General features: G+C 44.5%; 3 protein-coding genes and 1 pseudogene across 24 annotated transcripts; 3 read left to right on the top strand and 1 right to left on the bottom strand.

The window, feature by feature from the left end:
* The first annotated feature begins 1954 nt into the window (after nucleotides 1–1954).
* Nucleotides 1955–88503, top strand: LOC100597655 (annotated as a pseudogene).
* A 264-nt stretch (nucleotides 88504–88767) lies between these two features.
* TPM1 (tropomyosin 1) lies at nucleotides 88768–118353 on the top strand. Of its 19 annotated transcripts, none has more exons than XM_012507293.2 (10): nucleotides 88768–89066; nucleotides 89832–89957; nucleotides 90149–90274; nucleotides 103113–103246; nucleotides 106006–106123; nucleotides 107312–107382; nucleotides 108157–108232; nucleotides 108659–108721; nucleotides 109016–109085; nucleotides 117526–118353. In XM_012507293.2, the coding sequence occupies exons 1-10, from the start codon at nucleotides 88953–88955 to the stop codon at nucleotides 117606–117608; spliced, it is 981 nt and encodes a 326-aa protein (XP_012362747.1). In that variant the 5' UTR covers nucleotides 88768–88952; the 3' UTR covers nucleotides 117609–118353. The 19 variants fall into 19 exon arrangements, with proteins under 19 accessions (XP_012362747.1, XP_030670376.1, XP_012362756.1 ...); XM_030814516.1 differs by lacking the exons at nucleotides 90149–90274; nucleotides 108157–108232 and adding exons at nucleotides 107640–107715; nucleotides 110506–110584 and having other exon boundaries at nucleotides 112324–118353; XM_012507302.2 differs by lacking the exon at nucleotides 90149–90274 and adding an exon at nucleotides 110506–110584 and having other exon boundaries at nucleotides 112324–118353.
* A 51481-nt stretch (nucleotides 118354–169834) lies between these two features.
* Nucleotides 169835–189716, top strand: LACTB (lactamase beta). 3 transcript variants are annotated; one of them, XR_004030535.1, is made up of 6 exons: nucleotides 169835–170258; nucleotides 170665–170731; nucleotides 173912–174102; nucleotides 174406–174742; nucleotides 176574–176735; nucleotides 188935–189716. XR_004030535.1 is itself a non-coding variant. In XM_003267076.3 (6 exons), the coding sequence occupies exons 1-6, from the start codon at nucleotides 169902–169904 to the stop codon at nucleotides 189458–189460; spliced, it is 1644 nt and encodes a 547-aa protein (XP_003267124.1). In that variant the 5' UTR covers nucleotides 169835–169901; the 3' UTR covers nucleotides 189461–189716. The 3 variants fall into 3 exon arrangements, 2 of the variants coding, with proteins under 2 accessions (XP_003267124.1, XP_012362921.1); XM_003267076.3 differs by having other exon boundaries at nucleotides 176570–176735; XM_012507467.2 differs by lacking the exon at nucleotides 188935–189716 and having other exon boundaries at nucleotides 176574–176912.
* An 11756-nt stretch (nucleotides 189717–201472) lies between these two features.
* Nucleotides 201473–205101, bottom strand: RPS27L (ribosomal protein S27 like). Of its 2 annotated transcripts, XM_003267077.4 has the most exons (4): nucleotides 204996–205101; nucleotides 204012–204120; nucleotides 203223–203333; nucleotides 201473–201674 (listed from the first exon to the last, which is right to left on the bottom strand). In XM_003267077.4, the coding sequence occupies exons 1-4, from the start codon at nucleotides 204999–205001 to the stop codon at nucleotides 201646–201648; spliced, it is 255 nt and encodes an 84-aa protein (XP_003267125.1). In that variant the 5' UTR covers nucleotides 205002–205101; the 3' UTR covers nucleotides 201473–201645. The 2 variants fall into 2 exon arrangements, with proteins under 2 accessions (XP_003267125.1, XP_012362922.1); XM_012507468.2 differs by lacking the exon at nucleotides 201473–201674 and having other exon boundaries at nucleotides 202879–203333.
* Nucleotides 205102–236768: the final 31667 nt, after the last annotated feature.

Genomic DNA, 236768 nt, shown 5'->3' on the forward strand with positions numbered 1-236768 from the left:
CGCTGGCATATTCAGTGGAGCCCTTATTTTATGGCCAGATGCCTCCTGCTAGGATAGCATCTGCCAACCCACAAACCCACTCCAAATCCTATAGAAGGGGTTTTGGCAAAAAGAGTTCAAATTCAGCAGTTTTGATAAACCCCCAGAGAAAAGCATCCCTGGGCTGTTTCCAAGGATGGTAAATACCCACATCAAATGGTAAATTATAAAACTCAGCCACAAAATGAAGGGCTCATGGTTTGCAGAGAAATTGGCACAGTTGGGAAAGAAAGAATACTGCCAATGATACAGCATCCTCTTTCCAAGTATTGGTGGTAAAGAAGAAATGACAAGCTGCTGCATCCAAAGCCTTTGAAAGGAGAAGAAAAGAATTTTCCATCTTGATTTTTGGCATAGAGGGCAGTAGCCTTAAGTTTAGCAGGAGAGGAGGAAGAGGAGGGAGGCTAATATTTGTAGAGTTCGTGTTTTGTGTACAGGACCTCATCAAATCTTTGCCACAGCTTCAGGAAGCAGGTATTTCTGCACTCATTTGTCAGGTGAGGTAGTAAGCTCAGACAGGTGAGGTAATTTGCCCACAGCCTCACAGCTTACATATGGCAAACCCAAGCTGTCTCATTCTGAAATCTGACCTCTCTCTACTGTAATTACATGTCCACCCTCCCCCAAGCACATTTCAGGAAAGTGGGAAACCCAAGCCTCGCTTGAAAAGATCTTAACATATTTAAACAAAATCAGAACAAGAAACTTGAGAGCAAGTGTCATTAAATAAAATTAGTTTGAATGATCTGTACTGATCTATACTTATTTAAGGGCCCCATGGGGCATTTTATACATTCAAGTATACTTGCATATACTTGAACAGAGATTCTTGAACAAAGATCTGCTGTGCAGATGAGGAAAACCAAATTCCAAAGAGATGCTCACAAATGGTAAGGGAAAGAACTAGACTTGTTTTTACTATGTAGATGTGTTTGTGTTCTGGTGGCATGCAAAGTCCCTCTTTGGCATGTGAATATTAGTTATCAAAATGTACGTTCTTATAAAAGAGTCAGATGGCTTCTGCCCTAGTGGCCATCGTTCCTAGTTCACATTCATCAGTCACAGAAGCTGGCAGACTGTACAATCCTGAGGAAATAGTTATATACAATTATGCTTGTTTCAGAATAGTGGAGGGAAAATTGGAAAAACAATGTCACATTTGGGGAATTAAATGCCCATATAATCCATTACTTTTATTAAAAATATTTCTGAGCATTTATCTTTCTTAGTTTTAAATATGAATTCTACATCACATGCTAGAATCTGGGCTGAATGCTTTTTATACACATTGATTTAATCTTTACAACAATAGTACAAAATAAATCATATAATTCCTAGTGCTACAGGAAACTGAGGCTCGGCAAGTATAAGTAACTTGCCTCAAATTTTACAACTGGAAAGTTCCAGGGCCATCACTTGAACCATATCCGTTGATGCTGGACTAAGAGAATACATGTTAGCACCACATTAAGCCGGTTGACTTGCCTTGGGTGAATTGTAACGTCTATGAACTGCCTCATGTCTATCACAGGACAATTACACCTAGTCAATGAAATGCACTGGGGCTTTGTGAGGATTAAACGTGAGCCCATGTGGAATCATATGTGAACACTGAAGTTACACATAGCCCAGGACTCCTGAGCATGTGCCTGAAGAGACATGCAAGGACGCTCATTGGAGCATTGTTTTGTAACTGCGAAAAATTTGAAGCAACGGAAATGTCCATCAGCAAGCAGGAGAATGAAGAAAGAAATCATGGTGGCTGGGCACGGTGGCTCATGCCTATAATCCCAGCACTTTGGGAGGCTGAGGTGGGCAGATCACTTGGAGTCAGGAGTTCGAGACCAACCTGGCCAATATGGTAAAACCCCATGTCGAGTTCGATCGGTAGCGGGAGCTGAGAGCAAACCAGAGAGCCCTGAGCGGCCCCACCGCCTCCGCCAGCCTAGTTACCATCACACCCCAGGAGGAGCCGCAGCTGCCGCAGCCCGGCCCCAGTTACCATCACTGCAACCATGAGCAGCGAGGCGGAGACCCAGCAGCCGCCGGCCGCCCCCGCCCTCAGCTCCGCCCACACCAAGCCCGGCACTACCCGCAGCTGCGCAGGGAACGGTGTCTCAGGCGGCCTCACATCGGCGCCTAAAGTCATCGCAACGAAGGTTTTGGGAACAGTAAAATGGTTCAATGTAAGGAACAGATATGGTTTCATCAACAGGAATGACACCAAGGAAGATGTATTTGTACCCCAGACTGCCATAAAGAATAACCCCAGGAAGTACCTTCGCAGTGTAGGAGATGGGGAGACTGTGGAGTTTGATGTTGTTGAAGGAGAAAAGGGTGAGGAGGCAGCACATGTTACAGGTCCTGGTGGTGTTCCAGTTCAAGGCAGTAAATATGCAGCAGACTGTTACAATTATATAGACGCTATCCAGTCGTAGGGGTCCTCCACGCAATTACCAGCAAAATCACCAGAACAGTGAGAGGGGGGAAAAGAACGAGGGATCGCAGAGTGCTCCCGAAGGCCAGGCCCAACAACGCTGGCCCTACCGCCGGCAAATGTTCCCACCTGACTCCATGCGGAGACCCTGTGGGCGTCAACCACAGTATTCCAACCCTCCTGTGCAGGGAGAAGTGATGGGGGGTGCTGACAACCAGGGTGCAGGAGAACGAGGTAGACCAGTGAGGCAGAATATGTATCGGGGATATAGACCACGGTTCCGCAGGGGCCCTCCTCGCCAAAGACAGCCTAGAGAGGACGGCAATGAAGAGGATAAAGAAAATCAAGGAGGTGACACACAAGGTCAGCAGCCACCTCAACGTCGGTACCTCCGCAACTTCAATTACCGACGCAGACAGCCAGAAAACCCTAAACCACAAGATGGCAAAGAGACAAAAGCAGCAGATCTACCAGTTGAGAATTCGTCCGCTCCCGAGGCTGAGCAGGGCGGGCTGAGTAAATGCCGGCTTACCATCTCTACCAACATACAGGTTAGTCATCCAACAAGAAGAAATACGAAATTCTAGCAATAAGAAACAAACAAAAGATTGGAGCTGAAGACCTGAAGTGCTTGCTTTTTGCCCGTTGACCAGAGAAACAGAACTATCTGCCTTATCTATGCAGCATGAGGTTATTATTTTTACCTAAAGACATCTCTTTTTGGTAATAAACTTTTTTTTTTTTTTAAAAGCCTGGTTTTTCTCAATATGCCTTTAAAGGTTTTTAAATTGTTTCATATCTGGTCAAGCTGAGATTTTTAAGAACTTCATTTTTAATTTGTAATAAAAGTTTACAACTCGATTTTTTCAATAAGGTCAACAAACTGCAAGCACCTATTAATAAAGTTCTTAAATAATTTTTAAAAACCCATCTATTAAAAAAACATGATTTATTCATGCAGTGGAATATTATGCAGCAGATGAACTAGATCTTACAAGTATCAATATGGATAAATCTTGAATACAAAATGCTGAGAGAAAAAATTGTGGAATGTGTGAAGAATTTGTATTTGTTCTCACGCTGCTGTGAAGAAATACCCAAGTATGGGTAATTTATAAGAAAAAGAGGTTTAATTGACTCACAGTTCCGCATGACTGGGGAGGACTCAGGAAACTTACAACCACGGTGGAAGGCACTTCTTCACAAGGCAGCAGGCGAAAGAATGAATGCCAACCAAAGGGGCAAGCCCCTTATAAAACCATCAGATCTCGTGAGAACTCACTCACTATCACGAGAACAGCATGGGGGAAAACGACCCCCATGATCCAATTACCTCCACCTGGTCCCACCCTTGACATGTGCGGATTATTACAATTCAAGGTGAGATTTGGGTGGGAATACAGAGCCAAATCATATCAGTATTGATGTAAATTTTCAGCACACAAAAATACTATGAATTGTTTATTGAATACACACTTACCAGTAAAAGTCCTAAACTCAGATGAAAAATGTACACACCAAGTTTGAATAATCCATACCTCTGACGAGGAGGAAAGGGGAAGGAATCAGGGAAGAATACAAAGGACACTACAACTGTCTCAATAATTTTTTTTAATCTAAAACAAATGTGGTAAATGTTAACATTTGCTCAGTGTAGGCGGTGGGTAACTGGGTGTTGTGTTTTTTCGTATATGTTTAAAATAGTTCATAATTAGAGAAAAGCATCAAGTGGTAAGCAACTGTGAAACATCATTATTATAGCTGTTCTTTATTGTTACTGTCACGGCCATCCAGGGACCCAGGTGACAGTGCTAACCTGGAGGTGGGGACACTCGTGGGCAAAGCTGCCTGATTTACACTCAAAAAGGATTAAATGAGGGAATATCTGCAAAGGCCTTGAGCTGTGTCTGCTTCCTTCCTCTATCCCTGCCTTAATAACTAAATTAATCCCAATAGAGACCATGAGAATTATCTGTGAAAGAAACCATCCCAATACCCAACTAAATGAAATATTTCAATTATCTTAAATGAGATGATGTGTGCACCTGTCCCATATGTGATGTTCAATAGCGACAACTAGCTGGGTGTGGTGGCTCGCGCCTGTAATCCCAGCACTTTGGGAGGCCGAAGTGGGCTTATCACTTGAGGTCAGGAGTTGAGACCAGCCTGGCCAACATGGCGAAACCCCATCTCTACCAAAAATATAAAAATTAGCCAGGCATGGTGACACGTGCCTGTAATCCCAGCTACTCAGGAGGCTGAGGCAGGAGAATTGCTTGAACCTGGGAGGCAGAGGTTGCAGTGAGCTGAGATGGTGCCTCTGCACTCCAGCCTGGGCGACAGAGTGAGACTCTGTCTCAAAAAAAAAAAAAAAAAAAAAAAAAATGACAACTATTGTTCTTCCAGGGAATTAGGCTGGGCCTAAAAGAGGCATGCCATTGACTGGGTAAAAGGCAGGTCAACTGGAACCTTATCTCACGCACTTAGCTGGCTCTCAACTTTAAGACTCTGAGGCCTCCTTGCCATACTTGGAATGTAAGAAGGGCAAGCAGAAGATGGTTTGAGGGACTTCATGCCCCTGATTGTTTTAAACCCTCACCTTCCATTCAATGTTTTAAAAAATTGCTTTTGCACCAACCTAATATTTTAGTTAATATGAGCAATGACCATGAAGCTTCTCTGCCGGCAAGTTTGACGCCACATTGGGGATTTCAGCACACTGATGGAAGGTAGACAGCTCAGTTATCTGTGGTGATAAGAGACCAGGAGGGGAGGGACACGGAAATCTCCAGAGGCAGAATGTTCAGAGAACAGCAGGTAGGATCTGAAGGAAGAGTGAAAGGAGGGCTTGCCAGAGGAGTGGACACATGGAGGCAGAACCTGGAGGCATTCTGAATATTCCCCCGCCTGCATGCCATATACTGGCCAGATGTATTGCCAGATGAATAAAGCACAGGAGTGATATAGATGAGCGTTGTCCAATAGAACTCTCTGTGATGATGGAACTGTTCTTTATGTGGTCCAATACGGTGGTCACTAACCACATACAGCTATTGAGCCTTGAAATGTGGCTTGTGTGACGGGAAACTGAATTTTTGCCTAATTTTAATTAATTGACATTTAAAACGTAAACAGCCACATGTAACTACTGGCTCCTGGATTAGATGGCACAGGAGAGGAAACTGACCTAAGAGTTTGATGGAAGGAAAAAGGTTGGGAAAGTTCTGGAACATAAGCCACTGTCTATAGGGGGTCAGCCTTGATCAGGCACCACCGTGAGGGTTTTCTAAGCAGCTCTGGGCATCTGAGGCCAGGAGGGGAAATTCCAAAGGAAGGAAGGTGACTAGGAAGCGTGACAACCTCGCCAGCCCAAGTTTGTCCAGAAACAACCCTCTTCATTTAGCATCTGGAATTTGACCAGGCAGATGTAGTTCCAGGGGATGAAACTGACCTCCAAACTCTGTGCAAGCTCTGGGAGGCACACTGCTGTGCAGGAAGCAATGTGACGTGACAGTGAGCATTCTTCAATGTCAGGCCCATTCTGTCTATATCATGCGGTCCCACAAGCTGGGAGAATTGCTGCTCACTCTGTTGTTTCCCTTGGTCCCTGCATGTACCTCTCAGAGAGCACCCACTCTGTGATTTCAACCCCTTCCTCCCTCCCTCCCTCCTTCCGTCCTTCCTTCCTTCCTTTTTTTCTATTTTTTAAAAAAGTTTTGATGCAATGAAATAGAATTGATGCACAAGTCCTAAGTTTGGGGCTGTGGGTTCTACATCCCAGCAACTGCCTCTGTCAATTGATGTGCCTGTCATCTTTGCCTAAGGTTTGTGACTGTAGCTATAGGAGACATTTTTGTTGTTGTTGTTTTCTTCTCAGACCTATACAGGGTGAAATCTGTAGGGCATCACTGAAATCAACTTGTTCAAATCCTATATGTTATATACGGAAGGACAGAAAACCCAAAGAGCTAAAAGGCTCAGCCCAGCTCACCCGCCCTTGAATTAGTGGAAGGTAAGGAATTAGAACCCGCAGATGACACACCCAACCCTCCCTATCCAGGAACCACCCCTTCTTGCCTAGAATGAATCCTCCATTTTTGTCAGCTCCTCACGTGTTTCCACTGCAAAGGTGTTCTTCACCCTGCCTTCAGGGATGAAGCGTAAATCCTTAGATTTCCTAACATAGTCTTCCCTCTTCATTCACCCTCCCTGGGCTCCAGTGGAGATTAGGCCAAAGAAGAACCACCTTCCCCTCCTGCCCTACCTCACTCTCTCCTACAACACTGATATCTAGGATAGTCCTCTCAATCTTTAATGTGCATAAGAATCTCCCTGGGATCTTGTTAAAACGCAGATGCAGACAGTAGGTCTGGCTTGAGGCCTGACATTCTGCACTTCTAACAAGACCCCAGGTGATGCTGAGGCTGCTTTGAGGAGCAAGTCTCACGCTTTGGTCCTAAAGGGCTAGAGCTGAAAGGAGCTGTCAGAGGTCAGGTGCTCCAGCAGTAGAGCTAAGCCAGCAATTCCTATAGACATGTCCCCAGAAAAACCAGTAAGATAGTCGAGGAAGTAGAATGAGATAGAAAGGAAGCTAAGCAAAGAGCTGGCTTCAGCTAAAATCTAACCTCAGCCTGATCCACAGGTTGCTCTGGGACATAAGTGACACCACAAAGCTGTTTCAGTGTCAGCTGAGGCAAAGGAGCTAGTTTTTTGCTTCCAGCATCAGGCAGTCATTAGCTGTGAGCTGCCCCTGGGAGAAGGACATTGCCCTCCCTGGATAACCTCCAGGCATTTTCAGGGTTGGCAGCTCCCATTTGGTAAAGGGCAAGCCTCCAGAGAAGTAAACAACCACGAGCCAACAGCATGCAACACACACAACGGCTGGGGGCGGGTGCCCCCGCGGTAGAGAGGATCCAACCAGGTCCCCAGCAGAATCTAGCATGAGGGCCTAAAACTCTTGCAGGCCATCTGCCCAGCCCCACGTATGCATAGCAGAGATTTTAACTTTGAAAGCTATGCATATGTACATGAAAAAACAGAATTAGAAACACCAACACAAAACTTTACAACGGTGATCTCAGCTTGACTTTCTTTTCTTTTTCTACAACTTTCAAATTTGCTACAATTAACATACGTTCTTTTTGTTGTTGAGATGGGGTCTCAGTCTGTGGCCCAGGCTGAGTGCAGTGGCGCAATCGCAGCTCACTGCAGCCTTGACCTTCCCGGCTCAAGCAGTCCTCCCACCACAGCCTCCTGAGTAGGCGTGCGCTACCACGCCTGGCTAATTTTTGTATTTTTTTGTAGAGACAGGGTTTTCCCATGCTGTCCAGGCTGGTCTTGAACTCCTGGGCTCAAGTGATCCACCTACCTTGGCCTCCCAAAGTGCTAGGATTACAGGCATGAGCCACCGTGCCTGGCCAACATGTATTAATATAAACCAATCAAAGTAAATTCACTGATAGCCCAGCTCAGAATCTTAGAAATACTTTTATTTTATTTAGTAACTTTTTATTGAGTGCCTGTTATTACCATTTACAGTCCTATGTGATTCCGATCAACCTTTCCAGTGCAATACTCATGACAGGGCACACATCTGAAGTGCAATTTGTAGCAAAGAGAAATTATAGACTGTTTAGTATGGTTTTAAGTTTGAATCTATTTTTTTTCCAAGTCTTTGAAAATTTCTTATCTACATAGCCCTTTAACTGGAACAGCCCATTCATCAACCCCTGGTTTAGTGATGTGAAATCCTATGCTCCACACAGGTCTTGGCAAAAGGGCTAACAGAACTCAGGCCCCTGACTCCTGTTGGTTCTCAAAGACCACACAGCCTGTTGGTGCCCCATGAGCAATTTCTATGGACTTCCTTCTTTGCCCTGCCTAATTAAGCAATCAAGTTAATTGAGATTAATGGCTTGCTTAATAGGGATTAATAACTTGCCAAAAATGCCCCAGGTTTGGGAACTTACAGCAGCAGTACTGCTCATTGTAAAAGCTGGAGATGTGATGGCCAAGGAGAGCCCAGACCCTCGGGCCTCTCTGCTCACTTCTCAGAGGGTGCCTCAGGCCTTCAGGAAGAGATGGGATACTGGGGGGAGGCGGGGATGGGGAAGGTAAAGCTGCCACATTAGCTTGACCTTCAAAGGCCCTACAGCTCCTGCCCAGGCCACAGAGGCCTCCATTGCTGAGCCAGGCACCAAACCCAGTGCACGGGCACAGTCCCAGCTCTGTAGGCCTGGGCTCCTGGGCTCCTGGCAAGTCCTAAGGTGCCTTCCAGTTCCAACAGTCTCTGGGCCTCTGGGTTCTCAATCCTGGTTTCCTCTTAGAATCTCCTGGAGGGAGCTTTTTTAAAAATGCTGATGCCCCAGCCCTACCCAGAGTTTCTGATTTAATTGGTCTGGAAAGAGGGGAGATCCTTTTTATAAAAGTTCCCCAGGTGAGTCTTATGTGCAGACATTGACAATGAGATCGAGGAGGTTTTTTTAAAGCCATGTCCTCTTTGTGATAAGAGTGAAAGAAAGTAAGGAAGGGGCCAGGTGTCGTGGCTTATGCCTGTAATCCCAGCACTTTGGGAGGCCAAGGTGGGAGGATCACCTGAAGTCAGGAGTTCGAGACCAGCCTGGCCAACATGGAGAAACCCTGTTTCTACAAAAATACAAAAAATTAGCCAGGCATCATGGTGCATGCCTGTAATCCCAGCTACTCAGGAGGCTGAGGCAGAGAATTGCTTGAACCCGGGAGATGGAGGTTGCAGTGAGCTGAGATGGCGCCACTGCACTCCAGCCTGGACGACAGAGCAAGACTCTGTCACAAAAAAAAAAAAAAAAAAGTGGAAGGAAAGAAAGAAGGGAAGGAGGGAAGAATGGAACCAGAGCCACTGATACCAAGGGGTTTCTCAGATTGAGGGGAAGAGGGAGGGGAAACAGGACAAGTGCAGCAGGAAGGAAGACAGTCCCCACCAAATGGCAGCTGCCTCTCTCTTGCTGTCTGTAGGCTATAGAAGGTCACGGTTGTTTCTTCTCATTCCCAGTGGAGAAAGAATCAATGGCTTGAATTTTCTGCCCAAGGAGTCCTTTTTTATCTTGGCTGATGCCCTTGAGTCTCTCAATAGAACCTCAGAGATGGGGACATTTGTCTCCTGCAGACTGCAGCCAGCCTGCACACCTCGATGCACACCTGGAAGGCTACCCCTTCGGCTCGGGGCCTCCCCTCCCCAGATGGAGGGTTCTCTCCCTTCCCTTCCCTCAGCTGCTCAGCCTGCAGGTCTGAAGTGGACACAAGGGCCAGACCCCAGCGGGTGCTGGACGGGCCAGCCTCATGATGACTCCGGTTTTACAAGACCCTGGCCTTCTCCTCCTCTTCCCTCCCCACAAACGTCAAAGGCTTCACAAAACAAACATGTAGCTCTGGGGTCAGAGACCTTTGGCAAGAAGTTCTGGGCCCTCCTAGGTTGGGGGCTGTGCTTGCGGGATTGAGCAGAACGGGGAACGCTAGCTAGATCGCCACCGGAAAGAGCAAAGAGCTTCCCACAAAGGGAAAGGGGAGAAGGGAGAGAAGTTCCCAGTGTGGGGGGATTTTGAGAGGGGGCAATGGCAAATCTTGGAGCAGCTGCCCTACTCGGATGTTGGGGAGTGGGAGCAGCTACATGGTGGCACAGAATTCTAAACATTTTGCTATGCTTGATGGATATATATAATCTCCTCAGATGTTTTTCGAAAGACAACAAACTATTTAAATTGCTTTTCAATTATGTTTGGATGTAGCTCTGTTGTTACTTCTGAATGCAGCACCTTGTGAATGAAAGCTGCAGTGTAAACCCAGAGGCCTCAATTTATCTGAGACAAGATTATCTACCACCAAGGCGCACGGGAGGATTGAATTGATGATGTACCTGCAAACACCCAGTGGCACGATGCCTGGCACAAGACGGGCAGGTGTTCACTAAGTCCAGGATCTCACCACCTCCTCCCACCTCCATCCTTCCATCCGCTGATCCCAGAGAGCCATGCTTTAGCCTAACTGAACAGCACAGGACATGTCTGTTTAAGGGGTAGCTCTCACAGTGGGCATTTCAGGCCCTGGAAGCTGCTGGAAGTTTTGTGGGCAGCTGCCTTCTCCTAGAAAATGGCTTTGTGGTCAGTTCTGACCTGGTATGGGGAGTACGCTCACACCTATCAGACATCTTAGCAGAGGCTTAGGAGCAATTTACTCTGGGCGCCAACATTCCCTGGCAAGGTCAGATTCCTAATGCCCCTTTGGGGGTGTGGTCCTGCCGGTGACATCTGTAGCTGTCCATTCATCACCCCACACCCCTGTCCCTCACTGCTCTGGCTTTCCTACGAGGACTAGCTCTGGCCGAGCCCACAGGACTGGTGTTGCAGGGAGGAAGTGGTGAGCTACCAGTAGACATTCCAGAAACGGTGTCTGTAATTGGCCTGGAGAGAGTGGCTGTCCAGATGCAGGCGATTTTGACTTTGATGTGAGCAGAATTACAAAGAATCATAAAAAGAGCCTATGTTGGGCTGAAACCGTGCCACGGCAGTTGAGTCCCAGCCCTGCACACAGCTGCCTTCCCCTTCTGCCTGGAAGTCAGCCCTCCTGGCAGCCGCCCTCTGCCCTCTGCCTGGCCAGCACCTGCTCCTGTTCACAGTTGCACTCAATGCCGCCTCTCCAGGAGTTGGGGCCCTGACTTGTCCTTGCTTACAGCACCCATCCCCTCCCTCAACGTACCTACCACCCTTTCAGTTAAATTGCTTCGGCTGACTCCTCCCCTCCCTTGGTACCCATCAGACTGAAGAGCACAAAGGCAGGGGCTGCAGCTGTCATGTGGTGTTCACCCTGGTGTTCCAGAGCTGGCCGGGGCCGGCACGTGGTGAGCCCTCGGAGCACCTGTGTTACATGGATGAACGAAGGAAGGAAAAATGGCTGGTTTTTTAGTGGGGCTTCTTGTGTAACAACAGGAATCTAGGTGTGGGAAACCTCTTTACCAGAGGAGGATCCAATTTTTGTGAACCCCGAACCTGATTAATTTGGGGGCCCCTTTGAAGAAAAAAAATATAAAAAATAATAATTATACTGTAAATTTTACAAAAACCCATGACATACAAGGACGTATCTAGGCCACTTCCAGGACTTAAAGTGAGAGACTGTACAGCGTATGTGTCATTACTCCATCCTCGGGCTCCAGGTGAGGGCAGCCCAGCATGACTCTCAGGACACTTCTGCCAATGGCACTGCTTTAGAGCGAAAGACACCAGCAAAGAGAACTCCTAACCCACGAGCTCTCTCCCCTCTAGCTTCCCTTTCCTGAGCCACGGCCCAGTCAGTTAATTTGGGCTCTGAAGGGTGACAGGTTTGGGGATAAAAGACAAAAACCCATAGAGTCATGGGGCCCTAAGCATCCCGCCAAACCTCATCTACCCACAGTCACTGCTGCCTGACATCCATTATGAGGAACAGCGATTTCTGCACAGGCCTTTGGCCTAGCTCAGTGCTCAGCTCAGTGCTTAGAGCTCTCCTCTGCAGATCTCTGGAGCAACCTTTCTCTTTCTCTGGGCAGCTCTCTCCCCTCTAGTGCTCTGCCCTGTGAATTCTAGCCACCTTGACCTCCCTGAATTCTCAACACCGTTTTCTCAATTCAGGGAGCCCCCGGCTCTGTTTGGATTCCCCCACTGCGCTGTGGCCTGTACACTCCCTCCAGATAGCAAGCTGGGATGCCTCGTTTGTGTCCCTTCTCAGGGTTCGCTGTCCTGAGCCTGTTATTTTTAATATTTTACCTGGTTTTTTTTTCTTAGTTCTTTAAGGAGGGAGAGGGTAATTCCGTTACTGTTGTCCCATTTTGGCCGATAGTAGACATCTAGTTCACCTATATTCAGGAAATTGTCTGCCAAATACAGGTCTAGAGAACAGAGTTTGCATGTCAGTCATTCTTTTGATTAAAAGTGGTGTTTCAAAGAGAAGCGGCTAGTTCAGTTTTCACACCTTGAACAACCACACGCGTGCTTTTGCTCCAGAGCACCACTGCAGCTCCCCCCGATGCTTTCTGCATCAGTCCCTTCTGTCACATGGTGGTAGCAAGACTCCTGCTCCAGGGCTGAGATTCCATACAATTATTTTGCCATTTCATCAAGGACATTCTTAACCCATATTGCCTTTTTTTTTCTCGTGAGTGCATAGCAGCGGAGAAGAACAAGACCGCTAGTACCTTTGAAGGCTGTCTTTGATTCATGCTAAGGCACCAGCCATTTTATACTCCCCTTTTTTGCTTTTGCACCATTGGAGTGCAAGTGTCCATGCAGCATGGTATTTTTATGAAAATAGTTTTGACCTCTCAGCCCTCTGAGTCTCAGGGCTGCCCAAGGGTCTGTGGAACAGAAGGTGAGTGCCACTCAGTTGGGCTACCTTGAGTAACCCCCAGGCTGCTGGCGATCTTCCTGCCTTGGCCTCCCAAAGCAATGGGATTATAGGCGTGAGCCACCAAGCCCAGCCCCTCTGTGTCATCCTTAATGGGCAACAGCTGGGTCCTGTGTACCGAGGCAGGGCCTGTCTTTGGGAAAACAACTCAAAATTACCCCTTTCTTTTATGTGTGTGTGTGTGGTTTTTTTTCTTTGTTTATTGGGTTTTAAAAAAATTACTAAGTAATTCATTCTGGGAAGTAATAAATGCATTTATTCTCTGCATTTTAATTTCCTCTCTGGATTCGAAAAAAATAAAAAAAATTTAAAGTATGTTCTTAGAGCTGGTAGCTATTTTCCCACTCTTACTAGAGAAAATATAATCCCATGCAATCTTTTACACATATCAGATCCTTGTTGGAATGGAGCCGTGTGTATATGGAATGAATTAATAAATCCAGACTCTCATTTAATTAATGCCCCAGAAGCTACTAAGAGTACTTGCAAAGAGTCCTCTATCATAGTCGAGCTGAGAGGTGGGTAGTGAGGACAGGTATGGCTACTGTACCCCCATTTCAAAGATGATCAAATGAAGATCATCTTTGCAATCAATGCTACTTGCTACAATCCTCTCTGCTTCTAGTGCCTCTTTATGTCAGTAGCAACACTTGGAGTACAGGGAAACCACTAGAAAGCCAGATTATGTCTTTCGACCTTCTACCCAATTCTGTCTACTTCTCTACATTTTTCTTTTCTTTTCTTTTCTTTTTTTTTTTGAGACAGAATCTCACTCTGTCACCAGACTGGAGTGCAGTGGCGTGATCTCAGCTCACTGCAACCTCTGCCTCCCAGGTTCAAGTGATTCGCCTGCCTCAGCCTCCTGAGTAGCTGGGACTATAGGCACATGCCACCACACCCAGCTAATTTGTTTTGTATTTTTAGTAGAGACGGGGTTTCACCATGTTGGCCAGGATGGTCTCGATCTCTTGACCTTGTGATCTGCCCTCCGCAGACTCCCAAAGTGATGGGATTACAGGCGTGAGCCACCGCGCCCGGCCTACATTTTTCTGTTAGTGACATGGATGTTCCCTGGAGCCATTGGAAGGAAAAGCACTATCCCAGCCTCCTTGTGCTCCCACATAGCAGTGCTGAGGTTGGCGTGATGCAGGCTAAGAAAGTGGGTGCTTCCATCACATAGACCTAGATTTAAATTCAGCCTCCACCACTTCCTCGCTGAGTGCCCTTGAGAAAGTTACTTAACCTCTCTGCGCCTTAATTGCCCACCTAGAAAAGGTATAATAATAGTACCTCGCTCACTGGGATGTTATGAGAAGTATATTCGATAATGTAGGTAAAGTGCATAGCTTGGTGCCTGCACACTAAACTCGGGGCTAAGTTATTATTATTGTTAATAATAATGATATCAGTCTGCTGGTAATTCTCTAGAACAGTGGTCAGAAAACTGCTGCTGTATACCAAATCCAGCCCTTGGTCTGCTTTTATATGGCCACTGAGCTAGGAGTGGTTGTTATATATTTTTAAAATTTATTTATTTTGGTTGTTACATTTTTAAAGGGTTGTAAAAAGGAGGAGAAGGAGGAGGACAGGGAAAGACCATATTTACTGTCTAGACCTTTATAGAAAAAGTTTGCCAGCCTTTGCTCTAGAAGCCCAAAATGAGGAGTGTCACAGGTTACTGACACCCCACCACCACCACCACCGATATCCTCGCAAATTCGCCTAAGTGTGATGTTTCCATGAAAGAACAAACAATTAAATCAACGTGGGTATGTCCGCCGGGCAACTTTCACTAAATGCCCAGGTCTGGGTGGTCTTTCCCCCTGTGAGCTTCTCCAGCTTGTGCTATCCTGGGCACTTTCTCCTTTCTCCCCAAAACAGACATTGACCCCTGTGGACAGGGACCATCTCTTAGACCTCTGTGCCCTTGCCACATAGGTGCTCAAAGACTCTGTATAGAATGGTCAGATTGATGATTTAGCAGCCACTCAAAATCTGCCCACTTTTCTGATCCTCCTGAATATTTAAAATCTCTGTGTGTGGCAGGCAAACAGCAATTAGATCCAAGTGTTAATCTGTGGGGCCTTGAAGGTGGTGTGTCAGTACCACATGCTTTGTGGGTCTCTAAGGAATGCTTGTGCCCAACCCCTACAGAACAGCTGATGCCCTGAACTGACTTTACCCTGGGATATCCCCATGGCCCAGCCTGCTTCTGAGCACCTTCCCTGTTCGTCAGAAACACACCCGGATGGCAGCCCTTCCAAAAAGTGGGGGAAGGCTGGGGTGTCCTGGAGGGGAAACAACCAAGGGAAATCTGGACCATGGAAGGCAGCAAGTGCTACCTGCTGTCCCTGATTGTCGCTGTGAATGGATGACCATGGGTTGAGGGCTTTCAACTCAATCCAGAATCAGTGAGTGGCCACTGGTTTTGCAAACACAGGCAAAATCATGATAAATGATTTATTAATGTGACATTATAATACATGACAAAGTGATAAGACCTGTTTCTAGGTTTGGTGGCCATCGTGTGTGTGTCCAGCACTGAGCTGCAAGCATGTCACATGCATTACTTCATTCAGTCCTCACAACTGCTCTTAGAAGCATTTATTGCCGATTTACAGGCTAGAAAACTGAGGCTGAGAGAATTCCTCCGGCTTTTGGATACATAGCTGATTCAAGGCAGAGGCAGAATTTGCAACCAAGTCTGTATGGCCTCAAAGCTGGTTCTGAGATCACCTGTGTAGGAGACACCGTGCTAAGTGCTGAGGAGGCCTGAGAATAGATGGAGGCCCCACCCAGAATAGCTTACACTGGGTCACAAAGACAAGGTGCACAGGGAGCCACAGGTCAGGGTAGCCCTGTCCCCAGGGAGGAGGTGGGCCTGACTCTCTGCAGGCCTGCAGGCCAGCCAGACCTGCTGGGGAGGGGCCCAGAGCAGGAAAGCAGGCAGTATAACCTGAACCCACCCTGAACCTAGGCTGCTCAGACCTGGGCTGGCGCCAGAAATGAACTCCTTTCCCCAGGCCAGCTAGAGTGGTGCTGAAAGGGCTTGGCCCACGGCTCGGGGCTCAGGCTCAACCTACCTCTCTGGTTATGTAACAGTGAACTTCTTTGCTGCCCTAGCCTCTACTAAACCTCCCTTATCCCTGCCCAGCTGTCTGGACAAGGGCCCCTGCCTTGTTAGGTGTGCAAGGCCCTTCCTCCCACCTTACCCAATTATCTCCTACTGAAAGACGCAGCAACCCAGGCATGACAGCCCAGAACCAATGCATGTGGCATTGGCCCAGGGATCCCTTCCTGCTGTTCCTGGGCCTGAACACCGAAAAGCAAAAGAAAAAGCAATTCACAAACATCCCCTGGAGAGCAAGAGAGAAAATGATTTATCTTCCAATCCTTGCCCAATGGCAATTATCATATTATTGTTGCCATTATCACTGGCTATCTTTGAGGTCCCCCAAGCTTTCTTGAAGGGCTTTCCTTCGCCTTTCCTGACTCCATTCCCTTCTACCTTTCTCTGTGGCAGGGCCTCTTTGGATCTACCACTCCCTCCTTACTTGTCCTCCCCCCACTGCCCCAGGCCTCAAAAGATGTCTGCCCTTGACTCATTCTATCAGGGCCTAAGGAGTTCCAGAGAATGAAAGGGGACTTTTCTCTTTTTTTGAGATACAGTCTTGCTCTGTCGCCCGGGCTGGAGTGCAGTGGCATGATCTCGGCTCACTGCAACCTCTGCCTCCCGGGTTCAAGCGATTCTCCTGCTTCAGCCTCCCAAGTAGCTGGGATTACAGGCGCCCGCCACAATGCCCAGCTATTCTAGCAGATGGATAGGTCTGTGAGTTAACCAGAGAAACAATCCCATGTTGACATGTCAGTGAAGCAGGCAGGTTCATGCGTGGCCTCTCACATGTGGTATTGGGGGAGACAAAGACCTTACTTCAATACGTATTTATCAAACAACGACTTAGTGTAAGATATTGTGGGAGACTTCGTCAACGTCCCCCAAAACTGAGAAAGCTACTTGAGAAAGAGACTGGAAGAGGCACCCCTGGGCCTAGTTCTCATGCTGGTCTTTGACATTTTTCATTTCTCAGCCATTAGACCTAAATCTTTCCTAGCATCAGGTAAATAAAAGTAAAAGGATGACAGAGATGAGAACAAAGAGAGTTTAAGATTTGCATGAAAACAGAGCTGCAATACTGTGGCTTTGCAATGCTTTCCTTTCCAGCATCAAGACTTGTGGGGAGAGAGTGTGGAAGTGCTCAACTCTTAGTTGCAGAGCCAGGGAAGACCAGGGAAGGATTATAGAAAGCCCAACCAGAGACTCTGCCCACAGATTCAGATGAGAGCCTCTACTTTGTTTTCCACAGTAGACAACTGGAAATGGGGTTGTAGGCCCACTCTCTTCTTAATCCCACAGGTCTCCCTGGAAAGCCACATGCTCCAGAGCAGTTTCGAACCAGGAAAGAGAAAAGCCTGGGGAATTACACCAGTGTAACTAGAGATTCTTCTTATCCATCAATATGTGAAAATGTGAGCTCCCTTAGGAATGACTCGGTCCTGTGCCCCGATCAACTTTATATTTTCATTTCTGTGTGGGCCACAGCAGGACTTGGTTTCCTGTCCTGGAAGAGGACTTTGAGCTCACTCTGCTTCCTACAGTCCCTCCCAGTCTCTCTCCTGAAATTTCTGGAAAGAGGCTCAGGGCAGAAGCCAGAGACATAGAAGGTGTACTACAATGTGGCTGGAGGCCAGAAACATACTGTGTGCATGAAGGTCCCTGAGGTCTGGTCTACGCGGTCAGTGTTCAGCCTCTGCATTCCCCAGTGGGCTCTGGGATAGATACACCTCACCAAAGTGGGCTGCAGAAGGGCCACCGAGGAGAGTGGCCCCCTTATACTGCCACTTGCGGAATAGTAAGTTTCCTTTTTTCCCTCCCTTTTCCAAAAATCATTCTACAATGAAAAACATTTTTTCCATTTTTTCCTAATTACGTAAATAATACATATGCTGTATATTTTTTAATATAAAAAGCTCAAGGGAAATAAAGAGTCACCTGAGATCCCATACACTGAGTTGTCACCATCAATAATTCAATGACCATCATTTCATCTATGATTATATGCATCTACGTGCAGACACACACATACATAACATAAAAGGGATATCACTCAAGTTGCTTAATCAGGGACACTTTAACAGTCTGTTGTGTTTGGGTTTGGTTTGACTTGGTCTGATCTGGACAGGACTAGTTGGTCTCGTCTGGTGTACTTTTGTTTGGTCTGGTCTGGTGTACTTTTGTTTGGTCTGATCTGGTCTGCTCTGGTCAGGTCTAGTTTGATCTGGTCTGATCTCGTTTGGTCTGGTCTGGTTTGGCTTGGTTGGCCTCGCTTCCTTCTCCCTCCTTGGCATGTATCCTCCAGTACCTTTCTTCATGCTCATTCAAACATGGGAGCATAGTTTATGTCACAAAAATGGGACTTTGCTACACAAATTTCTCTGCCCCTTACCTTCCTAATTTCACAATGCATCCTGGAAATCCCTTTGAGTCAGGTAGTGTCGATCTGACTAATTCTCTTTAATGACTGCCCAATATTCCATGGTATGCGTCCATTCTATTCATTCTGCCATTTGTCCACTGAGAGGCTGTCACCTGAGTTCCCATGTCTAGCCACTACACACGTGTTTCAGCCAATGCCAGTGTGCTGCACACACCTCCAAGGACAGCATTCACATACCTGTACTACCAACTCTAGAATATTTGGGTTTTCTAGATGCAATTATGGCATCAGCCAAAACGGCAATTTTACCTCTTCTTTTCCAAAATTTTGTACAAGTTGAGTATCCCTTATCCAAAATGCTTGGCACCGGAAGTGTTTCAGATTTCAGACTTTTTTATATTTTGGAATATTTGCATATATATAAGAGATATCTTGGTGATGGAACTCAAATCTAAACATGAAATTCATTTATGTTTCATACACACCTTATATACATAGCCTAAAAATAATTTTATATAATATCTTACTTAATTTTATGCATGAAATAAAATTTGTGTTAAGTACTTTCGTGTGGAATCCTCCACTTGTGACATGTGGCAACATGTCAGTGCTCAACAATTTTCAGACTTTAGGACATTTCAGATTTCAGGTTTTGAGATGATAACCTGTACAAGTTATTTCACTTTCTTATCTTATAGAACCTGTTAGCACCTCCAAAATGATGTTGAATAATAATGGAGATAGTGGATACCCTTGCCTTGCTTCAGATTTAAATGAAAATGTTTTAATGTATCACCATTAGTAATATTTGGTGTTGGTTTTTGACAAATAATACTTATCATATGTAGCTATTTCCTTCTATTCTTCTTCAGAATTTTATTAGGAAAGCCTGCTGAATTTTATTGGATGTCTTATCAACCTTTATAAATCTGAGCACATGTTCTCCTTCTTTAAATCTGTTGATGAATATAGAAGTGGTAGTCTCCCGAGTAGCTGGGATTACAGGTGTGCACCACACTAATTTTTGTATTTTTAGTAGAGACGGGGTTTCACCATGCTGGCCAGGCTGGTCTCGAACTCCTGACCTCATGATCCACCCACCTTGGTAGAAGTGGTCATCTAAATAAAATAGCATTATATAAAAAGAATTGTATTGATCTACTCAAGTGTTTCATCTCCTATTGCATCTATTTATGCTTCATCTCTTCCAGGTTTTCGAATTTGTTGCTATAGACTTACACCTGCATTTGCCTACAATTATTATAATTTTCTACATATATGATCACACCTCCTTTCCTCATAGTTAATCTCTTCTATTTTTGCTTTCATTTTCTTTTCTTTCCAGTCACATTTTTTTTCTATTTACAAGAATGAGAATGATGTTTAACATTGAAATCTGGTTATTTTAAATCTTATGTATATATTTTGAGTAACTGAATAATGTGGCCACTCTCCCATCTTGACCTACCTTGATTGTCACAATTCCTTCAGGGTCCTGACTCTCATCTGAAAAGATGACATCACCACTGTGAGAGAAGAGACGCTGCTGGACTGGGAGTTCCTTGCAGAGGAGGACTCAGGTTCCCGGTACCTGGCAGAGAGAGGGCTGGGCACTGAGCTCAGGCAAGCACCTCCACCTAATGATGCCTTAGGTTCCTCATCTGTAAAATGGGGAGAATACTTAGCCATATCCATTTGTTATGAGGATTAACTGGAAAAATACTTTTAAAGCACTTGATCCATAGTAAAAACTCAGTGGACAGCTATTATTAATAACATTTTGACATGTGCCTTCTCTGTCTTTTTCAACTATGTAAATGTATGTTTGCAAATATATACACACACATAATAAAAATGGAAGCTGAGTCCCAGGATACTTCTAGAATAAGGAATAAATGCTATTATTTCAGCTCCAGCAGAGTGGAAAGTGGAAGCAGAGCAGCAAGTGGAAGCAGAGCTTGGCTTGCATCCTGCACCCTGAGTCCCACACAGGGCACTGTGCATCCCTCCTCAGCAACCGGGCTGCAGCCTTCCTCCCATCTAGGGTGTAAGTGCCTCTTAAACTCACCTGGAGGATATTAAATGGACAGGATCAAAGAAAACCTAGTTTATGTGTTTTCATTAAATGTGACCCATATGTCCTACGTCTTAATCCTTGATGCAATCATGCTTTTCAGAATGAAGTGGAGTTCACTATTCCCAGTGTCACAGGATATAAGCAATTTAAATGCACTCTAAGGATATCGTTTTAAATTAGACTGCCCAGACAGGCCGGACAAAGGAAGGTTAAGACAATCATCCCATCCTCTCTGTTCGCAAAACAGTTTATGAGGGATCTCAGACCACCTCTATATTCTAATATTTATTAAATTTCTTACCTAAATTGTGTAAAACTTTATATTTTGGGTACGTTTCTGTCTGTCCCACTTGTGCCCATTCTTCAGCTGTCATTGCCTAGAGTCAGACACAAAGTAGATACTTTCAGTGCTCTTTGAACAACTGAGTTAATGAATGAATGAATGAATGGGTAAGTGACTTCCTGCCCAAGGTAGAAGGTAAAACATGAGTAAGCCCAGAACTAAAACCCAGATCTCCTGACTTCCAGCCAGCTTCTTATATTTTTCTATGCTTTCATTGGGTTGACTTGTATCTTGTACCAAACCCAAATGAGTTATCAGTCCTCTTCAACATCCATTCACTCATTTAGCAAAGGGATATTGAGTACCTACTACGTGGCAGGTGCTTCTTCTAATAGTTACACACAGAGAATTGGGGGTATTGATCTTGGCTATCACTATTAACAGAGTCAAGATGTCCAAGCCATGCTTCCAGGGAAGGGGACCCACTTCCCTTCTCATCCCTGCTTTAGCTCAGTCTGATAGAAGAGTCAGGACTTTAAGGTGGGGGAATGGAGGGAGAAATATTGATCCCAAAGGCTTCCTGTGCCCTAATCCCTCTTTCGGTACTGTATCCTAGTACGCCCTTACGTTCCCTGTTCATCTCATCACCTACAGCATGGCCTGTCTTCCCACACATTTACATTTCTTAACACATTCTAACTTCCATTCTGGTTATCTGGCACGTAACTCATCTCCCCATGGAGATTATCAGCACCATGGGCTCAGGATCCATGTCTAATTCACCTTTGGATCCTCAACAGTGCCTGGCATGACTTGTATCTTGTACCAAAGCCAAATGATTCAGCAGCCCATTGTAAATAAATGTTAGAATAGATATTGCTTAATCCTTGTTGAATAAACGAATGAATGTGTAATGGAAGGAGAAAATGTTATCTAGAGAGGTGGGAGCTAGAGAGAACAAAACTGATCAGCAAAAGAAATGAAGTAGAATTCTGGAAGGCAGAAGACAAAAGAGAAAAGGAGAGAGCTAATAAACAGATAGGAACCTGCGTATGTAAAAACAGCCAAGGGACATTTTAAGAATGAGAGGAAGTGGGGTTAATATTTGAATCTGCAGCTTATAGGGTACAACAGAACCACTTCTCACTGTTGTGCTCAACTTTCAGTGAAGTCTCCCATACCTTCGGGTACCCTGTATAGTGATGTTTTCTGTGGGAAATCAAAGAAATGCAGCTGTGTTGTACATCTGGAATGAAGCCAGAGAGAATAGGGATGGGGAATTGATCCATCCACGGAACTAATTCAGCAGAAGCTGGTGCTCAGAGCCCAAGTGACAAAGAAAAACTCAAGCCCATTTCCTGATCCAAATCCCTGGGAAAATTAGCAATGAAGGGAAGGAGAGAAAGCAGTTCCCACCATATATGTGATGGAGTTGAGGCTATTTCATTTGTACCTTAATGGCCAAAGAACTTGACACCTGGCATACAAATGAATGCATGAATGAATGATAAATTAATTACTCTTAAGATGTTAATGGGTTATAGTAGTTCAGTGTCCCCAAAACCATTTTCAACTACCATCAATGTCTTACAGAGTGGCCTCAGGGTTCCTGAGAGAGATGCTTTTGAGCTGAGGCAGTCATTTGGGGGCCCTTAAAATTTATGGAGCCAAATTCCAAGGACCTTTTCAACCCTATCTTACCTGATAGGTCCCACTGAAGCCACAGGTGGATGGCCAGAAGTGTCTGACCATTTGCTGTAAACTGACCCAGGGGGAGTGGCAGGAAACTAGGCAATAAAAAAGACCTTATTTCCAATTCCAGTTCATGAGTTCGCATGACCCTAAGCAAGTAAAACTGTGGAAATACCACTGTCTCTACCCATGACACAGTCTTGTTGGGAGGAATCAACGAAGAAGCTATCTGGGAAGTCCCATCTAAACTGCTGTCTCGGAACTCATGCATTTCATTCTTTCTTGGGCACTGATCATATTGGATTTCATTTCAAACACTATCCTTGGTTTCCTTGGACAACCTTTACTCAGTTCCACCCTAAATTCCAAACTGAGAGTGGGAAAATGCTGGTTTGGAAGTGTGGAGGTCATGGAAATAGATGCACAGGCACCTGGCTTAAAGAAGTGATGACAGAGAACAAAGAAGGTCACAGCGAGGGAATCTGAAAAAACAACAACTCTAAGGACAGAATAGACTCAGCTATTTATAGTGCTATAAAACTCCATCACCCCATAAAATTTAATAATCCCTAAAAGTATCTCTGGGGAGGTAAAGAACAGCAGAGCAGTTTCGGCCAAGTCAGTGATGGCTCAGGTGGCTGCTAGGTCCTTTTTTAGTGCTCAAACGCACACCACAGACAATGGCTTCACAAGTGTGTTCACAAGGGTGGCCTTGAGTCAACAAAGAAAAGGTTACATTGCATTGTGCTGTGTTTTACTAAAGAAGATATAGGTGAGGCATGTTTTAGAAAGATATCAATTAAAATGGTAGCAAAGTAAAGTGGGAAGGTCATGCAGACCTGGATTCAAATCCAGCTCCATCCTGACCTGGCCCTTGAGGCACACAGGTTACCTAACACCTTAGAGCCTCCATTTTCTTATGTGCACAATGGGAATAACAAGAGCTGCCTCACAGAATTGTTGAGTAGCTTAAAAGACATAACAGGCCAGGCACAGTGGCTCACGCCTGTAATCCCAGCACTTTGGGAGGCCGAGGCGGGAGGATCACTTGAGGCCAGGAGTTCAAGACCAGCTTGGGCAACATGGCAAAACCCCATCTCTACTAAAAATACAAAAACTAGCCTGGCATGGTGGTACACACCTGTAATCCCAGCTACTTGGAGTCTGAGGCATGAGAATTGCTTGAACCCAGGAGGCGGAGGTTGCAGTAAGCCGAGATTGTGCCACTGCACTCCAGCCTGGGTGACAAAGCGAGACTTTATTTTAAAAAAAAGACATAACATAGACTGGAGCCAGAGCAGATGTTGGTCTTGAAAGCGTAGGCCTCAGTTATCAGGGAAACGTGCAGATCTAAAGCCCTGGATCTCTGTCACAGTGCTGGGCAAATCGAGCATTGCATCATGATTAATACTACCATGGCTGCGGCTGCTACTGCTACTATTACTGCTACAATCATTGTTGTCAATCTATTCCCATGGAGAGATGAAGGAGCAACTATTGATTATACTGGTAGAAAAGCAATTATTTTCTTTGGGTGTTTGTTTGTAGAGACAAGGTCTCACTATGCTGCCCAGGCTGGTCTCAAACTCCTGGATTCAAGCAATCCTCTCACTTAGACCTCCCAAAGTGTTGGTTTTACAGGCATGAGCCACTGCACCTTACCGGCAATTATTTTCAAGGCTGAGATGAGCTCTCAGTTCACAAGCCACCTCCTTAGTGAAAACTCCTGTCACCACAGGCCTCTCCCTGGCAGATGGCCCCACCCTTCTCTGCACTCCCTAGGCCTTTGTTCCTACCTCTGTACAACTGCCTTGTCTTCCTGGAGATGGCATTCTGTGATGGGTGAGAGCACTACAGTGCACTCAGGCAGACTGGGTTCAACCCTCTATGCCATCTTGGTCAAGCTATTTTATCTCTCTCTGTGCCTCGTTTTTCTAATCTGTAAATGAAGGATTATAAAATACCTACCTCATGGGGTCAAGTATGAGGCTGAGGTGGGTTATAAGGTAAATTTCTTGGAATGGTGCCTGGGGACAAAAGTGTCACCAAATATTAGCTTATTACTATGTGTGTATAATATATATAATATTATATGAATATATACATATGTAATCATATATGTATATATAGCATACATATAATATATAACATATATAATATATGTAATATATTTATATATTATATATGTATAATATGAATATGCACATAATATATATTCATATATATAAATTCATATTTAATATGTAATATATTCACATTATCACATATTACATATCACATATTACATGTATACATATAAGATGTATATATTATATATTATATACATGTGTGCATATATAAATATACACATGTATGTAACATGACATCTCATACAAACAGATGCTTGGTGAATGTTTTATGATGAATGTACGAAAGTAGATGAACTGGGAGAAATTCTTTGAGTATTTCAATGAATTGCTGGCAGCTTTGCTGGAGAGGCTGTGACCTTTCCTTTCTAATTAACAGGCTCATGGAGGTGGGGAGAGGGTTGGGGGCTGGGGAGTCAGCAGTAGACACTGAAGCCCTTTCTTAATTGTACCAGACACCTTGTCTCATGACAGCACAGAGGAAGAATTCAGAGAATCAGACCCCCTCTCCTGAACATTCAGGAAAAGAATTGCATCTGCCACCCTATATAAATACACAACACAGCAGGGACTAGTCTCCTCCTCCCTATAGGAAATCACTTATTCCCATATTTTGTTTTTGCCCTTCTCTGCCTTTATAAGATGATAAATCACTAAAATAGAATGTGGCTTCAAAAAGCCAAAAGTGCATTATTTACATTTTTCAGCCAACTCAGCAGATCTTCACATCGTGGAACTCCCAGTGCCATGGAGACTTGGAAAGGTCCCAGGAGCCCCTCACCAACTATTCCCCCAGAGCTAAAGGCCTGGAAGTTATGGCCTTGCATGTCATGCCTACCCCTCTCTGCTCAGATGCTGAGAGGGGTCTGGGGACTCTCTAAATGACCCACTACAAGCAAAGAGCCCTGTTGGGAGCTCAAGAGACCTGGACTAAAATCTCATGCTGCCTCTTTCTGGTTGTAAGCAATTGGACAAGTTGCTTACCATTTATCCTGATGTGATTATTATGCATTGCATATCAAAATAGCTCATTACCCCATAAACATATACACCTACTATGTACCCACAAAAAATTTAAAAATTTAAAAAATTCTCTGAGCCCCCATGCCTGCATCTGTGAGTGCAGGCACTGTCCCTAGCTCCTAGGACTGTTACGTGGGCTAAATGATACTCAGGCGTGAAGTACTTGTCACCTGCAGAGGGGAGGTGTATGGAGCTTTCTTTGGCCTACATGGGACTATAGGGTCCCTGGAAAGACCTTGGTGCCTGAGTCAGAGCCCTTCATGTCAATGCCAGCTCATTAATTCATTGTGGAGCTTGTGCATATCATTTATGCTCTCTGCCTCAGTTTCCTCCTTGCAACATAGGGGCAAAAATAGTTGTCCATGCCAGGCATGGTGGCTCACACCTGCAATTCTAGTACTTTGGGAGGCCAAGGCGAGAGGATCATTTGAGGCTTGGAGTTCGAGACCAGCCTGGGCAAAATAGCAAGACTTTGTTCCTATGAAAAAAAAAAATGTAGCTCCACACGGTGGTACATGACGGTAGACCTAGTTACTTAGGAGGCTGAAGCAGGAGAATCGCTTGAGTCAGGAGTTTGAGGTTACAGGGAGCTATGATCGTACCACTGCGCTCCAGCATTGGTGACAGACTGAGATCCTATCTCTAAAAATAATAATAATAATTGTCCAACTTACTTCCCAAAGTTGCAAGATTAAAAAGTTAATTAACATCCCTTGTAAGCTTTTTTTTAAGTAAAAACTGTTTAATTCATTTTTTCTAAAGTAGCAAAAAACTAGAATTTCTTTGAATTAAGTAAGGTTTGTACTGTGGCCTTTGATTAATCATAGTAGATTGCCTTTTAAGCCATGAGAGCCACACTCAGAGAAAAGGCTTAAATGGCTTTAATTCCCACTATAGTGTGCATGACTGATATCAAATCCTTTACCGAAACAAATTCTGATGGAGCAGAGTGGGGAGTAAGCACGGGGCATCTGTGGGCTCAAAATGAGCTCCACAGAGGGGCACCTGAGGGCACTAGAAACACACTTTGCCAACTCGCCCACAGCCTTTGGGCAGGTCTGGACACACAATTGTTTTAATGTCTGTATCATGTTGTCCTCTCCCAAGTCTAGCTGACCCCATCCTTTATAAATGGAGAGGCAAGAGCTGGTAATGATAAGATATCTGGTTTCAGAAACAAGTGCTCTTGCTCTAAGTATTCCAGCAACAGCAGCCTGGTGTCCCTGGCCTACCCAAATCCGGGACAAGTGTTCCTGCCAGTCTGCAGCCATCCATCTCTCCAGGCTTATCTACAAGTCATCATGGAAGCTAAAGAGCTGCTGGTGGCCATGGTAGCCTGCCTGGTCGCATGACCTCAATCCTCTCTCTGAACCAGCAAAGCTCCCTGACCCACGAGTCTCACAACAACAATTCCTGTCTCTTGTCATCAGGTTCAGATGATGAGCTCAAAGAATGCCCCAGGATGAGCCAGGAATGTTTTTGTCTGACTTGGCAAGTGGTTTCCCTGCCCTGCAGTGGCCAGAATGTGGGAGTGGAAAATTATTCTTGTTTCCTTCTGGAAATGACCACATTCGCCAGGGCCAGGTGCAAATCCACTGACTGCCCTGAAGGGAGATTTGCCTCCTCTTCAGAGGACAGAGACTTGGCCAAGCTTGCTTGGGAAATCAAAGTGTCTCCCAGCTGCCATGTTCTAACCCCCGGCCACACAATGAAACTAGAAGGGCCCCATTGAAGGAGAATGGGTCTCACTCATGAAGCCACTTCACTTCTGTACACAAGACTATTCCTTGGATATTCCAGACACCCCCAAGTCTCTGCCACTATTGCTGTTGTTGATACACTCCTCAACTGGTGCTCACAGAGAGGGAACGGGTCCAGGAGAGGAGCCCAGCTCTTATCCTCCAGGGCATGAGGAGGGGAGAAGGGAAGGGAGATAGCACTGTCTTGTCATACTGACCCCTGAGAAATGTGAAACACTTTTTCTCAATCCTTCTTTGTAGAGGTGAAACATACCAAACCTTCCACAGGGTTTTTATTAAACTCTACAAGTAGAATGAAAGAACAGGGAAAGGAGCAGAATTAGTATTTATTCAACAAATACTTAAGGAACCAGCATTATGTGCCAGGCACTGTGCTGGCCATGGGGCAGACGTGAAAGAGCTAACCCCTGACTTTAGGGGGTTTGATAAACCCAGGGGCTAAATGAATGGTCCAGTGGTTCCCAGGGAGCACACCCACTCCACCCCTTCCCACCACTTCATCTCAACCCCAGTCATTTCACAATTTAAAAGAAAAAATGAAAGTCTAACACAATGTGTTCTCCCATGCGAGTTAGGAAGACCCAGACTCCCACAGGCTAAAAGTTTATGATAACAGGCATGATTAATTAGTAGTTGTCATGAAAATGGAATGTCATTAATTATGTAGTTTGAAACTGTTGAAGTTCACTTCCTCCAAAATTAAATCCTAAAACTATAGCATCTGAAAACCTCCACGTATGCTTGACTCATATTTGAGTCGTACAAAACACTCACATACAAAATATTATCTACAAAACAGCGTTATCAATTTGTGTGTGTGTGATGTGGTAGGAGTGGTTGTGCTCCTCACACAGAAGTATGCCGGAGCACATGACTTGTTGTTTAAATCGAACACACAATTGGTACCTCTGTTTTTAAATGCTGTTATAGCCAGACCGTTGTCTAGTGGATGACGCTCCCATGGGCCCCACAACACATGTAGGGTGCCCACAATAGTTAATTGTCGCATAACAAATCACCCCAAAACGTAGCAGCTTCCATACTCCTGATTTCTGTGGGGCAGGGATTTAGAGAGGCTCAGCTGGAGGTGCTGGCTCAGGGTCCCTCCTGAAGTGCTGTCAAGGGTCTGCTGGGGCTTCATGTAAGTGCTTGCTGGGACTAGAAGCTCCACTCTGAGATGGCTCACTCACAGGAATGGCAAGTGGGTGCTGACTGTTGGCCAGAGGCCTCCGTTTCTCTCCATACGAGTCTTTCTACGGGGCTTCTTGAGTGTCTTTATGGTATGGTGCTGACTTTCTCCAGAGTGAGCAATGCAGGAGACTGAGGCTGAAATGGCAATGCCCTTTATGACCTAGCCTTGGTCCTAATTGTCACTTCTATCATATTCTGTTGGTCACACAGACATCCTTGATTCAATGTGGGGAGGGCTTTCATACAAAGGCTTGAAAGCCAGGAGGTGTGGCTCACTGGGGCCATCTTGGATGCTGGGCACCTCTGATATTCATCATCGCGATGCTTCGGGCAAACCTCCCTGCCGTCCAATGTAGGCAGGCAGGGGGACGCTTCCATTTATCAAATCTCTGCATACTTGTGTGATGCTACATGCAAATGGACACATTTTAGAGAATTTTGTAGCAATAAAACAGACAATACCAAAACTCCAACAAACATCATTCAGCCTGTTTTTGAACATTCAGGAATCTCTGGACTACACTACCCACAGGTTACCGCTGTTAACATGTAGGCATATGGCCTTCCAGGTTTTTTCTATGTCCTTTCCACTGCCTCCACCTGAAGCATTTAAAGATGTTTCTGTCCATCTCATTCTAGCCCATCTTAAGTCTTTCCTTATCCTCTGTTCTCCTTCAGCTGTTGTCGTATTTCTCTTATGTCCTTCACAGCCCAACTTCTGAAATGATGTGGCTAGACTCACCTCCCACTTGCTCCTCAAGCCACTGGATCTGGCTGAGGTCCCCACTATACCATGGAAATTGTCCTTGCCATAGTCATCAAAGGCCTTCTAGTTGCTCCACCCAATAGACGCCGTGATGTCCACTTTTTACCTGACCTCTTAGCACCATCAGAGAGTGCTGACCACAATCTTCCTTCCCTGGCATTTTTTTACTTCTCTGATCACTCCTTCCCAGTCTCCATTCTGGGCTCCAATTCTTCCCCCCACTTAAATGCTGGGGTTCCTCCAGCCTCATCCTAGCTCCATTTCCCACCCTGCTTGTGTTGCCAGGGCAGCGTTGTCCATCCCACACCTTCATTTCTCAGCTGGAAGCTGGTGCTTTGTAAATCTATGTCTCTAGCTCAGGTCTCTCTCTTGAGCCGCTATTTGGCGAATGCCTTTAGTCAGATGCCAAATTCAAACTGTTGAAAGCCAGATTGATCATTTCATTTCCCCTGACACACGGGCCTCTTTATCTTCTCCTACCTCAGGAAATGGCACCTTCATCTACTCAGTTGCCCAAGCCAGAAACCCAGGCATTAATTATCCTTGACTCCTCCCTCTCCTTTGTCTCTCACTCCATCAGTTACCCTGTCCTGTGGATTCTACCTCTGATGTATCTCTGGGATCCCTCCACCTCTCTCCATTCCTACTCTCAGTTCTCCGGTACTATTCACTATCATAGCCTCAACAGCCTCTGAACTGACCTCCCTTTCTCCAGTCTTACCCCACAGTTTGCTTAACCACTCTTGTATCATGGGATGTTTAGGGGGTTTGTACATGATTGCACTTTTTTTAAAAATGTCTGGCTACTTGTGTTCTTTTTTTGCTTGGATTTGGATTTCATGATATTCATATATTTGACTCTAGGGTAGGCTTTACCAATAAAGAATCACAAATAATCATCCAATTCCCTTCTATACGGACGAAATCTCCAGCTAGGTGTTCTAGATTCTAGAGGTTGTCATTCCTCAACCTGCCAATCGAAGCCCTCCACAACCCAATCCAACCACATCTATCCAGCTTCATTCCCACCCACACAGCAGTATCCGCCACTTACTCTTTCCTTCTCTGATGCATCTGATCATTCCTTCACATAAGGCATTGTGCTAAGGAATACTCTTACTCCACATGTCTGTACCTTCATGGCACGCTCCACCCCACCTCCCAAGTTACATTTAACTTCTGAGTCTAGGCATTTGCTCAACACCACCCTGCTTCCTGGAATGTCCTCTTTCACCCCCTTCCCAGTGACCAAGTCTTCATCTTTGGATGTAAGCCCATCTTCACTGACTATCCTGGTCCACAGTGATCCCTGTGCCTTTCTTTTTCTTTTCTTTTCTTTTTTTTTTTTTTTTTTTTTGAGTCGAAGTCTTGTTCTGTCGCCAGGCTGGAGTGCAGTGGCACGATCTCAGCTCACTGCAACCTCTGCCTCCCGGGTTCAAGCAATTCTCCTGCCTCAGCCTCCTGAGTAGCTGGGACTACAGGCGCGTGCCACCATGCCCAGCTAATTTTGTATTTTTAGTAGAGACGGGGTTTCGCCATGTTGGCCAGGATGGTCTCCATCTCTTGACCTCGTGATCTGCCTGCCTCAGCCTCCCAAAGTGCTGGGATTACAGGCATGACTTGTGCCTTTCTTATCTGTTCTCTCATTTCAAAATGTAATCATCTTATCTTGCTTTGTTATTTAATTCTTTCTCGTATCTATAGTTCCTCAGCTATATCAATACTGTCTCCCCCTGTCGACTGTAAACATCTGGAGAGTCAGAATCATATTATTCATTTTTCTCTTTCTAGAAAATTAGATAAGTACTTAATTACTTATCTGAGCCTTGAGCTCTTTATAGCTAAGACTGGGGGATAATAATTCCAGAATCATAGGGTGGTTGTGCGAGTACATGTAGTAAGGAATGAGAAAGTGCATGGTGCTGTGCCTAGCACATAGAAGGTACCCAGTAAATGTTAGTTTCCATTCCCCCAGTATCTATTCCTGAGCTGAGGGTACAGTAACTATGAAGTAATTATTTGCAAAATGAATGAGTGAATGATGCATAAGTAAATGACAAATAACTCAAAGAATAAAATGATGCATTCTGACTACACAAGAGAGGCAGTGCCAAAGAAACCGAGTGCCTTTCCCTGGCTGGCAGGGGAGGGCATTCTGCTGGGGGAGACTGTGGCGGGGCTATGTGCTACTGGGCTTGAGATCATGAAATGTCGATTAATGGGAAATCCAGTTTGATTTGGGTATTGCTGCTACAGCCAGCTGATTATTGTACGTTTGACTGAGTTTGTGATCTGTCAAGATCCCCAGAAGAAAGTAGTGGCAGGCATATGTTTCTTATAAATGGAAAAACAATTATTGTGTAAATCAATTTTCACTGGCATAGGCCTGGCTCCAGGCTCTATAAGAAATGAGAATATGTAGGTCTCAGAGCCCAGGCTATAAATATTTATTTCTGCACTGTCACTGGTATTTGTAGCAAGTCCTTTTTCACGAGTGGGCATTCTATTTGTTTTGATAAAGGCGTAAAACTGTTCCAAAGGCACTGAAGGCCACAACATACAAGGTCTTTAGGGAGTGCTCAGAGAAGGGGGTGTCATTTTCAGATGCTGACCATTTGGTTTTCTAGCTTCGTCCATGGAGTTCATGGCACTAATTTTGAGTTCACTGTGGAGGGAATGCCCTTTGTGGTTGGCTGCGGTCAGCAGTGACAGTGAGCCCCTCCCCTCCCTAGCTGCCCCACAGAAAGTGACAGAGGTGGCAGATTTCTCTAGCCTTCTTCCGACCCTTTTCTTCGTTCTGTGCTCCCCTCTCCACCACTCTCAACCACGTCTCCTCAACTGCATGAGATGCTCTTGAAGAAGGGGGATTACGGTTAGGAACATCAGCCTTGGCACACTGATATTCCATAAATGCATGAACAATTTGGAGAAATTTTTTTATGTGGCCACAAAATGGCAAATCCAGAAGGAACTTCACAGATCACCTACTTCAGAGATTCCTTGCAAAGGTCCATGGAACCCTAAGAAATCTGTCAGTAGAACTTAATGAGTCCATGAATTTGGATGGTGTTAAAGTACACTAAATATGTCCTGAGGAGGACTCCGTACTTCTATATTTGAGCCCTGTGAATGAACTGCAACCTAACTTAGTGGGTAGACAAGATTGAAAACCTAACTTAGGAGTATGCGCCTGTAACAATGGCTGAGTCTTGGCCAATCCCAGCAGCCATAGTTCAACCATTCATACACTGTCGAGTGTTCAAACTGTGTTCAAATAAGGCAAACGCCGAGCTGTAACCAATCCAGCTGTTCCTGCACCTCACTTCTGATTTCTGTATGTCACTTCCCTTTTTTTGTCTATAAATTTGTTCTGACCAGCAGGCATCCCGGGAGTCTCTCTGAATCTGCTATGATTCTGGGGGCTGTCCGATTCACTAATTATTCATTGCTCAATTAAACTCTGTTACATTTAATTCAGCTGAAGTTTTTCTTTTAACAATGGGAAAAAAATGCATCTTTATTTTTAGTAACTACTAACTGAAATTTAGCATTTTCTTCAGTTATGAATGGAAGCATCACACAATAGTGTTGGCAATATCTGCGACTTTGTTTCATCAGACATCAAAGTTATTTTTATATCCCATGGTAGCTTTGACAAAATACTTAAAATATCATTTGCTTTCAGCACCACTTCAAAATTACATTAAAATTATAAAATTATAAGTAAAAAAAAAATCACCTGCCACCAGATCTTATTATTTGGTGCAATAATAAAAAGCTATCTATTATTATGTCAAACATTTATTCTTTTAACATTTTGATAGCTATATCTCACTGTAATTGGTTTCTTTGGTAATTCATATTGTGTTTTTTGCATTTAAAAACTTTTTTTTTTCTGGGAGGGGAGTTCATAAGTTTCATCAGACTGCCAAAGGGGTCACAGCACAAAAATGGTTAAGAACTCAGCTCTGGTCCCCAGAAGCACATGGTTTGTCTCACATGCATATTCCAGGTCAACTTAGTGCAAATGGATCTCCGAGGAAAATGGTGAAGACACATCAGGGTATAGTAGACAAGAATGCTGTGATCGATTAGCAATGTCTGTCACAGGGACACTATGCAGAGGAGAGGTAGAATAGAATCATACACTATACTTTCCAATCTAGGCAGGTACTGCAAATAAGCCTTTCTACAATGATGGAAATGTTTCACCTGTGCTGTCCAATATGGTAGCCATTAGCCGCACATAGTTTTTGAGCACTTTTAATGCAGCTGGTGCAGCTGAAAATTTGAATTTTTAATTCTATTTAATTTTAATTATTTTGCATTTAAATTTAAATAGCCAACTGTGGCTAGTGGCTACCTCATCGGAAAACAACTCTAAATTAATCCCACCCACCCCCACCCCCAGGCACCTCCCACCCCACCTGATTACCCAACACAAAGGAGGAACCCAGACTCTTAGAGAGATGGTCTTTCCCAGAGGCCATTGGATCCATTTGTGACAAAGCCACACCAACATCCCAGATCTCCCTGTCTCCTGGTTCAAAGTTTTCTCGTTTATCTAGTGTTCCTAAATTATTTTTTGGCAGAATGTTGGTCCCCTGAACAACACACAGATGTGTCATGAGAGAAGAAATAACTCAGCGTTTACATATGTCCTCTTAGTAAAATGAGATAGGACACTATCTCTTCATTGCAGTAAAGCCTGATTTATCATCTTCCTTTTGGTTTTTGTTTAGATATGTCAATTCGAAAAGGAAGAGGAGTAGAAGCAAGAATTATTTTGCTTTTTGGCTCTGATAATTTGTTTCAAAAAACTATTTACAGGTGTTCTGGATAAAATTGATGGCTGTTCTGCAATCTCTAAACGTGTAAGAAACACACCCTAAACCAGACTGCTTCCAGGGCTGACTGATGCACTGAGGCAGGGTCTCCACGTTGACTCATGTTGAGCTACAGAACACTGCCTGGAACTCGCTGCTCGCTCTCAGTTGGCCGGAGGGGACTCTGCTGATGGAGAATTTATGGTGGGAAGTCCTGCCCTGAGGAAGGGACCGTTTCTGATGAGGTCATGAGGAGGGAATGCCTTCCTCAGCAGAGATGGGAGCCTGGGAAGGCAGCCAGGAGCATGGTTGGGAGACACAGGCCCTGAGACAGATGGATAGAAAGAGGATGAGAAATTCCGTGGGTTGGAAACCATTTGGGATCTCAACAGGTTGCTTGGTAGTTTCACCCTCCTGCAGGCTCAAGTCCTAGGAAAAATGCAAACAATAAGCTTTTTTCTTCTCCTGGCTAGGAGAGGCCCTAACCTTGCATTAACTTGGTGGATCTGACCACAGTTAAGTCTTGCCACAACTCAAAACATTCACATATAGCAAAACTGCTCAACACACTGATTAGAATCTTTCCTAAAATTTCAATGGTATTTAAACAATTTTCAAAAACCAATTATTGCAGACCAGCAGATCCTACCCCAGACATGCTGAATCAGACTTTTAGACGATGTGTTTTGAGAATCTAGGTTTTTTGTTTTTTTTTTTTTTCTGAGATGGAGTCTTGCTCTGTCACCCAGGCTGGAGTGCAGTGGTGTGACCTCGGCTCACTGCAGCCTCCTCCTGGGCTCAAGTAATTCTTGTGCCTCAGCCTCCCGAGTAGCTGGGACTACAGGTGCACACCACCATGCCCAGCTAATTTTTTGTATTTTTAGTAGAAATGGGGTTTCACCATGTTGGCCAGGCTGGTTTCAAACTCCTGACCTCAGGTGATCTTCCCACCTTGGTCTCCCAAAGTGCTGGGATTACAGGTGTGAACAACCGGAGAATCCAGGTTTTAATCAAAGCCAGCTGATTTTGATATGCAATCAGGTTTTGAAGCTACTATCCTAAAGGATGACACCTGTACCCTTAACCTTGGCATTCAAGGCCTCCAGAAGCAGGCCCTGCTCTCTACAAGTGGAGCACCATAGTGGGAAGCACACAAATTATGTAGTAATGATATAAATAAATAACAGCATCTAACATTTATTGAGTGCATGGCAGATGTCAGGTATCAGGCTAAGCGCTTTAAATGAATTGCTATTTCATCTGCCTGTTGGCTCTGTTATTGCCATTTTGCAAATGAGAAAATTAAGGCACACACAGTAAGTATAGAAATGGGATCTGAGATCTGGCAAGCTCCAAAGTTCATGCCCTTCACCTAGGGTGGTCAACTATCCCAGTTTCCCAGGGACTGAAGTGTTGCTCAAGACATGGAACTTTCAGTGGTAAAACCAGGAAAGTCCCAGGCAGACAGGGACAAGTTGGCCATTGTATCTTGACTTGGAGACTTCTGCCTGAGATGGAAGCTCAGCTCTACCACTTATGACCATGTGACATGGGGCCAGCCTCTCCACCCACAGGTTTCTTATATTCCTCATCTGAAAACAAGGATGATCACACCTATCCTGCAAGGCAGTTGTGGCCATCACGTGAGACAGTACATGTAACAGCAACCTGCTGTGTGTCTGGCACTGACAGAAAAGGCCAGCTCCCCAACACGTCCGCCTGGAAGGCGCTGCTTGGCCCAATCTGTGTTCACTTCAAGTCTGGAGAAGTCTCGGCCATTATCTCTTCAAGTGGTTCTCCACCATTCCCTCTAGGCTCGCCTTCTGGCCTCCTATTCAATGAGATACATATGGGAGTCTCTCCATCAAGCTTAATTTTCTCATAAGTTCTCTCTCGCATTTTAAAAACTTTTTGTGTGTACTCCGGGTGAACTCCTCAATACTCTTCTTCATTTCACTGTCTTTCTTCAACTCTACCCAACTAAACTTTATCCTGATTATTGAGTTTATTCAATAACTCATAACTTTTAGTCATTTACAGATAAACATTTTAACTAATAATTTTTTATTTCCAGGATTTGTTGTTGCTTCATCATATCCATCTGATCTTGCTTCACAGCTGCCTAATGTGTGTTTTACAGATTCCCGGGACTTCTGCCCCCAAGTCAATTTCTCCTTGTACCTCTTTGAAGTGGCTTCTCCCGCCTGTTGGTTCTGTTGACCACCTCTCTTAGCCTCCCTTCTCCTCTTGCGTTTTGGAATTTGGGCTTGCAGGGGCCTCTGGAGCTGCAGCTTGCTGTGTTTCGTTTTACATTTTTCCTCCCTCTGTGTCATCCCTTCCTCCCTCTAAGGCAGTATCCCTGTTGCCTCCTTTCTGACCCAGGAACCCCAGTTCACAACCAAGTCTAATACTGAAGGCTCGAGGCTCTACCTGGGGCTGACTCCAGCGATCTGACGGAGCCAGAGGCTGGCATTGCCCAGGACCTGGCTACATGGCTGTGTCTGCTCCCTTCCGTAGGCCTGGGGAGGCAGCTTTAGGAAGTGGTAGGCCAGGCAACAGTCACTGCTTTCCTCCAATCTCCCTTCATGGGCAAAGGAGGCCTGTCCCACCCCAACCTCACAGAGTGGGCCTGGCTCTGGTTCCCACCTGACATGAGGTGCTTTCACTCCCCATTAAGTCAAGAAAAGCCAAGAAGGCCAGTCTTGCTGCCTTCGTTGAGACCCAGAACCACCCAGCCCTTGCCTCATTCACCCTCACCCAAGGGTCTGCACCTTGTGCTGTTGAATGAACACTGAGCTGTTTATCTAGCATTTGACTCTCCCCGTGTTTTTTGTTGTTGTTGTTTTTTCTCTTATTTTTAGTCTTTCTTCACCCAGCATTTACAGAACAGGAAGTCCTGAAAGGATCGTTCTACTAAATCATCTTGACTTAGATATTTATGTGAAATTGTGTTTTAAAAGAAAATTAAAACCAAGGAAGATATAAAGTTTTCACACGTTTCATTTGGCACTGAAATTAATAGCCAAGTAACCAGGAGAAAAAAGCAGGAAGCCACACCGAGAGAAAGAGGGACTATACTGGGTCCTCACTTAGGAATCCGCTGTTAATTCGCCACACGATCTTCAGTGCCGAGGGTGTTTTTTTTGGTTTTGTTTTTGTTTGAGAAAAGATCTCACTCTGTCACCCAACGCCAGAGTGCAGTGGTGCTAGCCTCCCAGCTGGCCCTCCCAAAGTGCTGGGATTACAGGTGTGAGCCACTGTGCCTGGCTTTGTGTGCCAATTATTTAGTGCCTTGTCTCTCCCTGTTAAATTGAGACCTCTTCTAGTTCTAGAAGTCTGTGATTCTCTAACCAGATATCAACATAGCCCAGCGTCCTCGGGGCCTGAAGCAAGATCCTGAATGTCTCCTTCTCACCGGCCAGCGACTCTCAAATGACTGGCCTGGCCGCCACCTCTAGGACTGCCATTCCAGAAATTACAGAATTTAACAAAGTCTCTTTGGGTCTGACAGGGTGAATTCTTGCTCAAAGTCTATTTATGTTTTTCCTTTTTCTTCCTCCTTTTTCTCTGACCCAAACTTGAATCCCTCAAGAGTGTTTTAGAAAATCTCAATTAAGGGGCAAGTGGAGTTTCTAAAGGAAAACAGGAGTTACCATCTCCAATCCAGACACTGCAGCTAGCGAAGGTAAGTATTATAACTTGCACGAGGCCACTCGGCAAGTGGAAAAGTCAGGAGGGAATCCAGAGCCCTCTGCCTCCACAGCCCACACACCTCAGCACAGCACACACTGCCCGGGCATGCAGTGGGGCTGAGACCAGCAGCAGTCAGCACTGGAAAGATCTCTCCATGCCCACCCTGCCTGCTCTGGGCACAAGTCCTCCAACACGGAGCCACAACAGCCCCCAGGGTGTGTGCCAACAATTGCTGCTCACACCCCACATTTAGGGCCAACTTCTACAAATACCCCCTCAATCTTGCCAGTTGGGCATTTTATTCTACAAATACCCCCTCAATCTTGCCAGTTGGGCATTTTATTCTACAAATACCCCCTCAATCTTACCAGTTGGGCATTTTATTGAAGTCATAGAGGGTGAACTTTGCAGATCAAGCCTAATCATCTCCCCCTCTTCCTCCACTCACCATCATTTAATCCTCGAGGCAATGTTATAACCTCAGAACACAGCTCCTTTGCCAAGGAAAAGAGCTTACGACTTTGTTGTTTTCTTGGATTCATAATTCCCAGCTCAGGGCAAAAGGGCAAAGTTCCTCCTTACCACCCCTGAAGCCTCTCTCCTCTGCACCCCTCTCTCCCTTCAGGGCCCTGTCACCCCTACCGCCTGGGCCCTCGTTACTACCCCTTCCACACTCACAGCAGCCCACACCAGGAAGGAAGAGATCAGTGCGTCAGCATTAAAGGTAGTCTCTTTTTTCTTGAGACTGAGTTTTGCTCTTGTTGCCCAGGCTGGAGCGCAGTAACACAATCTTGGCTCACTGCTATCTCTGCCTCCCGGGTTCAAGCGATTCTCCTGCCTCAGCCTCCCGAATAGCTGGGATTACAGGCATGAACCACCACATCCAGCTAATTTTGTATTTTTAGTAGAGACAGGGTTTCTCCATGTTGGTCAGACTGGTCTCGAACTCCCGACCTCAGGTGATCCACCCACCTCGGCTTCCCAAAGTGCTGGGATTACAGGCGTGAGCCACTGTGCCCAGCAAGGTATTCTTTCCCAGGGGACCTTCCTATTTAACGGAGCACATTCTTTAAGCGTTTGCACGTGCACACACATACACACTTACACACAACGTTTACTGTTTTTCTGATTAGCTGGCTAACATGTGTCCATCATAGAAAATTTGAAAAGTACAAAAAAGACCAAGAAGAGAGTCAGAACCCATAATCCCACCACCCATAAGCCCTCCATTAACTCTTTACCGTATTTCTTGCCCGTTGTCAGAGTGTGTACGTGTGTGTGAATGTATCTTAGCGTATATGTGTTCAGTTCTGCGTCTCAGTGTGTATATATGTTCTAGACTACATATGTTACTACATATAAACACATACATATGTAGTTTAAAACACATATACACACTACTATATATACGTAGTCTAGAATATGTTTCCAGTTGACATTGTTTCATTGCTGTGCCTGCCAGTTCCTGCCCCCATACCACAATGTTTACACTCTTGTTGTGTTATAATAGACTAATTCCTAGTGGGCCAAATCCTCCATCATCACCCTTTTTTCAACATTTTAAAAATTATTCTCAACTACTTCTTTTTCCTGATGAATTTTAGACTTATTGTGATAAACAACTAATTTTAGACTTATTATGATAAGCCCATTATGGATTGTAAGTTCATTAAATTTATAAATTTATTGGTTAAAATTGGCATCTTACAGTATTCGGATTTTCTACTCAAAAAAATAATACATGGCTATCTATTTAGTCAAACATTCTTTAATATCTTTCAACAAAGTTCAAAGTTTTCTTTCAAATGGGTCCTAAATATTCTTGTTGAGGTTTTTATAATTTTTTTATTTTTTGTTGGGCCATTGGGAATTGGGATCTTTTTCCTTTAAATGTTTCTAATTTGAACTATGGTTTGGAAAAAATATTCTGCATCTAGCTATTATCTTACTCTCTGAATAATTGTAATACTTTTTCATGAGTTACTGTAAAACTTCAAGAATCATGTTAATAGTAATAATATCAGTGATCTTAATTTACCATGGATTATTTTTATGTCATTAAGGATCTATTTTTCTAAACTTAGTTCTTAGACTTTTAAATCAAGAATAGGTATTGAAATTTATCACATACATGTTCATTATCTGTTGAGATTATTGTATTTTTCTTATTTTACATGTTGATGTTAAGAATTACCTCATAATTTTCTAACACTAAAATATCTTTACATTTCTGGAATCAAAACTATTTTTTTTCTGGTGAATTTTTTTTTTTTTTTTTTAAAGACAGGATCTCACTCTGCTGGCCGGGCTGGAGTACAGTGGTGCAATCATAGCTCACTGCAGCTTTGAACTCTGGGCTCATGCAATCCTCCTGCCTCAGCCTCCTAAGCAGCTGGGATAACAGGCATGTGCTATCACACTTGACTAATTTTTTTAAAAAATATTTTGTAGAGATGAGGGGTCTTGCTATGTTGCCCAGGCTACTTTCCAGCTCCAGGCCTCAGGCAATCTTCCAAAAGCACTGGGATTACAGGCATGAGCCACCACACCTGGCCCCTCTGGTGAAATTATAAAATGCACTATTAAATTTGATTCATTTATGTTATATTTAGGATTTCACAACTGCTATACACACAAATGAGATGACTTTACAGCAGCATGTCCCAAAGTGTGTTCTACAGAACACTGTTGCTATGAGTTGTGCCACTAGAAATGGAAAGAGAAGAAAAGACATTAAAAAGGGGAGACAGGAAAGAAAAGAAAAGGAAAGGAAACGTCTGGCATTGCAAGGTTTGGGAAATACTATATATCCTTCCAGGAGATTCACAAGGTACGTTCTCATTTTAAAGATTCTAAGATCTGCTAGAGTTAAGAGCAAGGGAGCACGCTGTGCTTAAATTTGTATAATCCAGCATTTCCCAACACGATCGATCACAGAGCCCCTATTTCACATAATTCCTCTTAACATCCTGCAGAACTCATGTCTGAGGCATGCCTTTTGGAAACAGTGTCTTTGTCAGTTTTATTATCAGAATTACACCATTTTCACTAGAAAGGCTCTCCCTTGTCTGAACTTCTGATAAGAGGCTTATAAATCAATTAAACTGCATTGCTGCTACCCTACACCATAAGACATTTATTGTTTTCTGTAGTCATCTTCCAACCTAAGCTTATGCCTTTCACTTTTATGATTCTGAGATATTGTCTCACTCCACTGGGTCCCTTTGGAATCTCAAGCATGCAGAAAAACTCTGAACCTTCAGATGGATCGAGTTTGGAATAGTCTTTATTTAACCTTCCCACTATAGTTGAGTGGATCTTGCTCAAGCTTCCCCCATTTCACCGGGCTATATGGCCTTTGCCATCCACCTGCAAAGTCTTCCTTCCAAAACAGCCTGTCTCATCAACTCAAAGTGCCCTGTGGGGCCCAGGTGACATTTACACCATCCCTTGCCCTGCATTCTAAAGCCATCTGCTCTAAATCACTATCCCCTTTGCTCACTGTCCTTCCAACTCCAAGATCTCATTTTTCCTACAAATACCCAATAGTTAATCAAAACTCATCAACACAAGTACTGACAGACATGTTATTAGTTATCAAAAAAAAGTTTCTAGAAGTAAAAGCCTTCTAGGCATTGTGGAGGATATATTGATTTACCTTATGGCCTCTGACCTTGAGGAGTTCCAATTCTTTCGAGGTAGATGAATAAGTATCAAATCACTGCATTAAAGCTTTTGACCCAGTGCCTGGCAGAGAAAAGGCTCAGTAACCATTGACTAACATCACTTCGAATGTAGAATGATAAGTGCCATACTGGAGTTCCGTGTAAAGCGTGTGGTTAATCTTCTGAAAAATTTGCAGATCAGTGATATTTGAACTGGGTTTTAAAGATTGAATAGGAACTCATGCTGCAGAGCAAGGGGGCGATGCAACAAGTCACAACTGAATCAGTTCCAATGCTCTTTTCCATACCAACCCCACTTGATCCTCACAGCACTGTGAGGTAGACCTCATTGTTGCTGAGCCCATTTTACCGTTGAGGAAGCTAAGGATCACTTACAGCAGTGAGCGTGTCCAGATCAAAAGATTCCAGGGAATCCCAGCACTTTGGGAGGCCAAGGCGGGCAGATCAGGAGGTCAGGAGTTTGAGACCAGCCTGGCCAACATAATGAAACCCCGTCTCTACTAAAAATACAAAAATATTAGCCAGGTGTGGTGGCAGGTGCCTGTAATCCCGGTACTCGGGAGGCTGAAGCAGGAGAATCACTTGAACCCGGGAGGTGGAGGTTGCAGTGAGCCGAGATCGTGCCATTGCACTCCAGCCCGGGCGACAGTGGGAGACTCCATCTCAAAAAAAAAAAAAAAAAAAAAAAAGATTCCAGGAAACATGAGCAGCTGCCTCAGCACTGTGATGCCAAACATTTACTTTTACAAGGTGCTGAGGTCCCGGGAAAACAAGGTAGGTGTGGTCCCTGCATTCATGGAGCTTGCAGGCTAAATTCACAGAACTGTAGGCCTACAAATTCTTCCTGCGTAGAGGTCCTTAGCTCACCAATCAGTCAACGGGCTAAAGACATTGCTTTTTCCATGGACGGAAGCTGTGCCCACATTGAGTATGGGAAAAAAATGATCCCCCCCAGCCAGAGCGGGAGACCTGCAGACACTCTCAAAGCGGTGGTGCTCACCCCTAGCTTATATCTGAAGCACTGGAGAATCATAAAAATACTGCTGCCAGGCCCACCCAGACCACCAAAATCAGAAAGTGGTTTGGGTGGGAGTGGGCAGTACTTTTTTAAAAGTGCCCACCTGATTCTAATGTGAAGCCATCATTGTAAAGCAGTGTTCTAAGGGAAAGGTTGGGGCAGTGTAGGACACAGTTAGGATATTCTAATTCTGGTTCTTCATTCCTTCATCCTTTGCCTCCCCATGTCCACCCCAGCAGCTCCCCTCTCCTGATCCTATTCTCAGAGGGCCCACATCTGCTGTATCCCAGCTACCTAACACAGGGACCAAGATGTGCTCCTGGGACCATCACCACCAAGGGCTTGACTTCTAACTCTCAGATCCCAAAGTTACATTCAAAAGGGGCCTTCTGAGGGATGGCTCCTGGTAATACCGGTGGAAAAATTAGGCATCAGAGAGCTAACATGCAATGGGCCATTAGGGATTTCTGTTCAGTCACATCACAGTCTGCTCAACTAAATTGTAAGGCTGGGCCTGGTATACAGAGGTAGGCCAGCTCTCCCTGGTGGGACCACTCTGTCCCCACTCACTGCCTCAGAGGTGTCAGGGGAGTGAGGAGAGACTCATATCCTGCTTTTTACCCATGGCCAGGTCAGCCCCAGATGCAAATCCCAAGGGAGACCAGGGCCTGGAGCAGGCAGGTGCCAGCCTAACTGGGGAGCTCATTCACGCTCCGACTACTCACCCTGCTGTCTTAGGCATTTTCTCAGCAATTCAGGGAAGGAACAGCAGTGCCTGAAGTCCTTCAAAACTCTACCCAGGCAAATGGTGTTATGGGGTTTCCCTTCCCTTTGTGGAGTTCAGCCTGCTCTGCCTCACACCACGTCCTTGGTGCTTTCCTAGGAAGGAGGTGATTTCCTCCAGCCAGCAGCAACTGGAACATATTCTGGAATTCATCTGGATTCACTGAGAGTGTGAGAGGAGGTGGACAAGGGCATGGAACCGAGGTCACAGAGCAGTGCAATCCAGTTAACCTGATGCCACCCGATTAAGCCATTGAGATTGCGGTATCACAGGAACAGAAGCCAGCCTTGGGCTGTCAGCTTATCGGTTGGTCATCACTACCATCTTCCAGTGTACGTATTTCCAGAAATGATTCATTGCACTAGATCCCTGTAGCCTTAAGACAGTGATGTAATGTGAAATGGGACCTGTAAATGGAAATCCTTCCTGTGAATGCAGAGCATTAGATTGTAGATTTCCCTGGCCATCCACTGAATGGAGGTGGGGTCTGTGCTGAAGTCTGACTATTGCACCTTCCTGGCCTCATTTCTTCACCTACAAAACCAAGAAGACTACTGCCCCCAGAACTGCTCCCCTGGGATGCTGTGAACATGAATAAGTTATTGATGGCAGAGAACAGGCTAATAAATCAAACATTCCCATCATGTCTGTTTCCAATTTCTCCTTTCAGTGAACATTTATTTACTCATCATCTACAGCATGGAGCAGCATGCCCTGCTCTGTAACGTTCCTCTTTTGTGTGTCAAAGGCTAAGAGCAAAGACTCAGAATCCACACTGCTTACATTTTAATCCTACCTCTCCACTTCCTAGCTGGGTGACCTTGGATACCTTAAATCTGTGCCTCAGTTTCCTCATCTGTTAAGTGAAGATAATAATAGTATCTACCTCATAAGGTTGTTATCAAGAACAAATGAGTTAATACATATAAATGGCTCAAAATTATTGCCAGGTGCAGTGGTGCATGCCTGTTCTCCCAGCTACTTGGGAGGCTAAGACAGGAGGATCACTTGAGCCCAGGAGTTCAAGGCCAACCCAGACAATATAGCAAGACCTCATTTCTAAATAAAAGATAAGAGACAAAGAAAAAAAGAAGGAAGGAAGGAAGGAAGGAAGGAAGGAAGGAAGGAAGGAAGAAAGAAAGAAAGAAAGAAATTGAACAAGCACATAGTAAGTGCTCAATAAACTCTTGCTCCAAGGATAATGATTAATACATAGCACTCTCATATAATGAGCCCAACAGAAACTTATTTAATTTGCTTATTTGCCACCTAAACAGAGTTCCTAAACTTGTCTGCTGATTTTTAAAAATTACCCAAGGCACATGTTAAAAATAGAGGTTCCACGCCCCTACCTTGAAGATTCTCATCCAGCAGATCTAGAATGGAGCCCAGGAGCCACATGTTGAACAAATACCTGCATGATCCTAATGAAGGGTTTAGGGGACTAACTGCTTCTCTAATGAGACCAAGAGCCTAACAGGACTAAAATCTGTGCTTTTTTTGCTTCCCCTTCCTCACTCTCTCAATTAATCTGAAATGCCAGAGGGGGATAATGCTTGACTTATGAGCTTTAGGAAAGCTCATCTTTTCTCCCCCATCCTATCTAATGAAGAGAGGCTTCCTAGAAGAGGGGAGGAGACTTCCAAAAGGACTGGAACAAAGGGAGAGTCCTGGGCTGAGACAGGAAGGTGGTGAGTTGTTGCAAGATTTGGGACAACAGGAGAGGAAGGGAGGATGGGCCAGGGAGGCCCAAGGGCCTCACATATGCAGATTCCTGGGCGGCGTGGTATCTCGGCAGCCTCTCCAGGGATCTTTCCTTCCCTTTACCACCATTATGCTTTGGATAAAATCCTGAGGGGCCCAGTAAACTATAGGCCCATTCTCCCAGAAATTCTGCCCCATTTGTTGAACCATGTGTTCATTTCTTGAACCACATCTCCTGAGCATTTTCCTGGGACTGGGAAAACAAAATTGAGTGTGAGAGTCTTTGACAGAAAGCTTCTCTCCATGGAGAAGCTTGGTGTCCAGAAGGAAGGTCGTGTGAAAAGATATTAGCAACGCAACACGGAAAGCGTGAACTAGTGGCATGCAGAAAGGGCCAAGGGAGGCCGGGAGCAGTGGCTCACACCTATAATCCCAGCACTTTGGGAGGCCGAGGCAGGTGGATCATTTGAGCCCAGGAGTTTGAGCCCAGCCTGGGCAACATAGGAAGACCTCATCTTTACAAAAAATTTAAAAATTAGCCTGGCATGCTGGCAAGTGCCTATAGTCCCAGCTACTCAGGAGGCTGAGGTGGGAGGGTTGCTTTAGCTCGGGAGGTCAAGGCTACAATGAACTGTGATTGCACCACTGCACTCCAGCCTGGACGACAGAGCAAGTTGTATCTCCAAAAAAAGGGCCAAGCGAGCCCCAAGGAAGGAGGATCTCTTCTGGGGAGGGAGAGGATTACAGTCTTACAAAGCTTCTCTAAGGTGTTATGCCAGGCCTTGAAGGATAAAAAGGAGCAACCAGACTGCTACAGAAAGCAAAGGCATCCTAATAAAAAATCAGTCAAAGGAAAGACACCAAGGTGTAAAAGGGCACAGGTGTGGCTGGAATGCAAAGGGCTGGGCATGGGGCTGGAAAGGTGGGTGGGTCTGGCACCTGAATATCCCTGGGTTTCAGCCCAGGAGTCTGGGCTTTCCCCTGCAGCTGATGGAAACCACTGAAGAATTTGGTGAACACAGTTTCTATTAACAAGAGAAGAGCAAAAGAGGGCAGGAGTTGTGGGAAATAGACCAGGACAAATGGAGTGTGAGTTACCAGCGGGGCCTCCACATAGAGAGGTCCAGGAGGTGGATATAAATAAAAGCCTGGGGCCAGAGAGAGGTCCAAGCTAGAGGCGAAGATTATGGAATCTTATCATGAAGGTGAGAGTTGACGCTGGGGCAGAAAAGCGACCGCCCCCACCCCCAGGAGAGCACACAGAGATGAGAAGGCCATAGGATGGCATCTGCACCAACAAGTTCATTCCCTTCCATGGAAAATCCAGCCCCTTGCTAGTCCAGGAGGACTAGCAAGAAGGAATTACCCCCTGTAATTTAGCCTTCTGCAAGGACCTGCTTTACCCACTATCAAATTCTGGCCCAGTTCTGCCTGAGGCCAAATTACACCCGGTGTCATCTACCGGACAAGTCTCTACGGTGAAGGAAGTATGCGTCATGGTTGCTTTGTAACTTCCCAAATGTGTCTTCAGAGCTCTGAAACAATGAGCAGGGACCTATTTCCGGCCCTAAATCTCTGTAAAGGAAAGAGCCATTACTCCTAGAGCACGCTGGGCAGGTGGGGGCAGGGTGCTAGGAAATGTCCGCTTCCCCTCACCCAAGATTTCCACACCTACCTGCAATCATGCTTTAAACTCCCCTCACCCAAGTCACATTTTTACAACCGTACAGAAGTTCATAGGGCTGTTACCCTGGGCTGGTTAAGTCAACAGGTATTTACTGGTGCTGCAACTCCATACTCTTTAAATATCTCTCTAGCTTTCCACCTGTCACCTCTATTTTGATGACTGCCACATCTGCCTGATGAGCAAGACTCTTAGCTGTTTCAGGTATTTCCAATTGCCAGCAGGACATTTACGATGGAGAGATATAGTAGATCTTTGTTGTAACAGCGAGAGTTTTGGCGTCTCAGTGTCTGTGTTTGGAACCCTGTTCCACCTCTTACTAGCTATGACCTTAACTATTCTTCACCTCATGTTCTTTATCTGTAAACTGAGAATATGAAAGTGCAACCTCATGGGGCTGCAAAGAAAGAAAAACACTCATGCCTAAATCTCTACAGCAGTGCCTGGCACACAGTAAGCAAGCGATAAAAACAAGCTGTAATTATTACCTCCAGTCAGAAGTTCTACTCCCACCTCAGACTCTTATGTCCAAAATAGAGACTTGGGCCCTTAATTCTGGTCCTGTTCCTCTACGAAGAAGCTCTGGGTGGCACTTAACAGACAAGAAAATGAGGCCCACGTAGCAACGTGACGTGCTCAAAGTCACAGAGCAAGCCAAGGAGAAAGCTGGGGTCAGGACTCCTCATCCAGGGCCCTTCTGCCACTTCCTATTGTTACTGGGAAGTGTGAAGTCCTCGGTTTTTAGTCCTTCTGGAGGAAAGAATTTGGCTAAGAGACCAATTAGTAAAGTTAGCAAAAGGAAATAAGAGTGAACTCCAAGAGAGGACTGGGCTCTTCCGGCTGGGAGCAGCCCTGATACTTTTGTATTGCAGTTTTTATTATGCCAGACTGTTTCTTTAAGCTCCTGCCTCCATCTTAAGACTCCACCTTTTTCTTTGTTTAGTTTTCTGCTTTTGTTTTAAGTCTCCACCTTTGCTCCCGCCTAGTTTTCACCCAGGTTTGTGGAATTTCCCTTACTGTCGTTGATACACCTGTGTGGGGCCCGGTAATCAATACGAATCTTACCTAATGGTGGCCTTGCTCATGTACCACCACCACAGAAGGGTCACGGGGGGGTTACAACTGTACTTACTGTGCCTGTGGATTTCTTAGGAATATTTTCTTTGCCCTTTTTATCTTTCTATTAATACGTAGCTAGCTACATTTTGACAGGTTAACTACAAAATTACAAGATGTCTTAAGGAGTGTTTGGGGGTACTTTTTCTGTATTGGCATTTTCCCTTCTCTCTGTTTATATTTAACATACGTGTTTTAAGTAGTCTCTGGAACATAAAATTTTCCAAAACTCCCGCCCCAGGGGCTCTCTTTTTGGTTTATGTCTAACTATTCATCTACTCTAACAGTATGTGCCCCTTCGCACCAACCCAGCCACCCAAGAGGAGGCTGCCGGCACCGGCAGAGAGTCCCTGAAGAAAAAGTTAGACTTGGTACCAAAATCACCCCAGCCACTTATTGGAAATGTAGATTCCTGGCATCCTCCTATTAGATTCTGATTCAGTAGGTCTAGGGTGGGGCCCTAGATCCACATTTTAACAGGCACAACCAACTCTGTACCCCCACCAAGTGGCTTGGATTCAGATGGCCCCCGCTTTGAAAAGTGCCTCTCAAGGGAGAGTTGATGCATGTGCCTCCACTAGAGATGAAATCCTGAACAGGGCCCAGTGAGGCCCTCTGGCCAGCCTGGGCTGCATGCCTTGCGAACACGCTTGCGGGCGCAGTTATTGGGCATGGCTGCAGTCCCTGAGTGGCATTTCAGGAATTTGGTCACATTCTTTCATACTGTCATCCTAGAAAGGAACGCCGCCCTTTCAGACAAAGATGCACCTGTACCCCTGCAAAATCAGCAGGACATGCAACCCCAGGATTATCATTCCACTGGACATTGTTTACTGCAATGGGAATTCATCGGGAGCTCGTGGGATTGTGGGTAATCTTATTCATAGCACCTGCCTCCTCCGTGGGTGACCTCATCAAAGCCTCCTGAAGCTTGTCCCCTCTCCCATCCATCCTGCAACTGACACTGAATATTAATACAGCTTCAGAAGCTTCTGTCCTTGCTCTCCCATAACCAGTGACCATGTGGCCCCCTCTCTAATCTGGGCCCTTAGACCCTTTCTAGAGGGAGACAATCAAAGCAGAATGGAAGCTGTTTGAAGAAAGAATCGCTGAAGAGCAATTTGCAGCGATAGTAGCAAGAATTACAGTTCTTTTTGTCTGCTTATTAACGGGCTCCGGCTAAGTATCAAATGGGAGAAGAGAATGCATTCCCAACACAGTAACTGGCTGATTTGGAGATGTTATTAAAAAGAGTTGACAGAATTCATTCAGATTGTGACTAATTTAATTGTGGAGGGCTTTAAGGGTTCTGTTTACTTCTCAGCTCATGGCTCTCTCCTGCCCAGAACTTGTACCCCAGGCCTGTGTTCATTCATTTCCATTTCTGAATTATCACAAGGGCACGGAGATAACAAGGTCTGGTGACCAGAATATGGCTGTGAGAACTAAGAAATACTGTGATAACTGTCCTACAGCAATCTGGGGTCGGCCTTTGCATCAGCAGTGTGGCTGGCAGCAGGAAAGACATACTGTGAAATCACACAGAACGAGTTTCCTCCCCAGATCTGCTGGTCACTGGCTGTAGGGCCTTGGACAGGTCACTTAAACTATCTGAATCTCAAATTTCTTGTCTGTAAAATGGGGATTCTAATATTGAATTTACAGGGTTATTGTGCTGATCAAAGGGCATAGTTAGCAAATGTCCTTTATTCCAAATGTTGTCCAAGATACACAATAAATAGCTGTTATTATTTCTTTTCTCTATTTTCTTCTTGGTAGCACAGAGATAGGAAGTGATTGTGCCATTGCTCAACTTAAGAACAGAAAAGGAATCACTTTCAATATAGTAGAAGGGGAAAGGAAATAAAACATATTCGACTAATCCAGTAGAAGTCAATAAAGCAGGAAAATAAAAAGAGAAGGAAATATAAAACATGTATTTAGAAAACAAAAAGTGGTAGAAGTCGGTCAAATATATCAATAATCACAACAATTATAAACAGATTAAACTCATCTGTTAAAGGATAAATTTTCAGATTAGATTTAATTTTTTCATTCATTCATTCAACAAATAATTATTAAGCACCTACTATGCATACTAGGCAGTGGTCTAGGCACTGCAATCCAGCTAAAAGCTATTCTAAAAGACACATTTAAAACCAAAGACAGGAAAAGATCAAAACCAAAAAATTAAGAAAAAATATTACAGGTAATACTAACTAAAAGAAGTTGACCTTAACAATATTAATTCGAAACAAAATAAGCCTTAAGACAAAAACTTGGCAACAAAAAGGTCTTGACAAAGAATAATTCACCAAAAAAAATTATAGTTAACCTGAACCTGTGTAACCTTACAACACAACTTCGAAATATATAAAGCAAAAACCAACAAAAAGACATTATTGACAGTTAATAATCAAAGTGGTAGATTTTAATCACTTCTCTCAGAAAGCATTGAATCAGACCAAAAAATTGTGAAAGATACAGCAGAGTTGAACCATAGTTATTTATGAAAACTTGCACCTCAAAAATAAAGAATAAACAGGTATTCAAGTACATACAAGAACTAACCATGTACCCTAGGCCACAAAGAAAACATCAAAAGGCATCAAAGAATTGATATTATACAGATCACATTCACAAACCTCAGCACAATAAAATTATAACGTCAGTAACCAAAACATTTCCACACAACCCATGTGTTAAGAACATTTCTGAATGCCCCTCTAAATAATTAATGGGTAAAAGGAAGAATAATCATGGAAATTATAAACTATAACTTAATGACAATAGAATATTATATAGCAAAATAGTAAAGAGTAACATAAATATGGTTACTGTCCCACAGACAACTCCACAGCACAGGGACATCCCAAGACTAAGATATCAGATGGGAACCCTTAAAACTAAGGCAAGTGAACAGAAGAGTTTTAGAAGGGCTGAACAAGACTCTCTCTCAAATAGCATTTTTGTTTTTTTGAAATGGAGTTTTTCTCTTGTTGCCCAGGCTGGAGTGCAATGGCGCGGTCTCGGCTCACCGCAACCTCCGCCTCCTGGGTTCAAGCTATATCCTAGTCATCTTCATCTGTGTAGAACCATATACGGTAGGCATTCAGCAAGTCTTTGTGGAGACACCTTTGGGGCCTGCACCCCAGTGCTACTCCTTTTAGCTGGCTGGAGCGTTTCAAACCGTGGCCTGCCTGCTATGGCTAGAGGGAAGATACCCTGGTTTTTAGGTGTGTTCCAAAAAAGCTCCTACCATTGCTGGGCCAGAGAGAGCCAGAGAGCCACATTCCTGCCACATCACGCCCCCATCCAAAACACCGCCACAGTGCAATGACACCCCACTGGGGGCCACTTTACATCAGATCCCAGGATTCATTTATTTATTTATTTATTTTTGAGAGAGAGTCTCACTCTGTCACCCAGGCTGGAGTGCAACGGTGCGATCTCAGCTCACTGCAACCTCCGCCTACCAGGTTCAAGCAATTCTCCTGCCTCAGCCTCCCGAGTAGTTGGAACTACAGGCTCCCACCACCATGCCTGGCTAATTTTTGTATTTTTTAGTACAGATGGGGTTTCACCATGCTGGCCAGGCTGGTCTTGAACTCCTGACCTCAGGCGATCCACCCGCCTTGGCCTCCCAAAGTGCTGGGATTACAGGCATGAGCGCAGGATTTTTAATAGATGTCATTTTCCAATCTGCCCCCTGGAAGTCTGGAAATGTAGAGGTTTAGTCTGAATCCTGTCTGGAAATTGGTGTTCACCTGCTTTTGCAGAAAGGAGTAAGATTTCACTCTGGGCAAGGAAAAACCTCATTAAAGGCTCATTTGTCTTCCTGGGGAGACGTTTGCCTGAAACGAACTGAATCTTAAAATGCAAATTCTTTCTCAGGGAATGAATGTGGCAACTGAAGCTGCAGTACCTCTCACAATGATTTGAGAGCAATTCTTTTACTATTACTATCATCATTATCATTATTATCATTATTTCAACCCAGCCATTAGGTTAATACTATTAAGTCAGCATTTTCAGCAAATTGTTAGTGGCGTGAAAGTGTGTGTGTGTGTGTGTGTGTGTGTGTGTGTGTGTGTGTGTGTAGGGATTACAGCTGTCATCATTTCTATCCTGTTGTAAGGTTTAATAATTTAACCACAAGTACGTGCTACAGGCTGAAAGCCGATGAGTGAGAAGGAAGCAGGGAGGAAGGGGGGTGCCCAACCCATACACTGTCCCATTAATATGAAGGTAATCAGCATGACTGTTGGATGAAGTAGAGCACGGTCCATGAGGCCACAATAGAGCACATGTGTACACATCAGCATCCCAGCACTTTCTATGGACCCTGGCCCTCTCTGTGGCTAGGCATTGGTGGCAGCCCCAAGAAGCCTAAGATGAAATTGACTTTAAAAAGTGGAAGCAGCAATGTGGTTTGTATCCCCCCGGGAAGTATGGCTTGATTTATTACCACATCCCCAATTACCCAGTGCTTGACAGAACTGGTCAAGCAGGGGAGGGGGCCATAGTGTTAGTTCCCTTCCATGGAGAGTCATGGCAGCGTCACTGAAAGTGTGGGAGTGTTGGAGTCAGCTGAATCTGAGTGTGAATCTCTGCTGTGTGACTGCACAGGTGACTTAAACTCTCTGGGTCTGTTTCCTTATCCACAAAATGGGGGCTGGAACCCTTTCTCCTAGGATGATTATGAGTGTTAAATTAGAAAAATTCACGGACTAGCTCACCGTATGCACATGCATTGTAGGCGCTCAGTCAACAGCAGCTACTCTGCTGCTACAACTGTTCTGTTCCAGGCTTGTTTCCTAGCTCCTGCAGGGCCCAACTCAGTGCCTACCTCAGGGCTCCAGCTAGGGCCTTCCAAAACCTCCATGGCCAGATGAACTGTCCTGAAGACATCCAGGAGGAGGCACCCCACCCCTGGGGAATCTCTTCACTCTCTTTCCCTGGCTCTGGGCAATAATCTGAGATGTCAGGCTGGGTGTTTCTTTTAGAGGACAATGTGTCTTCAAGTACTGCCAGGGCAGTGATGAGCAGGTTGTGCCTGGGACCCTAGGGAACTGTATTTGGGTCTCCCTTTCCTAGAGACCCCCTGTCAATCTTCAGTGTTCCTCAGGAGGCACTCACCTGACACCACAGCCCACTAAACACACACACACGCATCAATAACAACAAGAGCATCAACTTATTTTTTGGAAACTTTGGCTCCAACTAAATGAATTGGGGCCACCATCACAATATCCCTGTCCAGAAAATGAACATAAAGATACATGAATAATCTTGTCAATGGTTTAATTCCTCCACCTTGAAATTTACTATTTAAAACTTGGAGATAATAAAGAAGTAGAAATTACAGGGGGAAAACGATCTACCAACAACTTTTGGCTAACATTTAGCAATATCTCTGGTGAGTCTCTCCTTCATGCATATTTCATTTTATATAGTAGTGATCATCTTAGATGTCTGATATTCATTTATGTGTCCTGCTTCTCTCACCTAATTTTATAGAGTGAGCATCATTTTAACAGTTGCATAATATTCTCTAAGAAAAGATATACCATGATTTATGCAACCACCTTCCAATCATTGGAATCTCAGATTGCTGCCAAAACATTTGCTATTGTAAATGGCATTATGAAACAAATCAAACCTTTTCTACTTTGGGTTCCTTGTTGGTTGGTTGGTTGGTTGGTTGGTTTTATTTGTTTGTTTGGGGGTTTGAGATGGGGTCTCACTCTGTCATCCAGACTGGAGTGCGGTGGCACTATCATGGCTCACTGCAGTCTTGACCTCCTGGGCTCAGGTGATCCTTCCACCTCAACCTCCCCAGTAGCTAGGACTACAGGTGCTTGCTGCCACACATGGCTAATTTTTTTTTGTATTTGTAGTAGAAACGGGGTTTCATCATGTTGCACGGGCTAGTCTCAAACTCCTGGGCTCAAGCGATCCACCTGCCTCAGCCTCCTGAAGTGTTGGGATTACAGGCATGAGCCACCGCACTCAGCCTGCTTTGAGGGTTGTTATCTCACGAATTATTTTCTGGAATGATAAGTATAAGGTTAAATGTTATAAGGCCCCTAATATGTATCACCGACCTAATTTCCAAAAGAGTTATATCAATGTATATACCCCTAAACATTTGCTCCTGATCTTCACAGATATCCACTCTCACCAAAATAAATAAGTAAATAAATAAACTCAACATCCTTAGAAAATGTCTCAAGTAGACGGCAGAACATTAAGCCATCACTTCCCAAGATGTGGGTCCCTCCCATGCCACTGTAGTACAGGAGATATTAGAGCATACATAAACTTTTTTTTTACTTTAAGTTCTGGGATACATGTGCAGAATGTGCAGGTTTGTTACATAGGTATACATGTGCCATGGTGGTTTGCTGCACCCATCAACCTGTCATCTAGGTTTTAAGCCCTGCATGCATTAGGTATTTGTCCTAATACTCTCCCTCCCCTTACTCCCCACCCCCTGACAGGCCCTGGCGTGTGATGTTTCTCTGCCTGTGTCTGTGTGTTCTCATTGTTCAACTCCCACTTATGAGTGAGAACAGAGCATAAATAAACTTTTAGTATATATTAGAAAAACTATGAAACACACAAATCCATATTTCTTTAAATATTATTATTAGGCCTTAGCTAAAGTGTGGGTTTAAGGTTGTTTTTTTGTAAGTGTGTTGAGTTCAAACTGTACACTACTATGATAAAAAGCTGTAAACACAGAGCAGGAAACTGCCCTGGTCTGTCAGGCAAAGCACAGTCATGCCCTTAGAAAGAACAGGGCAAGGTAAGGAAAACTGAGTGAAAAACACTGGCTTACACGCACACACACACACGCACACACACACACACACACACACACACGGCCACATGCTAATGCACAGCCCTTCAGGGTTGAGGGTGAGGTGAGGTCAGCGTTCTATGCTATTATCAGACATCGTTGCCTTAGTGAGAATGAGGTGTCTAAGGGAGCAGAGAGGCCAGAGCATGCCTTAGGGTATTAGACTCTGCCATGGGGGATTAGGGCATGGGAGAAAGGCAAAGACAAGAACAGGCAATTCAGAGGGAAACTGTGTAAACTACTTTTTCCAAGTTTCACAATTTTGCCTTGAAAATCAAGTATGGTCGAAGAAAAGCCAGGCCTGTTTCTCTGTTGTTCAAACATCCAGGCGTGTGGCAAGAGCTTGAGCTTTGGCTCAGCTAGGCCTGTGCTCACGTCCTGGTTCTGCCACTTTGCAGCTGTGTGAGCCTCAGTTTCATCACCTTTTGTGGGGATGGTAATAATACTTATTTCATAGCACCACTGGAAGAGAAAGGGTTCAGTGCCTAGCACACAGACAGGCTCCCACAGATCCCAGTAGTAGGAGTCAGGGGGAGGGGAGGGGAGAGCTGTAGTAATGTCGAGTGGTAACACCGAGGGAGGGAAAAGAGAGGGGGCATGATATAGTGTTGGGTAGTGTAATGTTGCCCTACCCAATCTCTTTCAAAGTAGTCCCAGAAAAGACAGGGGCCTGACTAGGGAATGCCACATACCCATCCACTTCCAAGAGCCAGCGAGACTGGTAAGAACTATCGAGAAACCCAGAATCCAACTGTACTGGGTTGCATAGTGTCCCCCCAAACTCATGTCCACCCTGAACCTCAGAATGTAACCTAATTCAGAAATAGACTCTTTGCAAACGTAATTAGTTAAGGACTGAGATGAGATCCCACTGAATTTGAGTGGGCCCTAAGTCTGATGGCTGGTGTCCTTATAAGAAGAGGAGTGAACTCATGGAGACACACAGAGGGAGGAAGGCCACAGGAAGATGGAAGCAGATATTGGAGTTATGCCACTATAAGCCAGGGAGTGCCAGGAGACACTGGAACCCATAAAAGGCAAGGAAAGATTCTTCCCTAGAAGCTGTGGGGAGCACGGTCCAGCTGACACCTTGATGTCTGACTTCCGGCCTCCAGAACTGGGAGAGAATAAGTTCCTGTTGTTCTAAGCCACCCAGTTTGTAGTAATTTGTTACAGTGGCCACAGGCAACTAACAGACCAACCATCTCAATTCACAGAGGAAGAAAGCAACTACTAAAGACGACAGTCGCCGTCAACCCACAGAAAGCTATCAGCCAAACAGGGGCTAGAACCCAGTTTCTTGGCCCTCGTTCGGGGCTCTTCTCCCACTTGACAGAATCCTCCAAGTCTGTGACATCGAATAGGACTTCACATCTAGATTAGAGCCAGACAAAAGGCCGATTTTGACAGGGCCGCTCACCCCTCTGCGTCTGTGTCCTCCCCAGAGAGCACCCGGTGAGTAGAATTCACTTTTCCTGATCGTGACTGACTGCTCCGTTCTAGGTAAGAGCTCTAACTGATTAGTCGGGCAACTGGTGACTGATGAGTTTGCTTGTCATCTGTCATGACAGAGGAAACCCCAGTGAGCTCCCTCCCCCGCTGAAACCAATAGGCAAGAAGTTCATCTCCACGTTGCTCATGCCACATGAAAGTGCTGCATAATAAATGGGAAAAAACCTAATAAATAACATACGATTTTGATATTGACTCAATGGGACATTGAACTCAATATCTGTTGAGTCAATGAATGTTGTTCAATAAATATGCCCAGGCATTCCTTTAAAAAGGCATGGAGTTTTCTCTTCTACATATTAATAACAGTTCCATTTATTGAGCATGTACTATGGGCCGAGTATTATGCTAAGTCTATCAGTCAGGCCCTTATATACTTAGTATAATACTTGGCCCATAGTAGATGCTCAGTATACCAGTTTGATGTATCAGATGCTCATATATCCCTCACTGATATACTTAGTATATATCAGTTCCTTTATTCAACTCTCCTCAAATTACCTGAGTGTTCAACTTGCTCCCTGATTGACATATACTTAGTAATAGTACATATCTAAGTACATATAGTAATAGGATGTATCTAAGTATATATAGTATACTAAGTATATATCGGCCAGGGAGCAAGTTGAATAGTCATATCAGGTAATTTGAGGAGAGTTGAATAAAGGAACTATTTACAAAGCTGTGGGTAGTGTGCGGAAACCCCACAGGTGCATGCGGTAGCCCAGGGTGGATAGTGCCAGCCATTACCCCCTGGGCTGAAGGATAAAAGGTGGGAGACGAAGACAGGTATGTGGAGAGGGCAGTGCAACTGGAGCTGAGATGGGGTCAAGGGATGCAGCCTGTGAACAGTGCCCAGAAGGGAGGGTGCTGGACTCACCCCTGTTCCCCACTACAAGGTCAGAGGGGCAAACGACAGTTATCCCATCCTCTCATGATTGGATCTGGTTTGTGTCATTTAATTGTCTCGACAATCCTATAAAGTAGGTACAATTATCACCAGCCCATTTTAGAGATAAGGAAACTGAGTTAAAAGAAGAAACAGATTGCCCAGTTGTGGCAATCAGCGGGCCAGGATTTCAACCAAATCTCTCCATAGACCATAAAGTCTGCAGGATAAACTTGCATCGTGCCATAAACTTGCTGTGAAATTGGCAAGATTTATTTTTAAAAATAACTTTATAAAACTGGATTAGCTATTCACCTTAAAGTGTTGATGTCCTTTCACCCCCCTTTAAAAAATCAAATAACTTGTATATAATTTAGTTGTTTGGAAATGGAAAGACGAATTCGCGGGGTAACTGATGAGCCAGATAAAACTGCATTTAGTCTCTAAACTATGGGGATCTGAAAATCCTGTGTAGTGTTCAGAGAGAAGAGATGGAGAAAAGATGAAATAAAATGCAGGCTATGGGCACCAGAAGGGATTTTGGAGATGAGCAAGCCCCAAGCCCACCCCACCCCCATTGCACAGGAAGACCCTGCCAGGGGAACTGAGTCGCCAGGGGCAGGTGAGTGTGCTGCACAGTGGGTCTCCTTGCAGATGAGGCTGGAAAGCTCCCCAGCCTCTACCACCTCTCTCCACACACACCATGCCCCACCATGTGGAAGAGCTGTCTGTTTCTTGAGCATGCCTGCCCAAGCCGGGGTCTTTGTTATTGCTAGTCCCTCTACTTAGGAGAACTAGAAAGAGCAAAAAGCCCTAACATTGTTTCAAGTGCTACACACGCTGCTAATTTCATCTTTGGAACAACCTGTTAGATGGGTACTATTACTATCCCCAGCTGACATCTGTAGGAAACAAGCACAGAACAGTTATGTAACCTACTCAAGGTCACACAGCCAAGACGTGGCAGAGCAGAAATTCAAACCCGAGGAATCTAATCCAAGCCCTTGCTCTTTCCTACTGAATTCTACTTTCTGGAATGCCCTAGCTACTTCCTCCCCACCCTCTGTTCAATTAGTTGCTATTGCTATCTCAAAAACCTTTAGCTCAGGGATCTTCAAAATTTTCCACCAGAGGACTTTGAATGTCGGAGGAGAGCGAATAGGTGCCCGTGGGGGTTGGGGCCGTAGCCTGAGGAGTCTGTCATGTGGGAAAAATCTCTTTGCAGTCTCTTGTTTTAGTTTTAAAATTCATCCAAAGTTTGTACTCCTTTACATAATATTGTCAAGTTTGTTTTATTTTTTTTTAATGATGTTTTTAACTACTTACCACTGAACAAACCAATGCTCTGAAGAGGCACCAGTTTTATCCTGTGGTGGCTATGATAAATACAGGCTTATCCTATGACTTCACCTACCCCATCGCACAAGCCCCACATTCTTCAGGAATGTGAAATCTACTTTAGTTCAAGCGCCACTTCTTTAGGTAAAGCCTTCCCTAGCCCCACCCTACAAAGCAGGGCCAAAGCCCGTGCTCACCAAGCAGCCGAAGTATACCTCTCATTTCCAAAAGGATCGTCAACTCTCTCATCCCCTAAGATAGTGACTTGTCCTTCCTTGATTAATTAAGGCAGCTGCCATTCAGGACTATTAGCGTCAACAGGCCCTAGGCAGAGGAGGCAAAACACCAAATGCTACCCTGCAAAATGATGTGGCCAACTGAGGAAGGTGGAGGCGTGCAGAGCAAATTGAGGAAACGTAGGCTTTCTCCAGTGAAGTGCTGGTGAAGGTTTATTGACCTGGGTGTGGGGAGGACAGCCCTGATTTGTAGTGTTTGCCAATTTCCAGGTGTAAATACTCCCACAATTGCTGACTTCAACGGGCCTGGAGTTGAGTAGTGATGTGCAGTAGTGTATTCCACCATTACAGACACAATAGATAATAGTAAAGTGTAGCAAAATAATTAGGAAGTAATGCATTTTTAGCATGTATTAAAATTTTTAATATAATTTATTTAATTACAAGTTGATGGAATTTACAATTTAATAATGGTGGCAATGTTTAACAACTGACTGACAAAATTCCCGAAAATTTCCATCAAACAGCTCTCATAAGCCAGCATGGGCCATCTCCAGCACACTACCGAACAGCCAAATTTCTGTGTGTGTCTTAAACAGTACTAGTTCCCAAAGTTAATTACTGTTTGGGGAGAAGATTGCATGTATAATTTAATAGTACTATTACATCATAGAACCTGCATGCATGCAACTCACACTGATGGGACTGTTGAGAAGAAATCCAATGAAAAGGATCCACATCCACCACTGGCTGTGGACTGCAGGACTTGGAATTCCTCCCTCTGGTTCTGGCTGGGCCCTAGGATTTGAGTGGTCATGAGAGAGACTGGAGAGGAAGGGACGGCTTAGCAAAGGGCTGAATGGGCACTATTCTAGAATTAATGTCCCTGGGCCGGGGCATTGGAAGGAGGGCATGGAAAGGATGCATCTGGAGAGTTAGAAATTTTGGTGGGGAGGGGCAGGAGTTTTCCAAGGGAGGTAGATGGAAACTCGAAGACCTAGACTCTTGAGAAAATGTGCCTTCAGTCTTCCCATGAAAAGAAAACTCAGAGAAGCTTGTGTGGAGCCAGCCCTGAAGCAGTCATGAAAAACTGAGAGACTTTGCACCAGGGAGTACCCAATATGATACCCCAGTCAAGGAACAAAGGCCATGTTTGGCTTCCAGGGAGCCACTGGACTTGGTACTGGGAGAGGACAAAGAAGGAGAAAAATCAATTCTGGCCCTCAGGGAATTTCCTGAGTAGAAGTATGCACAAATCATTAATTCCAAGGGTGAGCTCACGGGCTCCGCTGTGAGGTTGGGAGACTTATCTAAGGTCTCAGTAGCCGGATGAGGATCCTGCCAAGGTTTCTTCCTCCCTAACGGATGCCAGCAGCTCCCCTCCTCTCTGGATCAGGCATAGGTGCTGAGGGAGGCTGAGGACAGGGGCAGAATATCTCCAACTGAGGGGACTTCTGGACACGTGGGGTTGTCAGTGGACTTCCCAGTGGTGGTTAGGGATGGTTGGCAGGGAGAAAGATGGGAGGGAACCCTGGGCAGGCCAGGGAAATTGGAGGTGAGAAAAGGTAAATTATACCGGGAAACATGCATCAGTTGAGGATCCGGATGGTGCTGGGGGTTCAGGTGGGAAACTAATGTGAAACAAAGTTGGAAAGGCTGCTTGAGGCTTAATAATGATAGCCTGAGTGCCTGGCTAAGAATTTGACACTTTCACGACTCACTTTCCTTATATATAAGTCAGGGGAGGGGAGGGGGAGTTCACATTTATTTGTATCCTTATTTGATTGATGTCTATCTCATGCATGAAACTGTAAGCCCCGAGAGGACAAGGGGCACTGTGCCTGACTTGGCTCACCTGGAGAAGTGCCAGGCATGGAGCAGACACTTGGTGACTGGTCACTAAATTAATTAATGGTCAGAGATTTTCAACTTGTATTTTTGGTGTTAGAATTCAAGGTAGCCTCAGGCACTGGGGAGGCCCAGCCAGGAGGCTCCAAGTATGGTAGTTCCACTTCCTCCAGCCATCTGTATGCAGTGTATGTATATTATCTCATTTGAAGCAAGAGTTCCTTAACTTAAAAAAATACAAATTTGGAAGCCACTGGAGCAGGTGTCCCCAAAGGGCCTTACTGTTCTATCCTAGTGGCCATCACCCAGAGGCTGGCATATGGATAAGCCAGGCCCAGATTCTCTAGCCCAGGGGCCTCCAACCCCCAGGCCACAGACCGGTACCGGTCCATGGCCTGCTAGGAACCAGCCACGCAGCAAGAGGTGAGTGGTGGTGAGCCAGCGAAGCTTCGTCTGTATTTACAGCCATTCCCCATTGCTTGCATTACCACCTGAGCTCCACCTCCTGTCAGATCAGCAGTGGCATTAGATTCTCACAGGAACACAAACTCTATTGTGATCTGCACATGCAAAGAATCTAGGTTGTGCACTCTTTATGAAAATCTAATGACTAATGATCTGTCACTGTCTCCCATCACCCCCAGATGGGATCCTCTAGTTGCAGGAAAACAAACTCAGGGCTCCCACTGATTCTATGTTATGTGGAGTTGTATAATTACTTCATTATTTATTAAAATGGGATAATAAAAGAAATAAGATGCACAATAAAAGTAATGCACTTGAATCATCCCAAAACCATCCCTCCCACCCACACTGGTCCATGAAAAAATTCTCTTCCACAAAACTGGTCCCTGGTGCCAAAAAGGTTGGGGACCTCTGCTCTAGCCCACTCTGTCTCTGAGAGCTGTACCAGGATGCTTGCCCACTGTAGAGGGCACCTTTCTGCAAGTTCTGGGACTGATCACCAAAAGGGGCCTTTCCTTTCCCCTTGCCTGAGGCCCAGGGAGAATGACTCAGCAAAAAGCCCATCCCGGTCCCGGCTCTTCCCATGCATGTCCTGTGTCCTCACCCCTCAGGCCGGTGGATGCCCTGACCGTGCTGGAGGCCACCTCCAGCTATGCCAGCCGCCTCCAGTCCTTGCATTTTCCAGACCTAGATTTAGAGTGGCCAAGGCAGTTGAAAAGAAAAAATATATATATTCTCTCTCCACATGCAGACTCCTCACACTTAAGTTGGGGAAATGCCAACAAAAATAGCATGATGTCATCTCCCGACTGATCCTGTTAATCCCTTTCCTGCCGAATATTGAGTCTTGGTTTTTATTTAAAAGCGATTTTATTGTCTAAGCCTGGTTAAAAGCCTCTGGGAGTTCTGCTGGGAAAGCTGGTGACGCCTTTGATGTGCAGAGTGATGCGGGGCCCTCGGCCCCCTGAGCCCCAATGAGGAAAGAAAATGGGATTTGCAGAAAGCTGGGAAACTGGAGGAATTCTGTCTCAGACAGTGTGTGTGTTACCAATGGCATCTGGTTTTGCATTTGGCCTTAGGAGGCCGGCCTCTTGGAAAGGATTTCTCAGCAATCTGTGGCCTGTGAAGAGTCACACTCCCCCTGGATGCCACCTTTCCTGCCCCCATCATCATTTGGGCACACTTTGGGAACACTCTTCCCTCTGCTGGGCTTTGAATACTTGGTGAGGAAGGTATGGATCCAAAGCCCACCCTGTTCTAGAGGCAAGGTGAACTGAAGGCCAGGAGACATGGGTTTGAAGCTCAGCTCTGGGCAACCCTGGAAAAGCCACTTAATAACTCATCTGTCAGCCAGAAATAGGTATACCTTCCCTGTTACCTGCCCTGCATCATACGTGACCACCAAAATATCAGAACAAAGCCATGCCTTTTCAAAAGCTCTACAAACTCAAGAGCCTTGTACTAACGCCAAACTTTATGATAAATAGGGTAGTGAGAAGGAGAGGAAGAAAAGCAAAGGAATTGGAGGTGTTTGCAAGAGAGTGATTCCAATGAAGAACCATGGGATCTAAGACAGAAGAAAAAGGACATGAAGCCAGAAGGAGACTGGTGGACAGTGAGAAAGAACTGGGCTCAGTAGGTCTGGGTTCACGAGGAGGTTGAAAAATTGTCATAAGGGGCCTAGAAGAAGCAAGCTGGGAGATCAAGAGATAATCTTGAGAGCGAGATGTCTGGGTTTGAGGTTTTGTAGTGAATGTCATTTTGGTAATGGGAAGGCGGTGGGTAGCTAAGGTCTGAAACTGTTCTTGGCAATTAGGAGGTCATGTTTGGGATCCTGGAAAAGTCATCCTCATAGATGATAAAGGGCCCCATGATGATGAGGGAGCTGGGGTGGAAAGGATCCAGGAACCCCGGAGCCAAGGTGGTCAGTGCATCGAAGGGGTTGACTATAAGTGAGCGTTAGGGATGGGGAGGGGACTGAATGACATTACTCTAAAGGAACTGAGCTTTCACAAGATGAAGAGGAGTTTAGGAGTGGCCTGGGGAGCCAGGAGGATTCCAGCCTGTCCCGCTGACCCCGAGAGGGGAATGTGAGGATAAGCAGCCCCTCTCTGAAGGGTCAGAGGGCAAAGAAAAGGGAATGTTCCAGGAAAGGCTAAGGGTACAGAGGAATGTGCTGCTTGAAGCAGTGAAGGGGTCAGGGAAAGGGGGATGGGGGCCAGGGCAGCCGAGAAGAGAACAGAGCAGTGTAGGGATAGAGTCTGGGAGCCAATGGGTGCAGGAAGAGGCCTGGGATACTGGCTGAGACTGAAAAGAACGGGAATGGGCCCAATGGGTTTCATCCACTGGGTCTCTACAGTGGGGTGAGGACTTGGGGCTAAAGACTTCACACAATGGCTCGGCCACAGAGTGGGTCTGGGCAGGCAGCTGCGATGGCTTTGGCAGGCCTCAGGTCTGCAGGCACCAAAGGGCTGCTTCCAGGGACCCTGCATGGTGGATGGTGCTTCAGCTAACTGCTCAAATAGGACTTGTGAGGAGGGATGATGACCCCACGGGCTAGAGGGGTGGATGGATCAGGGACTAGATGAGCTCTGAAGTCCATTCACTGCCCCTGTGATCACATACTTCACAGCTATCCCAAAGGTTGACCCAACTATGAGATATGCTGGTTGTTTAATTTATAATTTCAACTAGCTGTAAACAAATGTGCCTTAGCCACCAGAGGCTGAGAAAGGAAACAGACACCCCGGCCTACGCCAGAAGCCTGAGCATAACCACCTAGAGCCAGCCTTGGAGGGTATCAGCAAGAGGCTGGACTGATGAAGGAAGACGGAAGATGCAGAAGCCCTTGTTCTTAGGGCTCAGAGCAAATTGTGGCATCAGATCTTTTCATATTGCTATTTCTGTTGCTGATAATGACAGCTAAAATTTATTGAACACTTTCTATGTGCTAGGCACACTATATGGCCTAGCTTATTTATTCCTCATACACTAAGAGGAAGGTGTTTTTTTCCTCATTTTGTAGATAAGAAAACAAGTCCATAGGGATGAAGGAACTCGCTAAGTATTGGGGCCTGAACCCCTATGCAAAAGTGACCCAAGTTCAAAAGATCAGAAAACTACAGCTCCAACAGGAAATATGACTCAATCAAAGACTCAGGAGGTCAGGCACAGAGCAAGGGCTGACATCCAGGTCTCCTGACTGCCTACTCATAGTTCTCTCCACCCCACCACACAGAGATGAAGCACAGTGTCATTTCTTCTGCCCAAAGGACATCTTGACTGCAGCCTCATGAAAGACCCCAAGCCAGAACCAACAAGCTAAGCCACTCCTAGATTTCAGACTCACAGAAACCATAAGAAATAGTAATTGTTTGTCAAGTCACTACATTTTGAGATGATTTGTGACACGGCAATAAATAACTAATAGAGGGTAAACATCTATTGGCTCATGTGTCAGGATTTGAGGACATTCCCTCTGACATTTCTACTCTCTGTCCTGCTGGAAAGTCCTTCGTCATGAGACAGGGAAAGAGAGAGGCCATAGTGACCCTCTGTCCTCCGTAGAGCTGGAGACAGAGTGGACAACTGACGCTGCCTTTCTGGCTCTCAGCTGTGCTAACCAACAATACTTGACCATTTCTACCAGCAAAATTCTTCTTAGAAGGTCTGGTAGCAAGTATTTTAGGCTTTGCAGGCCACATACAGTCTCTGTTGCAACTACTCAACTCTGCCATTACAGCGCCAAAATAGCATTAGACAATACATAAACAAATGGGCATGGCTGATTCTAATAAAGCTTTATTTACAAAATCAAGTGGCTGATTCAAGGGTCATACTGTGCTAATCCCTGGTTTAGAGAAAGGAAAAACTTAGTCCATGAAGGTCTGTGGCCAGGCAGGCTTAAAAGGCCCACAGGACACTTCCCATAGAGGGGAGGCTGTTCCTAAACTGCCCTACCCTTGGCCCCACCATTGCTCTACCTCTGCCCCAGGAAGCCAAGATATTTATCATCTCTTGCAAACAACCACCACATATGAAGATAGCTAAGGGAGCTCCAGGTTTTCTGAGAGTCTGAGCACCTGTGAGGGATATTACTAAGGAAATGTCCACACCAGCTAGAAGGTTTCTTTCAACTCTGGGAGTGACAATGTCCAGACACTGCTCCAGTAGTTACTGCTTGCACACATATTACCTCCTTTCTTTCTCACCTGCAATTATTGTTGTGTAACAAATGAACCCCGAAACTCAATAACTTATTCACAGGGCTGGCAGGTTGGTTCCTCTCCACACAAACTTCTCCATGAGGCTGCCTGGGTGTCCTCACAGTGTGGTGACAGGCTTCCCCTGCAACTACCTATCCAGGAGACCAAGGAAGAAACTGCAATGCCTCTCTGACCTAGCTCTGGAAGTCACGCGTCATCACATCTACTGTCCCATTGTTCACACAGGTCAGCCCTGATTCCGTGTGAGAGGGGACTATGCAAAGACACGGATACCAACGGGCAAGGACCCCCATCGTGGAGGCTGGGTAGAATGAGTGGGTCCTGAGGTTAGTGCCCCATGGGAGTGATCACTACAAAAGCTCACCCACTTAAGTTTGGTAGTTGTGTGAAGAAGGACTCTAACACCTGTTTTGTTGTTGTTTGTTGTTTGTTTGAAATGAGGTCTTGCCATGTCACCTAGGCTGCAGTGCAGTAGCACAATCAGGGCTCATTGCAGCCTCGACCTCCTGGGCTCAAGCGGTCCTCCCACTTCAGACTCCCAAGTAGCTGGGACCATAGGCATATGCCACCACGCCCGGCTAATTTTTGTATTTTTTGTAGAGACAGGGTTTCACCATGTTGCCCAGGCTAGTCTCAAACTCTTGAGCTCAAGCGATCCGCTTGCCTTGGCCTCCCAAAGTGCTGGGGATTACAGGCGTGAGCCACAGTGCCCGGCCTTCTATCACCTGTCTGCTCATATCTGTATAGGTGACTTTTTCATAGAAGATGTTGATACTCAGGTACCGATGGCTATAGTTTTTAGCTACATTTGACCACAAGTTTTCATTGCTGGGGTTTCAATCCCATCTTCCTTGTTCTTCTGCCATTCTTAGGAATCTACAGTGGACGTTTGTCATTCTGTTCCGGCTTTCCAGCATCTGACACTTGCCTAGAGGAACTTCTCACTGTGTGACTCTTGGTGAGGGCAGGTCCCTGCCCAGTTCTTCAGACTTTCTGTCAGTATTTGACTGACCCTATGTCACTCCAATAATCCTCTTGCTATTTAAATTAGCTAGTCAGTCACACCTGTAATCCCAGCACTTTGGCAGGCCGAGGCGGGGGGATCACCCACGGTCAGGAGTTTGAGACCAGTCTGGTCAACATGGTGAAACACCCTCTCTGCTAAAAATACAAAAATTAGTCGGGCGTGGTGGCATGTGCCTGTAATCCCAGCTACTCAGGAGGCTGAGGCAGGAGAATCACTTGAACCTGAAAGGCGGAGGTTGCAGTGAGCTAAGGTTGCAGTGAGCCGAGATTGCGCCACCGCACTCCAGCCTGGGCGACAGAGCAAGACTCTATCTCAAAAAGAAAAAAAGAAAGAAAGAAAGAAAATTAGTCAGTTTCTGTTGCTTGCAACCTAGAATCCTAGCAGGTTCTGAGTCTCTAGCACTTACTCTCAGACAAAGCTCTCCTGGTGCCAAAGCCACTACATCTCTGCTGCTGCTGTGGCTACAGTTGCTGAAGTTGAGCATAGACTTCAGAGTCAGACAGACCTAGGTTTGAGTCCCAGCCCTGCCACTTTAATGCAGTGTGACTTTCTACACGTTATTTAATATCTCTGGACTTCTGTTGCTTCCCCTGCACAATGAGGGAAGTGATACTTAGCTTGCAAGACTGCTATGAGGATCTTCACATAGCATTGCGCCTGGCACAGAGTAGGTGCTTAGTGACTGCTCTTGTATAATAATGTATGATGGTGATGATGATGATGACCATGGACATGTGCTGAAGTTCCTCCTGATGTGAACCCCATCCAGGGTTTCTTACAGGGGCAAAGCTACTCCTGTTTGATGACAGGTCTTTGGAGCTATCTTGAATGGTCTGTCCTCTCAGTACTAATTGCTCTTTAGAACCCTCAAAGCTGGTCTTACTCATGGAGTTGAATAAACTCTTTCAATAAGGAACTTGCTTTAAGTCCCCTGGGGACTAGTCCAGAGCATGACTCAGAGATACACCCCCAGCCCCTCCTATATGCAATGCTTTGCAAATGGAGCTGTTTCTGGCCTGCCCTGAGATCCTAGAGCATCTAAGATGGGCATGCAACTTCAAGCCCCACTGTGGTCCTTGCAATCTGATCTCAGGTCATCCAGACCCTTGACCTGGCCTCAGAGCCTGAAATAGCCTCACAACTACTAGAGATACATCCTGGATGGCAAGCTACACTCTAAGATGCTGTGCTCCAGCAGCAGCCCTGGTTTCTCCCATCCCATCTCTGAGCTGGCAGAGCTGTTGCATAGTGTTTCCATTTTTCTAAGGGTTGTTCCAGAGTCTAGGGTGTTCATGAGAAGTAATTTGCAAACCCCATCCCACGCTACTCTAATAATTATACCCTCATACCAGTCTGGGAAAGAGTCTGGCCCCTACCTTCACCCCAAATCATGGCATTGGGTGAGGTGGCACCTATGCTGGTTATGTGGGCACTACAGATAAATGGGCAACTGCAAGATCAGGAAATCATCCTAACACAGAAAGAAACATCTCTTGTTCTAAGACTCCCTCTTTGAACAACCCAGTTAACCCTACAGGCCTCTCATTCGTCTTCCAAAGCAGTGATTTGCCGCTTAGGACATGTATTTGTTAGACTAGCAGCTGAGTAGTAGCCTCTATCTTTTCCTAGCAAGAGTATAAGCCACCTGGAGTGAGAGCCTTCTTACACTTTCCCTGTCCTCTGCACTGGCACCTTGCTTGAAGATGAATCAAAGCTGACGAAATACTTGTCGAATGGCTGCTCTGTGGATGACACAGAACACAGCTGCAGACCCTGACTACCTGGCCCAAAATAGCAAATACTGTGGGCCATGGGGCTGTGGAAAGCTGAGGTGCCTCCCAGGGTCACAGCAGATGATTAAGAAAATTGGCTGAGAGATAGGATCGCACCAGCCCACAATAGCCTATGCATTTTTGTCCACGTTGGAGAGGCAGGACACAGCCAGGTCATTCCTGATAGACAAGACACAGCCACCCTAGACACAGAGTAGAACCCCCACAAGGCTGCTGCTCAGAATGCTCCTGTAAGCTCAGCTGCGATTTCAGGCCTGCTGGAGTAAGGTCTCAGGTTACACCAACTCCTCAGCTTCTCAGCTTTTAATGGGAGCTGCTTCTGGACAGGGACATCACCACCAGCCCATTAGTGAAGGAAATATTTGCCAGAGAGCGTCACCCTCCAGGAGGAGAATAACAACTGAAGGTCTGTATTTCATCTGTTCCAGGACTCTTTTAGCTTAGATGAATTCCTTAATCCTTCTTCTCTACCCGTAGGCTCAAAGAGTTGCAAATCTTCCACACACTCAGTATCTCTTTTAAGTTTAGAAATTGACCTAACAATAATGCCTCCTTGCAATGTCCTTGCAAGTGGCCTGGTATGCACTGCCTGGTTTGCCCACATGTCAATAATGTGAGGCCGGACATGGGGATTGTTTGGTTTGGAGATGTACTGAGTGATAAATAATGGAACGGCTACAACAGCTAACATTATACTAAACATTTTATTAAAAAGTAAGCCTCAGAACAACCGTATGAAGGGGGGAATGTCACTATCCCCAGTTTCAGATGAGCAAACTGAGGCTTAGAGGTGTTAAGAAACTTCCAAAGTCACCTAACTGGGAAGTGGTAAGACCGCGATTCAAACCCAGGAACGTTTGGCTTCTAAGCACAGACTCCTAATGCTCACAGTCCACTTCTACCCACATATTTATGAAATGTCTATCACTGTGCTACCTGCTGGAGACATATGGACAATTAAGGTGCCACCTTGTTGCTCAAGATTCCAACCTAGCCAGAGAAACAAACATTAGCATAATTTTTAATTACATATTACAGTGTGATATTTGTAATAATAAAAATTACATTTTCATTATAGGAATGGAAGGATGATGATTAATTCAGTCAATAAGGGAGGAACAGAGATTAGGGAAGGCATCACAGAGGAACATTCAAAAAATGAAACTTTATGATACAATTTCTTTTCTATTTTGAGTGTGTGATCTTTAACCATCATCCGTCCACACTGGCATCTATTGAATGAGTCATCCATCATCTGGGAAAGACCCAGGCAAAAGGGTCCCCTTCTCTGAACCCACGCTTTATAGGTCTCATATATCACAAACCCAAAATAGATTAATGTGTTAAAGAACTTGAGAGCATTTCTGTCACTCAGGATTCAGAACTCAGCATCGGCACAGCACAACCAATAACCCTAAACGCCACTCAGATGAGTAACACCATTCAGGCCCCAGAGAAACACTTCTCCACATCTCTTGTCCTGTGTCTGTGAATCAGAAGGAAGCCTTATCCAAATGCCATCCATGAAGATTTGTGGGTTGTGCCACTTCCAGCGCTGGAGATGGACACCTCCCTTTGGAGGATGGGCAGGATGTGAGCCCCAGATGAATTCAGATAAGAATTAAGGCAAATTAGTTAACTTACCTTATTCTTCCTCACAGATTGCATGAATGCACAGATTCATGCAAAGTGCAGTATCCTTTCCTAGGAATGCTGAGTGTCTATTTCTTGCTTCTCTCAGTGCTCCAATCTGTGATTCTGGAAGCAGTCAAAAATTAAGGCAGTATTCACAACAGCTACACATGATGGTTGGGAAATAGTTTGCAATATTAAACAAATCCTAATACTTTTAATTTGTATATTTGCAGGCCTATCCATAACATACAAAAAGCATGATATTAATTCTTTATGTTGGCCACATGCAGTCCTCAAAGGCTAGAATTGTATTAATAAATAGGTTTTATTTTATAAAAATATGTTTAAAGATTTAATTACATTTTCAAAAGATTAATTTTAATCTAAGTGATGTTGATTTTTAAAGTTGACACGAATTTATTATAAATTATATTTTGTCTTTTAGTTTCAATAGACTGTTTTGCAATTTTTATTTACATAAATATTCAGTCATAGAAAAACATTAGATGGTGCAATGAACTGAGTGTTATGTCTTGCCAAAAGTCATATGTTGAAACCCTAATCCCAGTGTGATGGTATTTCGAGGTGGGACCTTTGGGAGGTAATTAGGTCATGAAGGCAGAACCCTCAGGAATGGGATTAGTGTCCTCATAAGAAGATGCCAGAGAGCTGGCTAGCTCTCTTTCCACCTTGTGAGGATGCAACCAGAAGTCAGTAGTCCGCAACCTGGAAGAGGGCCCTCACCAGAAACCGACCAGACTAGCACCCTGATCTCAGACTTCCAGCCTCCAGAACAGTGAGGAATAAATTGTTGTTGATAAGCCAGCAATCTATGGTACTTTTTTATACAACCCAAACTGACTGAGACAGATGAGTTTGCTCCCCTCTTTAGCCTCACTCACTTATCTCCCTCAGGATCCCTCCTGGGCCAGCAAACAGCAGATTGGCCAGGTGTGGAGCCTCATCCACAGCACCTGGCTCAGCAGGAAGCATGTAAAAGGCCCCCAGGCCAGGACAGGAGGGGCCTCAGTTGCAAGCTATTTTCACTGCTACTACATATACTGCTCCGTGCCTCACTCTGTCTTGCTTTGACCTGGGCCTTCTGACTGTCTCCTGGTACTAACTATTCACCTGGCTTCCTGATCTGCTTTGACTGATAGCTTCAGTCACTGACCTCTTGAACCAGGTCTTTGCCAACCTTGCTTTGACATCACAACCCTTGCTTCCCCCCCACCAAGGATTTCCTGATATCCTTTGGCCTGCAATGATACAGGGAAATAAATATTAACATGTTTTTGAATTATACATTACAGTGTGATATCTGTAATGATAAAAATTACGTATAGGAATGAATCAAAGGATGGTTATTAATTCCGTCAATAAGGAAGGAAGAGAGATTAGGGAAGGCTTCCCAGAGAAACACTTATTAAATGGAACTTTATCTATGATTCAAATTATTTTCTATCTTAACTGTGTAATCTTTAGCCATCAACCATCCACACTGGCATCTACTAAATGAGTCATCCACCATCTGGGCAAGGCCCGGACAGAAGGGTTCCCTTCTCTGAGCCCATGCTTTAACAGGTCTCACATATCACAACCCCCCAAAAAATTAATGTATTAAAGAACATAAAGTAATATGAATATATACTTCAAAAATCAGAGCTCTCCCCCCTCCCTTATCCACTCCCCAAGAATATACAGAGAATGGCCATCTTCATCACTCATTTCACATAAATCATTGTAGAAACTACCCTGATCCTAGCTTCACCCTCTGCCCTTCAGGATAATTCATAAAAAGTATTAAGCACTGAAATCATCCAGTTCAAACGCTGTCTTTTTACAATTGTAGAAACTGAGACACAAGGAGAGGAAATGACTTTCCCATGATCACCCAGCAAGTGAACTGAGACTAGAGCCAGTCTCCAAGCTCCAAGCCCACATCCACACTCTGGTTCCAAAATGCCACGTATCCAGATAATTATGTGGCATTCCAGCAGCACCGCACCCTAATCAATCTCCACATGACACCCCATAGGGCAGTTATTGTGAATTGTGGGGGGAAGAAGTTGGATGCTGGGTGTGCAAAGGAAAAGCAAGGGAGGTTGTTTCATAAATGACACAATGGCACGCTCCAAAGTTGAGTTGCAGGGCTTCCGCTGCCCTGAGAGACTGCATGCCTTTCTGGAGACTAAACATTTTCACAGTTCCTCTGGCCCAAGGGTTATTTTCTTGTCGGAAGAAATGGAAAAATTCCCCACACGGATGGCAAGAAAAATAACTTCAGCTTGACTAATCCAGAGACAAATCTTCTTCTGAAGTCGCAAAAGGATAGAATTGGAGGGGAGCAAACATTTCTTTTAAATAAACACAGAATATTTCTTTCTTTGCTTTGTTTTAGAGACAGAGTCTCACTTGTTGCCCAGGCTGGAGTGCAGTGGCATGCAGTTACGGACCACTGCAGCCTCAAACTCCTGGGCTCAAGTGGTCCCCCTGCCTCATCCTTCCAAAGTGCTGGGATTATAGGTGTGAGCCACCATGTCCAGCCCCACAGAATGTTTCTTCTGGGTTTCTTTTTATTTGCTCATGCCTAAGAACCCCTAACTGGCTCCTTAGAGAAAGGCCGGGTCCCATGGGTCAGAGGAGAAACTGGGTGGGCATGAGCCTACAGGAGAAGCCCCAGCTCACTGGAGCTCCCTGTCTGGCCAAGGCTGTTAGGAGCTGTGTCTCACAGGGCCTGGGCTGAGAGGGAGATGTGCCTTCTCGCAGAATCCCCCGCATACCCAGATGAGCCCTCCCTAGAGATGGGACTATCAACTGTCCAAGACCCTGTTCATTACTTATCTTCAAAACGTGCCTCCTCTTCTTAATGAATGAATGCCTTTGGCACCAAGAGTTCTTTGGTTACAACTTGTTTCTTAAAATCAAAATAACTTAGGTTGATTTTATCAATTGCATAACTTACTAATTTTTTATCTGATTTTTCTCAGTTCTTTAGCTAAAGAAAAATTCAAATTAGTATCTATGTTTAAAATATTTCTTCTACAAAGCCTGGACAACATAGAAAGACCCAATCTCTACAAAAAATTAAATAAGTAGCCGGGCATGGTGGTATGCACATGCAGTCCCAGCTACTCAGGAGGCTGAGGTGAGAGGTTCACTTGAGTCCAGGAGTTCAAGACTGCAGTAAGCAAAGACTGTGCCACTGCACTCCAGCCTGGGTGACAGAGCGAGACCTCATCTCTAAAATATATTAAAAAGGGAAAAAATATAACTGTTGGAAAACACTGAAATTGTCAATGACTGCAGGTATCCTTGAAAACATTTCTCCTGTGAGATTAAGTAAATCATCTATATGTTCATGGCATCCAGGTACTTTCTAACTACAAAAGTATAACACAGTGTGAGATGACAGGTTCAAATCCAAACTCCATCCTATTACTTTCAGAGACTACCTTTGATTTTGTAGCATCTCCTAGTTTTTCAAATCTATCAAAGACCCTAATTTTCCAAGCATTCATCCCAAAAGTAAATTCTCCAAAAAAAAACAAAAGGACATACGTCACCCAAAAATTATGCAGATTGATCCTGAGCTCTTCCTCTCAGGAAGCTTCTGGCCTCTCAGACCACCCTCATCACCCCAATGTTCAGGTCTTGGGACAATTTTTCGAAAACAATTTCTTTACATAATGTTCACCATTGTGAGCAGAACTGGCATGAATCTTTGCACCTCACTGGAGCTATAAGAATTGTCTCTATTGGAAATGCTTCTGAATTAAATCAGCTGGGCTTCAATTCCTCACAAGCCAAGCTCAGTGTGATGTCTCATGTTGGTCCATTTTTGTGGCTTCCTTTCCTTCTCCCCAAGGCTTTTATGACCCATGAGAAAATGGGGGCAAGACCTCTAGTTGTGGTCCACTGTGGTCACTGTTAGTCCCTGGTCCAAGCTGTGGGGTCCATTCAAAGGTAGGCTGCTCCACAAATACGTCCACAACCAGCATGCCAAGCTCAACTACGGACAGAAGCCAACTCTACAGGTGCCATGGTCCTTAAGCTTTCAGGCAGCCATCCCACCCCCAGTTCTGCCACCCTCACAGAGCTCAGCGCAGGGTTGTTGCACAAGTATTGACAGATTGGGTGAAACCCACCTTGTTTCTTTCAGCTGTCTCACATCTGACTCATTACCATTTCAGAAACTAAAATACGGCTCCCAAAAACAATGGCCATGCTCATCCCATGGGCAAATGCACCTTGCTACAAATTTGTCTATTTTGATGGTTGAAACAATTTGTTATGTGCTTGTTAGGCACCACCAAAGATTAAAAGAAATAGATGACATGACCACTACTCCTAAAGACTTTTCTTTTCTAGTTGGGAAGGTATGTACCCATGGGAACGTTTAAGGTTAATAATAGTACAAAATAACAATGAAAGTAAAATCTCAGGACACATTGGCACATCTCATTGGATTCTCGGAGCAATCCTGGGCGACAGGTATTACAATTTCCCATTTTGTAGGTGAGGAAACTGAGGCGTATACCATCCTCCCATAAGCCTTGCCTCTGGAGGGGGAAACTAACCTGGGGCCAGAGGGGGCATGCCTAGCTATTACCCCCTGCTGTCTTGCTCTCTACCCTCTGTGACCTGCAAACTTGTATACAACACACATGTATACACACACACACACACACACACACACACTACAACCCTACCTTATTGGAACATCTGACTCTGTAATGATCTATAAAAGTTTTATTGTTCCTTCTTTTAGAAAGTTGCTGGATCTCCCTAGCACTTGTAAATAATGTGTGCTCCAGCCCCTATCTCCGCCCTGTCCCTAATCATAGGCACCCAGTGGGTAATTATCCAAAAGCCAACAAGGAAGCAACAAGAATCCCATGAGGAAGCTCAGTCAGAGGATTCTTCTGAGGTCACAGACCTCCATCCATGGGTGGTGGACCCTTCGACCCTTCTGCCCCAACCTGTCAAGGACACAATTGCCACAGCCCATGTGAGAGGCACTCTGGTTTTCCAGCCTCATCCCCCACTCTGCCCGTCAGTCTCCCCAGTATATCAAATGACTTCCCACTATTTCCTGAACATACCCCCTCCCCAGGCTTGGGAGTGTGTCCTTTCCTCCTCCTGGAGTGCTCTTCTCTCAAGTAATGCTTGTCTAATTACTGCTCAGACTACAAAAACTAGGCCTAAATATCACCTCCTCCTTCAATCCTTTCCTGATTTTCTCCATCCATATATGAGCTTGCCTTTCTCTGAAACACCATAAAATTACAAGTGGATCATCTAAAGGTGTTCATCTCTATCTGCTTCTTATTACAGAAGCATATTTGCAGATTTGTCTTAGGGGATAGGAGTCAGAGTTCTGAGTCTGTCCAACCTCTGGCATTTATGACCCATGCAAAATTGGGAAACTGAGCCACAAGAAAGTCATCTATAAAATGGGGTTTCATGAGGATAAAATGAGACAGCAAAGAGAAAGCACTTCATAAACAAAAACGGGCTTTACTCATGTTACGCTTAACCTCTCTCTGCCTCAGTTGGCACGTCCATAAAAACATGTGTAGTGATATGTCTCCCGCTTGGATTTGCTGTGAGGATTTGATGAGGTTGTGTATGTAAGGCAAAGTGAGCACAGTCCCCCGCCTCCATCTCTGGCCCTGTCCATGTCATAGCAGAGCTTGGACTGGAGACCCCGCATTACATTTTTCACTCTGACCATGATGTTGTGCAGGATTTAGGATGCTACTGTGAACACTCTTTCATGGGGGTGACATTTGGAATCTGGGCAGCAATTCCAATGCTCTGTAATAATAATAATTATCATAAACAGTTGGTGGTCCCTGCATCCAGGAAATTAGTTTTTAGGGGCCAAGTCTGTGCTGTGAGGGAACATGCCCCTCCCTCAGAGGTAGAGACTGCAGAGCATGTGTGTCTATAAAACCACAGCTAATCCTCAGAGCCAGATGAAAGAACTGCCTTCCTGAGTGGCCAGCTGCGGCATCGGAGCCAGAAATGCCCCATAGAGGCAGTTTGGGAAGCATCAGCCCTAGTGCTCCATGAGCCACGTGACTGAATTGCAACTTTGATGCGGGAAGGTGAATAATAAATCAGGCTAGACATTGGGTCAAGGATCTGCATCTGAGAAGAAAAGGAAATGATAAACTATCAGAGTTGGAAGGAACCAGCTCAGACGAACATCTTTGCTGCAAACTTCCAAGACCCTCCCTTCCCCCCTTTCTCTTCTTCTTTTCAGGGCTGGGTCCCACACCCTTTTAGCATCATATGTCCCTAAACCCTCCAGCCACAGTTGACATGACTGAGAGTGGACCAAGCTGGGCCAGTCGAATTCTCTCTCCTGGAATTCTGGAATTGGAAACTGGACACTGGTCAGCTTCTGTTGGGATCTTTACCCAGGAAGACTCACTTTCATGGATGGAATATAGACTGGAAGCCAGACAAGTGAGAAGAGTATGGGAAACGCATGCCTCATTCCAAGAGAAACAGCTCAAGCAGGCAGCCCTGCATGAGGAGCACTACAAGAAAAAAAAAAAAACCACGGCCGGGCGCGGTGGCTCACGCTTGTAATCCCAGCACTTTGGGGGACCGAGGCTGGTGGATCATGAGGTCAGGAGATCGAGACCACGGTGAAACCCCATCTCTACTAAAAATACAAAAAAAATTAGCCGGGCGTGGTGGTGGGCGCTTGTAATCCCAGCTACTCGGAGAGGCTGAGGCAGGAGAATGGCGTGAACCCGGTAGGCGGAGCTTGCAGTGAGCTGAGATTGCGCCACTGCACTCCAGCCTGGGCGACAGAGCAAGACTCCGTCTCAAAAAAAAAAAAAAAAAAAAAAAAACCACTCACTGAAGACACACAACCTCTCTTGCCTCATCACTTTAGTGAAGTAACAGAGTGCCTTGCATGCATAGGTGCTACTGAATATAAGTTTATTGACACTTATTAATAATCAAAAACAAGTGGGGATGTAATCACAGTGTAGATTTGAGGGAGAAACAAAGAGCCACTGAGCTCCTTAAAATCAGGGGCCAGGTTTATATAAAGCTGAAATGCAGGAAAAAACTAGCCAGAATGGTGGTCAGCTGTAGGGGGAATAATATGTGGAAGGGGGCACAAGGGGCTTCTGGAATGTTCTGATTCCTGATCTGGGTGCTGGTTACAAGGGCCCGTTGGGCTTGTGAAAATTCAGTGAGCTATATGAGTATGACATACGCACATCTCTGTATGTATGGTACATGTCAATAAAAAGTTTAATGGTACAAAAAACAGGAGTCAGGTCTTGACTTACCCAGAGCCCACCTGATACAGGCCTGGCAGGAATTCAAGGTTCCATCTCCCTAGCATTTTCATACAAGCAATATCTGATTAAAATAAATAACCAAACTGGCCTGGAAGAAAATAGGAATCAGAAAGCCAAGTCAGAGAAGGGCAGCATTGTGCTCAGAGGAATTCAGGGGGTAGAAAAAGAACTCGTTGCCAAGAAGACAATCCCAAATGATGCGATAACAGTAATGTGTTTGGGCTAACGTTTTATACACAGACCCACAAACAAACGCACATATGTGTGTCCATGTGTACACATGCCTTGGAACTTTTGATAAATTTATAACCATTATAAAGAGAATATTTAACTTTTCTACATGGTAGGCACTGCGCTTTACATTCATTAGATAGCTCAATCATGATAATCACCTGTTGAAATGGGTACTATTATTATCCCCATTTTTCAGATGAAGAAATCAAGGTTCAAAGAGGTTGTGACTTGGCTGTCACCCTGGTAATAAATGGGAAAATTAGGTTGGTCTAACTGCAAAACCTATGCTTTTAAAATAACACTTTCCAACTCCCCAAAAACATACAGACACAGATATTGGCACCTCAGCGCCTCTGTGTGAAATATAAGACAGGATACATTCCATTTCGTTCATCAATGCCTTCAATGGCTAACACATCCAACAGCAAGACAAGTGAGCTTGTTTCTTTCAAGGTGTAAATAGGAGACGGCTAATTTGCCGATCATTTTCTCATATGTGAATGTTGGAGAGGAAGCGGCAGACACGGCGGTTCTGCTAGCACACTTAAACCTCCTAACAATTTGATGAGGTACATATTCTTATCTCTAGTTTATGGAGGGAGAAACTGAGGCTGCATGCGATTAAGGGCCTTCATCAGATCCTTGCCTGGCTGACTCCAAAGCCCAAGAAGGCATGTTCACTCCCAAACAAGGCAACCTATATCCTTGTGTTAACCTCTGAAGTGGCCTCACTGTGTCACTGGGTTGGACAGGAGGGCTCATGTATGATGGGGCCTCGCGCTAGGCCAGACGTGCTCAGTGACTGGGCTGTCACTCTCAGGGCATCTGCTTGTCCTGGCTTCTGGCAATACCAGAGTGCTCAGGTCGACCAGCTCAGCAGGTGCCCAGAAATGATGACACCGAGGAGAAAACCCACCCTGGGCTCCCTGTCATGGAGGAACCCAGGAAGCCAGGGAACAGCCATCAGCACATGTGCCTTGGAGAAATTTGAATGAAGACCGAGAAGTCACAAGCCAAACCAGCTTCTTCGGAAGGGAGAAGGACATGAGAAGTACATCATGCCAGCCATGAGCTCACCGTCCTTACTCAGAGTTCAAGGCTGATGAGAGGGAGCAGAGGTAAGGCCGCAGTGACCCCTGCCTTCTCTCTTCTCAAGCTGAGAAGATCCTGTCTGCTGGCTTTCCTATTGTTGTTAACAATGTATAACTACAAGATATCGTGACTGTACTTTTTTAACGCACTTAGGAACAATTGTTCACTCAGTAAATATGTGTGGTGGGCCTACTCCCATCAGTCATCGGGAGGGGAGACGTAGTCTATTGGTTAAGAACGTGGACTCTGCTGCCTGTCTAAAGAGTTCAGTCCTAGCTTCATCCAAGCCTCATCTAGTGGGGGTCTGCGGCTATGATTACTTGTGTTATGACTCAGTGGAAGTCCTAAGGTGAGTGCTGGTGAGGAGCATGCCTTCTAGGAGAGGCTTTAGGACAAGTACGCAAGTACCTTGTGATGGTGAAGTACCTCGTGATGGTGAAGACAGAACAGGCAGAATCTGGTATGTAACTTAACAGGTAATTCAGAGTCACAAGCACTATTCCTTTCAAAACTGTCTCTTTGGGAGGCCTCTTATTTACATGTAAAGCATTGTTGTGGATGGCTAAAGGAGCTTTTAGGCAAGCTTATTAACTTATTATTATTATTATTATTATTATAAAAGTAGAACATGCTCATTTTTCAAACATTGGAAAATAAAGAATTTCTGAAATTACTAACAACTCCATCATCCAAAACAATGACAGTCAACATTTTGCTGTCTGTTTTTTTATTTGGATTTGTTTCCAAAAGCATTTTTTAGCTCCACATTTGGAGCTGCTATTCCTTTAGACTCTGTAGCACATTCTTTTTTTGTTTTTTGTTTTTGTTTTCTTGAGATGGAGTCTCACACTGTCGCCTGGACTAGAGTGCAGTGGCACGATCCTGGTTCACTGCAACCTCCGCCTCTCGGGTCCAAGCAATTGTCCTGCCTCAGCATCCCAAGTAGCTGGGATTATAGGCATGCACCACCATGCCTGGCTAATTTTATATTTTTAGTAGAGACAGGGTTTCATCATGTTGGCCAGACTGGTCTCGAACTCCTGACCTCGTGATTCACCCGCCTCGGCCTCCCAAAGTGCTGGAATTACAGGCGTGAGCCACTGTGCCCAGCCTGTAGCACATTCTTTTGACTTTGCCTGGTGAAGCAAATCTTCTTTATCCTCTGAAGGTAGGTTGGAGTTTTAGAAACATCCGTAAGTCGTCAGGAACCAGGTGTGGCAAACTTAATAAATGATCAAGCTGGAGGCATGGTGCTTGATCATTTATTAAGTTTGCCACACCTGGTGTGGTCCAAACACAAGATGGTAAAGCAATGAAGCTAATTTTACTGGGTGGCTTGTAAAAGACCACTAACAACAGTTCCAGTAGGTCGTTTGAAATTTGGGTTTGCCACAAGCAATAACCTAGAAATAAAGGATCCCACAGCGGGCCAGAATTCCACGTTGTTCACTTTTAAATTTCTGGTGCCAAATTTTATGCCTGACAAATAGTAGGCACTGAAAACCAGCTGGGTGTCCCAAAGGAAACTACTTGATTTTTATGTTAGTTTTTACTTGCTGAGAGGCTTTGACTTATGTACACGCCAAAGTGGATTTTTCTTCCTTTAAGAGACTCAGGCAATTATAAACCCCCCAAACTTTTCTGTAATACACTCAAGAATATAGTTTTAAATAACAATGAAGGGAAAATAGGAGATTATTAATACTTTATATAATTCACAAATATATTCTACTTTAAAAATTAAACCATAAAGATATATCTATACTCCTTTTTGAAGACCATATCTGATCCTAGCACCCCTCCTACCTCTTCAAAGGAAGTGAATTCAGTTATCAAATTAATAGTAACTTCCCACATCGTGTGTGTGTGTGTGCGTGAGTGTGTGTAATCATACGCATATATGACATATATTGCATATATATATAATACATATCGGGCCAGGCGCAGTGGCTCACGCCTGTAATCCCAGCACTTTGGGAGGTCGAGGCGGGCAGATCACGAGGTCAAAAGATCGAGACCAACCTGGCCAACATGGTGAAACCCCATCTGTACTAAAAATACAAAAATCAGCTGGGCGTGGTGGCACACACCGGTAGTCCCAGCTACTCGGGAGGCTGAGGCAGGAGAATCGCTTGAACCCAGGAGGCGGAGGTTGCAGTGAGCTGAGATCACGCCACTGCACTCCAGCCTGGAGACAGAACGAGACTCCATCTCAAAAAATAAATAAAATAAAAAATATTTTTAAAAATATGTGTCATTTTTAACTAAATTACATTACCATATGTATGATTTTACTGCTTACATTTTTTGCCCAACTAAAGCAAAACTGATCATGGTGACAAAATCCATTTCAATATATAAATTCTGATTTCCTTCCTTTTAAAATAAACTCTTGATTTCATACCAGGACTTCTACAGCGTTTGGGAGAATTTAGAGTTGCCAGAGAAATCAGCAGAGGCACATAAGAACTTCCACACTGGGTCAGCCCTAGGATTTAGCAGCCCAGCATTGTACATCTGACAGTGATGCCAAGGAATGCTGTGGATGGATGGGCTGATGTCAAACTCCAGGATTAGAGACATCCTAAGACATTCTCATTATCCTTCATGACCCACGGTGCATCTGTCCTCCACGAATGTATCAAGCTTCTTGATAACATATTTCTATTTCCAGCTTGTACCATTTTTATGGGCTAATGGGCTCCATGAGTTATATCTGCTAGGAGAGGGGTTTGCCTTCCCTTTACTGTCATCTCATCTGAAACATTTGACCTGACTTTGTCTCTCACCTTCACCTATTTTCAGGGATATCAAAAGAGGACTTTGCTTTGGGAAAAATATGTGTAGACATGCTTTTGTTGCTTCCATCTGGCAAGGACAGTAGAAAGATTGAAACTGGAAGCCTTGGGGAAGAAGGAACCACAGAATTATAAAATAAAACAAGCAAACAAACAACAAAAAAAGAAACTGTGAGCCAAGGGTAGATGGATGGCATCAAGGTAGACAGATCCAGTGGTTTTATTCTAACTTCTTCCCAGGGAAGATGTCACACTTCTCAGCCAGGATCTATAATAGCCCCACAGCTTAGGAAGGAACAATAAGAGGTAGAAATGAAATGGCTCCCAAAAGAAAAACCTCCCTTGGGTGGTATTTTAGGACATTAGCTCAAGCTGCCTTGTCCTCAGTCATCTCAGTGGCATTTAAGTAGCCCCTTGGGTTACAGATCACGGCAGGTGCTGGGAAGTGAAGAAGGCCATGCTAAAAATACAAGCCTCTTCTGGAACTCTGCCGGCAGCCCTGATGGAACTCCCTCCTCAAGCAGCAGTACCTCAGCAAAAGAACAGAGTTTCCTCTGCCTTAAGCAGTAAGAAAAGTCTGGCTTCTTCCTCCACTGAAGTTCCTGAGGTAGAATGGTCCTCAGGAGAAAATACTCAGAGAAGCATTTCTATTGAGGAATAGCAATTTCTATCAAAGTAAGAAAACGGGTTCTCTTAAGAACTCAGGGTCCCAGAAGAAAGTGCTAAACCCTGGGGTAAAAGGTTTTGCTTTTAGTGCATTCATCCTGATGCTGTCATGAGAGGTGAGTAGGAGGAGATAACGAACTCGTAAGTGCTTTTTAAACTATACATATATAAGGGAATATCACCATTCTTGAGACAGCTAAATTCCCCCACATATAGAGCTTGATTAAACCTACATGTTAACCAATTAAACCTTGAGGGAACGAGTTTTGCTAGTCTGCCAAGAAAGGGTCTTTACAAAACCAAAAGAAAGTCCATTGCTTACTTTCAGTAACCTAGGCCCACCCGTAGCCCTCTAAATCAAATAACCTCCACTGAGAATTAAGCTGTTAACACTAGGTCTGGCATAGGTGTGGAAACAAAAGTTTAGAAATCCTAATTTTGAACTTACCTAACACGGCTGCCTCCTAGAGCCTGAGTGGGTTGCAGTGAGACCTCAAGTAGAGGAGAGGCACCTGGGCCATCCGCCTCCATGGGCTTTTTTTTTTTTTTTTTTTTTTTTTTTTTTGCATAGAGTTTCATGGTCTGCAAAGTAAGAGTGGGGCTTTACTTGCCATTCAGGAGGTTGCAAAGGTCACTTCCACATATGTTCCTATTAAGGACATCAGCAGAAACTTGAGAAGCAAATATAAAAATATAAAAATGAACAGGTGGCATTCAACAGGAAAAGAATGCAGGGTTTGCCGGGAAGTCATGATTGAAACCAGTCCAAGGCTCCGACGTGGCCCTCAAGGCTCTGGACCGCGAAGTCTGTACACACACTTTCGTTTCTGCACAGGCTGGGTCTTAAGGAGGCACTAGATGCTGTTTTGCCCCAAATTTTGTCTTCATTTTGCCCCCAAACATACTGCCTGGGTTAACTGGTGGCTCATTCCTTTGCAAACCCAAGGGTTTTTAGGGAATCGAGTGTAGATATCTATTGAACTCCTGAACTACCTCAAATCCTCCGTTAAAGCTACTGGGAATAAAATTAACATACTCACCTTTCTATCTTCAAGATGTCCTTATTATCCCTCCTTTGGTCATAAACACAAGAGTGGAAAAAGATTTTGTTGGCTTAACAACATTTTCTTACTAGGTTCTCCCATCACTGAGAGTGGGTGGGAGGGTTTAGGAGCCCAGGCTTCTGTAGTGAGCTGGCCCATGCAGGCCAGGGCAACCCTTCAATCTTAGCCTCGTTAGTATCATGTTTTAACCACGTTCTGCATGTAGAAAAGACCTTAACGGCTCCCCCGCTTCCCCTTATAATGTATTGCTTTTAAACATGAACTACAGCCAGGCGCGGTGGCTCACGGCTGTAATCCCAGCACTTTGGGAGGCCCAGGTGTGCAGATCACCTGAGGTCAGGAGTTCGAGACCAGCCTGGCCAACATGGTAAAACCCCATCTCTACTAAAAATACAAAAATTAGCTGGGTGTGGTGGCGCAAACCTGTAATCCCAGCTATTCGGGAAGCTGAGGCAGGAGAATCGCTTGAACCCGGGAGGTGGAGGTTGCAGTGAGCGGAGATAGTGCCACTGCATTCCCACCTAGGCAACAGAGCAAGACTCGGTCTCAAAAATAATAATAATAAAAATAACATAAAATAAATATGAAATCAAACTGAACCTAAAAAAGGCTGGGAATGAATGAATGAAAAGAGCATTGTTACTGAGAGTTCAGATATCTGCATTTTTGTCCCTGCACTGCCACCTCCCAGCTGAGTGTTCTTGAACTAGTTACTGCGCTTGGTGTGTGTGGTTTTGTTTTGGTTTAGGTTTTTTTTCTTTTCAAGACAGGATCTCATTCTGTCACCCAGGCTAGAGTACAGTGGCGTTCATTGCAACCTCAAACTCCTGGGTTCAAGCAATCCTCCTGCCTCAGGCTGCCGAGTAGCTGGAACCACAGGTGTGAATCACCATGCCCAGCTAATTTTGAAATTTTTTTGTAGAGATTGGGGAAAGCTCTACAAATTTGCCCAGGCTGGTTTTGAACTCCTGGCTTCAAGTGATCCTCCTGCTTTGGCCTCCCAAAGTGCTGGTATTACAAGCATGAGCCACTGTGCTCGGCCTGGTTTTCTCATGCACAGAGTGAAAATCAGAGAATTCATCCTGATGCTGTCATAAGAGGTTAGGAGGAGGAGGTAATGAAAGTGCTTTATAAACTATACAAACATGAAGGAATATCGCCTTTCTTAAGACAGCTAAATCCCCCCACATTTGGAGCTTGATTAAATCTACACTGAGTTGCTACTGTTGAGAGACAGACAATAAGAGGTAAGGCAGGGAAACTCCTATGTCTTTTGTTTTCTTTTTGTACTGGGACAATCATTTTGCTCATGCAAACATTCCAGGTAATAAGCGTGCTCAAGGGCCTCTCCGAAGAATCAGGACCAGCTGTGTGTTACTAAACAATAAAGGCAGGCAAGCCTTGAAAATGGCCTAAAGACCTTTCTCAGAGATCCAGACCAGCCCCACCCCCCGCCCCCAGGAAGCACAGCATATTTTCTGTGAGGCCTTGACGGTAGCATCACAAACCCTTGGGAAACAAAACTCCCCAGTGTACGAGGAGAGCATGCCATATCTTGTTCCGGGGACACTGAGCCGTGAGCATAAAACGCTGCATTCCAAAACCCAGTGGAAGAAGCAATTGTCTCTCTGTTTAATTATAGATTCTTCACTTTCCCTTAATTGCTTCAGTCAGCACTGTTGACCCTGGGGGAGTCACAGTACATAGGCAGGGCTATTGCTGTTAAACAAGGGGTGACTATCAGGTAATGAGGTTTTCATTTTGTTTTTTCAAACAAACATACTCTGATGTACATATTCAAGTGAGCATTCCTGTTAAAGGTGTCACATTGAGAAATGATGCTCATGTTGACTCTCCTTTGTAACCAAATATTGATAAATGTAGTATGACACATACAAGTGCTTTATGGAAGGAAAAAGGCAGTATATTTAATATTAAAGCTTTCCTAGAAAACCCAAGATATGTGATCCTCATAACTATAGAAGGCCCCAGATGACCAACTGAGCTGATGGTCATGCCATGGGAAATACACATTAAATGGCTCCTAAAGAGAGGGTTCTTCCTGCATCATGCATAGACACTTTTCCTACAGAAAAAGATCCATGTCTTTTGTCTACTTCCCTGGATCCCATAAGCCCTAAATGTCTTGCACACAAAAGGTGTCCAATAAATATTTGGAGACTTTTGTCTTACCCTATCACAATACTTATATTCATTCTTCATGAAATAAGATACAGAGCCCATATTTTGAATGGAAACAAGATCTTTTGAACCTAGATTTGTTACTTTCCCTTCCCAGACTTACTTGTAAGTCAATAAGAAAGTTGGACTTGTCAGTCATAAAAAAAAAATCGTTCAACAAACATTCATTGAGAAATGACTGAATACCAAGCATTGGAGAAATGTGGAAATTCCAAGCATGTTCGTGGTGTTCACATAGAGCCTCTAGGCCAAGAATGTTGAATGTTGTGCAGGCTGTCATGCCACCATGATTTGGTAAGCTTTTTACTTTCAAGGAATATAGACTCGCTTATGTAACCTTAAGAAATACAGGGGTTTACTATAAGGACCCCTGGAACTGAAATTTGGTCATATTCTCCCAATCTCTTTCTCTAAATGGTGCTTCTGTTTATCTTGATATGCCTGCTTCATTCTCTCTCTATAATCACTTCGCTGCTTTTTCATAACTTAGCTGATGCATGCCTATTGTGCTGTATTAGTCAGGAGAAGCTAGTTACGCTTCAGTAACAAACAACCCCCAATCTCAGTGGCCTAAAATAACAAAGATTTATATCTTGTTCTCACTACATGTCCACCAAGGGTTAGTTGGGGGGAAAGAGGGAGCCACTTGAAAACCCACAATGATAGAGCAGCCACAGTCTTGAAAAATGAACATGGTTAGATGTGGGCTCTTTAAGTATCCACCAGAAATCATTTCTGCTCACGTTTCCTTGGCCAAAGCAAGTCAAATGGCCACAGCCAACTTAATTGGGTGGTATGTACAATGCTACCAAGACACTGACTGGGGAGAAAGCCTAAAAAATTGTGAATAACCTTAATCACCTTTACACGTGGCATTTCCAGCCCGACACTGCAATCCCTTTTTGTTTCAGCAGCCACAGCTAGTGATTCCTATTTTTCACGTTCCTTAGTTCAAACTGCAATGAAAGAAGCTGAGTGGCCCAGTCCATCGTTGCCTGACAGGCCACAACGCCAAGTCCCTGGTTAGCATTTAGATCTGTCCTTGAGTCGTGGCCAATCAGCCAGAGAACAGGGATACACACTACATACAGCCTGTGACTGTCCAGCCTACCTCTGAAGAGGACCAGGAGACCTGTTCACTACAGAAGAATGTGTTATTTAAGTCATGACGTTTTGCTTGTCCTAGCCTTGTCTTAGCCCTTGGTGACAAAAAGGTCATGGGTGGTACAGCCCATGAAGCTGACTTGGGGCTGACACGTGGCAGAATCTCAACATGGGTGAAAAGAAATGATTGAATTCAGGACCTGCTATGTTAACCCATCAGTCTAGAGATCAACGATGTGGTACTAAGGGATTTTAAAAGTTAGCATTGTATAGCTCCATTTCCATACTTTGACACCATAGGTTTCGACCTCTGAATATAGGCCCTAGGTGAGGGAGTCTGGGAGAGGAAGAGGTGAAAAGAAGAAACATCGATGGCTTTAAACTACACAATAAGATCTGAATGTCTGAATCTGGAATTCAAGGCCCTTTATCATACAGCCCCAAGCTTCCTTTCCAGTCTCATGTCCCCATTCACCCCCAAAATCCTACTGTCCAACCACCACCAAACATTCCTTTTTCTTTCCTTGGCACATACAATGACCCTCCTCTCTAGCTAACTGCTACCTTTCCTTTAAAATCAGTTTAAAAGCCACCACCTTTTCAGGGAAGTTTTTCCCATCTGTTCTGACCTAGTCATTTCAATTTCTTCCTCGTGTGAATTCTTATACCTTGCTCATGCCAAACACGTGGAGGACACAGACCTGTGCTACTCATTCTTTGGATTCCAGAGCCTGGTACCTGCCTAGTATATAGCAGGTACTCAATAACCGTGTGTTTAATAAATTGCTCGTAGCATGATTTCATTTAAGGAAACTTTAATGAGTCCCTCGGCTACATATGGCACAGTGAGAAAAGAAAAATCAGTAACATGTGGTCCCACAAGGAGTTTCTCTAGTTCAGTTGCCTCTTTTTATAAGTGAGAAAAAAGGCTTAGAGAGATTGTAACATGGCTAAGGTCACACTGCAAGAAGTGACCAGGCCAGGTTTGGATCCCTGGAACTGACTCCTAACTCCCTATTCTCGCCTCCTCTGCTGAGCTCCAACCTGGGGAGTCAGCTCCCTGGAGTCCGCGCATCTGGATATCATCCACATGCCTGGAACTTTGTCACTTTTCCCGTGGCTGGGTTGACATACCGTGATTAAAGGGCTCTGGTCAATTTCTGTGCCACGCAGCCCCTGTGCTAATGGTCAGATCTAATGTTCTGACCATTAGGTCAGTGTATCTTTTCCCTCCTGGGCAGTTAGGTTAGTGGAAGAAACACGATAAAATCTTGGAGAGGAATTTGATCATTCTCTGAAGGACTTACAAGTTGTTTGGCCTGCCTAATCTGCTCAGATACCGTCCGGGGAATATTCGGTAACCATGCAGTACGGACCGTGAATTACTCTGTGGGGACTATTAACAAGACCCTCACCAACCCTGCCTCAGCTGATCTCAGGGCTTGGGGGCAGCCCCCTCTCCTCCCCTACCACTGAAGCTCTGAAAAAAAGCAGCCTTTCCCCCTTGGGGGATGGGAGGAGTAGAGTTAAAAATAAGAAGTGCTGGGGGAAATCCTCCTCCTTGCAAGCACAGCTCACATGGCAGAGCCTCCTCAGAGTTGCGGCTGCGGATGCAATGACTTAGCCAGGATAACGCCGATCCCATGTTTTCCGAAACCTGGCACTTAAGCATCTAACATGGAAAGGCCGACTCCCTAAAATCAGTGCAAGAAAAATGATAAGAAGTTAGATCTGGAGGGACCTCGAGGATCATCTACCCCCTGGATTTAAAGTTAAGGAAGCCGCGGGCAGCAAACAAGGTCTCACAGTTGCTGGTGGCAGAGTAGAGACCACAGACCAAATTGCCTGAGTCTAAACTCAATGTTCTTTCCCCTTAGACCGCCACCTGCACACACACGCACACACTCACACCTTTTTGGAGGCACTGCACAGCAAGCACAGAAGTACGCCACTGAGTCGCTAAAGTATTTGACTGTCCCTCCGCTGGGGGAAAGGGCATGCAGAAAACAAGACTCCGTGTGCTGTCGCTGGGCCGCCCCCTGCCTCTGTGACCCGCGCCCGCAGAGAAAGTCTCAAGAGCCGCCCCAGGCGTTCTCCCACGTTCTCCCTTTCTCTGCTCCAGTTGAGTTTCCAGAGCGTGAGCGTGCAGGATGACACCTGGCTGGCTGAGAGCTGCCGGGGAGGCGCTGGCGGGTGCCGAGAGCGCACTGGCCCTGACGCAGGGCGCGGCACTGCTGGGAAGCCCCCGGGCCTTTGGCTAAGCGCGCCTGGGGACGGCCCAGGGGGGCGACGCGCATCCAACACCTGGTCCGCGCTGTCCCGGCCTCCGGCAGCTCAGGGCGGACTCGGTTGGGGACCCTAATGGCTGGGTGCCGGCCCTGGGAGAAGGGGGCGCGGAGGGCGGAGGGTTGCGCCTCGGCCCCGGCTCGGCCCCAACGCCCTCTCCCTGGCGCGCAGGTTTAGAAGCAGGGCGGCCTCGCCCGGCCGCCGCCTCGGCGGCTCGGGTCCCCATATATAGTCATATCCACCGTCAACTGGGAGGCCGGCGGCCGGCAGCGAATGGGCGAGCGGCCCCCGCGGGAGGAGCAGGGAGGGGGCACGGGGCGGAGGGAGGAGAGGAGGAAGGGGGGCAGGAGAAAAAAGCTTTTCCAAAAAAGTATTGGCTGTCTTGAGGAATGCGGTCGCCCCCTTGGGAAAGTACATATCTGGGAGCAGCAGGCGGCTCCGCGCTCGCACTCCCGCTCCTCCGCCCGACCGCGCGCTCGCCCCGCCGCTCCTGCCGCAGCCCCAGGGCCCCTCGCCGCCGCCACCATGGACGCCATCAAGAAGAAGATGCAGATGCTGAAGCTCGACAAGGAGAACGCCTTGGATCGAGCTGAGCAGGCGGAGGCCGACAAGAAGGCGGCGGAAGACAGGAGCAAGCAGGTCTGCGCCTCCCCGGCCCTGCGCCCGCGCCCAGAGCGCCGGGACTCGAGCCTGGCACCCCCGGCTGGATCCCCACCCCGAGGACTCGGGGAGCCACCACCCTACCCTCACCACCACCCAGGGCGGCCAGGGCGCGCGTCTGGAAAGAAGGAAGGGAAACGCAAGAGGCAGGCTTAGTCTAACTTTGTAGTCTGGTCAGAGGACGCTTATTTCCCTTCTCTGGTTCCCATGGCCCGCGAAGTCAAGTCCTAGAGGCGCTTTATTCTCAGGACTGGGAATCAGTTTGGGGGAGGGAGGAGGACACCCGGTTCCTGGGGACGTTTGAAGAAAGGGCGAGGGATGGAGAAAGGGGGTCGAGTAACTCAAGTGTTAGAAGTTCTTTGACTTTTGATTGGGGAGAAAGGAACCTTAAACTTGGGGAGGAGAGGAGAGTCCTGGAGTTGTTACCTAAGAACAAAGATGGGACGGAATGGAGGCTACAGCCCGAAAGCCAGGCCAGCAGTGGCGTTCTTCTGTGTCCCCAAGTAGTGGACTTGAGCCCGCTGAGACCTCGGCAGGAGTCTCGTCCCAGGGCAGGTGGGTGTGCGGGGTGAGCCGCGGAGCGGTTCCAGCTCGGGTAAAGAGGAAGTTACCTTGGGTCCTTTGCACTCCAACTCGGCGGCGCCCCGAGCCCGAGGGGCCCCAGCCAACCCGACGCCCGTGTGTTGTGTGTGTCTAACACCCGGTCCGTGCCGGCCGGCCGCGCCCGCCCGCCGCTGCCCCCAGCTCGAGGAGGACATCGCGGCCAAGGAGAAGTTGCTGCGGGTGTCGGAGGACGAGCGGGACCGGGTGCTGGAGGAGCTGCACAAGGCGGAGGACAGCCTCCTGGCCGCCGAAGAGGCCGCCGCCAAGGTACCCGGGGCGCGCGGCACGGCGTGGCGCACGAATGGCTAACTCTTTCTCTTTCTCTCTCTCCCTCCCTGTCTTTCCCTCTGTCTCTCCCGCTGTCCCTGTCCTTCTGGTTCTGTGCACCCACACCCCTCCCTTTCGGGATCACGCTGCCTGCTGCACCCCCCTCCCTGTACCCCCTGGCCAACTCCCAGCTGGAAGATGAGCTGGTGTCACTGCAAAAGAAACTCAAGGGCACCGAAGATGAACTGGACAAATACTCCGAGGCTCTCAAAGATGCCCAGGAGAAGCTGGAGCTGGCAGAGAAAAAGGCCACCGACGTAAGTGCACGCTCACACTGCTTCCCTCACCTCTTGCCTGCGTGGCCACTCTGGGGTCACCACAGGGCTGGAGAGCAATGGAGGAAGGTTACCTTTTCCTGCTGGACACCTGCACACAGCCCTGGCATGGCCCAGAGCATTGGATGCCGCCTCTGACTGCTACTGCACACATTCATTTATATTTCATCCACTCCTCTCTTCTTCTCCTTTCCTTTACCTCCCTGGGGGTGGAGGTGGGTGGATGAGAGGCTGGGAGAATAGAGCAGCTGAAATTGGACTCTGGAGGTGAACTTCACCTCCCTGGTGGCAGAAAACCCTTGAGGTGTCATCACCAAGGTTTGTGTAGAGAATGCCAGGTTTTCTTCACTTTCTTTCCTTTTGCCATCTCCAGTGGGTGGGAAGTTCTGGGTTTGGTGGTGGGTCTAGTCAGGGTTCAGAGAACCTGGCCTCTAAATGAACGAAATGACACAGCGGCACTTTTACTTAGAAGGCTGCACTTCATGGTGGGGCACAGAGACACTTTGAGGCTTCCTTTCTCACTAGCGTAAGCCTTAATCCACCCCTTAAGATCTGCCTGGGAAGATGATACTTGCTTGGGTCTGCAGTCTGAAGGCACTAGATCCAGAAAGTAAGCTGTGAGTTATATATAGCTCAGTGCTTTATATGGTATAGTGAGCTGGCTGCCCCCTGCCCCTCCTGCTGGCCCCGCCCCCACCTGTCAGCCTTCTGACAACCACCACATAGTTGCAGGGGTGATGCACACAGCTAAGGCTCTCCTAAGCTCTTTGTCCACTGCCCTTTGGAAGCGTTTTAATTGAGGGCTTGCCTCTTCTGCCTCGGAAAGTCAAGCCAAAGGACCAACTTCTTTTCACACCATTGGATTCCATTCTAAAAGCTAATTAAGCCTAGAGGCCCAATTAGAAAAGAATTCCTTGAGAAGTTGGTAACAATTCCAAGAATGTGTGAGCACCAGGGAAAGCTATGCCAGCAGTTGAAACACCAAGAGCAATAGCAGACTTTTTTATATGAAAGTAACATGCAAATAACTGAAGGGCCTCGGGTCTTGAAATTAGTAAAGTCTTTTGTAGCATGAAAGGCTTGAGATGTATATCCAGGTGTGCTTTGTAAATGAGAACTCCAGAGAGGACATTTAGAATCTGACAAAAAGAAATTTTCAGTGAAAATCAAGGTTCCTGGAAAGGGGATTTGGGGAAGCACTGATTTCGCTAAAATATTTAAATTCTAAACTACCTGGCTTTGGAAAAAGAGCCAAAGACCATATATAACTCTGAGCCTACTTTGTATAATGCAGGTCAGATGCCTGCTCTATATATGGCTAAATGGAAGATGCCTGCCTCCTGCAAATTCTCCAGCAGGACGTTTATTTAGCTTTTTCAAAAGAGCTGCTAATAGATCAAGGAAAGATATTCCTTATAAGGAAAAGAATGCAGAGAATTTGAAAATAGCCCAGTGAGACTGAAGGCAAGAGGAAGAAAAAGGTTACTACAATTCTTAAGGAAAAAAAATAGGATAATAATTATTGTAACTGTGTAGTGCTAACATGTCTTTATTGAAAAGTCTTGTTGAAGGGAGCACTGGAATGGGGTGGGGCAGAAATGGGAAAGAAGTTATTTAAAGTCAGCTGGTGTGGGAAGCAGCAGGGGAGGGAGCTTCTTGAATCTTGTTTTGGTTATTTTTCCCACTGGGAAACTGCCCCTAAATCTGGCATATATGGCTTTTTTGGTAGTGTATTGATCACATTCCCTCTTAGGTCACTTTAGGTTGTCTGGAGTTTGGAGCCCGTAGGAATATTGAAGAAGTTAGTGAAGAAATGCTACACAGTCATTTGTTGATTAACGAAGGGGAATAAGGTCTGAGACATGTGTCATTAGGTGACTTCTTCATTGTGCAAACACCATAGAGTGTATGGTACTTACACAAACCTAGAGGGTATAGCCTACTAAATACCTAGGCTACAAACTTGTACAGTATGTTACCGTACTGAATACTGTCAACAATTGTAACACAAATCACCAGGCGATAGGAATTTTTTAGTTCTATTATAATCTTATGAGGCTACTCTCATATATGCAGCCCCTCATTGACCAAAACATCATTATGCAGTGCATGGCCATATTGAGAGTGGTAGTTTTTTATTTACTAAAAAATAGTCAAAACTTGAGGAGGAAGAGACAGATGTCACTAGAAAAAGGGAGAGAGTGAGGGAGAAGTCAGCTTCCTGAGGTGGAATCACATTACCTTTGGGATTAGGACATTTCACTGTCATTATTCACCAGTGTAAAACACTTTTACATTTTTCTACTATTATTACTAAAAACATTTTTCTACTACTTTACCGATGTACCTTACAAATCCTATTCTGGAAGTGGGCTCTTCCTAGCTTAGAAGATTGTCATTCAGGAGTAGTATCCCTGATGGTCTTGTTTCGAATTTTGTGTTGTCTTTCCACCTAAGTCAAAAGTGAGGCTGAAGGGGATCGAAGACTCCATTTTTTTCTGGCCCCCAATCTCTTCCCCAGTAACTGTGATATATCTGATATTTATAGCATGTGAGTCTTTATCCCTTTGTAGGTCTTTACGTCTTAACTTAGGGATTCTCAACCTTCTCTAAACATAATCACTTAGGGAGCTTTTAAAACCCAAAGTTAGGATGCACCCAAGGCCAGTTAAATCAGAATCCCTGGGGATGCAACCCAGGCGGCAGCATTTAAAAAATACCCAAGTGATTCCAACCTACCGACAAGGATGAGAAAACTCTCCTAAACTCTTGTATAATGACATCGGCATGAAAATGAACTCACCTGAAACTGACTTTGCCAGGACACTAAGTCACTAGTTGGCTGCTTAGGGCACTTGCCAGTGTCCAGCAGTTTCCTGGCTGCTCCTGGAGGCTCGCGGACACCCGGTTCCCCCATTCTCAATGTTGGAGGCCCACAGTCTCTGCACTTAGGGGACCAGCTGTAACCTCCCCGCCTGACCAGATGAACCGCGGGGAAACAAAGTGAGAAGCTCCCACCTACAGGATGCAAGGACCCAAGCTGGGATTTGTGAGAGTCTCAGCAGAGGCTGTGAGGAGCTCCACAGAAAATGAGTCAGGAAAGCAAAAGTTCCTTGTCAGGGCTTGGAGGAGGAGAGGGTTGTCAAGCATGTTTTCTTTATTATTCCCACACATAGGGAGCTGGCTTTAAGAGCTTTCTGTGACAAACCTGAGGAGAAAAAGCCCTGAGACTTAGAAGGCATTTAAGAATACAGCCCAAGGGGGAAATCGGTGGAGACTGTATCTGCGGTGGTTTTCTCCACCTGTAGCCAGAGGCTGTCTCATGGGGTTCTTTTAAAGGCACCCCAGTCCAGCCCAGGACTGACTGGATTCCAGGAGATCTCAGAGGCTGGTCTGACACCAAAGAAGGCTGTAAAGAGAAAAGACCATTTGGATGACTGTTTTCATGGAAAGTGAGCCCTAGGGAGGTTGGCCTGAGATCACACAGCTGATTATGGGCCTCAGCCTGACTCTTAAAACAGTGCTTGTGTATTTCTTAATCGTAGCTATCATTTGAGTTTTTAACTATGTACAAGGTATTGTGCTAAGCGCTTTATAGTCCTTCATAATTCTCATAGCAGCCCCATGGGGAAAGCACTATATTATTCCCACTTTTACAGATGACGCCCAGAGAAGACAAGTTATTTGTCCGAAGTCACGCAGCAGGAAACTAGGAGCCAGATTCAACGTAGGAAAACTGCATTTAGAACAGGAGGTCTAACCACTGTGCTCTACATGTGGGTGGTTTTCACTTCGTGAAGTTTTGGGGAATGGGGGTAGTGCTGCGGTTATAATCTTGCGGTTGGGATCAGGCCCTTTAGGGCATATTCCGACCCCATACCCGCCGCTCAGCTTCTCTGGCTCCTGGGCATGGGAATCTGGACTCGGGAGCGGAGCGCTCCCGCGGCCAGCAGGAGTCGCTATTGCCCTTAGCAGGCAGCTCCGTTACCCCGGGTCACCACGGCGCCGGGGAGGGGACCTAGAAGTGGAAGCCAGAGCCCTCGTGCAGTGGCCTCCCGGGGCGCACAGCTCACCAGGTACCCCTGCAGCGCGCTGGGCGCGCCTTTCTCCCCGCCGCCGCGAGCATGCGCAGTGCCCCCGGCCGGTCCCGGGGTCCGCGGCGCACGCCCCGCCCAGCCGTGCCCGCCCCCGGCGCTCGCGCGCCCGCTTGCGGTTTGTCTGCGCAGCCCTGGAGGCCGCGACTTCCGGGCTGCTCCTGGCCGCAGGGGGCGCCGCCGTCGCACAGAGAGGCCTGGGCGGGGCGGACCGGCGCTGGGCAGCCAGGACAGCCGCGGCAGCCGGGTCCGCAGGGCAGCAGCCGGCCTCTCCCACTGCAGCCCTCCCGCCCGCCTACCGTCCGGCGCGATGGCGGGGAGTAGCTCGCTGGAGGCGGTACGGAGGAAGATCCGGAGCCTGCAGGAGCAGGCGGACGCCGCAGAGGAGCGCGCGGGCACCCTGCAGCGCGAGCTGGACCACGAGAGGAAGCTGAGGGAGACCGTAAGGGACCCACCCATCACCCCGCAGCCCCCAGAGGCGCATCCTCCCCGGGCAGCCCCGCAGGGCCTTCCTGCATGCCCCCCCTGCAGGCCCCGGTCCCTCGTCCCCACGCCTCCAGGGCGCACCTGGCGCACCTGGGCCAGCTGGCGGCGGGCTCTGGGGAGGGGCCCGGCCTGTTCTCCTCAGCCTTTGCTTTCCATCTCTCTGATCCAAAGTAAACGCTCCCAGGGGAAACAGGGGTGGTGTTGAGAAGGTTCTGGAAGGAGCATTTTCCCAGGAAGGGTCTGTTTCTGGGGTGGTGGCTTTTCGGTCGTGTTTTTGCGTCCCCGGGAGGTGCCCTTTGCGCTGCTGGCTTGCTTTACTCTGAGAGTGGAGCGGAAGGAGGTCCTTCCTTTTGGAGATCCTTACCTTTGAGAAGGGGCGACGCGAGGTCAAGTGGGAGAGGCACTGTGGACTTGGGGCCTGGGGATGCTACACTCCGCCGTTCCCGTCGACCCTGTGGTTTCCCGGAGGCCTGTGTCTCCGAGGCGGTAGAGAGACATTGACAGCTTGACAGCGCCGCGTTATGCTGGAAGAGCTAACATATAGTGCAAAACCCTTCACCCTTCCCTTTTTTCAGCAGTCCTCCTCCCCTTTTCTCTCATACAGATAGATAATCCTTTGTTACCAAGTCTTGGAAAAAGTTGGCGAAATGTCAACAGTTATTGGGTGTATTCTCTTGCGGGCTTCCCCTCCCCCTTGTTAAATGTAATACCTGGCTTCCTTCCTTTCTTCTAAGGCAAATGTATCCAGCAAACAGGAACAGGATTTCAGAGGTAGTCTAGTATTTGTTATTTGTCGATTTTGTGTGTGTGTGTTTTTAATCAAGATACTGAAACAAACACCTTGGGAATTTTATGACAAGCGGTAGTATGATGTCCTGCTGTGCTTAATATACGGGGCTGTTCGGAGTTGAGTAAGTCGTTCTGGTTAAGTGTTTGTAAATGGCTGTATGGCTGGCCACAGAAACTTCAAGACCTGAAATGGACCTCTTCAGAGGAAAGCTCAACTAGAGAAAGTTTCAGATAAAATACAAGCAGGAATAAGGAAATCAATGGGCAAAAGATAATTCTCAGTATTTGCTTTATAGGACGAGTCAGCGAAAGTCCTGTGGATATCCCTGAACTTGACTGATGGTTCCGACTCCCTAACTGGCTAGTAGCTGTCCTTGAACCATTAGAACTATATAGAATATGATGGATAAGAACAAGAACTTTGGACCCAGACTGTCAGAACTTGAATCCTGGCTCCACTACTTACTAGCAGTGGGCAAGTTACTTAACCTCTGTGTTTCAGTTCCCTCTGTGTAAAGTGTGGATAGTAACAGCATCTATCTGTCGGTTAAAGGAGTTACTATGTAAAGACAGTACACTGGTGCTTGGCGCAAAAGGGTAAGTGCTGTGTGCCCGCTGTCATTAAAACTGCACAGCCCTGGCAGCCCAGTGCTCCTTCACCTTCAGTTCCCCACCCAGCAAGGGGTCTTAAAGATGGCTTGCTCATTTCATGACATCGTAAAACACTTCATTTACTGCTTTTAATCAACATTTGTTGGGGTGGGGGGCTTGAATGAAGAGGAAGTGGGCAGGCTGGTAGGCATGTTTGATGGGTTGAAGTGGTATCAGTGGTAGAAGTCTGAGGTCTCCTCACCCTGCTAAGAAAGAGTATGTGTGACCCTATGCAGGAGAGCCTTGTATTGCCTCCTGGCCTGGTGATTGATGTTAGACACAAAAGATAAATTTTATGAAGGGCACATTATTACTTTTATTCTTACCTTCTCTTTTGCGCATCGTTTTTATAACAGAACTCTTCCTGTGCCAGTTGGCTAAAGATAATACTTTCATTCTTTTCATGGCTTTATATCAAAAGTGGTTTAAGTAGTTTCAATTTTTTGAGTAATCTTTGCAAACAATCTACCTGGGTGATTGATTGAACACAGAACCTTTTAAGACAGCAACTTGAGGACTGGATCAGACCATTGAAGAGAGACTTTCAGGCTGCAAGTTGTTCTTAACTTCTGAAATTGGAACTTAAATGTAGTTAACTTAGGTATTTAGATGTAGCTTGGGCTGTGAGTTAAGCTAGCAGTAACAGTTTCTTTTGGCAGCAAAGATAAAGGTTTAGTGACAAAACCATGAGCCACTGCAAAAAATATTTGACCAGAGAGTTGGCCTAAATTCAAATACTCAGACTGTAGTTAATAGGCCCTATTAAACCAGCCCTTACCTCGGAAAAAGCAGCCATCCCTTACTTCCTCCTAGTCTGTGTTTGCAAGGTGTGTGGATCCTTCAAAATGTTGGAATGAGGCTACCTTTGCTTGACATGATTAATTCCAGATCTTGTGACCCACTAAGGTTTTGTTTGCTTTTTTCATTATTTAAAAAAAAAAGGCAAGAAGAATCTTCCTTTCTGAGTAGTATCCCCCAAACAAGGAGACAGGGAGTTGTGGCCAGAAGGTTCTTAATTAGTAACATGATTAAATCATGGGAAATAACCAATTTACAAAAATTCCCAGCACTTTCCCTCTTTACACTTGGTAAATATTTCTGGGATAGGAAAACCGAGGGTGCATTTTGTGCTTGCATTGGCACTCCCAGAGTGGCTGTAACTGGAATGTATACTCTCGATTTCTGCTTTCGTATGTAGGCAAGGCAGAGGCACTACAATGCCTTGTTCATGTCTGTTCTCCCTCATTATACAAATATGCCTCATAAATTATGGGCTTTGGCACACACAGAGGAGGTTGTGTTTATCTGTTATCCATGGGAGTGCCCCTTAATGTCATCAGTGTTTTTTTTTTTTTCCCCTTTCCTTACCATATAAGGGCAGAAGTTTAGCTTGGCTGTGGTCACTTGGTCTTACACAGCAAGTGGGGTGAAACCTTCGTATAACGACAGTTTGCATGAAATAAAAAGACCTGACCTTTGATCATCCCAAGTTCCACTCCGGTTCAGTCAGGACTTTGGAAACATATTCCAGAGGATTGATTTCTAGAATATAATATTCTCCCACCAGTATTTTTTCTTAATAACCTTAACTGGAATACTTTTTTAAAAAGTAAAAGTCACTGCCATTTTTAATTTTCTGTTGTTGTATTGGCTAAAACATCTGGATTTCATGAAAATCTAGGCCTCATAAAAGTTTTTTTTTTTTTTTTGCAAATCTGATTTGGGATAATATTATACTATGGTGGGGTGGGCATGCCCTTGATTTCTATATAGTACCATGTTGGGGTGGGGGAATGGGGTGCATGCCCTTCGGCTGTTACCTTAGAGGAGGGTCATTTGCATTATAAGGCACCTCAAGTACAGAGCACCAGGAAGTTACTTAAGAACAGATCTGCAGGAGGACATTGGTAGCCTTTGCTAATACAGCAGTCTCTTTTTTGAGTGGTTCATTAATTGTTAGAACACAATAGTACTTTTGAAATAAAAGAAACTAGCATCCCAAATTGAAAGACTTCACTGGCAATCAGTACATGGGCTGCTGTTGGAAGAAAGCTAACTTGGCTGCGTGTGGTGGCTCACGCCTCTAATCTCAACACTTGGGGCGGCCGAGACGGGTGGATCACCTGAGGTCAGCAGTTCGAGACTAGCCTAGCCAACTGGCAAAATCCCATCTCTACTAAAAATACAGCAATTAGCCGAGCATGGTGTCACGTGCCTGTAATCCTTGCTACTGGGGAGGCTGAGGCAGGAGAATCGCTTGAACCCGGGAGGCGGAGGTTGCAGTGAGCCGCGGTCACGCCACTGTACTCCAGCCTGGGAGACAGAGCTAGACTCCATCTCAAAAAAAAAAAAAAAAGAAGAAGAAGAAGAAAACTAACTCAGTACACTAAGAGTGATTTACATGCCTGCAAATAATTTGTGTCTGGGGTCTTGACCCTCCCCAAATGCCTTGTTATTTATATCTCTGCTTTTAAACAACAGATGGTCATGCGTCTATGGGCTTGTACCGGCAGAGGCAACAGCAGGTCCTTAAGACTCCCCAGGTGCCATGATGAAAAGAACCTTAGAAAATATTGAAATAACCTCAAAACTTAGAAAAAAAAAATACCAGAAATAAAAGCTAGTAAAGGTGAGAGGTGTGGGGCTTTTGGAACATAGAGCATAATAAATCAGAATAAAAAGTAAAAATAAGAAAGAGAAAAAAGTGGCCCTGATTAAATTACAAAATTAAGCATATCTTGAATTCTAACGAACCAAACAAAAATTCTACTAGGCCAGTATAATAGGGCCTGCAGAGCCTGTCATGGGTTCAGGATTTTCCCATAAAGATAGGTTTACCTCAGATACTACTCCCAGGTCCTAGCTTTAACCTCAAAGTCCCTCTGCCTGTCCTGCTCTGAAACCTCTGGGGCAGTAGGCATTGACTTCTGGGCTAGGGAGTAAATGTTCCGTGTCCTTATGTGAGCTTCCTATTACCCATTAGCATTGTTTTATGAAGTTTTCAATTTTATATCCTGCCTAATTTCAAAAAGATTGTGATAATCACTTTAGCGGATGATTTGCATTGCAGCAACTGTTCTAGTCCTGGTTAGGATCTGTGCCTGAGGCCTTTCTTGGGGAGTTGGGGTGGGGGCTGGAGAACATCTCAATCTGATGTCAGAAGAGATAAAGACCACAGGAGTGAGAACTGCCAGTTCCAAGGTTTCCATGATGTTCCGGGAAGCCAGGAGAAGTGACATAGTGGAGAGCCAGCATGCCGGGAGCCTAGTGACTTGTATTTTAGTCCTGTCTCCCACTGATAGCTATATGGCCTCCACATACTTCTGTGCCCAGGGTCAGAGTTCCCTCCTGCTGCCTCTTTTTAGTCAAGAGCTAGAAGAATGGCCAGCTTCTTTGGGTGGTGGCAAAGGGGATTATTTATAGTACAGATTCCTGCCCTCCCCCTTTGACCTCCTGAATCAGAATCTCTAGGGACAGAGCCTGGAAGTTTGATTTTTTTTTTTTTTTTGAGACAGAGTCTTGCTCTGTCACCCAGGCTGGAGTGCAGTGGCGTGATCTCAGCTCACTGCAATCTCTGCCTCCCGGGTTCAAGCGATTCTCCTGTCTCAGCCTCCTGAGTAGCTGGGATTACAGGCACGTGCCACCATGCCTGGCTAATTTTTGTGTTTTTTGTAGAGACGGGGTTTCACCATGTTGGTCAGGCTGGTCTCAAACTCCTGACCTCATGATCGCCCACCTCGGCCTCCCAAAGTGCTGGGATTACAGGCATGAGCCACAGTGCCCAGCTGAAAGTTGATTTTTTTTTTTAATGCTCATCTCTGAGTTGATTCTGACACTCAGCCACTTGTGGGAATTGCTGATCTGGACAATACCTAGGGATCCTTCTAGCTAAAAAATTGAGACCCTATTTTTTGGATTTACAGGGCCTCCTCAAGAAGGGGCAGCCACTCTCAGGTCTGCTGTGTGTGCCCTACCATTCCTCCCACTGTATCACAAACTGGCACCTAGAAACGGGTCTCCATGCCCAGTCGTTGCTGGGGCACCCTGTACGAAGCCCTGCTGGCTGGTATTCCTGTAGGACATACTCTCTGATGTCCAGGAGTCTGAGGTTCTACAGAATGCCCCTGGGGAAACACAGGAGTGGCATTTAGACAACAGCATTCTGTAAACACAGTGCCAAGAGCTAAGGGAAAGAATGGGGGTGGGGGTGATCGGAGGGAAGATACAGATGGATTGGTGGGGGCCCTTTGGGTAGGAAGATCTCATGTGCAAGGCTGGAATGAACACGAGGTGCTGTCTCCTTCCTTTCTGGTGACTCAGCTGTGTGGGGAGCTGGGGACAGAGACCTGTCACCCAGAGGGTTCTTTCCCCAAAGCATAAACAGTCGTCTTTCTGTGAGTACAAAGTCCTTGAGGTTTAGGCCCAGATCTAAAGCAGAGCAGAGAACTTGGAACTTGGTAGCCACAAAAAGGTTTTGAAAATCTTGCTGGCATTGCTCTAATAGGCCATAGCCTCTGTAACAAGGATAGTTGCCATCATATTGAAAATGATAAGAAAGGGGGAAAGAAAAGAAAGCGTACAGTGCTTTTGAGTACATAACCTAGACACTCTACGGAGACTGTTTGTTGTTGTAGGGCTTTTGGTTTGTGTGCTCGGTTTTTTGGTATGGTTTTAAATTTGGTTTTGTTTTGTTTGCCCTTTGTTTTTGCTTCAGCTTTGAGTTCCCCCCCAACCCTCAAAAGGAATAGAATTTTACTGGAAAATGAAAATATAGAAAAATGAAGAAATCTTACCTGACCCAAAAGTATATCCTTAATATATACATCCTTCCAGTAATAGTAATAATAAAAAAAAAAAGCCTAATGGTTTTTTAAAAGACACTTTCCTATAATTAAGAGATTTGTTATCCTATTACCCTCACCCTTCAATACACACACACACCAGAAACAACAGTTATCTGCCAGTAATTCCTAGCTGGGCCCAGTTACCAGCTGTGCACTGATAATGATTTACTTTGTAGGCAGTACCGTTGTAAATGCTCTTCCTCTGATTTATTTCACATTTGCCCTGCTCCCTGCCTCCATCAACAAATTACTACATTTTTGTCAAGATAAAAGTGTATTTACATGTTTTTATAGAGTCCTTCACCGTGGTTGGAGATGCCCTACTCACCTCTCTTCCCAGATAAAACTTGGCCTTTAAAATCTTACAAATCTAGATGAGCAAAGAGCTGAAGGTTCTCAGATTCCTTTGATTAAAGACTATGACCACAGTCTCTAACTACATTTGCATTTCCAACTCTGTATTGTGGATCCATAAGCTGAGAATGTTGCTTTTATTAAAATTAGGTTGGTTTTACTCATCTTATTGAGCCCATACTCTGTGCAGAGAACTGTGAGTTCTCTGGATGTGAGCAGCTTACAGTTCAATGACAAAGACAGGGCTGTACATAGAGAAATTTGTTATCCTATTACCGTGGGTCCCTAAGTGTGTATTGTAATTTCTAGAAAACTCCTAAGTGTTCTGAAAACCCCACCACCCCTTAGTGAACATACATTCAAAGTGGATGAGGATATTGTACCTGATTAGTAAATTCCATCTCCCACTTCCATGCACAGTATTTTAACAGCCACCAGTGCAAGTGTGTATAATGGACCATCATAGTCTTATAAGTGTTCTGAGGCTCATAACAACAATTTCTTATGACAGGAAAGAAATCATTGCCTCTCAAAGAAACCAACATTTTATTTCAGTGACAGATACCAAGTAAAAACAGTACTTGTATTATTTTTCTTTTTAGGAGTTTGATACTTTTCTTGTATTAACCTTGACTTCAAAGAAAAATCATAGGCTTACATCAGAAACACTTGGGAAATTTGTCTTGGCTCTGTTCCAATGAGGCCAGTTATTCTAAAAGGGGTTACTGGATTGTGTTGGGCCTTCATGTGGTGTGTATTTTAGAACCACTGAATTTTAAACTATTTTAGTTCCTTTGTAAGGATCCTTTGATAAAGTGGCTAGAAGAAAAGAGTTGAGTGAAACTCTTGAGTCCGATTTCTGGCTGTACTGCTATTGTCTTACATGGCTGAGCCTGGGTAAGTCTTGTCTCAGTTCACACTTCAGGCCCCCAGTGAGTGAGGTGGCTGTGATGACTCTCTTGTTTAACAGGCAAGTAAAGCCAGGGTGTTGAAATCTACGGAAGCGGGCTGGGTGCGGTGGCTCACGCCTGTAATCCCAGCACTTTGGGAGGCCCAGGCGGGTGGATCATGAGGTCAGGAGATCGAGATCATCCTGGCTAACACGGTGAAACCCCGTCTTTACTAAAAATACAAAAAAATTAGCCGGGCGTTGTGGCGGGCGCCTGTAGTCCCAGCTACTCAGGAGGCTGAGGCAGGAGAATGGCGTGAATCCAGGAGGCAGAGTTTGCAGTGAGCTGAGATCGTGCCACTGCACTCCAGCCTGGGTGATAGAGCGAGACCCTGTCTCAAAAAAAAAAAAAAAAAAAAAATCTACGGAAGAAAGGAACCATGTGAAAGAGCGTTTGCTAATGATCTGTCTGTCTGATGAGAATTGTGTGTATAGATTTGTGTATACACAAATATGGATGTTCACTGTATAAATCAATGTATAAATGTGTCCAAGAACTCCAGAGTTGACGAGGGCTTGTAATGCACTTAAAGGTAGCTCACCATAAGACAGTCTTCCTGTCTGAAATCAGCATTGCAGTCCCAGCCATTTCCTGAAGCTACCACCCTCACTTTCTCCCCAGCTCTGAAATGTTTTTCACTGTCTCTACCTAGGCTGAAGCTGATGTAGCTTCTCTGAACAGACGCATCCAGCTGGTTGAGGAAGAGTTGGATCGTGCCCAGGAGCGTCTGGCAACAGCTTTGCAAAAGCTGGAGGAAGCTGAGAAGGCAGCAGATGAGAGTGAGAGGTGAGAATGCCTCATCAGCCATCTTTTGCAGCTGCCTTTCCTGGTGGAATAAACCGGAGGGCTCCTGTGATGTTTGAGGTTTAAGAATTTTTTAGTCCCCTGGTGGTGGGATCATTTCCTCTATTGATCCCAGGTATAACACGGTTGGTTTTGTTCATTTAGCATTAGTGAAACACCTACTATGTCCAAAGCACTGTCCTAAGCCCTAAGGTTACAAAGAAGAAGATCTTGTTCCTGCCCTCACAGAACTCACCATCTAATGAGGGAGACAGATATGTAAAGGAGAAATGTCAGGGATACAAGTTGGCCCTTTCACTCCTACTGACCACAGAGCAATTGTGCATTTTTTAAAGTATAACTTTATTTTATAATATACCAAGGAGGCTTAGGCCTAAATAAAGGAACTATGGACTATCAGTTGTCAAATAGCTTAACAAATAGGTGGAAGAAAAAACACAAAGCAGAAATATACTCTGCAAAAGTAAAATATTTTGGACTTGGTCTTTTTTTTTTTTTTTTTTTTTTTTTTGAGACAGAGTCTGGCTCTGTCCCCCAGGCTGAAGTGCAGTGGCACGATCTTGGCTCACTGCAAGCTCCGCCTCCTGGGTTCACGCCATTCTCCTGCCTCAGCCTCCTGAGTAGCTGGGACTACAGGCGCCAACCACCACGCGCTGCTAATTTTCTTGTATTTTTAGTAGAGACAGGGTTTGACTATGTTGGCCAGGATGGTCTCCAACTCCTGACCTCGTGATCCGCCCACCTCGGCCTCCCAAAGTGCTAGGATTACAGGCTTGAGCCACCGCGCCTGGCCTGGACTTGGTCTTAATAATACGCACAAGACACATGCACACAAATAGTCAGATGCTCATGTGTTCTGAGCCCACCTCCGCTGTAATCTGGCTCTAGCTGAATTACTACTCTTAAGATTCAGCTTTGTGGTAGTAAAGGAAAGCATGGTTCGTGTAGACCAGCACAGCCTTGTGTGGTCTAGAAGGCATTTTCCCTTATGCTCAACTGTTGGAAGTAAGGATTTGCCATATTGCATAGAAGTACTTCAAGAGAGACTCCATGAGGTGAGAGAGCATTCTGCCACTTGAGGGATGGCATAGCATGAAGGGGCTCAGAGCACTGAATGTGTATCTGTCTGTGCTGTGACCTGGGCAAGTGAATGCAGTCAGTCATCTTGTCCATTTCTCACTCTTTGAAGTGACCCTGCCAGCAGGTACCGAGTATAAAGAGTGATTTCAGATTTTAGGATTAAAGAAGATTTTCAGCTAAACTTTTTAGGCCATTATTCACCACTGCTTAGTGTTTCTTCACTAACCAAGCATTTTGGACTTCTCTAAGATGACTAATCATCTCTTACATTGTACACATAAGAGCAGTTTTGTGGCTGACTTCTTTCTGAAATATACTTGTTAGTGTACCTTAAAGGCAGTCTGGTAGTGTTAGACTTCAGAGTAAAGGGGACTTGGGAATCATTTAGCCCCTTAGTTTTATAAATGAGAAAACTAGGGCTCAGAGGCTGATGTGACTTGCACCAAGGCTCACAGTGTATTTGTGGCTAAACCAAGACTCCGACCCAGATCTCCTCAACTGTATTCCAATGCTTCATCAAAAGATAGTGGGCTAGACGTGGTGGCTCACACTTGCCATCCCAGTACTTGAGGCCGAGGTGGGCAGATCACTTGAGGCCAGGGGTTTGAGACCAGCCTGGCTAACATGGCATAACCCCTAAATCTACTAAAAAATACAAAACTTAGCCAGGCATGGTGGTGCACACCTGTAATCCAAGCTACTCGGGAGGCTGAGGCAAAAGAATCGCTTGAACCCAGGAGGTGGAGGTTGCAGCGAGCCAAGATCACGCCACTGCACTCCAACCTGGGTGACAGAGCGAGACTCTGTCTCAAAAAATAAAAATAAAAAAATAGTGGTTCACTTATACTGCATACTTAAATTTTGATAAATGAATTCCATTTTACATGACTTGTTATTCCATATATCTGTAAAATATCATAGGTCAGTTAGTATTTTTCTGAAACATTACACCATGCTATAGGACCCTAATATACACCATGCCATGGGACCCTAATACACTCAGTGTAGAGGACAGTGTCAGACCTGTCTCCCAGCATTGCTGTCATGAAAGGGTTCCATTACAGGTAAAACTTAATTTGAAGCATTCAGTTGAACCATAGGAAATTGCCATTATTACTGGTCTGAAATGGTCAAATACCAGCATTTTTTGTGGGCTTAATAGTTTATTAAATCTAATATTAAGTCTAATATTTTTGCTTATGGGTGGCAGGGTAAGAAGATTCTTTGTAGAAAGAGGTATATAAAGATAAGTTTGATTTTGTTCTAGCTTTGGTTCATGTGCAAGCTGAGGCTTCCCACAGGAAAGGCAAGAAATCTCATTATCTTTTTAATAGTAAATCATATTGGCTTTTCCAGTTTCATATCGCCAAGATTCAGACAGGTTCCTGACATGGTACCTTTCATCATTAATGTTAGATGCCTGATAGTTTCATCAGTACTCAAAGTGAGAGAGTTCATTCACAGTGAACAGAGAGAAATGTGTCTCTTTTTTCCACCTTTAGCTCTGGAAATTGTTGTTTCCTGGTTTGGAAAATAAAAGTAGCTCTGTGCTCTATTTTGGTCTACCACTTACACTAAGCCTCACAGGCCACAGAAGTGCAGTGTGCATTTGGGAAGATCAGCTCTAAATCTTGGGTTTTCCTGCTTGTCTTTCTTTTCAGAGGCATGAAAGTCATTGAGAGTCGAGCCCAAAAAGATGAAGAAAAAATGGAAATTCAGGAGATCCAACTGAAAGAGGCCAAGCACATTGCTGAAGATGCCGACCGCAAATATGAAGAGGTCAGATCCTGGGGCCCAAAGCCTTGTGGACTCCCAGCAGTGGCCTTCAGGAGGCCAGGGAGCAATGCACAGTCTTGATTCCTGAGTGAGGCCATCTGCTTTGTTAGCAGAAATGGGTGGTTTTGAGAAGCAGAGTTCCTTTGTGTCCAGAAAACGGTTCTAATTTTAATCCTGCCAGGGGATCCCAGGCTTTATCAGGAAGCCGATCAGTAGCATTGGGAAGAAGGACCAAAACTCCTCTCCCCCAACCACAAAGACCCAGACAAAAGATCTTTGGCCAGAAGGGAGAGTTGGGCCCTGTGTCTTGTGAAAAGAGGCTCTCATGCTGTCATGGTGCAAGTCATTTCTTCCCAGAGTCACCTGGCACATCCAGATTGGGCAGCTTGGAGACCACAGACAGTTTCTCAGTGGATTCATGGAGGCCTCTCTCCTCAAGGGTGGTAGAAAACTATTATCAACGCAGGTTTTCAGCAGAATTTGCCCCTGGTCGTGTCCCCATGAAAACAGCCTCCTGCGATAAGAGGCAACATGATTATTAAGGTTTCTGTTTTTTCCTTATTGGATCACATCGTGGCTATCCTGAAACAGCATTGCACCTCCTTTTTATTATCATTATTACCTTCAGATTACACTATGCTCACAAGTTTTGATCTGCTTCAGAGGCTCCCTTCCTCTCTCTCATTCTTCCACTAAATAAAAATTTGATTTTTTCAATTATCTCACCAACTTCTTTCACGTTAGTGTCTCTTGTATTCTTCCTCTGCAGTAAGGAGGTAGATGCACAGATCAGCCATCAAATTGATGGAGTTCTTAGGTTTATTTTGTTTTCCTGGCAGCCCCCACCTTTTCAGTATATGTCTCATCCTACTGCTGTTTTTGAGATTGTGAATTTGTATTTTCTTCCTCCTTCCACATTTTGGTCTGGCTGCCGGTTCACCTAGGTCAGACTTCCAATTGAGACTGCCCAATCACAGCTAACTATTCTGAGTCAAAGCAGAAGCCTCTGATCTCCTCTCTGCTGGCACTCCTAATAGAGAGTTGCTTCTCTCTGGTCTACCAGAAAGAGGATCATATTGTTTGTAGACAAAACCCTTAGCGCCTGATGGGATCTGATCTCTACCCCCATGCCCTCCCGTTACACAAAGCTTGCAAGACCCATGGTGTGTGTGTTGTGTTTTCCTGCTGCAGGTGGCCCGTAAGCTGGTCATCATTGAGAGCGACCTGGAACGTGCAGAGGAGCGAGCTGAGCTCTCAGAAGGGTAAGCGGGCCCGGCGCCAGGAGGCCACGAATGGGGTGCTGCAGAGCAGTGACTAAACAGCATGACCTTCTGGCAGCTGCACATTACCTGTTTCAGCTCCGGGCTCCTTTTGTGCTCATTTGATGTGAATGAGCCACGAGTATGGAACATGGAGGACTCGTGTGGGGTGTCTATGTATGAATGCGTGTATCACTGCATGCCTTACCTGCACACTGATTTTGTGAATGGCCTTGTGCATTTCCTGTGTCCACTAACAGCCAAGTCCGACAGCTGGAAGAACAATTAAGAATAATGGATCAGACCTTGAAAGCATTAATGGCTGCAGAGGATAAGGTACTGATGGCTCATGTGTGGTTTTTAGGTTTAACTGCAACCCAGACGTCTTTCAGCTTCCAATGCCTACTGGTTCGTTTGGTATAACGACTGCACCTTCACTTCACCCTCTGCTATTTATATCTTGCTTTAAGTGCTTTCCCTTGGTCCTTTATGCTCCTTTGTTTTCCCTTCATAAATGCTCTTTGGGCAGCCAAAAAAGGAGCCAAATTATCGCACTTCTAAGTTGTTGGATTTTGTCACCCTGCCTTCTGCTGTTGCGAGGTTGGGGGGCAGTGTTCCTGGCAAAACTAAACATTTTAATACCTGATGATTTGGCTACTTTAAGGCAGCCCTTTGTCTCTAGGACTCAGTTTTCATTTTTTCCCATCCCTCTCCTTTTTCTCTCCTCCTTCCTTTGGCTTGTCTCCCACCCTTTCTGCCTCTGATCGAAAACATTAGCAAATGTGCCGAGCTTGAAGAAGAATTGAAAACTGTGACGAACAACTTGAAGTCACTGGAGGCTCAGGCTGAGAAGGTAGGCCAGGAGCATGGTGTGGGGGAAAGGCATCTTTTAAGAGCTGCTCAAAAGAGGCCCTGCCAGTGAAAGCAACACTTACAGTAGACATTTTAGTAAATGGCAATATTGTGAGGTGATTTTTGGAGAGTTACTAGATAACAAATTCTTTTTTTAACTAGAGAATTTATTTTATGTTAGAGACATAAGTCATCAATTTAATTTAAACCAAGTGCCAAGTGGATAAGTTATCTTGTTGTTATCCCATGTAAAACAATAGGCAAGAAAGCAGAGAATGTATTGCAGTGTGCCATTTGATATCAGAGGTTCCATTACCTCCTAAGAGATCCTTAACATCTGTTGGCTGGGCTGGCGAGTTCTTTGCATGAGAAGCCATGAGTAGATTGAGCTGCACCCTGACATCTGGAATGCTCTTTCTAATTACAGTACTCGCAGAAGGAAGACAAATATGAGGAAGAGATCAAGGTCCTTTCCGACAAGCTGAAGGAGGTAATATGAGAGTTGTGGATGAAGCCAACTGGATTTTAAATGAGTTTGTTTTTATGGAACCGGTCAGGGCCTTTTCATTTTAAAGTTCCAGTGATCCAAGTCAGGAATATTCAAAGGTCGCCTTGGAGTTTATGTACTGTGCTAGCTGCCATTTCTCACAGAGGTGACTGAAACAAGTAGTTGCAGATCCATTTTATAGGTGATGTGCTTCATTTTCATCCTCTAGCTTTCCCTGTGTTTGTAGCTACGGGAAACATAAAACTTCCCAACTTTAACTCAAATAAATCATTACAGGCTGAGACTCGGGCTGAGTTTGCGGAGAGGTCAGTAACTAAATTGGAGAAAAGCATTGATGACTTAGAAGGTAAGATCTTAAGTAGTGTTTTTAGTTTAATCCTTATGGTTGAATACTGATCTGGCAAAACAATTTTCCAATTCAAGGGCATCCATGTTGATACGCTCCTTTGCACTTGCACATTCTTCCTGCCTGTCCTCTGGGGTTTTCCTCTGTGGCTCTTGAACTCATGAACCTAAGTCTTCTGCTCAGGAGGTGACTAGTTAGCCACCAGCCATAGTGGCAAATGCCATCCAGCTTGACTTCATGCTCATTAGAAGTGTGGCAGGTTTATTTTTCACTGTGAGTGAGGTGCTTATAGGTGAGAATGACTCTAGTATATTTTATATCTTTAGTGTTACTTCCTAATTAAATTGGGAATGATGTGGTGATTGTGGTCTTGTTTTTAGAAGAACCCATTTACTTCCAAGTATGAATTCAAAGTAAGGATTTAGGGGTTTTTTTAAGTCATATATTATCTTATCAAAATACTTTATATGCTGAAGGAGGAGGGAAAAATTATACTTAAGCATTTCTCCCCTAAGGCACTTAGGTTTTATTTTAGTAATAACCACTCTTATCTCACGGATATCCTAAATGTTGAGCTTTGAAGCATGTGAAGGATTAGCTGTGAACAAGAAAGAAAAAAGACAAATATCTACATCACAGAAGGGATTAGAGAAGGAACTAGTGTTTGGTGCAGATAATAACCAAAATAGTGGAGAAGAGAGAATGACAAATGGTTGCAAAATGATCTGCCAGAGTGCAGCAAAGTATGAAACCTGCAGCATTACAAAAACTAAATTGCAGACTTGCCATATAAAGTGTGGCGCCCATTGCTTTTCAAGCCTCCTGGACCAGTAATAGGCAGCTTGAGTGGGAAGACCACAGGAGTAGCTTAAATGGCACTAAGAAATCGCTATCCCAGTGGTCTAGTGTAGTCAGGAAGTCAGTGGTTTGAAGGTGGAGCCAGATAAGGACTACAGGCTGTAGTCACAAATTGTTCTTCCAAAACACTGCCCTTAGATTTTTTTTTCCCATTGTTTATAGCTGCAGATGGCTGACTACTCCAGTGTAATTAAAATATAGCTCTGCAAAGAAAGATGTTCCATTAGCCCCTGCCTCCCCCCACCAGGAGACAGCCTTCTGTGGTTTCGTTTAGGATTTAACATGGTTTACTGATATACCTACCATATTTGTTATGATTTTCATATTGAGTCTTTCTCATTTTATTTTCTAATGGGTTTTGTTCTCTTTGTTTTTGTTTCAATTTATTTAAAACAAAACGCACGCCTCCTGCATTGGCCACCTGCTGCGGCACCAACCCCTTCATGCATTGCCCTTTTCTTGCTGCTGTGCTGGGATGGTGCACGCACCACCCTCACTCACCCTCCATTTCTTGATCACTCTCCATGTTCTTGCACCTCTGCCTTCCACTTCCTGCTCATAGACGAGCTGTACGCTCAGAAACTGAAGTACAAAGCCATCAGCGAGGAGCTGGACCACGCTCTCAACGATATGACTTCCATGTAAACGTTCATCCACTCTGCCTGCTTACACCCTGCCCTCATGCTAATGTAATAAACTCACCACCATGCCTTCCTTGCTCGCTGATCTCCATCTTTGCACTCTTGTGTTCACCCTTTTTGTCATAACCTAGAATAATTGTTTTTTCACTTTCTACTAATATAAAGGCCAATTAGATTAAGTCTGTCTATACAAACCATTTTCTTTTCAGAATCCTTTTATTTTGTAGATGCTGAACTAGAGCAGTGAACTAGAATGAGTGACCTTGAGCACTGTCCTTTTGGGAAATTAAGTTAAACTCAAGTAAAACTGGAAGGCCATGCCATGTGTTGTATAGGAGCTTCTCAAAAAATACCAAAATTTGTTTCCTGAAATTCAACTAAGTACAACATAATCATTTTCATTAAATATAAATTGAAGGAACCCTTAAAGTATCAGGTTATTGAGAATCTGAGGACAAGGAAATTGGCATGATCCAGTACAGCCTGAACAGTGGTACTATAAAAGATCATCTCTTTTATTTTTAAGAATTCTAGAGTAGGCTGGGCACAGTGGCTCATGCCTGTAATCCCAGCACTTTGGGAGGCCGAGGCAGGCGGATCACAAGGTCAGGAGATTGAGATCATCCTGGCTAACACAGTGAAACCCTGTCTCTACTAAAAATACAAAAAAAATTAGCCGGGCGTGGTGGCGGATGCCTGTAGTCCCAGCTACTCAGGAGGCTGAGGCAGGAGAATGGCATGAACCCGGGAGGTGGAGCTTGCAGTGAGCCGAGATCGCGCCATTGCACTCCAGCCTGGGCAACAGGGCGAGACTCCGTCTCAAAAAAAAAAAAAGAATTCTAGAGTAAAAAGAACCCTCTGCTGAGTAACCAAGCCTTTAATTTTCTGTTTTTATGAAAGGAATTAAAATACCCACGATAAATATTTACCACAACCTATGTCAAAGAAATGGGAAATTAAACACAGATTGTACAATGTGAGCTTGGGAGTTAATGGCCCCAGATTTTACTGTTAGGCAGTAAGAGTTGGAATAAGTAGTCTTGTTATCATGAGAAGAACCTTGAACAGATACAACTAATTTACATATTACTAACCAAACTTAAACTTTTTCTACTACTTTAAATTCTAACCTAGAATGTTTCAGAGTTCTTCATTCTAATATCACCCTGAATTCCATTGAAGCTGGAAATGTCATTTTCCAAGCCCACCTGTCATTCATTTACCCATGCAGAAAAAATGGTAACTTGAAGAGAGTGGCATGTGCCTGCCGCCTTAGAGGTTATAGAATCCCCACACTCAACAGAAAAGCCCCTAGAGACATGACTGTTGCCATGGAAACCAGAGAAAATCTGTCTTCTCATCCCTCATTTGTAAATGAGGGGGTGGAGCAGATCATCTGTCTCTAAGGTCTTTTTCAGTGCTAAAATGTGGTGATTCTTTGGGAAAAACTTTTTGCATCAAGTATGATTAAATATTCTGAAAGATGAGTGTAGCTTAAAATTTGTTTTTAAATTCTGTTCGTGGGTCATCTTAAAATGGACCCTTGCTGAAAGGCGGCCTGTAATGGCCTCAGGTGGGAAGACGGACGTCCTTCCAAGGGTGTAGCTGGCAGTGGGTTTTGCATGACTGCTTCTTGTCTGTGTTTCAAGTGCTCTCATCTATTGGTTTGGTTTCCTTTCTTTTTTTTTTTCTCTCATGTGCCACTTTTTTTTTCCTCCCACCTTTTTATCTTCACACAGATAAGTTTCTTTGCTTCACTTCTCCCAAGACTCCCTCGTCAAGGTGGATGTCCCACCTCTCTGAGCTCTGCATTTGTCTGTTCTCCAGCTGACCCTGGTTCTCTCTCTTAGCATCCTGCCTTAGAGCCAGGCACACACTGTGCTTTCTATTGTACAGAAGCTCTTCGTTTCAGTGTCAAATAAACACTGTGTAAGCTATTTCTGTTTACTATTCTTTTTACTTCTTATTTATTGACATTTTAGTTTCAACATTGAATAAAACTACAAAGCTGCTTCACACGTATGAGGGTTAGTGTTTGGCTGCTGCTTTCTTTTTCTTTTTAAATTCTGAACGCTATACAGAATTATATCAGGAGTTTCTAAAGCAGTAGTTCCTTGTTGAACTTCAAAAAAATACCCAGGCCTGCATCCCTCTCGGAGTTCTGATTTTCAAAGGTTGGAATGAGGTCTGGACATCTGGAGGGGTTTTGGGGGAATTGTGATGGCTCTGCTTTGCAGTCTGGGTCACACAGGGGACATTGCTTGTTGAGAGTTGAAAGGTCTCACTTAATCAGTGTCCTCCTTTGCTGGAGGTTTAGCTCAGGATGTAGTGACCCCTCTGTGTTGATTATTTCGGTGGCCTTACTTGGGAGGACCTGGCTAACAATGAAAGGCTCATGATGAATGGTTCTGTAGCTGTCCCATATTACTAGGAAGTTATACATTGAGAAGGGTGAAAAAGGACTTGGATTCAAACAATGTAAGTTTTGGTTATTGTCGATCATCCTTTTATAGCACAAAGAAAAGTTCAAGCTTTTTTGAAGTATATTTATGACTCAGCCACCTTTATTTTGATCACGAAAATGACATCTTAGGTTTTCTAAATATGATTACTCTGTTTAGTCATGATTTGTTTTGTGCTTTTTAGCACATACTCTATGGGAGGGATTGTACGTAATCTTTGTGTTCAATGGCTGTGTTTTCATTTGTGGACATTTTTAAAATATAGCAGTGAAAGTTTCTTTTTTTTCCCCCAAAAAGATAGTTGATGGAAATTGTTCAGAAGACAATTGGGCTTCTGTTTTATTTCACAAACAGCAATTAAGTGATTTTTAAAAAAAATACATTGCAAAAATTAGAACTTTAACTAATATGGACTTTAGTGTCATAATTCCCAACATTTCTCCTTCCTCAACAATCTAGCTATATATTTCTCCTGTTTTTTTTTTTTTTTTAACATGGATGATCTGCATGTTTTGTATATAGTTTTTTTAGCCCAAGAGGGCTGATATACTACCATGCTCAAATAAATTTGGACAAACTCAGAAGATAGTGTCATTCTCACTCTACAGAGACTTCAAAGCATAGAGGAAATACTTTTTTTAAAGAAAGCTGTGAATTAAAGTATTTTAGTCATAGTATGGTGGACTTTTAGAATCTGGACAATCTCTCTCCCTTGAGTGTATAAAGACTTCCATGATTTCATGTTTTTCTTTTCTTAAGGCTCCTTGGGCCTGCTTCTGACTATGATTCCCTCCTTGTTCTTTTTTAAATTCAGAATAAGAGAAGTGTACCCTTCTCTGAGTAAATCCTGCTTCCTGATGTAGACAAAATGCCAAGTCTGAAAGTTCTGCTGAGCAGATGTTCATGTAATTCTGGAGGCACATCTGTTTTTTGGAAATCCTTCCAGAGACTTTCGTACTTTCTATAAGTACACTGTACAAGGGGAAGTTGGACACTAATGGACTGGGAGGGCAGGTCAGGAGTAACCCAAGGTGTGCATGTGCAAGAGGAAAACTTGATAAAGTCAAGTTTATCAAGAAATTGTTGATTTCTTGTTCAACTGTTGATTTGAACCAGGCTTCTGGTTCAAAGGGCCAGGCCATAGCTACAGCTGCTCTGGTGGGCCAAACCGAAAGCATCACTGAGTTTGGGCACTTGAAGTTTCAGACAGCTGGGAGTCTCCATAGAACAGGAAGGGAAAACACTTCTAAGGATATGAGCATGTCTTGTCCCTGCCTTTGGGCCACCCATGCACACCAGCTCCACAGCAGCTGAAGCAGAGCAGATCCAGAGGAGGCTGTCGGAGGGACCGCTGTCCTTCCTGCTGAATTCATACTGACTCTCTGGATTCTCCAGATTTTCTCCAAAGTTCTTCCATTCTAGCCTGGCCAAACATTTGGGCTCAGCAAACTGAGACATGCTCCCTACCCATGGCGACAGTTCCCTATGTCCATAGTGTGAATGTAGTAATGGGATTTATGTCTTGCAACCCCCAAGCATATGTCACGTGCAAAACACCATGAGAAGCAGTGGGGGTGTGGTAAAGAGATGGGCTGGAAAGGCTCTTTGTCCTCGATGAGCTGGCCATCTGGTGGGGAGATAGAGGAGTGAAGCGAGTCCGAACTAATAGGCATGTGCATTTGGAGCCAACAAAGAAGAGAACCATTCTGACTGGGAGCTCCCTGGAGGAGGTAGCTGACATTTGACTGGGGTTTGGCAGATTCAGAAAATGTGGATGAGCAAAGAGGACAGAGCAGCAGATATTCCAAGCGAGAAAACATAACGAGCATAGCATCCTCCCATGTCCTACCATTTATGAGAGAATGTTAATGTGAGAACTGCTCAGTCTCCCGACAGACCTGGGGGCTGCAGGCACATTTTCCCTAGGGGTAGGACTGTTAGCTTTTCAAGATCATGAAGTATTTTTAGGTCCAACTTGTCACCAGCATTCAAAGCCACCATGCATCCTCCGGCTATTCCCAGTGCATACCGGGCTCTTGCTTGTCATAGCTTGGGTGTCCCCTGGATCGTCAGATACAGACCGACTCCTGCACTTGTTTTCCCCCGTGAGCAGATCACGTGTCAGTGTGTAAAATGTATATCACGCTGGTCTTCATGTAGGTGTTGCAAGTTTTGTTCATTTTATACACATCCATTAGCACCACACATGAATGCCATCCTCTTCAAGAAGTAAGCAGATAGGGCTGGGCGTGGTGGCTCACGCCTGTAATCCCAGCACTGTGGGAGGCCGAGGCGGGTGGATCACGAGGTCAGGAGATCGAGACCATCCTGGCTAACACAGTGAAACCCCATCTCTACTAAAAAAATACAAAAAAATTAGCCTGGCGTGGTGGCGGGCGCTTGTAGTCTTAGCTACTAGGGAGGCTGAGGCAGGAGAATGGCATGAACCCGGGAGGCGGAGCTTGCAGTGAGCCGAGATCGCGCCACTGCACTCTAGCCTGGGTGACAGAGTGAGACTCGGTCTCAAAAAAAAAAAAAGCAAGCAGATAAATTCTAAATCAGTGTTGAGTGGTGACAAGTGCTTGTTCTTTTGCTGTTTGAATGGATAACACTATCAAAGCTAGACGAGAGTCAGAATGTGTACCCTGTATTGTGGTGACTGGGGGAAGGACAGGGACTTAATTCCAAATTTCAAAAAATTTCAGTGCAGCAAAAGCAGTAAGCCCCAGTTGGTCCTACCTGAGGGGAAAGCCTGCCCTGTGAATGGAGAGGAAAGGGGTTCTGGAAGAGGTGGGCAGCACTGGGCAGGTCGAGGTTTCACCTAAGTTCAACATTGAGCCCTAGCAAGGGGTGGATGTCACGCTGGGCTTGCCTCCAGCCAGGCCTCCATTCCCAAATCTATTGCCAGAAACCATGTATGGCTCAGCTCACAAAGTGGTTTAGTGAGGTATAAGAGGAACATTCACTCTTCTACCTCCTCTTATCCCGTTGCTCCTCCTCCCCTCTTTTCCTCACCAAGAGAAAAATTCTGACACTTCCTAAGTCTACCAAGCTTTTTAGGGTCTACCCTTCATGGATACAGGACAGGTGACTATTGGGTAAGAGTAAACTGCTCAGCAAGTGACCAGTTGCTGTCCTGCTTGAGGTCTCTTTGTGTTCTCTATTAACTGCCTCTCACCGAGTCTGCTAACCTCTCTTCCTTCTGCCTCTTTTCTGCTAACCTGCTTGCTGACCTGTACAGATCAACTCTACCAGCAACTTGAGCAAAATCGCCGCCTCACTAATGAACTAAAGCTGGCCCTGAATGAGGATTAAACTTAAGAGTGAAAAAACTTGGGCTGAATTCTAGGCGTGGAGCCCATATGCAGAAAATCTAAGACTGTCCTACCTTCAACTAATAGAGTTGAAAACAGTTGCTTTCTGCAGAAATGCAAATGCAAGGAATTGGCTGAAAGGCTGGCCTTGCCTGCTTTTTTCTCTATATGGCTGGAATAATTACATTCTCTTTAATCACAAAACAGCTTTTATGGTAGAATACTTATATCAATTCAGCACTGCTCTTTGAAATAGCAGATCCTCTTGTTTGAACTGATAATGAGAAGCCCCCCAAAAAAGTTTTCTATTTCCTGACAGCCATGAGTCCTACTTTTAAGTGTGTATATATATATATATATATATATATATATATATATGTGTGTGTGTGTGTGTGTGTGTATATGTATTCCTATTAGATACTCATATTCCTAACTTCTAAATATCTGGTATTAGTGTTTGAAATATGATTAAATGTACCTATGCTTGGGCAAAATAGCTTTTGAAAACAGGAACTCATGCCAGAAGCCCCTGGTTGTCTGAAAGTTATGCTTTACTCAGTCTAATGGTGCTGTTGGAGTCTGGGGAGAATGTCATGCTAATAAATAGAACACTATAAAAATATTAAGAGAATGTCCTAATGAAGTGTGCATGAAACATGTTGATAATTTTTTATGAGCAACAGAAATAAATCATTTTAAAAGTTCTCAGAAAACCTATTTATGTCATCTTTGCTTTTGTGAGTTTGTGTTACCGCACAACTCCCAGACTTTTAACTGCCTGTACCTTGGAAATGTCTGCTGTTCGTAACTTCTCCAGTTTGTATAACAGTGCTGCAGCTGTATTTGGTTTTTACCTCTCCCTGTTCCCACGGCACACAGTCAGTGAACCTTCACCAAACCCCACGTGCATTTTATCCTCAGTGAATTGTTGGTGGAGGTGCACCTGACTGCTCTGTGAGACTCGGTGCCATGGCTCCTTTGGGTCAAAGACGCCCTCCCCGCCGTCTTAGGTTCTTGTCTAGAAATGAGTAATGTCTTACAAGCATGCCTAGTTCTAATCATCTCATCCTGTGTTTGTGATTGATGTTTGCCTGCCTAAATGTACAAACCACCATTGTGTCCAAAGCACAGCTATTCATGACTTAATTTTCTAATCTCACCACAGAGAAAGTGGCTCATGCCAAAGAAGAAAACCTTAGTATGCATCAGATGCTGGATCAGACTTTACTGGAGTTAAACAACATGTGAAAACCTCCTTAGCTGCGACCACATTCTTTAATTTTGTTTTGTTTTGTTTTTAAACACCTGCTTTCCCCTTAAATGCATTTTTATTTACTTTTACCACTGTCACAGAAACATCCACAAAATACCAGCTAGGTCAGGGGTTGGGGAAAACACATACAAAAAGGCAAGCCCATGTCAGGGCGATCATGGTTTAAATGTGCCATTTCCCGGGTTGATGTTGCCACACTTTGTAGAGAGTTTAGCAACACAGTATGCTTAGTCAGTGTAGGAATCCTCACTAAAGCAGAAGAAGTTCCTTTCAAAGTGCCAATGATAGAGTCAACAGGAAGGTGAATGTTGGAAACACAATCAGGTGTGGATTGGTGCTACTTTAAACAAAAAGTCCCCCTGTGGTCTTTTGTTCAACATTGTACAATGTAGAACTCTGTCCAACACTAATTTATTTTGTCTTGAGTTTTACTACGAGACTATGGATCCCGCATTCCTGAATTCACTAAAGGCAAGGGTCTGTAAGCCACGCTGCTCTTCCGAGACTTCCATTCCTTTCTGATTGGCACACGTGCAGCTCATGACAATCTGTAAGATAACAATCAATGTGGATTTCCACTCTTTTCAGTTCTTCATGTTAAAGTGAAAGATTTAGACACTACATACAATTGGTGAAGGACGTTTTCTTGAGAGTTTTAACTATATGTAAACGTTGTATAATGATATGGAATAAAATGCACATTGTAGGACATTTTCTAAATTTGGTGGTCCTGTCATTTGTATGTTCTTAATTTGTGAACTTTGATCATGCGACTGACCTGCCTTCCCCCACAAATAGGTTCTCAAAACGATATCCCAGAGTCCAGGGGAAACTGGGTTTCATGTCTTACCTTCTCAGAAACACTAAAGGCAGCACTGTTTTGGTCTGTTAAAGTTATAACCAAGCAGGAGAGACCCTTTCCAAATGTCATTTTCAATGTTATTGGTGTATGCCTGCACATACATGTAGGACTTTGGCAGTGGCTTTACTGGTTTGGGGATTTTTCTTCCTGACTTATTAGCTAAGCCTTTAGCAGTGGCATAGCCACACAAGAACAAGTGATGGATTAATGTGCCAAATCTGCTCTTGTCCCCCAGCAATATGATTTGACTCAAACTACTGCTTTAGCGAGTCTTTCTGACTTTCTGCTTCCCAACTCTCATGTGAGTTGTCAATTCCAATACGTCTCATTTTCTCAGACCTGGAAACTAAAAATATCATCAGTCATTTCCCTAGCTCTTGAAGACTCTAAGCAAACAAAAATTGGCTTCAGCTGTGCTGCAGGGAGAAACAAGGAAAGCAAACAGAATGGAAATAAATGAAAACTCATTTGGATGCAGATATATTTTCATTGAGAAGTATTAAATATCTCTGTAACTGTACTTCCATGTCTCTTAATCAGGAATCTCTTCTCCACAGAAAGACAAAGGCTGTAAGGCAAAGAATCCAACCAGGGTCCTGGAGCCTGGTTTTAGGTCTCCTTCCAAAAAGCTGTCCCCTTGCTCACGGCAAATAAATGCACTAGTCTCAACCTTCCTACAGTTTCAGCAGCCCTAGCCTCACCTCTGCCAATCCTCAGCTAGGAAAAAACCCTCTCTTCATCACTCTAGTCATGGAAGCCTTTCCTAAACCTGGTCCTCTTTCACTTGGGGAGCCAGATCTGGCTTCAAATCCGGACTCCACCTTTATTAGGCTGCCTAACCTGTCAAGTCCCTAAATCCAAGCTCCTCCATCTTTAAAATGGAGGTGAGATTAGCACCTAGCTCATAGTTTATAATTGTGGGAGTCTAATCTATAACCACTTCAAGTACACAGCACAGTACCAGGTGCCTAGGGCTTGTTCCATAAGTTAACTGCTCGGCCAGGCATGGCGGCTCATGCCTGTAATCCCAGCACTTTGGGAGGCTAAGGCAGGTGGATCAGTTGAGGTCAGGAGTTCGAATGAGACCAGCATGGCCAACACGGCAAAACCCCATCTCTACTAAAGTTACAAAAATCAGCCAGGCATGGTGGTGTGCACTTAAAATCCCAGCTACTCAGGAGGCTGAGGCAGGAGAATCGCTTGAACCCTGGAGGCGGAGGTTGTGGTGAGCCAAGATCACACAACTGCACTCCAGCCTGTATGACAGAGTGAGGCTCCATCTCAAAAAAAAAGAAAGTTAACTGCTGTGGTCCTCAACTTGCCATTTGTGCTCCAAAGACCACCACAGAAGATAGTACCCATCCTTGTGATGCTAAGGGGGGACTAACCTTACCCCAAATTATGATGATGGTTTTTAATACTTTCACATCCCATTTATGTGTGCTAAAGAACTTGTACTCACAAGGGTTATTTCACTTAAGCCTCACGTCACTGAGGCTCAGAGACTCAGTTCAGTAGCTCCCAAGTAGTGGGGGTGGGCTTCAAACTCTGGCCCTGTGTGACTCCTGAGCCCTGCCTGGAATCTCCTTCCCCTTGTTTCAGACGTTTTACAGCAGAAGAAAAACAGTTTCTAGATAACAGATGAAAACAGATGAAGCCACAGGTATAATTAGGAGAAGAGGAGGCTGGGAAGATGGAGGTAGAGTCAACCGTTTAGCAGCTGACATGACCATGTGGGAGTGGTTTAACATCTGACTTCCCCTCTGGGTTCCAGGGATCAGACAAGATCAGTTAATTATGAAGCATCATGCCAATTCGAAGAATGATTACCTAATCTTTCAGATTAATATAAAAAAGGAGAACAGCTCTGTCTCTACATGGTACATGCCTGGGGTATGACTGGGTGTGATAACCTCTGAACATGCCACTCTGTGAGGTCAAGGTACAGAGATTAGGACTCTTCAATATGGAAAGGCCAAGGCTGGAAGCTGAGATGGTCACCATTTAGAGAACCATGAAGTGTAGAGAGAGAATTCAAGATTCATATTCTAAATTCCATTGCTGAAACTTAGCAGGCCCAGATTTCAGAATGAACAGCTGGAACAGTTGCCCTGTTCAGAGTAAAACATTGTGGAACTCCACAGAGAAAGGACACAGGTAAAAACATAAGCATCTTCAAAAAATAATGAGAGTTATACAGTTTGTTTTGTTGTTGTTGTTGTTGTTTTTGCTTTTTTGGGTTTTTTGAGACAGAGTCTCACTGTTGCCCAGGCTGGAGTGCAGTGGCATGATCTCAGCTCACTGAAACCTCCGCTTCTGGGTTCAGGCAATTCTCATGCCTCAGCCTCCCGAGTAGCTGGGCTTACAGGTGCATGCCACCACGCCTGGCTAATTTTTGTATAAAAATAAAGAGTAAGAAAGTACTCTAAAAAGTAGAGACGAGGTTTCACCATGTTGCCCAGGCTGATCTCGAACTCCTGACCTCAAGTGATCTGCCCACCTTGGCCTCCCAAAGTGCTGGGATTACAGGCATGAGCCACTGTGCCGGCCTACAATCAGTTCGTAAGAGAAAAAAGAAAAGCGCTTTGTGGATACATTCTGAACTTTTTGAGACACACTGAAGAGAACAATTCCCCTCCTTATTGTTCCTAGAGATGTCGTTAACAGAAGCAAAATCCAATTTTTGCATATGCTGGTTTGTATCCTCCAGAGTTCAATACTTTGGGCCTGATTTCTTTTTTCTCCAGGAAAAAAAAATTATATATATATATATATATATAATCTGTTTTACTCAAGTATTTGAATGTGTGTTAACCATTTTTTCAACTTGTCAACACTATTTGTAGCTGGTTTTTTTTTAATCTACAGTCAGATGTATATACAGGGGAAAAAAGAATCCGAATTCTCCAATCAAAACAAAAAGCACTAGGGCGTTCAGGGAGCCATCACTTCCAGAATTGGAGACAAAGGTTTGGAAAGAAAGTAGAAATGTCGGGCAGTACAAGAAGTGTTCCTTCCATTATATATACTTTTTGACATTGAGGGTTTTCAGAGCTACATTCCTCCAACAGATGTCATAAATTTTGTGTGTCAAACAATGAATGAAGCTATGTTGAGAGTTCACTAATATGAATGTAACTTTTGCCAAATTTTTGACAAATGGGCATCAACCCAGAGGGAAAGGCTGGTTTCTGCTGCCTGTGAGAGTTTTCTTTCCATTCGTTACCAAAGCCATGGAGAACCAAGGGTCGAGTCAAGGCCATATCAGGGCCTGCCAAGGCTGATGCCCTAAACTTAAACGCTGATTCAGAACTGGAAGGAGCCTTAAGATCATCGAGGACAGAGAAAAACGAGACCTAGAAAGATTTAGTGGCTTGCTCAGAGTCATTCAGCTCCCGTCAAGGCGGGCAGTGCAGCGTGGGGCCTGGAAACCAGAGGCGCTGGTTTTGCATCCGCTCCCTGCTCACAGACCGGCCCAGGTTAATGTTGCCATCTGGGTGTTGATTTCTCCATCCCTGAAGGAGGTGGTTTCACTGCCCCTCTCCACGTGCCCACTCACTTCCTCAGGGCCGAGAACTGAACGGGCAATGTGTGTAGAGTCCCTCTTCTGTTCCTTAGCCCCAATCCTTTTTTTTTCACCTGCATTAGGTCCTTAGGGAAACTGAAAGTAACTTTTTCCTTTTGAAATGAAAATCCCCAGTATCACTGCCCGGGAGGATATTCACTGCAAGGCCATGGTACCCCACAAGTGGCCCAGAAACAAACCTCAAGTCACAGTTTCGAAGTTTGTTTTTGAGTTGTTAATCACCTGCGCACAGGAGGCAAAAGAATGTTTCAAAGTAGTAGATTCAAATCTCACATGGAAGCTAAAGGCTGGCTCTTTTGTAAGTTTCTGTTACTCCATTCTCAAACTGCATTTGGATTTGTTGCTTCATGGAAGTGAACAGAACACTGCTGTTAGGCCTGGCATCGGACGTAAATGAAGGCAGTTCAGCCCTTACTTATTCCAGAGGAGCCACGAGGCAGATCCTGTGCAGCCGTGGAATCCACTGTCTCCAGAGGGAAGCTAATGACCGGGAAGGTGAAAAACGCTTTGTCTGTGGCAGGGAAGCAGTTGTTGTGTCTCCCGAGGGGCCGGCTGGGCACAGGGGTTGGGGGGCAGAGGAGCAGAAGAGTTGGCTCCTCTTGGCGGGTGCTGCATAGGGATGGGGTCAGAGGGGCCAGCACACATCATGATGGTAAGTCCTGGTCTGTTTTCAACTCCAAAGACACTCAGAAAGGATTTGGAATGCTGCCTTTCCAGTGGAACTCTTGGTTAGACTCATGAATCCAGTGTTAAACTCCCAGAAGCCCTTTGGCCTTCTGGTGAGCTGGGATTCGATGGGCTGCCCACATCCTGCACCTCCACTTCCCCACCTCACCCCAAAGTCCACTTCCTCTATGAAAACCATACTTCACAATGAAACACTTGCCAAGGAACTGCTTGAATCATGCTGTGGTCAAGGACGCCTTTATCTGAAGTGAGCCCCATCACTATTCCCAAAAGGATTAAGTATAGTTGCCCAAAGCCCAGTGATGTAAATATTAGAAATGGGAACCCACATCCAGGCAGTAGGGGCTTTTGTTTTTGAAGGGGATACTGGCTTCCTAGGGATGGCCAAAGCATACCTGCATCTCAGAAGCCTGAGCCAGTGGGAAGTTTACTTCGAGCTGGTTTACTCAGCTCGAAGCCTGTCATTCCCATGATTTGTTTTCCTGCTATCTTCACACAAAGCACTCCTTTCCAGAACACTCCAGGACTGTCTGCCTAGCACCTTCCTGAGAAATTAAAAAGAGCAAAGGCAGGATAATTTGCCTAAGAATAGGAATGTCAAGAAAATGTGCCCCAACAAAGCGTTGCTAGGCTCAAATCCTGGCCAAAGTGCTCACCTCTCTTCAATTGTTAACCCTCTACTTGAAAACTTCCTATCTGCCACGCCTCCTTTTTCTGGCTTTCGTTCTTCCCTTCTGGCTACAATTTTTTGTTACTCTAATCTCTTGTTCTGCTTTCTCTCAGACACAGAAAGAGCTTCCATATTGTCTTCTAGTCACTAGAATTATGAAAGTTAAGATTCATAATTTTGCCTAAAAGACAAATTGTATTTCCATTTAAGAATGGTTTACAGTATTTTGAGGACTGTATTTTGGGCTCGGGTGGGCCGGAGGAGTAGAAGAGTCAGCTCCTCTTGGCGGATGCTCTGTGGGGCTAGGGGCTGAGAAGCCAGCAAGCATCATGATGGCAAATCCTGGTCTGTTTTCAAGGTTGGCGGTTGTAGGACAATACAGAAAAAGTATAACAGACGCCTTGCCCTCAAGGAGTCTATGGAAGCAACTGAATATATGCACAAACGCACTAAAAAATAACAAAACAGGATATGATTACATGGCAGATAGAGAGTAAATGATACAAGACTACATGGAAACCGATGTCATGCCCCCTTCCTGGTAGATTTTTAACCATCTAAAACCAGTAGAAAAGGTTCTCCTGGGCATGCTGTATAATTTTCTCAGGGTACTCCAGCCACAGGCAAATCACCAGTCACCCTGGCCTCTCAAATCTTAGAAACAAGAGCTCTGCTAGTTTAGAAATGCTTTGGTTTTGCTATTTACTGTGGCTACGAAATTTTTTGTTCATTATTGTAGCTTTTTTGTACCAAATTCTCATTTTAAAATCCTCCCCTCTTACCCACCTCTCATTCCTTGCTGTGGGCCATGTAGTTGTATTTTGTTTGTTTGTTTGTTTGTTTGTTGTTTTTAAACTTTTGGTCTTACCATAACTTCGCTTTAATCCTAGAGCATGTCTTAAGCTTTAGAGGAAAGAGTATAAATTAATACACACATACACTCTTACAGCCTATAAAATCAGCTTCCTACTCCACCAGGGAGGCCTGAAGGAGCCTTTGATTTCTGGTAAAGCAAATGGATGAGGATTGCCGCTAACATTCACTTCTCCCATGAGAAGGCTCCCCAGGCTGATTGCTATAGTCGCTAGTGCAGACAGCGACCTGATCTGCTCAGGCTGCCAGACTTCAGAAGCCTCAGCCAAGTTCAGAGCCTCCCTAATGGGCCAGGAGCCCTGGGTGTCTCCAGACAACCCATTTTCCAGCCTTCCAAGAAAGAGGAGTAGTGGGGCAGTGGGCGAGAGAGAATTGGGTTTCAGTGCTGTTTTAATGTGAACTGCTGAGGGCTGGGATCTCCCCTTTTGCTCTCCTCATTTTGGTTCCTACCCAAGAAACATAAAGTATTACTGATAAACATGGATAATTAAATTTGGATAAAAAGTACTTGAACCTGAAGAATTCATTCCAATTTGTATAACAGCAATTGATGTGGGTTGTGTATTTAAAGGAATATTTAAATTTCATGCAGGAATTTGCAAGTTCAAATGAAAAGCTATTTGGCCCATTTGGATACAGGGTTGCAAGGGAAATAAGCAAAATGTACACATAAGGTAAATGCCATCATATAATTGTGTACATTTTTTATTTGTCACAAAGCATTATAAGAACAATAGAGAAAAACTATGAAGGAAAAAAGGTCACCATTGGAAAAAAAAAACTTATTTTCCATATGTTTTGCCTGTGTGTTTATGGAAGGCTTTTTATTCAAAATTTTGGTTTTTATTCAAAAAATTTTGCATAAGCATCTTCCTGTGTTGCTTCACCTAGTCTTCTGGTTAATGTGCCATAATTTGTTCTCCTATTTTTGATCATTGGGTTTTTCTAATTTTTTGTTCTCACAACTAGGACTGATGGGAGTTTTTTTGTAATAAGGATATTTTCTGACATGTAAATAAGGAAAACATACACTTAAAAAAATTATTTCATTTAAGCACAGACATACCCTAAATATAGTGTTAAGTTGTTTTTTAACTATGTAGTGATTCCTGCTCTGGCCTAGACTCCAGCCTGGATAGCCCTTTTTTGATTTCCAGGCCTCAGGTTCTTAAAAGAGAAACAAAACAACTTTTCCCAAACTGGTGTGGTAAAGCCTTTAAGAAGTCTAGTTCCGGCCGGGGGCAGTGGCTCACGCCTATAATCCCAGCACTTTGGAAGGCCAAGGCAGGCGGATCACCTGAGGTTAGCCTGTCAGCTTGACCAACATGGAAAAACCCCTTCTCCACTAAACATACAAAATTAGCCAGGCGTGGTGGCGCATGCCTGTAATCCCAGCTAATCAGGAGGCTGAGGCAGGAGAATCGCTTGAACCCGGGAGGCGGAGGTTGCGGTGAGCCGAGATCGAGACACTGCTCTCCAGCCTGGGCAACAAGAGCGAAACTCCACCTCAAAAAACAAAAAGAAAGGAAATCTAGTTCCACACGTTATCCCTTTCTCCCTCCCTCATCTGTCCTGCTCCCCCAACAAAAAACACACAAACTTGAGCTTTAAGACATGCCTTCACTGCAGCCACCCGGCTCTTTCTTGTACCCCTTGTCTAGACCTAGAGTTGATAAAAGTGAATGATGGGTGTGTGGGCTTAGAGGCACTGCCTCGGGCCTCAGTTCTGGGAAGACCCTTAATTACTGGATGATGAACAGTGACAGAAGGAAGCAGCCATATAGAAAACTTAACTGCCCTGCTAAAGAGGCAGCCTAGATAATATGTACAATCCCAGCCTTCGAAATTAGACCAGAATTTAACAGCCACCTCTGCCACGTACTGGTTGTGTGACTTAAAGTAAGCTGCTCAACTTCTCTGCGATTATTTCCCCATCTGCAAAACGGGGATAATAATAATAGTACCCCGCATCATAACGTTCAGGGCACGAATAACTAAGATACTGCATGAAAAGTTTTAGTTTGGTGCCTGGCATAGCAAACTCTCAGTGATAGACAACTTCTATTGCCCTGTTCTTTAAATAGTCTTAGATCCCGGCAATCAGCCCTGAGAAGACACGCTCCCCAGGATTCAAAGACAAGGTCGCCCCTCACCTCTTCCCTACTCACCTATCAGGCTGCCCTAGTGTGCTGTCATTTTCTCCTTCAAGGCTGCCTCTGATGTTCATTTCACCAGGATGATTCATCAGGATGGGTCAGGGCCAGTGGCGAGTTAGCCTGATAGCCCAGCTGGATCTTCCCCTGAAATCTGACGGAAGCACACTTCACCGCCTGTCAGGACTAAAGTCCGGCATTGGTGAGCAGTAACAGCCCCTCTCCAGCGTGGGAGGAGGGGCCTCGAGTAGACCCCAATGACCAACCCTCACCAGTTCTCCAGGAAGTGCCTGCCCAGTGGCATCCAGAAGAGGTGCCCAGGTCCTGTGTCTCCCCAGGGCACACTGGGGTTTGCCACTGGGGTTAGGTTTCCTGGGGACTTCTCAATGACACTACGAAAACCTAGCTCACCTCCTTGTTGATCGTACTCTCAGACACTAGAAGGTTTCCTAGGGCACTTAGAAGTTGAGTCCAGACAATAATAATATCCTGGTCCTCTGGTGAAATTGTTAGCATCTGAGGGGCTGCTTTGCGGTTCCCTCTGTTGGGCTTGCGGCTCCTGCCTTTGTATGTTTAACCTTTAAACAAGGGGGTCGGCAGGAGGAAGCAAGCTGTTCTGTCACAGCTGGTCCTGGAGATGCCGGAGGAGGCTCAAGCTGGAGCTTCCTAGTTAGCTTTGTGTTTTGCCTAAAGAGGATTTCAGGTATAGGGCAGGACACAGGGACCCAGCCAGCACCAGGAATAAAAGCCAAGCATCTACTCCATGCTTTTGGTTCTGGCTGGCCAGGCATCTGACACCAGGGAACATCTTTCCTTTCACACTCTATTGTCCTGGGGCTTCAATTACATTCTTGACTGAGAGCCCAGGAATGAGGATAGCGGGCACTCCAGAAATTAACCTTAGAGAAGTGACTACGTGAGTTTTTAGCCTACTTGCCTCCCTAACAATGGTGCACACCATTGGTGCTCCAGGTGGAGGAGTCACTGCCACCTCCACTAGCTGAGCAAACATCCCTTGGCCTCAGATCTGGGATTAAAAGGAAGCAAGAGGTCAGCTCCCCACTCATCAGAGCTAGATTATCCTACGAGGGTTTGTACTGCGTGCATAGACAAAAGCATGGCACCCAAAAGAATGAGAAACAGCGACAGAATTTTGTTATTTTATGTTTCAAAAAAAGGCATTGACTAAGTATAGTGGCTCACGCCTGTAATACCAGCACTTAGGGAGGCCGAGGCAGGAGGATCACTTGAGCCAAGGAGTTTAACATCAGCCTGGGCAACATGGCAAAACCCCATCTCTACAAAAAAATATAAAAAATTAGCTGGGTGTGGTGGCACACGCCTGTGGTCCCAGCTACTTTGGAGGCTGAAATGAGCCTAGGATCAATTGAGCCTAGGAAGTTGAGGCTGCAGTGAGCCGTGATCGCACCACTGCACTCCAGTCTGGGCGGGCAACAGAGCGAGACCCTGTCTCAAAAAAAAAAGGCATTGACAAAGTCATTATTGGAAAAATCTGAATGTATGTAGTCTTATTTCCATTTGTTTCATAGTTTAGTGATGTTTCATCTTGAGTTACAAATCCCTTTGATGCAAAGGATGACGTCTCATGCTAGCCGCACATCTCATTGGTCTTATAGCTCACCACCACAGAGAGCTGAGCCCTCCACAAGCCCCTGGTCTGTGTCCTTGACTCTCCCAAGGCCACCACCCCACCTTTCCCCACACTCAGAGCCATCAGCATCACCACCACCATTGATCGTATGAAGAATTCCGACCACTTTTATACTGCATGTGCTATGTTGCACGTACTTTTGTGAATCTGCAACACTGAGAAAAACCCGAGTTCAATCCTTAATTCTTCCCAGTTAACAACTGGGGGATTTGAAGCAAGTTACTCAGCCTTTCTGAATTGCAGTTTACTCAGCCTCTCTGAATGTCAGTTTCCTCCTCTGTAAGAGCCTGCCCCTTACAGTTGTGTTAAAGAATAAAAGCTATCCCAGCTACTTGGAAGGCCGACATGGGAGGACTGCTTGAGGCCAGGAGTTCAAGACCAGCCTGGACCGTAAGCAAGACCCTGTCTCTACAAAAAAAAAAAAAAAAAGTTGTTTTTATTAGCCAGGTGTAGTTGTACATCCCCGTAGTCCTAGCTACTTAGAGCCTGAGGTGGGAAGATCACTTGAGCTCAGGAGTTAGAGACTACAATAAGCTATGATTTCGCCACTGCATTCCAGCCTGGGTGACAGTTGCTCTGACCCCCATCTCTAAAAAAAAAAAAAAAGGCCAGGTGTGATGACTCACATCTATAATCCCAGCACAGGGAGGTCGAGGCAGGAAGATCACTGAACCCAGGAGTTCAATTCAAGACAAGCCTGGGCAACATAGTGAGACCTCGTCTCTACATAAATAAATAGCCAGGCATGGTGGCATGTAACTGTAGTGCCAGCTACTTGGGAAGCTGAGGCGGGAGGATTGCCTGAGCCCAGGAGGTCAAGGCTGCAGTGAGCCACGATTGCACCACTGCATTCCAGCCTGGGTGATGGAATGAGACCCTGTCTCTACTTAAATAAATAAACAAACAAATAAATAAAAAAGAATAAAAGGTAAAACATGTCTGAGGCCTGGTACATGGCGGACTACCTATAAATATTAGAGTTATTCATGCCCTTTCTTCACTCCTGATCCGCCTAAAAGGAAGATAGGATAGGTCCCTTCTCTATGGAAAAGGAACCACAACCACCACCATCTCAGCTTGAGGGACTTGTAGCGAAGCTTTACCCTGTGAAGCAACTTCGGGAGTCTGTGGCCTCCATTGCCCCACACCTTGGAAGGGGAGGGGCTTCTCTGGAGAGAGGTTTGTTCAAATATCATGATTTTCTGAATTCATTGCCTAATTTTTCCTATTTTAGAGTCAGCCATCCACTATGCATCAGGTGAGTGCATCTGAGAAGCCTATAGCTGAAGAGTCCTTGGGGAATAAGGTCATCTGGAAACGCAGGGCCAGCCCAGAGCCTCCCTCAGTTTCAGCAACCTGTGCACGTCAAGACAGGCCCCTTCCCCAGGCCCCTGTTGCTGCGAAACGGTGTGGGAGGGTGAGGAAAGGTGTAGAGAGGCACTCCCCACACTTTAATGAACACAGGAGCCCACCAGGGATCTTGTCTAAATGCAGATTCTGCTGTGGTGGGGGCTGGCTCCAGCCTCTGCATTTCTTGCCAGCTCTGGGTGATGCCAGTGCTGCAAGTGTGGCCTGTGGGCCACACTTTGAGTAGCAGGGCTCTGAGATATGATGTGGTGTGCAACATGGGCATTATTCAGAGGGACTGTAGGTGTCACGGTGGTTGGTGGCAAGAAAAAGAAACCAGTTCATTCAGCTCAGGTTTCCCAGCCCTGGAAGGGAGCACCAATGGCCAGGCACCGGGCTTCACCCCGGGAGAAGTTCCATCAGACTGTGTACAGTGAAAAAGGTCATTCCTCAATTCTGCATTCGAAAATCAGGGCATCTTAGGAAGGGCACATGAGCACTAGGTGTCCAAAACCCACAAATGCCCACTCCAGTGGGGATTCCTTGGAGCCAGGTGGGTGGGCGGAGAGTGAGATCTGGGGGCCCTCATGAGTCTGAGACAGCGCCTCCTGTTTGACGGCATCTCTCTCTCTGGCTGAAGGAAGGAGGGGTGTGCATAGCAGTGCTGCTGGGGAGGGAGGGAGGAGTGAGGAAGGAGTCTGTGGGCTCTACAGTGAAACTGGAGGCCCAAGTCCTCCAGGGACTACAGCGTTCTTAGGGGGAGCCAAGGCACAGGCCAGAGTAGGGGGTGACAAGTGGGGTGTGCTAGGGTACAAAATTTAAGGAGGTGCGTACTCTCAAGTAATAAAAGTACTTGCATATGAATGTCTCCTTAATTTTTTTTTTTTTTTTGAGACGGAGTCTTGCTCTGTCGCCCAGGCTGGAATGCAGTGGTGCGATCTTCGCTCACTGCAAGCTCCCCTTCCCAGGTTCACGCCATTCTCCTGCCTCAGCCTCCTGAGTAGCTGGGACTACAGGGACCAGCCACCAAGCCCGGCTAATTTTTTTGTATTTTTAGTAGAGACGGAGTTTCACCGTGTTAGCCACGAGGTCTCGATCTCCTGACCTCGTGATCCACCTGCCTTGGCCTCCCAAAGTGCTGGGATTACAGGCATGAGCCACTGTGCCCAGCCAAATTTTTTTTATTTTACTTTTTAAAAGACGGGATCTTGCTCTGTCACCCAGGTGACAGTGCAGTAATATGATTGTAGCTCACTGCAGCCTCCAACTCCTAGGCCCAAGCAATCCTCCCTCCCGCCTCAGCCTCCTGAGTAGCTGGGACTACAGGCAGGCGCCACCACACCCAGCTAATTTTTTTTTATTTTTTGTAGAGACAGGGTCTCACTGTGTTGCCCAGGCTGCTCTCAAACTCCTGGCCTCAAGTGATCTTTCTGCCTCAGCCTCCCAAAGTGCTAAGATCACAGGCATTAGCCACCGCACCCAGCCCCTTCTTAAATTTTGCATGCTAGGCACTTCACCTGACTCCAGCCCTGCTAAGGAAGAGTAGTCACGCTTTGGTCTCCTCTTTACTCTTCCACCTGGGCAAGCCACCTCTGGGCCTCTGTCTTTTCCCTCAAGCAAATAAGAACAAGGTAATAGTGAGGAAGGACGATGCTTACCATAAACATCTTCAGAACTTATTTACCTTGAAATGGGTAGCACCAGACCCAGGGCCTGGCATGCTCAATCAATGTTTGTTCAATGAATTAATCAATCCCACCACTAAATGGAAAGGATCTTTCATTGTTTAATAACAGTTGTCCCGCTCAGAGGGCAGAGGCTATTTTTGCATCATCTTTGCACTTAGTGTGTTCCTGGAATATAACAGAGGTCAACAGAAGTCTACTGAACTTGATGAAGGTGAAACTCATTTCACCTGAAGGTAAAGTTAGTAGTTGTTTGCAAGGTGTCAGATGAGGGACCATCTCCAAAATATTTTCAACTCTTTTGAAATTCCTCTATTAATAACTTAACTCCTTTGACTTTCATTTTCCTTACCCACTTGTCTTATTTTAAAATGCCAGTGCCAGTAGGGAAAGGTTACATTCACCAAAAACCAAACTTTAACTTCTTTGTGTTTTTGACCCTGGGAAACCTCTAAATCAGAGTTCGGCAAACTATGGTCTATGGGCAAAATTCAGCCCATCACCTGTTTTTGTACAACCTGAGAACTAAGATGGCTTTTTAATTTTTTAGTGGTTGAAAAAAAACTCAAAAGAGAATTAATAATTTATGATATGTGACAATTATATGAAATTCAAATTTCAGTGTTTACAAATAAAGTTTTATTGGAACATAGCCGCATTCATTCACTTGAGCAGTGTCTGTGGCTGCTTTGGTGCTATGATGACAGAATTGAGAAGCTGTGACAGAGACCTCATGGCCCACAAAGTTTAAGATATTTGCTATCTGGCCCTTTAAAGAAAAAGTTTATTGACTCCGAAGGGAAGCTGTCTGTACTCCTGTATTTATCCCATCAACTTGTTTTGGTAATTTTTTTACAAAATCACTAGATATAATCCCATTTTAATAGAAACCATCGCTTAGAGAGATAAATAGATTCCCAAAGAGTTTATGTGTAAATAGAAGTCTAATTAATAAAATCATATTTTTAATATTTGTTTAAAATATTTTAGGTTAGAGAAATGAAAATGTTGTCTCTTCTAGTTTTGGAGGACAGGTTTGTCAGAAGCAGGGACTGTGTTACCCTAGAGAAATCTACTTTTTATCTTGCCTTTTGATTTTGTTTTTGTTTTGTTTTGTTTTGTTTTGTTTGAGACAGGGTCTTGCTCTGTTGCCCAGGCTGGAGTGCAATGGTGCCATCACAACTCACTGCAGCCTGGACCTCCTGGGCTTAAGTGATTCCCCCACCTCAGCCTCCTGAGTAGCTGGGACTACAGGTGCATGCCACCATGCCTAGATAAATTTTTGTATTTTTTGTAGAAACAGGGTTTCTCCATGTTGCCCAGGCTAGTCTTGAACTCCTGAGCTCAAGTGATCCTCCTGCCTTGGCCTCCCAAAGTGTTGGGATTACAGGCATGAGCCACAATGCCTGGCCTAGTTTGTCCTTTACTATGGGTTGTTCTTCGGGCTCAGGCCTATCGGCACTGGTGCATGCCATACTTAATCTCAGAGCCTCAGCTCGCTGGAGGCAGACTGAAAGCAGGGTCTAGGGCAAGTATCACGAAGCTGTAGTTTTGAGTTATGACCCAAGCAAGGGAGAGACTTTTCCCAGGGGTAGAGAAGGACATGATTTACTGGAATAGTCCCAAGAATATGCCAGGAAATCATTTGTCTGCCGCTAAATGGTTTCCATACTGCAATGAGTAGGAGGAGTAAACAGGCAAGGATAGGAATTCCAGAAGTGGTTTTTCTCCCTTCCTCCCCAACCCCCAAGTTTATTGGTAAATGTGTGATTGTCATTTTGCCCCCTGTACCTCATATCCCCACATGTACTTTCTCCCGAAACTTATGGTTTTGTAGCTGATCAACTTCACGCAAAGAACACTTGGGCTGGGTTGTCAGCATAAGAATTTTCAAGTAGAGAAAGCTGGTGAAATCTGATCCTATGTGATTCCCCTGGTTCTGTGGAATTCTAGATTTTCCCAGATTTGCCAGAGAGATTTTGTTGGTCTCACCAGTATGAGCCTTGAGTGTCGCAGCAGGGTAATGCCTAAGAATTCCCGGGTCAATAGCAGCATGTGAGCCTTCTAGCTGCACTCTGCCTTGCTGAGAGCAATTTTAAAGTCCATTCCCTCGACAGGATGTGAAATGAGGGGAGTTCATGGAAGGCGAGAGGATTTTACTCTGCCTGCCCGCCTCATTCTATAGCGAAGCTTTCAAACTCCCCGTTTTCATAGCTTAATGGATGTATGTTATGAAATACCTTTAAACAAAGAATCCCTAATCTTTTCCTGATGTGAAAAAACTTTTAATTTTCCCAGAGTCATAAAATCAGAGATGCTAGAATTGAAAGGGAGACCTCGTTTTACAGATGTAGAACTGAAGCCCAGACTGCACTTGCTGAAGCAAGTTGCCGGAGATGTGCAGCTAACGGGCAGCAGGGTTCACATTACACTCCAGGGTCCCTGACATCACATCCAGAGCATTTCCCCTTATGCTACAGTCTCCCCATGGCTGATAGGGGTGGGAAGTGGGGGCAGAACTACAAAGACAGATTCTTGGTAGATGGGACCAATTCATCCACAAGAAGAGAGAGGAGCTCCTATATGCCAGAGGGTGGAAGCACTGATGGCTGTCACCTCTATCTCTGATACACACTATTGATGTTTATATATATTGATGTTTATAAAAATTAGCCGGGTGTGGTGGCGGGCGCCTGTAGTCCCAGCTACTTGGGAGGCTGAGGCAGGAGAATGGCATGAACACGGGAGGCAGAGCTTGCAGTGAGCCAAGATAGCGCCACTGCACTCCAGCCTGGGCGACAGAGCAAGACTCCATCTCCAAAAAAAAAACAAAAACAGTGGATCGTATCCTAAACCAGGGCTAAGTTTTATGCTATTTCCTTTTTCAGGAAGAAAAGCAACTACTACATACTCTGTATGGTATCACCTCTTAAGAAAAATTCCCCAAAAAAGGCCAGGCACGGTGGCTCATGGCTGTAATCCCAGAATTTTAGGAGGCCAAGGTGGGCAGATCACTTGAGGTCAGGAGTTTGAGACCAGCCTGGCCAACATAGTGAAACCCCGTCTCTACTAAAAATACAAAAATTAGCCAGGCCTAGTGGCACATGCCTGTAATCCCAGCTAATCAGGAGGCTGAGGCAGGAGAATCACTTGAACCTAGAAGACAGAGGTTACAGTGAGCTGAGATCTCGCCACAGCACTCCAGCCTAGGAGCAAGACTGATCTCAAAAAAAAAAAAAAAAAGAAAACAAAACAAAACAAAACAAAAATCCCCCAAAAGGACTGGGCATTTGGACCCAACACATGCTGACCACACCAACAGAACCAGCCTGTCATTCTTTCACTGGTTCATCTGGGTGTGTGTGTGTTGGGGGGGTGATGGTAGCTCATAGACCAGGAGGTGCCAGGTCTGTGTCCCCTCAGTACTACAACTGTGCCATTAAATGGACCGTCACACATAAATTTCAGTCCAGAGACCCCTGCCCACCAGGGCCATATTATCACTGTGTGGACCTGGACCCTGGGTACTGTTGCCTTCATGGGGCCCTTTATGAAAAAAAAAATTAAAAATCATACTTTACATCTGCATTGGTAAGAAGACAAATATATTTGTATTACATACTAAAACATTTTATTTGACCTAAAAGTTATTTTTTTCTCCTGATTTTAAAAGAAATCACATCATTTCCATGGGTCCTATTGTGGGCCCTGGACATTGTGCCTCCTGTGGCTAGAGGGGAAGCTGGCCCTGTTCCCACCCTGGCCCCTCCCCGCCCCCACCCTCTGCAGCGCTGTTTACTTCAACCAGCAGAGAGCTTCTGTTTGCTGAAGGAAATTCACAATGCAGTGCATTTCTTCCCTGAAGAAAGCCAAATAATAAAAGGCAGTCAGGGAGAAAATAGGACCTTGAAAAAGCCCAGGACTGCAAGTCAAGAGGCTGGATCTCAGCTGGGGCTTTACTACAGGGCTCCTCAGTTGTCCCATGGAGACATAGCTCTGTCTCTCAGGGGTAGGCTGAAGGTCAAAGGAGCCCAGAGGCAGGATCAGGAGCAGCTGAAATAAAGCCGGAATTCAGATTCATCTTATTACTTTCTTCTTTTTTTTTTTTTTTTTTTTTTTTGAGACAGGGTATCTCTCTATCGCCCAGGCCGCAGTGCAGTGACGCAGTCATGCCTCACTGCAGCCTCAGTCTCCCAGGCTCAAGCGATCCAGATGCCTGAGTAGCTGGGACTACAAGTGTGCACCACTACGCCCAACTAATTTCACAAGTAGTAGTAGTAGTAATAGTAGTAGTGCTGGTAGTAGTAGTATTTGGAAAGATGGGGTCTCCCTGTGTTGCCCAGGCTGGTCTCAAACTGCTGAACTGGAGCAACCCTCCCACCTTGGCCTTCCAAGGTGCTGAGATTACAAGCATGAGCCACCGCATCTGGCCTCATCTTATTCCTTTTTAATGGTGAGAACAGGCTAAAAGCAAGCAAAAGCCTTGTCCTGAGAGACGGTGAGATCCCCATCCTGGGAAGTGTCCAGCAGCAGCTCCTGCCCAGGAAGCTCTGGAAGGGATAGAGTCATCGGATAATGCTTGTGTAGAGATGGAGCAGTGTTGCTCTGCAGATTCAAGGGGGCTAGGGACTGCAGGCATTCCTGGCTGTTTGAAAGAGAAGCAGCCAGACAAGGGAAGTGGTTGATGTGATGCAGGCTCCCTGGAGAGCTTCCCTTGGCAGGATGTGGAGTGAGAGAGGGTGGGCACTGGGAGGGAAAGGGTGAAGCCAAGCAGATGGCAGGAGCTCACAAGGTAAGTAAGTGACAGTTCTCCATGGTCCTCAGAATGTGTCCAGGTACCAACCTCATGAAATGTCCATGTAACAATGAAGGAGCTGCGCTTTGCGGTCAGTTTTGATACCAGTGGAAACTGAAACACAGGCAGATAGACACGCAGGAGCAGGGAGCAGGGAATCAGAAAGATGCTGGGAATGAGGTGAGGGGTGGGGCAAAATCTTGGGATGGGCTCTCAGCAACCACCAGCAGAGCCATCTGGTCTGCAGGGCCCCAGGGACAGGGCCTCTGGCCAAGGAGCTTTTTTCAAAGGCCTGTGAAAATACATGACATGCCAAAAAAAAAAAAATTATTGAATCTAAAATATAAAAGGAAAAGTATGAAATTGAAAGGAATACATTTCAATTAAATGTCTATAAAACAATGTCAACTTCATTCATGTTTAAATTTAGTGTTTCTGGATTCTCTGTTTGAAAATAATGCTAAGATTTTATTTTCTCCCTCCATAAAATGTACTGTGCGTGCACAATGCCAGCCTGGAGAACATAGCCAGACATGTAGTCAATGAGCAGCTATAATTTCAAAAGCAAGATTAATAAAGTCCTTTTGATCCTTTCCACAGCAAAAATGTGATACTCAATGTGAAATATGGGTATATTCTAATGTGTTTGATATTATGTGGAATGCAGACTCCATAATTAAAAGACCCTGGGACCTGTAATGATCTTAAACTGGCCCTGGAATTGGGGTCCAGGCCAAATTCAACCAAATCTCTGAGGGGTTAAATGAGGGCCCAGCTGATGTCTAGGTAATAACAGGATTAGATGGAACCTCAGAACCTTCCAATTCAGAGTCCATCTGAACACAAGTGCTTTTAACCCTGAAGGGCTGTTCAGACAGATGAGCTTTTAGAGGGTGGACGTGAAGTTCTCTGGGAGGAAGAAGCACCTTTCAAGCATGATGAACTGTTACGGTAGGTCTCCACTAGAGCTAATGTAACCCAGGAAACAGAAAGTTAGCCAGACCAAGTGGGTGGTAAATGACCGCTTGGCTGGGGGCTGGTGGCTGATGGCAGGTGGCTGGTGCAGCGTCACTCAGCAGCGGTAGGTCTCCTGACTGCAGCTGGGATGTGCTGTCACCCACTCCAGCACTAAAATTCAACACTGATTGCCAATTCGCCTTTGAAGGGTGCATTATTTTCTTTAATGATTTCACTCTTACACTTGAGGAAAGGGAGGAGGAAAAAATTGCGTTCTCCAGACACCTCTTACCCCCTCATTCTTTGTCTTTGATCCTGTTCCCAAGCTTACGCCATTACACGCCCTCCCTGTCATGCCCAGCTGTATGCCCTCCCTGCCGGCCCTCCCCAGCCAGGTTTCTTTGGCTGTGAGGCAGCAAAGGTGCCCAGCAGACACCCCTTCTGCCCTCTCTCAGGCTGCGTTCAGAGCTGGGAGCAGAGAGGCCAGACAGAGGAGGATGCCACCCAGCCTAGCCACACAGGGCCCAAGGTGACTGAGAGGACCCCAGCTTCCCTCTCACCCCACCCCAGCGGCTCTGGGCAAATGACCTCAGCCTGAAGCGGCCAATGAGGAGGCGTCTGTAGGGCCACTGGGGTTTGCCAGCTCCTCATTGGCAGATGACCTGGGGGAAGCAGTTTAATAGGTGTGTGTGCCCTTCTATCAGGCGTATCAGTGACCAGAAAGGCAGAGACCAAAGAGCAAAGGTGAGCAGTGACCCTCTACCAGCGAGCAGGCCTGGCCCTCCTCTGAGAGCCGTCCCCAGCCCTCCTACTCCCTCCATGACAGAGCGCACACGTGGCCACTGTGGTTTTCATAATAACAAACTCATAAGGAACTAAAATTCACCTAGCACTTGCCGGCTCCCAGAGAGCATTTCCATTTTATTTGATAGTGACAGTGATGCTGGGAACAAAGCAGGACAGGCATCAGCACTGTCCCCGTGTAATCGGTGACAACACGGTTCCAGGGTGCACTGGCTTGGCCAGTGTTCCGTGGCTAAGATGTGGACAGGCCCAGTGACATTCGAACCTGGGTCTTCGGATTCCAAGACCCATAGTGAGCGGGCTTCAACCCTAAGAACCAACAGGGAAGCACCAGCTCTCACTGAGGAGCCAACCAGGCCATGAGTGTGGATTTGGAGTTGGGATGCACACATGGTGAGTAGCCGTGACCCTAGAATCAGAATATCTGTCTCAAGAAGCCTTTGGGGCTCTTAAAATGCTGACATCATGTAAAGTCATTGACCTTTGGGGAGAAAGATCATTTTATTTATGGCAAGATTCAATGCACTCATCCATTCTTGTGTTAATTCAACAAGTACATATATTGAGCACTACTCCATGTTAATAGATGCGAGCCAATTTGCCAAAAAATCAGTGCACCCAAAGACCCAATCTGCTGAATCATTAATTCACTCAATTTAATCCATTTGTCAAATGATTTTAGTTCACTGATTTTTCCAAATTTACTTGTTGTAGTTGTAACAGCTTGAACAGTAATGTTTTAACAGTGAAAATGTTGGCCAAACAAAAATCTGTAGAAATTAACATGTTTTGCACGTGAAACCCTACCTTCTGGGCAGAATTCCAGCCTTGAACTATATGATAAGATTGTCTTGGGTACCTCTGGTTTCTTTACATGCTTTTGAATGTAAGTGTATATTTTCAAACTTGAAACACTTGAAATATTTTTTCATCAGTGTCTCAAAAGACATTTAATCCTTAACTTGATTGAGGAAGTATGGAGAAGTAGGTACACAGAAGAACCTGGCCCTGGAGGCAGCCCTGCCTGGTGTGTGAGCCCAGCTCTGCACCTGTCTTAGCTTTGGCACCTTGGTCGAGTGACTTAGACATATGTGACGGGAGCTCGGCCATATCACTTACAAATACTAGGGGAAAAAAACACATCATAATAATAACAAGGTTATTTCTAGGTGGTGGATTGTGAGTAAATTTCTTTGCCTTTTAAAATACTTTTTATTTATTTATTTATTCTGAGATGGAGTCTCGCTTTGTTGCCAGGCTGGAGTGCAGTGGTGCAATCTCAGCTCACTGCAACCTCCGCCTCACGGGTTCAAGAAATTCTCCTGCCTCAGCCTCCTGAGTAGCTGGGATTACAGGCATGTGCCACCACACCTGGCTAATTTTTGTATTTTTAGTAGAGACGGGGTTTCACCATGTTGGCCAGGCTGGTCTCGAACTCCTGACCTCATGCGATCTGCCTGCCTCGGCCTCCCAAAGTGCTGGGATTACCGGCGTGAGCCACCGCGCCTGTCTAAATACTTTTTGATGTTTTAAAACATCCCTTGAATAATTTTAAGTGTTCACTATGGAAGAGGAACCACACCAGATGGCTTCATATATATTGTTTTAAACCATGTATATTGTTTTAAATTTCATATATGTTGTCATAAACCCACAAGATAGGTAATATTATCACTCATTTAGAAGGAAACTGAGGCTCCAAAGCATTAAGTAACTTGCACAAATCCCACAACTCTAATGAGCCTGACTTCCAATCTGTCTGACTTCAAAGCTCATGCTAATTTGTACTTTCTCTGGCTCGACCGGAGTCCTCCTCTATTATATTAAATGGGTGTAATATTTGCATCTTAAGATATGGTGGGAGGATGGAATGAAATGATAGGTATGAAAGTCCACTGCAAACGATAAAGCCTTCGACAAAGAATATTAATAATAGGTAACGTACACATGGTGTGCGCCCAGTACTGGGCTGTTCCAAGGGCTTTGTAGGTATCACGTTCCCTTAATCATCTCAGTGATCCTGTGAGGCAGATGGCCATTATCCCCATTTTACAGAAAGGATATTGAAGAACAGAGAAGCTAAGCAACACGCGAGGGTCACACCACCAAACATTATACCAGTTACCCAGATGGGAGCCTTTCAATTATACATGACTCCCAAGTCACCTGTTTCCCAATATTCTCCCCAACTCCTTCCCCAGGGATACACTGTACCTTACTAGGTGGCAGGTAGTCCACCTGGCTCAGCAGGAGGTCAGAGATGAGAGGTCAGGCATTAGGTTCAGGGCTCCATGGTATTGCATGGACCTTGCTTTCTGGGGACTGCCTGCGACAACCACACACTCCAAAGACACTGCTGCCACCTGCTGTTCACACATTCTCCACCCAATGGCTTCTCCCAGCACCTACATGCGTGAGCCTCTCAACAGCATTACCGTCTTTCCCAGACTCATTCTGCAGCCTGGGTAAAAGAATTTAAACTTTTGCTCAATTTCAAATGCAAGAAGAGTAAACCCTTAGAAACAAAAGAACTTGAATAAGGGAGCTGAGACACACTTCTGAGCAGTGTGACCTCGGGGCCCTTAGCCTCTTTAAGTCTATTTCCTCATTTGTAAAATGAAGACACCATAATAATATGTGCTTCATGCAATTGTTTTAAGATAAAATAAGATTTTTTTCCAATCTACAATTTACTTTCCTATCAGAAAAAAAATGCTAAATATGTAAAGGGCAAGGCAGGATGGGACACAATTAAACATCCTAAATACCTAAAATCGTCTCTGCTTACATTACGGTTTTTAACAAATCTTTAACTTTTTTATTAATAAGGCATCTTGATTTATATTTTGCTACTGATTTTGAGCTTATCAAAGTAAATTCTGTCATTCTATTTGCATTTTATTGAGTATCTGAACCAGAAATGTGAAATGGGGAAAAGGTTACCTGATTTTTTTTTTAATGAAAAAAGATTTCATAATTAAAATGGTCCCTTCCATCTGAGATACTCAGAATATTCCCAAGATTCTGGTTCACAAGTTTCACAGCACTTCTTTCAGGCAAATGGGCAACCTAAAACTGAGAAAATTGGAGTGGGCTTTTTCCCACTTAAATTCCCTTGGGAACTGACACAAATAGCAAAGCTAAAAGGCCTGGCTGCCGCTACGCAGCTATAAACACCACACCAGATTCTGTTTGCCTGAAAACTCCTTCTGACTGAGTCTAGATGCCAGTTGTTAGATGATAGTCAATTTGCATGTTGCCAATCTAATATTCCTGGATCCTTAACTTATGTTGCTGGTTTAGAAGTTCAGTAAAACTGAAACTGTATTAGTAAGTTCCAGCAAGAATGTGTAAACTATTTCAGTAGTATCCACTCTGCTGCATACCATAGACCTGGATGTCATGGTTTAAAGGGGCAGATCTAGCTGCTCTCGCCCTCTAAAAGGGAGGCTGAGTACCAACTCACTCTCCTACGTCCTTGGTATGGAAAAAAGGCTAAATGAAGGTACTATCAGCTACCTGGATTTATCTTTCTGGTGACAAAACTTTTCCCTCTAAAAAAGTAGCCCTTGAAAACTGTCTTTCCTTTGTGGAAATAAAAATAGCATTTTAAAAGAGACAGCATTTGGTACCTATTAAGTTAGTAAAATTTTATAATAAATTGCTCAATGCTGGAATGTTAGCAGTGAGATCAAATATGTTAATGGCATTGAAATTTGTGGGATCCTTTTGGAAAGCAATAGAAATATATTTGCAAGAACTCTAAAGAGTTTTTACGCTTTGAGCTAATAATTCTATCCTGGAGGCTTTAGTTTTCAACAAAGGCAAAAAGCTATATTTAAGAAGCCAGTTGTTGTAGCATTATTTTTATTTTTTGAGACAGCGTTTTGCTCCTGTTGCCCAGGCTGGAGTGCAATGGTGCAATCTCGGCATACTGCAACCTCCACCTCCCAGGTTCAAACAATTCTCCTGCCTCAGCCTCCCAAGTAGCTGGGATTACAGGTGTGTGCCACCATGCCCGGCTAATTTTGTATTTTTAGTAGAGACAGGGTTTCACTATGTTGGTCAGGCTGGTCTCAAACTCCTGATCTCAGGTGATCCGCCCACCTCGGCCTCCCAAAGTGCCAGGATTACAGGTGTGAGCCACCATGCCTGACCCGTTTGTTGTAGCATTATTAATAGTAGAAAAAGAAAAACCTGGTGACAACCTACATCCTGATCCAAAGGGAATCACGATTAATTCAGTTCATGGAATATTATTTCACTATTAAAGTGATAAACACAGAGGCTATGTAGAAATGTGGATGCCTATCAAAGTATAGTCACAAAAAGAAGAACAAAGAAATGTGGAGAAATGCTTCAGTGAAAAAAGGGCAGAAAACCAAAATGATATGTACATTGTAATTACAGCCCTCTTAAGTGCTTATGGATGCCAACTAGGCTGTAATGGGCAAAAACACAGAGCTCTGTTAAGATGGTAGAATTCTGGATGATTTCTCTTTTTTTATTTCCAAATTCCCTTAATGTGTTTACATTATAAAAAGAAAACTGACCTTTCAGGGTGTAGATATTTTGAGTTAACGTAGTTACTGTACAGAGTACCTCTTTCTCCAACGGGGAGGCAGCCATGATCTATTTGGAAAAGCCAGTGATTTCTCATTCTATCGTAGTAAGTTGCAAAATAAATTCATCAAGCACTACAATGATCAAATACGACATATTGCAATTGGAAGAAGCAAGGCAGAAAAATATCCTCTATTAAAGAATCTTGTGCTTCTAAATCTTCAGTATGTTGATCTGGGTTGATCTGTGCTAAGGTGACACTTGTCTAGCCTTGATGGAAGAATTATAAAGTGACTATGAAATATGTCAAGGCCTGTTTCACTACCAACTTGCATTTGACTAGCACTTTATAATTGTATTTATTTATTTATTTAGAGCCAGTCTCACTCTGTCACCCAGGATGGAGCGCAGTGACGCAATCTCAGCTCACTGTGACATCTGCTTCCCAGGCTCAAGCAATTCTCATGCTCCAGTCCCCAAGTAGCTGGGATTACAGGGACCCCCCACCACACCCAGCTAATTTTTGTAAATTTAGCAGAGATGGGGTTTCGCCATGTTGGCCAGGCTGGTCTCGAATTCCTGACCTCAAGTGATCCACCCACCTCAGCCTCCCAAAGTGATGGGATTACAGGCATAAGCCACCGTGCCCGGCCTATAATTTTTAAAATATTTTCACATCTTTTATCAAGTTTGAGTTTCCCAACTCTGTATGGCAGGCAGGGCATGTACTATTTTACATATGGGGACACTGAGGCTTAGAAAACTAAGTGATTGGCCGGGCGCGGTGGCTCACGCCTGTAATCCCAGCACTTTGGGAGGCTGAGGCAGGCAGATCGCGAGGTCAGGAGATCGAGACCAGCCTGGCTAACACAGTGAAACCCCGTCTCTACTAAAAATACAAAAAAATTAGCTGGGAGTGGTGGTTGGCGCCTGTAGTCCCAGTTACTCGGGAGCCTGAGGCAGGAGAATGGCCTGAACCCAGGAGGCGGAGCTTGCAGTGAGCGGAGATCACTCCACTGCACTCCAGCCTGGGCAACAGAGCAAGACTCTGTCTCAAAAAAAAAAAAAAAAAGTTATTTGCCCAAGTTCACACAGCTAGTAAAGCTGAAACTAAACATTGGAGAGTTGTCTGTCATAAAGGGACATGACTAAACTCTCAGTAACTGTTGGCATGTAGCATATCAACTCTGAGGTACATGGATTATAGTGAAACTACTGATTGACTTTTTAAGCGCAGAAAGGAATTTTTTTTTTTTTTTTTTTTTTAAGACAGAGTTTCTCTCTTGTTGCCCAGGCTGGAGTACAATGGCACGATCTGAGCTCACCACAACCTCTGCCTCCCGGGTTCAAGCGATTCTCCTGCCTCAGCCTCCAGAGTAGCTGGTATTACAGGCATGTGCCACCACACCCAGCGAATTTTGTATTTTTTTTTAGTAGAGACGGGGTTTCTCCATGTTGTTCAGGCTGGTCTCAAACTCCCGACCTCAGGTGATCTGCCCGCCTCAGCCTCCCAAAGTGCTGGGATTACAGGCATGAGCCACCGTGCCCGGCCCAGAAAGGAATGTGTTGTGAGATATGAATGGTTAGTGTGCCTGGGGAGGCCCACGCAATGATCTGTTGGAGAGCCTGATAGCAACGTGGTGAGGCCAGAGGGTGGTACAGTCGCAGGAAGATGACTCAGGACTTCAGTACCCACAAACAGGAGGCATCTATGAGAGGGAGGTGGGGGGTATGCAGTGCCTGATAGAGACTTTGGGAGAAGAACTAAGGGTGGACCTAGCCTTAGATCTTTGGTCCCTCAGTGATCAAGAGAGCTCAGAGGAAAACCTTTCAAACTTAGACCAGGGCATAGAAATAAAGCGAATAACTCTTGAGATGGTTTCTAAGAAAGAACTAAGTAACCACACATTGATAACAACAATCATATTCCCAGCCTCCCTGTGGTTCCTGACATGGCTCTGGGCGCCTATACTTGAGGCAGCAAGCTCGGGCTTCTCATGCTGGGGTCTGCAGACTCACCCCCAGACACCTATGGAGTTTCAAATTCTGTCTTTCCATTTGATTACTATTTAAAATTAGATTCATGGTTGCAGGTTCTGGGTCCTCTGGCCAGCCAATGAGTACCGTAACATGGCTTCACAATCTACATTGGCACTGTGTTTAGATGGGATTGGAGCCAAATAATTCTATTTGAATTGTCACAGGCTAAAGGGAAAAAGAATAGAGGCGGACTTACTATGTAAACAAGTAGAGGCCAAAGGACATCACAGAGCATTGTATGTAAAATGTTTTCCTAGTCACTCAAATGGAAAACTGGTAGATACGCAGAGTTAACACACAGTCCATGGGGTACAGGCATAGAACACTCTCAAGGCAAAAAAAAAAAAAAAAAAAGGAGGGCAGCATGGCCCTCTGCCCGAGAATAACTTTTTTGGTCTCAGAATCCCTTTCTACTCACACAAATTACTGAGAACCCCAAAGAGCTTTTGTTTATATGGGTTATAGCTATCAATGTTTATATATTAGAAATTAAAACTGAGAAATTTATTTACAAATTCATTTCTAAATGACAATAATAAACCCATTATTAACATAAATAACACTTTTAGTAAAAATGTTTTCCAAGATGGAAAACTTTAGTGAAAAGAGTGAAATTCTTTTACATTTTTGCAAATCCATTTAATGTTTGCATTAAATGGAAGATAGCTGCTTTATCTGCTTATATAGTCCACTTATTTTGACACATTGTTTGCATATATGAAGAAAATATGACCTCACATATATGTATAGATGGAAAAGGGAAGAGTATGTCATTAGACTTTTCAGATAATTGTGGATGTGCTTCTTTGATACTGCACTATAATTCAACAAATGGCAGGTATTTTTTTTTTTTTTTTTTTTTTTTTGAGACAGTTTCGCTTTTATCACCCAGGCTAGAGTGCAATGGCATGATCTCAGCACACTACACCCTCTGCCTCCTGGGTTCAAGCAATTCTCCTGCCTCAGCCTCCCAAGTAGCTGGGATTACAGGTGTGCGCCACCATGTCTGGCTAATTTTTGCATTTTTAGAGAGACAGAGTTTCACCATGTTGGCCAAACTGATCTCAAACTCCTGACCTCAGGTCATTTGCCCACCTCAGCCTCCCAAAAAGCTGGGATTACAGGCATGATCCAACACCCCCAGCCAAATGGTAGTTCCTTAAACATTAATTGCAAGGTAGAATCTGGAACCATATCATCGAACTTTTCATATTCAGTCATATTAAAATTCACTGGTTCATCTTGCATTTTGAGACAGGGTCTCACTCTGTCACCCAGGCTGGAGTGCAGTGGCACGATTACAGCTCACTGCAACTTCAACCTCCCAGATTCAAGCAATCCTCCCACCTCAGCCTCCTGAGCAGCTGGGACTACAGGCACAAGCCACCACACCCAGCTAATTTTTGTATTTTTTGTAGAGATGGTATTTTACCACGTTGGTCAGGCTGGTCTCCAACTCCCGGCCTCAAGCAATCCACCTGCCTCGACCTCTCAAAGTGCTGGGATTACAGGTGTGAGCCACTGCACCCAGTCTCATCTTGCATTTTAAATGGCTCTTTTGCTTATGTAGGATTTTCGTGCATTGGCCATTTTGAAAATATTGGTTCAATGAGTTGTAGACTTCCAAATGTTGACATAGTTCATTATATAGTATCGAAAACTACATCTATTACTATCACCACAAATTTCATAAGAAAAGTATCGGAACACTAGATGGCCGGGTGCAGCAGCCCATGCCTGTAATTTCAGCACTTTGGAAGACCAAGGGGGGCAGATTACTTGAGCCCAGGAGTTCGAGGCCAGCCTGGGCAACACAGTGGGAACGTGTCTCTACAAAAAATTTAAAAATTAGCCTGGTATGGTGGCACGCGCCTGTCGTCCCAGCTAGGATAAGATGGATCATTGGAACTCAGGAGGTCAAGGCTGCAATAAGCCGTGTTTGTGCCACTGCCCTCCAGCCTGGGCAACACAGCAAGACCCTATCTCAATTTAAAAAAACAAAAACTAAAAAACTAAAAAGCTGTCAAGCTTATGGTGGCAGATACAGGCTTCCCCAAATCCTAATTTTCACTTGAAAATTCAAAGTTTACCATGTGGCAACAAATACTGTCATATGATTTCCTTGAAGTGACAGGACACTATTCATTTTCAAGAAAATATCTGCCAAATTCCCAAGTCAAAAGAATAATAGTTTGTCAGCCATCCCTTTAAGTAAAAATAGGGTTCCATTTAAAAAGTAGCTAATTTGGCCGGGCGCAGTGGCTCATGCCTGTAATCCCAGCACTTTGGGAGGCCAAGGCGGGCAGATCACGAGGTCAGGAGATCAAGACCATCCTGGCCAACATGGTGAAACTCCCGTCTCTACTAAAAATATACAAAAAAAAATTAGCCAGGCGTGGTGGCAAGCACCTGTGGTCCCAGCTACTCAGGAGGCTGAGGCAGGAGAATGGCGGGAACCTGGGAGGCGGAGGTTGGCAGTGAGCCGAGATCGCACCATTTGCACTACAGCCTGGGCGACAGACTGTCTCAAAAATATATACACATATATAGATATAGAGAGAGATATTATAGATATATATTACATATATTATAGATCTCTATCCATATATCTATCATATATATGATAGGTAGGATGGATAGATAGATAGATAGGGATATCCACCAGCCACAGCCTCTCAAAAAGTGCTGGGATTACAGATCCCACCACACCCGTCCCACATTCTGTAATTTAATCTACACAAATCCCAGTAAGGAAGATACTAGTATCTAGGGCAGGACTAGGGTGAGAGAAGAAAGAGGCCCAGGGTACAAAATTAAGGAGTTACATGCACAGAGAGAGAGAGATACACAAATTAAGGAGGCACTCCCTCTCAGAGCCATGCTGAGGAAAATGAGCCTCCAGAAGGGTAACTTGGCAACAAAGTGGTTAGCAACAGAGATGGGGTCCACCCTGGGGTCGTCCTGTGGTAGCCAAAGTGAATGCGCTTAAGTGGAGGGGACCACAGGCTTCCTTCCTATAGGTTCTCATCCCGTCACCCCATCCAGATGGTGCAGGCCTCTGACAGACTGCCCAGCCTGTTCTAGAAAGTTCCCAACTCTGATTTTCCTAACTTTGATTCAAGACTCTGACACACTAAAATCTAACTTCCCCTTCACAGTAATGCCCTGCTGAGACAGCCACACTTCAAACTTCTTGAAAGTCTTACAGTAAGGGCCTCTTAAGATTTTCTCAGAGACCCCACTTCTGACAACTTAATAAAAAGCCTCTTAGGACAAAAACGGGAAGTTACAATCTTTCAGAGAGAAGCTAAACCTTAGGCCTCACACCGTGGAGGATGCTTTTGGAGGCCATAACCATCACTAGGGATGAGTCTTTATACTTGCATTTGGGATTGTCTCTTCACCTAAAGGGTAAAATGGCTCTGGGAATAAGTAAAGCTGCCCGGCAATGTAACTTCTCCCTTTCTTGAAGATGGAAAGATGAGCTGAGTGAGCTACAGAGCACATCATTTAGTCCAGAGTGAAAGCCAGCACCTTAGAATTCGAGGGGCTTCCTCTGGGAATCCCTGAGGCATTTTCGTAAATAACCAACTCAAGGGCAGGAAAGGCCTTAGAAAAGAACAATTAGTCTGTTTGGATAACCATTCTCAGAGCCCCAGGGTAGACTCTAGCAGAAAGCCTCCCCTCAACGCCTGCCCCCAGGAAAGGAAGCTGAGCAGAGAAATGAGTTACCGAGAAGGAACGTGCAAATAAAAAGATGCTTTTTACTCAGGAGGCTGAGGTGGGAGGATCACTTGAGCCTAGCAGTTCGAGGCCAGCCTGAGCAATACAGCGAGACCCTGTCTCTACCACACACACAAAAAAAGGTAAAAAAGTATAAATGATCTTTGTGTTCTTTTCCAACTTTCAGAATTAATGATTTCTCTGGAAACATGCTGTGGGCTTAATTACGTCCTCCCAAATTCCTGTGTTAAAATGCATATGTAATTACTAGGGTGACTAGTATGAGCAGATAAGGTTAAATGAGTTCCTCAGGGTGGGGCCCTGATATGATAGTATTAGAGTTCTTATAAGAAGAAACACAAGGAGCACTCTGGTTTGCACAGAAAATCCTCTCCCCTCTTTTTTCTCCTCCACTCCCTCTCTCTGCAATTCGAAGGATACAGCAAGGTGGTGGCTGTCTCCAAGCCTGGAAGAGATCCCTCATATAAGCTGACTACACTGGCACTCTTATCCGACTTCAAGCCTCCAGAACCGTGAAAAGATAAATTTCTATTCTTTAAGCCACGCCAAGTCTGTGGTATTTTGCAATGGCAGACCAAGATGATGAATACCAAACACTGGAGCAATCTTTAACGTCCACACGTAGTACTCAGTTGGCTTCCAGAGCCCAAGCCTTATTTACTCTATACTGAGTAATTTTGCCCCCATATCCCTTTAATCCTCACCACGTAAATTCTCCCCTCACCCAAGTGGGTGATAATTTTTTCTATTTTACAGCTAAAATTCAAGTAATGGACTGTTTGGATGATAGTGTCTGGAATTGGTTCCTTCCAGTGGGTTCTTGGTCTCGGTGACTTTAAGAGTGAAGCCTCGGACCATTGCAGTGTTACAGTTCTTAAAGATGACGTGTCCAGAGTTTGTTCCTTCAGATATTCAGATGTGTCTGGAATTTCTTCCTTCTGGTGGGTTCGTTGTCTCGCTGACTTGAGGAGTGAAGCCAGACCCTCCGAGTGAGTGTTACCCCTCTTAAAACTAGCACGTCAAGAGTTGTTTGTTCCTCCCGGTAGGTTCATGTCCTCATAGCTTTAGGAGTGAAGCTGCACATATTTGCGGCGAGTGTTGCAACTCATAAATATAGTACAGATCCAAAAAGTAAACAGCAACAACCTGCACTGTTAACACCAAGAATGGAAACAGACCGCACGCAGTTACCACGACTAGCTCCCATAGCCTGCTTTTATTCCTATTTGGCCCCACCCACATCCTGCTGATTGGTCCACTTTACAGAGAGCTGATTGGTCCGTTTTATAGAGTGCTGATTGGTCCGTTTTTACCAAGTGCTGATTGGTGCATTTACAAACCTTTAGCTAGACACAGAGTGCTGACTGGCGCATTTACAATCCTTTAGCTAGACAGAAAAGTTCTCCAAGTCCCCACCCAACCCAGAAGCCCAGCCGGCTTCACCTCTCAATAGAATCAAAAGCAGTAAAGTTCAGAGCTGGGTGTTCGTATATGAACCACTTAACCTTTCTTTCTTTTTTCCTTTTTTTTTTTTTTTAATAGAGATGGGGTCTTGCTGTGCTGCCCAGGCTGGTTATGAACTCCTGGGCTCAAGGGATCCTCCCACCTCAGCCTCCCAAAATGCTCAGATTACAGGCCTGAGCCACCACTCCCAGCCTGAATCAGTTAACCTTTCTGGGCATTCATATCATTGACTATAAAATGGGGGTAGTGTTAGTTCATACTTCCCAGATTGCTGATGATGAGAGGTGACAGCACGCTGGCAGTCCTCACCGCTCTCGCTCACTCTCCGTGCCTCCTCTGCCTGGGCTCCCATTTTGGTGGTACTTGAGGGACCTTTCAGCCCACTGCTGCACTGTGGGAGCCCCTTTCTGGGCTGGCCAAGGCTGGAGCCGGCTCCCTCAGCTTGCAGGGAGGTGTGGAGGGACAGGCGCGAGCGGGAACCGGGGCTTTACGCGGGGCTTGCCGGCCAGCTGGAGTTCCGGGTGGGCGTGGGCTTGGCGGGCCCCGCACTCGGAGTAGCCGGCTGGCCCTGCCGGCCCCGGGCAATGAGGGGCTTAGCATCCGGGCCAGTGGCTGTGGAGGGTGTACTGGGTCTCCCAGCAGTGCCCGCCCACCAGCGCTGCACTCAATTTCTCACCGGCCCCTAGCTGCTTTCCCACGGGGCAAGGGCTCGGGACCTGCAGCCCACCATGCCTGAGCCTCCCACCCCCTCCATGGGCTCCTGTGTGGCCCGAGCCTCCCTGACGAGCGCCGCCCCCTGCTCCACAGTGCCCAGTCCCATCGACCACCCAAGGGCTGAGGAGTGCAGGCGCACGGTGCTGGACTGGCAGGCACCTCCACCTGCAGCCCCGGTGCGGGATCCACTGGGTGAAGCCAGCTGGGCTCCTGAGTCTGGTGGGGACGTGGAGAACCTTTATGTCTAGCTCAGGGATTGTAAATACACCAATCGGCACTCTGTATCTAGCTCAAAGTTTGTAAACACACCAGTCAGCACCCTGTGTCTAGCTCAGGGTTTGTGAATGCACCAATCGACACTCTGTATCTAGCTACTCTGGTGGGGCCTTGGAGAACCTTTATGTCTAGCTCAGGGATTGTAAACACACCAATCTGCACTCTGTATCTAGCTCAAGGTTTGTAAACACACCAATCAGCACCCTGTGTCTAGCTCAGGGTTTGTGAATGCACCAATTGACACTCTGTATCTAGCTACTCTGGTGGGGACTTGGAGAACCTTTGTGTGACACTCTGTATCTAGCTAATCTGGTGGGGACGTGGAGAACCTTTGTGTCTAGCTCAGGGATTGTAAACACACCAATCAGTGCCCTGTCAAAACAGACCACTCAGCTCTACCAATCAGCAAGATGTGGGTGGGGCCAGATAAGAGAATAAAAGCAGGCTGCCTGAGCCAGCAGCGGCAACCCACTCGGGTACTTTTCCACACTGTGGAAGCTTTGTTCTTTTGCTCTTTGCAATAAATCTTGCTGCTGCTCACTCTTTGGGTCCACACTGCCTTTATGAGCTGTAACATTCACTGTGAAGGTCTGCAGCTTCACTCCTGAAGCTAGCAAGACCACGAGCCCACCGGGAGTAAGGAACAACTCAAGACGCTCTGCCTTAAGAGCTGTAACACTCACCGTGAAGGTCTGCAGCTTCACTCCTGAGCCAGCGAGACCACAAACCCACCAGAAGGAAGAAACTCTGAACGCATCTTAACATCAGAAGGAACAAACTCCGGACACGCCGCCTTTAAGAACTGTAACACTCACTGCAAGTGTCCACGGCTTCATTCTTGAAGTCAGTGAGACCAAGAACCCACCAATTCCGGACACAATGAGAATCTAAATATCTGCCCACAATCCCCAATGGGAGGTGCAGGAGCCAACCAAGCAAGCCATGGTCAGGATCTGGTTCCTGGAGGCTGGAATCCGGGGAAGCCAGAGAGGAGAGAGCCAGAAGGTGAGTGAGTATCCATATTCTTCAACAGCACAGTCCAGTGCTAAGACAGGGCATGAGGACCAGCTCCACTGGAAACACCAGCCAGCGTCTTAACTGGGGAGGAAGGAAGGTGTGTGCTGGGCAAGTGGGGCACGTGACAGAGTGGAACTGAAGTGGCCGTCGCTGGCCTTTAAGCCAGCAAGTAAGATCGGTGTGACCCACGTATCTTACGGTAATTAACAAAATCGTTACCATGGCATTGTCTTTTTTTTTTTTTGAGACAGTCTAGCTCTGTCACCCAGGTTGGCATGCAGTGGCACGATCTTGGCTCACTGCAACCTCTGCCTCCCAGATTCAAGTGATTCTCATGCCTTAGCTTCCCAAGTAGCTGGGATTACAGGTGCATGCCACCACGCCTGGCTGGATTTCTGTATTTTTAGTAGAGATGGGGTTTCACCATGTTGGCCAGGCTGGTATCGAACTCCCAATCTCAGGCGATCCGCCTGCCTTGGCCTCTCAAAGTGCTGGATTTTTTTTTTAACACTCCCAGCCCCTCAACTCCTCTCCATCGTGCAAAGTGCAGCCAAGGTGGAGAATCCTAGATGTTAATGATGAAGTCAAAGGTGTGGTTGGGGTCACCGTGCATGTTAGGTAACATGGGGTACCTTAAAATGGCGCCGTACCTTAAGATGGGGCCGGTTCCGGGTTCTTCTCCCCTCCTTGACTAGGCACTGTCTGAACCGGCCAAAGGAGGGCCAATCAGAAAGAAGCATCTCCTGCCTTCCCTTGGGCCCACCCCTAGCCCAATCCATGTAGGCCCAAGGGATATAAAACCCAGCACACCAGCAGCCCTCTCTCTCTTCTCTTCCTTCTCCTTGCGTGGTGCCGCTCGATACCTCCAATAAAGATCTCTTGACCGTGACTGGTGTAGTTTGGTCTCCACCCAGCCCCTTTCATTGGTGCCGTGACTCGGATTGGGGCTCCCCACCCCCCTCGGTGGGACCCCGATCCCTTTCGGGCTCAGTCCAGACCCCGGCCGGTCTTCGCTCATTCTCCTGTTCGCCAAGTTGTTCGCCCAACACCGGCCTTGTCTCGGTAAGTCTTCCCCTCTGGGGTCTACCTCTCTAGGCAGGCAAGAGACCCCATGAAGCGCCTCGCCTCAAGCCCCTAAGGCCACGGTAGACCCCAAATAGCAAAACTGGCCCACATATCCCCTAGACAACCAAAGCAAATGGCCCACTTATGGGTCTCTCGATCCTAACATTCTCCAGGATCTCTACAATTATTGCGAGCGAACAGGAAAATGGGTAGAGATCCCATATATCCACGGCTTCTTTCTCCTACGGGATAGATCTAAACTTTGTCTCCCTTGCAAACCGCAGCAGCTCCTTGCCGCTCTTAAACCGTCAACCTCTCCCTCTGCCCCTGACTTCGACCCAGCCGACGAACCCCCCCCATACCACCACCTTCCGCCGCACCCTCCGGCTGCCACCCAACCGGAAGTCGCCCAGCCTCCCGCTGGCCCCCCCCCCACACCCTCAACTGCCTATCCCGTCAGCGCCGGCCTTCAGCCCCCCCAACACTCGCTCAAAGTCACACCCCCGCTTGCCCCCCTTAGAGAGGTGGCAGGAGCTGAAGGTATTGTCCGAGTCCAGGTCCCCTTTTCTATCACTGACTTATCACAAATAGAAAAACGCCTAGGCTCCTACACTTCCAATTTTGCTTTATATATCAAAGAATTTCAATACCTCATCCAAGCTTATAGCCTTACCTTCCATGACATCTATATGATTCTCTCTAACACCCTCCTCCCCGAGGAGCGTAGGCGAGTCTAGGAACAAGCTCCAACTTATGCAGATGAGGTTCATCAAACAACCCCAGCCCTACCGCTAGGAGCGCAGGCAGTACCTGAGCATGAGCCCAATTGGGATTATAACACCCAAAATGGAGTATCAGCCCGAGACCATTTCGCTACTTGCATCATAGCCGGTCTACGGAGGGCAGCTCAAAAGGCAGTTCACTTTGAAAAACTTCATGAAGTCATACAGGATAAAAATGAAAACCCGTCCGCTTTTCTAGACCGCCTTACACAGGCACTCCAACAATACACCAACATAGATCCCGAAACCCCAGACGGTAGCAACTCCTCATGTCCCATTTCTTTGCAGAAAGTTTTCCCGACATCAGACAAAAACTAAAGAAGTTAGACAGAGGCCCCTTCACCCCTCAATCTGAGATCCTGGCAATGGCATTCAAAGTTTACCACAATCGGGACGAGAAGGCCAGGAGACAAAAGTGCCAAATGCTGGCACAAGCACTCCAAGCCTCTCCCCAGTCCACCCCAGGCCGCAAATCAACATCTGTCAATCCACAACGGCAGCCCCCTGGGCCCTGTTTTAAATGTGGTAAAGAAGGACATTGGGTTCGAGAATGTCCAAATCCCAGGCCCCCAGTCAGCCCTGCCCAAAGTGCCACCAGCCTGGTCACTGGGCTGTGGACTGTCCCGGTCCCCGAAGGGGGGCCGAGCCGGCCCTCAGCCCAACTCCAGACCTTCTAGGAATAGCCATTGAGGACTGACAGGGCCTTGGGACTCCTCCCCCAACACATGTCATCACTTCACAGGAGCCCAGGGTCTCTTTAACAGTGGATGGACGTCCCATCACCTTTACCTCCATCACCTTCAACCCAATCACCCTCCCGCAATCCACCTCACTCATTGCCTTGGTGGTGAGTTCCATAGATTCGCTCCCAGCCAGCGTCCTTAAAAACCCACACCACTTCCACAGCCAGCCCCAATATCCTCTCCCCGTCTCCAGCCTGAAAGGATTACAACCAATTATTTTAGACCTCGTAAGAAAAGGGTTCCTCAGGCCAACCCATTCTCCATTTAACACCCCTAAAAAACCCAATGGTACGTTCCGCCTTGTCCAAGACCTCAGCTCTTATCCTCTATTCCTCCTAGTGCCACACATTTCTCAGTCATAGATCTTAAAGATGCCTTTTTCACCATTCCCCTCTCCCCTCAGTCACAAGACCTGTTCGCCTTCACTTGGACTGACCCAGACACTAAACAGTCACAACAGCTCACGTGGACAGTGCTTCCCCAAGGGTTCAGAGATAGCCCCCATATCTTTGGTCAAACTCTTGCCTCAGACCTACAAAAATTACTTTCCCCAGTCCACCCTCCTACAATACGTTCACAAACTGACACCACCTCTCTTCTCAACTTCCTTGCTGACTGAGGCTACCAAGTATCCCCCCAAAAGGTCCAGTTCTCCCTCACTCAAGTCACCTATCTAGGAGTCCTCCTTGCCCATGACTCAAAGGCCATCACCCTAGACCGAAAGTGCTTCATTAGAAGTCTTCCCGTCCCAAAAACCAAACAAGAGATACTCTCCTTCTTAGGACTAGCAGGCTACTTTAGAACTTGGATCCCCAACTGCTCTTTATTAGCAAAGCCCCTATATGATCTCTCCCGAGGTACCCCATCCAAGCCTGTAGAGGCCACAGTCAAGCAGCCCTTCCTGTCACTCCAACAGGCACTATTCAAAGCCCCGGCCCTACATCTTCCAGACTTACAACAACCTTTCATTCTATATGTACATGAGCACAATGGCTTGGCTCTTGGAGTCCTAGGTCAGATGCACGGACCCACCTTTGCGGCAGTTGCATACTTAGCCAAACAATTCTGAGAGCGAACTCAGCCCGCAGGGAACTGAGTTTTCTCCTTTCCCTCCTCACTCATCCGGCCTGGGTTTCCTGCCTCCTCTCGCTCAAAAAATCCTGGTACCAGGTAACCCACGATCCTCGGCCTTACAGAGGCCCATCAGTTCTTTCGTTTCGGTGACAACCGGCTCGAAGGTTCTGACTCGCAACACGGCCATCGGCTAATAGGGGACGCCCTGTTCAGCCAGCCGCCGTATACATATACCCCTTCCTCTCTCTCATATGTATACAGCCGCCGTATACATATACCCCTCCATGGGAGGCTCTGCATCCCCGCCAGCCGACTAGACCCCACCATGCGAGGGTGGGCCCCCTGCCTTCGGGCCCTGGCTGCAGCCTACCTACTACTTCAAGAGTCAAAGAACTTAACGTTTAGGGCAGCTGTTGTCATTACCTCCCCCCATCAACTCAAGGAACTCCTGACCTACAAAAGTCTACAAGCCCTTCCCCCTTGCCGCGTACTGTCTCTCCTAGTTTCCTTCCTGCACGATTCCACTGTAACTTTCCAAACATGTGCACCCCTCAATCCCTCCACCCTCCTGCCTGTCTCTCCTTAAACACAAACCCACAAACCCCTCTAAAGCCAGGCACGCCCATACCCCACAACCCTCTCAAAGTTCCAAAATTAACACAACACTTCTCAGGTCCCTACTTCCGATTGTTTCTTATGCGCAAACATCAACAAACCCCCTCTTGCTGCGGTTCCACTATCTAGCTCCATAAACACAAGCAACTCCTCCCCCGACCACTGGCTTTGTAATCTTCCATGTCCCCCTCCTTGCCAACCTCAGCGTCCCTATTCCTACCTGTTACAACACCAGCTACCATCCCCCATCGCCCCACAATGTAACATGCAAACAAACTGTTACCCCCCCCAACTTTCCAGCTCCAGACGGCCTTTTTTTTTTTTTTTTTGGTGTAACGGCCATTAATTCCTCTATCCCTGGCCTCTGCATACCCACCACACTAGTCCCTCAACTCACATTGCTCTCCTTCTCTGAAGGCCTTCAAGCCTATCAGTTTAATCACCTTAAACCCAACTCTCCTGAGGACCGTCGGAAAAAAAGAGAAATCTTCCTACCTATCATGCTTGGAATGTCTCTAACAACCTCTCTCATAGGTACAGGACTAGGAGCCACCTCTTTAGAATACAGCATATCCCAATTTTCAGATTTCCAAACCCAGATGCAGACGGCCATTGAGGAAACGGCTCAATCTCTAGCCGCCCTCCAACGACAAATCACATCTCTAGCTGGTGTCACCCTTCAAAACCGCCACGCCATCGACCTACTCACAGCTGAAAAAGGCGGTACTTGCATCTTCTTACAGGAGAACTGTTGTTATTACATTAATGAGTCCCAAGTAATCGAAACTAGCATTAAAACCTACATCAGATAAAACGTAAACTAATGAATGCTAGCACTAGTCCCTCCCTTTGGGAAACCCTCAAAACCCCCCTCTTAGCTTGGCTCCTTCCCTTTTTAGGCCCCCTAATGGGTATCCTCGCTTTCTGCGCACTACTCCCCTGCCTCATTAAGTTTCTTTTCCATATCTAACCAAACATTTAACCAGCTTCTCCTCAGAAACTACCAACTTTTAGCCACCAGCGAGGACGGGACAGATTCCACAGACGGGCTCACAACCTGCTAACCCAAGCCAGTCATGACAACCACCAACCGATTCCACAAATTTCTCAATGATCTCCGTGCCAACAGCTGGCTCATCACCAACCCATCCCTGCCCCTCAACTGGCTCATGGCACTGGAGGATCTATACCTACAAGGAACATTACCCCATGCACAACCCTGACAGTTCTCCCTGTGCCCTCTCCCCACAGCGCCCCCACTCAGCAGGAAGCAGCCAGATGAACCACGACGCCCATTTTCCCCCATTTAAGAAAACAAAAAGGGAGGAATGTTAGGTAACATGGGGTACCTTAAAATGGTGCCGTACCTTAAGATGGGGCCGGTTCCGGGTTCTTCTCCCCTCCTTGACCGGGCACTGTCTGAACCCGCCAAAGGAGGGCCAATCAGAAAGAAGCATCTCCCGCCTTCCCTTGGGCCCGCCCCTAGCCCAATCCACGTAGGCCCAAGGGTTATAAAACCCAGCACACCAGCAGCCCTCTCTCTCTTCTCTTCCTTCTCCTTGCGTGGTGCCGCTCGAAACCTCCAATAAAGATCTCTTGACTGCAACTGGTGTAGTTTGGTCTCCGCCCAGCCCCTTTCAGTGCAGGTGTATGTAGATATCCACAATGAGGCACGGGCCTTCCTTAGAAGTGTGTTGGGTATTAACAGTGATTAAGCATTAATTTGCTTTTCTCATCCACTTCTCATAATGTGTAACTGAACAAAAGTAATGGCAGGTTTGGAGCACACTGGCCAGGCTCCCTGTCCAAGAGCCTTCAGCCTCATCCTAAGGTACACACTCCTCTACCCCACTGTGTGCTGGGAGGCCGGGTTTGTAGCCTTTGGGTAGCAGAATCTGACTGAATGTTCCAAAGGGGTCCACTCACTTTAACAAATAACTATTTTTTTTTTTTTTTTGAGATAGGATCTTGCTCTATTTGCCCAGGCTGGAGTGCAGTAGCACAATCTCAGCTCACTGTAATATCTGCCTCCCGGGTTCAAGCAATTCTCATGCCTCAGCCACCAAGTAGCTGGGATTACAGGCATGTGACATCACACCTGGCTAATTTTTGTATTTTTGGTGGAGATGGGGTTTTGCCATGTTGGCCAGGCTGGTCTCGAACTCCTGGCCTCAAGTGAGCCACTTGCCTTGGCCTCCCAGAAGTGCTGGGATTACAGGTTTGAGCCACTACCAGCAGCCACAAGTGACTTTAAGATATCCAAGTGGTGCCACCAGGATACTTAGGTCCAGAGACTCAAATGTGAAATCCTGGAAATTCTGTCTCAACAAAGCAACCAAGTGTCTTGTTAAAAAAAAAAAAATCACATTGTGGCCAGGCACGGAGGTTCAGACCTGTAATCCCAGCACTTTAGGAGGCCAAGGCGGGGGTATCACTTGAGGTCAGGAGTTCGAGACCAACCTGGCCAACATGGTGAAACCCCGTCTCTACTAAAAACATAAAAATTAGCTGAGCATGGTGGTGCATGCCTGTGATCCCAGCTATTTAGGAGGCTGAGGCATGAGAATCGCTTGAACCCGGGAGGCAGAGGTTGCAGTGAGCCAAGATCGTGCCACTGCACTCCAGCCTGGGTGACAGAGCAAGACTCCGTCTCAAAATAAAATAAAATAAAATATATTAAAAAAATGTTGGGGAAAAAAGTGTTCATGCAGATTCTTATACCAGAGAATCTGTTCTAACTGAAAAGGGAAAAAGGGGAAGGATTCCAAGACATGCCTGTTAGAGACATCCAGCCTGCAGCAATGAGGCAGATATTGTTCTGGACTGCATTGACTTTTGCACCCAGAGTTATTTGGTTTGACAGACTGCCAAATCCTGAGGTTCAAAAGACCACCACAAGTGGGGAAAGGGGCCAGCATTCTTGGGGTTGGATTCCCAGAATTCTCCAAATATGAGTGTCCATAAGTAAGCCTCTCGGTCTAAGGCTCCCTCATGATGGTGGTTTGGTTTTAGAGATAGTCCCTCTCCCCACCGCAAAGAATGTTAGGGGAATTCTGACGATAAAAGCATCAACCATGTCGGCCACCTAGGAACTTGAACTTAGATATGTAAACTTCTCCCAGAAGCCACCAACACAGTCATGTCTGAGGTTCACAAGGATGGAGCAACCCCCGCACACTGAAGGCAGCTGTTTTCATTAGACCTATCACAAAATACACAAGAGCTGTCATTTCCTCCTTTTAAAAGTGTTTCATTGCAGACCAGGCACGGTGGCTCACGCCTGTAATCCCAGCAATTTAGGAGGCCAGGAGGGTGGATCACTTGAGGTTAGGAGTTCAAGACCAGCCTGGCAAACATGGCGAAACTCCGTCTCTACTAAAAATACAAAAATTAGCTGGGCATGGTGGTCCATGCCTGTAGTCCCAGCTACTTGGGAGGCTGAGGCATGAGAATCACTTGAACCAGGAGGCAGAGGTTGCAGTGAGCTGAGATCACACCACTGCACTCCAGCCGGGGTGACGGAGAGAGACACTGTCTCAAAAAACAAAAAAAATCAGGCTAGTTAATAGTAACTTACATATGCTGTGAAGCTTGGTTCCATCTTCGAAACTATCCACCTCTTGCCTCATATTCAAACTGTCACCATCTCCTGTTAGATTTTTACTGCCAAACTACCTCTGAGAAACCAACCACTCTGCTTCTTCTCCATTGCTACCACCCCAGCCAGGTCGCCTTCATGTCTCACCTCTGTTACCAAAAGAAGCTCCTAACTGCCCTCCTGTCCTCTCCTCCCTCCCCATTAAAGCTGTTCACCACGCTACAATCAAGAAGATGGTTTCAGCACACGTGATGCCATCCCCACTCTCTCCTTGCTGAAAATCTTTGCTCTTAGGCTAAAACTCAAAACCCTCGCCTTGCCCCCTGCCTGCCTATACAATCCCCCTTGACCTTTCCTCCCCATCTGTCTGTCTGCCTGTAGCCACAGTCACCTCCCAGCTCCCCAACTTCTCCCTGTCACCTATCTGATGATCACAGTTCAAATGGCACTTCCATAGGGAAGTTTCCCTTGAGGACCCCCAATCTGGGGCAGGTCTGTTTTAAATTTTCCTTAACCATGTTTCTGTCCTTAAGAGCAATTAACCTTCATTTATAATTACATATACGTGAATGTGATTATTTGATAAAAAAAATTTCATTTTCTCTACTGGCCTCTAGGCTCTCTGAGCCTTACTCAAAGCCTGACACATAAACAGGTTCTTGCAGAATGTTTATAGAATGATTTTCAGAAACGTAAAAATTGACTAACACAGAAAATTGAGAATCAGTTTAAAAAAAAAAAAAGTCACCACGAAGGAGGTATTCCCCAAATTTTGAGACAAGGTTACTAATAAAGCTCAGTACATAATGGATGAGATTATTTCTGCACAGAATCCAGAAAGGAAAGTCCTAACAAGTTATCAAAAAGACAGGGGAAGGGCAGAGCAGACTTTGGAACCTGGAATGTGTGGCCAAAAGTCAGAGAGGTAGGGAGAGAAAGGCAGGGAGCTGTGAGGTCCTGGAGAACACTGGATCAAATGCTGTCACTGGGGACTGGTTTGTAACACAATCTGTCAGAGACATTAATGGATGGGCAAGATTAACGGGAACCCAGGATGGGACAGGTCCCATCAAGCAACCATAAAAGATGACTTGTAATTGTATCAGAGATGGAGAGTTGGGAGTAAGTACAGCAGGACCTGACAATCAGCACTGGAGTCCGTCTGACAAAAGGCTACAGTGTCTACAAGAAGGGAAGCCTGAGTGTCAGAAGTTTCCACTCCTTGTTGATTGAATGGCAGACTGGGGCCCAGCTGACCTGCAGCCAGCTGCTGACCTGTCCATGGAGATTGTACACATCCCTGTACTCTGGTTTCAGGTTCCTCAGCAGCCTTTGCTCATAGGCTGGCTTAACTATGATCCTGCTATGGGAAGAGAAAAAAACTGACCGAAGGAGATAGGCTGAGTAATGGCTCCCTCAAGATGTCCATATCTTCATCCCTGGAACCTGTGAATACATTACTTTATGTGGCAAAAGGGACTTTGTGGCTGTGATTAAACTAAGAACCTTGAAATGAGGAGATTCTCTGGGATCGTCCAGATGCATCGAATGTAACAAGAAGGAGTCAGGGTTGTCAGAGTCAGGCTGGAAGCTGCTATGCTGCTGGCTTTGAAGGCAGATGAAGGGGCCAAGGAATGAGAGTGGTCTCTAGAATCTGGAAAAGGCAATGAAATTGATTCTCCCCTAGAGCTTTCAGAAGGAATGCAGCCCTGCCCACACCTTCATTTTAGACCAGTGAAACTGATTTCAGACTTCTGACTGCCAGAACTGTAAGATAATAAATGTATATTGTTTGAAGCTACTAAGTTTGTGGTCATTTGTTACATCAGCAACAGAAAACTAATACACTAACAAACATAAATATCTGATCAACAGATCAGTACCCAGATCATTCATGAGTCTCTGGAGAGTCTGGTGGCTGTCATTCAGTCCCCCGGGCCAGATTACTGCTAGGGGGTAGCCAAATCAAGTTTCTGGATCTGCTAAGCTGAGTCCCCATGTGGCTGACCTCAACCTCTCTAAGGTCCTTCCACCCTGGGAAGCCTGGCCTGGCCTGAGGAACTGCTGGCTCTTCCTCATGAAAACCACATCGACTGATCACTCATGATGTGTGGGCTGTTAGGTGAGCTCTTGGGAATACAGCATAGACTTTGGTACCAGGGAGGCCTGATTCACATCCCCTCTCTACGAGCCATGTGATCATGAATGAGTTATTTAACTTCCTTCAACCTGTAAAATGAAGGTGACATCTCTCTAGTGTATAGTCCTGTAAGGATTGATAGAGACAATATGTACCTAATCCCAAACACAGGGTCAGGCCTAGGGTAGGCTTCCAATCAAGCTTGCCCCTTCCTGTGCACGCCCATGAGTCTCACCGTGCTCATCTCTGTATACTGGACACTTCAGCTACTTCCTCTTCTGTGTTATAAGCTCCGTGGTGGCCCTGAGTTCTGTTAGCCCCCTGGCTGCAAGTCAGTGACCTTACCCATCGTATTCGTAGTGGCCTGCTGTCTTAGTTGGGGTCTCCCCACAAGTAGAACCTGAGACAAGGATTCCAGCTCAGGTAGTTTGTGGGAGATGATCCTAGGAAACACCACTGAAGATGTGAGACAGGGAAAGGAAGGAGACAATGAAGGACGCGAGATCATGCAGGTTACCCATGTGGCTGAAGCTTGATCGCCTCGGGGAACTCAGAGACAGTTATCCCAGAAGGGCAAGAGTGCTGAGGCATTTTACACCTACTCCCATCAGTCTTTATTTTTTTGAAGGGGGCAGCAATTACTCCCCAATACTTCCTGCCTGCTGCACTCGTGGGCAAGACAGGCTCCAGCACCAGAGTCCTCAGGCAGGCACTGGCAGCTGGAAGGGCTGACATGGGGAAGTGGGAGGGACAGCTGCCACATCTGAGGAGTGTCACTTTGGCTGTCTCCCTGGTCACAGCTTCCCTCTGGCCTTGACTATTCCTTGACCAGTCATGAGCTCAACATGCCTATTGCATTGTTCTGACCTAACTGCATCCTAGTGTCAAGCTCCTCCAATTTGCAAACAGATAAATGAAAGGAATTTTTAAAAAGATTTTATCATATATATTTAAGGCATATAACATGATGCTTTGATATACACATAGATAATGAAATGGTTTGTGACGAGAAGGGAGACCATTTCCTCAGCAAACTAACAGCTGTTCTCCCTGGTCTGTGCCTTCTACTCTGCCTTTAAACATCCTGCATCACTATCTCCATTTTGCAACTATTAAAGCTCCAGTCTGCAGATGTCAAAGGCTGATCAGGTTCAAGAAAAATTTTTCATCACCTTTTAAACCTCTAATTCTTTCTCCCAGCTAATCACATAAAAGTTACAACCACCTCTGGGTTATCGTTATGGTCTTGTTATTATTACCTGAGAATGTTTGAAAACATCCCACAGAGAAATCTAACAAAAGTCTAGAAAACAAGAGGGTCGCCATATCCAACACTTGTTTATCACAGGCGGGGGGAAGTGCTGGGAGAGGAGGTTATTTGATGTACCCAGCCCTGAAAATCCAACTCTGACACCCTAGATGCTGTTCATTAGTAAGAAATAGTTATGGAGGGCCTACTAGATGCAGAGTGCTTGTGTTGAGTTCCATCAAGAACAGAGAGAGGCTTGAGAAACTTCCAGAAATAACTTCTCTTTCCAAAAACAATGCTGAGCCTATTCCAACTTCCACTATTAGGAAAGTTTTTTTTTTTTCTTTCTTTCTTTTTAGTCTTATCCAGCATCGTCTTCTATAGTGAACCTCTTGCTGGGAGGTTTAGAATTTTTGTACCATGTGGCTGAAAGGGACCTCAGAGCGCATGCTGGTTTACAGATACAGATTCTGAGATTCAGAAGGAAAATAATTAGCCTGAAGTGAGCCCACCTCATTGGTGGTAGAGCAGGGCCTGAAATCCTTGCCTCTTGTCCCTAGTGCTCACCTGCTTTATCCTTTAAACTGTTACTAGGTCGGGCAGGGTGGCTCACGCCTGTAATCCCAGCACTTTTGGAGGCCAAAGCAGGTGGATCACGAGGTCAGGAGTTCAAGACCAGCCTCGCCAAGGTGGTGAAACCCTGTCTTTATTAAAAATACAAAAATTAGCCAGGCGGGTTGGTGGGCACCTGTAATCCCAGCAACTCAGGAGGCTGAGGCAGAGAATTGCTTGAACCTAGGAGGTGGAGGTTGCAGTGAGCCGAGATTGTTTCACTGCACTCCAGCCTGGGTGACACAGCAAGACTTCATCTCAAAAAAAAAAAAAAAAAAAGAAGGTATATAAGGCAGCCAGCACATAGCAGTCACATAGCAGTCTAATAATAATAGTGAGCTGTCACCATTTGTCTCCCTATTGGTGTGACATGGCTTAGTCCAACTTAAGGTCCACTCCTGACTTGAATTCCATTTTCCAGACCCCTGATAGGGTTGGTTCTCCCCAGCTAAAACTCAAGATCTACAAATGAAAACCTTGAGAGAATTCAGCTTAGTAGCAGACTACTAAAGCTACTCTCTAAATCAGTAATCATAACCAATTGATTTCACCATTTTTCTATAAAAAGTGCAGTTTTACACTCATTCATATAAAGTTTTCAATACATGTTTGTTGAAAGTTACCATGTGACCGGCATTGGGCTAACCCTGGAGGAAACTAAGTCTCTAATCTGAGGGAACTCACAAATCATTGGCAGAAAAATCTCAAAGAACAAACCCAAAAAGTCTAGTACAATTGTAACATGGGGCTAAGTGCGACAATAGAGGAATGCAGGGCACAAAGAGGGAGGAAGACAGTGTTTGCCAGGTGGACACTGGGGGAAAAAAACGTTCCAGGAAGAAAGAAAAGCCCGTCCAATGGCCTGGAGACATTTAACAGCCATCTATTTTAATAGAACTGAGATCGAATCACAGGTGGGATAGAGATGGGGTAGGAGGGAGGAGCCTGATTCTGAGAAGCCCTTTGTATCAAGCATGTTCTTAGCTGTAAATTCAAAGACCACTCTGACCAGTTAGATAGAAAATGAATTTATTAAAACATGGGGTGGGATGGCTACATATTTTATCTCCTCATTTGAGAGGGAAAGTGGAGTTATTTCTAATTATGCCAGGATTGCAAGTGTAAAGGACACACGAATGGAGTCTTTTAAGATTCGGGTGCTCCTAGAAGCTGGGCTGTTGACAGCGGCCTTGCGCCTGATACAGTGGTGGGTACAGTGGGGTAGCCCTGCCACACTATGAGAACCCCTGTCGCTTACTGCCCAGAGAGCTGCATGTCTCATCCAACACCCTCAATGGCATTGCCAGCTTCTGAAAATGTGCACCTCTGACTGGTGAGGCCTGCTTCACACACCTGTTGCCAAGCGAAGGGAGACAGACTAGGAAAGTAAATTCCTGATGGCACCACCTACCCGCTTCAGCCAGGACCTCCCTGCGGCTTTAAGTGGCACCCTGCTCAGCTCCTAGAGAGAGGCCGTTGAACTGGACTTGGCAGGGGAAATAGTACCTGAAGCAACCAAATGTTCACTTGAAATTACACTGTTTTGATAGCTAGATGTGACCGAAAAGGTGTTGGACCAGATGGAGTTATCATTAAAGTTCCCCTCTACCCTGGTGGGGAGGGATTTGGCCAAGCAAAGCAGGTAGCAATTACTGGGAAAAACAAAATCTTCATTGTTTATACTTCAGTGGATTGGGACCTCTCAAACAACCAGTTACAGTTGTTAACTGCCCTTTTGGGGGTATGAGAAACCCAGACTTTCCAGGGTCAGAGGCCTGGCCTCCTTCTTGGCAGAAGAGGAAATGAAGTTCATTCCTTTGTGGTGAATCTGATTCTGAAAAAACAAAACCCATTTTTTTCTCAATAGGTTATCCTACCACATGTCCAACCATAGGAGGCTGGACTTTCTCTTATTGGTTAAGCTTTAAAGCATTTTGAATAGGAGTTAGATATGGTTATATCTGAGTTTCAGAATATTCATCCTGATTCATACTCCATCTTTTTTTTTTTTTTTTTTGAGACAGGGTCTCACTTTGTCACCCACGCTGGAGTGCAGTGGTGCAATATTGTCTCACTGCAGCCTCAACCTGCAGGGCTCAAGTGATCTTCCCACTTCAGCCTCTCGAGTAGCTGGGACCACAGGCACACACCACCACACCCAGCTAATTTTTGCATTTTTTGTAGAGATGGGGTTTCACCATGTTACCCAGGTTGATCTTGAACTCCTGAGCTCAAGCAATGAGCTCCCAAAGTGCTTGGCCTCCCAAAGTGCTAGGATTACAGGTATGAGCCACCACGCCTGGCCATCTTTATTTTTTTAATTAAACTCTTCCACAAGTTTACTGCGAGTACATAGAAACATAATTGATATTTTATGCTTATCTTGTATCCTACAACCTTGCTGGACAAATATTCTAATTTTAGGAGGTGATAGGTTTTTGTTTTCCCTTTAAGATTTTTTTTTTTTTTTTGAAATGGAATCTTGCCCTGTTGCCCAGACTGGAGTGCAGTGGCGTGATCTCAACTCACTGAAACTTCTGCCTCCTGGGTTCAAGTGATTCTCGTTCCTCAGCCTCCCTAGTAGCTGGGACTACAGGCGTGCACCACCATGCCTAGCTAATTTTTGTAATTTTAGTAGAGACAGGGTTTCATCATGTTGGCCAGACTGGTCTCAAACTCCTGGCCTCAAACAATCTGCCTGCCTCGGCCTCCCAAAGTGCTGGGATTAACAGGCATGAGCCACCGCGCCCGGCTCCTTTACAATTGTTTACATAAGCAATCATGGCCTCTGCAAATAAGGACAATTTTATCTCTTTCTTTTTGATCTGTGTGTTTTTAATTGTCTTTCTTGCCTTATTGCACTCAATATAATTTCTAGCACCTTGTTGAATAAGAATGATTAGAGTGGACATACTTGCTTCGTATGTCTTTCCCACTAAACATAATGTTAGCAATAGATTTTTTTGTAGATGTTCTTTATCAATTTGAAGAAGTTTTTCTCTATTCCTATTTTTCTAAGAGTTTTTTTGGTCATGAATGTGTTTTGCCTAATGATTGATAGGTCTGCATCAATTGATATGATCATGTGATTTTTCTTTTTTAGCTTGTTAATGTGGTTAATAGTATACATTATACTAAGATATAGTAGGACAGGACTTGCAGCTAGAAGCAGCTGTAGAAGAACATTCCTTCTAAAGAAATAGCAGCAGAAGGAGATAAGGTACTGGATGGTCAGTCCTCAGCCTCATCTCTTACCTCACGCCCCTTAGTTGGGAGTGAGTTGGGAGTGAGTTGGGAGTGAGGTGGGAGTGAGTTGGGAGTGAGGTGGGAGGATCGCTTAAGCCCAGGAGTTTGAGATCAACCTGGGCAACGTGGCAAAAGCCCATCTCTAAAAAATATACAAAAATTAGCCAGGTGTGGTGGTGCATGCCTGTGGTCCTAGCTACTCAAGAGGCTAAGGTGGGAGGATCACCTGAGCCTGGGAGGTTGGGGCTGCAATGAGCCATGATCATGCCACTGCACTCCAGCCAGGGCAACAGAGTGAGACCCTATCTCAAAAAAAAAAAAAAAAAGAGATGGCATTCATGTCCTACCCCCACAATAAAGCTATGTATTCATCTCTTGAAACTGCCTGCTGTTGCCATGAGTAGTTATAAATTAACCTAATAATGGGGCACCAGATGCTAGAACCCATACCCTGTTGCTTAACAATGTATATAGCCAATCATTGTTATTTCTGTAAACCAGTGGGGATCCCTGACAAACAACTTAGTATCAGCCCATTCCCTGTCCCCCTTTTTTTGCCTTTAAAGGCAAAGGAGGACAGGGGGAGCTCCCCCTAATGGGGAGCTCATTCCAAGTTTCCTTGGGTCTGAGTCTTCAGGGCAGCTGTCCTCACTTTGGCTAAAGTAAACTCTTTAAATTATATTTTGTGCCTCAGCCTCTTCCTTTTAGGCTAGCACTTCCCAGAAGCCATATTTCAAATGGCCTCTCTGTACCTGCTTCTAGACTGGGAATCCACCAGGACATTGGCTTTTGCCCTGTACATGGCAAACACAGGGCTCTGTTTCTTTTTTTATTTTTTATCCAAGGAGAGGTACAGAAGAGTGCAAAAAACACATATGTGAAACCAGCCCAATTGTCCAATAGAATATGTTTATGGTTTATTTTGAATAAACACAGAAATTGACCTGCCGAGTCTTAAAACTTGAGAAACTTACATTTGTCTTATCTGAGTTCTTTTTGGAGGAAACCAACCATCAGGTCTCCCAGATAGTATCAAGAAACTGAAACTTACCAGATCACCACATTTGGACAATGAGACACCAGATCCCTCACCTGTCATGATTGCCTAACCCAGCGGTTCCCAGCTTTTTTGGCACCAGGGACCAGTTTCACAGAAGAAAATTTTTCCATGGGTTGTGGGGTTGGGGCTGATGGGTATGGTTTCAGGATGAAACTGTTCCACCTCAGATCATCAGGCATTAGTTAGATTATCATAAGGAGCATGCAACCTAGATCCCTCACATGCGCAGTTCACAATAGGGTTCGAGCTCCTATGAGCATCTAAGGTCTGACAGGAGGTGGAGCTCAGGCAGTAATGCTCCCTCACCTGCCACTCACCTCCTGCTGTGTGGCCCAGTTCCTAACTAGTCCATGGCCCAGGGGTTGGGAACCCCTGGCCTAACCAACCACCTGCTTCCTGTTGAACAATTCTTCTTCCTTATCCCTCCCTATTTCCTGTTTCCCCACACATAGTTACATTTCTTCCTTGCTATATAAACCCCTAATTTTAGTTAGCTGAGGAAATGGACTTGAGACTGAACTCCTGTTTCCCTGGCTGCAGCACCTGAAAAAGCTTTGTTTTCCCCTGGCGATACTCATTGTCTCAGTGACTGGCTTTCTGTGTGGCAAGCAATGGGATCTAGGCTAAACCCTTGGTGTTTCAGTAACATATGTACCATTTAAAGAAAAATTATGTACAGTTTAAATAAAAGTGGGCACTCATAACCACCACTGACTGCGTCTTTTACATTTTTCTCTTTATATTTTTTCTCTCTCTCATGTGCTTGGAGTAGTGGTGACCCCCACCGTGGGAACATCCAGTACTATCTTAATAGAGTACATCTGTTCACTATAACTGCAGTTTCAGTGTCAAACGCTCTGGGTCCTAGGATATTCTGGTGTCTTGGAGTCTTGGGTTTTATGAGTAGCCCCAGAAGCTTTACTTATTTAGCCCCACTATTTTCTTGCTAGGTGTAGATACCATTATTGCCTTTTCCTCCTATTAAATAATTATTACCTCAATATATTTATTTTGAGGTATGTATATGTTTACTCAATAAGTTTATTACCTCAATATGTTTCTCCTGATGGCTTGTCAGTTCAAGTCTGTGAGCTTTCTTCTTTATTCCACCTGCAAGAAAAGACAGGACCATTTTGTATATGGGGCATATTGCCCCAGTGCTGAAGGTCTAAAGCCTACAAGCTTTCAAAGATCGTGTGTGTGTGTGTGTGTGTGTGTGTGTGTGTGTGTATCCCAAAATATAAAAATTGCAAAACTGATAAATGTTTAAGTAACTTCAAATTAACATATCAATTTCATTACGTTAAACTAGGATTTTATACACATTTTACATTTTGTAGCAATTTGAGATTAGGTTTCTTATTTCACAAGAATGTCTGATCATTTACAGATGCTAAGAAATCATAGGTAATTGTAAATTACAAGAGTTACTTTTGGATTAAAATTTTTCAAGCACGAAATTTTTAAAAAACACTTCATCTTTTATAGCAAAAGAAAGGTAATATAAGGTCTGGGTGTAACTTCATGTCTTTGGTACAGTGTGGAGCTAGAATTCCAGAAGCGATAGATTTTAAAACATCTTTAGGGAAATGGGTGAATTGAAATGAGACATAAGGGAGATGGCAAGAGAGAGAAAAGAAGTGCGTTCTAAAGCAGGAAAGGAGAAAGGGAAAGGAAAGGAGAAAGGCATCTCTAAAGGGAAAGGAATGCCTGCTGAGCGTCTACTGTGTGCCCTGCGCTGTTCCAGAAGTTGAGGATCCAAAACTAAGTCTAGGCTCCCCGAAGAAATCCCAGTCTGGTAAGGAATCTGACAAGTAGTTAAACGATACAAAGTGTTAACTGTTGTTAAAGAAGTGTGCACACTGAGGGGCAAGATGGTAAGGGCGAGAACTCCCATGGGACGTGAACTAGGAAGGCTTCTTGGAGGTGACGCTTGATCAGAGGGTAAGCAAAGGAAAAAAAGGAAAGAGAGACACAAGGAAGAGACAAGAAAAGGGAAAGGAGGAAGGGCTCGATGCGATCGGCGCTCGGGTCGTCAGGCGTCGACTGCTAGGGTCTGACCGCGGTCCCCGCCCCCGTCCCGCCCCCGTCCCGCCCCCTGTCCTTCCCTCCGCCCCGCGCCGCGGCCGGCCGGGTCTGCGTGAGTTCGGTGGCGGCCAGCTGTGCAGAGACGCCATGTACCGGCTCCTGTCAGCAGTGAGTGCCCGGGCTGCCGCCCCCGGGGGCTTGGCCTCAAGCTGCGGACGACGCGGGGTCCATCAGCGCGCCGGGCTGCCGCCGCTCGGCCACGGCTGGGTCGGGGGCCTTGGGCTGGGGCTGGGGCTGGCGCTCGGGGTGAAGCTAGCGGGTGGGCTGAGGGGCGCGGCCCCGGCGCAGTCCCCCGCGGCCCCCGACCCTGAGGCGTCGCCTCTGGCCGAGCCGCCACAGGAGCAGTCCCTCGCCCCGTGGTCTCCGCAGACCCCGGCGCCGCCCCGCTCCAGGTGCTTCGCCAGAGCCATCGAGAGCAGCCGCGACCTGCTGCACAGGATCAAGGTGCGGCCACTGGGGCGGGGGGCGTAGGGGGCCGGGGATCCACCCCTCTCGGCGGTGCTGTCGGGGGCTGAGTGGACCCCACCCGGGGCGGCGGGGTGCCCGCGATCGGCTTCCGAGAAAGACTTCCCATTTCCCTACCGCCAAGCCGTGGTCGGACGCTCTTGGGGGTTCCCCAAATCTGGGCGGAGGTCACCGCCTGTCTCGGGGACCGCCCCTTCCCCCTAGGGGGCGGACAGGCACATCCCTTGCTGTTAGTGAGTGAGCATGGCCTGGGACGAGGTGGGCGGGGCCCAGGTGGAGGGGGCGGGGCCCAGACTCAGGGGGCGGGGCTTTGGAAGGCCCCCGGGGAGAGCGCTGGGCTTTCAGCAGGCCCGTAAACTGTCGGTTCTTTCCCCTTCGGTCTTAGGATGAGGTGGGCGCACCGGGCATAGTGGTTGGAGTTTCTGTAGATGGAAAAGAAGTCTGGTCAGAAGGTGGGTTCAGAAAATTGTTGTTTTGTTCTGTGCCAGTTGGTAAATAAAATATTGTTTTACTAGTTAGAGTGGATCCCATGAAATGCTATTGCATTTACATAAAACGATGCATATTATAGAGAAAACATCTAACATAATAAAGAATCAGGTGTTTTTAAATCACAGTAAGGTTTAAAATGTGACTAATAAATTGGAGTCATGAAGATGGCTACCCACTCCCACTTTTCTCTTAGGACTGGATTTATTGGTCTGAAAGTTGTATATAGTAGTCCCTCCTTATCCTCGGGATATATTCCAAGACCCTCAGTGGATGCCTGCAAACGTGGATGGTATTGAACCCTGTATATACTTATTTTATCTTATATATACATACCTATGATAAAGTTTAATTTATAAATCAGGCATAGTAAGAGATTAACAACAATAATAAAATAGAACAATCACAACAATACTCTGAGTGGCATGCAATTTAAAGCTTACGAATTGTTTATTTCTGGAATTTTCTATTTAATACTTTCGGACCATGGATAACTGAAACTGAGGAATGCGAAACCACAGATAAGGGGTAACTACTGTGTAGAACAATCCATTAAGTGAGTACTTGTAGGTAACACTTATGGGTAGATAAAACTCAAAATTTGTGAAGTTTTCTTTTTTAATTAAGTTAACAATTTCTTGAGGCCTCTCTTCCGTAAAAAGCAAAGTACTAAGTACTGGGGTTATACACTATTCCTTGTCTTTAATGACTTTTCAGTCTACTTTATTAGGCTTTTTAACCAGGCAGAGGTGTCAACTATTTTTTTCAAACAGAAGGCAAGAAATTTAGGGAGAGGGATTTCTATTCATTTCATGATACTTTTATCAAGGCATTATTTTTCATAACTTCTCTGTTGCACAGAAATTGATCTAATTGGTCATCCTAGGTTTCTAGGAGTCCCACTTTTAGAAAATGATGTTTCAGGCCGGGTGCAGTGGCTCACGCCTGTAATCCTAGCACTTTGAGAGGCAGAGGCAGGTGGGTTGCCTGAGCTTAGGAGTTCGAGACCAGCCTGGACAACGTGGCAAAACCCCATCTCTACTAAAAACACAAAAAATTAGCCAGGCTTGCTAGTGCATGCCTGTAATCTCAGCTACTCGGGAGGCCAGGGCACAAGAGTCGCTTGAACTCGGGAGGTGGAAGTTTGCAGTGAGCTGAGATCTTGTCACTGCCCTCCAGCCTGGGCAACAGTGAGACTCTGTCTCAAAAAAAAGAAAAAAAAAATGTTTCATATGCCATTTAAAGGCAGTAAGTTGACGGGCGCAGTAGGGGTTTGAATTTGAAGGAAAATGGGCCAGTTGAGGTGGCGCACGCCTGTAATCCCAGCGCTTAGGGAGGCCAGGGAGGAAGGATCGCTGAAGGCCAGAAGTTTGAGACCAGCTCAGGCACCATAGCGACACCTGTGTCTCTATAAAAAAATTATTTATTTATTTATTTATTTTTTTTTTTTCTGGAGTTTCACTCTTGTTGCCCAGGCTGGAGTGCAATGTTGCAATCTCAGCTCACTGCAACCTCCACCTCCCAGGTTCAAGTGATTCTCCTGCCTCGTCCTCCCAAGTAGTTGGGATTACAGGCATGCACCACCATGCCTGGCTAATTTTTGCATTTTAAGTAGAGACGGGGTTTCTCCACGTTGGTCAGGCTGGTCTCGAACTCCCGACCTCAGGTGATCCACCTGCCTCGGCATCCCAAAGTGCTGGGATTACAGGCGTGAGCCACCGTGCCCAGCTTAAAATTTTTTAAAAAAGGAAAATGATTCTTCCTTCAAGTATAAGTATAGTCTAATCATTATACCTAATTTATGATAAATCTTATAATCAAAAATTATATAAATGTCAGCTTTATGGACTTTATGCAAATATTTTTTAGATATTTAAGATTATACAAATTTATAGTCATTGTATTCCTTTTATTTCTTTTCAGATCTCGGTTCTCTTTTATTTATTTATTTATTTATTTATTTATTTATTTATTTATTTATTGGACAGGATCTCTTACTGTGTCACCCAGGCTGGTGTGCAGTGGTGTGATCTTGGCTCACTGCAGTCTCAAACTCCTGGGCTCAGATGATTCTCCCACCTCAGCCTCCCGAGTAGCTGAGACTACAGGTGCACTCCACCATGCCAGGCTTTTTTCTTTCTTTCTTTCTTTTTTTTTTGTATATTTTGTAGAGATGCGGTTTCTACCATGTTGCTCAGGCTAGTCTCGAACTCCTGAGCTCAAGTAATCCACCCATCTCCACCTCCCAAAGTGCTGGGATTACAGGCACTTTCTCTTTCTTAGTTAGATTTACACACTTTCAGCCTGTGAGAACATGGAAACCAAATTTAAAATTTTTTCTAGAAAAAGCTTTAAGTTAGTCCATAATTATTCTTCTGGTTTGCAGTCGAATTAAATTGATGGTTAGCTAGATTTGGTTTGCAGGACATCTTTTCACACATTTTTGAGACAGAGTTTCACTGTGTCGCCCTGGCTGGAGTGCAGTGGTGTGTTCTCAGCTCACCGCAACCTCTGCCTCCCACGTTCAAGCGATTCTCCTGCCTCAGCCTCCCAAGTAGCTGGGATTACAGGCACACGCCACCATGCCCGGCTAATTTTTGTATTTTTAGTAGAGACGGGGTTTTACCATGTTGGCCAGGCTAGTCTTGAACTCCCAACCTCAGGTGATCTGCTCACCTCAGCCACCCAAAGTGCTCAGATTATAGGCATGAGTTACCACGCCCGGCCCACACTTACTTTTATTGAGTGGCTATTTCAAGGAATTCAGTGGAAATTTACTCAAAAGTCAAAAATAAATATAATCGGAAGAAGAATAATGATGTTTTCTTTAAAGAATACTTTATTTAAAATGTGGAATAACTCAGTTGTTTAGATAAGCTAAGAAAAATTTGTATCTAAGTCATAGAAAATTGCTATTGCAAACAGGGTACAATTTCACTTCAGTTATAAGGTTAAATTGTTAGGCTTACTGGTATACTAAGATTTTAATCCTTTACATGTCCAGTGTTAAGTAACTTATAAAAGTGGAGTACTTTTCTTTTAGATAAACACAGCATGTTTAAAGATAGTATTATTTCAGTTTTTGAAGACTTGTTTGACCATGAAGCCTGTTAATAGTGACTTTTTGCTTTTTTCCCCCAAAGGTTTAGGTTATGCTGATGTTGAGAACCGTGTACCATGTAAGCCAGAGACAGTTATGCGAATTGCCAGCATCAGCAAAAGTCTCACCATGGTTGCTCTTGCCAAATTGTGGGAAGCAGGGAAACTGGATCTTGATATTCCAGTACAACATTATGTTCCCGAATTCCCAGAAAAAGAATATGAAGGTGAAAAGGTAGTGAAACTCACAGTTCATTTTACTAATCGCATGTTAAATGGTTTATGCTGGAATTTACATTTAAAATGTTTCATAGGATTCTTTGGCTTGTTTTTAGTTATTGTTAATGTATTAGTTTTTCTTAATCCAGATGATAATCAGGTAGGTATTTTTCTGAAATTTGAGGCTAAGGATTTGTACATGACATTTTCCGAACAGCAGTTCTAAATGGAAAATATTACTGAGACATTATTCCAAGGCAACTAACTTTCTATTTTTCAGGTTAATATTGTAATTGAATTTTCATGTTTTTACAATTAGGTTTCTGTCACAACAAGATTACTGATTTCCCATTTAAGTGGAATTCGTCATTATGAAAAGGACATAAAAAAGGTGAAAGAAGAGAAAGCTTATAAAGCCTTGAAGATGATGAAAGAGAATGTTGCATTTGAGCAAGAAAAAGAAGGCAAAAGTAATGAAAAGAATGATTTTACTAAATTTAAAACAGAGCAGGAGAATGAAGCCAAATGCCGGAATTCAAAACCTGGCAAGAAAAAGAATGATTTTGAACAAGGCGAATTATATTTGAGAGAAAAGTTTGAAAATTCAATTGAATCCCTAAGATTATTTAAAAATGATCCTTTGTTCTTTAAACCTGGTGAGTGTTAATCCCTTCTCTTAACAAAATCATCATTACTGAAATGTTAATTTTCAGGAAATCCAAACTGATACCATCCTGAGCGCATTCATTGAGGTTGATGATTGTGATATGGACTAGTCTGGTGCTTGCGTTTTTGTCTGTAGTTTCTAACAAAGCCTAGCATCCAGGCAGCTTGTTGTTTAAATTTTGCCTCATTGGAGACTACCCAGTCTTTTAGAGGATTCTCAGTATCAAGATGTTCATGCAAACTTATGGAGAAATGTTGGAATAATAGTTCTCTAAATACAACCTGGACCAAAGTAGACATGATAAGGTATTGCTGATATTTTAGTATTTAGTTAGAATTTAAATTGCTCAACTTATTTTGTGCATTTATTTCTTAAAGAAATGAGTGTTCATCAATAATTTTTTCCCAAAAAGCTGATCTATACAAATAATTATCTTTGTTTTATTTTTTGATTTGGTGCCTATTGAAGCTACTTAATATCTAAATTTACCATAGTTTTATATACTTATATTCTGTTTTCATTTTAAAAGCTTTTGGTTGAATAGATGTTATATAGATATGACTAATAAGAGCAAATAAAATATAATTATGGATTTTATCTTAAAAATAAAGTTCTATGCTGGGCATAGTTGGCTCACGCCTATAATCCCAGCACTTAGGGAGGCAAAGGTGGGAGGATCGCTTGAGCCCAGGAGTTTAAGACTAGTCTGGGCAACAAAGCAAAGCCCTGTTTCTCCAGAAAATTTTTTAAATTAGCCAGGTTCAGTGGCCTGCGTGTGTAAGTAGTCCCAGCTACTCAGGAGGCTGAGGCAGGAGGATCCCTGAGCCCAGGAGTTCAAGGTTGCTGTGAGTTGTGATCATACCACTTTACTCTAGCTTGGGCAACAGCAAGAGCAAGACTGTGTCTCAAACCAGTTTGAGTTTGTCCAGAACCCAAAATGATATAAAGTTATTTATCTGAAATACTATATATATTTGAATATATATTTAAATTTAAATATGTATTTGAAACAAAGTTTGTGTGCCTACATATATTTTATTATTATTTTTTATTTATTTTATTTTATTTATTTTTTTTTTTTATTTTTTTGAGATGGAGTCTGGCCCTGTTGCCCAGGCTGGAGTGCAGTGGCACGATCTCGGCTCACTGCAAGCTCCGCCTCCTGGGTTTAAGCGATTTTCCTTCTTCAGCCTCCTGAGTAGCTGGGATTACAGGTACCCACCACCACACCTGGCTAATTTTTGTATTTTAGTAGAGACAGAGTTTCACCATGTTGGCCAGGCTGGTCTCGAACTCCTGACTCTCAGGTGATCCTCCCCCCTTGGCCTCCCAAAGTGCTAGGATAGAGGAGTGAGCCACCGCTCCTGACCCATATATTTTATTAAAATAAGAACGTGTTTGCCCATTTATGCCCTAAACAATGAGTAGAGGTAGATTAAGAACAAAGTTGACTCAAGAAATCAAATTTGCTTTTCTTTTCTTCCTCTTCCTGTTTTGTTGTCACTTTGAAATATTTTTGTTTTATTTTGAGGTAGGATTTATTTGCTTACTTTATTACCAGAGAAAGGAGCAGATTTATGTGAAATGTTAAGTATTATGCTGATCATAATTTTATTCTTGTGTTAAGGACTTGGAATAAGGACAGTTGCAAAGTTAACTCAATTTGTTTATATATTGCCTGTGTTCTTTTTCTGAATGCTGAAGTAAAATATTCCAGTTTTAAAGGTATGCCAATTTTCAGTGGGAATATATTTTATATATTTTTGAATAATAATCAAGCATTTTATTTTTTTCCTCCTCGCAATGATGTCTCAAGGTAGTCAGTTTTTGTATTCAACTTTTGGCTATACCCTACTGGCAGCCATAGTAGAGAGAGCTTCAGGATGTAAATATTTGGACTATATGCAGAAAATATTCCATGACTTGGATATGCTGACAACTGTGCAGGAAGAAAACGAGCCAGTGATTTACAATAGAGCAAGGTAAATGAATACCTTCTGCTGTATCTAGCTATATCGCATCTTAACACTATGTTATTAATTAAATGTCATATTTTCTTTGTTTCCATTCCAAAATCAACTTGCCACATTTTGGGAGCTTTTCTACATGTCTGTTTTCTCATCTGTAAAGTGAAGGAAGTAAAACATGTTTATAAAGTACACTAAGACCCTTTGATGAAAGATAGCAATAATATTAATAACTGAAACATGAATAACTAAACCAAAATTGCACCCACTGTGAGCATCTGTAATTTGCTCTTTAACCATTCCTTTTTTAGGTTTTAACTAATGCTTTGTTTACATGTTATTAGTTTTTAATTGTTTTCATACTGTTTTGAAATAATTTTATACTTATAGAAAAGTTGCAAGAGTAGTACAAAGGATTCACATATCCCCTTTACTCAGATTCCCTTAATGTTAGTTTACCTCATTTGCATTACCTTTCTGTCTACGTATGTGTTTGTTTCTGAACCATTTGGAAATAAGTTGTAGACGTGATACCCTTTACCTATAAATATTTAAATGTGTATTTTCTAAAAACAAGGACATTCGGGGCCGGGCGTGGTGGCTCACGCCTGTAATGCCAACAGTTTGGAAGGCCGAGGTGGGTGGATCACCTGAGGTCAGGAGTTCGAGACCAGCCTGGCCAATATGGTGAAAACCCTCTCTCTACTAAAAATGCAAAAATTAGCCGGGCGTGTTGGCAGGTGCCTATAATCACAGCCACGCGGGAGGCTGAGGCAGGAGAATCGCTTGAATCCAGGAGGTGGAGGTTGCAGTAAGCCAAGATCGTGCCACTGCACTTCAGGCTGGGCGAAAGGGCAAGACTCCATCTCAAAAAAGGAAAAAAAAAAACAAAAAAAAACAAGGACATTTGGGAAATTAACATAGATACAGTGCTTTTGTCAGATCTACAGACCTTACTCAAATTTTGCCAGTTGTTCCAATAATGTCCTTTGTAGCAAAAGAGCAGAAAAACTTTTTTTTCTGGTCTAGGATCTAATCCATGATCTCACATTGCATTTGCTTGTCATATCTATCAGAAGTGACTTGACATCAGTTTGTCCCATTATTGCTGATGGTATTTTAATCACTTTTTGAGGTGGTGCCTGTCAGGTTATTGTAAAGTTACTATTTTTACTTTATAATTAACAAGTATATTTGGAGGAGATAATTTGAGATGATGTAAAAATCCTGTTTCTCATCAAACTTTCTACTAGTTTTAGCATCTATCAATGATTCATGACTGAATCAGTTATTACAGTGATGGTTGTCAAATGGTGATTTTCTAATTCCATCATCCATTCTATATTTATCAGTTGGCATTCTATTATAAGAAGGTGCGGGCCGGGGTGGTGGCTCACGCCTGTAATCCCATCACTTTGGGAGGCTGAGGCGGGCGGATCATATGAGACAGAGTTTGAGACCAGCCTGGCCAACATGGCGAAACCCTATCTCTACAGAAAATACAAAAAATCAGCCGGGCATGGTGGCATGCACCTGTAATCTCAGCTACTCAGGAGTCTGAGGCAGGAGAATCTCTTGAACCCAGGAGGCAGAGGTTGCAGTGAGCCAAGATCATGCCACTGCACTCCAGCCTGGGCGACAAAGTGAGACTCCATCTCAGAAAAAAAAGTGCTTTCCCTTCTCTCTATTTATTCATACCAGTATGCACTCATGGATTCTTATTTTAGTCAATGAGTTATAATCTGTCACTGTCATTATTTAATATGTTGCTTTTAAAATAGTATATGAAATATTAAAACTGCAACAGTAAATGGTTATTAGATTGCTTACCTATATGTGTATTTTTTGTTTTGTTTTGCCTTACATTTGTAAATATTTATTAAGCAAATACTACATGCCACATACTGTACCACATAGTAGAGCTAACCTGACATAGCTCCTGCCCTCCAGGAGCTTACAGACCAACATCTAGCAAATAATTCAATTAAGTACATACATTTTCTTTCAAAAAGAATACATGTTATGACTAGGCACGGTGGTTCACACCTGTAATCCCAGCACTTTGGGAGGCCAAGGGAGGAGGATTGCTTGAGCCCAAGAGTTTGAGACTAGCTGGGGCAACATAGTGAGACCCCGTCTCCACAAAAAATACAAAAATTAGCCAGGCATGGTGGTGCGTGCCTGTAGTCCTAGTTACTCGGGAGGCTGAGGTGGGAGGATTGTTTGAGCCCAGAAGGTGGAGGTTGTAGTGAGCCGAGTTCGCCCCACTATACTCTAGTCTGAGTAACAGAGCAAGACTCTGTTGCACCCCCCAACAAAAAAAAAAGAATATGATGATTATGTAACATAGTTATCAGTGGGGCCACACTGCCCTTTACTTATGTAGCTAACATGGTAATCCCCTAATTTCTTTTTGTAATTATTATTTTAGATTCAGGGTGTACATGTGCAGGTTTGTTACATGGATATATTATATAATGCTGAGGTTTGGACTTAAATTGAACCTGTCACCCAAATAATGAGCTTAGTACCTAATAAGTAGTTTTTCAACCCTTGCCCTCCTCTCTGCATCCCCCTTTTTTGAGTCCTTGGTGTCTCGTTTCCATCTTTATGTTCATGTGTACCCAGTGTTTAGCTCCTACTTGTAAGTGAGAATGTGTGGTATTTGATTTTCTGTTTCTACATTAATTCACTTAGGATAATGGCCTCTAGCTACATTTATGTTGCTGCAAAGGACGTGATTTTGTTCTTTTTTATGTATATGTGTATATGTTTAATTGAATGATTTTCTGCTTTGTGTGTGTTGATAGTAAACATTAAAATGCTCTTCTTATTTGGATTATGCAGACCTCTGCTACATGCCATTAACAAGGGTAATTAAGATTTTGGGGGTGGGACAATGTGGCTCACGCCTGTAATCCCATCACTTTGGAAGGCCGAAGCAGGTGGATCGTCTGAGCTCAGGAATTCAAGACCAGCCTGGATAACATGGTAAAACCCCATCTCTACCAAAAGTACAAAAATAATTAGCCAGGCATGGTAGTGTGTACCTGTAGTCCTGACTACTTGGGAGGCTGAGTTGGGAGGATCACTTGAGCCTGGGAAGTTGAGGCTCCACTGAGCTGTGATTGCACTACTGCACTCCGGCCTGGGCAAGAGAGCGAGACCCCATCTCAAAAAAAAATTTTTTTTGATATATTATAAAAATACAAAGTAATATCTAAAATAATTGAACACTTAAAAACTATCTGGGTATAAACACTATTTTACAGTGAGGCATCCTTAGGTACTTTTTAATAAGTTTTAAGATTTAAAACATTTAAACCACATTTTCTCTCCATTTTCTTCTACAGCTTTTAAATATAAAATATCAAGGTGAAGTTACTTATGTAAATTTGAATTGGGTGTAGAAACAAAATTCTAGGCAAATTGCTTAAGCAGAAAAATTGCTTAAGCAGACTTTAATATTTTATGGAGAAGCTTTAGAACAGATTTTGACAAGTTAACTAGAATTTTTACCCTTAGGAGTGAAAAATGCTATGATTTTATATAATTTCATATTTGATTCATTTACCACTATAATAGGAAAGGGTTTAGTCAGCTTTTTAGCTTTTACAAATTTTGTATTTTAATTTATGCTTTCTCTTATGGAGACATTTTCTATGACTTAGAGTTTTAACTACTAATTTGCATAATCTAAAATAACTCTGGCCAGGTGCTGTGTGGCTCATGCCTGTAATCCCAGCACTTTGAGAGGCCAAGGCAGGAGGATCATTTGAGGCCAGGAGTTTGAGACCAGCCTTGGCAACAGAGTGAGACCCCGTCCCTACAAAAATTCTTTTAAAAATTAGGCGGGCATAGTAGCGCACACCTGTGGTCCTAGTTAATCAGGAGGAGAGGATCACTTGAGCCCTGGAGTTTCAGCTCTCCAGCCTGGGTGACAAAGCAAGATCCTGTCTCTAAACATTAATTAATTACTTACTTAATTAAATAAAACAAGCACAAGACTATATGAAAGTGCTAAAAAATTTACATGTTCAGTTGAGATGAGACAGGATTAAAATAATGTGAACCAAATACAGATTTCTTGTCTGAACTGGTATACTTCAAAAAACACACATGGAAGTATTGAATATTAAAATTATAAACATTTGAGCTTATTTTGTAGAGAAAAATTTGAGACACAGTATTAGCAAATGCGATAAAGATTTGTTTGACCTTTTAAAGTAATTTGGGGTTTTATTATTAGAGGAAAAAATATTTGGAAAGCAAATACTTGGTAACTTTTCAAAAATACTTTAATTCAGAAAGAACAAAGAATACTTATGAAAGGGCAGTTGTGTCAAATGTTAGGAGGGTGAGTCAGAAGTTTATAAAATGGCCAGTTGAGTTATATCTTGATTATTTATGGTCAGAATTAATTCCTTTTTTTTTTTTTTTTTTTTTTTTTGTTGAGTTGGAGTCTTGCTCTGTCACCCAGGCTGGAGTGCAGTGGCGCGATCTCGGCTCACTGCAAGCTCCGCCTCCAGGTTGACGCCATTCTCCTGCCTCAGCCTCCTGAGTAGGTGGGATTACAGATGCATACCACCACACCCGGCTAATTTTTGTATTTTTAGTAGAGCCAGGGTTTCATCAGTCTCGATCTCCTGACTTCAAGTGATCCACCCACCTTGGCCTCCCAAAGTGCTGGGATTACAGGCGTGAGCCACCACGCCCGGCCTTAATTCCGTTTTTTAAGTATTTGTATTCTTTACTGATTTTTATCTGTTTACTCCTCTCTCTTCCTACCATAGTGGTTTTCAAACTGTAGGTTTGTATGTCCAGTTATTGAGTTGGAAAATCAGTTTAGTGGGTTGAGTACCAGGATTTCTTTTTTTTAATGGAACAAAATAGAATAGAATATGATAAAGTACATTGCAGGTAGTAAAGGTAAATATAAGCTTTGGGATAAAGGTTAGGTTGCTGCATTAAAGGGGCACCAAAATGCAGTGGCGTGAGGAAAATAAAAGTTTAATTCCCCCTTGCAGCATTCCTGAGGTGAGCCATTCTGATTGGTTCCCCACAAGCCTTTAAGAGGCCAGATTCATCCATCTTACTGCTCCGCTCTCCACAGTGGTGTCCCTGTCTATACACCTGAAGCTCAATCACAGCCCTGCAGGTGCCCCAGCCTCCTGAAAAGAGAAAGGGTATGGAGCATGTACTCAGGGCCTTAAGGTCCAGACTTGCAAGTGTCACACTTCATTTCTGTCCACCTTCTGTTGGCAAAACCTTAGCCGTATGGTCACACTTTGTGACAAGGGAGGCTGAGAAATGTAATTTGTAGCTGAGCAGGCATGTGGCTTGCTTTACTTTATTACTAAAGAAGAAGAGAAGAGTCAATTTTGTGAACAACCAGCCATCTATGCCACTGGCCACTGTGTTGCTCTATAAAAGTTCTGTTTTAGAAGGGTGTGATGTGTGTGTGTGTGTGTGTGTGTGTGTGTGTGTGTGTGTGTGTGTTTTCATTCAGTCAAAAGGAGAAATACATTCCTTACTGTGGGTTGAGGTTAAAAAAAAAGTTTTAAAGCCATTCAGTGGAATATGTCAAACTAAAATTTTATTATAATTTTTGCTAGTAATTTGTGAAAGGGGCTTTGGGACAGAATTTTGAAGCTTAATTACTAATAGGAATTTTACAGTTATGGTATTTTATTTTCCATTTTATTCTTTGATTTGTTAGAAAGGTAGCACATTTAACAAATCAACTATTACTTTTACCATTGCAAATGGCATTGCAAATCAGTTTATGGCCTAAAAGAGATTTCTTGGGGACCCAAAATTGGTTAGCAACAAGCAATGAATTTTAAATTTTTTAAATGGCCTGTGGTTCTCAGCTACTTCAGACTCTTTGTGTTTATTATTTTTGGATCTAGCATTATATTTTACTGGAAAGCACAAGAAAAATGATAAATACCATTGGGAGGCCAAGCGGGGTGGATTGCTTGAGCCTAGGTGTTCAAGACCAGCCTGGGCAACATGGTGAAACCCTGTCAGACAGTACAAAAAAAAATTAGGGCCGGGCGCGGTGGCTCACGCCTGTAATCCCAGCACTTTGGGAGGCCGAGGCGGGGGGATCACGAGGTCAGAAGATCGAGACCATCCTGGCTAACAGGTGAAACCCCGTCTCTACTAAAAATACAGAAAAATTAGCCGGGCGTAGTGGTGGGCGCCTGTAGTCCCAGCTACTTGGGAGGCTGAGGCAGGAGAATGGCGTGAACCTGGGAGGCGGAGCTTGCAGTGAGCCGAGATTGCGCCACTGCACTCCAGCCTGGGCGACAGAGCGAGACTCCGTCTCAAAAAAAAAAAACAAAAAAAACAAAAAAAATTAGCCGGGCATGGTGGCATGCGCCTGTAGTCCCAGCTATTTGGAGGCTGAGCAAGGAGGATCACCTAAGCCCAGGAAGCTTATGCTGCAGTGAGCTGTGATCACGCCACTGCACTCTAACCTGACGATGGAATGAGACCCTGTCTCAAAAACAAAAGACAAATACCAGAAGTTGTCAGCTGAATCTAAAAAAAGATTCTCTAGTAAAGATGGCATAGATGTATGACCTTACTATGATTTAGATCTAGACATTTGCAAATTTGAAAATGGATGTCTAGCTCTGTGTATAAGGGGGAGAAGGACATCATGTCCACTCATCGAGCCACTTTTCTAAGCTAGAAATTCTCTGTGAATGTGCAGACTGCAGAGCAGCTATTATTTCCTGTTTTCTTGATGAGTAATTAACTTGTGACTTGCGTAAAAATCAAAATATGCCATATGATGGTGAGTTAATTTCATTTTCTTTTTTTTTTTTGAGACAAGATCTCACTCTGTTGCCTAGGCAGGAATGCAGTGGCACAGTCATACCTCACTGCAGCCTTGAACTCCCTGGCTCAAGTGATCCTCTGTATCAGCCTTCCAAGTAGCTGGAACTACAGATGTGTGCCACCACACCTGGCTGATTTTTAAATTTTTTTGTAGAGATGAGATCTTGCTGTGTTTCCCAGGCTGATCTCCTGACCTCAAATGATCCTCCCTCCTCAGCCTCCCAAAGTGTTGGGATTACAGGCGTGAGCCTAGCTCATTTTATTTTCTATTCTTTGAAAAAAGGCAATGGGTTTCTGTCTCTAGTGTTAAGGGTCCCTATCAGCTCTGAGATGCTTTTGGTTTGGTTTTTTTGTTTGTCTTGTTTTAATTTTTGGTAGTTCTCAGTGGTTCTAAAGGGTAGTTGATTCATTTTAGTTAGATAAAATGGGCTGCTGAAATAAAATAGGGCACTAAAAGAAAGAAATATTGTTACCTAGGAAAATGTTTTGTCTATTTGCTTTATTTATTTTATTTGATACAGTATCTATTTGGGCCTCTAAAACTCAACTCTGATTCTTTTTTGTAATAATTATTTTAAAAGAGTTTAAAGGCACCAGCTTTTTGGGGGAGTTCAGGGAGTAAAAGGAATCTTTTCAAAGATATAGACAAAAATAAAACCTTAAAGTAAAACTTAATAAATATATATGTTTGTATTCATTTGTTTTATGGTACCATTTTGAGGGGAAAAAAATGTTTCCAGCTTGTTATGTAGTCTACTGATTTGTTGGGTATAACTGTAAACCTGTTTATAATATCCTGACTAAGGCTTTTTAGAGTTACTATGTTTCCAGGAGTAAATATTTCTCTTCTTTATCACTTCTCTGTGTGTTTATGCATGTGTTTAAAATAGTACCATAGGGTGTCAGTCACCTGTTTAAAAGTATCTCACCAGAATCCCACCTCACAATAGCACTTAAATTATTTTGCTCAGATTTGAGTCACAAGATCACACTTAGCTGTAAGGGAGGCAAGAGAATTGTTTTTAACTGGATATGTTGTTGTCTTGAATAAAATTGGGATTTTCTTAAATGGAACAGTGGGAACATTGTTTCTGTTTAGGCGCATAACTATATTGATTCTGTGTAGCGAATATACTCTGTATAGGCAAGTACACTAAATAACTCTGTAAGTGAACATCACAAAGGAGCTCAGTGAATGTTCTTGCCACTGAAAGACACTCAATTTGTTGATAGGGGAATCCTCAGTCAATGCCTCGGCTTATTATTAGAACTTGGCCATATTTTTTATGTGTTTGGCACAGCGTTTGCAACAAAAATTTCTAATTTTATAACTAGATGGGATGAAAACCAAATAAAATGAATGTTTTCTGGAGTGTTTGCTGCATTTTTTAATGTTTAAAATTTTTAATTTCAATTTTTATGGATACATAGCAGCTGTATATATTTATGGGGTACATGAGATGTTTTGATACAGGCATGCAATGCAAAACAATCACTCATGTAAAATGAGTTATCCATCCCCTCAAGTATTTATCCTTTGTGTTACAAATGATCCAATCCTACTCTTTTAGTTATTTTAAAATGTACAATTTTTATTGACCATAATCACCATGTTGTATTCTCAAATACTGGATCTTATTAATTATTTCTGTTTCTTTTGTACCCATTAATCATCCCCACCTTCTCTCAACTTTGGCTGTATTTTGACAGTATAGATATGGCCTTTACCTTCTATTTCTAAAGTATCTTCTAGAATTATAAGAATTATTCTGTATCAAGCTCTTTTTCATGCCTTTAGCTGACAGACTCTCTACTGGTAGTTCAATTCAAATGTTAATACTAAATGTTAAAGTGGGATTGTTTTTATAACATGCATTTGAAATTATGTTGGTTTTCAGACTTCTTATAACAATAAATACCAAGTGATGAATATTGTCTCTAAAGACATTTAAGAAGCATTTTAAAAATAAGGCTGGGCTCAGTGGTTCATGCCTGTAATCACAGCACTTTGGGAGGCGGAGGCAGGTGGATCACTTGAGCCCAGGAGTTCAAGACCAACCTGAGCAACATGGCAAAACCCTGTCTCTACAAAAAATACAAAAATTAGCCAGGCAAGGTTGTGTGTGCCTGTAGTCCCAGCTGCTCAGGAGGCTGAGGTGGGGGATTACCTGAGCCTGGGATCACACCACTGCACTCCAGCCTGGGTGACAGAGTGAGACCCTGTCCCCCCACCCTTGAAAAAAAGTATTTTTAGTTTCTAAGTTTGTAGATGTAGATTTCTGTGGTTATATAACATTCTTGTGCAGAATCTGGAGATTCTTATAAATAAGTATGAAGAAGCTGTTTGTCATCTGGCATCATCCCATCAGTTAGTTACAAAAATGTCTCAGTAACTTAGTCAAGAACTTGTGTCTATATTCTTTTAAGCAGAAATGTTCTAGGAATTTGAAATGGTAAAGTTTATCTTTCAGCTGAATAAAATTATTTTCATAAAAATGTACTAATTTGTCCTATGTGAAAAGGAACTAAGAGATTAAAATCTAGAATTTGCTTATTAAAGCTAGAATTATAAAGTCTAGAAGTCTCCATATTTTTATATTTAAAAGAGGAATGACTGAGGAGTTCTAGTTTCCAGTCTTAATGTAAGTGGTTTGAAATGCTTTACTGTTAAAAGGAAGTTACAGAGCTGGGCGCAGTGGCTGACACCTGTAATCCTAGCACTTTGGGAAACCAAGGCTGGCAGATTACACGAGGTCAGGAGTTCCTGACCAGCCTGGCCAACATAGGGAAACCCTGTTTCTACTAAAAATATAAGATATAGATAGATAGATAGATAGATAGATAGATAGATAGATAGATAGATAGACAGACAGATAGATAGATTAGCTGTGCATGGTGGTGGGCGCCTGTAATCCTAGCTACTCAGGAGGCTGAGGCCTGTAATCCCAGCTACTCGGGAGGCTGAGGGAGAATCACCTGAACCCCGGAAGCGGAGATCACAGTGTGCCGAGATCATGCCACTGTACTCCAGCCTGGGTGAAAGAGCAAGACTCTGTTTCAAAAAAAAAACAAAAATCAGCCGGGAACAGTGGCTCACGCCTGTAATCCCAGCACTTTGGGAGGTCGAGGCAGGCAGATCACCTGAGTTCGGGAGTTCGAAACCAGCCTGGCCAACATGATGAAGCCCCGTCTCTACTAAAAATACAAAAAAAAAAAAAAAAATTAGCTGAGCATAGTGGTGCATGCCTGTAATCCCAGCTACTGGGGAGGCTGAGGCAGGAGAATCACTTTAACCCAGGAACAGTGAGCTGAGACTGTGTTGCTGTACTCCAGGCTGGACACCAGAGCAAGACTCAGTCTCAAAAATCAATAAATAGGCCGGGCATGGTGGCTCATGCCTGTAATCCCAACACTTTGAGAGGCCAAGGTGGGCAGATCACCTGAGGTCAGGAGTTTGAGACCAGCTTGGCCAACATGGCGAAACCCCACCTCTACTAAAAATATAAAAGTTAGCCGGATGTGGTGGCGCACAACTGTAATCCCAGCTACTCGGGAGGCTGAGGCAGGAGAATCGCTTGAACCCGGGAAGCGGAGGTTGCAGTGAGCCAAGATCGCACCACTGTGCTCCAGCCTGGGCGATAAGAGCGGAACTCTGTCTCAAAAATAAATAAATAAGTAAATATACACAAAAAAATTAGCTGGGCATGGTGGCAGCACATGTAATCCCAGCTACTGGGGAGGCTGAGGCAGGAGAACCAAACTCTAGCCTGGTCAACAGAGCGAGACTCTGTCTCAAAAAAAAGAAGTTACAGATAGCTGATTATTGGCTGGGCACAGTGGCTCATGCCTGTAATCCCAGCACTTTGGGAGGCTGAGGCGAGTGGATTGCTTGAGGCCAGGAGTTCGAGACCAGACTGGACAACAGTGAGACCTTCATCTCTACCAAAAAAAAAAAAAAACTTAGCCAGGTTATGGTGGTACACACCTGTGGTCCCAGCTACTCAAGAGGCTGAGGCAGGAAGATTGCTTGAGCCCTGGAGGTTGAGGCTACAGTTAGCCATGATTGTACCGCTGCAGTCCAGCCTAGGCAATAGTGCAAGACTCTGTCTCAAAAGAAAAGTAGAAATTTATTTCTCAATGAAAAAATGTGTTTCTATTATGTAACTTCTTTTAGATTTAATTTTACTTGGTTGACTGGAATTACAAATATAATCAGGAGTTGACACAGAAAGTAATGAGGGCCTAAAATTTGAGAGTTGTCATAGGACAACTCTTCCATAGGAATGGAAGGAAGGGAGAAGGGTAAGACACAAAGCAGAGATTGAATAAATAGGATTTAGCGTCTTATTGGGTGTGAGAGTTTAGGGCAAGAAAGTCATTAAAAGTTGTATAATGAAGGTTTTAATGGAGAGAAAGAAACATGACAGACATGTTGATTTTGAGACAATGAGAAAACCACCTATCAAGTCATTGGTTCTCTAAAGAGCATACTAAGATCCCCTTTAGACTTTTCTTCTTTTTTTAAATCTTCAGACACATACCTGTGGCCACTCATTTCCTAACTGCCAGCCCTACTTTACCCAATATTATGACTTGTACTTTTAGGGGATGTGTAAGAATCTTGAAAAAAGAAGAAAGGATTCAAACTAGGGTTTGCTAACTCCAGCCTTTCCCACTGCACCAAGAAACTACCATGTCACATCATTATATATAATATGTATATGGTATTTTTTTTAGAATTTTTTTTTAGATAGGGTCTTGCTTTGCTGCCCAGGCTGGACTCAAACTCCTGGGCTCAAGCGATCCTCCTGCCTCAGCCTCCTGAGTCAATGGGATTACAGGCACCGGCTGCTGCACCCAGCTTATATGGTATTTTTATCCAAGAAATCTAGTCATCTTACAAATAACCTTATTCCTAAACATCCCAAAGTGCTTTGGATGTTTACAGTTTTGGTTATAAAATTCATTTGTGGCATGATTCAGCATTAACCCCAAGGACAAGGAGTATCTACCCAATGATAACTTTCTCCATATGCACAGGGCAAATATGTCATGTGTAATATTAACGAATACATTTTTGCAGGTATTAAAAGTTTGATACACTCAGCATGGACAAGCCATACCAATAGAAAAAAACCACTTTCTATGCTTTAATTCAAAAGGTAATTAGACTATCTTACTTAGTTATCTGTGTGTCATTAGGACCTGAATCATATTGAAAATTAGTGGTTAGTTTATAGTTTCTGAGAATGTACGATCATTACATTGAAATACAATCTCTCTCAGGTACACATTTTTCTATCATCATGTGTGAAGCCAGTGATTATGAAATTTTTAATGATCATTTCTTATTTCCTTTTAGATTTTATGTTTACAATAAAAAGAAACGTCTTGTCAACACGCCTTACGTGGATAACTCCTATAAATGGGCTGGTGGTGGATTTCTGTCTACAGTGGGTGACCTTCTAAAATTTGGGAATGCGATGCTTTATGGTTACCAAGTTAGGCTGTTTAAGAACTCAAATGAAAATCTTTTACCTGGATACCTCAAACCAGAAACAATGATTATGATGTGGACCCCAGTCCCTAACACAGAGATGTCTTGGGATAAAGAGGGTAAATATGCAATGGCGTGGGGTGTGGTGGAAAAGAAACAAACGTATGGCTCTTGTAGAAAGCAACGGCATTATGCTTCACATACTGGAGGGGCAGTGGGCGCCAGTAGTGTCCTGCTGGTCCTTCCTGAAGAACTGGATACAGAGACTATAAATAACAAGGTTCCCCCAAGAGGAATCATTGTTTCTATCATATGTAACATGCAATCTGTTGGCCTCAATAGCACCGCTTTGAAGATTGCCCTTGAATTTGATAAAGACAGATCAGACTGATAACCTTAACACCGCAGGTGCAAAATGAGTTGTTTTGAGGTTTTTTTGAAACATTGAAGTTCCAAAACATGAAATTTTTAAGAATAAATTTGAAACAGAGTATAATTGAATGCAGAGAATTATGTACCTCTAATTGCTTAATTTTGTAATGGTCTTTTATTGTAGAATTGGTTCTTTATACTCAGGGAAGTAATTATATTGTTTTTACTTTTTGAAAAAAGTGTTAACTCTTGAAATAAAATATTCTGATAAAATATGTACTTTCTGCATGTGTAATACAGAGAAAATCTCATTCAACAGGAGCCTCCAAATATCTGAGGTTTTTTTTTCTTTTCTTTTCTTTTCTTTTTTTTTTTGAAATGGACTCTTGCTGTGTTACCCAGCCTGGAGTGCAGTGGTGTGATCTTGGCTCACCACAACCTCTGCTTCCTGAGTTCAAGCAATTCTCCTGCCTCAGCCTCCCAAGTACTGGGATTACAGGCACCCACCACCATGCCCAGCCAATTTTTGAATTTTTAATAGAGACAGCATTTCACCATGTTGGCCAGGCTGGTCTCGAACTCTTGACCTCAGATGATCCACCCGCCTCAGCCTGCCAAAGTGCTGGGATTACAGGCGTGAGACACTGTGCCCAGCCCAAATATCCTTTTAATATGACAGCAGAAACAAAAGCATGAAAAATGGTATGTTAGTTATCCACTACAGCTTAAAAGAAACATTCAGAGAAGGAATCGGGAAATCAGGAGCAATATAGTCGCGTGGGTCTGGCGCGGTCTCTAGTGAGGTTGCAGACAAGGTGTTATGATCATCTAAAGAATTCTCCAGGGATGGAGGAAATGCTTCCACGTGGCTTACTTGCATGACTGCTGGCAAGAGTCAGTTCTCTGGCTGGTGGGTGGCAAGGGGACTCAGTTTGTCACCACATGGACCTCTCTCTAGGCTGCTTGAGTATCTTAATGTCATGGTAGTTGGCTTCCCGCAGAGTAAGTGATGGGACAGAGAGTGCCAGGCAGAAGTCACTCTTTTATAAACTAGCCTCAAGTCACATACGATCACATTTGCCAAATTCCATGGGTTACATGGGGCTAATAAATGTTGGAGAGATTATATACATTGTGAATATTAGGAGGTAAGAATCACTGGGTGTCAACTTGAAAGTTGGGTACCACAGTCTGACCTCTGGTCCCCAATGATTTTTGTCCTTCCCAATGCAAAATACTCTTACCTCCTTTCAAATCCTCCAGAAGTTTCACCTTAGTATAGCATCAGCTCAAAGCCCAGTATCTTATCATCTAAATCAGGTCAGGTCCAAGTGTGAATGAGGGCTCCTTGGGATGAGTTCCTTAGGTACAGCAACTCAAGTACAGTTTCTCTTAAGACCTGTGAACTTTAGTTATTTGCTCCCCATATGTGTAACATACAGTAGCACAGCAGATATAGGATAATTGCTAGATGCCATCCTCTTCAAAAAGTAGGGAAGTGGAAGACATACAGGAGACTGGCAATTCTGAAATTCAGTCAGACAGAGGTTGGCAACTCTGATTAGTACTCAAGGCTTCAGAATAATTCTTACCTCTTGGCTATGTTATCTGGGCTCTTAGTTCTGCCTTATGAGTTACACTTTTTCTTTTTTTTAAGAGACAGGTGTTCACCATATTTCCCAGGCTGGTCTTCAACTACTGAGCTCAAGTGATCCACCCACCTCAGCCTCCCAAAGTGCTGGGATTATAGGCATGAGCCACCGCACCCAGCCTCTGAGTTATACTTTTTTCTTTTCTTTCTTTCTTTTTTTTTTTGGTTGAGCCAGGGTTTCCCTCTGTCACCCAGGCTAGAGTACAGTGGCACAATCTCGGCTCACTGCAGCCTTAGCCTCCTGGGTTCAAGCAATTCTCCCACCTCAGCCTCCCGAGTAGCTGGGATTACAGGTGCGTGCCACCACTCCCGACTAATTTTTGTATTTTTAATAGAGACAGGGTTTCACCATGTTGGCCAGGCTGGTCTCGAACTCCTGACCTCAGGTGATCCGCCCCCCCCCCCCCCCTTGGCCTCCCAAAGTGCTGGGGTTACAGGCGTGAGCCACTAAGGCTGGCCGCTTCCCTATACCTTTTTTTTCATGAAAGGTAGCATATATTTCTAGCTGAGTGGTTTTCTCAGTCTGCTTTCCACTTGTAGAAGTTTGGAGACCCAAAGGCCTTTTTGTACTCTCTCCTTTCAATCTAAGTTAACAGTGTTTCTGCCAATATAATATTTTATTTCTCTAATTTTTGAATTTTTTTTAGCAACGCTATTAACTGACAATATAATATTTTAAAATGTTAAGAGTATCCTGTGAATTTTATTGGAGTTTCTGCTAGTAGACAAAAGCCACCCCAAAGTCCCTTCAGAATAGCCCCTCTCTAACCTGGGGCTTGTCTCTGCCAAGATAATGGGAAGAACTACTTACGCTAATAATCTAATGAACTCTATTGTTTAAGTAGTTCTCTGAAGCACTATGTTGGTTCGTTTTGAAGTCTTGAGAAATGATTGTATAGTCATGCCCTCAATATCATCTTTAGACTGTGTTTTCCTGGAAGTGCCCTCAATTATTATCTTTGCCTTGAAGCCATTTCTTAATTTGGCATCATTTGCCATCTGAAGAGTCTGGGAATTTTTTAAACCATCAATTATTAATTCTTTACCAATAGTTCTTCCATTAGCTTATCTTTCTCTTGCATGTTAGTATAAGCAACAAGAATTAAGGAAGCACATTCAACACTGTGTATGGCTCTCTGCTCCTTCTCTTTCCACCATGGTTGTAAGCTTCCTGAGGCCCTCACCAGAAGTACATGCCAGCACCATGCTTCCCGTACAGCCTGCAGAACCGTGAGCCAAATAAACCTCTTTTTATAAATTACCCAGCCTCAAAACAAAAAACAAAAAAAAACACTGTATATGGAAATCCCATCAGCTAGTCACCCAATTCATTAGGCACATTTTCTATTTTCTGAGTTACTCCTGGTGACAGTGTTGCTAAATTTTCTGTCAGTACTAAACAAGAATCCCCTCCTCTAATTGTCAATAAGATTTCTCTTACTTTCCTTAAGACTACACCTGCAGCCTCTTCAAAGGCCATACTTCTCAACAATTTCTTCAAGGCTCTTCAGGTTTTCATTAACACTCTCCTCAAAGTCCTTCCAACTTCCATCCGCTGCTCTGTTCCAAATACATACACACATAAACACACACACACATATATATAATTCAGATATAATTCACAGTCCATATGCCATAAAATTCTTTAACATGTACAATTCAGTGGTTTTTAGTATAGTCACAAGATTATGTACCCATTACCACTATCCAATTCATTTTCACCCCAAGAAGAAACCTCATACCCATTAGCATTTGTTCCCCATTCCTCTGTCCTTCCAGCCCCTGGTAACCAGCAATCTACTTTCTATCTCTTTGGATTTGCCTGTTACGGATGTTTCATATAAATGGAATCACACCATATCTGGCCTTCTGTGTCTTGAACTTTTTCCTGTAGTATAATGTGTATTAGTTATCTATTACTGTGTAACAAATTACCCCAAAGCTTATTGTCTCACAGTTTCTGTGTTTCAGAAATTTGGGGGCAGCTTTGCTGGGTGTTTCTAGCTCAGGGTCTCATGAGTTTGTAGACAAGATGTCAGCAGAGGCTTCAGGCATCTGAGGGAAGGCTTGACTGGGGCTGGATAATCTGATTCCAAAATGATTCACCCACGTGGCCATGGACAAGAGGGCTTTGTGGCCTGCTGGCTTTGGGCAAGAGTTTTCAGTTTTCTCACCACATGGCCCTCTCCATAGGTCTGCTTGTCTGTGCTATGGCTTCCCTTTAGAGCAGGGGCTTGAAGAAACAGGGAAACACCTCAATGTCTTTTATAATTCAGCCTTGGAAGCTATATGCCATCACTTATGCCAAATTCTGTTGGTTGCAGAAACCAACCCTGATTTGGTGTGGGAGAGGACTGTACAAGGAGTGGATACCAGAAGGTGGGGATCACTGGGAGCCATTTTGGAGGCTGCAGTGTTAACGTATTGGGGAATTTTGTTCTAACAGCCACAGATCATGTGTACTAGAGATTACCAGTGTGCCACTGAACTCAGGAAAATTCAAAAAGAAATCAAAGTTTTTATACACTCTAATAAAAGAAGGGCTTTTCTATAATTCTGAGCCCTAAATCTGTTTCTTCACTTAACACTTTATACAAGTAAATAGGTGGATATCTCTGAGTGGTTGAAGTAGAAAGAGAGCAGCTCTCTAAAACAGATCCATTTCGTCTCCTTATTTCTTTCTGACTTCTGATCTCTAGGTCCTGTATTCATGTTTGTCAGATTTTCAATCCGTGCCCTTAGATAAACATAAAAATGTCATGCCTTTCTTTAATGTTATTTTAATGTTATTTTAACATTAAATATTTAATGTTTCTTTAATGTTAGTGTTTTATGTTATTTGGAACTTATTTATTTTTTAGAAACAGGATCTTGCTCTGGCACCCAGGCTAGAGTGCAGTGACATGATCATAACTCACTGTAACCTGGGCTCAAGTGATCCACCCACCTCGGCCTTCCAAAGTGCTGGGATTACAGGCATGAACCACCATGCCTGGGCCCCCATTTGGAATTTTCTTTTATATTTATTTATTTATTTACTTATTTAGAGATAAGGTCTCACTCTGTCACCCAGGCTGGAGTGCAGTGGTACAATCATGGCTCACTGCAGCCTTGACCTTCCAGGCTCAGGTGATCTTCCCACCTCAGCTTCCTGAGTAGCTAGAAATGCAGGCGCACTCCACTATGCCTGGATAATTTTTTGTAGAGTAGGGGTTTCACAATGTTGTCCAGACTGATCTCAAACTCCTGGACTCAAGCAATCCTCCTGCCTCAGCCTCTCAAAGTGCTTGGGATTACAGGCATGAGCTACCGTGCCCGGCCACCAGTTCTTTGATGGCCACAATTTCCTCTCATTCCATTGTGCATGCAACTTTGCAATGTGATTTTGCTGCTTTTTCCATCCAAAGGTGGAGCTCTTTCTCCACTCTCTTAAATCTGGTCTTGCTTTATGATTTGCTTTTTGACCCATTGAATGTGGTGGAAATAATGTTGCACAAGTCCCACTGCATAGGCTTTAAGTGGCTTTCAAGCTTTTGTCTGCCACCCTCTAAGAACACTATCCCAAGATTTCCATGTAAAGAAGCCAGACTAGCTTACTGGAGGATGGGGGGCCACAGGGAGGGGAACAGAGATGCCCCAGCTGACAGCTAGCACCAGCTGCCAGACCTATGATTTGAGCCTCCAGGTGAAGGTGGCTGTGTAAGTGAACCTAGGTGAGACCAACAGAGTAAGCGGCCAACTCATATAATCATGAGAAATAGTAATAAGTCAACATTTTAAGCTATTAGATTTGGGAGTGACTTGTTTTGTAGCAAAAGTTAACATATCTATGCTCCAGTGTGGTGGTAAGGTGGGTAAACAACTTTAGGGAAAAAATGGAACACTGAAGTACTTGATGTTGAATAGACATGACTGCTTTCCACTTAAGAAAAAACACACAAACTATTTTTTTTTTTAAGACGGAGTTTCGCTCTTGTTGCCCAGGCTGGAGTGCAATGGTGCGTTCTCGGTTCACTGCAACCTCCACCTCCCAGGTTCAAGCAATTCTCCTGCTTCAGTCTCCTGAGTAGCTGGGACTATGGGCACATACCACCACGCCTGGCTAATTTTTGTATTTTTAGTAGAGACGGGGTTTCATCGCATTGGTCAGGCTGGTCTCAAACTCCTGACCTCAGTTGATCCACCCGCCTTGACCTCCCAAAGTGCTGGGATTACAGACGTGAGCCACCACACCCAGCCCACACAAACTATTAACAGAGCACTTACTGTGGGAAAGGCATTTTGCTAAGCTCTTTGTATATGCTATCTCATTATACCTTCAACATAACTCTATTAAGTAGAGATATTATTATTTTTTCCCAAGGTCACAAACCATTAACTAGCACTTGTTTCAAACCCACACATATCTGACTCTAAAGCCTGTTTTAACCATTATCATGACTTCCCATAAAAAGCATCTCTAGGCCAACGCAGTAGCTCACACCTGTATTCCCAACACACTGGGAGGCTGAGGTGGGCGGATCACTTGAGCCCAGAAGTTTGAGACCAGCCTGGGCAACATGGTGAAACCCTGTCTCTACAAAAAATACAAAAGTAAACCAGGTGTGGTGGCATGGGCCTGTAGTCCCAGCTACTTGGGAGAACGAGGCGGGAGGATCACTTGAGCCCAGGAGGCAGAGGTTGCAGAGAGGCGAGATCACACCGCTGCACTCTCTAGCCTGGGCAACAAAGCAAGACTCTGTCTAAAAAAAAAAAAAGCCATCTCTAAAAATTTACCAATCCAATAAAAGTCATATTTAATGGCATGCAATTTTATTGATGCAGTCTTCAGTTTAAAAGTCTGTCACATAAAAATGAATAAAAATAAGTATGTGTTGGTATTTTAATTAGTTGGCTACAAATAAAGAAAAAACAACTTCAAATTAATACAAAGACAAGATAAAGATAACATAGAGTCATAATCTTACACACCCCCTCTGTTCTAAATACATAGCATGATATATAAAATGTGTAATGAGAAAATTAAAAAGACTTTCATAGACACAAAACACTGAGCAGGGCTGAAGCTGAGGGTCTGCCAGGCTCTGTCTGGTTCAAAAGGCTGTGGCAGCTCCAATTTCTGTTCCTATAGAATAACTGAAACTAACACTGCTTCCCTAAGATTTAAAATGAAAGCTTATTAACTAAATTAGGACTATTCTGCCTAAATTCTTTGAAAGGTGAAGTTTTGCTAGGCATGAAAGTGAGAGTAGCCCTAGGAGTGTAGGGGGGAAGCGAGCCAGAATCAGTAGGACACAAATCAACGGAGAAAATTTGCCATTCTGGCATCTCCTTTGAAACAAAATTCAAAGCCTATGTAAGTGTCGATCAATAGCAAACACCATGACCTGATGTCATCTCTTTTTTTCTTTTTTCTGAGACAGAGTCTTGCTCTGTCGCGCAGGCTGGAGTGCAGTGGCACGATCTCGGCTCACTGCAAGCTCAGCCTCCCGGGTTCAAGCAATTCTCCTGCCTCGGCCTCCCGAGTAGCTGGGACTACAGGCGCCCGCTACCACGCCCAGCTAATTTTTGTATTTTTAGTAGAGACGGGGTTTCATCATGTTGGCCAGGATGGTCTCAATCTCGACCTCGTGATCCGCCTGCCTGGGCCTCCTAAAGTGTTGGGATTACAGGCGTGAGCCACCATGCCCAGCCCCTGATGTCATTTTCTATGCCTATAGTTGTGAAAAAGTAGCTGTAAAATCCTAAAAGAATACAAGGTCATTATTCGATAAAGTTATCCTTTTCTTTGTAAAATGCAATAATGTACTCTATTCCTTCCAAAGATTTAAAAGTTTTTTTCCATGGAAAATTACAAAGACATGAGAGGCCAAGGCCGGCGGATCACGAGGTCAGCAGATCGAGACCATCCTGGCTAACACGGTGAAACCCCCGTCTCTACTAAAAATACTTTTAAAAAAATTAGCCCGGCACGGTGGCACACGCCTGTAGTCCCAGCTACTCTGGAGGCTGGGGCAGGAGAATGGCGCGAACCCAGGAGGCGGAGCTTGCAGTGAGCTGAGATTGCGCCACTGCACTCCAGCCTGGGCGACGGAGCAAGACTCTGTCTCAAAAAAAAAAAAAAGAAAGAAAGAAAAAGAAAAAAGAGAATTACAAAGACATAACTTAAGAATCTCAGTTTTCAAATATGGGGTAGAATTTTACAACTTTATATTTTGTGGTAGCAGAATAATGGCCCTCTAAAGATTCCCACACCCTAATCCCCAGAACCTACGAATATGTTACCTTACATAGCAAAACGGATTTTGCAGATGTAATTAAGAATACTTTATTTGGCCGGGTGCAGTGGCTCACACCTGTAATGCCAGCACTTTGGAAGGCTGAGGTGGGCAGACGGCCTGAGGTAAGGAGTTCAAGACCAGCCTGGGCAACATGGCGAAACCCCATCTCTACAAAAAAATACAAAAAATCAGCGGGGTGTGGTGGCACGTGCCTGTAGTCCCAGCTTCTCGGGAGGCTGAGGCCAGAGGGTCACTTGAGCCCGGGAGGTGGAGGTTGCAGTGAGCTGAGATCACGCCACTGCACTCCGCCTAGGGAACAGAGCAAGACTCCATCTCAAAAATAAATAAATAAAAAGTGAAAACACTCTAAATGTCTATCAACTGATGAATGGATAAACATTGTATATTACACAGAATATTATCAAAAAAATGAATGAAATATTGATTGATACATGCAACAGCATAGATAGCCCTTGAAAACATTATGCTAAGTGAAACATACAGAAGCTACGTACCATATGATTCCATTTATATGAAATAGCATTATATGAAATATTGAGAAGAAGCAAATCCATGGAGACAAAAGTAGCTTAGTGGCTGCCAATGGCTGAGAGGAGGGAAGAATAGGGAGTGAATGCTGTTAGGTATGAAGTTTCTTTCTAAGGTGATTAAAATGGTCTGGGATTAGACAGTAGTAATGGTTGTACAACCTTGCAAATATAGTAAAAACTACTGACTTTTACATCACAAAAGGTTGGATTTTATAGTATCTGAATCATATCTCCAGAAAAATAAAACAAAAAGGAATTAGAGCTTTATCAGATGACTTACAGGAACAACCAGACACAAACCATTTGTCATCTCATCAGGCCAGAAGCCAAGAATTTCATTTTATTTTTAGCTTATTTTTTTTTTCTTGAGCTGGAGTCTTGCTCTGTCACCCAGGCTGGAGTGCAGAGGCGGGATCTTGGCTCATTGCAAGCTCCGCCTCCCGGGTTCATGCCATTCTCCTGCCTCAGCCTCCCAAGTAGCTGGGACTACAGGCGCCCACCACCATGCCCGGCTAATTTTTTGTATTTTTAGTAGAGACGGAGTTACACCGTGTTAGCCAGGGTGGTCTCGATCTCCTGACCTCGTGATCCGCCCGCCTCGGCCTCCCAAAGTGCTGGGATTATAGGCGTGAGCCACTGCGCCTGGCCTATTTTTAGCTATCTTTATGTAACTGGTTTTTCCATTTATGGAAGGCTTCCCCTAAAAATACATTTATATTAAGTTTATGGAAGGTTTCCTTTACAAACACATTTACATTAAAATCTGAAGTTAATATAAATAATATTTAAAACATTCAGTATATAATAATGTATGTGGCTGACCCTGAAGTTTGGGAAAGTCCTGGTGTCCTATTCAGCACTTTTCAAAACCAGTAATACCATCTAGATTAATAATAAAGTAAAACTTAATACACCATTCGTTTCCCAATGCCATGTAAATCCTTAGATGTGTTCTTTGAGACACAGCTTCACTCTGTCACCCAGGCTGAAGTGCAGTGGTGCGATTTTGGCTCACTGCAACCTCTGCCTCTTGGTTTCAAGCAATTCTCGTGCCTCAGCCTCCCAAGTAGCTGGGACTACAGGTGTGCGCCACCATGCCCAGCTAATTTTTGTATGTTTAGTAGAGACGGGGTTTCGCCGTGTTGGCCAGGCTGGTCTCAAACTCCTGACTGCAAGTGATCTGCCAGCCTCAGCCTCCCAAACTGCTGGGATTACAGGCGTGAGCCACCGTGCCCAGCCCTTAGATGTGGTCTTTAAAGTATAATCCTTTTTAAAAAAATACTTCCAAGGGAATTTTCATGGGTTTGTTAGATTATTCCTCATCATAGGTTTGATTCCTTCTCATCAAAAGCTGTCATCCCCACTGCCTCTCCATATAGCCAAGTATCCTAAACTGTGCAAGCTGAAGTGCCTTGGAGTACCTCAGGAAAAACGCTGACACTGACACATCTTTTGTATAAACTACTAGTTCCAGGTAGTTCAGTTTCAATATGATATGGCACTACATTCCCTTTGATGGCATCCTATCCTTGTGAAGCTGGGTTTGGAGCCACTGGTATGACAAAAAGCACCATGCAAAAATCAATGTGGAAGAAATATGGACAATGGTGACCAATCTGATTTCAATTTTGAGAAATTGTACGGAGCCCAAAAGGCACACACATTCAATTAGTAACTGTGATGATTTAAGGATGAGATAAAAATTATCACATCAGGCTGGGCACAGTGGCTCACACCTGTAATCCCAGCACTTTGGTAGGCCAAGGCAGATCACCTGAGGCCAGGAGTTCATTACAGCCTGGGCAACATAGCCAGAGCCCCATCTCTACAAAAAAATTAGGTGGGCGTGGTGGCACGTGCCTGAAGCCTCCGCTACTCAGGAGGCAGAGGTGGGAGGCTTACTTGAACCCAGGAGTTGGAGGTCACAATGAGCTATGACCCTCCAACCTGGGCAACAGAGCCAAGACACTGTCTCTATTTTTAAAAAAATCATCACATCACGCTCTTGTGTATAGTTTTTTTCAAATGGCTACTAGAGTTGTTAGAACATAAGTTAATAAATGTAACTATCAGGTATTTCTTTTGGCCAAGGAATGGCCTGAAAAAAATTACTGAGATTCTAATGATGTCAGAAACTAAAAGTCTGAGAATCTCTGGGTCACCTACATACATACATATATATATATATATCGAGACGGAGTTTCGTGCTTGTTGCCCAGGCTAGAGTGCAATGGCACAATCTCGGGTCACCGCAACCTCCACCTCCCAGGTTCAAGTGAATTCTCCTGCCTCAGCCTCCCAAGTTAGCTGAGATTACAGGCATGCACCACCACGCCCAGCTAATTTTGTATTTTTAGTAGAGACGGGGTTTTTCCATACTGGTCAGGCTGGTCTTGAACTCCTGATCTCAGGTGATCCACCTGCCTCAGGCTCCCAAAGTGCTGGGATTACAGGTGTGAGCCACTGCGCCCGGCCTTCCTCATACAACTATATACACCCCAAACTTGCCATCATTCTTTAGTTCTTGTGCAACAGTTCTCTGATTTAAGCAGTATGTAAGCGGATCAGTTGCTCACATTACAGTCCCACCTGTTGATAGGAAATGCCTGTTCTAATTCCTGCCATAAGGTGACAAATCAAATAGAAGCAGAGTAGAAACTGGACTATCTTCCTAGTCCAATGAGGAGTTGCATAGTGAGCAGATACACTCCCCGTCTCAGCTCCCCAGGATTACTTCATAAACTATGAAAATGACCATGAGGCAGGCACCAGAACCACTCAACACACATCCATAGTCAGGAGTGCTCACCTGTCTGGGCCAGAGAATTCAACACCATCTACTATCCCCAACCAGGACTTCTGCGGGTAAATCATGCCACTTCTGATTTCTCCTCAAATTCTCTACCCTAAAAAGGAGCTTCCAATAAGTGACTCAGACCCCAGCTAGCAGTTACTGTCCTAAATTATATAGTAGTATAGCAAGGCCACATAAATCCAAGGCATTACACTGTGATCGTTACTGTGTTAAATATGTATTTTTTTGAAACTATTCTTTTTAATTATAGTTTAAGTTCCGGGGTACACCTGCAGGATGTGCAAAATATGTACTTCTTTAAGATGTTTCCACAGGTACAACAGCAGAACTACATTTAGAATTCACAAATAATAGACTTTACATTTGTAATCCTTTAATTCCATTCATAGCAATTTGGAAAAGGAATGAAAATAAAATATTTAGGGTTTCTACTCTTGAAAATGAGACACAAATTAGCGGGGCATGGTGGTGTGTGTCTATAATCCCAGCTACTTGGGAGGACAAAGCAACAGAATCGCTTGAACCTGGGAGGCGGAGGTTGCAGTGAGCTGAGATCGCACCACTGCACTCCAGCTTGAGTGACAGAGCAGGACTCTCTCTCTCTCTCTCTCAAAAAAAAGACACAAACCAATCAAAATAAATTTTAAAATGTTTAAACCAAATTCATATACACTGTATATATAAATGTATGGCATACTCAAATATATTTTAAAAAGAAAAAAGAAAGAGGGGATTTGCCCATAATCAAAACTTTATTGAAAAACTGGCACCAAAATAGGAGATTACTGTTGTATACCTTACAAAACCAAATGTAATTACATTATCTTGGTAAATTAATTAGAATTATGGAATTTATGATAAGGCTTTCTGTGAGATAACACAAAATTCAGGAAGCTGTTTGAATCATTAGTGTTGCTTTCTTCTAAATGAACACCCTGCAAAAGAATCATGAGAGTATATTAAACAAGTGCATTCTACCTTTGCTATAATTTTAATGACAAAAAGTACTTTTCAGTAAAATACTGAAGTTTTAAGAATATTGGATTAATACTCATATACAGATTATTTATCCTTTTATACCAGAAATTTGCTATAATACATCTATCATATCTGAGTTTACTCTGGTATGACTATAAGTGTCACTCCTGTTTCTCAAATGCTATAATGAAGTCTACTTAAGACCATAAGCCTGAATTCAACAGTGAAGACTGTTTCAAGCAAGCTGTCAGAAGATATACTCTTAATTTTTAGGAACTATTCTGAATACTTTTCTCAAGGAAATAATTTTGATTAGAGGCATTTTCAGACCTATTAGGAAAACTCTAGAACAGACACACCCATTAAACCATCTGTCAGCATATGGGCACTAAATTCCAAAATCATGACATGACATACTTTGTTTCAAAAATCTCACAAGTATACTCAGCAATATTACTTAGCAACATTACTCTTAAAATATCATGTGCTGACTCCATATTTAGATCTCACCAGGTCACACCAAATAGATCTCGGATTTGCTGCCAATCCACTTAACTCTTCCAGTGAGAGCATGGAACTTACAGCTCCCCAAAATATCACAAGCAAATTTATAACATCATTACGGAATTGTAAATGTACAAGTATTACTATGGAAACTATATATATAATTTTTTTTCTTATTGCACTAAAGTGAAAGAGGAATTAAAATTAGGTTTTTATATTAATCATTGCAGTTGCTCATAAAAATAAAACCTCTGGCATTTTAACTTATATATTAGCTATCTGTTGCTTAGCTGGCAATGATTAAAAAAAACTATTATATGTACTAAATACATAAGGAACAAAATTTTGTAAGAGAAATTTTTAAATTCTATATGGTTTTAAAAATCTATATGTCCTGGCCGGCAAAGTGGCTCATGCCTGTAATCCCAGCACTTTGGGAGGCCGAGGCGGGCGGACCATGATGTCAGGAGATCAAGACCATCCTGGCTAACACAGTGAAACCCCGTCTCTACTAAAAATACAAAAAATTAGCCAGGCATGGTGGCACGCGCCTGTGGTCCCAGCTACTCGGGAGGCTGAGGCAAGAGAATCACTTGAACTGGGGAGGCAGAAGTTGCAGTGAGCCGAGATGGCGCCACTGCACTCCAGCCTGGGCGACAGAACGAGACTCCTAATAAAAAAATAAATAAATAAATAAATAATAAATCCGTATGTCCTATAACATGTAGTTATTCTTTTGCTTCTATTCTGATTTAATTGATTCCAAGTTCAGCAAACTAAGTGAATAAATGTGTTCTAAACCAAGAAAAATAAGTCAATGGAGTTCACTGCAAGGTCAAGAGTATAAATATAACCATTTGAACAGGGCATTCTTTACCGAAAGCACACAATGAAAGATAAGTTATTTTGGTAATCATTAAGATTTCTTTAAACTTTTCAGTGAAGATAGAGACATTTATAATCAATCTCAACACTGGGTTGGAGAATGCCAAATGATATACCTTCTGTGAGTCTGGCCTTTCCTCCTGTAGGCTGGCACAACACTGTTGAACAACCCACACAAAGAACCACTGTCTGAGCATGGCTGAAAACCGTGGTGATCTTGTAGCAACCTAGAAAAAAAAGGCAATGTTAAAAGTGAAAAGCAGAGGAAAACAGCACCTGCTCGACATTTCTGGTAATATGTAAAAAAATTAGTAACTTTAGTGCTATGAAACAGCAAGCCACATGTGTAATATAAACATTTCTAGCAGCGACACAAAATTTTTTAAAAACAGGTAAAATCAATAATATATTTCATTAAACTTAATATTTCCAAAATATCATTTCAACATGTAATCAATGTATTTTTTTTCTGTGCTACATCGTCAAAATCCAGTGAGTATTTTACAATTAAAGAACATCTCTATTTTGACTATCCGCATTTTGATTATCCACAAGTGCTCAGTAGCCACATTCAGCTAATGGCCATTGTATTGGGCAGCACAGCTTTAGACTGAAGAATCAACAGACTTTTCTTTGTATCATGAAATAGAAAACTCATCATCTGAAGAGCTTAAAGACTTGCTAAGTCAAATAGCATATCTCCTTTGAATGCCCGTTTTCACTTACCCCGAAATGTTCCCACAATGGTTTCAGTACATTTATTATGAAAATGTCCCTGACATTTCCAATTCTGTAATCCCATTTCTACTCAATAGAAGGTTCTAATGTATCTTAACTATACACACCACACTAGCAATCCCTACAGAAATTTTCCTTAGTAAAGGAATTAAGATTTCAAATTTTACCTGGACATTTTACATCCATAAAGTAAGAATTTGGACTTTGTACTAGGCGTTTCTTTTTATGTTTTTTCTTTTCCTCTTCCAAGGACGGATGTAGTAAATCTCTAGCCAACTGAACAAAGAAGCATATTATTACTATTAGTTTTAAACCACAATCCTGGCACATTTAACCATACGTGAAATATACATGCAAAAACAGGAATAACGGTCATCCTCGGCAGAAGCAACACGTCAGATAGTAAAGTTATTTTTCGAAACCTGTTAATAACTTTCATCAATACTTTTCATAATACTTGTGTTCTCCAAGTCCCTAGAAAAGGGCTTTCGGACGATCAGGAAACATATGGTAAGGCAAACTCTGTCCTTTACTCAACTGCGTAATGAACTGTCTTCAATGAAAACTGCGCGAAGTCGAGGTGCTAAGTAAAGAAAGTGACCCCGACTGTGGACTCGCTTAGAGTAGAAACTGCTGAAGTCGACCAGAGAACGCCAGCGCCTGGGTGACTTTTGCTCCTGTGGCTCAACAGCTGATCTGACAGGAATTCTTGCTGAGCGACCGTCCTTGACGGAATTAATATATAAGGCAACAACGAGGACAGTTTTTAAAAAAGGAAAACAAGTAGGAAATCGCTTCCGAAAGAAGGCAGAGGGGGCGAGAAACACCAAGCACTGGGAAAGCAAAAAGACCCAAAGATCACAGCCTCAGGGGCACCCTCAAAAACCCAGACCGCTCATAAGCTACACAGAGAGCTGTTCCCCTCCCAGCCACCGCCTCTGAATTGCAGCCCACGCCCCTGCAGGGCCAGCCGCGCCGCGCTGACCGGGCAAGTCACTACATGCCCGCCACGCGCGAAGACGCTGCGCAACGGGAGCCGCCTCGCTACTCTCGGGCACTACCGGCCCGAGAGGCAGCCGGACTCATCCGTCCCATATGACCCTCGGTAAAGAAGCCCAAAACAAACCCGGAGCCCGATGTAAACAACTCACAGGCATGTTGATCTTCTCGCAAGCTCAGCCCTACCAGACCTCTCAGCCCACACAGCTAGCAAGCTACAAGCGATCTGCGCTCGGCATCAACTTCCGGGATAGAAGCGGCTGGGAGGAGCGGCGGGGAGGGGCTTGTCCGCTCTAGGCCCTCCTCTCGGTGGTAGGGGGACGCTCCAGCCGGGTCCTTGGGTCCAGGGCGCAGGGAAGACCCGGGGATGGCGCGCGTTCCAGGGTGCTAAGTCCCGTGGGTCTAACGGGCTTGTTGGCGAGGGCCGCGGGCTCTGCAGTGCCTGAGGCCAGAATCTGGCTGGGGAGCGGCCTCGGGCTTAGGCCATGGCGAGGGAGCGCCCGCGGCCACCCTGGCCGGCGCCACCCCGAAACCCGGCGGGCCGCTGAGCCCCGGCCCCGGCCCCCTGGCCCGCTCTCGGTTAGCTCTGGGGGTGGGCACACGGGGCAATGCCACTATTCTCTTCTTCTGTGTATTAAAAAATACAGTATTATTAACCATTAATACGTGCCAGAGAGATTATGAAAGAGGCTCGTATCCTTTTGGCTTCCCTTTTCAAGGCGCAGATTTCGAAGTTTTCTGCGGGGTATGACTGTACCTTAGGTTTGCTTTGTTCTGAAAAAAAGTTTTTAAAACAGCACGGATTCGCTGCTGTGCTTCGTTCACTAAGAGACCCCACCCCTTCCGAGGATTACACGTACTTTGCAGAGTGGGCAACTAGGGGGCTGAGAAAGGCGAATGTCACCGATGACCGAACAGGAGTCTTTATCATTATTATTATTTGAGACGAGGTCTCGCTCTTTTGCCCAGGCTGGAATGCAATGGTGCCATCACAGCTCACTGCAGCCTCGACCTCCTGGGCTCAAGCGATTCTCCGGCCTCAGCCTCACGAGTAGCTGGGACCACAGGAACACGCCACTATTCTTTTTTTTTTTTTTTTTTCCCTTGGAGACAGTGTCCTGCTATATTGCCCAGGCTGGTCTCCAACTCCTAGGCTCAAGGAGTCCTCCCACCTCAGCCTCCCAAGTAGTTGGGACCACCGGCGCGTGACAGCATGCTCTATTTTTGAGGAGGAAACTCTATGCTTGAAAGATGGGTGTCATGGCCGACCAAAAGGCAAGAAACCAGAAAGACACTTTACCAGAAAATTGGTCTAACTGGATTTTTTTTTTTTTTTTTTTTGGCGGAGTCTTGCTCTGTCGCCCAGGCTGGAGTACAGTGGCGTGATCTTAGCTCACTGCAACCTCCGCCTCCTGGGTTCATGCGATTCTCCTGCCTCAGTCCTCCCAAGTAGCTGAGATTACAGGTGTCCACCACCATGTAATGGTAGCCAAACACCGGCTACTTTTTGTGTTTTTAACAGACAGGGGATGGGGGGGGCGGGGTTTCACTATGTTGGCCAGGCTGGTCTCCAACTCCTGACCTCAAGTGATCTGCCCGCCTTGGCCTCCCAAAGTGTTGGGATTACAGGCGTGAGCCACCGCATCCGGCCCTGACTTGATGTTCTTAATCACCTTATTTGTCTTTACAAAAAGGATACATGTATAATATGCATTTTGGGAAATGCAGAAAAATAGAAGAAAATTTACCATCTGGAGATAAACATTTTTTACTTTTGACCTATATCCTTCCCAATATTTTTTACTCTCTTGGATATAGGTTTATTTTGGGTTTTGACTTAACCTAATTGGGATCATCTTGTGCATAATCTTTTGTAGACTTGAATTTTCCTCCCACTTACTATAAAATGAGCATTGTTCCATGTCACTACATATTCTTTTTTTTTTTTTAAACAAAGTCTCACTGTGTTGCCCAGGCTGGAGTGCAGTGGCACAATCTTGGCTAACTGCAGCCTCGACCTCCTGGGCTCAAGCAATTGTCCCCCTTCAGCCTCCTGAGTAGTTGGGACTGCAGGTGCAAGCCACCATGCCTGGCTAATTTTTGTAATTTTTGTAGAGATGGGGTTTCGCCATGTTGCCCAGGCTGGAATATTCTACATTATGCTTCTTAATGGGCATATAGCATTTGTCCTGTGACTATATATATCTTCATTTCAGCCATACACTAAATTGGGCATTAGGTTTGGGTTTTTAAATATTTGATACTTAAAAATTAATAAAATATTGGTGAATATTAAATATTTAATGTGTATAAGTATATAGAATAATACAATTGTATACACAGAATAGTGGCCCCCAAAGACATCAGTGTCCTAATCCTCAGAACCTTTAGTTACGTGGCAAGTGGAATAAAGGTTGCTGATTAGTTGATTTAATCTAGAAGGATTATCCTGGATTATCTGTGTAGGCCCAGTGGAATCACAAGGGTTCTTAAAAGTGGAAGAGGAAGACAGAAGAGCGAGAAAGAGATGTGGTAATGGAAGAAGGTCTGAGAGGTGCTATGTTGATGGCTTGTAGATGGAAGAGGGCCATGAGCCAAGGAATGTGGGCAGCTTCTAGAAGCTAGAAAAGGCAAGGAAATGGACTCCCTCCTGGATCCCCCAGAGAGGGACACAGCCCTGCCAACATCTCAACTTTAGCCCAGTAAGACCTGGCTCAGACTTCTGTCCAGAACTGTAAGATAATAAATTTGTCTTGTTGCCTGTAATTTCAGCACTTTGGGAGGCCAAGGCGGGCAGATCACCTGGGGTCAGGAGTTCAAGATCAGCCTGGCCAACACGGTGAAACTGCGTCTCTACTAAAAATACGAAAATTAGCCAGGCGTGGTGGCACATACCTGTAGACACCAGCTACTTGGGAGGCTGAGGCAGGGGAATTGCTTGAACCTGGGAGGCAGAGGTTGCAGTGAGCGGAGATGGCGCCAATGCACTCCAGCCTGGGCAACAGAGTGAGACTGTCTCAAAAAATAAATAAATAAATACATTTGTGCTGTTTTAAGCCATTACATTTATGGTAATTGGTTACAGCAACAATAGAAAACTAATGCAATAATGAAGATCCATGTACCCACTACCTAGCTCTGTCAAAGCTTAACATTCAATACTCCCTCCCAGCAACATTTCATTATTAACGCTACAATAAACATTCTTATAGATATGTTTTTGTGTTTGTCCTCATTCCCTTAGGATAAATTCCTGGAGGAGGAATTGCTGAGTCAAAAGTTATGCACGTTTTAAGGTTTGTAATATAAACTGCCAAATTACCCTCCAAAAAAGCGAAACCAATTTATTTTCCAGATATAAATGTATGTGAATGTCCCTTTCTTTGCACCCTTGACAATACTGGATATTATGTTTTTCCCTATCTCAATCCAGAAGAACTATTGTTTTGAACTAATATTTTGTCATATTTCACTGTTGTTGTAATTAATATTTTCCGTATGCTCATTGGCCATTAGCATTTTTCTATTTTTGTTTTCTTGTGTTTTTGAAACAGGGCCTTGCTTTATTGCCCAGGCTGGAGTGCAGGAGTGCAGTCATGGCTCACTGCAGCATCAAACTCCCAGGCTCAAGCAATCCTCCTGCCTCTGCCTCTGCCTCTCAGAATGCCGGGATTACACTGTGACCCACTGTGCCCTGCCTAATTTTATTTTTTGATAATTTGTTTTAATCATGCAGAAGTTTTTAATGTTATTCACACACACACATACATATTTCAAATTTATTGCTTTTTTCCCTTTTGCTATTGTGTTTAGAGAGGACTTGGTCACTGTAGGATTAACTGAATATTTGCTGTTGCTTTCTTCTAATTCTCTTGTTGTGATATTTATTCTTTAACTTTTTAATTAAGTTGGAATTTATTTTGGCACTTCATGTATCATAGGTCTCAGAACAATTTCTGATTATTAGGCCTAGTTATGGCTTCAGTTCTTGTTAACTAATGCCCGGTATAGTGTCAAAAACCTCCAGCCTCTGAGACACTCACAGGCAGCCTGAGAAATAAAATTTTCCAGGTCAAGAAGACCTGGACTCTAATTACAACTCTGCCTCCTCCTCCTCCAAAGCTCAATTTCTCCTAAAATGTTTTCAGGCCCCTGCACTGATGGCAGATGGAGGGCCCTGGAGTCCCTTTACATTTAGCACCCTGCTCTCAGGGATCCTGCAGAAAGAGCTCCCACCTGGCTTTCCAAAGAACTGTAAAGCACTAGTCAAAATCCTATTTACTGCCCTGAGAACTTTCCAGCCATTCTAGCTGGCCAGGTCTAAGTAGGTGCAACTGAAACCTCCCATTTGGCACTGGCTCCCTTCACCTCAGAAGGGTGTGGGGGCCATCTCTACTCCCATCTCCCTTTACCAAATTCTTTTTTTTTTCCAAATTCTTTTTTTTTTTTTCTTTTTAGATGGAATTCCAGGCTGGAGTGTAGTAGTCCGATCTCAGCTCACTGCAACATCTGCCTCCTGGGTTCAAGTGATTCTTGTGCCTCAGCCTCCCAAGTAGCTGGGACTACAGGTGCGCACATCATGCCCAGCTAATTTTTGTATTTTTAGTAGAGACGAGGTTTCACCATGTTGGCCAGGCTGGTCTCAAACTCCTGACCTCAGGTGATCCGCCCGCTTCGGCCTCCCAAAGTGCTGGGATTACAGGTGTGAGCCACTGCGCCCAGCCTCCCTTTACCAACTTCTAGTGCCAGGAAAACACACAGGTGTTCAGACAGGCTAAGCCGGGAACCCAACCAGTGCTAAATTTCAGGCCCCAAGTGCTGCTCTAAATAAATCAGATCCCCAGCTTTCCCCCGGACTGAAGTTTTTCAATGCCTATGCCCTTTTTCCAGAAAGATGATCAAGGGTTTAGTTTAGTTTTGATTTTAAGAAATTCAGGCCAGGCGCAGTGGCTCATGCTTATAATCCCAGCACTCTGGGAGGCCAAGGCGGATGGATGATTTGAGGTCAGGAGTTCAAGACCAGCTTGACCAACATGGTGAGACCCCGTCTTTACTAAAAATACAAAAATTAGCCAGACATTGAGGTGTGTGCCTGTAATCCCAGCTACTCAGGAGGCTGAGGTAGAAGAATCATTTGAACCCGGGAGGCGGAGGTTTCAGTGAGCTGAGATCGCGCCACTGCACTCCAGCCTGGGCAACAGAATGAGACTCCGTCTCAAAAAAAAAAAAAAAAAAAAAATTAGAGTTTGAGGTGGAGGTCCTAAAGATAACTTTTCTTTTTTTGAGTCAAGGTCTCACTCTGTTGCCCACACTGGAGTGCAGTGGTATGAAACCGCTCACTGTCGCCTTCACGTCCTCACTCAAGCAGTCTCACCTCAGCCTCCAGAGTAGCTAGGACCATAGATGTGTATCACCACACCTGACTCATTTTTTTAAAATTTTGTAGAGACGGGGTTTTGCCATGTTGCCCAGACTGAAGATAACTTTTCTTTTTCTTTTTTTTGAGATGGAGTCTCACTCTGTCGCCCAGGCTGGAGTGCAGTGACATGATCTCAGCTCACTGCAACCTCCGCCTCCTGGGTTCAAGCAATTCTCCTGCCTCAGCCTCCCCAGTAGCTGAGACTATAGGCATGTGCCACTGCGCCCAAGCTAATTTTTATATTTTTAGTAGAGACGGGGTTTCACCATGTTGGCCAGGCTGGTCTCGAACGCCTGACCTCAGGTGGTCCACCCACCTTGGCCTCCCAAAGTGTTGGGATTACAGGCGTGAGCCACCGTGCCCGGCCTAAAGATAACTTTTCATACCCTTTCTAAGTATTTTTCTGAGACGCTCCGAGAAATCTGTGTGGTCAGGAAACTAAAGCAAGACTGCCTTCTTTTTTTCTCTTCCTTCTATTGTCCACCTGTTGGCAGTTATTAAAGTGCTTGTGGCTCATTCTCAACACACTCCTGAAATCAGCAGCAACTTCTGCAAGTGTGCGTCTTTTCTGCATACCAGTTCTCCAACAGGACCACACCTATGGCCCCCAAAGTGCCAACTGTAGAGTTGCCATCTATCTGTTATTCATGAGGATGCCTCATGAAACTCTCTTCAGTCATCCCTTCTGAGTGGCCATCTGTGATCTGCCAAGACCCTGACACGAGGATCCCCTGTCAGGATGTGGTCCTCTTTTAGCCTAGAAGGCTTTGCAGTTGGGGTCCATCTGCTTCTCAGTCATCAATCAAACCAAATCACCGCAGAAACATCCTTTGTCCCCGCCTGTGGGACCATTCAGTTTTAACAGGCTGTGGCTCCTCCTGTTCTGTGCTTGAAATGGATATGGGAATCTTAAAGGAGACAGCCTGTAGTCCTAGCCATGTATATCCTTGCCACTTTGTGGACCAGCCACCTACAAACTTTTTGGAAATAGAGACTCTCAGGCACCACCCCTGACCTACTGAGTCAGAATCTGCATTTTAACAATAGTGATCCTTGTGCACATCTCTGTGTGAGAAGCACTGGCCTAGATATATCACACGGCCATTCTCTCTGGAGTCTTCCTACCTCCCCGCTGGGGCTGTCAGGAAGCCAGAACCCAGGTTTCTGCTACTCCAGGGTAACAAATCAAGGATTTTTCTCTATATTGGAACAGGAAAGCACTCCTCTTTCACTGCTTCTCCAAGATACTCTATTCATTCCAGCAAATCTCATTCTGTCTTACCATATCTAGGAAACTTTTAAGTCAGTGATTCCAAAGTTGTTTGCTTTTTGGAATCACCAAAGGAGCAGCTGATGTCAATTAAATTAGAGTATTTAGGGGTGGAACCCAGGCGGCAGTATTTTTAAAACTCCCCAGGTGATTCCATGAACAACCAGCGTTGCACTTCTGCTATAAATTGTCTGGAGGGCTTAGAATTTGTAAAAGCAAAGCCTAGAAAGTACTATACACGTCTAATGCTTAAAAGGAGAATGAGGGGAAAAATACAGGGAGAAAAAAATCATTAATATTTCAAAATAGCCAAGCTTGGCAGCCAGGTGAGATCTCCCAGCACCTGTCCTGCTTGCCTTGATGATCAGGTCTCTTCATTTCCCCTACCATTGCTTCCTGCAAACCTTCTCACTACCCGCCCGAGACTCCAGAGGAGAAGGTGAGCTACTGAGAGGCACGGTGTTGTCTCAGACTTCATTGTAACCCACAGTTCATAGTGTCAAGGTGTTTTATGAAGGTGCTGAGGCCAGCATAAATTTATGCAAATATCTCTCCCCTTTCTGAACTCTTAATCCCTACCTTAACCACTTGTCAATAACTACTGCTGTCTTATATGAACTTTTTAAAAAATGCTCTTATACTGCTATGCTATTTCACTTCCCATGTGTCATGCCTTCTCTTCCCCAAAAGTCCATAGGCTTTTTTTTTTTTCCTGAGATGGAGTCTCGCTCTTGTTGCCCAGGCTGGAGTGCAGTGACACAATCTCGGCTCACTGCAACCTTCACCTCCCAAGTTCAAGCAATTCTGCCTCAGCCTCCTGAGTAGCTGGGATTACAGGCGTGAGCCACTGTTTAGTAGAGAGGGGGTTTCACTATGTTGGCCAGGCTGGTCTCAAACTCCTGACCTCAGGTGATCTGCCTGCCTTGGCCTCCCAGAGTGCTGGGATTACAGGCGTGAGCCACTGTGCCTGGCCCATAGGATTCTTGAAGATCAGGATTTGGTCTCATCTCCCCGAAAGCCTAGCACAGTGCATAATGGGCACTCCAGGAATATGCTGAGTACCATACTCAATAGAGCTGACTTGATGGTCATTCTTTAACAACAATTCCAGTTATCCAGAATCCCTTTCTTCTCGTCATAGTTTTAGTTGATCCTTCTTGATGCACGCCTTTGATCATTCCTCTGTCTCAACTTGGTGTTATGAGAAAAGACCAAAAGACCACTGAATTCTGACTAAGCCTCGGTTAACTTGTTTCTAAAGTTAGGAAAGGCCAGGTGCGGTGGCTTACAACTGTAATCCCTACACTTTGGGAGACCAAGGTGAAAGGATTGCTTAAGGCCAGAAGTTCAAGACCAGCCTGGGTAACATAGCCAGATCTCATTTCTACAAAAAAAAGAAAAAAGAACATTAGCTGAGAATGATGGCATGTGCCTGTGGTCCCAGCTACTCAGGAGGCTGAGGTGGGAGGATCGCTTGAACCCAGGAGGGTGAGGCTGCAAAGAGCCATGATTGCACCACTGCACTCCAGCCTGGGCGACATTGAGACCCTGTCTCCAAAAACAAATAAATAAGATAAAATTAGGAAAATGATTTAAAGTCACTGCAGAGTTAATGCGACACTGTAGTAACCTCTGCTTCTTCTTCCCTTGGGAAGTGAGTACAAGCAAAATAAGTGAAAAGCATTCGGTTTTTCCATTAGATAAAAGCGGACTAAAAGGCTAATGGGCTAAAGGGCTCAAAGTATAAAGAAGAATGGTGTTCTATTTATTCACACTGAAAAACTTATTCAACTATACGGAATGTCTGCTATATACAAAACAGCAATTTGGAAACCCTATTTCCTGGGAGCACAGAAACTTTAATAGCCGTTTAACCTCTCTAAGTTGTGTCTCTATCTATAAAATGAAAATATTTATACCTATTTCATAAGGTTATATGAAGAAAAAATGAGATGAGGCATGGTATACCACAAGTGTTCAATAAATGCCAACTGTAATTCCTAGTGGTTGTCAGGAAGCCAGAACCCAGATTCCTACTACTCCAGGGTAACAAATCAAGGATTTTTCTCTACATTGGAGCAGGAAAGCACCTCTCTTCCCCTGTTCATTTGGAATGAACAAAAATATCTTGTTCATTCTAGCAAATCTCATTCTCTCTTACCACTTCTAGGAACCCTCTAAGTCAATGAAACCCAAATTTGTTGTACATTAGAATCACCAAAGGAGCAGCTGAAGTCGATTAAATTAGAGTACATGGGGTAGAACCCAGCTGGCAGTATTTTTGTAAACTCTCCAGGTAATTCCATCAGTAGCTAGGGTTGAGAACCACTGCTGTATGAGTTCTCCGGGGTGCTTAGCGTTTGCAAAAGAAATCAGTTAGCTCTGGGAATCTTGGACTGATGGCATTTCCCTCATAACAACTTGTAAAATGCAATGTCATTACAACAGTTCTGCCTTAAGGAAGGTTATGAGAATATGTTCTATCTGCAAAAAATACTGAATCAAAAGCTGAGACTGTTATTTCAAGATCCAATAGGTGGCACAAGGAGCCACTTACACAGGACAAGTGCCGGCCAGCAGAGAACTTTAACTTCCTGTTTCCAGGGGGCCTTCACCTTGGAGATGTCTTCCTACTCATGTTACACAGCCATTCCATAAGTAGCTATGCATAATAGGCCCCTTCAATATACAGACCATAGTTATTTTGGGTTTTCCTAAAGACAGAATATGTGGCCTACAGGGCAGGTGAGAGTAAAGCTAGTCTTCCCTAAGTATTTCCCCCAATATTTCACTCATCTGAAACTCATTAACTAAAGGAAACCACTTAAATTCCAATTGCCCTCACACAAAAGTGAAATAGCAGCAGGTGGCTCACGCCTGTAATCCCAGCACTTTGGGAGGCCGAGGCAGGCGGATCACTTGAGGTCATGAGTTTGAGACCAGCCTGACCAATATGGTGAGACGTGCCCGCCCCCGCCCCATCTCTACTAAAAATACAGAAATTAGATGGGTGTGGTGGCGGGTGCCTATAATCCTAACTACTCGGGAGGCTGAGGCAGGAGAATCACTTGAACCCGGGAGGAGGAGGTTGCAGTGAGCTGAGATAGCAGCCACTGTACTCCAGGCTGGGTGACAGAGCGAAACTCCATCTCAAAACAAACAAAAAAACGTGAAATAGCATTGGCTTTAAATATATTTTTATAGACACATAATTGAACAATCTACTAGAAGGGCTATTGTCATTTAGTAGTGCCAGGCCAGTAGTCATTGGGTAGCATAGACTCTCAAGCAGTAGGGCATTGGTCAGTGAGCTTGGAGGTGGGGAGGAAGGGGTAGGTGTGCTGATCAGTAGTGTTTGCTAATTTCCATGGTGAAAATATTCCCACTATGACCACTTTCAATCTACTAAGGTGAAGTCAGTTTACAGAGAGTTGGGAAGAGATGAGCACAACCTTCTGATGGGTAATGCCTAAGTCTTTTTGGAGTATTTCCATTATCATCAGAACTGCTAATAAAATATCTGTAGTGATCATCTTGGGATTCTTTTTCTCTATCCTCTGATCAAAAAGCAGGGAGCAGAAATGAAAAATGAAAGAAAGAATGATCTGTTAGACTAATCCACAGACTGGAAAATTGGCCTTGAATAAAGAAGAGTTGACCTTCTTAATAATTTTACCTGCCTGGGCATAATACATTGCACAGAGTAAGGGCTCTATGGGACATTGCTTTCTGACTTGTAAATAATGTGGTTATATATTAAAGATAGAATTTCAGATTAGAGGCCAGGTGTGGTGGCTCACGCCTGTAATCCTAGCAGTTTGGGAGGCCAAGGCAGGAATATCACTTGAGCTCAGAAGTTCGAGACCAGGCTGGGCAACATAGTGAGAAACCATCTCTACTGAAAAAAAAAAAAAGAAAAAACTTCATTCCACATTAGGGATAATCCACTCCAATTTTAGACAGTTCTACTTATTCCTTATGTTGTATCAAAATCTGCTTGCTTTTTAATTGGAATTCACCTATTGAAGTTCTGTCTAGGGAGGGAACATAGAAATACATATCATTCATTTTACAAACAAGTCTAGGCTGGTCACAGTGGCTCACGCTTACCATCCCAGCACTTTGGGAGGTCAAGGTGGGAGGATCACTTGAGGCCAGGAGTTCAAGACCAGCCTGAGCAACATAGGGAGACCCTATCTCTACCAAAAAAAGAAAATTAGCTGGGCATGGTAGCACATGCCTATAGTACCAGCTACTCAGGAGACTGAGGAGGGAAGATCACTTGAACCCAGGAGTTTGAGATTACGAGTGAGCTGTGATCTCACCACTGCACTCCAGCCTGGGCGACAGAGTGAGATTCTGTCTCTAAAAAAATAAAAATAAACTCTAGAGCTAATTAAGGATGATATTTCATCTCCTCTAAGGCTTTATTTCTCCAGGATGAGTATCATTGGCTCCTATAAACAGTTTCCCATCACCCTTATCACATTTCTCTAGTCATGCTCCAATTTGCCCATTTCTCTCTTAAAATAGGCCCAATGACTGAACACACTGTCAGCTGAGAATAACAGGGAATTATTACTTGTCCCGTTCGGATTATCATAAGTGTATCAGTACATCCCAATATCACAAAGGTTTTTTTTTGTCAGTGCAGTGGTATCACACTGTTGATTTACATAAACTTATAGTTGACTAAAATCCTGTCTTTTAAAACTATTAAACCTCACATTCCTTATGCTATAATTGCATTTTAAGAAATCTAAATACAGTGAATATACTAAAAATGTTTTTTAGTTTTTTTATTTTTTATTTATTTATTTATTTTTGAGACGGAGTCTCGCTCTTTCACCACGCTGGAGTGCAGTGGTGCGATCTCGGCTCACTGCAACCTCCGCCTCCCGGGTTCCAGCGATTCTCCTGCCTCAGTCTCCTGAGTAGCTGGGACTACAGGCACATGCCACCACACCCAGCTAATTTTTGTATTTTTAGTAGAGAGGGGGTTTCACCATGTTGGCCAGGATGGTCTCGATCTCTTGACCTCGTGATCCAACTGCCTCGGCCTCCCAAAGTGCTGGGATTAAAGGCGTGAGCCACCGTGCCCCGCCCTAAAAGCCAATGAATTGTATACTTTAATTGGCGAACTGTATGGTATGTAAATTATATCTCAATAAACCTGTTAAAAAAATCTAAGTACAGGAAAGAAAGACAATTTTATTTTATTAAATACCTGCTAAATTTTGCCAGGCACATTATCTCATATGATCTTTTCAACAATCCCTTTGGATTCTAGAGAAATTAAGTAACTTGTCCTGCTGGGCGTGGTGGCTCACGCCTGTAATCCCAGCACTTTGGGAGGCTGAGGCAGATAGATCACGAGGTCAGGAGTTCAAGACCAGCCTGACCAACATAGCAAAACCCCATCTCTACTAAAAATACAAAAATTAGCCGGGCATGGTGGCACGCGTAGGAGGCTGAGGCATGAGAATTGCTTGAACCCAGGAGGCCGAGGTTGCAATGAGCCGAGATCATGCCACTATACTCCCACCTGGGTGACAAAGCAAGACTCTGTCTGAGAAAAAAGAAAAAAAGCAGGACAAGTCACAGAGTAAACTAACTGTGTCTCCTGAACTACTGAGACAGGGCTTCTTAAAGCCTTCCATCTAGACAGAGGATTTGCATGTGAACCCGGGGCAGGGCCAAAGCTACAGACGAGTATCAAATGCCCCAGCAATGGGACTGACCGATTGTCAGGGGAATTGGCAAGACCAGTACCAATCCTGTTTCATTCTGGGTATGCCATCTACAATGCCATCCATCCACTTCCCTATGACACAAGAAGGTATATCAGGAAGTGACTAGGAGAAAACATTATTTTAGGGATAAGTGTGAATCTCTTGCATTTAATATTGTGATCGGTAAAAATTATCTGTGCATGTCTGATTTAGACAGGCCAGTTGAGTGTGATGGGACTAGCAGGGTAGGTGTGAACAGGCAGACACTTTCTGTGCAACCAGAATCTCTGGCTAAGCCTCTCTCCCTGCCAGCCCACGGACTTAGCCAAGGCTCCTTGGGTTTCCAGTAACAGAGGCATCTCACACTTGCCTGAGCTAAAATGGAGAGTGTGCTGGGCACGGGCCAGGGCAGGAAGGGCAGCTGGGCCACATGGGGTGGGAACAAAGCCCCGAGAGGCCACTGCGAATGGAGACAGCCATGCTCTTGCCACCTCCCTTTTTCTCTTGGGGTGACCTGGTTTCTCATCTCTCTTTCTCCCTGACACTGTGTCAGTCTCCTTCCTCCACAGCCCAGTTTTCCTTCTATGGTACATAGTGAAAATGGCCAGACCAGCCCCCCATTATAAGCTGTCCTAGTTCCAGGGCCAACTGTGACTGACCAGAGGCCTGTGTCCTAATTCCAGGTGCCCTGGAGAGAGAATCTGGTTGTCTCAGCTTGGGTCAGGAGTGTCTACCCTGGTCATCTGTGGTAGAGCCTCAGGGCCACTTGAGGAGACAGTGACTGCTGGGGCCACCCCTGTGGTAGGAGGCTGGGGGCAACTTTGAGGAGAGGAGGCACAGACTGAACAGAAGACCCTAAAGGTGCCCACTCCCTCCAGGCATCTTTGCTGCCTTTGGCACCACAGCTGGTGGCTCTGCGCTACCCCCTCCAGGCTGCCTGCCTTCTCCCTCAAATCCCTAGCATTAATGGGACATTGTTTATTAACTGAAAACATTTTCTCCACAAACTTCAGCAAACTGGTGGTGAATGTCTACAACAAAAACATTTTTTCCTGTGGAATAATCAAATCTGGGGACCACATGCTGAGGGGAGAAACCATTTAAACTAAAGATATGCCAAGTACATTGGAACTGAGTCAGTTTACAAGGATCTACATGTGTCTAACAGTATCTTTTTACAACCAACAAAATTACTACGCATAATATCCTAGTAATTCATTTGCAAAATGCCTTTTTAAACAGCCCTCACATTATGTCTGAATGAGAACTATTTTATTCACACTTCTTCAAGTGGTCAAAGAAGAAAATCTGAAATTAGGGGTGAGAAGCAGAAAATCTAGAGGTTCTGACCTAAGTGGGTCCTGCTTCTGACTTATAAGGTGCCATAAAGGGAACTATGGGGCACGTTGTTAAATCCAAAGGCTGTACTGTGACCCTTGGAGAGCAACTAAGACTCCTTCTCCCATAATCTCTGATGGTGGTGGTGGTGGTGGTGGTGATGATGATGATAATCACCGGAGCACTGATTTTGTACCAGGCACCGTGCTAGGCACTGCACACATGGATTATCTAATTTGATCTTTCCAACATCCTTATGAGGTAGATAGTAATATTATCCCCATTTTACACATGAGGAAACTGAGGCACAGAGACAGTTAAGTACCATTCCTAAGTTCTCAGAAATGGTAACTTGCAGAACCAAGCTACAAACCTAAGTCTGGCTGAAGCTGAAGACCTTTCTTCCTTGTGAATATAATATATCTAGATCTTCCAACAAGATTTTTTTTAAATTTTGAAAACAAAGCTCCCTAATGGACATTAGGCCTTCCTATCATTTTCATCACTCATTATGTCTTTTTATTTCCAGTGCATTTGAACAAGTATCTTTTATGTTTCCTATAAGGAAGTACTAAGGTCAAGGGCAATATAAAAATGATTAAGACCCTCTTGGGGTTTTCGAGGAGCTCAAGGTCATCTAATATTAGGAAGAGCCTGTATAAGCATAATTGTAACACAATACTGAATATGATCTGTCATCCTAGAAACACAGGGCTCTAAGAGATTAAAGGAAGGAGTGGTCATGTCCACTAAGCATATACAAGTTATGATTTGCTGCATGTGAATGTTGCTAGATGAATTGTGTGAAAGAGACAGAAATCCCGTGTTAGCCAAAGTAACCAACAGTGCCCAGGTGTGATCCTCAATGGGACCACTACGACTTCTGGTAAGTTAGGTAGCCATGTATATTAGTCTGTTCTCACATTGGTATAAAGAACTACCTGAGACTGGGTAATTTATTTATAAAAAGAGGTTTTGACTCACAGTTCCACAGGCTATACAGGAGGCATGGCTGGGGAGGCCTCAGGAAACTTACAATCATGGTGGAAAGCGAAGGGAAAGCAGGCACGTCGTCTTTGTTTGTTTTTTTATTTTTGTTTTTGAGACGGAGTCTCACACTGTTGCCCAGGCTGGAGTGCAATGGCACGATCTCGGCTCACTGCAACCTCAGCCTCCCAGGTTCAAGTGGTTCTCCTGCCTCAGCCTCCCGAGTAGCTGGGACTACAGGCCTGCATCACCACGCCCAGCTAATTTTTTGTATTTTTAGTAGAGATGGTGGTTTCACTATGTTAGCCAGGATGATCTCGATCTCCTGACGTCGTGATCTGCCCGCCTCGGCCTCCCAAAGTGCTAGGATTACAGGCATGAGCCACTGCTCCCGGCCTGGCACGTGTTACATGGCCGGAGCAGGAGGAAGAGAGCAAAGGGAGAGGTGTTACAGACTTTTAAACAACCAGATGTCATAAGAACTCACTATCACGAGAACAGCAAGGGGGAAGGCCGCCCCCATGATCCAATCATCTCCCACCAGGCCTCTCCTCCAACACTGGGGATTACAATTCACACATGAGATTTCGGCAGGGACACAAATACAAACCATATCACCACGTCTTTAAGTGAAGTAGGAAAGACACAAGACTTTAAAGGAAGGAATGGATCCTAGATAGGCCTTAGCCTTGTAGCGCGTTCTCAGTAAGCACTGTCCCTGAAGAAAAGACTCCTATCATGAGCTGTCAGCCAGCAAACCCAGGCAGGGATGATAGCAAGACCTGCAGAGGAGATCTTTGGAAAGAGCTTTTCCCTCAGTGTGACACTTTAGATCTCAAGGATCTCTCCAGAACAGTCCCAGGAATAAACGGATACACCTTGTTCTTTGTACTTTGATTGCAAAAACCAGCCCATCATCTGCCACCAGCTGGACCCAGTGAATTTCGGTGCTGCCTGCCATGCAGACATCTGAGACGTGCGTTGATTACATGCTCTGCCCCCCACTGCCATTGCTAAGCCCTGCTTTCTGTTCAGGCAATGTGAGCCAACTGTGCCTTCCTGCTCCTCTGTTGTCTGCAGCAGTCTGTGATCAGGACTCAGAGGCTTAACCATAGCAGTGGAAAGCAGGATGCACTCCAAACTTAGCTGACTTTGGATAAAATGGCTCTAAAGCTCTTTTTCATTTATATACAACTTTACATTACAAAGCCCGTCACAATCAGCATTAATTAAACCTGCCACTCATTGCCCTCTGAGGTAGAGCTGAATTAGTCTGCTCATTTTACAGCTGACAAAACAGACAGAAAGGCTTAAGGATTTGCTGAAGTGAAGTGGGGTTCAATCAAGGAAGCCTGGCATGATTCCCTTTCTAGTTCATTCTTCTTCTCCTGGAGGAGGCCTTCAAAATGCCTAGCTCCTAACTCCGAGCAGCTAAAGGAAGCCAAGTGGGAAGAGAAGCTTGGCAGAGCAGCCGTGGCGATCTAGAACAGAACATCAGTGTGAGGTTTGGATGATGTGAGCACAGCCATGTCATGTTTTCCTGATTCTCAGTGGATATTACACACGTGCGCATGCGCGCGCGCGCACACACACACACACACACACACACACACACACACACACACACAGAGTTTCGTTGGGTCAGGGAGCAGAAGGATGTTGGAACGCTGGTTGGCAGCAATGCTCTGTTTGACCTGGTGGCAAAGTGGCCCACCCACTACCCACACTCCAACCACTTACCAGAGCCTTTATATTAGGATTTTAAACAAACTCAAAATCAAACACATTCCAAGGACAGGCCCAGTCTCCCATTTTGTGGGGCGTGGAGCAAGAATGAAAACGAAAACCAACATATCATACGTCTAAATATTTAAAAATTCTAGCCAAAGCTAACAAACTTGGGTTTCCTACCTTGACAGATATACCTTTACAATGATGCAGATAATTGGTTTGAATTTAGAATATTTCATCTCCTTAGAGCTCCATACCAAAACGTGGTGGCCCAGGAGAGCAGCCCTGGACCAGAACAGTGCCCTTCCTTTACCCCTTAAATTGGGCCCACATCATGAAGGGCCTCACACACACGATGTGGATTCCAGCCCATATGTCCAAGCGCTGGCCATATCATCACCCCCTTTTCGTGGCCACTTGGGCCTATGGCCCAATTGTACAGTCCACCCTCAGAAGGATAGATCAGGGCCGGGTGCAGTGGCTCACACCTGTAGTCCCAGTACTTTGGGAGGCTCACTTGAGGTCAGGAGTTTGAGACCAGCCTGGCCAACATGGTGAAAACCCGTCTTTACTAAAAATATAAAAATTAGTTGGGCATGGTAGTAGGCACCTATAATCCCAACTACTTGAGAGGCTGAGGCAGGAGAATCGCTTGAACCCTGGAGGTGGAGCTTGCAGTGAGCCGAGATTGTGCCACTGCGCTCCAGCCTGAGCAACAGAGCAAGATTCAGTTTCAAATAAAAAAAAAGAAAGGGCCGAGCACGGTGGCTCATGCCTGTAATCCTAGCACTTTGGGAGGCTGAGATGAGTGGATTGCCTCAGCTCAGGAGTTCAAGACCAGCCTGGGCAACACGGTAAACCCTGTCTCTACTAAAATACAAAAAATTAGCCGGGCGTGGTCACGTGTGCCTGTAATCCAAGCTACTTGGGAGGTTGAGGCAGGAGAATTGCTTGAACCCCGGAGGTGGAGGTTGCAGTGAGCTGAGATTGCACCACTGCACTCTAGCCTGGGCCACAGAGCGAGACTCCGTTTCCAAAAAAATAAAATAAAAAGAAGAAAAAGAAAGAAAGATCGATCAGGAGAAGAGGCCCATACCAATCCTGGAAGCAGGGCCATTGGCAGGGAATCCTGAGTTCTGAGGACCTGGAGTGTATCCTAAAAAGATGGCATGGCTCTGGGTGAGTAAATCCACTTAGCCTGTAAACTCCTAGCCCAGTGGAGAGGACTGACCAGAAGAGAATAAGGGTAGCATAGGGCTCTCTACATAGTGGGCCCCAGGGGAGAGGCCCCTCTTGCCAAGACCTAAGAGCAAATCATATCTGGCCAAATAATAAATAAGCCAAAGGTGTGAGTTAATAGAGTCTGCACAAATCTGGGTACCATTATTTCTACCTCAACTATACAACACAGAGGCATGAGCTGTTTCAATATTTTATCTGCTACCTCCAATAAATAACTTACTTATTCTGGGCAGTAGTCATTATCTCCAGTAGGTATAAGGGCCAGAGAACAAATGAATGACCTCCATAAGTAAATATTTTACTGCTAAGGTTGCACTCCCATACAAAACCAGACATCAAAACTCTAGACGGTGATCCTAAGGTCAGTGACACTGCTGCTGCCTCCCCAGAATGGACCAAGGGGGTGGAAGAGCAGCTTGATTCCCTGGACTGCTGGGCATTGCTTTTTGTGGGGGTTGCTTGGGTCAGTCAAGGTTGTGAGGAGCTGTCAGACAAAACAGCTTCTGTCCACATCATTTCCTTCAGAATCAGGGTCATGAACACAGTCCTGGCTTTGAGATGCAAAGAAGCCAAAATTATGAGCTTCCTTATTGTTCCCCCATATCTCAGTTTTGCATAATAATTTACAACATTTAATATTAAGGGAAATATGTCCACATGTAAAAAGTATTTTCATCACCAAATTCTCAAGACAAAAGATGTAAGGAAATGTGTACAATGTTTATTTGAATGCAAATTCATTGTGTGTTAAAACATTAACAGCACTGAATTCTGGATTCTCGGCTCAGGCAAGGGTTAGTCCAACTTTCTCCAACAATAGTGTTCATAATATATGAAGGATACATTCCTTAATGATCTTTGGAGGTTGGTTATATAATTTAATTTCCTTAAAGTTTTTGTTTTGTTTTGTTTTTGAGATGGAGTCTCCCTCTGTCGCCCAGGCTGGAGTGCAATGGCACGATCTCGGCTCACTGCAACCTCTGCCTCCCAGGGGGTTCAAGTGATTCTCCCGCCTCAGCCTCCCAAGTAGCTGGGATTACAGGTGCCCGCCACCATGCCCAGCTAATTTTTATATTTGTAATAGAGACGGGGTTTCACCAGGTTGGCCAGGCTAGTCATGAACTCCTGACCTCAGGTGATCCACCAGCCTCGGCGTCCCAAAGTGCTGGGATTACAGGCACGAGCCACCACACCCGGCCTCCTTTAAATTTTTTTGCATTTCATATGGAGGTAGAAACAGAGCCCAAATCAGAATTTAAAAGTTGGTTCAGACTAGTAGGTGGTGGTCACTTCTGGGGTGTAAACAGGCAGGTTCTTTTCCTACCCCCTTCACCTTCTCCCCAACAGATCCACTGTCTGTTCAGATAGAGCCATTCTGAAAAGCTAGGGACAATTTTTATTCCCCGACTAATCCCATTTATGGTCGTCACTTGGCAACTTGGTCTATACTGCAGCCTGTACAAGCATCCAGCTTCCGGAAAGCATCCCTGAAATCTCGCTCAACGCAGTTCAGGTTCCCATGTCATCATGATTCATCCTCCTTGCTCATCCAGTTAAGGTGAATTGTGGGTTTAAAGTAGGTGACTCAACGCTGGTCAGCAAGACCTTGCTGGGATGGTTCACCCAAGAGCATCGCTCTTAGGTGATGCTGTTGATTGCTAGTAAAACCTGATGTTATTGATACTGAGTGTTGTAATCTTCCATTTATCAACAATAGTTAGGGAATTAGGTGTTCTAACACACTGGGTAATCCACTTAATTATAGACTACCAGTGTCTAAAGAAATATAAGCTAGTTTTGAAATAACTATAAGGCTGGGCACAGTGGTTTACGCCTGTAATCCCAGCACTTTGGGAGGCCGAGATGGGTGGATCTCTTGAGGTCAGGAGTTCAAGACCAGCCTGGTCAACATGGTGAAATCCCATTTCCACAAAATAATTAAAAAATTAGCCAGGCGTGGTGGCACGCTCCTGTAATCCCAGCTACTTGGGAGGTTGAGGCAGGAGAATCGCTTGAACCCGGGAGGCAGAAGTTGGAGTGAGTGGAGATTGCACCACTGCACTCCAGCCTGGGCGACAGAGCGAGACTCTGTCTCAAAAACAACAAAAAAAAAAAACAAAAAAAAAACTATAAATTAGCACAACAGTACATTGCCAGTATATCATAATTCTACCTAGTATTTTAACTATTTAAGTGTGGGTCCCACCTCTCGTGAAGGCCATACGCTTCTTATGGAGTGGTCTGTGTCAGTTCATCTTTATTCCTCTTATGGTATCTAGTAAGTTGCTTTATATATTGTAGGTGCTAAAAGAGTTTTTGTTGAATGAAACTATAGAACACAAACTATCATTTACTAACATGACTTAATCCTGTGATGACTCAGAAGGCCCTCCAGGATCACACATTTCTTCAAGGTTGTTATTATGTATGTTATCTGTGGGGATGTTTAAACACAGACCAAGTGGTTGAAAGGGGAATTCTGCAGTGACTGGAAGATAGGACTTGATAACTACCAGCTCATTCCAATTCTGTGTGTATGTGTTGAAAAGTCAAATATAGAAATGATCTCATTTATTATCACCTGAATGAAACATGTTTATGAAACCAAGAGATTACAAGTGAAAACTCAAATAGCCTCTGTTAATAAGCCTTAACCAGAATTCATGGTCCTTGATCATGATAAGTCAATTAATCTGAAAAGGTAGGATTCCATTAGTGCTGTGAGTGTATTATTACCATTATTTAATTTTATTAAAACCTGCTCATTACATTATAATTTACTAATTAATGCAAACATATTTGTCACTATGTGGCTAATATATGCCAAGCCTGTGTTAGTCATTAGGGATACAATGTAAATATAATTCATGCCCTCAAGAAATTTAAATAATTTATCTGTAAAAACATTTCATTCTGTAGATCATTTTTACAGCATTTTAAATGTCAACGTGGGAAATTAGCCTGGGTGTGATGTGACCTTCTAACCTAGCCTATAATTCATTCAAAATACAGAACAATACAAAGCAAAAAATGCCAGTTAGCTTAATTACTTGACATTAGTCTTTTTCTCAAAAATACAATATACAGAATGTTCATTCAGAATTCTGGGTAAATATGCTTCTGCACAGATGATTTTAATTTCAGGTTAGTACAACATCTGCCAGTACCCCAGAGCTTGAGGGTGAAGCAGCCTCCCCAGGTGTGGAGGAGAGAGAGCCATCACAGCGCCCCACCCTCTTCTCTATCTTTCTGTGGATCTGTTAGTGACAGAGGCAGCAGCAGGGAGCCCTGCCCTGGGACTCAGGAGAAGCCTGGGAGGCAGGGACGGGTGTTCGCAGTCCAGTCTGTCAGGAATTCTGGGAATGGATGCTGCCGTCTTTCCTCACAGCTTCCTGTAAACATGCTGATTTTCAACTTGATAGTAGGACTTTGCTATTTAGTGTTTTCATATCTAAAACTAAGGGATTAAGTTGCGAGGGGTGGCTCAGCCTCTAATCTCAGCACTTTGTGAGCCCGAGGCAGGTAGATCACTTCAGGCAAGGAGTTTGAGACCAGCCTAGGCAACGTGGTGAAACCCCATCTGTACCAAAAAAAACATAAAAATTAGCTGGGCGTGGTGGTGCGGGCCTGTGGTCCCAGCTGAGGTGGAAGGATACCTTGAGCCAGGTGAGAGGCTACCTTGAGCCGAGGTGAGAGGCTACCTTGAGCCGAGGTGAGAGGATACCTTGAGCCTGGGAGGTAGAGGTTGCAGTGAGCCAAGATCATGCCACTGCACTCCATGCTGGGTGACAGAGAGAGACCCTGTCTCAAAATAAATAAAAAAATAAAAATAAGGGCCAAGTGCGGTGGCTCTCACGCCTGTAATCCCAGCACTTTGGGAGGCCAAGGCGGGTGGATCACCTGAAGTCAGGAGTTTGAGACCAGCCTGGCCAATATGGTGAAACCCATCTCTAGTAAAAATACAAAAAATTAGCCAGGCGTGGTGGCGAGCGCCTGTAGTCCTAGCTACTCGGGAGGCTGAGGCAGGAGAATCGCTGGAACCTGGGAGGCAGAGAGGCTGCAGTGAGCCAAGATCACGCCACTGCACTCCAGCCTGGGCGACAGAGCGAGACTCCGTCTCAAAAAAACAAACGAAGGGTTTGGATTAAGTCAGTTTCCTAACATACAGTCTGCAGGACACAAGCCCCGTAAGATGCGCCATCAGAATGGAGTGTGGGGAAAGCCATGTGCCACACCTGGCCGTGGAGACTTACAGCTGCGCCTCTGCGTACTGACGTCAGAGAAGCCGCACCGTCTAAACAACTGATAGCAGCATTTCTCAAAAAGCTTATCCCTGAAATCTTTTCTTCTTGTATCACCTGCTAGCATCTGCTGACTCACTTAGCGTTCTGAGATACACATTTGGAGAAACCCTGGAGTACATCTCTATAGTCATTGGTTTTTTGTTTTGTTTTTTTTCTCGAGATGGAGTTTCGCCCTGTCACCAGGCTGGAGTGCAGTGGTGCAATCTCGGCTCACTGCAACCTCTGCCTCTGGGTTCAAGCAATTCTCCTGCCTCAGCCTCCTGACTAGCTGGGATTACAGGCGCCCGCCACCACGCCCGGCTAATTTTTGTGTTTTTAGTAGAGACGGGGTTTCTCTCTGTTGGCCAGGCTGGTGTGACCTCGTGATCTGCCCACCTCAGCCTCCCAAAGTGCTGGGATTACAGGTGTGAGCCACCGCACCCGGCCTAGACATTGGTTTTTATGGCCTCTTTTTTTGAGACGGAATCTCGCTCTGTTGCCAGGCTGGAGTGCTGTGGCATGATCTCGGCTCACTGCAACTTCCAACTCCCTGGTTCAAGAGATTCTCCTGCCTCAGCCTCCCGAGTAGCTGGGATTACAGGCATGCGCCACCACGCCCAGCTAATTTTTGTATTTTTAGTAGAGACGGAGTTTCACCATGTTGGCCAGGATGGTCTCAATCTCCTGACCTTGTGATCCGCCTGCCTTGGCCTCCCAAAGTGCTGGGATTACAGGTGTGAGCTACCGCGCCTGGCAGGTTTTTATGGCCTCTTAAAGCAAGAAGTAGTCTTAGAAGTCAGAGGTCCACTGAGGTTAGGTAGCCTGTCAAGGATCTCAGTCACTGGGCAGACTAGGTCCCTTTCATCTGTCAATTTCTTACATTTGTGTTCTCATAACCTTGATGGATAAAATTTTACTGTGAGGAAAGCTAGAAAAAGCATCAGCAATTGAAATCCACAGACAATTCCTAAGCCCCAGAGTTTCCACTTTTGGGTGAGCGCTGTTGGTTGAAGTGACTCCTGATTAAGCAAAAGTGATTAGAAATACTATATTTTGTAATGATGACTATCTACAGGCTAGTGGAGGTGTTACTGAATAGAGACTTATACACAATTCAAGAAGCCACTGAGAAGAGGGAAAGGAGAAACAAACAGTATGGAGTCCAGAGCCCAGGTAATTAGCTCCTGGTGATGAAAAGTAAATTACTTTTTTTGATACTGAGCTCAAGGAGATCCTCTGATTTTTTTTTTTTTTTTTTTAAGTACTAAGTGTGAGTCACAGATTCAGTTGGCGTCAGATCTTGAAAAAGAGATCTGATACTATACTGACCTTAAAGCCTAGTCTCCTGGATAGGGTCTCCTTTTTGCCAGCTCGAAAAAAATCTCACACATCTCTTCACTTGGTCTTTACCTTGAGTTAAAAGAACAAAAATAATTTTAGGCTTTAATCTCTTTTCATGCAGTTTGCTTGTAAAGAATTCTTTAAGTTGGTGGCTAAGTAAACAACAGTATTCTCCCAGCAGTTAATTCCACTGGCTATTCCACAGTCCCAACTATAGTATAGCCTAGCCCCAAAGTAATTAAAGAAGCAAGCAATTTGCATTCTTTTTCTACAAAACTACTCTTGAGTAGCAGATGGCAAACACAAATGTTTTGCTCTAGAGACATATGGAAACCTCTCTGTTTCATAAAAGCCTCAATAAATATTAAACCCTGAATGATGCCATTCATTGCAGAAATAAAATGTTGTGATAATCCCCCAAACAGCCTAATTAGACCATATAGCTACTTGAGTTTCAGAAAGTGATAGGTGGGAAATTACTATGTGATTGGGATTTCATTCGCGGTTTCTCTTAATCTGAATATTCAACCTGGCCCAGAGGAATCACCTATTCATCCTTATTTATTCAGCATTCTATTAGGTTATCATCATCATTTATCCTTGCAATTTTAAAAGTGAATAATCAAAGAATCCCGCTTGATTTCATATGAACTCTTCAGTTCTGTCTGAACCAGTGAGAGCCAGGAATTTCACAAAGGGAGAGGGTGTTTTATCATAGGTTCTGGAGCAATTCAGCATGTTCCCTGATTAACTCTGTTTATAATCCCTTGCTGCTATTAAACCAGGAAAAAAAAAAAAAAACAAAAGTCAGAGCCAGGCGCAGTAGTGTGCACCTGTAGTCCTAGCTACTCGGGAGGCCGAGGCAGGAGGATCACCTGAGCTCAGGAGTTTGAAGTTACAGTGAGCTATGATCGTGCCTGTGAATAGCCACTGCACTCCAGCCTATGGAACATTGTGAGACCCTGCCTCTAAATATATATATATGTCTATGTTTAAGGTTATTTGGGAAATGATTATGATTATTCATATTAAGTAGGAATTGCAGGAAGAAATCTGATTGGAGTTGGCTCAAAATATAAAGCAGAATTTCATTTTTCTCTTAACCCAGTAATTTGGCAACCCAACAAATCATTGTTGATATCTCAGGACTGAAACTTTGTGCCCCTTGGAAACAGAGAAGCAATGATAACTGAGTCATAAGGGTGAATTGAATGTTGTATTCAGAACAAGGAACTAAGTATCTTGGGCCCCTTTCCCGGCTCCATGCCCTACATGGCCTCAATGGGAATCACAAGACCTCTGAGGTTGCTGATAAATCCCGATTCACCAGGGTGTTTGGGTGGCTTGGGAGACTATTGTGTGAAAGACCAGAACTTCCAGGTCTCAGGACATCTGTTATCAGGGCCTGGATTCAAGAGCTCAAAGGATTTTACAGATGGGAATGGATGATTTCATTCAGTTCCTCCCATTTTACAGTTAAGGAAACTGAGGCACAGAAACGCTGTGCTTGTTTAAGGTCACAGAAGTATTTAGTAGCAGAGAGGAAACAGAACTCAGGTCATCTGATGCTAAGTTCAGTCATTTTTACAATTACAAAGTCTCAGAACAGATTTGTCAGAGCCTGATAGAAAAATTAGAAAGTTTGCTTCAGGAACCATTTAATGGTATAAAGCCCATTTTAAACTCTTTGCTGCCCAAATGAGCTTTATACCCTCAGCTGATTCCTGAAGTAGGGCAGAAAAGGGACCAGGTGTCGAAGTGCTTTGGTTAATTCTGGCTTTGGGCTACCCATTCCCTCCTCAAGGAGGCCATATTTCCTTCTTCCCAGTTAAGCATCAACCCATCTGTTTAGAGAATGACAAATCACACTTTTTCTGGGTTCAGTTCTGTGATTTCTGCAATGTAATCAATCACGTGGTAGTACTTGACACAAATATCCATATGATGTCCAAGCATGGTGGCTCACACCTGTAATCCCAGCACTTTGGGTGGCCGAGGTGGGCAGATCACCAGAGGTCAGGAGTTCGAGACCAGCCTGGCAAATATGATGCAACTCTGTCTCTACTAAAAATACAAAAATTAGCCAGGTGTGGTGGCGGTTGCCTGAAATCCCAGCTACTCAGGAGGCTGAGGCACGAGAATTGCTTGAACCCGCGAGGCAGAGGTTGCAGTGAGCCGAGATCGTGCCATTACACTCCAGCCTGGGCAATAAAATGAGACTCAGTCTCAAAAACAAGCAAACAAATATCCATGTGCATTTGACACGTAAACACAGATGGTGCTCATTTGTTGGTTTCCCAGCCTTGTCTTCTCCAGTCTTCACTGATAGAACCCTGTGTTTAGGGTGAGGCTGACTCTACACCCAGTTTCAGTGGCTTACATCAGTTGACCGAGGCCACTCTCTTGGGCCCTGGATAGGTTCAGGGAAGGGCAGTCAAGGCCCATGGAACTCAATTCCTGGGCATTTATTTGAACTCTTGGGGAAAAAGATTCTCTACATTCTGATCTGTTTGAATCTGGAAGCAAGGAGCCCTAGGAGTTTCAGGAAGATATTTTGCAACCACATGGGGCTAGCCTATTGAAATAAGTGCTATCTTGAAGACGTGTTGCTAAGATGCTGACAAAGAGAAACCAAGAACTGGGCATGTAATTTGAGCTACTAGATTAAGCCTCACCTGTCACTAGGCTTATATCTGATAATTCTAGTTTAGGGTTAAATATTTTTATGGTTTAAATCAGTATTTTTATTTAGGTCATTTAGTATTCTGTTATTTACTACCATAAGCATCCCAATACCTGTTCTGATGCTGATTGTGAGTTTCAGCACATCTTGACTTTGCTATTGGATGAGAGGCCATTTTAAAGTTGGCCCCAAAAGACTTTAAAAAAAAAACAAAAACTTAAGTTTACAAAAAGCTCTACCCAAAATGCTCTACCCAAAAAGCTCTACCCAAAATGCATAGTCCTTATTGCACATGTCTTACTTTACACAAAATCCCACAAAATAGCGATGCCTAGCTTGATGAAATGAATGAATTTTGCTAATATTTTATGCAACTTTATTACCAGAGAAAGAAATAATAGAAGAGGTATTAGAATGAATTCCTTCCAAACCACCTTTTGGTGCAGGAGTCCTCAACCCCCAAGGCAGTGGGCCAGTTCTGGTCAGTGGCCTGTTAGGAACTGGGCTACACACCAGGAGGTGAGCAGCAGGTGAGCAAGCGTTACCACCTGTGCTCCGCCTCCTGTCAGAACAGAGGTGGCACTAGATTCTCAGAGGAGCATGAACCCCATTGTGAACTGCGTGTGTGAGGGATCTAGGTTGCACACTCCTTATGAGAATCTAATGCCTAGGCCGGGTGCGGTGGCTCACACTTGTAATCCCAGCTCTTTGGGAGCCCAAGACAGGAGGATCACCTGAGGTCAGGAGTTTGAGACCAGCTTGGCCAACATGGTGAAACCCCATCTCTACTAAAAACAAAAACTAGCCGGGCGTGGTGGTGTGTGCCTGTAATCCCAGCTACTCAGGAGGCTGAGGCAGGAGAATCGCTTGAACCTGGGGAGTGGAGGTTCCAGGGAGCCTAGATCATGCCACTGCACTCCAGCCTGGGTGATAGTGAGACTCTGTTCCAAAAAGAAAAAAGAAAAAAAAGAATCTAATACTTGATGTTCTGTCATTGTCTTGCATCACCCCTAGATGGGACCATCTAGTTGCAGGAAAACAAGCTCAGGGCTCCCACTGATTCTACATTATGTAGAATGTACATAATGTAGGGGTCTTATCATCTGTCATTTTTATTTAACTTTTGCATCCAGTGGTGATATGCATAATATGTAACAATCAGTTTGGCAGGAACGCTTGACCAATCAGATTGGAAGCCTGGCCAATCAGAATGGATGCCCAAATCATCAAAATCAACACCCAACAAATGAGAATAGATACCCCACTAATCCGAATGAAAAGCCAATCAATCAGAATGGACAATTTACCTTCAACTATCAAGATAAATGCAGTGTGTATGAGCCTCACATTTACCATTGAATCTTTCATTTGTGGGCTCTCCCCTCAATTAGCTGGGAGCAAACTGAGGGCAAGGACCACATGAGACATCTTTTTGTATCCTCCAGGTGGCCTTGCTTAGCTGGTTTCAAAGTGTGAACATAATGAATGTTTGAGTGGACATTTTTCACCCAGTGATTGCTCAGGAAATATCAGTGAGTGGAAAGGGTACCGTTTGTCCCTCTGATTAGGATAACTGTAGAATTATACACTGGAGTATCACGAAATAGCATTTTTTTATGACACACAGGTGACTTGAAAAATTGGTATTTTTAAGGGCTTATCATTCAATGTGATCTTGACAAACCAGAAAAATAATATATAATTATGCTGATTTCTTAAACACAACAATGAATAGTGTACTTACTGAATGAATAACATCTAAATACAAGGTAGAGTACAAACAGAAAGATATTAGTGGGGTCCCAAACACCTAATGTAGCAAATAATAAACTAAAGGTGTCCAGATGTTTTAAAATTAGCTAGACTGCTAAGATGCCAGTCAGATCTTCATTCATTCGTTCATTCAACACCTTGAGTGCCTGCTATGTATAAAACATCATGCTAAGCATGCTGGGGATGCAGCAATACATTAGCAGTCTCTTTCCTCAAAGAGCTCAACTTTTAAGGGAGCAGACAAAGAAGCACACAAACCATTCAATAACAGAGAGAGAACCTATTCAACAGCTGAGTCATCATTCAGTGAAGATAATCACCATAAAGGACATCTTTGTAGCCCACCGGGACAGCTGTGCTCAACAGATGGCAGAGGGCCAGAACCTAAGAGTGGTTGGACAGAAGTGTCAGCCGAGATGGGTACACACTGATTCCCAGAGGCTGCTTTGCCTTTAATTTTTCAGGACCATGTGAGCTCCTGGATTCTTGTAAGATACAATTAAGGAGAGGAAAAATCCCAATAATAACTGATTTTGGGCCAGGCGCGGTGGCTCACGCCTGTAATCCCAGCACTTTGGGAGGCCAAGGTGGGAGGATCACCTGAGGTCAGGAGTTGGAGATCAGCCTGGCCAACATAGTGAAACCCAGTCTCTACTAAAAATATAAAAATTAGCCGGGCATTGTGACGGGCACCTGTAATCCCAGCTACTCGGGAGGCAGGGGAAATGCTTGAACCCAGGAGGCAGAGGTTGCAGTGAGTTGAGATTGTGCCATTGCACTCCAGCCTGGGCAACAAGAGTGAAACTCCGTCTCAAAAACAAACAAAAAAACCCTGATACTGGTTTTGCCAGCCTTCGATAAGTAGGGGTCTCAGCCAAATTTAATTTCATTAAAGCCATTAAGAAAGGTGACATTTCTTGCTCTCAAGTGTCATGGCAGAACTTAAACCAGTTTAAAAATTCTTAAAACTATTTTGAAAATTTGCTTAGAGAACACACAGACCCTCAAGACTATGTTTGTAGAATCTTGGGAGTGGACCTCCAAGACGAATACATTACTGTGGAGAGGGAATAATGCCTTTGGAATTGTGCAACATGGCAGTCTTGCTTGCTACCATGAGGAAAGCTAGCCTGAGGACAAAGTAAACACAGAGGAGAGCAGGAACAAGAGAATACAGGAAAATGTATTTGATCAAAACCAGCCAAAAGCTCACATAGATCTCATACCAGACAGACCTACTTTCAGCATCATAACCCATTTCCTTAGAAAGTTCACAGGGAAGAACTCGGATTGATGCAGCCTGAGTCATATGCCCACCTCTGTGGCATGTGGAGTGAAGTGACATGATTCACAGCCACCATTAGAAAGAGGAGTGGCTTTCCAAAAACAGAAAGAGTGCTGGTCGGACAAAATTCACAGAAGGTAGACTCCTTGGACATCTAGATTTCTGTAGGCAAGCTGTCATGTACAATGTTAACCCTATAGAAGGCTTCAATAAACATTCGCTAAATCAAATTGAATGTGCCTAGTGCTCTGCAGTGATGTAGTATTTACAGGGTGGACTTGGGAAACTGACAGAAAGTATTGATGTGGCTCACTCAGAGCATAGTAACTTGGAGTTTAAAACGGGGTCCACTGATAGCTCTTGGAGAAAGAAGGAACAGTGGCAACCAGCAACCTGCTACCTGAGGTAACCGTACTGCTACAAATATACTTAACGTCCAGTCCTTTCAGCAAAATGCCTTGATTCAATAGTACTCAGTTACTACTACCAGAATCCGATATCTAAATAACATTGTTGCACAAAATATGAAAATGAATAATGTGTAAGAGAAAAAAATGTGATTCTTTTTGAAGTAGTATCAATATGTCAAAATGCTTAAATGGTTCAACAGTGGTGCACAAACTTACCAGCTAGAAAGTCCCAATATTATATATACTTGGTAGCAGAGAAAAACTGGGGAAGTGAAAATAAGACAACATTATTATTTTCTAAAATTCCCATCAATTAACAAAATTCCCCTAAGAAAATTTAGGGACTTTAAAATTCCTAATGCTAGTTTCTCTTTTGAACTTAAGTTCTTTACCGTATCAGTACATTTTTATTCATATAGAAAGAGAATGCTAATAGTTGCATACAGACAGTGGGACTAAACATCAGTTTAATAAACATGCATTTTTTTTCTTTTGAGACAGAGTCTTGCTCTGTCACCCTGGCTGGAGTGCAGTGGCGCAATCTCAGCTCACTGCAAGCTCCGCCTCCCGAGTTCATGCCATTCTCCTGCCTCAGCCTCCCGAGTAGCTGGGACTACAGGCGCCCGCCACCACGCCCGGCTAATTTTTTGTACTTTTAGTAGAGACGGGGTTTCACCGCGTTAGCCAGGATGGTCTCGATCTCCTGATCTCGTGATCCGCCCGCTTCGGCCTCCCAAAGTGCTGGGATTACAGGCGTGAGCCACCGCGCCCGGCCATAAATATACATTTTTAAAAAGAAATAAATTCCACTGGTCTTTGCGGAATTTTTTCCCCTTCTTTTCCAGGAATGAAGAGGAGGGTATAGAACAATCCACACTGTTCACATCATGGCTGAAGCCACGTTCAGAGGCTTGCTCAAGGACTGGCTTGGGCAAGGAGGCTCACCCTGTGCCAGAGGGCAGAATCCTTCTTCATTAGGGGCAGACACTGTGACTTTGACCTCATTAGAGCTTTGTTCCTATCTAGTGGCCTCTAGGAATGAGACATTCCGTAAGCAGCAGCAGCAGCAGCAGCCCTCTGGCTAGTGTATGATCAATAAGTTAATGATGATACATTTCGTCTTTTACCCACATAGAAAATGGAGGCCAATTCTAGGGCCAACTAAGTCTTCTGCCACTATGCAACTGAGAATGGATTATCAGTGGCACTGTTCCTAAAGTCACAAGGCACACAGTATGTGTCTTAGAAAAGCCTGCTGGCTTGTTCAACTAACTGTCCACGTTTTTGGTTTTTTTTCCCCCTTTTCTTATTCCGCTAATGGTGGAGTCCACTGGTTCCCTTAATAACCTCTAGCCTTCCAGAAGGTGTTTCCTTACAGCTAAGGTAAATGTCTGGACCAGTGGTTCTCAAATATTTTGGTTTAAGACCTCTTTATCCTCTTAAAAATTATTGAAGACTCCAAGAAGCTTTTGTTCATGTGGGTTTTATCTGTCGGTATTTGACATATTAGAAATTAAAACTTCGAAGGGAGAACAACAGATGAGAGACAGAGAGCCCTGGCAGGGTGGAGTCCTAGTCCCACACCTCCTTAGCCTTTTGCTTCCACATTACCTGAACCAGTCAACACCCCTTTCACAACAGCTAATCCGGTTGGGTTTCTGCCACTAGCAAATGAAAGGGGACTGAACAATACATCCACAAAACAGAGAATTAGCCTAAGACAATAAATACTAAAGGATTAACTTGCATATAACAGAATGCTGTTTCCTCCCTATATTCGTCATCAGTTAAGTGAGAGCCTACTGAAGAGTAATGAATATTACCATCACTGCTAACAGTGCCTTATGGGTTTCAAAGAACTTTCACATTTAGTATTTAAGTTTCACTGGAATCCTATGAAGTATCTTGTTTCATATCCATTTTACAGATGAGAAAACTGAAATGTCCAGTGCCTGCGTGACTTGTCACAGCCGTTATGCAGCAGAGCCAAGAGTAAATTCAAGTCTTATTCTCTAAATTCCCGTGGCCCGCCTCACAGGATGCTTGCAGTTTCATGGGGCACAGACCTGTAGCACAAGGCTTCCCAGATTTAAAAATCCATCCTCCTGCGAGGAGAGGGGAGCGATCAGCGTAGCCGATTCTCTAAATACTCATTGTATTTGGCTCTGGTCTGTGTGGCGTGAAGAAGGGGGCACGAGTGAGGTTCGAGTTAGCATGGTAACCATTCTTTCTCAGCTCTGTGACTGAGGGGCTGCGGGAGGGGGTTATAGTGGTGCTGGGCACGGCCTCGGGGAGAAGCTGGATAATGCGCTCTGCAGATAACCCGTAGGCTGCGCCACAGCAGCGCCAAGGAAAGAAAGCATCTCTGCTCCAGGTCTCGGCGGAAGAGATGCGGGAACTAAGGGGCTCTGATTCTGAGGTCCTGGATTTG

Source organism: Nomascus leucogenys, chromosome 6 (genome assembly GCF_006542625.1).
Source record: "Nomascus leucogenys isolate Asia chromosome 6, Asia_NLE_v1, whole genome shotgun sequence".
Lineage (NCBI taxonomy): Eukaryota > Metazoa > Chordata > Mammalia > Primates > Hylobatidae > Nomascus > Nomascus leucogenys.

Bases quoted from the DNA above. Each gene is read 5' to 3' on its own strand.
- TPM1 (XM_012507293.2), top strand. From the start codon at position 88,953: ATGGACGCCATCAAGAAGAAGATGCAGATGCTGAAGCTCGACAAGGAG. The intron at 89,958-90,148 runs GTACCCGGGGCG...GCCAACTCCCAG, and splicing joins CCGAAGAGGCCGCCGCCAAG to CTGGAAGATGAGCTGGTGTC. The intron at 106,124-107,311 runs GTCAGATCCTGG...TTCCTGCTGCAG, and splicing joins CCGACCGCAAATATGAAGAG to GTGGCCCGTAAGCTGGTCAT.
- LACTB (XM_003267076.3), top strand. From the start codon at position 169,902: ATGTACCGGCTCCTGTCAGCAGTGAGTGCCCGGGCTGCCGCCCCCGGG. The intron at 170,259-170,664 runs GTGCGGCCACTG...CTTCGGTCTTAG, and splicing joins ACCTGCTGCACAGGATCAAG to GATGAGGTGGGCGCACCGGG. The intron at 174,103-174,405 runs GTAGTGAAACTC...TTTTACAATTAG, and splicing joins AAGAATATGAAGGTGAAAAG to GTTTCTGTCACAACAAGATT.
- RPS27L (XM_012507468.2), bottom strand. The intron at 203,334-204,011 runs GTAAAATTTGAA...TTTTTTTTCTAG, and splicing joins TATGGATGTAAAATGTCCAG to GTTGCTACAAGATCACCACG.